The 288358-nt window shown below is 39.4% G+C and overlaps 14 protein-coding genes, 1 long non-coding RNA gene and 2 other non-coding genes across 44 annotated transcripts; 6 read left to right on the forward strand and 11 right to left on the reverse strand.

Moving 5' to 3' along the window:
- Positions 1 to 7259: 7259 nt before the first annotated feature.
- Trnag-ucc lies at positions 7260 to 7331 on the forward strand. Its single transcript has one exon. It is a non-coding gene; the product is annotated as a tRNA-Gly (tRNA).
- Positions 7332 to 22135: 14804 nt separating this feature from the next.
- On the reverse strand, positions 22136 to 52446 carry LOC112576404 (RING finger and SPRY domain-containing protein 1-like). The gene is made up of 15 exons (XM_025258775.1): positions 52315 to 52446; positions 50784 to 51336; positions 49614 to 49779; positions 48827 to 48953; positions 47812 to 47870; positions 47448 to 47514; positions 45551 to 45691; positions 45014 to 45024; positions 44503 to 44607; positions 43690 to 43833; positions 43084 to 43195; positions 29755 to 29857; positions 29058 to 29210; positions 27982 to 28086; positions 22136 to 27655 (listed from the first exon to the last, which is right to left on the reverse strand). Exons 2-15 carry the CDS (start codon positions 51035 to 51037, stop codon positions 27508 to 27510), a joined length of 1695 nt encoding a protein of 564 aa, XP_025114560.1. The 5' UTR covers positions 51038 to 51336; positions 52315 to 52446; the 3' UTR covers positions 22136 to 27507.
- LOC112576403 lies at positions 29896 to 40535 on the forward strand. Of its 4 annotated transcripts, none has more exons than XM_025258773.1 (3): positions 29896 to 32908; positions 37634 to 37869; positions 38229 to 40535. In XM_025258773.1, the coding sequence occupies exons 1-3, from the start codon at positions 32866 to 32868 to the stop codon at positions 39633 to 39635; spliced, it is 1686 nt and encodes a 561-aa protein (XP_025114558.1). In that variant the 5' UTR covers positions 29896 to 32865; the 3' UTR covers positions 39636 to 40535. The 4 variants fall into 4 exon arrangements, with proteins under 4 accessions (XP_025114558.1, XP_025114556.1, XP_025114557.1 ...); XM_025258771.1 differs by lacking the exon at positions 29896 to 32908 and adding an exon at positions 33303 to 34609; XM_025258772.1 differs by lacking the exon at positions 29896 to 32908 and adding an exon at positions 35281 to 37135.
- A 52-nt stretch (positions 52447 to 52498) lies between the features above and the next one.
- Positions 52499 to 55714, forward strand: LOC112576406 (uncharacterized protein C5orf49 homolog). Its single transcript, XM_025258776.1, has 3 exons — positions 52499 to 52763; positions 53923 to 54042; positions 54440 to 55714. Exons 1-3 carry the CDS (start codon positions 52614 to 52616, stop codon positions 54575 to 54577), a joined length of 408 nt encoding a protein of 135 aa, XP_025114561.1. The 5' UTR covers positions 52499 to 52613; the 3' UTR covers positions 54578 to 55714.
- Positions 55715 to 56421: 707 nt separating this feature from the next.
- On the reverse strand, positions 56422 to 81198 carry LOC112576402. Of its 4 annotated transcripts, XM_025258767.1 has the most exons (4): positions 80891 to 81198; positions 80190 to 80290; positions 79641 to 79805; positions 56422 to 61849 (listed from the first exon to the last, which is right to left on the reverse strand). In XM_025258767.1, the coding sequence occupies exons 1-4, from the start codon at positions 81156 to 81158 to the stop codon at positions 58568 to 58570; spliced, it is 3816 nt and encodes a 1271-aa protein (XP_025114552.1). In that variant the 5' UTR covers positions 81159 to 81198; the 3' UTR covers positions 56422 to 58567. The 4 variants fall into 4 exon arrangements, with proteins under 4 accessions (XP_025114552.1, XP_025114554.1, XP_025114553.1 ...); XM_025258769.1 differs by lacking the exons at positions 79641 to 79805; positions 80190 to 80290; positions 80891 to 81198 and adding an exon at positions 67078 to 67213; XM_025258768.1 differs by lacking the exons at positions 79641 to 79805; positions 80190 to 80290; positions 80891 to 81198 and adding an exon at positions 65093 to 65281.
- On the reverse strand, positions 71601 to 73727 carry LOC112576407. The gene is made up of 2 exons (XR_003101831.1): positions 73528 to 73727; positions 71601 to 73042 (listed from the first exon to the last, which is right to left on the reverse strand). It is a non-coding gene; the product is annotated as an uncharacterized LOC112576407 (long non-coding RNA).
- A 10203-nt stretch (positions 81199 to 91401) lies between the features above and the next one.
- On the reverse strand, positions 91402 to 94383 carry LOC112576656 (uncharacterized protein KIAA1143 homolog). Its single transcript, XM_025259276.1, has 3 exons — positions 94228 to 94383; positions 93005 to 93140; positions 91402 to 91936 (listed from the first exon to the last, which is right to left on the reverse strand). Exons 1-3 carry the CDS (start codon positions 94330 to 94332, stop codon positions 91743 to 91745), a joined length of 435 nt encoding a protein of 144 aa, XP_025115061.1. The 5' UTR covers positions 94333 to 94383; the 3' UTR covers positions 91402 to 91742.
- Positions 94384 to 95124: 741 nt separating this feature from the next.
- LOC112576655 (hydrocephalus-inducing protein-like) lies at positions 95125 to 183074 on the reverse strand. 11 transcript variants are annotated; one of them, XM_025259265.1, is made up of 97 exons: positions 182991 to 183074; positions 180745 to 180886; positions 180277 to 180357; positions 173430 to 173555; positions 173063 to 173182; positions 172389 to 172523; positions 171942 to 172141; positions 171194 to 171318; positions 170097 to 170298; positions 169682 to 169808; positions 168647 to 168856; positions 167815 to 168104; positions 167636 to 167703; positions 167073 to 167409; positions 166156 to 166345; positions 165803 to 165919; positions 165140 to 165292; positions 164305 to 164408; positions 164007 to 164141; positions 162030 to 162180; positions 161740 to 161852; positions 160934 to 161084; positions 159368 to 159505; positions 158820 to 158948; positions 158395 to 158529; positions 156408 to 156680; positions 156065 to 156196; positions 155593 to 155772; positions 155129 to 155338; positions 154809 to 154946; positions 153638 to 153727; positions 153258 to 153500; positions 150707 to 150960; positions 149955 to 150228; positions 149267 to 149461; positions 148958 to 148987; positions 146724 to 146870; positions 146263 to 146502; positions 144474 to 144576; positions 144282 to 144374; positions 142802 to 142963; positions 141680 to 141847; positions 140878 to 141120; positions 140098 to 140216; positions 139106 to 139246; positions 138261 to 138444; positions 137492 to 137633; positions 137200 to 137280; positions 136581 to 136802; positions 136260 to 136298; positions 134749 to 134871; positions 134131 to 134288; positions 133635 to 133708; positions 133085 to 133243; positions 132744 to 132895; positions 132329 to 132592; positions 130411 to 130455; positions 128334 to 128516; positions 127428 to 127547; positions 126626 to 126812; positions 126240 to 126385; positions 125469 to 125670; positions 125016 to 125115; positions 124343 to 124442; positions 123823 to 123925; positions 123564 to 123712; positions 123069 to 123236; positions 122668 to 122745; positions 119065 to 119200; positions 118147 to 118317; positions 117678 to 117785; positions 116497 to 116652; positions 115338 to 115571; positions 114404 to 114491; positions 113761 to 114030; positions 112825 to 112967; positions 112366 to 112574; positions 111048 to 111266; positions 110237 to 110506; positions 109481 to 109702; positions 108200 to 108338; positions 107505 to 107670; positions 105738 to 105885; positions 105155 to 105362; positions 104113 to 104334; positions 103253 to 103422; positions 102027 to 102225; positions 101439 to 101708; positions 100863 to 101032; positions 100416 to 100551; positions 99824 to 100123; positions 98873 to 99036; positions 98526 to 98676; positions 97700 to 97930; positions 97261 to 97485; positions 96692 to 96973; positions 95125 to 96472 (listed from the first exon to the last, which is right to left on the reverse strand). In XM_025259265.1, the coding sequence occupies exons 2-97, from the start codon at positions 180883 to 180885 to the stop codon at positions 96269 to 96271; spliced, it is 15903 nt and encodes a 5300-aa protein (XP_025115050.1). In that variant the 5' UTR covers position 180886; positions 182991 to 183074; the 3' UTR covers positions 95125 to 96268. The 11 variants fall into 11 exon arrangements, with proteins under 11 accessions (XP_025115050.1, XP_025115052.1, XP_025115056.1 ...); XM_025259267.1 differs by lacking the exons at positions 136260 to 136298; positions 182991 to 183074 and adding exons at positions 135982 to 135984; positions 182159 to 182181; XM_025259271.1 differs by lacking the exons at positions 122668 to 122745; positions 182991 to 183074 and adding exons at positions 121497 to 121529; positions 182159 to 182181.
- A 426-nt stretch (positions 183075 to 183500) lies between these two features.
- On the forward strand, positions 183501 to 191207 carry LOC112577199 (PRELI domain containing protein 3B-like). Its single transcript, XM_025260205.1, has 6 exons — positions 183501 to 183681; positions 185595 to 185763; positions 186472 to 186558; positions 186847 to 186917; positions 187385 to 187487; positions 188802 to 191207. Exons 1-6 carry the CDS (start codon positions 183650 to 183652, stop codon positions 188991 to 188993), a joined length of 654 nt encoding a protein of 217 aa, XP_025115990.1. The 5' UTR covers positions 183501 to 183649; the 3' UTR covers positions 188994 to 191207.
- A 1011-nt stretch (positions 191208 to 192218) lies between these two features.
- LOC112553326 (putative ankyrin repeat protein RF_0381) lies at positions 192219 to 198185 on the reverse strand. Its single transcript, XM_025220457.1, has 6 exons — positions 197337 to 198185; positions 196193 to 196281; positions 195827 to 195956; positions 195302 to 195574; positions 194788 to 195087; positions 192219 to 194389 (listed from the first exon to the last, which is right to left on the reverse strand). Exons 1-6 carry the CDS (start codon positions 197600 to 197602, stop codon positions 194125 to 194127), a joined length of 1323 nt encoding a protein of 440 aa, XP_025076242.1. The 5' UTR covers positions 197603 to 198185; the 3' UTR covers positions 192219 to 194124.
- Trnat-cgu lies at positions 192568 to 192639 on the forward strand. Its single transcript has one exon. It is a non-coding gene; the product is annotated as a tRNA-Thr (tRNA).
- A 485-nt stretch (positions 198186 to 198670) lies between the features above and the next one.
- Positions 198671 to 208307, forward strand: LOC112553489. 2 transcript variants are annotated; one of them, XM_025220739.1, is made up of 8 exons: positions 198671 to 199334; positions 202708 to 203011; positions 203627 to 203984; positions 204228 to 204805; positions 205038 to 205246; positions 205366 to 205498; positions 205789 to 206056; positions 206496 to 208307. In XM_025220739.1, exons 1-8 carry the CDS (start codon positions 199221 to 199223, stop codon positions 207475 to 207477), a joined length of 2946 nt encoding a protein of 981 aa, XP_025076524.1. In that variant the 5' UTR covers positions 198671 to 199220; the 3' UTR covers positions 207478 to 208307. The 2 variants fall into 2 exon arrangements, with proteins under 2 accessions (XP_025076524.1, XP_025076523.1); XM_025220738.1 differs by having other exon boundaries at positions 198674 to 199334; positions 206493 to 208307.
- A 925-nt stretch (positions 208308 to 209232) lies between these two features.
- Positions 209233 to 220854, reverse strand: LOC112553490 (plasmolipin-like). 3 transcript variants are annotated; one of them, XM_025220740.1, is made up of 5 exons: positions 220733 to 220854; positions 216191 to 216353; positions 215820 to 215987; positions 214672 to 214770; positions 209233 to 214333 (listed from the first exon to the last, which is right to left on the reverse strand). In XM_025220740.1, the coding sequence occupies exons 2-5, from the start codon at positions 216308 to 216310 to the stop codon at positions 214181 to 214183; spliced, it is 540 nt and encodes a 179-aa protein (XP_025076525.1). In that variant the 5' UTR covers positions 216311 to 216353; positions 220733 to 220854; the 3' UTR covers positions 209233 to 214180. The 3 variants fall into 3 exon arrangements, with proteins under 3 accessions (XP_025076525.1, XP_025076526.1, XP_025076527.1); XM_025220741.1 differs by lacking the exon at positions 220733 to 220854 and adding an exon at positions 218407 to 218560; XM_025220742.1 differs by lacking the exon at positions 220733 to 220854 and adding an exon at positions 217063 to 217127.
- A 1305-nt stretch (positions 220855 to 222159) lies between these two features.
- Positions 222160 to 228781, reverse strand: LOC112553491 (MARVEL domain-containing protein 1-like). Of its 5 annotated transcripts, none has more exons than XM_025220743.1 (5): positions 228666 to 228781; positions 226877 to 227016; positions 226533 to 226700; positions 225455 to 225553; positions 222160 to 225122 (listed from the first exon to the last, which is right to left on the reverse strand). In XM_025220743.1, exons 2-5 carry the CDS (start codon positions 226973 to 226975, stop codon positions 225003 to 225005), a joined length of 486 nt encoding a protein of 161 aa, XP_025076528.1. In that variant the 5' UTR covers positions 226976 to 227016; positions 228666 to 228781; the 3' UTR covers positions 222160 to 225002. The 5 variants fall into 5 exon arrangements, with proteins under 5 accessions (XP_025076528.1, XP_025076533.1, XP_025076529.1 ...); XM_025220748.1 differs by lacking the exon at positions 228666 to 228781 and adding an exon at positions 228289 to 228312; XM_025220744.1 differs by lacking the exon at positions 228666 to 228781 and adding an exon at positions 228080 to 228282.
- A 10274-nt stretch (positions 228782 to 239055) lies between these two features.
- LOC112577234 (CKLF-like MARVEL transmembrane domain-containing protein 4) lies at positions 239056 to 246096 on the reverse strand. 3 transcript variants are annotated; one of them, XM_025260264.1, is made up of 5 exons: positions 245959 to 246096; positions 242791 to 242959; positions 242370 to 242564; positions 240931 to 241029; positions 239056 to 240562 (listed from the first exon to the last, which is right to left on the reverse strand). In XM_025260264.1, exons 2-5 carry the CDS (start codon positions 242923 to 242925, stop codon positions 240413 to 240415), a joined length of 579 nt encoding a protein of 192 aa, XP_025116049.1. In that variant the 5' UTR covers positions 242926 to 242959; positions 245959 to 246096; the 3' UTR covers positions 239056 to 240412. The 3 variants fall into 3 exon arrangements, with proteins under 3 accessions (XP_025116049.1, XP_025116051.1, XP_025116050.1); XM_025260266.1 differs by lacking the exon at positions 245959 to 246096 and adding an exon at positions 245704 to 245921; XM_025260265.1 differs by lacking the exon at positions 245959 to 246096 and adding an exon at positions 245543 to 245670.
- Positions 246097 to 248815: 2719 nt separating this feature from the next.
- Positions 248816 to 277549, reverse strand: LOC112576967. 3 transcript variants are annotated; one of them, XM_025259870.1, is made up of 6 exons: positions 276636 to 277549; positions 268737 to 269138; positions 265376 to 266086; positions 265016 to 265138; positions 251298 to 252008; positions 248816 to 251088 (listed from the first exon to the last, which is right to left on the reverse strand). In XM_025259870.1, exons 2-6 carry the CDS (start codon positions 268992 to 268994, stop codon positions 250942 to 250944), a joined length of 1950 nt encoding a protein of 649 aa, XP_025115655.1. In that variant the 5' UTR covers positions 268995 to 269138; positions 276636 to 277549; the 3' UTR covers positions 248816 to 250941. The 3 variants fall into 3 exon arrangements, with proteins under 3 accessions (XP_025115655.1, XP_025115654.1, XP_025115653.1); XM_025259869.1 differs by lacking the exon at positions 276636 to 277549 and adding an exon at positions 271798 to 273201; XM_025259868.1 differs by lacking the exon at positions 276636 to 277549 and having other exon boundaries at positions 268737 to 271583.
- Positions 277550 to 277620: 71 nt separating this feature from the next.
- LOC112576968 (GLIPR1-like protein 1) lies at positions 277621 to 284956 on the reverse strand. The gene is made up of 8 exons (XM_025259871.1): positions 284179 to 284956; positions 282959 to 283115; positions 282374 to 282531; positions 281916 to 282045; positions 281461 to 281567; positions 278918 to 279027; positions 278502 to 278596; positions 277621 to 277880 (listed from the first exon to the last, which is right to left on the reverse strand). The coding sequence occupies exons 2-8, from the start codon at positions 283113 to 283115 to the stop codon at positions 277777 to 277779; spliced, it is 861 nt and encodes a 286-aa protein (XP_025115656.1). The 5' UTR covers positions 284179 to 284956; the 3' UTR covers positions 277621 to 277776.
- Between the last annotated feature and the right edge of the window lie 3402 nt (positions 284957 to 288358).

Consider the following 288358-nt stretch of genomic DNA (forward strand, 5'->3'; position numbering starts at 1 on the left):
CTGCTACTGTTAAGCTCAGCGCAATTCACTGTCACCCTCCTAATTAACAAATGACCATGCATATACCTCCTTCATTTTGAATCCTACCACTCTCTGTCTTTCGCAATAAAGAAATCGTTTTAGATGACGCACTACAAAAACAGAATCAGAGCAGGCAGGAGCAAGAAACACACTCACAGAAGAAGGGGAGAAGGAGAAAATGCATCAATAGATCAAACACTTTGTGTTCTGGCCAAGGAAATTGGCACAGCCACAAAAGAATAGAAACCAAATGAACTGAGCGGGGGATAGAATCACGTGGTTTTAAACATGGTTGACTCAAGCGACGTCACTGTGAGTCAACGAAGGACGCGGTTGTCTGTCCTGTAGAAAAGTTACACGACTCTGACCAGAACCAGCAGCAGGACCTGGTGTTGTGTCACTGTGCAATTTAATGTTAATAGATGATCAGATTTCAGGGTAATACGCCTCCATTTTAAGCCAGACTTTCTATGCACACGTGCCAACTTTAGCCCTATAATCTGGGAGATAAATGTTTTCTGTTTGTAACTCAAGTCTTCCTTGTTATAACAGTTTTACTTCTCTGCAAAAAATTGTTTAATTGCGATTTTAAGTGATATTTATTTTATTCGACGTTGGCATTTTTCATTTAACGAGCTTTAATGCAATTAAAAATTTGTTCCCTTCATCTTCATTTTAATTGCCATTGCCGCCATCTTTTAAAAAAACCAAACAAATAAACAAAAATCAAAAAAAAAAAAAAACCCCAAAAGCGTAAAAAAATCCAATACAACATTTTTGATGATTTGCTACTAATAGGAAGTTATCCATTCTTCAAATGTCTCATTCAGCTTCCAAATGTCTTTTTTTTTTTCTTTTTTTTTTTTGCAGTAGTGATGACTTCCTGACTCTGCCGCTGCACTGGGTAGGAAAGAGAATACTCATTATAGAGGCTCATATTTCTATTACATGTACTTCGTTAAGTTCGTGCGACCTCCAGTCACTCCTTACTTCCTCATTAATGGTGCGTTGCCTCCTGCAAAACTTTTCCCTTTCGTGTGCAACATCCAAATCGTTGAGTTCTCTTGCACAACGATAAAAAACTTTACAGATTTATGTTCTCTTTTGGTGATACTTAATAAAAACTTCAGCAGTTCTGACACATCACTTTTTGACATGACCTTTTTGACCTCATCCTGACATCTCTGAATTTAACATTTTTCAGGATTCTAGTACGAGGACAGCATGCAGTCCCTTAGAGTTAACTTATTTGGTGCGGAAAACACTCCTACCCGCACCTCTAGCCCTCTATCGCTACTACCACCGTCTTTGTCGTCGTTATTGTCATCATTATCATTTAGCCTGTCCGTTTAACACTCGCCAAACGAGCGGCGACTGCTGGCAGACAATATCTTCGTCTTCTGTAGAGGAAGACAACTTGCGACTGAAAGGAGCAATGAAAGAGCAAACACGACGTGCAATCGCAAGAAATTGAGTTTGTCAACTTAAAAAAAAAAAGGAGCAAAAACAATTTTCGCAGTACACTGTCGTCGTGCACTTTCAGATCACTCGAAAACCTGGGTCATTGCTAGAGGTCAGGTTTGCCGTTTCCAGCCCTTCCATCCCCACCTGTAGGCAAAACACAGATGCACAAAACAAAGAAGTTTCATTGTGAACTTTTCACAACTTTTAAATGTCCCCCCCATCTAAAAAAAGAAAGAAAAAAACAAGGATGGAGCTGTTGAGATGCGTCATGTCCCTTTGCCAACAAACTCATGTATCGTCCCAAGCGAATTACAACATGATATAATCATATAAGCAAACAAAAACAAACAAATAAATTAAATCTTTCATCGTTGATTGCCAACATAAGCGATGCCTGACGATCACTAACATTTGTTACGTCTGACGTTCGAATCACGTGCAATCCGCCATGTCTGACGCCGTAAGTAGCCTGCATTTAGCAGCGTCTGACGCTCCAGTAACGTAGAATTAACCGTGTCTGACGCTCCGGCAACGCGGCATTAGTTGGGTTTGACGCTCCAAGTAACCTGGGATTAGCAGCGTCTGACGCTCCGGTAACGTAGTATTAGCGTGTCTGACGTTCCGATCACGTGGAATCAGCCGTGTCTAACGCAATCGATGTTCTAGCCAGTGAGAGCCAGGTCGAACCGCCGTCAAAGTAAAAAAAAAGCTGATCGATTCTGACGGACTCTGCTGACGGCGTTTATGGATGTAAAAAGAGGCTGGCGGGACATCCCTGACAAGTGTTGGGACCAGACAGACAGACAGGCAGACAAACACGCGCACCATTCATTCCTCTACCAAGCGTAAAAATGGTTAATCCTTTTTTGCTGACAGACAAACATGCGGACGGGCAGACAAACACAAATACCATCCCGTCTCTCGACTCCTTCCTGGTCTCCGTGTAAAAATGGCAACATGGCTTTAATAATGCAACGCACGCTGCTGGCCTGCGACAGCCTCACAAGAAGCCAGCACGTCTGCGCTGCACAGCACCGTCCCTCAGCTGCTGCTGCTGCTGCTGTCGTGCCAGCCTCCTTCCACCCCTTAACCCTCCTCCCAGATCGGCGGGTGGCCGGCCCACTGCCGTCTGAAACATGCCTGCAGCGCGCACTTCATCAAACACCGTTGATCGTTTTGTCTGCCCCAGATTTTCGGCAACCTCTTCTACTGATCGAGCCAACGGCCGCAGGTTTTTTTTTTTTTCCTCACTCCCTCCCAACTGGATCGATACACTAAAGTCTCATCTATCTGCCGAACAAAAATTTCGGAAAAAAAGGGTCACAATTGGCTCTGGTGCCAATGTCTGAAGGTGGAGGGTGATGGTCGACATATTGTTTGTTTACAGTTACAGACGCTGACCTTCTAGCCATGTTTACATGAAGTCAAGATGTCCATCAGGAATTTGTTTTGATTTTGTTTGTTGCTGTAATACGTTTTCCATATTGTAAATGTCACTTCAATATTCCAGAGAGAAAGAATGGGCGTGTGCGTGCCTGTATGAACGCGAGTGATTGATGTAAATGTTAAACCACACAGCCAGACCCCGAAATCCAAACAAATCCAATCACAGCCGCATATTGTGTGAGATACCTTTAACCTTTCCTTTCTTCCCATTGAATCCATCATGCACCCTTCTGTCGACATGCATGTTTATGACAGGCACATCAACAACACCCAAACATTCAGTGTGGCCGACTTACGAAAGATCAAGCCACAGAGCCACAGCGAAGGTCCACAACAGGAAACCACCAGCAAGGAGCAAACAGCTCTACATACGACACCGACCTCTTTTTTTCGGTGCTACAGCCACGATGTGAAACCACATGGCAGTTAAAAAAACGAAAGTGGGCGTCCACCTCTTAACTGTTCGTAAAATTCTCTTTATATATATATTTTTCTGAAGGCCCACTTCCTGTGCCCCATGTTGTGTAGTAGATCGCCGATCAGTACAGTTTCACCCATATTTTTGCTGTTCCGAGGCTGGTGTTAGCCCACTGACCCACTTGGCGAGTGAACGAGTCAGGACAGAGTTTGTTCACATTCCTCTGGTTACCGCCCTTCACCGCCAGGGGGCGCGCGCGGCGCGTGACGCAGTCAGGGGGAAGGGTGAAGATGGCGAGGAGGGAGACCGAGTGCCTGGCTGGCGGCAGACTAGGGCGCGCCATAAAACCCAGATGGGCGCTGGCCAGGACTCAATGCTCGCTCCAGGTTTTCTCTCGAAGGAGAAACATTGCTGATGGTGAAATGCCAGCGGAGCGTGCAGCCACGACGAACTGTCACCTTCAGCTGCGCGCGCGGATGTTCCCGTGTCCGCCATTTTGTGAGTCAGCAACATCGGACTTTCTGTTGTTGTTTCTGGAGAAACAGCTTCCGCGAATTCTCGGCGGACATTATTCCGATCGTGGCCATTCGCATTGATGATTTCTGGGTTATTATTTATGCGATCGGCTGAAATATATCCGTGGTCCGTAAATGCGCATAAAATCTGTCAATGGAGACGACAGCAACACTACAAATATTTTACCAGGAGGAGATGTTATCAAGTTTGGGAAGAGTGATAAGAAACGAACCAGCGGGTAGAAGATGCTCGAAATTATAATCAGACAGGGCTGCTCCAGTTAAAATCACTTTTGATAAAAAAAAAAATAAAATAGTTTTTGCCATGAAAACTGTCCACCTCTAGCAGATAAATGTAGCGTGTGATCGTTCTTAGCACAAACAAAAATGCTGGGAAAGCTCCAGCTACATAAGTCGACAAAATCTGAAATGAAACTATGGGAAAGTGGGTGGGGGCGAACCCTTGCAGCCTATTGCCGGGTTTCTGACTGTTCTGGTACGACAGGCAGCTCCTTTTTTCGAAGAGTCCGTAGAGAGAGATGAATGGAGACTGTCTTTAGATGAATGAAAACTGTCTTTGATAGCTGCTGGAACCAGCCGATGGTCGGCACTGTGACCTATGACCCTTTTGTATCTGTCAAAGAAAAAGACGAAGTGCGGTGAAGACGGGAAAATGCGTGCAGACACAGCTTGAAGCGTGACAAACTGCTGAGCCATCTTCTTGATGGTGAGATGGGGATGGGGAGTGACATTATACAGGACAGTCGCATCCTAGCTGATATTAAATGGCTACTGATGGTTTTCCCGAAACCTCACGAGCGCCCAGTCAGACACGCTGGCAGATAATGAAGTAGTAAGTGCAGTAATCATACTATCTGCTCATTTTGTGCCCGCATGCCAGGCCCACCCTACTTTATTCCCGCCTTGTCCCACCCCTCCATCCCAACCATCCCGTTATAGCTTAGTTGAAGATGGCCATCGTAATTGTTGATCTTGTCTTTCTTCATCCAGTGACGATGACAAGCGAGGCAGCGAATAATATAAGAAGTTGCCAGACGGACGCGAGTGCGAACGGTAGTCACTGATGCCGGAGTCGGTTGAAGCTGACTAAAGAGATGAAGTCAGCAAGATCAACCACTCATCGTACACTGCCACCAGTCGCCCACCCTAAGTGAGCTAAAATGAGCTACCATTTCTCGGAAATTACTCTCAGCTGTGCCAGGACTTCCAGCTGTGACAACTGTCTCACCAACTCTGGACACGTCATTGACAACTGCATGTACATGTCACCTCCCTGCAAAAATATACTGCATGTATATTTAGACATCACAGAGTACTTTATGTACATGAAGCGTCCCTAAATATTATTCTGCATATATATTTACTTTATATATTTACAAAGAGCTCGTATACCCGACAAGTGCATGCACTCGTATCTCGACACTGTTAAACTCTGTAGCTCACCCATTCCCAAGGTCTGTGTCCAACACGACAGACTTTTTCTGTTGACTGGGGGAAGCTTATTGCAAGATGCTATTTCCTTAAATAGACGAATAACTTCTTCCGCTCTCTAGATACACTGTATAAACATGACAATACACAGAAAGAGGTCAAGAGAGCAGACGTCAGACTTGTACATGGATACACTTACATCGTGTTGACCCCAGCCAGTGTGGGGCCACACGCTAATTAGGCATAGTAGTGTCAAAAGTGGTCATGATTTGACTTTTCTGTGCACGATGTTTTTAGAGGTGTGCATCTTGAGAATGGAAGAGGTTGTTCACCCAGATTTAGAGAAATAGTACAGTGATACCTCGGTTCTCGAACGCCTTGACTTTCGACCAAATCGGTATTCGACCAGGAAATTCGAGAAAATTTTGTCTTGGAATCCGAACAAATATTTGGAACTCGAACATCCGAACGTCCGAGATTAACCGAGTTGAGCCGAATGGCGTTCATTCGGCCCAGCGCGCCTTGCTTGCGTCATCAGTGACAATAACCATCCCCCTTCCCTCCTCCCTCCACATTCATTCCCTCCTGCCATAAAGTTTGGTACAGGTACAGTAAATGAAACACAATTTACTGTACTGTACTGTACATTTTTGTTTTGTTTTGTTTTAATAAATACACTTTTATTTCTTATTTCTTGTTGAGACTCATGTTTTTCTACATATTATATACAAATTAGGCCAGTAAATAGGCATTTTCTGGGGCTTGGAACGAATTAATCCAGTTTCCATTATTTCCTTTGGGTTTCATTGCTTCGGTTCTCGAACAATTTGGTTCTCGACCGTCCTCCCGGAACGAATTATGTTCGAGAACCGAGGTATCACTGTATTTTGTACAGAGCTTTAATTTTTTTTTAAATTGCACTGTAGTGACCTGATTGTGAGTCAACACTGTTTAGGATCAATCGCTTTGAGAGGCTAGAAAAGGTCTGAGAAAAGATATTATAGGATGCACGTCTCTGGACTGCTTCCAGACAAATTTTCTGTCTTTACTTTTAGACGGAAATTCCTGATCAAATGTACTTCCGGTTTCGTTATCAACACAAAGAGAAAAGGGAGACGATGCCAGCTCTCGTGTTAACGGAGGTGCAGATGCTACAGTTTATGGTCTGATGTAGTTTCGGTTTATTGGCCATGAAAGTTAAGCTTCCTCGTGAGATGTTTCATATGACATCATTGAAATATATGCGTGGAGGACAGCTAATCGCTCAATCGCCGTTACTGAATGACCACTTTGGTGCTACCTCTACTGTCTACAGTCTACAATCATAATGATTACTTTTGTTGTGCTTTATGCCTGGACACGGAAGGAAAAAAGAAGTGTATGTTTTCCCTACCCTACTGCCTTTAATATACGACAATACTACGCATAAACTAAAGCACAATTGACATCTTGAAAAAAATAAAAATAAAACCAGGAATGTCAAATTTAAATTAAGGAAGTTGAACAGGCCCAACAAAACAATCTGCCGAAAATAATTGTTTCATTCCCCGAACACTGCAAACATAGCTTTTCTCAGTTAACAAGGCATAAAAAAGTCTCTAGTGTCCAGATGTCCATTAATGGTTTATTTCATCAATGTGAACATCCCCAAAAAATGTTCATTCTGATACTGTAAAAATATTGATAAAGTTTACTGTTCGCTGTATATCAGGAGATTACTTCTAAAACAGGGATTTTAAAATAATGAGAGATTGTAAAAATGTTCTAATCGATATTATCCGTTATTACTATCTATCTACGTCTATGTTAGGACGCGGAGAGTGCTTGTCACGTGATACGCAACATGAAACAGCTCATTATTATTCCTGACAGTGTGAAGTCAGCACTGCCAATACATCCCATAATTAAAATGAAGACTCAAAATTTCGAAACATAGGACATCTGCGTCGGTGGTGTAACGGTTAGCATGGTTGCCTTCCAAGCAGTCGACCCGGGTTCGACTCCCGGCTGACGCATGGTTTGTTTTTTTCACGCCTCTGAAAGAAGAGATGTTGCTCGTTTCTGATTGTGCAATTATTTTCTTATTTACTTCTATGAACATACGAAGACTTATGTCGCCTTGTTACATCTTTAAATACATGCATCAACCTCTGCCAAATGATGGTATAAAAATAGACAATAGACACAAAACTACTCGATACCTTTCTGAATTTTACACCAGGCTGTCCTCGACATTTGCCCCTCCATAGAGTGAGTTATGACCTAGAAAAGCAGGTCTCGGGGACACTGAATGTGTTTCCATGTTCATCGCGAAACAAATCAATAAACAACCCAACAAACGCACACACATTGACACTAGCATCGACACTCGATCAGTCTTCTGACCACATCCCACCACTCACCCGTCCCACCCCACACACCAGTTGGTTTCCCTTGAATTGGACTTGGTCCATCTTCCTTCAGCTTGCTGGCATGCACTCCCCCCACCAGTTGAGATGACTTACGGAGGAGCACACGGTGATCAGGAGAATGTGGAATGAAGAAACCGCTTCCTCGGATTTCAAGCCAGTCTGCAAAGTTCCCCAGGCCCTGACATCCTCGAGATTCGGGTGCCTGATTTACGGCACCTGCTGAACTCCGGGTAGGGCATCCACCGCAGTGAAACTCTAGAAGCTGCATCCCCCTACCCCTGACACCTCCCTACAACCACTGAAAGGTCAAGGCGGGTTCGGTTACACTGTTTTCCTAGCCCCGCCCTCTCCTGGCTTCATGCCTGGCATTCCGAAACCCAGAAAAATATCGAGAATAGTCGAAAGTAGGTGTTAACTGAATTTAAAATGGTTACAGGGCGTTGATGCGGTACGATCCGTAGATGTTCGTATCCCGCTGAGAGCAAATTTGGTGTTTGGAGAGGAAATGCCAGTCGCATGTCCCGGGTTACAGAAGCTCGAAAACATTTCCCGCCTTCCTACCATTCATATCAACAGACAACTCTAAACGGACGACTGAACGTATATGAACTGAACAGGACCCGTGATGGAATCTTTTAAAACTCATGTTCCTAGGTAAAGACAGTTCTGCGGCGTTGTTTACGTTGTTTTTTGCTGTTTGTCTGTTTTTGGGTTTGTTTTTGTTTGTTTGTTTTTGCTTATTGTGTTTATGACAATGCATGCTGGGGTGACGAAAGTGTTTGCGGTTTTCATGAGTGAACATAGAAACAAAAGACACCACGAAGCCTGGGCAGTGTTTCAATGGCGCGTAAACGTGTATATCACGTAAGAGAATCCAAATCACGTAACGACAATTAATGAAATGGGTAAACGATTTCGTCGAGGGTTTAAAGAAGTAGGTTTCACGTAAAAAAAAAAAAAGTTGTATGATAAAAGAGACATAAAAGCTGATATTTCGTCATTGTAATCAAATGTTAATGACACTGACGTATATGCATGGGACATGGTGCTTCCAACTAAAGCAGTTTCTTGATAATAATAATACTAGAAATGCTAATTTCTATGCTTGTCTGCGGTTGATGAATGATACACCCAGTCCCAGTAATTCAAGGGTCAGAAACCTCGTCGCATTTTATGAATGAGAAACACTGCTCTCTCTCTCTTAGTGCGGGGAGGGATAGACTTTTTGTAATGTCAGGAATGATGCTCAGGGTGATTTGTAAAGCCTCCTCCCCCTACAAAAAAAAAATAAGGTTTTGCCGTAATCTATGCCAGGCCAGGTTGTGAGGTGTGAAGATTTATAGGGTGAATTAAACGATTACTACGCATGATTTTAAAAATACATTTTTATCTCTCTCTCACACACACACACCAAGCGTGGCGGAGATATAAAAAAAACCACCTGTGCTTATCAAAGTAAATAAAGAGAACCAGTCACAAGCCCACATACAAGCTGTGCTGATCGACATCACTGATGTCTACATAGCCTCCTTTTGGTCCACATCCTACTGACGCCATCGGGCGCCTTGACAACCTTGTCTACCGCACGTCACGTAACGACGCACAACGTGGCCTGCGCTTGTTACGGGCGTACGTCACCACACACCACGCACCGCCTGCCTGTACAGGTGCGCATGGGCCTCACATCATCTCTCTCTCCTCTTACTGCGTCGCAGATTTCTGGTCTTGAAGCTCGGAAGGAAAAGATCAATGAAATCGCCTTTACTCCGACTACCTCCCCCTCTTCCTCCCTCTCCCCAGACGTCACGATCGCGGCGAGGAAAAGATGTACACCACATCCTCTGCGTGCGAAGAGCCACTGCCAATGGCCTCGACCCTCCCCATCCTCTCCACGTCACGTGGTCTCACGCAAGTTCTCGCAGTTTCTTTCTTTCCCTCACTCACTCGCACGCGCGCTCAGCTCACTACCAGCATGGCGGACGGTGAGGCCAACCGCGCCATTTGCTGCTGCCAGCTGACCTAGTTCGTCTTCGCGCGAACGTGGGGGTGAGGAATGGCCCTGTCCCTCCACTGGCAGTAAACAAAGGTGTTCAGGAGAAACCGAGAGGCTGTAAAACTGGACCTCGCACCTCCAAGATGGACGAACCTCGGGAAACGTTTCTTCTGCGACTGTCTTGGAAACAATAAGACATGTTGCTGACCCTAACCCCTTGGGAGAGTGTGGATGTGTGTGTTATGGGTTGGTGGGGGTGTAGGGAGGGACTACGACAGGATTTGTTTTACAAAAGACTTTATTCATCCAGACTTTGCGGAATAAGCATATGGTTAAACTGCTTTATAAACCACACGTCTCAGAAGATAACAAATCTTACCCACAAATCATTACTGCGTAAATTCAAGCCACACACACACACGCATGCCTATAAATGTCGTTCGCAAAAACTGTTTATAAACAATTCACACAGGTTAGAGCAGCGGCCGTTAGTGTTTCGCAAAAAAAAATTTTTTTTTTATCTTTGTGTCCTGCGGTGTTGAGTGTCTCTGTCCTCCTAAACTGTGGAAGCCATGTTCCTCAGCTTCTTGTATTCGCAAAGCTTCAGTCCTGCTACTTCTGTACACTAAGTGGGCGAGCTAGTCAATAGTTTGACATTCAAAATAAGTTTGCACTCCCATGCAGCTGTGCTTCTAGGACTTCACCTCCTACACTTTCTCACCAGTTTGTAAATGTCACAGACAGGCATTTGGAGACCTATAGAAACCAATCCTTCAAAATAGCCTTCGCGAATAAAGCAGTGAAATGTGAGCATGAAGTTCGTTGACCTCGGAGGTCAGATCTTTCTCCCTGTTGATTTCATTCCAGATATGTATTGTCACAGCTGTGGAATGATTTCCTGGACCATAGTATTCTACCTCCTCGAGGGCCGATATTCATGTCGAGAGGACAGCTACAGGCCAGTAAAAACCAGGCACAAGGCACCAACTAGTGTAGTGGTTAGGACACTCGCTTGAGAGAGAGAGGCCCAGGGTTCAGATCTCGTTTTGGGAAATGGGAACGCTCTATGTGATATTTGTTCGCAGGGCAGGTTGTCGAGTGTTTTCTTCGGTTTCCTCCTTTCTCCCTTCCTCTTCCCTCACAGTGTGAAATCATCTCTAGTGGGAAACACTTTCCTACCAAAGCAACCAATGATGTCAACTTCTATATTCCATTTCATGTTCGTTTCATTTTATTGCTATCTTTATTCTATAAGTCAATGTGGGATGACGGGAACTGGAAAGTCTGCTAAGTGAGATTAAAGTGTCAAAGTGAATCACCCCCTAACCAAGTTCACGGGCTCGGCCAACTTCTAAGCGGATTACAAGCTTGGAAGGACTCACAGAGAGAGAGAGAGGCCAGCAACGGGTGTGTGGTGAATGAAGATAGTGGGTGAGTGGGATGGACAACAAAGTCCGTTGACATATGCGGTGTATTTTCGGCGCCCTCCTGGAGGTACTAGCGGCTCGATGTCGGGACTGCAGCCGTCAACGGTCATAATCGAGCCATTGACTTCTATTACTGACCTAAGTACTTAAAGTCAGTGGAACGAGCGCTTGTACTCGTGTTAGAAGGGTAGGAGGAGTGCGGGTGCTGAGGGTGGGGGGTGAAGCGATTATTTTTGATAGGTGACGACTGTGATAATAGCTTGCGCCTCCACGCGGCCTTTTTTTTTTTTTTTACACTTCTGGCGATGTTGACACGACTTTGCATTCAGCAGATTGCATTTGAATATTTGAACGGGCTGACTAAAAGGCTTTAGGATCAGGTTTAGGAATTTTTTTATTTTTTTTTGCCTGACTTATTTCTCTAGTGACATAATAATGAAATCATGTCGGCACGCTAGAAAAGTGTTTTTATAACATAAATTACACAATACTATCAATTGTAAGAATATATAAACAGCTGAGTATATAAAACGCATGCTATACAATATAAAAAATGAAACGTACAAGCAATTATATCAATTCCCACCCGAGCGTTAAAAAAATACACCTGTTTAGAATTCGTTAAAGGTACTAAATGTATTACCTTTATATGGTAAATAATGCACATCTATATAGCTTAATATTTAAATATCTAATTTTATATTTTTTCTTTAAATGCTACTTATTTTTTATTTTATTTTATGCATTCATTCTTTTATTATCGACCTAAAATGTTCTGTTGCATGAAGGAGGAGGAAATAATCAAAAAGCTGTTTCCTTTACAGTCGATGGGTTGATGTTCATCTCGCGTGACTGTACCCCCAGTCCCTGCCTGGCAGTCCAGCAAAAAGTCCTCAGGTGAAAACGTCACACAGGTAAACAGAATGCTTTTCCATTGAGCTCGTTATTGGCCTATCGTGATTGCTGGACTAAAATTAGGCTAAGTGGTCGCTTTCACTGTTAAAGGCTCACCAGAGTCCAACATCAAAACTGCTGACAGGTCAAAACCACAATGTGGTTATCGTTTTGGTCACAAAAATGTTCCACGGTTCTCTTTTTGTGGAGTGACCTTAATTATAACTTCTGGTGCGAGAATTATTTAACTTATGCTAATGAAGCGTTGCCATAACAACAAGACTTGTTTTGTGAGGTCGCAGTTGTTTTTTGAACTCGAATATTGAAAGGGCGATATTCCGAGGTTTGTATCACACAAACAGTTATCGGTTCAGATTTTAAATTTCAGCATTTTGCAACGAACTAAATTTGGTCGTTAGAAGAAAAAAAAAAAACTAAAAATTTTGCACTCGAGTTAGCCTATAAAGGTATCTAACGCGCGCATGCAAGGGTCAACCTACGCCGGGTCCCTTCTGGCGCCTCCTTGTCGACGAGCACCTCAATACTCGCCTTGTTATCGGGACCCAACCGATAACAACCTCATCGGCGCATAATCAAAGGGAAAAAAAACTGTGGACTGTGCAGTTTTTAGCAAGGAGGAGATTGTCGCGGGACAGTGAAGGCCGTTTTATCACGAACAGGCCCACGAGGGATGCGTGTGGTCCCGCCCACTCGGACGCACCCACGCGCACTGCTCGCCATTCAGTGAGACCAAGACGTATTATACTACGTCTCTACGTCAGACGTAGCATCCGTACTGGTCTGACCTCTTCGGTGTCATTAAGTGATAAACAGTCCAAAAATACTCTTTAATTCTTCATCACCGCTCCTGATACGGTTGTAAGGGGGAAGTATGGTGGAAGCGGGAAATCTCAGCATAAAACTGTTGCCCTCAGGTTTTAGCTAGTCTCTCGGTTGGGGGGAGTGGGAGAGGGAAGGGAAATAGCATGCACTTTGGCCTGTCATCGGCCTAAATAAGATTCTAGACGATATGCATGGACCACGAACACAGGTTTAGTTCTTCGAGTTGGAAAATTTCAGTGCAAACCAGGAGTAGGGAGTGTCATTTGATCCGGCCCCCCAGGGCAGCCCCAGATTTCAGTAAATCTGTTTATTCTCACACCAACGTAAATGTATATTAAGTAAATAATAATACCAACATCAATTTTGAGGGACAAGCAGGGAATGTCCATTATAGGATAGACAGAACACATATGAGTACATGGCGGGACAGACACGTATTCTTTCAGTCGGCTACCTGAAACCTCTATGGACGATTGTGGAGAATTATGCCAGCATCAGCAGCATGTGATCCTCACCGCAAGCCAATGGTAGACATCCTCCAGTTGGCCGTTGATATGTGTAGCGATCTTTGACCACGAATTGTTGACATTGCTGTGTACTGTTCGAGCTTACAAATATTCCACATTATCCTTTCATGGATTTCCAAAGGCTGGTAAAAATTCTTTTTGTCATATTGATGCTCAGTACAAGTTACTATTTTACCAAGGCCGGGTGAATAACCCCTCTCCCTTTCGGCTGCAGGATAGTTGGTGGAGTGGCTAAAGCGATTGTCACCGTGTCAGTGAGGATCGAGTGTCGCAGGTTCTTATCTCGGCTCCGACATACCTCTCTTTGATCGTGGCATCTGTTTACCGTCGGTGGTTTTCTCCGGGTATTCCGGTTTCTTCCACCATCCCTGTGTGTGTGTGCGAGAGAGAAGTTATAATCTGAGTAATGGTGATTGAATTTGTAAGACGCATTTGATGGGTACACGTACAGGCTGCCAAGACGAAAAGGTGAATCGAGGTTCGGTCTTCTACCTCTGATCATTTGCTTTTCTATTGCTCTGCCCACAAGAAGGCCTCTAGCATCCAGAAGTCTGCCCCTCTCATCCTCTTGGATAGATAGCGGGAGCAGTAATGGTAACTCTTACGTGATACTCATGCGGAAATGGCAAAATTTCGGCATTACTCATGCGTAAGTGGAAAAAAATTAGGCATTAACGCACGACAAACGTGTGTCCTCTTTTCAAAAATGATGGGGAGGGTGTTTTGGGGGAGATGGAGGGATGAGGTTGTAGCCGGGAGGAATGGTGTGTGGCCTTGATGTTCTGGTTGTGAAAGTGAAAGTGATAAAGACCATTTCGTTCCTTGGCTTAACCGCTTAGGTGCCATTTTGTCTGACCCGCAGGTCAGCCAGCATGAATTATGAGTGAGAGTTGCCAATCATCCACCAGGAAAGCTTGCCCGCAGCATCCGATGTACTGCAGGGTCCCAGAACTCACAGTGAAAGTAGTTCCGGGTCAATGTCGTCATAAGCTCTTTAAAACGTACTCGTGTGCCGGGTGGATGACGCCTGACCAGATGGATGGACGGAGCTTGGCCATGAAGGTGCAGCCACCGAAGGAGCTGGAAGGGGATTGACAGAATGGGTTGTAGGGACGAGAAAAAGTCTCGGTCAGTTCCGGTCCCAAACACTACAGAGAGAAGCGTGCTTTTGAACTTCATGGCTTTAGCATTATGGAATACCCCACAATGCAGGATTAGCATGACCAGTATGTGGTCAGTTTGTCCGTCCTGACACAGTCACCAACAGTGTCTGGACCGTTTTCCTCGACAGAAACAGCATCTGGTCATTCTGTCTTTGACACATATGTATTAACATATTTCTCATATTTCCTTCTCTCTGCTCCAACATCTCCTCTTACTGTGATTGTGTGCCATGCGGATGAAAAGGCAACCTCAAGGCGAAGATTGTTCTCCCGTTGTTGGGAAATTAGTTGAGAGCGATCATCTTCAAGGCCGCTGTCATGACAAGGGAGGGAGGCGAGACTGTCGATACGACACAGCTGTCGCGAAACCAAGGCGGAAGTTGTTGCGTGCACTAACCCCACGAATGTCTTGACAGCTGTTGTTGACACACTGCCCTACTACAGATTGCTTACATTCTGCATCCTGCCAGGTAAAGCTTAGGACCCTTAGGTCAAAGTGAAGAAAGCGACCTTAGGAAAGGAGAGATTTAGAACAGTTGCAGCACAGGACAGATGTAAATAAATTTGGAACATTTTGTTAACTGAAGATTGCAGGCATGCTAGACAACATGTAAAGATGGATGCCTGACTCTGAGAGTAGGCGGGGACCTCGGCATGCCAGTCAAGCTCAAAGAGAGCGCTTCACTCTCTTCTTAACACTCTCTTTCTAACATGGGAAAAGGTCGAGCTGACACTAGCAAGATAACTAATCCCTCAGGTTGACATTTAGACATTTTTAGCGGTCATCCTAAACGCACGCTTGACATGGAAGCCCCATTTAGTCGCCCTTGAAGCGTGAAGGACCAGCAAGCTGTTGCTGAAGGAAGACGTGGCAGAAAGCAAATGGAGCGAAAAGTTTGGCATCCTGAAACAAGTGTACGCTGGAGTCGTAAGACCTATCCTCGAGTATTCAATTGCATGGAGAACAAGCTTTATAGCGTGCAGACCTGTCCTCGGGTATGCCTCAACCACCCGAGAACAACCTTTGTAGTGTACAACACATGGACCTGAGTCATTGAAGCAGCCATAAAAGACACCAAATTTAAAAAAAAAACGGATTAGACAGCAGATCTTCCACCTCCAGAGATATAACTCGACTACAGAGCCAAATTTCACCTATTCACTCAGTATATCCAGGTGTGGGGCTGCAAACACAGAGGAGTTCAAAAGAAGCGAGAAAAGACTAAAATTCTACTCTCTAGTAGTTTTAGAATCTGTGGGTACCTGGGGTGGGGGCGGTAGGAGCGGTGACACCATCAGTCATAACAGCGTCTCTGTTCTGTCACACCGACTAATTGACTAATCAGCTGACCGGCCAATCCACAGACCACGGTATGTTTTTCAGCCATAACTGCGTCTCAGAGCACTGACCAAGTTTTCAGTCGAACTACGTCTCAAAGGACTGATCATGAGTCATAAAATAACTATGCCTCAAAGAAGCGATCGTAGTTCTGAGTCACAATTACGCCTCGGAGAACTCACCAAGTTTTTGACTCATGACTACACATCACAGCACCAACCGTGTTATTGAGTCATGAACTGTTCAGGCACTAATGACGTGTACCTCGCTGGAGAGCATTCCGTCAGTCCCTCCAGTGCTGCAGCACTTACTGCATACCTCAGCGTGTGTACGTCTCCTCTTCGTCTACCTCACACACCAGAGTGAATCACAACACCTTCCCGGTTAACCCCTCCCTCCTTCCTACATTCAACGCCTCCATTGCTCGTGGGGGTAATTCAGCAGTCTCACTAGGTGACCGGAAGGGTTGTTTCTAGTTCAACCAGCGATCTATATCATCGTGGAACTGCCACCCGTGGGTGACTAGAGGGCTTTCTCTTAAATCACGAAATCAGCTGTTTGTCGCGTTAGATACCAGCCAGTGGCTAAGACGAGAAAAGAGGAAGAGCAAAAATTGCTGATGTCAGCTGCAGGGAGACAGGGGTAGGCTGTCAGGTGTTGAGATTTGGAATGTTAGGTATGCGCCAACACCTCCCCCCACCCCTTCCCCAGCGCCGTCCGCGAGACTACGACCTCACGCTCGCGACGAGTCGCCGCGGTGGTCAGCCCTCGGTATGCTCAGGTGATGTGGTGACGTTTTGCCAGACGTCACGCTAGCTTTGTGGAAGGGTAAGGATGGTGTGGGGTTGGCGGCTGTCTCACCTGTCGTTCCCCCCTGACACCATCCACCCCCTCTGCAAATCCAAGCAGTTCAAAGCTCGCATGTCATGCAGCCAATGAGGTTCTGAGTTTCCGACTGCCACAAAGTTATGTCGCTGTCTCGTTCGCGGCCAGACCTCGCTGACATAGAAGTATTGTCACCTTAACATGGCAGTGCACGACACATCCGTCATTAAGATGTCACCAAGTGACAGAGAGGACAGCGTGTCTGAAGAGTGAGCTTCATCAGACGTCAGGTGAGCTAAATGAGCCCACCCCCGCCTCCACTGTAACATCCGCTACTGTGTTTTGTAGCATTGACGGGGGGTGGGGTAGGGTGAGGAAAGGTGTCCCACTCTCAGATTCATACTAAATAAAACTCTTCTTGAATACCTTTTGTCCCAGCAGACTTCCGTCCTATTTTATAACTCTGAATCTTGTCGCTTGTCTTTGAAGTTTTGCAACACAAGCCAGCCGAAGCCGCGACTGTGAAAAGCGAGGGGTTAACAGTCGCATACCTTCCCTGGCGATGTTTCCAGTCTGCGTGCTTTCCTGCACGGTCGTCGGGTGCTAATGCTGGTGTCCTCATTTCCGGCCAGTCGAGCCAAGCGGCTTCGTCTTGCGAGGAGGGGAACGACGTTAAGGGGGGTTGGGGTGGCCACGTTCTTTCTCTCCGTTCTGTTTATCTACAACCCGTCAAAAATAACTACTACAGAGGCCTAGGTCTCCTCCCTCTGATGGCGTGCAACCCATCGCACCCCTACAGCCGCCAAGTGCCCACAGCTCATGCCCACGTGACGTCCGCGTATTCCGATACAGATCGGCCTCGTGTTTCGGACGCGTCCATTCAGAAAAAGGGGGGGAGACAAGTTTTATGCTTGTGTACAGGCAACACAAGTCTACAAGGGCCACCTGCTTGGCGCAGTACAGACGACGGATGTCGTCCGCATGGCGCCTGGCGCTTTTTTTTTTTTTTGGTTTCTCTACCGGGTCTTCATCGATCGTTACTGACGATGCCGCGTGGAAATAAGCATCTAATTCTGGCAGCGCGAAAGGATTCATTCACTTGAATGCGCACGCACCAACGCCACACCCACCCACCCTAAGCTAAGATAGGAAAGCTATAAAGGAGGCAGGAGAGAAAGTAAAAACTACAAGAAAAAAAAATGCTGCTTTTTGTTGGCAGCAATCATTTTTATAATGATTCGATTCGTGGAAAACTAAGTTGACTGCAAATAACTTGCAACCGCCAACCGCTAATGTGCAATTCGCAATCGCCGTTAGCTGCAGCGGCTGTATTTGCACCCATCTTTCTCATTTAAAAAAAATCCTCTTTTATTTTTAGTCTTTTCCAATGATTCAGCCTCCTCGAGAACGGCATCAGTGCCATATATTTATAACACGCATGACACAATGACTAACGGTGACTGTCCTACCAATTTCTGGCATTACAACCGTACCGTGACGCATACAGTCCCCTAGGGCCTAGGCCAACCTTTGACCCTACACACTAGGCACGTCCGTGAAGAATTGAAGACTGAGCCGATATCAGCAACGACGAGTTACTGCATCCAGACTGTTGCAGAAGTCGGCACAGCAGTAATCGAAACCTACCGTTGTACTGGAGAGCTACGTCGCAGATTGAGAGCGAAACGAGCGGGCGGATGTGACCTTTGACCTGCTGATAGCGATCGGCAGCGTTGGGAGTCTAGCAAGCAGGTGGCTTCAACTCAGACACGGGGTCTTCCGTCTTCGCAACCAAAAACTACTAGAACCAGAGCATAGCAGTTAATAAACTTCTACAAAAAGTGCGAAAAGTAAAGGAAATGAGACTTGACATTCCAGGGAACTACAAACTGTTGCTCCTTCGTCACAAATAAATAAAAACATAATTATTGCCCAGTTGGTTCTCGCCGGCTACCAGCAAAACAAAGCTTGCAGTAATTTTTATAAGGCAGAGGTCACTGAACCCGCACGTCACACTCTTCCCAATGTTTTCAGAGCAGTTGCTGAAGCGATTACAAGACAAGCACATACAATGTCGCAACTGAGTTAGGTGGTTTTTCATGGGTGGTAATCCGCTTTTTCTGATGTTTTTGCACTCCTGATGACTCAGCACGTATCAGTGGCGCTTCATACCAGTATTATTGCTGACTGAGCGTTTAAATACCAATAAGCCCACACACAAATTAATGCCACACGAATATCAACTGGTTTAATCAACTTCTGATGAGTTATAGCATAAACTAATGTTGGTGGTGGTGGTGGTGAAGGAGGGTTATGTGGCCTTTGTTTTAATGTTCTACCTTTTTCGACGTCATAAAATGATATAATGTGAGGATTTTTGCTGTAGCTTGTCACAGTATCTAAGCACAATAACATGCACGATATAATCAGTATTGTGATTTTTTTGTCTGCACTTGTTAATTAGTGGCACACCACCAATTTTTATTAATGCATTCCCACATGTTAAAAGATATTTCTCACGTTCTGGGCTGACATGTTCCAGTAACAAAATATTGGTATAAAATGTGTCAGAAGCAATTTCAAATGTAATGTTGTTGCTGCTGGAGGCCAAAATCGATTGCATTCGGTTCACATGCTCAGTGAGTTCATATTCTGGCACCATTTAAACCTTTTAGATAAAAAAAAAATTGTTACACCACTCCTCAATAATGCTGAACAACAAAATTTTCTCAGAACTGTCAACACTTTGAAGTTAATGTTTAAAACAAATAGCAATAGCCAGCTAACAAGCAATAAAATATTATATTAACCTGATGAACCAGTGAGAACACATTTTAAAGTGTTTTTGTTGCCCTGAACTCTGCAACGCTACAAGCATTGTAATATTTGTAGCATTTTAATTTAAATTTCAAAATTGGCTTTCTGCTGAATATTGCAGTCTTAATTTCTGTTTGCACAACATTAAAGCTTCAGTTTTAGTTCTGACATCAGAATATTTAATTACCAAAATATTAAATTACAGTTTAAGTATCAACACACTATTGTAATATGCAATACGAGTTTCAGAGGCAATGAACCACCAATTTCTAATATTCAGGTGATTAATTATCACTTAACTTTTTGTTGCCTACAATATTTTCACAACCTATTGCAGCTCCAACAAGAAAATAATCTGTATCCAAATTTTTCTTGCTCATATCTGAAAATAAACCTGTTGTTTTATGAGATCACAGAAAAGAAATGTAAAAGGGAATAAAAAATGTGATTTAGCTGACTTCCCCAAAATGTCATTCTCCAAAAATTACCAATGTTTTTGAATGGAAACTTTTGGAACTTTCACTAGTTTATGTACTAATTCCATGAAAAGCTAGGGCAAACTAAACAAAAATTTTGTTGTGCTTTGCTTTTGCTTTTTTTTCTTCAGACAATGCGCTGTCAAGATGTGAAAGACTAAATAAGCATGAAGCTGTGAAGGTTTGCAATTTTTAATGATGTTAGAGTGAGCGAATGTTATGACTAGTTAGGTTGAATTAAGCATGTCAGCAAGTTTTGAATGGGGCTGTATATTATGTGCATTATTTGTCCCATGTAATTATATTTCTCATCTCTATATACATATACAGAGAGAGCTTCAAAACAGCTAATCTTTCTCTCGCTCTCGTGTGTGTTTAAAGGAAAGTGCAAAGTTCAGAAAAAATATATAGTATTGGTGTATAATTAATATGGGTAGTCAGAAACATTGAAAAAGGAGATTATGTTAACGGCGGCTTATGCACTCATTTTTGTAGTCGTAACAATTTATTTATAATCAGTGTGTCACTGTGAGAAACACCAGCAAACGAAGCTATCCTTTGTCAGGATCTCGCATGGCCTATCCCCTTACGACAGGTGGTATCAAGGGCACGTATGGTGCTACACACAAGGAAAAAGAAAAGAAATAGTGTCTCGCCTAGCGGATCTTGTCATATCGTGTTATGGAAAATCACAGGTGATATTCACTTTGGCTTAATGTCTACGGCACATCTTGACTAAGAAACTTATTATAGAATATCAGACTATTTGACTGTTATTTGCTCAATGAATAAATCATACCTGTGTAACCTTAAAATCGTGCTTTAATTCGCTATTTTTTCTTTCTTCCACCATTTGCCAAAAATCATTTTGTTGTTAACATGACTCACCGAGTCACCGATCATGCAAAACACACACTTTAGTCATTACATCGAATCACTGAAGCAGTTATTATCTTTCACGGTTCTAGACGGCCAAGAGAGGTATCTGTTACGGAGGATATAATTGTTGTTGTGTGTGTTTTTTTAACGATTTGTAAAGCGTCTTGCGCTATCGAACAGGAAACAAAGAGCTTAGGTCAAGCACTGTGATTACATGTAGGAGGGGACACAACTAGGATGCGTCATGTGAGATAATCGAGAGGCAAGAGGAGCAGACTTTTTTTTTAAATTTTTAACCTTGAACGCAGAACAAAGACCAATATCGTCTGCTTTTGTTTGTCACAAGTTCAGGCCAGAGACTGCATTAGATAGCCGAATTTAATTCAACTTTAAACGTGGAAACAAAGAAACAAAGCCAGCGATCACATCGACTTAGTGCCAAAGCCTGCTATCGATTCCTTGTTTTTAAAAAGATTTTATTTTACACAAAGGCGTATTGGAACAAGACCTACACACAGTCAGTTCCATAAGTACCAGACCGCTAGAATTTTTACTAAAATGTATGATGGAATGGAAACTTAATTCGTAGATGAATATGATGTACAACGTTTTTTTTTTTTTTCTTTTTGGAGGGGGGGGGTTAGAATTCAGCCATGTTTGTGCTATGCATACACGGAGCAGGCATGGGGCTAAAAACTTTGATAGGGGATTGAGTCATGGTGGACTGACGAAATTAGGTGAAGCCTGATAAACGTTCAACATATTGGATACCAGTATTTGTGTCGTGTCTTACTATTCGGGTCATCCTTTCTAAATCATGTCAAAGTGAACAGCCAAACCAGATTTAAAACGGGCGTCTATGTAAGCGGCAGTGCCAAATCTTTTATATTTCTCTTCTCTGATAAATCTCGTCATTGTCAGTCATCTCTGCTGTGCTGCAGGTGTGATAAATATATGTGCAATGATGGTTAAAAATAAAATGCTACCATCATTTATGATGCTGACATTCCTTACTTTAACTTAGGTAAAAATTAACTAATGTTACTCTTAGAGTTAATTTTGTTTAACATGGGTCAATAGGTCAGTATTTTGTGATGCATGAACATGGGCAAGGTAATCTAGCTAATAACATAACAAACAACATATTTTGGAAGGTAAAGGGCATCATTTTATGTCAACATTATTGAGATGTGGAAATATTGGAATGACAAAAACCTTCAGCCACTTTTTTTTTTAGCAGGTTTAATTCAGTTTAGCACATTATTTGTGCAGAGTGAGAGGTCTTACAAATTGTAGACACTCAGACAAGTGAAAAGAGGGGTTCATTATTTTTTTTCCAGTCTGGTAACTTTACATTGTGATCTGGTAATATGTGGATATTTTATCCGAATAAAGTCATTACTACAGCTAGTGAAAATCATCTACAACAGTTACAGCCAAAAGAATCTTGCCCGACATTCAGAAATGAAAACATCAATTTAAAAAAAAAAAATCAACAAAAATTGTGAAACATTATCAAAATCACACAAACTTTCAATTTTACGCTTCAAACATATCAAAATCTGCAAATAACACGAAGTCTACCCCATTTGCAGATAGTTTTAAAAATGACCTTCATGCCATTTAGAGTGCAATACTTTTATTTCTTCTATCTGCAAATGTTAAGGCTGGTTGAAGTGTTAGGACAAAGTCAATGATGTTTTGCACACTAACTGTAAACATATGTAAAAGCAATCAACAAAACTTCGCCATTATGCAAGCATCATCTATTATATTCCTATTATGCAATCTGTCATCAAATAAATGCATAGGAAAATCAAGAAAATGTTCAGAGACTTGGGAATAGAATAAACACACCAATGCATTTATATTTACAGGTGACACAATGTGACTGCAGATATGGTTCACCTGAGAATGTGTCTGCTTGACTCTCTCCAGGCCACATAGTTATGAAGTGAGAGTAAGGCTAACCCTGGGACAACAGAAGGAATGATAAGACAAGCATTATAAAGTAGTATTCAGACCCAGCAGATGTTTATCCCTGGAGCCATGGCTATAAAGCGAAAGGAGGTAAAGAAACAAAGTAATATCCATAGGGTCTGGGCATAGCACTATAACAATGAAAACAAACTTTTCCTTTAGTTCCCTATGTTGACCTGGGGAAACTACTCTCATTTCATAACTACGTCACCAGAGGATATCCGATCTATTTTCACCTGAACGTTTTTTCACGACTCAATGCTCACACCTTTGTACACAATCACGCATAGATTCACACAATCTTCCTCCACCTGTAATATATTGATACACAATCCGCTGGAGAAAAATTAATCATGACATTGTTTACTACATCATACCTCATATGACCCACACTACCTTGTGCTCTCTTCAGATAACAGTAATAAGTCCCATCTGAGCAAGAGAGAAATACAGAACAGAATCTAAAATGTTTTATACATCTCACAAAATTATCATGAATATATGATTTGCTACTCACCATTAATCATAAAACACTTTTCAAGCTGTGAATATTACAGGAAGATAATAAAAATTGATGTTGGCATTGCAAGACTCCTCAGAACATCTGCTGCTAGACTGTTCAAAACGCTATCTAAGGAACTTTGTACACAATTTGAAATCCAATCGAAGTATGCTTACCAAATCATCAAAGTCAAGACTTTAATAAGCTATTTTTGTACCTTTGTTTTTCTTTTTAAGAACAGTGACACAGGCTACCACAATTATGTGCATCTTTGAGTACACTTTTTTAAATTTAGATGTATACATCAATTTAAGAAAACATTTTGAATCTTTTATAATCTGGTTTCACCACCACCACCCCGCCCAAGAATTTAGTACTTCAGAGTTTGATGTGTTATCTCCCTTCCTTCATCACCAAAGTAGCAAGACCAAGACAAAATTTTTAGATTGCCATCTGATTGTTAAATGTCATCCTCTTAACTCTGATAAATAATTATCAGTATTATTTTCAGAAAACAAACTTACAAGCCAAACTGCTGGTGATGAAGGATGGGGTGAATTGGGAGGAAGGGGGTGCGGAGGGTTGCCAGCTAACTCTAGGTTCATTTCCCATGATCTATGTGAAGAATAGTGTATGGCTCAAAAAGCCAATTTTGTCTTCAAAAGTGAAGAATTCTCTGCAGAGATACATATAGTGGCCAAGTCAATCTTCTTGGTGGGCAAGCTTTGGAGAGGCACATTATCAAACTTCCACATCTGTGAGAATGTTTAGACTTTGGATCTTGGCAGCTCATTCTCTACATGTTCAGACAGAGAGAACAATACTGCTTCCACGAGGAAGACATTCATGGTTCCAGTGCCAACAGAATGATGATTACTACCAACAACATTATCAATTCATGTACAGCAAGTAACACATCTGTGAACTTTTTTTTTTTTTTTTCAATTTTGTGAAAACTGGACACGAGGTGCAACACTAGTTCTCAACAACGTTCTCCAATGAAGCTACAGCACAACATAGAGGAAAAGCCTCTCTCCTCCTAACTTCTGTGACATAAAAGGATGAAAAGAAACTAACTTGATATGCCATATTCTTTAAAAAGTAGCCTTAAAGCTGCTTCACAGCTCCAAGAGACATCTTCATTACAATATTCTTGGAATAACAGACAAATATCCATTCTCAACAACTTTCTGCAAGCACTGCTGAAAAAAAACAAAAGACTAAAATAAAACCTTGAAAACAAACGATCTTAGGCATTTTCAAATGAAATGCTTAACTGCCCATCTGGGTGTCTATCCTTTTGCTAAACAAAAGACATGGAATGGAAACAGTGAAAAAAAATCCATGTGACTTAGTATCTTAGAAGGGAATAAAATGCTGCTCAGCTTGTAAGACTGGCTGTAAATCTCACGAATGGTGTTTATTTAACATTCTTTCCTGACTTCCTGTAGGTTGCCTGTCAATCAGTCCAAGCACCAGTGTATGGAAAACATCATGTTTTGTCCTTAATTATACATAAAATGTTCTCATGAAACCTGCTGTCATAACAAATCTTCCAAGGAACAGAATTAAAAAAAGATAACTGAAAAACAATTTGTGTATGGATTCATGTAAAGTGTTCTGTCCCCTTGTGCATCACAGCAGCACAGTGTAAAGATAATATGGAGCATGTGTTACCAGGGACATTAGAAAAAGAAAGAGCTCTTACCTACACATAGCTTAACAAAATTAAATGAAAAAAAATCAGTTTGTAAAATAATTATCTGAAGCTGAAGATGTTAAAATCAAAACATTGGCAGTTTGCCGACTGGCTATAGCATTAACATTAATATATAGTTCTAGCACTTTTGATCCAGCAACAAGACAACAGAACTCCTGATCAGTGTATTCATTAAGAAAATATATGTTGTTTGCAGAAGATTTTCTATAACTAGTTCATTCTGCCTATTAATGAAAACAAAAGACATGCATGACCTACTTTTTTAGGGTTTTTTCCCCCTTAATCATTATCATGCTACACTACCAATACATTTAGATCTATAATCACTTTTAAAAAGCCCATCCAACAGATTAAACAAGGAACTTTGGAAATATTGCCATTAACACAAATAGGCAACTTGACTATGATGTGAATCTCTAGCATCTGTGTATAATTCACACAGGACACCGGCCAGACAGATCTACTTTATCACGTTTAAAAGTATCACACTGTGCTAAATGCTACAATTCTAAGCCACTGCATTTTCCTCCTTAATCTGACAAGAAGTTCAGCTAAAATGACTTCTGTACCACTGTCACTTAAACCAGTGCATTCATTACATACAGCATAGGCAATTCACATTGTGAGTAAAAGGTGTTTTTGTTAATTGTAGATATGTAATAAGTTGCTAATTATGTCAGATACAGACACAACGGCTCAAAAGAACTATTTATTCAGGTAAGACATGATCACAGCCAATAGAATAAATAGGTCAGCTTTAACTTAATTTTCTGGAGAATGCAAAATGCTAAAAATTAACCTGATGACAAAGCTAACTCGAGACACATTCCAGTGCTTTCTACCAAGCTCACCACATCTCACCATTTAAAGTGCTCAGACAAGTTTTAGACACCAATTTATTTTTTCATCAGATATAAAACTTCTAAATGAAAAGAAAGGGAAAAACCCAATTACAGTGTATGTAAAGTGGCACTGTCTATATTTGATATTTAAAATCTTTAGTTGCTTCCCTGGTTTGTGAATATTCTGTCTACAATGCAATATATATATCTATATACACCATACAACAAACGATGAATAAAATATATCTAATGGATAAATAAAACTGACACACCAACATATCCACACCTGCAGGCACCTGTACATGCACACAAACACATGCACACCCATATTATACAGCATATTGACTTCCACTGTTAGCAATGCTTAAAAGTCCAAGTAGACCTCATGACTGGTGTGGTCACAAGAGATCAACTCAAGTATAAAGTATTTACACAGTTCACATCACAGTAGGAGGCATAGGTCCAGAACATCACCAGGCACAGAAGACATGTCAAGTTTACAACTGCTAGAACAGAGTTGACGATAAGTCTTCAGGGACAGTAGCACTGCACAGGGTCACAATGAAGTATCCAACTCATGTCACTGCTCCAGGAACCGACTATGAGCAGCAAGCAACACCATGACTCCAGTAACTTCCTTGGGCAGCAAAATGTAGTATCAGGTGTGGTGATGCAGACTCCAGATACAATCCAATAGCACAGAGCTAAGCAAATGAACTCAGTACAGTGAACTACCCCTGTTGTCATCTCGTGGATGAAACTTGCAGATGTTAGACACTTTTGAAAAAAAAATCTTTCCAAAGCAGAAGAAAAATGACAGGTAACTCTTGAACTTCGACTGTGTGCTCTACCGTTATGCCTATTATTTCATGAACATTTACCCCTCACTTTCCTCTCCCTTTTAGGGTTATGTCCCTCTAACTTTTACCAAAAGTTAGGTAACTTGTATTACTACCGGGAAGCAGGAAGAAGCTGCACCTTTTGATACGCACTTCCTTCATCCATGCACCACATTAACTTTGATAAGTGTCAGGGTTAGTGGGGGAGTCCATGACAGACTGTTGGTACACTGTGTAGCACCTCGCACACCTCTGTAGTAAATGGCTTCACTTTCCGAGTCTAAATGCCTTTAGACTCGATATACCGACCTCAGCAGCATTATTCAGTTGTAAGTTTTAAAGTATTTTTCACATATTCTGCATGCAACACTTGAAGCTTAAAAAAGACCAATGATTTAAAAACAAGAAAAAAAAGGTAAATAGTTCATCCTTCAAAAGCATTTTGATAGATGAGCATAATCTCCATTAACTCCTTCTCATCCTAACCTCACTGCCTCTTACCCCACCCCCCAAAAAAAGTTTCCTTGAACAAAGATTTCAATAAATAGACATAATTTCCTAATAATTGGCTACTCAAACCTGACATGTGGAGAACAAGAATTCAAAAGTACTGTTGAAGTCTATACAACAATATTTGTCAGCATTCAATTTTTTTTTTGGTCATGGCGTTTAAACACAATATAAAAAAACTCCATTATGCATGGGAACAAATCATCAAGATAATCGTTTAGGTGAGCCACCCTTGCTACCAGCTTCTGAAGAACTAGTTTCCATGGCATCAGAAATCAAAATACGCTGACGAATTTCTTGACGACAGATGGGGCACTTCTCAAGCTGAAGAGCACATTCATCACAAAAGCCTCTGGGGACAGAGAAAACAATTCAAGCTTAATGCTTTGGAAATGAGGAAGTTTTACATATGAAATGCCTTTAAAATATACTGTCACAAAACATGAATATGCAAAAATATCTTTCTCACTCAGATAAATTTTTGAAGTTATTTAATGAGCTGATGTTAATTTATGTCAAATGCTTGAAGGAACAAAATCAGAGTTAAGTCATCAAAGATCTTACTTCAGTGAAAATATAAATTTGTTTAAATGCAAAATGCAGTATTCCAATCTTTTTTTAAAGTCCCCAGCAGACAAAAATGGGCTTTAAATGCAGATGATTCCTAAAGATACATACGCATGTTTACAATCCATAAGTCTGGTGTTGGCCTGTAGGTCAAAGCACAATGTGCACGAGTCTTCTTTTACTGTGACTTGCATCAACAGGTCCAGTTTCTTCTGCCTAAATATAAAAAAGTATCTATTTTTATTATAGCTTGCACCAATATTTCCAGTATTTATCCTAAAGATACAAAATGTTGTCTTAAATTAGAATTCTGTGTATCATTTATTGGTGGTCTTACTTCCACTAACAACTTTAAGAGGCCTATATCCCTCCTATGAACTATCCTAACACATCCCAAGTATCCTTACTCAAGCCATGACTATTTGCAACTATTTCAACCATCCTCCATGCATAAGGTGACCAGACGTCCCGCTTTAGGCGGGACAGTCCCGCTTTTGACCTCGTGTCCTGCCTGAATATCGGGCGGAACGCCCAATGTCCCGCTTTCTGGCAACGCTTGTCTTTAAAAATCACTTTTTTCGGTGTTCTTTGACGGTGACGACACCATCATCGGCACGTGTCCCGCTTTCACCCCTGAAACGTCTGGTCACCTTATCCATGCATGTATGAGATTTTCTCCAATATGTCAACATTAAAATTTATTTAGTTTAGTACAAGACTATTAATAAAACTTTCATCCTATTTCAAAAAAAAGAAAAAAAAAAAAAGAAAGAAAAAGAGAAAAAAAAGGTTACTGGATGTAATTATCTCATGTCCCCATGCTTCAGCTATATGATTGATTTATCTTTCAGGCACAGACGAAATTTAGGTGAACCAGACTGAACAATTCAATTATTTAATTACTATTTAGTCTTCTGAAGTCCCTTTTATTTTATCCTCATAATCAACATGCAGACTGGAGATCATGTCAAGTTGTGTACATTCCAATGGATATTCCTGATCAAAGCAGTCAATACAACCAGACCAACAATGACATAAAAATCAGAACCTTAGTATGATCCTGAGGTTCAATGACTTGAAGGAAAAGAAAAGAATGTTTAGTTCTACCCAAAGAAACTATTCACCTACTAGGGACTGCAGTGTTTAGGTAAATTAAAATTATGTCAAATTCATGTTGGCCTTCTTGCCTTGGAAGAATGATGCGCTCCTCATCTGTAAGACGTCCATGCAAGTTGAAGGTGCGGAAACATATAGGTGGAGGGAATTTAAAGGGCTTGGCACCAAAATTGAATTCACACTGCTGAAAGGACATGAAGCTGGCTGCTGCAAAGAAACCACTCCTACACAAAAAAAGAAGCAAATGAATAATAAAATTATAAACATACAATGTTTGGTCTTGCTTTTCTACACAACAAATTAGGTGTTTTCAAGGAAGGAAAATTTAAGAAAAGAAGAGAATGAACTTTTTCATAGCTGACACTGTAAATACACGCATCTGCTTCTGCATTCCCAGTAACATAAAAATGATAACAAAGCAGCACTGTGGCAGAAATGTATTCAACGTCCAATCCCACTGATTATGAATAAAATCTTTAAATTAAAGAAAAGAAAAAAATCTTGTTCTTTTATTTTCATATCAGAAGTGCAAATGACAATAAAACTGAATAAAAATGAAAGTGGCATTTAACTTTCTGCTGGTTCTTCTGCATGTGAACTAAATGCTCAAAATATGATGTTAGAAATAAATGATTACAATACAAGCTGAGTTGCTGGACATTGCTAAAAGCTTCATGCACTGTCTCCCCCCTCTTCCCCTCAACCATCCTTTGCCTTCTCTGCTCCCTCTAAACAGAAGGAAAATATGTCAAAAGTCAGCCTACACACCGTGCATGGTTGAAAAGCTGCCTGTAGGGTGGGAGTGGATCTCCATTGAGATAGAAAACCAGCTTCTGGTTGTCCACATCCAGAAGAAGCCCCAGTACATCACCTGTTAACACAGTGGTAAATGACTCAAGTCACAGAAGCTGTTTTTTTTTTTTAAATCCACTCAGGTTTCTGACCGGAAGAGCTAAAAGTGAGGCCTTGCAGGCCACTCAGTGAAAGACTGAAACAACTTTTAAAAAGGCATAACAAGATGCATGTCAGTGACAAAGAGCAAGATGCATGTCAGTGATAATGTTGGCAATACTTAAGAAACAACTCGCAAAGTTGCATAGCGTTCTTGTGAACCATGATCTCTGATGCTGGTGTCATTCCCTGGAATTGACAGGTTTTCTCTGAAAAGCCTGCTGATATCAGCAATACAGTGACACAAAGTCATGCTTAAATATAAAAGATTAAAGATAAAGCTTATATAAAGGAATGAAACTTAGGCAAAACAGCCCAAATGGAATTAAGCAAGTAGGAGAGGGAATGAAAAGAATTAAAATTTATTAAGAGCTTATATAAAGCTGAGAAGTTCCTGTTTCAACATTACCCTTTTACCCTATGGGTGCTTATACCCCTTTCTGTTTCATTACAAAAACTAGCTCTTGATTACTTTATCAGAGGTTTAAGGCTCTGAAATTTCCAAAGATTGATCAATCATCAAACAGTCTGTTTTTCTCTCTTATTATTGTACTACTGTACTTCCATCCAATCCTTCATATGCGATTTGGGGAGGTGAATAGTTGAGTCGTTAGAGCACCTTTGTCTGAACCCTGAGACACACCACATACCAGTGTGGTGCAGCAAGTTTCTCTCCTCTCCCCCCATTACTTCCCAGTTGACCCAGGAATAGATAGCTGACTGTATAGGGGGTTGGGGACAATGACAATTCTTTATTAATGAGAGGTTCTGTATCAGTTTACTCATCTGAATACAATTATTCATCTGTACAGTCCCGTTACTCATTTAGATACAGACCAGTTACTCAGCTGAATAGTCTAGCTACTCCTGAGTATAGTCTGGCTGCACATCTGAACAATCCAACTGTTGTGTAGCTGTCATCAGCCTTCCCCCAACCTCCCCAAGCCAGAAATAACAAAGACTTCTTTGAAGCTCTCAGTTATAAGAAGAATTCTTTCTGCTTACATCACAGCTCTTCGGAGCTATCAGATTATGAGGTCGCTACACCAAATAATGATCAAATCCCAAAGAGCAATTATGACTTGGGAAAGAGGGTAAGACAAAGTGATGTATCTTAGAAGACATTGCTAGATAAAATAAAACAACTTACATCTAAAACCATACTTTCACCCAAACACGAAAGCACAGGCAAACACACAACATTTCATCTACTATTCAGCATTTCCTCTAGCATACAGGTACTTTGCAGATGTGTGGTTTTCCAGAAGTTCTTCAACTTTATCCTCTTTGATATGTCAGTGTTATCCATCATGCACTAGCTGAATGTAACCTTTGCACTTGCACAACAGTGGGCTCTATAGATTCCACCCATGTGCCTATGGCAGGTACACACTTGCAACAGGCAGGACAGAGTTTATCAGTTGAGTGACCTGTAAGTAGGCTACAGAAATTCCCCAACAAAATGTTGTACAAATGGGCAAGGCAGGCAAAGGAGTGTCTGTATGTTTTGCACAAACACTACTAAAGCACACAAGGGCAGATGGGAATTTGCTGTACACTCTAAAAAGCAGCATTATGGAGGAAGCAGAACTGGAAGTACATGATAATGACACTGACCTTTCAACAAATTCTGCCACCTTAACAACTGTGTCAAGTCAGTTCCCCAAATATGCTCGGTAAACCCATAAAATCTCTCCTGCAACTGATTAGAATCACCTGAAATATCAATGACTTCAGATTTTGCATTCCAGAGAATGCTTTGTACCGTCCAATTCTGTCGGAAAGAAATGGAACTAAATTTACTTCTGCTTTGTTCTGAAACGTACCTAGGTGTAAGTTTCTGCGGACATCAATCAGTGAGTGTTTAGTAGGTCGTCGATCTCACGAATGCTCTTCATCCACTAGCAGCTATGATGCTGTTTATTTTCCCAAAATAAAGTTGTGAGCGGTAACTAAGCTGAACAACATGTCATCCCCACGAGGGTGGGGAACAATGCACTGAGGTGTAAAATTAGGGTTCTATTACAGCGAAGAGCATGAGAGCTAGGGAACCCTCTCTCTCCCAAGTGCCATTTTGATGTTTATAACATCATTTGCGGGCCACATAAAATTAGCCTGATATATTTGGTCAAACGTTTCTCCAGCATTATATTGGCTTTATTTCATTATTGCAAATTATAAGCTATTATTATTATAATTTAATATAAATTTATGCTGCTTTTAAAACTAGTTACTAGATTATTCTTTAAATTTTCAGACCCGCCTGCAATTGCCTTGGCAGGGCCCAAAGAAATGGACGTTCAACAAACACCTGTTCGGTTTGTGCAGGGTGGGAATCTGACCCCCAAAAAATCGCAATTCTTTGTCTACATCCTTCCGCCCTCCTTTTTATGTCAGCCTCCATCTGCCTGGTAAGCTGTTCTCTGCAACGACGACTGCATCAACCAAACAAAACACTTGACTAAGCACGCACACACACGCACACAAACTCTCTTATACACTTTTCTCCTAGACCCTCTAGTGGTCTCTCTCTCACACACAAACATATCCCGACTACCAGCCGCTCTGCTTGGACTAACAAAGCGTACAGCATTTACAGCAAATGGTGATGGGATATAGGTGTTGTTGACACCTGAATGCCTTCTACCATGTCTTCACAGTTCATCTCCACACAAAGAAACGGAATGAGGTTTTTCGGTCCAGTCAAAGCACTACAGAACCCCCACCCCACTCTTTCCAACAGTCACCCCTCCTGCCTCCTGTATCGGATCGCTGTGCTATCCTGTCATTTAGAGACTCCGCCTGGTAGGTAGCTTGTTAGGAAAAAAATTGGGTACAAAAGGAAGTGAGCGGAAAGAGTGAAGCACCTGTTGTGTGATGTGTGACTGGCGTCGTGTCGGGGGGGGGCAACATCGAATGAAGTGAACAATGGAAGAAAAAACACACGGCGTTACATTTTTCTGCCAAATGGGTAAGATATGTTCTGTTATCCCCCTCACTATCTAGAGCTGTTGCTTTTTTTAAACAGCATTTGAAATCCTAATGGTAACAATTGTCAGTGAAGTTATTACAAGAACTATGGATTAAATTTAAACAGAACGAGAATTACTTGTACGTTGGTACTTTGTTTAATTCCATTTCAGTCTTTTATGCTGTTGATCACCACAAAGGGCCTAAGTACACAAAGAACATCTTTCCATCCTCTCTTTCTCTCCCTCACCCGGCTCCTACACACTTCGATCTATTTATCTATTTGTATTTATTTCATCAAAAATAATTTGTAAAAAAACGTTTAAAGAATTATGGAACTTAAGGAATGATGGTTTTTCGGAGAATAAGACGTCCTTAATAAAGTCTGTAGGACAACGTTTCCTCAAAGGCTACTAAAGATTCAAGGATTCAAGAATGGAGTCAACTGACAAATGTTAACTGTGAGAGACTGGTGTCTGCAGAATGGCGAAATGCAGAAAGAAACCAAAGGAAAGAAAGAAATATACCCAGGAAGCAGTCTGTTTAAAAACACACATTTTCTCCATCTCTCTACCATTTTCTTTAATCACTACACAAAGATGAAGAGATGGTGGTCAATGGCATTTGTGCAAGTTCTACAGGTCACTTAGACCTCAATTTCTGGATAAGACCTAGGGTCATGCCAGACAAAACACCTCCAAATGTAACCTGTAACATTTCCGCTGGCTATCACCAGCATCTGCCCATGTAACCACTAGCATCCACGTGTAACCAGCAGCACTCTGAGCTGTCGTAGGTCGCTAGGTGACCCCGTGTCTTCAAATCTTACCGACTGGCATCACATGTCTCGGGACAGAATCGCAATCAGGCCCTTCGGGGCTTCGCCTACAAGAGTTAACGCGACCGTTCTCAGACTTGAATGACTGGAGCTGCCGCGAACAACGGACACACCCGTACAGACGGCACGCTAGGGGCCCTCCATTCAGCGCCAGTGAAGCCTGGCAGGTAGATCCTCACAATGGCGATCCCTCTAGAACAAAAGCAGGCACCGTCGTGTATTATGCACCGTGTTCCTCATAATAAACCACACTCTCATGTTCCCCATTAGAGACTACTTGTCGGGTTCTTTACCTACTCACCATGCCCAAAATATCGTTCAATAGCCTAGTATTCACAGTATTGAAACACACCATTAAACAGAAATTTTAGTTTAAAAAGCTCTTAAATTAAAAAAATATATATATACATTGAAAGCACTCGGAGGGAGATGTTGGACCAAACCAAAAGACAAAACAAAACAAAAAACATTTTAACTACACCTTAAGTACTTTTCACGTACAGCTGGTTACACAAAACTGATTACGGTATCAACGGGACACCAACATGAACAAGACTTGAAACAGACGACTGTCATGGGAAGACAGAACTGCTGCAGTACTGTTACAATAAACTCTCTGACCAGAGCGTAGTCAGGAGCTCAAGTCGTCAGCTTAACATGTGAACATGGATCATCGTCAATTGAAGAAAATGCTCAATTAAAAAGAACAATTCTTCTGATAAAAAGCTAGCAACGAGTTTGATGATTTCAAGCTTCTCGAAGTCTCCTACGTCGTCTGGAACAAAGCGTCTCCGTGGAGCAAGATGGCGGCCTTTCATTTGCTGTCGTCTGCCGAGTCGGTCGTGTCTCCCATCGAAGAGTCAGGTAAGACAGGAGTGCCTAACCAAGCCACTACAACGTGGAGTTTCCTCAAAAAACAACAACGACCCTTCAGACTTGTTTACTTGACACTATCAAGGCTATGGTCACCAGTTTTGCTTTCTTCAATCTGTTCTTACAACCCCTTCTTTCTTTTCGAAAAATGATTGAGAAAGTTCTCCGTTAATAAGATAATAATAAAAATAATGGAGGATTATACAGCTGAGTATCACACTTTAAACAAGTGTGCTCACCGCGCATCATAATGCCCTGTTTTCAAACATTCAGCAGATTCTCCTGTTTTTATTTTTACTCACTGAATGAATAACAACCGAAGAATCGATTAGTTTGGAAACTAGTTACAAATGTTTTCACAACCTCTTTCCCCAAGAGTTTTCTTTAACTCGATTTTTTTTTTTACGTGATCAGCGATCACAATTCATTTGTTTGCTTCAACCACACAAACCCTCCAAAGAAGAAAAGGTGAGACTTCTAGTTTCAGTGCTGTAACCCGAAGCACGCAGAAATTCTATCTCCTCGTCTGTGAGAGAGAGACAGGAACAAACGTGCCGAGCAAATGAAGGATCACGACAGAAGTTGAATCATACCACTGAGCGGCAATGGCTACAAATGTGGAGTAGCCACATGCAAGGAAAAAAAAAGTTGGGGGGGGGGGCCGCATATGCACATACATGTAACACCTGTCTGCTATTTTCTTTGATCTTACTAATCTGATCAGTCTCAGTATATTTCACTTTGGCAAGCGCACTAACCAAAAGGAAAAAGCATGGGGCTCGAAATTCATAGTAGCTAATGCCAGCAGCTTGAGCTGTAGGACGTCTGAAGAAGAAATAGGTTTAGCACAAAAGATAAATTCATTAAATGACACGGAACAGCGAGGAGATCAGGATTTTATTGTCTCGGGGACTCCCGACAGTTCATGTGTCAGGGTACTTGACGAACTCGTGACTAGTAATTAGCACTGCGATCAAATGTGTGGACGTACGTGCATGTGTGTCCATCAGCAACAACAGAGCTCAGGAAATAACCCACTTGAAATCTGGATACGAATTTACCCCGTCTTTGTCAAACTGGCATCACTCTTTCAAAACGTGTAGACGAGAGAAAGATAAAATAAAGAAAAAAAAATAAAATAAAGGGACAGGCAAGACCACTTGACTCAAACGCCATTTCAACCCAAGTCCAGCCTCTGCGCCATTAACGAGTAGCAGCGACTTTGTTGTTGACAAATTATGTCTTTAACGTATCTTTAAAACATTAAATAACAAAGTTTGAGTTCCTATGCAAATCCCAGTGCACATTTTGAGAAAAATTTCCCGAATCTGAACGAAAACCTGAAGTTTTGTTGGCGAGGGTACTAGCCTCCCAATATCGCAGCATTTACCTACGGGGCTTTGAAAGGGAATATGGTCTTCTTTCCTGTCATATCACAAAGGTAGGCTCGCTGACTGGAAAACAGATCATTTATATATAATCCGTTCAGCACGCGACTTGACAATCGCTACATGCATTTACTTAACGAAGCAACAATCGCGGTAATCGCTGGCTGCTAGTCCACACTACAACACGCTCTCCACCCTCCCCACCACCTGCCGCATTCGGTTCTCCTCTTCCTCCTCCACCTCCGGATGTCCTAGTAGCCTGCCGTGACGAATTGTTCCGATACCAAAGCAAACATGCTAGTACCTGAACTGACTCCAGTCGTTAAATATGGACCACCTTAAGGTCAGTATGCCTGCCAACACCGCCAACAGCTCATCGTGCGAGGAACCCTCCAGTTCCCTTCCCCCAAACCTTCATCGGCGATGGTCGGCATTATTGAGACTGAATGTGGAAGGTCTAGGCCAGGATGCGGTGGGTTTAGCCGTCGATCTGTGACAAGCATACTTAGTAAAACGATCGCCTGCCGCAGCAGTTTATTTCTACAACAACTATGTCATCAAGTATCGTCTTAATGCCTACCAACGGAAGTTCTTTTTTGAGGATAACAAAAACACCTAAAAAATTGATGTCCTGTTCTGCAAAGCAGGAGACCGACAGGACAGTTGCAGCCAGCTGCCGGCTCTTGCCACACAACAAGGATCAGTGTGGATAGCATCCCTTGCCAGTCAATGCCAGGCTAGGACGCGTTGATTACGGCGTGCTGCACGTCGGGTGGAGCCTGCCGTGCATCTCCCGAAGGAGACAAAACTTCAGCCTTCAAACCAAACAGGAAGGTAGCGTCCTTTCACTGGATTTCCCAGAAGAGAGAGGACACGCTCTTCGTGATGCAGCCTTCGCGTTTGCCAGAGTGGATCGCAACAGACGTGTTATAGGTTTACACAGCAGACATACCCGAGTTCACTGTACGTTTACGCACAGACACCCGCCTGAAGTGAACACAAACGGGTGCTGCAGATGGATGCAGAACACTGACACACGACAGGAGAGTAACAACAGCCAAACACGTTAAAAGGAAGACAATGGGGGAACTGGTCACAGACCATCCCAACTCAGCAATCCAGCACGAGGGTAGTGGACTTCCTGTGTATGTGCGGATGCGCGTTATCCCATTTATGCCCGAGGTTGAAATTTTTGAATTAGTGCATAAAATTCAAACAGGTGTTCAAAGAACAAGAATTTGAAGAGGAAAAAATTATTTTGATCCAATAATGGAACCTGAGACATAAATGAGTTAATGTGAAACACTGATAGGATCCTGGTCATACTTTTACATTTCAACTTTCTTTTATCTAGGAAACAATGTTTCTGACAAACTTTCTGCTGATAATATTAATTCTGTTTGTGTGTGTTAGGCAGGCAGGTTAGAGGGGCAGGCGGGCACGCGCGCATGGAAAGAAAGACAAGATGTGTGTGCACGTAAGAGTGGTGGCCCCACAACATGATTTTCCGTATCCTCCAGCATAATCATTACCTATCCTTTCTTTCTACCACAACTGAATGTTCGAGAAAAGGATATTTACAGCTCAACACTTACACCATTTAAGTCCACACCTGACTCGTTTTCAGGGAATTTTTTCATTATGGACTCGGAGCAGCTGGTGTGCAAGCCGTTTCAGGATCTGCAACTGGAGGCGGTGGCGGTGGCGGAGGCGCAGAAGAAAGCGTCGATGACTGAGCGGATGACCAGCGTCAAGAATAACGTGTGCGAGAATCACCTGCTGATGGCGCGCTCGCAGCTGCACCGCGAGGAGACGCAGCGCCTCAAACAGCTGCACGACAGCTCCAGCAAGCTCCGATACGAGGTGAGGAGGTGCTGCTGCTAATACTTTTAAAGTACAGTCCCCTAGTGGTCAGCGCAATCCAGTTACCAGTTAGAGGCTCGGTTCAGTAACCGAAAAATTCTCCTTTGCTCACCCTTTGCTTATGTCGCACTCAAATCCGTGCAATTTCTACAACCACATTCTGGAAATATATCGAGATAATGTATCGCCAGAATGTTAAAAAAAATGTCTTACATGATGATTTGAAAGAAGAGATTGACGGCAAATGCATGAAGTATACCAAACTTAAAAAAAGTAAAGAGTAGTAAGCTAAGGTCTGCAGACAGAAGAGAAAAGATAGCAATGCGAGAGGCGTTTATAAGTGATTAATTGATTGGCAGGTGAAGTTGCTAGACCTTGACAAGCAGAGGCATGTGATGGAGACGAAGAAGCGGCTGATGCCAGAGCGCGATTACAGCTATGAGGAGCTGCAGCTGAGCAACACGGAGCGACGGCTGGGGGCCAACATCACCTCCTTCTACCTACAGCGCCGGATGCGCTTTCCCCCGCGCCTCAAGGCAGGCAGCGTCATCGGCCTCACGCCCACCGTCAGGCGCGCGCGCCAGGCCCTAAAGGTACACGCCGCCGGCAAGAAGGGCGACGCCGACGTCAACGACAAAGACGTGGACGACGATGCGGTGTCTCGGGCGTTCCCAGCGCCTGGCGAAAAGCGGCGGGAGTGTCCGCGGTCAGCACCCATCAAGGTGCGAAGCGGAGGGACGGCGGGGGCTGTCGTACGGCTACCGATCCTCGGCGGCGACGGGAGCAAAGGTCACGTGAAGGTAGTGCCCATGCAACAGCTGAGCAAGAGTATGGAGAGCGACGACCAGACGACGAGAGCGTCTGTGCCCCGCCGTCCTTCGACCTACCACCCCGACACCCGGACTGGGCGGCTAGTGCAGGATTCGCGCGAATCCCGCCGGGAGACATGTGACGACGATAATGATATTGATGACGATGATGACGACGACGACTCATCTCTCCCGGACTACCTCGATCTCCGTGCACTGCTGTTCGGTCAAGGAGACGCCCAGGATGCGGGAGGCTTTCCTCTTCGCGGCAGAGCCTCCTGCGCTCAGCAAGGCCAGACGCCCTCCACCGTCAGACGTGCTCAAGGCTTGGGGCCGCGCGTGACGCAGGACCTGATCCAGCAGGAGAATCAGCACGTGCAGAGCAAAGTACACCGCTTCCTGCACGGGTTACAGACGGCCGTCCGCCACACCGCCACCTCAGACAGCGACGACGACTACGACGACGAGGGTGACACACTCGTCACATCTCGCGACCAGCACCAGCATGCACCAGCAACACACTCCGCAAATGTTGGTAAAGACGGCATGGACTTTCAAACTGGTTCTGCCACGACCCAGGACCAGGAAGGTCAAAGTTCGTCCTTGCGAAAGGTCAAGAACGCTTGGAAGTACATAAGGGGTCGCGGAACCTCCGCCAACCCGCCGCACGGCACCTACACTACGGAAGAGCTGGTGCTGCAGGCCCTGACGGGGGTGTCCCTGCAGCATGCCCTGACGGCTGGCGTGCCCTTCCACTGCGCCAAGCGCGCCCTGCGTCACACTGCCACCTTCAAGATGCAGCGCGTGGTGGAGAAGCTCGTCAGCGAACGCACGCGCTACCAGCAGCACGAGGTGCAGGAGCTTAAGAGGATGATGGAGGGGGACGAGGCCGACCAGCCACGTCTGCAGTCGCCCGAGAACAAGAATTTGGAACTGGAGCTAGAACCTGCCGAGTGACCGAAGCTCAATGGCTGTGGTAGTTGTGTTGCCGAAAACAAGCAATGGAAACTGGAACTGGTCAACTGACCGTAACTCAACGGCTATGGTAGCTGATGTTGCCGGCGGTGGTGGATTGTACATGTTGCCGCTGCCGAGAGTAAGCAATGGAAACTGAAACTGCCCGACTGAACTCATGCTGCACCTGTTGCTGCTGGCGCTGTTGCTGTTGCTGTAGTTGTTGTTATTGCTGTAATTGTTGGTGTCGCTGGTAATATTGTTAACCGTATATAACCCCCTCCCCACGTTTGTCTTTCGATGACGATGGGAGGTGGTGGAGGAATTTGCGTCTTACGCCGAGTCAGCAACGCCACGAGCAAGACAGCCAGCCCTGTAAATAGATGCCAGTCCTTCGACGACACGTCGATGTAACAAATAAGTGGTGTGAAAGTAGAGGGAGCCCTCCACCAAAAAAATGATCCTACCAAACTGTCAAAGTCAAACAGGTTCATCAACCACTTGTCGCCAGCGTGGGTACTTTAGCGGACGTCAACAACTTTCATATGCTTACGTCTGCAGTCCAAGTTTCCTGATGTCCATGTCATTGTACTGAAAACGACACAATATTGTAAAACTGTTCTTAAACTGCTTTTGCAATGAATTTTGTAATTAGTAGTGTAATCGGTTTTTACAGTCAATGGTCGTTAAGTGTATTGACCTGACGGTCTGAGAGCACACAAGCACCAGTTCTGCCAAGTTCCTCTCTTTAAAACAAAACCAAAACGTCCAGACATGTTGATGCTTGGTGCATACTTTTCACAAATTTGACTGCTATGACGGCAATAACAACTCATCGATATGTTTTTATTATCTCTATTATTCCAACAACCTTTAACTTTAAAAAAATTGTCAGTACTGAAACAGACTAGGCGAGCTGTTAATGAGTCGACTGATCGGAAAGAAACACGGAATAATAGGCTGTGTGAGAGAGAGAGTGTGTGTGAAAGAAAGTGATGCGGGAGTGGAGAAGGCAATCTGGTTATGAAAAATAATGAGAAATGACATCCGTGCTTGACTGTATAACTATCGTTTTAACGGGTGGTAGTACAAGATCTGCGCGTGACGACCGATAAACCTAAGGAACTGACAAATTACTGTTGGCCCAGACGCATTACTGGCAGAAAGATGTCCTGTGTTAAAAACTACAGAATTTCCTGCCTGGGCCCATGCAAACAAAAAACAAAAACAAAACCAACCAAACAAACCAAGAACCAAACCAAAACGGTGGTGGGCGGACAGAGGCACTACTTATGGAGGTGGCACAGGGCGGGGGGAGCCGCGCTTTATCTCTGTCCAGCGGCGACAGAGAGCATAAGGGGCACTAAAGAGGATATACATCCTAAATAGGGAAATAAAGAACAGTTATAATAATAATTTCTTTGTAAAGAAATAAATTTTTTTCAGTTCTAAGCCGCTAGGTCGTGCATAACGCACAACTAATGACATGTAGGGTTGTCTTGGTGACGTAAAGACTCTTAATTAGTGAATAATTAACTGATTAGTCGACAGTTCTGGGGCCCTGTATGGGATGGATTTCCTTCTTGGCGCCCAGTAAAAACAAGCACCTGTCGCTGGCCGTGCGGTTGTTTACCGCTACCCTACCTATTGTCGTTTGTAACTATATAGCGCGCACGGTCTTGAATACCGCCCTGAGCGCCGCCACAAAAGCCACTCTGTGCTTGTGATCACTGGCTTGGAAACTGACACCTCGTGTCATAAATAAAACATCTATGTAGAGGTTTAACTGCCAAATTCCCAGATTTATTAGCCTTAGTGTGGTACTACTGCTATGGTGATGGTCAACAAATGCCAGCTTGTGAAAAATGACAAAACAGATATACATGTACTATATCATGGGTTTATAGGACTCTCAACCAAGTTTGTAGAACAAAGTAAAACTATCTTTATGCTAAATATTAAACAACACCTATAATCTGGCCATGTCCTGCTTTTTTGCTGGTACAACTATGAAAATGAAATTGTAAAGTATAACTACTCATAGGAAGTGGAGAAAACAAATCGTAAGATAAAGATTGCCTTCTTTTGATCATAGAAGAAATAAACAAATATTGGCATTCTTAATGATATGTTAAAAACCTCTGCAAATAAAATGAAAGTACTGCAGGGAGCTGCCCTTATGTTACAGTAATATCAGTTTACTGAAAAGAGAGCTGTAATAATACATGGAAAAATAAACATTCTCATTAATCTTATCAAAACATCCATATGCAAATTTGACTATTTGTGTATGCATTAGCATGTGTATACATACGTGTGTGTGATTGCACACACACACACACACGCTCTCCACCCTCCCCAGCATTCTGACTCACCCACCCACCACTGACATCTACTTAAAACATAAATTCCCACAAACCAACCACTAAAGGACACAACTTCATATGGTTGGTGTGATAGCAGCAAGCAAGCTTAAAAAATGCATGCATCTACATGTGTGTGCACACCTGTAAACAAATGGGGTGATGGCAATAAGTTATCTTCTTTTTCCTTGGCCTTTATTTTTTAGCTACTTGGACCTCTTCAAGTACTTACAAGCCACCCTACACAAAGATGTCAGATGCAAGGTAGAAATCATCAAGACTGTGACTGACATCAGCAGCAAGGACATTGGTTTGGCTTTAACAGATTAACACCATTAGATTGGCTACCAAGTACATGGTACACAAATGGCTCAGCTTCCTTCCTTCTGAATAGGTATGAAAATAAGACATCAGTAACTCACAGAGATTAAAAGATACAGAAAATTATGTCACGTGAATTTTGACTTTACATACAAAATAGCAGCTAAGAATGGTGTATAGTCAACTCCCTGATGGACTCCCAAAAAATCACAAAACAGTGTAAGCTTGCTTGGTGTAGTCATGCACATGATCCTTCTTCATGGTATGCCTAAGGGAGACCAATACTGAGGCTGACAGATGAAGAACTGGTTGATAAATATCATAAAGTGGACAGACTTCTGATTTACAAGCACCCAGCAAAACTCACAATAAAGACTCCTGTTGGCTGTTGCTTCCCTCCTGTTTCACCCCTTCCCTCCATCACAAGTGTAATGCAGGTCAAAAGTCCCAACTGACTTAACACTTTTTACCCTGGCCAAAAATACATATGATGATCCATAAGTGTTGCATACGCCTTAAGTTTGAGTGTTTTTAAATTCCCTTTGTAAGATTGCCTCATGCAGCGACCTTAGTGCTTATACATGCTTTCATTACAATGGTCCAAGAAGCCAAGAAGCAACTTCTACGAGTTAATCCCCAAAGACAGAAGTGACCCAAAGGATGGAGGAGAAAGGCAAATATTGAGGTGATAAGGCACCTGGTATGAATTATGGTTCTCTTGTTTTGAGATTAACAAAAACAGCAGTTAAGAATGCAAAGCCACTAACCTGGCTTCCAGCAGGGATGTGTGTGAGACTCACTCTGGGCCTGATACCAGATCAGCTGCCGACAGCCATCATAGGCCATGGAGAATTCATCATCACCAATTCCACATCCATCCTGCAAGCACATGGCCATTATAACTGTGTAACATAAGTGGATAAGTGCAAGAGTTCAGATAACTCTTCTTTCAAAGAATGTCAGCTGGTCATTTAATGAATCACAAATCATGATGCCATTTCACACACTTCTGACAAATGCAGTCTGTTGCCTCAAAACTGCCAGATTGCAAGTAGCAACATCTTTGTCTTTTCTTATTCACAAGAACTGATATGGCTTTTCGCCACACTACAATGGTCACAGAAAATAGATCCTGAGTAGATTACTGTATGTGTCACACAGCCTGATAATCAGTCACTTGTTTTTGAGTTTCAGCTAGTATATTTTACTTACTAAACACTAATCATGCACTGAAGTAGCATCTTAGACTACTTTTGGCATCTAAATGTTTAAACTCTTCTTGATGCTCCATTCTGCTGGGAAGATATGCTCTTCTATCTGTGTAATCTTAGCACTTAAAAAAAATAAAATAAATAAACCAAAATAATACTCACATGGTTGAGAAATTTGCTTTCCTTTGTTGCCCAGCCTATCTGCATGACACCATCAGTAATTATCAACACTTCATAATACCAAACTCCTGTATCTACTTGAAATGTACAACGCACACTTTCAAATGATGAAGCATCACATCTTGCCTGCAAAATAAAAAAAAGCTCCAAGTATTAATCTAAAATAAGTGACTACTTACTTCATCAATATCCATCTGACACCTCTCTCCCACCCAAAGCTATCAAGCACTTTGGAGAAACTGAAAAGACAACTGCATTTGTCACAAGAAGCACACTGACAATGTACTTTTCACTTTAAGCAAATAAGAAAAAAAAAAGTGCATCACTATTTTGGAATTCAAAATTGCAACTCTATCATTGTAGCTTACATATTTAAAAAACAACGAATGTTGGAAACCTTGCCACAATGAAGTCTTCTACTATGACTTACCTCCACATGACAAAGGCAAATTAACACACAAAGGCACATGTGCACACAAGCATATGTATGTGGGTGCAAAAGAAAAATGTCAAGCAGAAACAAAATTCTCTTTAGGAAATGGAGTTTTCATTAGTGATGCAAGATTTTTGTTTGCCAACTGTATCTCCCATACAACATAATGTAGTCTGAAAGCAAAGATAAATGGGGAAAATTAATGCTAGCTTTTTGCTAGAGCTATGTATGTGACAGCTTTCAATTCTCAAGCCTCCAAGGTCCATGTCATCTAGTGCTAGACAGAAACTGTGCACACTATTAAAAACCAAGCACATACAAGCATAAGTCTATTCATTCAAAACTTAAGAAAGTAGTCATACCTCCAAACCATCTGCTGAAATTTTTAAGTATTCACTGACATCATTGCTGTTGAGCATTACATTCAATCTGGATAAATCCAACTGTTCATATGTAAACTGACGACCCTGCAAAATGAACTCAAAATAAGCATAGAACCATAATACAAACTATAACCTCAGCATAACACATAGTTCATTATTTCTACAATGTCCCATACATAAAATAAACTGATTTTGTATGAAACATAAGAGAATTTACTTCAAAAGTGAAGCAAGGATTTTGTCTTGGTGTGACATTTCACTCAGTAAAATACATTTACCCATGCATTCATCCACAATTTTCTCTACATACAAATAGATGAACAAGAACAGTTGGTGCTGAATCACATTCAAAGCCTTAATTACTGAGTTTCAACAGAGTCAATATGCTCTGCGTTTAAACTGATGTGACAATACTTATCAACAAAATTAACACGACTGAATGACTTCTAATAGTTTTAGGAAATTACCAATGAAAACATATTTTACATACCTCCAAAACAACTAAATGGGTGGAAGTCAGTGCACATGAAAAAAAAGGCAAAATGCATATATAAATAATTAAATAATAATTATGTCAAAAGAATATAAATACATCTTTTATATGTAAAAGAAAAATCACCCAAACATTAGCAGTAAAAGTCTACATGCATTCTAATATCAATACAGACACTTTTCCCTAGATATTTTAGGTACAAAATCTATTTTTCTACAAAACGCAAGTCAACTCTTTAAGGCCATCAGGTAATGAATACTCATTTTTAATGTTCATCTTCACTGTGGTAACCTTTTTTGATGGAGTTAATAAAGGTATTTGAACGTCTATTCCCAAACAAAAATTCCTAATATTATTAACGCCCTTTCAGCTTGAACATCTTTCAATGCAATACTCTTAAAACTAACTAACATAATTTGGCTAACAGTATGATGAAGAAGGAAAAACAGTATAAATCTACATACATTTGATAAAGTAATTTCACAAATATTTTACAAACGGCAGTTAAGAGCTTTTCAGATGGCATACACTTACACAGGTTGTCTAAGCACCATCGAGCACAGAAGCCAACCTCTCGCTTGCTGTAGTTGGGATCTCTACTCCAGTCCTGTAACACTTCAAGAGGGTGGACTGGCATCCTTTGCAGCAGCTGTGACACTGTCACTTTATTTTCACCTAAAACCATATAAAATAACGTGATTTGAGGCAAGGTTCTGCCTCGATAACAGACATGATGAAATCTCTTATGAGAAATTATATAGACAGGTTATGAAAATGCTTTACGTACAAAATACCAATATAAGGCAAAAAGATTATATAAAAAATCAATTTAAAAAAAAAACTACTAATAGCAGCTCCATTTTATTTTTATTACTGACAATAATTTCAAGCAAGAAACCCTCTGCACTACTTCAAACCTTGTTCTTTGCTAACTTTTTAGGAGTCTACAACTCTATACAAATGACTATATATCTACATGTCTATGGTTGTCTGTGGGTGGGCAAGTGTGAGGGAAGCATTTGAGTATGCAAGTATATAGATGACTATATATATACACACATATGAATGTATAGTCAATCATATACTCTATATATATATTGGAATACTTGCTCTATTCAGTATGCTTGAAGAAATAAAAATGTCATGTAACGTTTCTGCAAATGTTTCCGTTCCCCAGTCTAATCACTACTCTCAGTCTCATTACTTTCATTTTGAGAATACAGTCACCTAGCGACATATTTTAATTGTGTACAACGCTCAACATTTTTAAAACAGAGCTAAAACATTTCAAATCTGGCAATTATTGTAATATAATTAGAAAAATTTGTTTAGCACAAGGTTTGCAAAACAAGACAGATTATTTAAAACTGGAAAAGTGAATTAGACTATCATAGCTAAGATTTTATGATTCATTCTTCACCTGGATCAAAAAACTGCTAAGCAAAAAGTAAAGGCAATAACGTTTTAAAGAACTACCATGATTTCTTGATACTAGAAATTAAATATTTTACATCTGTTTAGCGAATGTAGGTTAAGTTAAAGTGTATATAGGATTTGCAAACGAACTGATCCCATGAAACAGTTTAAGGCAATGGAAAGTTTTAAAGCTGTGAATTTTAAGTAGCCACTTGAAACCCCTCAAAAAAGCATCATGGTGAAGTGGAGAGGGTTGAGTGTTCCCAGCAGAGGGATCAATAGATGTCAAGGTTTGTTGGCCACCAGACATAGTGCAGAGAGTGTGAAGCCAGTGTGTTTCTGCTGCTGAATGAAATGGGCAGGATGGAATCAGGCACATGAGGCAAGAAAGATGAGCAATCAGGAGCCAGTAATGGAGGCCTTTATAGCAAAGACAGTTCAGTTTTAAACTGATATGGTTGGTGATAGGCAGAAAGGGAGAAAGTGGGTGAGGGCGGTGACATAAAGGGTCGTGCACCTGGAGCACCAGTGTTCTGAAGGCTTTGAAGGGCATGGAACGTGGCAACAGGTAGGTCAACAAAAAGAAAGTTGTAGTAATCCAGGTGTGAGATAGACAAATAGACAACTAGCTTGGTAGTAGCATCAGTACTCAGACAATGAGAAATCATGGAGAGGTGTTGAAGAAGAAAAAAAGATTTTTTTTACCAAAGAGGTCACGCGGAAAAGGCTCCATGGAAAGGCTGGAGTCCAGAATGATAGCCAGACTCTCTTTCACCAAAGAGGTCATGTGGAACAGGCTCCATGGAAATATGTTCTGTCAGGGTCTAATCTGAGTTTGTTTTCAGTCACCCAGTCACATGTAATCTTAATTCCTCTTCATTCCTTATCTAAATAACAATTACAGTTTTCCCATAAACTAATTCTGTTTATAACACAAAATAATAATCAAACAACTGCAATGTGAAAATAACAATATCCATGTGAAAGAAACAATCAGAAATTAGATAATACTCACTTGTTTGTGCAAACTTCTCAAGAGCAATAATGGAATGCAAAATAACAACAGGATGATTAATAGGATTCTGAAACAGTAGAAAACAATATTATTATCATGTTTCCAAAACCAACTGTTGTCTCACATACAAAAACTATTTAAAAGATATTTTATGGCATATTAGATCAAAATCGCAATGTGATCTATAAAAGCTGTTTCAGTGCTATATGCCCTTGTAAAATAATTTTTAAATAAATGTAACATTTTCTATCAAGTAAAACGAAGCCCTAATGATTAAGTCTTCCTTAAGAAGCGAAAACCACTAAATTCAAAGAACAGTAGGCCAGATAAAAAAATTGAGAAGTGAAAATAGAAGCAGACGTACCAAATGTGAGAAGAGAAAATGAAGAACATCAGAAGACATTAATGATATACTGCTTGGTCCTGAAATGCAATTTATATTTTCAGTAAAAATCATCAGCTCCATTTGAAAAACCACAGCAAGCATATATTGCCAGTTTAAGGAAAACATACTGTAGTTTAAAATAAAATTTCAAAGTCATTTTCAACTTTAAAGCAAGGTCCATATACTTAAGCAAGAAAACTGAAGTTTCAACTGAGCATGTCAATGCTGAAATCAATCAACATTCTTATTCCAAATGAGCCTGCATCTAGTTATTTTGAGATTAATTTATTTTTTAAAGCGGACTGTAAAGAATAAAAATAATTAAAAAACTTATCCAGCTATTCAAAGTTAGGCTAACACCGCTTTACAAACCTTACTTAAACTTTTAGTAACTCAAAATCCAAGCCCCTCTGTCATCAACACACATACACACAACACAGTGACAGCTACATTCCAAAGAATCATCCTAAACAAGCCTAACATAAAAGCAGATAAGATGTACAGTTACTGGTTGAAACAACACTGGTCACTGGATTTAATAAAATAAATTTGTATTCTGAGCTTCTCTCAGTCTCTCACCTGCTCTAAATTGCTCGTTGGGATTAATAAAGTCGGTTGTTATTGTTATTATTATTGTTATTGCTCTTTCTCTCTAACAAACACACAGTGTGGCTATTCTTCTTATTATCAGTTTAGTCATGGTGAATATTATGAATAAATGTTAAAAAGTTTATCAAAGAAGCTCAAGTAATACTGACACAAATTCAATGGACCCCCAAACTCCCTCCTCCCCAAAATAAAAGCCATGAAAGAAATTTACAAATCTTACTTTTTTCCTTCATGTTATACTCTGCTTAAACTACTATTTTGAATTTATAACTCTGCCTAGAATGCTAATGTTCTAAACTCTTTCTAAAAAAATCTTTACTCCTGTTCACGGTAGCTGCAACGAAAGTAAAATGGAAAGATACTATCATTTATATCTCTAACATACCTGCCATCTTCTCTGCCAAACAGCCAAGCACCACACAAATATTTCTCTGCTGACATGGTTTGTGGTAGTTACGGCTGGAATCTATCTGAGACAGGTTTAAGTGGCCCCGCAATTCCATCAATGCTTCCTGAAGTATCACAAGATTGCAAGATGTAAACATTTTGTACAGTTTAAAGTCTCAAAACTGTACAAAAGTTAATGCATCACTTAATGCATACATTTCATGCTATATAATACATGTCTTACATTACCAGTGTACATTTTTTTTTTTTGAAAAATTGAGCTTGCATTTTTAAGTATTTCAGGTATATAGTTACAAAAATTAATGTAGACCCTCTACAGGTCCCACATGTATGAAGTTATATTGAATGTTTTGTTGCTTGCAGGTGTGTAGATGTGTGTACATCTTTCTACTTTAATTCAAAGTATTCTCACAACTTAAGTAAAACGTGTGGTACAACTTTATTATCTTACGAAAAAATTCATAAATATTTAGCCACAGGTGCTATACGTATACAATTACAAATCAGCATCTATAATATAACAAAAGAATCGATATAACAGACAATACTGAAGTAGTGATATGGACAGGAATAAATCTGTACACTCCAATTTCCATACATATTTTTCAGTCTCAGAATTCTTCCAGTTTATCATAGAAGTGTCTTATAGGACTGCAAAAGTACACATTTACTAACTGTATATGCCAATTCCAAGCTCTGCATAAAGACAACAGTAATTTTTTTCTAAACACAAATTAACCAGTGGCTGCAAGTGATAAACAGACCTTAGTGGGAAGAGGACACTCATCCAGCAAAAGAGCTATCACAGCTGGGCCCAGAGGATCCTCCAATGGGATAACACGGATAAGCGACTTTACCACATTCAGCCAGCCTGCATCACAGTCCGCAACTTTATGGAGAATGACCATTGCCAGAGGAGGTTCTTGATCACTGTTATTTTACAAAGGCAAAAAAAAGTAACCTTACACCAAATGACACAGCCTTCCCATTTTATGTTCCAGAAAGTGAGACAGAAAGTGTGTGTGTGGTTGTGTACATATTAGGTAACTTTAACATTACTTCCAAATTTTCACCAAGTCCTATTTTCCTTACAGCTTTGTCTGTCCATGCAGTCTCTTCAGTCTCTTTCCTTTTTCATCTCATTAGGGCATAATTATGGAAAGTCATATACATTAATAATTATTACATTATTTGGAGCTATGTGTTGGCAAAACTATGCTTCTATATACACTGTTTCTTGAATTAGTGATCAGAACAACCCTGACCTTTATGAGTTACATGTCGTTTTTAATAGCTGTGTGAGCAGCACAAGGTAAAAAAAGGTTTAATATTGACAAAATGAAGAAGAAAATTGGAGTAATAAGTAAAAAAAGAAAGAAATGCATGATCTTATTGAAAACATCACATTTTTCAGGTAAACATAAATACTTCAGGTAGTTAATGTATTGTGCAACTGTTCCTCATTATTTTACTTTTCTCACAAGAGAATCTAGCTCTCTTCATATTACAGCAAATATGTGCTAAGGCTAAACTTTGCCACCTAGCAAAACCAGAAGGTTAACACAGTCAAATGGCAGCTAAAATAATGTAGCAAATTTCTCAGTATTAAAATACTGTAGAGAGTACCCAATAATTGCTGTATATTACTACCTATGGATGAGACTAAACTTATAACTCACTGCATATAACTATAGAAAACAAATCAAGCATAACAAGATTATTATTAATAGCCCTTGAAACAGCGTACTTTAGTTAACCAAATGCGAAAAGCATTTCATACTGGTGGCTGAAAATGTTATTTGTCTGAGACAAGAGGTAACACCTCACAACGATCATTGTGGTACCCAAATTTCTCTGGCTGTTTCAAGAAGTGCACATAGCCATAGCCTATAGTATGTATTAGCTATCAAAGTGACAAAATATGCTATACTCACTTATCCACAAGTGTCCTTATCAATGACAAGGTCTCCAACACAAGTTTATCAATATCTTTTTCTTTGGGCTCACGACTCCACCGGGATCCTGACCCATGCCGGTGCCTCTCACCATGTGAAGTGTGACCATTCACAGTGTGGCGGCGTGAAGGTGGATTGGATGGAGGTGGTGCTGGATCAGGCTGAGTTCCTGCAGGACCTGCAGAAACAACTGGAGGATCCTGGTTTTTGTCCACACATAGGCATGACCCCATTTTGTAATACAACAGAGGAGAATCATCAATATGAAGAAGGCTTCCTTATCTTTTGTCCAATTTCTTCTGTAATAAATTATTCTTGTACACAACGCATGTGTTGAAGCTTGTCTCCCACATATCTTATGTCCACCTTATTTCAGATGCTGAGAACAGATAACACTTCTCTGTAAAGCAAAGCTCAATCCACAAATATCAAAGTACACAGTCCTGGTTTGTAAGAACAGACTCAGGTTTACTGGGCCGTGTTGATAGCAAATTCTTCAAGGCATCCTTATGAGACAGTACTATTATCTCACCTGTAAAAAGAAAGGCAATTATATTTACAGAATAAAATTAGAAATAATATGATACAGTAGTTTCAAGTAGTAGTGCACTATACTGATGCTCAAGTATTTACAGAATAAAACAGAAATGATAAGCTACAGCAGTTAAGTACTATTATCTCACCTAGAAAAAGAAAGGCAAGTATATTTACAGAATAAAATTAGAAATAATATGATACAGTAGTTTCAAGTAGTAGTGCACTATACTGATGCTCAAGTATTTACAGAATAAAACAGAAATGATAAGCTACAGCAGTTAAAAGTAGTAATATACTATAATGCTGCTTCTACTCATAAAACATGACCAACAGATTCAAACATTCATGCAATGTCCAACATAACTTTTCTGCTTTCTGAATACTGTGTTCAAGAAAATTTTTTAAGGGAGATTCACGACACACACACCCCTCTACGTGAACTGAGTCAAATGAACGCAAAGCTAATTAGAGAATGTATGTGTAGATGTGATTAAAAATAATACAGTGATGTAAATGATGTTATGTATTAATTACAGGAGGAAAACACTCAGCAACTGCAGAATTATACAGTTAGTATAACTAAAGCATATCTCTATAGCTATGAGACCAGCATTTCCTTATTAGGTGATCAAAATTTGTGTCGCTGTAAGCACCAAAACTGAATAGATTCAACTCTACAAACGTCATGACATGCTTTGTTTATTTGCAGCAATTTAACGAGTTTTTAAAGTTATAAATACATGTTTAATTTAATCTGAGCGACGACAAAAGAGATGATTAAGGGCTGCTTCTTTTTAAAAGTCATCAGTTACGACAAATGTGTGCTGAAGCTTTTATTTTCTTAAATGGTGCAGGACAGCTGATTCAAAGACTGCTGCTTCCGAATGAACAGACTAGTCAAACATCATGACTGCACATTATGTGAGTCACCAAAATAGCTCAAGAACATCTAAAATAGTTAGTGTTCACTCACTGTTATAGAAAATTCAAACTATATGTGCCCATCCCACGTATAATTATCACATTATGTTTTTAATAAGAAAGACAGAGTATAGCAGCCGACATGAATTCCGCCATTACCAAGATGCACACTGGGTATATCTAACCTCTGCATAATTAACTTATTTTAAAAATAGAAACTAAGCTTAGCAGACTAGTGGGTTGAATACGATAAACTTTATAAGCTAAATAACATAAACATGTTTTAATGTCTTGTTTTTTCCGTTTTGTGACGGCTTTTGGTTGGGGAGTAACCATTGTCGTTGAACCAACATGGACGAATCGAGGCAGACACTCTATGTAAAAACAGTCGGAGGTGATTATACTCTTCGTGGAAGGCCATGGGAAATATCAGCCTTTTCTTTTGTCCCTACAGAACGAAATGAGCCACCAGAACGTACAGTTTTCAACTCTTCAAAAAAGGTATTGAGACTTTTCTAGCCAATTTTAAGCAAGTGCCCGCTCCCTGTAATGTTGTCATTAGTTACTGCCCTAGATACTGTATTCATCTGTTCTGATTGTAAATTATATATGTATATGTGCGACAGATTGTTCTTGAGAGAAATGATAATCTATAAATATTTAAATTAAATAATTAAAGTGTGATTTCTTATTGTTGTGTTGTTTTGTGCGTACTTTTCTTTAACTCAACTGATCACAAAATATACGAGTTAGGGATTTACATAGAATTGTATGTATATATACGAGTGTTATGATATACTTGACTTTAAAATGTAGAAGGGAGGTATGGATTTTTTTCTCTTTGTTACACTTGTGCACACAAGAATGCACAGAAACTTCGTAGATGGCATGTCCCTGACATATACAACATACGGGAGATCTCGATCCGTTTTGGTGTTATAAGTAACGTTTCGTTTTTGTGTGCGTCAGATAAGTCAGATAGTTGAGATAGCTGATTTGTCTTTTCATAACTTCTTTGTATCTCCTGTTTTCCCCCAAGCTATACATTTCCCTCTTTTCTCTCCCCCCCCCCGCACCCCCCCAAAAAATTTTAGTGTATGTTTATAAGGTCACCAGTCGATTTGACCCTGCACAAGTCAATACGTCCACATCACTGGACTTTGTTGAAACTTTCTCAATGGATTAGAAGGTATTTCACTGTAATGTGTGAAGATAGGCCTCCAGGTAACTTTCTGACCGACTGTGTCGTGCAAGCCTTTAAAAAAAAATCCTGGGCAGATTGCGCTGCATGCAAATGATAGCTATACTTAAATATATTATCCCTGCCTCCACAAGTAACTTATACAAAGCAGTGACGTCTCACACACACACAATGATGAAAGAGCAAGACTGATATGCACATTTCAACTGAGGATGATAAAGAAGATTACATGACCGAATTATCGTAAAGATGATGATGTGAGCGAATCAACTTCTGCCATAGGTCAAATCGGTTGGTCCCATCTTGCAAAATGTTCTGCAATTGGTTTTCATGTTTCGTTTCTGTATAAAGGTGGATGAAATCTTCACATTATTATTTGACTTTGTCTATCACAACAGCAAATTGAAACTGATTTAATCCCATACTGATGATTTAATTTAGCATTGTATTTTTTTAAAGGAACAAAAAGCCAATGACACCTATAACCGATTGTTTCGCAACCAAGAAGGCTACAACAACAAACTACATCGTGATGATCGTGAACACGCAAAATTGCGAGGACTTTGTGTGAATGATGAGGCAACCTATTCTTACTTCTTTTCATAAATATTTACTCAGTAACAGTAAATGCATTCTTAGTATTAAGTGAAAATGTGTGAATATTAGTACACATTAGTTCCATTAAGAATGCGACAAAGCATAGTATCTTATTTATATTTTGAATGTATTTTTTTTGTTTATATTTGCAACTCATTTTTGATGCTCAGCTCTTGTTCTTTGGCTCCTCTTTTGTGTTTTCTGTATTTGATTTTACTCTTCCTTTAGTATAGTTGTTCTTTTACAGTTCATATGCTATTTGTTTTCCTGTACCTCATATGCTGTCCATGTTTTGTTCTTATTCTCAAACGCAAAGAGCATGCTATTAGGAGAGCGAGTATGCGATTTACAAATTTTGCATTTATTACTATTATTCCAGGAAAAGGTAAAACCTGTACCTACCTTGGCATCATCTGTCTATGGACATCAGAAAAATATTTCTGACCCACCCGATCGCAAGCATGTCAGGATTGGCTATGTGAAAGCAGAGTTTTACCGTCGCAATGGCATTCCATGAAAACATCAGGATTACATATTCACAATGGTGTTACAATTAAATACAGACTACTCCGACTGAATTCAACGTTATAGACCATACTAAAGACATTGCTAATAGTGTGTTAAAAATGTTTGGTATAATGCAATATTATGAATCACTTTTATGTTTAATGTTTGTGCACATTTGCAGATATTTGTCATATATTTAATGCACATTTAGATCCCAATACCTTAAAGATTTCTAAGACGAAATACTGATAAAAATGTAAATTTCATATATCATGGCAATCAATATGTTTATAGAGATTAAAAAAAAAATTAGAGCAGAAACTGGATGGATATGAAAATGTTATAAAGACTCAAAATTTCACCTTTGATGAAGTTTTGTTTTATGTCAAAAGCATTTATAATCCAGTTTTGACAAAAAAGTAAACTGGTAGTCAGAAAACCTGGAAACTTTGTTAGGTTTTAAAAGGAGAAAAATTGAAAATGTTTGATAAAGGAAGCATCTAAAGTCTGATCTTCTATTTCCCCAGCAAGTCTTTTATCTTCTTGTGATTGCTGTTTTCTGCTTTTATGTCCACAGCATGCAAAATTCTGTGTTTGATGGCCAATACCTTTGTTTCTTTATGGCTGCTCCATAGTTCATAATTTTCTACTTTAACAATGACTGCAGAGGAAACAGTAATGAATAATCCCTGTGAAGAAATGCTTGGTGGAAGTTGTGGATAACTGAGCGACACTAAAAAGTATGGCATGTACTGTGGAACATGCTGCCATTCTCAGTTTAAATCATTCAGCCCGTTTCAAATTTCAAGACTTTCTTGTTTCAGAAAAACCTGAAATCCCATTCTTTCTGTGGTCCCATGTTGTCAATGGCGGCGTATTCCATATTCATAGCCTGGTAATGTGAAACAGAGGCTAGCCATGTGTTGGGATTCTATGCTATATAAGCAACCTGATTATTGTTAAATAGTATTGTTTGCAGCTTCTGATGACCAGGTTGTTGAAGCTGTTGCCAGCACACATTTTGTCATAAGTATTCATATTTATCAATGTATTATGCAGAATTCAAGTATGTTTTTACTGTTTGAACTTGATGGATTGTGGTGTTGACATCCTCAGTAGACTTGTCAATAAACCAGATATAAAGTTATGGCAGATAGTTTTAGAATAAACAACCCTGAGTCATGAATGACCATAGATCTGTGATCAAAGGAGGGTTTTGAAAATAAGAAAAGCAAACCTGATGTTTCCAAGTACAAAGAAGTGAATTGTACCACCAGGAAAGGGATAAAGCCACCTTGGGAGAACTTGATTGAGGGCCAATGCCATACAATAGTGGGGGGGAAATGGCAAGAGGTAACAGCAGAAAGGCTGACAGCTACTGAAGACCCTCACGAAGACAAGTCATCAACACAAGACCTTATTCAGCAAAGACAGCAATAGATGCCTTCTCACAAATCCTGTTGACTGTCCCATCCTGATGAAGAAGCATCAGTAGGACCTGTATCACAACTTCATAGACTTTAAAGAGGCTTTTAACAGAGTCTAGCAAGTGGGGCTATGGCATGTAAATGTATCAATAAGGTATTGTCCAAGTCATTGAAGCACTGCACAAGAGCTCAAAGAATGCAGTACTGCTGAATTACCAAATGGGAGCTTCCTTTCACATGGCATTTAATTTAATTCTTCATTTAGTACGGTTGTTTATTCTTTTATAGCTCATATGTTGTTTGTTTTTCCTGTCCCTCATATGCTGTCTATGTTTTGTTCCTTAGGAGTGTGAGTATGCTCTTTACAAATTTTGCATTTATCATTATATTTATTGGTGATTATCAGAGTTTATGAAACAGAAGAGCATTCTTGGTTTGGTAGTAACTATACATGACACATTTAATACACATGAAGCTGGAGTTTTCCAAATCATTTTACATTTCAAAGTTTCTTGTCATACATCTCCACTCTCACAATGAATGCAGGCATATTACGTAAATTAAAACTAATTTCAATCTCAATACAGAATACAATATTCATGACAGAAGTAATTAAATGGCAAATAGCACAGGTATGCATCCTCTGACCTATTCCTCACACGCACACAATTTCCCATACCTTTCGTCATCCTTAATAAACATGTGCCTGCACATTTTTACTTTTTAGTTTGTAACATTAATCCCTAAAGTTTGCTTTGAAAAGTATATTTAGTCTTTCCTTGTTATTTCACCATGTCTTGGTGTTGCAGCAAAATGTATCATTCTCACCCATGCCCCACTCTCCATAAGCAAAGCTGCTTTGCCTCTCTACATGCATTTAATTGCATGTGTGATTCCACTATTATGCTGCTTATTGTTGCCGTTTCCAAGTGACATCATCAAAGTTTACAGAAAACAAGACAGGTATTTCCTGACTGAGTGAGACAACAGCAATGTTTAGTCAATGCATAACACCACATTTTCTCACACAACCTTAATCTAATGTGCACATGCTGGGCCTGACCAATGGACTTCAGAATTAGATAATTCTTTAACTAAATTTCTAGTTCTAGCCGGTGTGTCATAGCATGCAGTTTAAACAAAAGCGCACTAAAGGTAAGCTCTTTTGTCATTGCAATGGGCATAACCTCCATTTCTTAGGATAATAATCTTTCAAAAATACAAAGCAAAAACTGTACGAATTTTGTGAACACTGCAAAGTGTCAGTTCCAACTCTTTTAAGAAGCAACACACAATGCTCTACTTCTTTGTTAGCAAAAAAAAAAAAAAAAACCAAAAAAAAAAAAAACCAAAACAAAACAAAACACGTGGTGTCAAAGTACTCTGGTTTTAAATGCCTACAATTAATAAACTGAAAAGAAGGCTTTCTGCAGATTCAATTACCACAAATATATATGCTGCTATACAAGCTGTGGATTATAATTATGCCCTTTTCATGTTGCCAAGTTTGCTTCTATTAAAAATCTGGGCTGTACAAATGGCAATGAACCAGCAAGAAAACACTTAAGCTTTAATACCGAAAGTTAAAAAACCAAACAATTCTAAAACTTTCTAACTGGCCAATGTCTTAAATTATATTTTGAAATAAAAATGTGCTAATCCTCTATACCCAAATGACCAAAATTCTTACACAACCATTAAAAAAAAAAAAATCAATATTGTACTTCCACTTTTCCAATGAATACCATATTATGAAACTGACCAACATGATCATGTAAAGACCAATGTACAATCATACAAGATCAGCACCAAGCCACAGCACTTTTCTAAACCAATAGTAAGGTAGAAAAAAAATAAGGCAATTTGCACTCAGTGCTATTTTTTCCAATCATTGACAAATGAACATGTACATTTATTTTTGAAAGCTACTGGCAATTTGTTTTCAACTTAACAAGAACCATACAAAATGAGGTGCATGTGGACACGGGCACACATTCATTCTTTATAGCATAACAAAAAGGCAACACCACTAGCAACATGCCACACATTCGTGAAAGTGGTGATTCCTAATAGCAGATTCATTTTCAAGTTTCACAAGCAAACCTGCAGTGTTAATGAACCTCTTACATAAAAGTAACAATTTTATATATATAATATACTCTATTATAATTTAAAATTTCCCTGCCATTTGCACCTATGAATAAATATTTGCTAGGAAAAACTCCAATGGCATGGTTTAGATACCACACACTATCGCAGCACTGCCTTTTTTCCTAAGCATACCTTTATGCTATTTGTAAATAACCCCCAAATAACTCATCAGTTCAACTGCTATTTTTAACAGTTTTCCTTACAGCGATTACCAGATACTCTTCAAGTCTAATCCTTACACTTCCCTGAAAATATATACATAAACATTCATCAGTTCCAGTTTACACAGAAATTACTGTTCCCATTACTTTACCTCTATATATATATACACAGTGAAAGAATGTATTGCATGTAGAACATGCATGTGATATTTCTGTTTACAGATCCAACTCCATCATTGTCATAAAAATATGCCTCTTGCATCAATCAAGTTCTATAACATCACTTTCTCTTTCCAATTTCTTGACAGGCACATCAGAATCATCATCAGATTTTCTCTTCCTATCATTTTTTTCAACATCCACTGAAGCTTCTATATTTGTGCAAGGATCATGCCTTAAAGCATCATCATTTTCTTTATTTCCTTCCAGTTTCTGTCGCTTAATAGTTGAAGGGCTAGGCTTGGGGCTACTAGGTTCACTGTCTTCTTCCTCACTGTCTGAAACAGAAAGTTGTCTTTTCAAGCTGCCCTCACCCAGGCGGCTCAGTACCACAGAGCACCGACGCAAATGTTTATCACGCATGTGCTTGATGTAGTACGCTGGATGGAAACCCGCCTCATTGCAGATCTGACATGTGCGCATGCCAGCAGCTGAATGCAGACAAGTGTGACGTGACAAGGATTCTTTGTCAACCACAACAAGGCCACATTTCATGCAGGTATGATGCACCCTCATACAATGACGAGTCAAATCAACATTCCTTGCAAATGTTAGATTGCAGAGCACACACTGGCTACCCCTGTTCATCCTAGTGGGGTTACCTCCTCCATCTTTACTGGATGATGGTCCTGGTGCTGAATTCGCAGCCTCGGCAGACTTAGGTAGGATGGACTTGGTGCCATCTTGTGGCGTAGCAGAAACAGGTGGCTGCAGATGATGGGAAGGTTTGCTGCTGACACTGGACTGTACAGAGCTGTTTTTTACAACCACTCCATGGTGGGACCCCATGTGAGCTTCAACATCTGATTTCGAGCTAAAACGGTTTCCACAGAATATACACATTAAAGCTGCCAAATAGTGGCGTAGTTCTCGGTTGTGCACCATTCTCATGTGCATCAGAATATTGGGTACACGATGCCCACATGTAATGCATTTTCCTGATACCCCATTTCCAAACGTCATAACACCTGTTGCAGCATCAGCTTTGTGGATTTCAATGTGCTTCTGTAGGCCCTGGGCTGTCCAAAATCGAGCAAAACAGGTTGCACAATAAAGAGGCGGCTGTGCCCGCTCAAACACCCCAAATGGCATGTCTATTCGATGTGCATAGAATAAGTGGATACGAAGAGCCTTCCGATCCTTGACATAACCACCACAGATCTCGCATACTTCAAAGCCACTATTTGGTTGATTACCCTGTGATGTGACAGGAGTAGAAGGCTGGACTGAATGGACAGTTGCTCCAATTTTGGAGGAGATGACAGGAAATGTTTGAGATATACTACCTGCTTTTCCCACTGAACTGTTTGACTGGAATTTTGGCAAGCTTTTCGATGTTGGCTTTGAAGCTGACATTGTGATGGTGGTTGCAGCAACAGAACCTGCAACCGCTAGCAGGGTGGTTGCAGGCTGATACTGGCTGACAGCACCCTTGGTTACAAGCTCTTTCTTTTGCAATGCTGCACCTACAGTTGTGGCTGCTGTTATACTAAGGGGTGTCTTTGTTATAGTATTAAGAAACTGCCTTGTGAAGACAAAATAAAAAACATTCTCAAGGCACATATTTACCTCAGGACCTGATAGGCAGCTCGGATGCATATTGAAGGCTGGCCTGAACTGCTTAGCACAACGCACTTTATGCTGCTCGAGACGGTTCAGGTGATTTGTCTCATATGGACATAGACTGCATTCAAAAAAGCTGGGGCGATTCTCAACCCTACCGTATGCATTGTGTTCTGCTTCCATATGAAAACGATAAGATGCAGCAGTTCGTGTAAAGAAGTTGCACATGGGACAGCTCAGAAAACCCCTGTTAAAATGTGCGTTTTCTTTATGCAGCCTAAGCACACTGGGTGACTCAGTACGAAACCCACACTTACAAGCCTTGGTGAACTTGATCTTAAGATGACCTACTTTGTTGTGAAGCTCTTCATCAATTTCTTTCAGTTTGTTAAAATCAGCCTTTTCCTTGTCTGTCAATTTGCCATCATCTTTACGCTTGCTTTGGATTCGCACCAAGTCGTGATATACATACTCTTTTACAAGGTCAGAGCCAAGATCAAAAATCCACTTAGCAAGGTTACCAAGCTCTGCTTTGGGGTTTGGTTTAACATATTTTGGTCTAACGTTAATGTGGTTTTCTGCCTCCCACCTCAACATGTTTATCATGCCTTGACTTGAGGTTGGTTTCTCTGGCATATTAAGGGCCGTGGCATTTGTCATGTTTTGTTGGACAACACCAGCTGGCAGACGTGCTGTTCCAGACAAAATATATGATTGTCCCGAGCTAGATCCAGGGAAAGCATATGGACCTTTAGCAGGCAGCGAAGGAATCAACACTGAAGTACTGCTGGTAAGAGAAACAGTTGTTGGAGCAGCAGACAGGATGAGAGGTGGCGCAGTGCCAGAATTGAGAAAAGTTCCTGTGCTTGGTATATACATCAAAGCTGGGCCTGTAACACTACTAGTAACAGAAGGTAAAACCAGGCGTACACTTGATCCAGAAGTGAGCAGAGAGGGGCCTGTTCCTGCTTTTTTAGAAACACTGGCACCAGTTCTTGCATCAAGAACCATGCTCCTCTTTGCTGCCAATGCAGAACTAACAGTTCCTCTGATTGGTGCACCCCTGGCAACCAATGAGGCACTGAGGTTTGCACTTGACATTTGCAGCAATGATTGTGACTTGGGTATTGACGCAGTGATCCTGACTTTTTCTTTGACAGCTTGCTTAGCACTGTTTGATAAGCTCTCATTTCCATTGCAAGAAAGAACCTCATGGCTTGTCTTGGAAATCCTAGTAGCACTGTCAAAGCCGATTTTTTCTTGTTTATTACTGTCACCAGATTCTGATATTGACACCGTGTTAAGTTCTTTGACCGCGCCAGTTTTCTTTAAAGAGGCAACCTCATTCAACATCTTTTCACAAATTGCACGAGAGACAACATCTGATTTCCCAATCATTACAACTGTCTTCGATCTATCTTTTGCAGACACATCTCCATTTGTTTTAACTTCACTATCTTGGTCCTTTTTGTTGTCTTCATTTAAAGGGGCAGATGCTATTTTAACATGGTTGCATTCCTCTTTTTGATCAGGCTCAGACTGTTTAATTTCAGGGAGGTTTAGCTCTTTAACACTGTCAGGTTGTTCAGTAGTGACCTTTGACACAGAAGAAATCTCATCTGATCCATCATCACTCTCATTCATGGTAATGGTGAAGTCCATGCATTCATTATCATCTGTCCCTTTCCCAGCTGCATCTTCACTTTGAGGCGACAATGGATGAACTTCACTTTCAGAAAGTTTATCCACCTCCATCACGTCCTGAAATCACACACACACAAAATTAAAACCAAGAAATTTGGGGATTGCAGATATTATGCTTATGCAAGCAGCACATGAAAAGTTTGCATGTTTTTGATAACTGGTTATTCAAAAGGTGGATTTTTAATTTCACACATTGTTATGCTTGTTTTAAGCAAAACATTCTAGTTCAAGAACAATCTAAATTGTGAAAATTGACCTTCCCCCACCCACCCTCAAAATTCCTAACCATGCACCTTGTTTCAAGATGGGACATTATTATGAGGATGTGCTATAATGTATCATCTTTTTAAAGGGTGCGGGGGAGGGAGGTGTTAGAGACCCCATTTTTCTTGGGGCCAGCTTTATGTGAGGGTGGTGCCCATCTGTTCTCCCTTGCTGCCTTATATTACCCAGCCATTTATAGAGACGGGGTGTGCTATACAAAAATATTAGAAAAATTTAAAAAGAAAAGGAAAGACAGATACCATTTACCAAACTGATAGTAAAATGTTAGTTTTTTAGAGATTGCCAATAAAACACAACTTCCTGGTATAAGCCTTTGTGGTGTGAGTTTGCTCAAACAGAGATACTAAACAAGTAAAACAGTTATAACAGTTCCTATTTGTGTGGTCATAATACCAACATGCACAACAAAGCATCTGTATTGTTGAACATGTAATCATATCCCATGAAGCTGAAAAGCATTCATTCAGACTGCCAGAATTCTTAATAAAAAAAATTAGCACAAAGTCAGCTTTTGCTTAATTTTTTTAAATTCAAGGACACCTTTAAAATTAATTGCAGTTTTGTCATGTGGATACATGAATATCTCTGCTGCTCACTTAACTCTTCCATTACAGTTTGCACCCGTGAATGCCTTTATTATTATAGCTATAACTTGACTGCATCAATACACCTGGACTTAATTAACAAAATAATTTAACTTAATGTCAAATATAACAAATATGAAAAATACAAAAAAAGCATAAAATCTGACATTAACTCAGAAGGTTCACTTAATTGCAGATTTTTTTAATAAAAGATGGTGCCCTGGGGTAAGTTTGCTGACATACAGGTATTAAACCAGAGTGCATCTGGGTCTGGACACCAATACTCTAACCACTCAGCTATCTGTTTACCTTCATTGCAAATATGGCAGATCATAAAATCTCTCCACCAAAAAAGGTCAACAGAGAAGATTCAAAGTTCTTTTAGTTTCTTTCTATACACTAATTATGTATAGCAAATTTGAATTGTTTTTCTGCAGTTATATTCCTTCAAGTTTTTTTTAGATCAATATCTTTTTAAAACAAAGAGTGCCACCTCAAATCTCAGCATAAAAAAAAAAGTTATATAGATATAATGGATAGTATGAAAATAGTAAGACCAATGCTTTTAGGTTGGTAGGGCAGTCATGTAAGACATGTTTTCAAAGTCTGCTCTGAGTGATCACACTCACAAAAGACTGAGCCTGGAATGCCTATCTTCTTAAGATAGCTTTTAAACTGCAGTTTTCCATACAAAGGCAGCAGACAAGTATCTGCCCATCTATGTCAAGCTGTTGGTTGGGGTCCCAGTCTTCTATGTGGTTGAAAGAGAGACTTGTCTCAACAGTTAAGGGGTTTGCTGCAGGGCTTCTGCTTACGCAAAAAATTGCGTACAGTGCGCATTAAAAGTTCGGAGGACCACTTCAAATTTCGTCAATGGGGTCCCCTTCAAATTTGGGCGAAGAACAGGGACCCCTTAAAAATCTGAAGAAGGGGTCCCTGGGACCCCAAAGAATTTAGCCTTAGCAGAAGCCCTGGTTTGCTGGCTGCTTTTTTTGGTCAGGTGATCTGCAAGCCCACTGCCTGAAAGGCCAACAAGCTGAAATTCACTGAATAATTTGGTTTTTTTGCTGAAAGCACAAAAAAAAAAAAAAAAAGAGGCTTTGATGCTCATGATGAACAGCCAGAATCTGTCAAGGCTTTGAAGAGCTGGTTTGCAGTCTATGAAAATGGAGATGCAAACTTGGGTTCTTCCACAGATGAAAAGGGAATCTGCTGAAACCAAGATGGACACAAGTTTTCCATCTCCATGAGTTACTTTGTCTTCTGTTCCATTATTTGTAGACGTGGATCTATAAGCTTGGAAGGTAAAATGTCAAATACTTCATCTTCATTTACAAACATCAGCCTGACCAGCTTTATCTGTGAGAAATAAGGCTGCACTGCACAATCCATAAACATAAATGGTACTCCTCAGTCACTGTTGAAAATAGCTCCAATGAAAGTCACTTTCTGATCATAAGCTTCATTCAAAACTTTAACAGCCACATTTCTAAGAAACCAGCCTTTAATGGTTCTCGTTGTCTTTGATATCATTTTGATGAATATTGGTCAACACTGATAGGACATTTATGATAATATATCTGTAAGCTCTCTTTTGGTCAACTGCAAGGGGGGAAAAAACTTCACAAGTTCTTCATGGTGTTTTGTCAACTTTTGTATATTTTATATAATTTCATCTTAAAATGCAAGTACCTCTGCTACACAGAGCCAAAATATCTCACTCAAGCTACAAAATGCATATTTTTGTCTTCATGTAAAATTATTTACTGTATGATTTTACTTTTAACAAAATTTATGATCAACACACATTTTACACAGGAGGTGGTTCTTTAAATTTTTTGCTACGGATTATGACACTCTTACATTATTAAGCTTCAAACAGTTTTCTTTAAAAATCTGTTAAATTGTACTCACCTTATGAAAATGCATATAGAATATTGTCAAATGGTGGTCTTAGCCTGTTTATAGCTGAATTTTAAGTGCAGTGGTTCTTAACCAGGGTTTGATCGAACCCTAGAGGTTCGGTGAGTCGGTTTTAGGGGTTCGGCAGAGCCTCCCCCACGGAGGTCAAGACACACACCCGCAATTCGTGATGACACTAAAGAAGGGTTCGGTGAATGTGCATATGAAACTTGTGGGTTCGGTACCTCAAACAAGGTTAAGAACCACTGTTCTAGTTATTCATCAGTGCCTAAACTGATAATATATTTAAGTGACTGGCTTTTACCATGGAAAACAAAATTTAAGCATCAGTTAACAACAGCAAACTGGAAAAGTATGTTATAAACATGTTATCTATAGAGACATGAAATCAACAAACAGAGCATGTTTTAAAAAAAACCAGAACACGTCATACAACAGCTCCAATATGGAAGCTATATGAAGGCAAATACACAGACTAACTTTCACTCAGTTGTCGTTTGACCGATACCTGTTGCTGCAGGGGGCACATGGATAGACCAGCTGACAGGGCCCAAAACTTTTGGCTATTTGGGCAACAGTGAGCAGGTCCTGTACAGCAGTGGTTCGCAAAGTATTTCGGACCTAAACTAAAAAATATGGCAGTCCACCAAGGCCTAAAATGACTGTACCATGAATTTCAAATTTGTTTCATTACAATTCAAAACTAAATGTACTTCTGTGATAGTAGTATAGTAATAAGTTTACATAAAATGTCATATTTTGCAAAGTTATTTATTAAATAAAATGTTAATCTGATGAATGTGGTTGTTTTTTTTTTTAACTGAGATATTAAAATGATAATATCTGGATCAAAGTTGGAGAGTTTCCACGTTCAACTGTCATTTGTTCTCAGTTCCACAGGTGTTGAAAATCCAATCTCGCAACAGTAAGTTGTTGGAAATGGCAGTAGATGCTTCACAGTAATGTCAGCACTAAGATCATACATGAAAATTAAAAATAAGGAAATGCACTGCGTTACTAAGGGGCAACAGATGATGTAGTTAAAGAACATAATGCTTGCGCTGTGACATAAAAACTTAGTTGGTAAGCAACTGTTTTATGAGAACAAGCAGTCGGGCATCGATAAAATTAAAACTAGTGTGAAATTAATACTGGACTAATCAGCATATCTGGTGATATTAACATCCCTTTGCTGACATATAATGACGGTCAGCTATGGACCACCTGACATGTGTGCAGCTCACACTTTGAGAACTACTGCTGTAAAGGACTTCCATTCCATTGACGTTCATAAGTCAGTTCTTTCTTTGGCCACCAGGGAGTTGACTACCCTTCAAATTTCCTTGGAAGATGGTCTTCGACAAGGTGTCGTGCTGGGTCACATGGCCAAAAACCATCTTACGTCACTTGACAGTTTAAAGTAGAGGTTCCTGGTATTCTGTGTGGCAATCTTGTTTCGTACAAAGTCACTGGTTCTATGTTCTTTGTATGAAATCAGGAGCAGTCTTCTCAGGCACTTATTAATGAATGCCTGGATACTCCTGTCCGTTTAGACTAACATTATTATTTCCTAAATTGTTCATGCGCACTGTAAGAAAGTTGTACATAAATTGATCAATACAAACGACAGCTGCATAAAAATATATATTTTATAAACCATAATCTCTAACATATAAAAGCTGAGAGTGCTCTTGAAATGTACCCTTTTCATGCCTTCTTTCCTTCTGAAAATCAAGTTTATTATTTCTAACGAGCTGATGGTCTTAAATACTGACAGAATTCATATTTTTGACAGCACAATCTTTGGGCACCAATTCTCTTATAAATAATAGTGTTGACTCACGTCAATTATTACATGTGCTTCCTATTTTGCTTAGTTTTCTTAAATTATTTCACAAATCTATTCTTTGACTTTTCCCCCCACTACTTAATAATCAAATCTAGCTGAAGTCAGGAATGCACACTTCAAATTGTTGAAATTCGAAACTGCTAAAACTGAGCAACTTGTTCTGACATAATACCAATTCACACAATTATATACAAACCCCACAATTCATTTTTTTTTTAAATCTCCCATACTCAAATAAATATTATTAAAACAGCACTACGACGATGGCACGACAAAGCCCCCGGTCGAATATAATGTTGACCGAGCATGGTTTCTTCTTCATGTTTCATTATTTCTAATCATCGACGATCTGCTTCTTCCACTAGTAATATCAGTGCAAAGATACGCATTATGATCCCTAAAAAGATTTTAAATATAATTTGCTTAATCCGCTGTCAGCAGCTATCGGATTAGTAGTGAAGACAAAAGGCGCGATCACTCTCATTGCTATGCTCTCCCATGGTTCCGCAGTGAGGTCCGTGCGCGGCTACTGCTATCCGAACACAATCACCGACCATACAAAATATCGCTTATTATCTACACTACCGATCGTGTACTCTATATTTCACAAAAACTTAAACGAAAAACATAATATTTTACTATACCTTTAACTGATAGTCAGATAAGCAGGATGAATGGAGTGCTCATACTGAGGCCACATTAGGGGCTTGAAAGCGCGGCCAAGCACCACAGCGAGTTAAAATGGCGTATTGAGGGTCACGTGACATCAATCCGCACGTCGCCTACGTCAAGAATACAGCGCATAATCAGTAATCTTCAGCCAATCGTCGAGCGTTTCTAGAGTAAGCATGCGCACTAGCGATGACAACCCCAGAGCCTCAATTTGGTGTACCAAACAGACATGGCGTCAAAAAAGTAGGTCAACTCAGTTCTTTATCAATAAATGATGGTATTTGGTACATTTACCAATAAGTTACATAAAATATCAATAAAAATGCGTTCTTGGGGGGTTAAAGTTAATATATAGTTGTATAAAAAGCAGAAAGATGCAGTATTGATCACAATAACCGTACAATCCAAATCCATCTAAGACTAATGTTAATGTATGCTCCAAGTTTACATCACGTCCAAACAATACCAGAGTAGTCTAATCTGTGTCAAACGATGCGGTAACGAATTAAAAAAAAGTTTTACGGGATACCCAGTCCAAGACGGTAAATTTGCACAGTAATAAGAAATGGCGGGAAATTCATGTTTCAAATTAACGTTATCTCAGCATGGCTGGTCAGTTCTCCTAGAAAATCACGAACTTGTATTACTGGACTACAGACGATTTTTTTTCCAGTTAACTACTAAAACGAGGCAGGTGTGTACAAAGCTTCCGGTTTTGTCACATTCATTGTTTAGGCTCGTCGAGACTAACAGCAGAAAACTTTGCAAGAGGCTAAACGTTGGACTCGGCAGACAGCAATCCACTTATACACGTCAGTGAGAAAATGAACAAAATACGTTCTTTGCACAATGACTGCAGGATACGTAGAGAGGAAAAGAGGACGATAATAGAAAAACATCTGTCGGATGCACTCTCTCCCCCTCATCTACTGCCCACGAGGAAGCCAATTACAAGACGTTCACTGGGTCCAGGGAAGGCTCTGCAGCTGAATCAGTGGATCCAGGCTTCTGTCATCTCGATGGATCAGGTTAAACTAAGAGAGGAAGAAGCTGTTTTCAACCATGACAGGAAGGTCCGCAGCAAAATAGCTGTATTTCAGTCATTTTAGTGGCGCATAGAAAGTTTACAAGGAAAATAGCCGTTGACACGGACTCTGGGCAGCGCGTGTCATCGAGGGCAGCAATCATGAAGCAAGGGTAGGTTGTTGCCGAGGTACAACATGGGGAAATTAAAGGCAAACTCTATTACTCATTCACCATCTTATACGTTACGCTCGAGATTAACATTGGAATGAAATAAAAATGTTAATCAGTTCTTGTTGACATTCACAATCGCCGGCTTTTTCGTGTGTGGAGGGGAGGTTTACCAGTCGTTAAGAACGCCGTAAATAAAACTGCATATTAAAAGTCGTTAATGTTCTTACTAATTAACCGTTGTAACGGAACGTGCTAAAGAATGAATTTATATCCGATTCCTATCACCTCGCCCTCTCTGGGCTACATACGGACACTCAATGAATGGGTTCCCTAAAAAAAGAAAATGGCTTTGGCACGACTGTTGTTATGGTTATCGCTATTCGTCCTAGTGTTTCTCTAGATAGTATTATTATTGGATATCAAACGCTGCCGCATGTCACTGTGTTCATATAGTTTTGAATGCTTCTACGGGGGATGCAGCGGCTACAAATGAGACCTAAGAAAACTGTTGTATGTTTATTTTCTTACGCGTATGGGTTAAGTGCAGTAAACGGATCGTCCCATAGCATATTTGTATGTAGTTTTTTGTTCTTATGACCTGTAGACCTGCTGCGATGGACTTATAGCCCTGACATCCCGCTTTTTGCAGAGGTGTAATCATGGCTGATGAGTGAATACAGGGCTGGCCTAGGATGCTGTGCGAACAACGCTGGGTGTCAATGCTCCACTGCCGAGCGCAGTGTGTTGGTTGAGCACTTGTCAGGACAAAGGTTCGGCCATACATGTATTTGTATGCAACAGGACAGCTAAGAACAAATCATCTGGCAGATGGCGCAAACGATCGAGGCTTGCGTCATTTAAGTTGATAAAGCTCAACTTCGTTAATGTGCGTGCATGTTTCATCCGCCGTTTCTTACAAAATTAAACGGGTTCAAACTGGGTCCTTGGCAGAGCTGAGAGCCAAAGTAGGACGGCCGACATCATGTATCGATCGTCCAGCAGATCTAGTATTAGTGTGAACTGCTGCTGCTGAGACATGTGATCGTTGCCGATGAGCACACTTATCAGTTAGTAGTCTGGCATCCAATACTCTCTGCTTCTTTGTTTTCTTTCTGCACTGGTTCTTTTACAAAGCGCATCGATCTTTTGGGGTGAGGATTAACTTCTGCCATTCATTTTCTAATTAAACTGTCAGGTAGTCTAGCGAAATTGAAAAAGAGTGACTATGATCAGTAAAACGAATAAGTTTTTAAGATTTTTTAAAAAAGATTATTTTATAAATCTGAAGATACAGTTTGATGAAATCTATTTTAATACAATATTTTATCAACATAATTACCACTAGCCAGTCTTGACAGAACACAAAACAACACGACAAACTGGATTATTACAATAGCCTGTACATTTTCAAAATGGATGAGCATAATCAAAATGCAAATTTTGATGCTGTGGATTATATCCTTTTACGTTTATGCCTGCTTTTATCCGCTGCAATGTACTTGAATATCCAATTTTTGGAGAGGGTGGGAGTTGGAATCGGGTGAAAGGGTGAAGCATTGGTATGCCCAGATAGCATACAAATGACACCCAGGCAACCCATCTTTCAGTTACAATCGCATATTCAGTTAATCAAACTCTGTTAAATGATAGGTGATACAAGGTGAAATGTGTTCCCATATTTCTGTCAGTCCAAATCAATCACCAACTGCAGGCTAAATACTACTGTATTCTGGTTCTCCTTTGAAGGAAGAAGTTTTAGCCCAGAAGAACATCAGGGTACTAATAAGTAATATTTTCTTATACGTTGATTCTCAGATACTTCATACGCAAGCATAATTGTTCGTCAATCATAGATCCATTAACTGCAAATTTCCTTCTTAACTCAGGGTGAATGCTCTCGCAATCGCTCATTGCAGCCATTTACGTACAAGTGGATAAATAGGTATAGAAGTAAAAAAAAAAAAAAAAAGTATGGCTTTAAATGGATAAACTGATGATTTTAAAAAGTTTTCAAGATTGTTCTTGAAAACAATTATATTTCCAATCTTTCATTTGGTAATACAACATCTAAGATAATCTGCATGGGGTTTCTTTCGTCGTTCAATTGGAGGTTGAACCCAGATGATGAGACTGGGAACTGCATCTGGCTTCAAAACCTCGTTTTTCCTGACTAGTGAACCTACACAAAATAACATGAAACCGTGAATTTGTTTCAGGATATGTACCAATGGCATTTATGCCTGCGGTTTGTGAAGTGTAAGTTTTACAAATCGGCTATTTAATTTTTTGAGTAATTGCACGGAGCTACGTGTGCTGAGGACTTCACCAACACACAATTAAATTTGGCAACAAATGGAAATAACTAGTGAGAGTCGTGGTTGTGTGCCATCTAACGTGAAACCGTTTTGCGCGGCGTACTTCAGTTTCAGGATTCAATTCTAATCCTTTGAGCGGGAGCTAATACTGTCTGCTATCTCACGCAGAAATTTGAGGAAGATGATCTCCTCACCTGCTTCAGGGCGGTCCGGCGGCACAACGGTTAACGCCTGTCACCAATACAGTGAAGGTTGGCTGCCTTAGGTTAAACTCTCGTCACGGGCGCGCTCTTCTTCCGCAGCATGTGACATCTGTTTACAAGGCTGCCTGCCTCAGTTGCTGGTTCGGCGTAACACAGTTCCCCTTCCCCTCCTCACCTGCCGCAGTACAGTAGAGCCGTCCAGAAAGTTGGTTGAAAGTGGTCTCCACATACAACACTGGAGTTGGCGATCAATTCACTCGCCTTAACGCGATCATCAATCGCTTTCTGATTCCAGCAGGTTTAGGAAACGAATATCCGTTTTTTGTTTTTTGTACTGTATCCAGAGACACAACATTCGTTTGGCCCTTTCCGCCAAGGCAGTATACTATCAGTGCCATCAAAGACCGTATACAAGAAAGATGCGATGACCGAGTTGCAGCGAGCGCTCATTGCGGCAGTCATGAAAGCTTATTCAAAGGAGATAATTTCAAACATGGCAAGAACTGTGCGATATCGTTTGACGGCTTTTGTAGAATAAATCTAAGTCCAGTGATGATTACAACCAAATATTACTTTTGTGTTCTTAACTCATCTCACCTGTGTTTCAACAGTAATATTTAAATCTTACAATATAAGCTAATCCCTGTGTTGTTACTAGCTCTATTTTATTTGTTTACTATGTTTATTCATTTACCTTAATGTACTATCTGCATCTATCCACTAATATGTATGTAATCATTATTACACCTCTCATTCACAGAAAAAGAAATTTAAATGTGGTTATATTTACACACATATGCAAAAATTTATTAACAAACATAAACAAAATAGTATTATATTTCAACATTAACACAAAGATACAGATAGAAAAGAAAAGAAGGAAGACATGGAAAATAAGAAAATCCACTGATATCCAAACAGCACACAGTTTATATTGACAGCGAGACAGTTGCTCAGAAATGTACACAGGCACAAAAGTTTGCCAAACATTTACAACAATAACTTTAAGTCAAGATAATTCATAGATGGTTCAATTTCATCAATTTTCTAGTTTTATGTGCAAACTGATTTGCAAAAGATCTTGTATTTTCTTTCAACGTCAAGTTCAGATGTAAGTTGCGAAAGAGATGTCTCACTATTTTGTCCAAAGAGAAAGGTCTGTCATATGAGCAGATAAATGACCGTTTCATCTTGCCTTCAAGCTGCATCATTAATCTTCCTACCACTTTATCCATGTGCAAAAAGTGTTCCCTATTGTCTGTGAATGTTTTTTCCAACTCTTTAATCACATGAAACAACTGTGTGCTTGGCATTGTGAGAGTGCTTTCCAGTGAAGCCTACAGTTTCAAGGTCAGGAACTGCTTGTGCTGTGCACCAAGTTTGCTTGTGAATTTGTCTTGACAATTTCTGCAAAACCTTCAGGCAGAAGGCCACAAAATCTGCAAAGTAAAAGAGGATATTCGATTCTGCCAGCTGCATATAAAAGTTTGGTATAGAAGAAGTGAATTATAATATCAGACCCAATGAATGCATGTCTTCATCCACTTGGGTCTTGCAAGACTGTTGCAAGTGCCGGTCTTGAAGGTTAATTGTTCCTTGCTGTCAAACTGTCAATAGGAATTTTTCCATGTCTTCAGTGCACTGTTATGTGGACTCTGCACAAGGATTGCATTCATCATGCAAGCCCGAAGAGCAACATACAGTTCTTGGGGACTGGGACTATCCCTGTGTCCCCACTTGCCCCACAGTGTAGAGAAGAGATTCTCAAGACAGTCCTAACTGAGCCTGTTTGTCAAGATAGATTTCACACGATGGTTCACAAAAAGATCTGTCCAGAGCTCCTGCATCAACCACTGAGTTTTTCTTTGTTGAGGGTCCTGGAAACAATTTTATTTTTTCATGGAACTACATTATACACAGGAGTAGTAAACACAAGTGGAATACACACTTGTTACGTTGGTTCTCTTCTAGCTGGATGCTGCTGCTCTGGTATCAGATCTTTTGTCCTAGGTAGCCTGGATGATGTGACAGATGGTAGTGGATTTGGAACTTTGAAGATGAATGGCACAGCAGACCATATAAGCTTTTTCTTCTCACTGACATTCATAAAATGGGAATCTTCAAAATGGTCACTGCATAGGAAGTAGCCTGAACAATAAAACATCTTTATATCCTTCTTCAGCAAATCTTCTCTCCTGATCCTCTGTATCCAGTCTTTGCATCTATGGGTAGAGAAGCATTCCATTATAAGAGAAGGTGCTACAATACACCAATTTCATGAAGGCAAAAACCAAGTAAAGACTAATCCTTTATAGCCAAGAAAAACAAATCAAAACCAAACATGACGGTGAGTGAAATAATTGCTGTAGCTTGACCACCTACAAACAACCCCTCTGTCAAACCTGATCCTTCCAATATTTCTTCTTCCCTCTGAAATTCGCATTCTTCATTACAAAACAGTGCACGTAACGATCGACGAGTCCGTGGTTGAAAACCAAATTTCGAAGAATCTTTCAAGTTTGAAAGAACAACACACTAATACAGTAACAGCCATTCACAATATAATTACATAATGCGATCACAGGTGCTTAAATGTAAACAATTGCTACGAACCTAGCTATAGGTGTAGCAGACGAATTTTTGCCAACATTTTATTAAAAAAACACCAGCTGCAATTCAAAAAAGAGAAGTAATTCCATGTCCTTACCTTGCATCGTCTTTCGTGAAGCGGAAAAAAAGACTTTCCAGGACATTTGTAGCGAGAATTCATGCAATTAATAGCGCTTTCCTGGGTTACTAAAAATAGATTGTGACGTCACGCAGCAGAGCATCATGGGATTGCTCTGCAAACAAACACTGCACGTTGTTCTGTGTATTCTACGCTACGGCGACTGACAAAAAGCGACATTTTTATATTAATCTCTGAAACAATGCTGACAACTGGAGGAACCAAACACTGCTGTTGGGGTTTATGTAAATCGGACTCCAGATATCCAGAGCGATTACCGGAGGGGACGTTTTTTATTCCATTTCCAAAGCCTGGTAAGACCAGTGACAAAATGACCCAGTGGGAAAGAGAACAGGCCAAGTTAAAGACTGAGAAAGCAAAGCGCTGGCAGTTTTTATGTGGGCGATCTGATTTCCAAAATGTCAGATGCTCTGTAGACTGCACAGAATTCTTTTGTCAGACACCCAGGGATTATGGGCAGCAAGGCAATGCATATTCCTCTTACAAGCACCACACCACAATGAAAGGACTGATTGCAGTCACCCCTAAAGGTGCTGCATGTTTTGTCTCAGATCTGTATGAGGGAAGTGTTAGTGATGTTGATATATTTGAGAAATGTGGCATTCTACAACACATTGAACCAGGAGATGTTTTGCTTGTGGACAAAGGGTTTAAAGTGCAGGATGTGCTTTTGTCAAGACAGGCTACTATAAAAATCCCTGCATTTCTAGGTAAGCGAGCTAGCCTGTCAGCAGAAGAGGAGATGGATACAAGGAGGGTAGCCAAGGCAAGAATTCATGTAGAACGCTTTAATGAAAGACTGAAAAAGTTCATGCTTCTCAGTAGAACTATCCCCTTAAGTCTCAGTTGTGTTGCCTCCCAAATGGTTTTTGTTGGATGCTGTTTGGTAAATTTTCAGAGTAGCTTATGTATTTAAAAGCAAGTGAAATGATAATGTACCACATGTATTGGTCAAAGACAGAAATGTGGGAGTATTTTTACCAAAAACAGACTGAAAAGAATTTTTGATGTTAAAATGATGGTCAACCTATCAATTCATTCAGGGGCATATGACAGAACAGAAATAAATCTGTATAGTAATTAATATTATAGGTTACAAGTACTGTTCTGCTTTATAGTAAAAAAAAGTGAAAAATAAAAAATAAAAAAACTGCATCTGATTTGCAAATGCTATTATATTTGTGTCCAAAGTGAGCAATGGATTCAATCAGATAGTGGTAAGCAGAACCATAATTAAACATCTCCGGGATGTCCACGGACGGGAATGTTGTCCAGCCGTTGTCGGGCGCTGTAATGGCGGTATCCACTTTAGGTGTCGTTTTGTTACTGATCCCCCTCCTTTTCAGCTCATACCATTTACCGTTGTCTACCCCTGGATTAACTTTTATACCCAATGCAATACACGCACGAACTTTTTCAACTGCCTCTCGTAAAGTCACATTCTTACTCTGTCCGTGGCATTCGAGCCATCGTTTCAGTTCTGTTAGCCGGTATTCAGAGGGATCGCCGACAAGGAAGGCTCCAGGTACGTCTTTCTCCGTTAAAACCACCGCCTCCATTTGCATTTTTCCAATTTGAAACTGTATTTTTTACACGCTCACGATTTGTTTTGTTTTTTGGAACAAAAAACTGCACAGCAACGCACTCGCTGCAAACGCTAGTGTAGTACATGCGGGGAATATATTTGTCTGCTTTGCATTCCCAGAAGCCCTTGCGCGGCTAGACTGTGACGTCATCTGTGGAACGCGCTATTGCGTAACAAGCATCCCCGCCCCTCCGTTTCTTCGTTGTGGACGCCATCACGACAGTCGTTTGTAAGCTCTCGCTTCTGCTATCATCGCCAGTGATGTTTGGGTGATTTCTTTTTATTTACTGTGTTTGATGCCATTGACCACGGACGTGTATCGTGTAACGACTGATCACAAACTCATGGACTGAAGGAGTAGGCTTGGACAGTGCACGCCACATAGTGAAGAGTACAGTAAGGCCCCCAACTCTGAAGCGCTCTCAGACGAACGTTTTACGTCTGCTCAATGTGCATTAGCACATCAGCCATTTATCCAAAGGGATGTTAGGAGGCGATAACATGGATTTGACCAAAAACCAAAAAAAAAAAAAAATGCTGCCAGGTTTATGATAACACTTTTTACCATAAACTCAAGCTTCAATCGGAGTTACTATAATTATAATCACATTGTTCTGCGTAAGCTGAAATGTCCCGTGTAATCTGTGGTAAGATTGGGAGACTCCGTTCGTTACATAAAATTGTTTGCGTTGTAATATTTTATACCGACACTACGTTGCATAAGCATTGTCAGCACTTTAACACTTCATAACAGTATTCTTTGGCCCCATTTACGCTTTGATATTATACAATTTTTGCTGACGCCATTGCCTAGCTGAGCAGTGCTAGTGCGAGTGCAGACGCCAAGGTAGGATCGCGTACGCCTGGCACATTTGACACACCCCAGGGTTCTTCTGTAAATAATGGGGAGAAGTCGCACAGAACTTTATTTAAACGTATAGCCTACAATAGGGAAATGATGATTTGGGCGTGTTCTTTGATTTTGTTGAAACAGGAGTATCAGTCTATTCACATGATCAGCAAATTATAGTGACACCCAAATGCAGGAATGGTGAACACACTGTGTAATAGATACACATTGGATAAAGAAAATTACATGTTAAAGACAAATGCAAGAGACATGTACACAACTGCAATACATGCATATTGGGCAAAGCAAATTATATAAGGAGAAATACTAAAAGTAGGAATGTAGATGCTGAATAATAAACACTACCGTGTAGGGTAAGGTAAATTATTTAAATCTGTGACAGAATCTAAGTACCATATGTTAAGAACATCTTGGAAAGAATAAAAAAATAGCACTAACACACAAGAATCATACTTCTGTGGGGTCTGAGTATATTATGGGATTCACTACACTAGCATTATTACAGGTCATCGTAGCATTGAATGATTTCATTGCATTTGTCTCATTTTTATATATACTTTCTGAGAATGACATTTTTAAGTCCAGTTTCTGGATGACTGCCTTGTACCGTGTTTGTTTGCATTTGTTTGCGGTCCAAGGGAAAAGGCATGGAGTTTATATCATGCTGCCTACATAAAGAATATGAGCTCTGTAGTGGAATTCACAAAATCTCCATCTGCTGCTGCATGGCTTTGTCTGAAAACTTTTGAAAAGTTAGTTGCTCTGAATTATCCAGTAAACACAAAGCTAACTCAGGCATGTCAGCCATCAGTATTCCATGATAAAGTGAAAGATACTGAGGAAGCATTGTAATGAAAATAAAAAGATTGTACAAAGGAGAAGAACAATGTTTGGATGCCCAGTGCACTTAACATGATACAAGCATGCTAACAGTCAGTTTAAACAGGGGAAGGATAATTTATTCAAATGAAAAGGGTCAGGAATTGTTTTATTCTCTAGAATACAGGTTTTTACAAACATACAGAAGTACTCCCTCAAGCTGTAGAAGTGTAGATTTTGCAATAGCCTGTGCTGATGATTTTTGTTTTGTTACAATGCATCTCTTGCCTTATCCTTAGCTTGTAGGCAGCACTTGGGGTGGGTTTTTTTTTTTTGTCACCATAACTGAGCACACTTTGCAAATAATTGCTCATTCGAATTGAAATGATAGTCATTTTTCATAAGACAGTTTAATAATAATGAAGTGTATTTATAGAGTGTAATATCTTAGCCTTATAAGCCAGCTAATGGCATGTTACAAATGCAGTCATAATAAATATAACAATATTAATAATCATGATATGGAGAAATGTAGAAGCCAACCAAGATTACAGGAATTAGGAAGAGTTTGCTAAATACCTTCAAAACTGGAAAAATTTGAATTTGGCAATATACGATTTCATATTTCTTGCACAATATGGCATCCACGACTCCTTAAGCTCTTAACAAAAGAAACTGTAATAAAGAAAACTTGAATTTTAAAAATTGTTCACAGAGCTGTTTAGACACATGACTTGTGAAATAATAAAAGTTATTTTGACATCTGTTCATTTCTTTTTTTTTTTTTAAAAGGACTTGTTGTAATTGTTGGCTGTACATTTTCATTTTGTTGGTTGGCGCGTGGTTGAATTGTCAGTGCCCTGGTCTTCTGGAGCCAAATGTTAATCGCCTGGTGTAGGGTGGGATTATCATCAGTACGCCCAATGCTTCGATACCTTCCAAAGTGTTGTTCCACAGTGGGTCCTGGCATAACATATTACTTAGGATAAAATCTACCCCATTTGCTGACAAATAATGGGATGCTTCAGTGAAAGATTTTATCGTCATCACAAGACCTTTGTAGGTCTGTAGTGACAGAAACATTTTTTGCCACTCACTAGAAGTAAATTCACCAGGGCGATTTTCAACAGACATTTTCCATCTATATAGGTGTTCAGCAAATTCTTCCAAAAATTGGAATCGAGGATCATCATGTGATGTGTATGGCAAAAGATCTGGCTTCTTCTTTCTTTCTGCCTCATGTAAGTTACGGACATTCAACCAATCAAAAAATCTGCCCATCAACAGTATAAGCTTAAAAGTTTCCAAAGCATCAGAGTATCCATACTGCCTCATGACAGAGCCCACCTGATTACTCAGGACTTGTGCAGCAAGGCAAACATTCATCACTGAATGTGGTATGATCATATGTTGATTTGGTTCATCTAAGCCTATATTTCACATCTTCAAATTATAGGTCAGCTACATCCTTCACATGTACCTTTCGCTACCACTACTTGCCAGATTATTTCTTACAGTCTTGACAAGGTGTGGGGGATCAGATAAACAATAAATGTAACAATCGGTGGCAAACACGTTTAACATCTAATAACATATTTCATCAGCATCACAGTGAAGCTGTTGAAAACGCTGATTGGGGGGTGCCTTATTACAAGTAGACACAATAGCTTTGAGGCCACAGCCTTCTATGACACCCACAGCCTGCCAGAAAAGAGGATACAATACATCAGCAGTTGTAGACCAAGTACCAAAAAATCCTATGCTCATATTTAAATGAGAATTTATCCCTACAACATAAAAAACTAATGCCTGAGTAGCAAGTTTGTGTGGCATATAGATGAAGTCAAATTGCCACATATCTTTGTTTACAAACCCAACCAACTTTCCACTTCTCTTATCAATGACAAGATCTGCTTTAATTGACATTTTGTCATGAAGCAGAGTAACAAAGCGCTGATTTAGCTCGAGTTTTACTGTAGCCTTTGTCAATTCTTCGGCAATCTCTGGCTGAAATCCCGAAGAAGCTTCATGTACATGAGTGTACTCTCTAAGAGTTGATGAGCCTGGTAATTTTAAAAGTCCAGTTTTTGTGAGAGTTTCATAAACAGCTTTGCTCTCGATGTGCAAAAGGATCGCAAACCGTAGTATCACAGGGTGCCATCTGTGGCCATGACCTTCTGCAGCAAATGCTTTCTTCTGTTCTTCCCAGAACAGGTGCTGCAGAGGTTCTGCAATGTCCAAGCAATTAATTTCTTTCAGACTATCAGAAATGTCAAGGTCTATGTCCATGCATTCCTGTTTTAGATGTTCTTGAAACTGAGCAACATCCTTCTCCAGCCTACTCTTATCTTTGCGGATTTCTTTAAATGCTTCCTTCAGTTTGTCATAAGGGATACCTTGGAGAGGGTCATTTGGTCTTATTGCTTCTTGGCAACGTGCTTCTTGTCTGCTTTTCTTTTTATAGAGTGTCTTCTTGACCAATAAACAATCTTTGCATGTTGCTTCTGCAGTATTCACCAACAGTGAACAGGTAGTTGCCCTTACACGGGAATAGGAACAGAGCTTACCATTCTCATAGACATATGTAATGTGTCGGAAGTACTTCTTATCAGTGATTTTAATTTGAGCTAATGGTTGCAGATCAGTTTCAGTGACAGCAGCGCAGAGAGTCTTTTCACCCAGTTCTTTCAAAAATATTTTCAGCCTAACCATTTCAATGTCTCTTGCAAACCACAGTGCAGGTATTTGAAACACACTCACATTTGCCTGTAACCCAGTTGTTGCAGAAAAGCTCACCTTCACATATACTTCTTCAGTTTTACTTGACAAGCCAAGAACAACAGCATCTTCAGAATTTTTCACAGTAATCCGCTTAGGAGGCAGATGAGTCAAATCCTTCTTCATGTCCATTAAGTTGGTGTAGGCGATACGAACTGGCATGACAGGGGGATCGTGCACCTTCTGAAGAGAAATATGTGACAATTTTGAACATATGCTACTGTTTACCAAATCCATAAACACAACCACATATGTTTTAAATTACATGTAATTAATATAAAATAAATCTAGATTTATCTTCATACTATTACACTTTTCTTAATCATTTGGTTTCCCCTTACTGTTTGCCATAATTGCACACTTATGAAAATTGTTCATGAAAACAATATTTCAGATAATGTACCACTCTTCAGGTGCCGGAGAAAAACTCAGATTTACTTTACAAACAATAGTTCTTCACACATGTATTCATAGTTTAACCCATCTGTATAAAGTCCTTTTATGTCATGGGTTCCTCATCTTTTTAAAGTAAAGGATTTGTTGTTCAAACTTTAAAATTACACTTACAGGCTTGGGTCTAGCTGTTTTGGGAGTTTCAAATGATTTTTTAGGCATCCATCTAGTTGGCAGGCTCCCAGGAACTAGTCCTATTACTTTTCCAGAAGGTCCTGTTAAAAATGCCAAAGTGAATGAATAATAAAACATAAATATAAAAATTTATGAGCTGATATATACTTAAAAAAACCCACAGAAAACAAATCAGCCTAAGAAACGTCTTAAATCCGCTATGTGTTGCTGGAGGGGTGTGTGAGCTGAAAGCATTTCACTGGTAATAGTGAAACATAAAACATAAATTAAATGAGCTGATATACTAAAGCACAGCAACAAATCAAAGGCAAAAAAAAGGAAAAATCAATACAATATTTTAGATATTTTCTATTCTTGATTGAAAAACTCTAATACTGGTTTACAGCATAAGGCATGTTGGCGAAGGGGTGTGAAAACTGAAAGCACTGATGTTGATCTTGGCCTATTCATATAGAAGTTCTTTGAAACAATAAGAAGAATATTTAATCAATACACTTCTCAAGTAATTTAATGAAAATTTAATGAATGACGCGATTATTAATAACTAAATTTGTTTTTTTTAATGGACATGTGGCTATGTGAAAATTGTAAGCCTTAATTATAGTCGCGAACTAAAACATGCACATGACAGATCGAGAAGCGAAAGCGGTAAAAAAGTGAGCAAACACTAAGTTCAGTACCTTTTTTAATGCATTCTTCTTCAAAGTGCCTTGAACAAATCTTGGCTCTCAATGGATTGAAACCTTTGTCTGAGCGGCCTATTGCATGAATGAGAGCTGCTCGCCACTTGTCTTGCTCTGTCGATTTACCTGGCAGTGGAAGCGAAAAAAAACTTACACCGAAAGATTTGATACTTGCACAGTTGCATTCTACTATGCAGCAGTATAAACCACCTGTTGTGTGTTTCTTTATTGTTGTTATTCTTGCAGACTTTGCTGACATAGCCATTGAAAATGTTCGCTAAACCACGGTAGGCTTAACCGGAAGCGTTGGATCCTAAAGCCTCGATCTAGTAGTTGAGTGAAAAAAATCGTCTGCAAGCACTCGAAGGATATTAATTAGTTCGTGGTTGCAGAACGTGAACCCCGATATCCTTCGTTTCCGCGATCACAAAATGTTTTGAAGTTGATGAGAGGAAATTTGTGAACACTCCAGATCGGTCCTGCGCTCATCTTTGTTTAACATCAGGACACAAATGATAGTACTGCAGATTAAACTATAAACAGCATGAAAATTAAAAATTATAGATATCAGTGAAAGTGCTGTTTTATGCAAGAAAGAAGAACATTAATGGAATACTGACGAATAAAGTGAATAATTGTTAATTACTTTTGTAAAAACACTATATTTTTTTTAATCTGAGAGGAAATAGTTGAGAAATATGAGCCAACTAACATACTGACCATGCATGCAGTTGCTTTTGAGACAAACCAGAAACCAATGAGAACCAAGCGAAAGGGACTATTATTTCTTCACAAAGTTCATTAACGATTTAACTGAAATTGTACACATTTTTGTGCACTTTCATTGTTACATGGCTTTATTAAAGAAATATACGTCATGCATTCTGACTGGTTCAAATTATATAAACAACTTCTGTTTGTGAGGTTAGCTGACAATTGCATTAATGCACTGATTGCCATAGCAAGAATTACAAGATTATTTTTATAGTTGTCTCATGGATGAAGCAGTTATTAGGTCATTTGCTCTTGTTTTGAAAATTAATGTCTTATAATGTAGATCCTTGCTTATCTACTATGATTTGCTCTATGGAAAAAAAAATCTAATTCCAGTTATATATTCATCATCATCATTCCTTGCTACTCCTCGAGGAGCATAGGGCCGCAACCAGGGATGGGGAGTAGCTGTAGCCTAGCTACAGCTACTGTAGCCGGCTACAAATTTTGTAGCTTGTAGCTTAGCCGGCTACAAATTTAAAAAAAGTAGCTTGTAGCCGTAGCTGCATTTTAGAAAGTAGCCGTAGCTTGGCTACATGTTGGCTACTTTCACGACTGTAGCACTCTAGTAGTGTACAAAGTATAATGTCTTTGGGTTGTAGATTTGCATCTATATTCCAGAATGTTCAGCACGGCAGCAATGTAAAAGATAGAATGTCTTTGTGCGAGGGCGGAAATGATGTTCAACAATGTAGCAATGTTCAAAGTAAAAATGTCTTGTCTTTGCGCGAGGGAGGAAATGATGTTCAACAATGTAGCGATGTTAAAAAATGTCTTTATTGCGACGAAATAGAATGTCTGTGCTAGAATGTTCGAGGGGAGGGAGAATAAATATCAGGGCTGACAGTGGTGGAGATATAAAAAATCAGACATGGTACCCCCCGACTCAGTGTGAATGTGGCAATTAAATATTTAGAAAATATTTAGAAAAATGTTCATTTTATCAAAAGTAATGTTTATACCATATTCTCAAATGCATCACTTTGTAGCTTATGCATTTCTAAAAAAAATTGCAAAATTTTACTGCTGTAGCACAAGCCAATCTTGAGAAATATGTTTTTATAGTTTAGGACTGGATGTCAAAAACGACAGAGAAATTCAAGCTTAAAGATTTAAAATAAATATATCTTGTATCAGATCATTTTTGAAAAATATATTTCAGTGTTTATATGCTACATTTGACATCCTACTATATAATTAAAGTCTATTCTAGTATGCCAGGACTATACTTTTCACCCTATCAGCTTTTGGAAACAGTTTGTGTTCCTTTCTTTGTTTTCAGTGTCAGTGTTAGAAAAAAATGCCTTATGATCTGCTTGCCTAAATTAGATTAAGCAGTGTTTTACTTATATTCCATGCAAACTCATTTATTTCAATGGTCTGTTGTTCATTGTCACAGTATTGATAAGAGGTTGACATTTTTCATCACCACATAACCTAACTTATTGAAAATTCCACCAGGTACCTGATACTTAAGCATCTGTTTAGTTTTCATTTCTAAGTAATAGGGAACAAATAGTTATAGAAAACAAATGTTTATCGGAAAACTTATATAATTTCTTTTGTCACTAAAACAGGATGAGGAAAAAGATCCAGAAATGTTTAATATAATCATAAAATACGTGTACTTATTGTGTGAAAAAGGCCGGGGGAGGAAGGGGGCAAGGAATGAATGAAAGCATTTATGGATTCACTAAAAAAAAATTGTCGGTATATCGCAGTTCTCCGTTTCATTATTATAATAAAAACTTTGTAAAGCAAGTAATAGTGTTTAGTGTGTATGTTTGATGTTTGTGTATGTTGCTACAGCCAGCTGGCTACAGCTAACTTGTTATAACATCACGCTTTTAAAAGTAGCCAAAAGAAGCTGGCTACATTTTAAAAGTAGCCCAAAGTAGCTGGCTACTTTTTGCAAAATTGTAGCTGTAGTGTAGCCGGCTACATTTTGAAAAAAAGTAGCTGTAGCCTAGCCGGCTACAAATTAAAAGTAGCTTGCCCATCCCTGGCCGCAACAACACCTCGCCAGCGAACCCGGTTTTGGGCAGCCCCCCTCAGTTGGGCCCATGTGGTTCCGGCAGCCTTTGCCTCGCTCTCTACTGATCTTCTCCAAGTCTGTTTTGGCCTCCCAACTTTCCTCTTCCCCTGCGGGTTCCAGTCAAGTGCCTGCCTGGCAATGGTGTCAGCTGGTTTGCGCAGGGTGTGTCCTATCCAGCCCCACTTGCGCTTTTTGATGTCTTGACTAGTGGCATTCTGGTTAGTTCTTTCCCACAGGCTGCTGTTGGAGATCCTCTCAGGCCATCTTATTCTCAAAATATGGCGAAGGCATCGGTTGGTAAAGGTCTGGAGCTTGTTGTTGATGGTGTTTGTCACTCTCCAAGTTTCAGAGCCATACAGTAGGACTGCCTTCACATTGGTGTTAAATATGCGGGTCTTGCTGCGAAGGGATAATGCTCGGGAGTTCCAGATGGGGCGCAGACTGTTGAAAGCATGCCTGGCCTTGTTTATGCGGCTTCTGATGTCGTCGTCCGCTCCACCATCCTTGCTGACGATGCTCCCCAGATATGTGAAGCGGTCTGTTTCTAGGATGTTCTCTCCTTGAAGTTGAATTGGGAGTTCTTGCTTGTTGTTGAATTTCATCACTTCGGTCTTCTTTTTGTTGATCTTTAAGCCGGTCTTTTCTGCTTCCTCTGCTAGCTTGCTCAGTTTGGTTTGTGCATGCTGCTGCCGATGAGATAGGAGACTAATGTCATCTGCAAAGTCCAGGTCTTCTAGCTGTTTAGTGAAGGTCCACTGGATACCGGTGTTGTTGTCTTGGGTCGTCTTACGCATAACCCAGTCTATGACCATCAGGAAGATTGTCGGTGATAGTATGCAACCCTGTCTCACACCAGTCTTCACCACAAAAGGTCCAGTGAGCTTGCCATTATGGATAACTTGGCAGGATGAGTCTTCGTACAATCCCTGGACGATGTTTATGAATTTAGGTGGAATACCATAGTGGTTCATCAGTCTCCAGATGACGTCCCTGTCTACACTGTCGAAGGCCTTCTCAAAGTCCACAAAGGTTATATAAAGGGAGGATTGCCATTCGATGGACTGTTCTATGATGATACGAAGGGTTGCAATGTGGTCAGTGCATGATTTGTCCTGGCGAAACCCTGCTTGTTCTGGTCTCATTCTCATGTCTAGTGCCTTCTTCAGTCTCTCTAGTATTATCCTTGTCAGGACTTTGCTGGGGATGGACAGCAGCATGATTCCCCGCCAGTTGTTGCACTGGGACAGGTCTCCTTTCTTTGGTAGTTTGACCAGGTGGCCTAATTTCCAGTCTGCTGGGACTAGCTCTTGTTCCCAGATCTTGTGTAGGAGGGGCTGTAAAATTGTTGCTGTTGTTTCTGGGTCTGCCTTTAATGCTTCGGGAGGTATGCCGTCCGGGCCTGCTGCTTTGCCATTTTTCATGCTTTTGATAGCTTTGATGATTTCTGTCTTAGTGGGAGGGCTTGTGTTGACGTGAAGTTGTGCAGTTGCTGGTGGTATGTCAGGTAAAGATGGTGGGTGAGGTCTATTCAGCATCTCTTCGAAGTGCTCCATCCAGCGGTCTCTTTGCTCTGCATCATTTGTTATGGTCTTGCCGTTTTTGTCTTTCACCGGCTTGTTTGAGTTTACGCTCTTGCCTGACAGAGTTCGTGTTATTTCGTATAATCTCTTCATGTTTCCCTGTGTGGCTGCTGTCTCTGCTTCCTCTGTTAGTTCATGGGTGAAGCGTCTCTTGTCCTCCCTTGCCGACCTCTTCACTTGGCGGTTGGCTTCCCAGTATTTCGCTCTGAGACCTTCTTTCTCTTGCTGGTCTTGGCACTGGTTGAGCTTCTGTTTCAGTCCCTTTCTTGATTCAATCTTTGCCCAGGTCTCTTGGGTCATCCATTCCTTGTGTTTTCTTTCCCTCTTTCCTAGAACATCTGTACAGGTTGACTTCCAAATTCTTTTTAGTGTTGACCAGTGTTCTTCCACAGATTCTTCCGCCAATCCTGAAAGGGCCTCATACTTATTCTTAATTTCACAGTTATAAATTTCCCGTGTCTCCTTGTTCTTGAAGTACTGGGTATTGAACTTGTGATGTGGTCTGCCTGCTGTATCAATGAAGGACTTCAGCTTGATCTTGAAGACTGCTATTAGAAGCTGGTGGTCTGAAGCAGCATCTGCTCCTCTTCTCACTCTGACATCTTGGAGGCTCCTTCTCCACCTTCGACCAACTGTTATATGGTCGATCTGGTTTTCCGTTTGGCCATCTGGGGAAGTCCACGTTGTTTTGTGTATATTCTTGTGTGGGAATACAGTGCCACCAATGACATGGTCGTTGAAAGCGCAGAAGTCTACGAAGAGCTCCCCGTTTTCATTGCAGGTGCCGACGCCATGTCTTCCCATGATGAGCTCTCTGTTGGTGTTGTCATCTCCCACTTTGGCATTTAGGTCTCCCATAATAATCTTCAGATCTCTTCTTGGTGTACGGTCAAGAAGAGACTGCAGGGAGTTGTAAAATTCTTCTTTTTCCTCTTCATCTGCGGCATTCGTTGGTGCATAGCACTGGATGATGGTAGTCTTCCTTCCTTTAGCATTGAATCTTGCAGACATGAGCCGTGGTGAGACTGGCTCCCAGGCCCTCAGCGCCTTTGTTGCCTCTGTTGACATCAGCAATGCTACTCCCTGGGAATGGTCGTGGTCCAGGTCTTTGTGGCCAGAGTAAATGATGGTTTCCCCTGATGTTAGTCTGGCCTGCCCACTTCCATTCCATCTGGTTTCACATAACCCGAGGACCGTGATATTATATCTTCTCATTTCCCTCGCCACTTGAGCTGATTTTCCACTTTCATAGAGGGTTCTGATATTCCAGGTCCCTATCCTGGTTCTTGCCTTGGTCGTCAGAAGATGAGTCGGCGAGCTGGCTTCCCTAGGGCTTTCACCAGCCTGCGTCATGAGCTCTTCTGGAGAGGAATCTTCCTGACCAGGCCCCTGTTGTGATATTGTTGCAGTTTCTGTAACAGTTTACGTTTTACTTGAATGGGTTGTTAACCCATAGCAAAACCCCCAACCTGGAGGGCCAGGGTGCAACATTTTCGTCTGGCCTCTACCCTGACAGACCTGTTCGGCTTGGTTGGACCTGCCAGGAGCACAAGGCTCCCGCCGACATAGCTCTGTGGGTCGTCGAGGCACACAAGCCACCACACCACTACAAGGTAAGTTGCACCAGTTGGTGGTGGCCAGTTATATATTAACCTGCTTTTATCCCAGATTAATGCTGATCGACTTTGTGGATCTGAACTATGATCTCTGTGTCTGTTACACATCCTATAATCTGTGAAAAAATTGAGAACGGTTAACACTAATTGGCAGTTATATCGGTGGATTTGCATTAAAAATTGCTTCTCTTCTGATGGCTTGTGAACTCTTTTTGGTTTTTCAAATAGACATTTTTCAGGCAACCCAATGAGGACGCCCCCCCCCCCCAAAAAAAAAACCAAAACAAAAAAAAAACAAAAAAAAAACACAACAACAACAACCAACAACAAAAACCCAAATTCTTTTTACAATTGGATTTATGATATGCACAGGAACATTTGCACAGCCTGGATCACAGTTTTTCAAATGATCGATATGCGCATGCTGGAGCAGCTTTCCTGCTATATATCATTCATATTATCTGGCATTCTCTAGTCTAGATAATGTTGCATGATATGTTGAGCACATTTATGTCTGTTTTTTTTCTGTGTGTGTAAAGCACCACGAGCCTGTCCATAGGACCAGGATATGGCGTTATACAAATTTACACTATTGTTATATTGTATGTTACAATGAACTGACAATTGGTGTAAACAAATTGTTAAAAAACCCTAGCAATCAGTAAAAACAAATTGTTATAACAGCTCTAGTCATAGAAAAGAATAAATCTAAAAAAAAAAAATGTGTGTGAAAAATAGTGTTAAAGGGGTTGAAACGGCAATTTATATTCTTGTTTATCATAACCACCCCTGACAGTGCTGAAACCTTGCTGGGGTATGACAAGTAGATGAGTATATACTGGAGTTGTTTATGTGCCATATTATGTCACTGATGAAGCCACAGTCACAGAGGTTAGAGTTGAAACACTTCCATCTATTTAATTGTTGACTGAACAAGTGTTTCTGGATGGTTGGAACAGCTCCAGGATTGAGCTTCTTATCTTTCCTTTGAATGTTGAATTTTGCATAGTAGCAGCAAGAAACTGGGTAACAATCTGGTGTAAAGTGTCTCTCAGAAATGTAAGTTTTCACTTGGTGTTTCATATATGCTGATCCAAAATATGAGCGACAGGTACGAACAAAGTCTGTCCACTCTTGTCTTTGCACCCCATCCCTTGGAAATTTGTGCAAAGCTAATGCCATCTGAATGTTTGCTTGTACATTCAATAACTGCACATGTTTTTCCTGTTCATTTTTTCTTAGTTTTACTTTCAGGTGCATCTGAATCCATTGGTTTATTTTTCATCTTAAACTAATATATATATAAACACGATGCAGACATAGTGTTATTAGCAGCTTTGCACGTTTGGAGACAACTGTCTGATAAAATAACTTCAGAAACAATTTATTGTGTGGTTTGCCCAAATATCAAACGAATTCACAGAACAATATTAAGCTCTCAAGTAGGTCTTTAAATGATCACTTATAGTTCAACATAAAAGAGCACAAGACTCAAGGTGTTATATATTGTAGATGCGCAAAATGACATCCATTTGCACTGGTGTACCTGTGAAAATGCAAAAAAAAAAAAAAGACTTATTCCAAACATGTCATGGTTACACTCTATTGCCTTTGTTTACGCGGTCCACAATCCACCTCCACGTACCTCACTCGTAAAAAAGAAAAAGAGCGATAACCGCTTACCGTAAACCGACATCTCATTCTCATGTATTGCAGACGTCAATCTGGGGGAATAAAAATTGTATCCTAAAAAGTACTCATTATTTGTTATTAAACAAATTTTAATAAAAAGCTGAAAAATTCTTTCTGAGGGATGATTCAAAGTGCTAAAGCTTAATACCGCAATATGTAGCACATGAGTGCGATTAACATGTATTTTGACACACTTTATATTATCTTAAGTTTTGTCGTTTTTTCCATCGATCTTAAATTTATTATTATACGATTTTTCTTTTCTTTATACTTGACATAAAACTACGGAGTAAAATAATTTAATTTTTGTTACTCAATTTATAAATGTTGATTTGTATCGACACCACAACACCAAGCATTCAAGTTGTTCAAGGTATAAAGTAATGCTAGGCACCTCATAAAGTGCCCGGATGAACCTCAGTGGTCTGGGGTGCAGGCTTCAAACCTGTAGCCGATTAGCGTCGGAGTGGTTCAATTCCACCTTTCGGGCGTTCGTGCATGGTCTTGGTTTTTGAATTTTCATTTGTTATCACACGTAGTTATGTAGATTAAAGTAATTACATTTTTTTAAATACGTAGCGGCTGTGACTTAAAACCTGGTTATATGTCACTGTCACCATAATAATCTTTCAAAACATCTCAACTTTATTTGCTAAGCGGAAATGTTTAGTCATAAACATTTGATTTACAAACGATATATGCTGTATACTTACCATCAACATAACGAAACTTTAATTTTGTGCGACATATCCGCAATTACGGAGATCAAAGGCGGTTAAAATAAGTATTGTGTTGTTCTACTTTTTTTTTTAATGAAGCAAACGATCGAATAAATCCGCCGTTGAAGTATATATACAGTAATATATGCCGTTACAACAATATCCTCCACATTTTCGTTATTTTTATTACTGTCAGACGGTCCTGACCACGCCTACAGCGTACATAAGAGCCTCCCCTCAACTACACATACAATCCCCTCTACTGTTTCCAACCCCCACCCTTGCAGTTGTTTACTCAATATACTAACACATACAAACGCATCATATGATAATAAAATTTTCAATAGAATCATCTAGCATGTGGCTGTTTTGTTAGGGGTCTTATTTCTTGATCGTATAGCTTTGTCAGTAATTATACCTTTTTGAATAACATATTATATATACCTTTCATTTATATATATCTTTCTTGGGGGTTAAAGATCACCTTACAGAACAATACTGCCCATTGTAGCATAAAGGACATTTGCATCTGTCACATAATATTTAACCATCAGCAGTCAGCTTTATTACACAATAGTACATTTCTCCTCACTTTTCTAAACATTTTTATTACAGTCTGATTTTCTCCACAAAACTATCAACTCGATCTTTTTCTGATACAATAAAGGCTTGCATAAAATGCACATATTAATAATACACTTTCACTATACTAATCAAATTCTGTTTCTCCCAATAGATAAATCAAGTGCTTTTGCTCACAAATGTTCTTCCTGTCAGTATAGAGCTTTATGCTGGTTATGTAATTCTATTTTTAGCTCAACCTGCGCACTCTTGTTGTGTAATTTGTAAGTCTTGATTAGCCTTATATCAGTATCATTCATTACATGGCATCAATATATTTAAAATGTTATTTCCACAGATCCTGGCTTAATTATAGCTTACAATAAAATCTCTTAGGCTTCAGCCATTCTCAAGGCAGAGAAAGATCTACTGCTATCCATATCATGCATTTGTTTATAAGAGCGATCATTAAATGCAATGCCCTTTTCCCAGTTGGGAGTTACTGAACTTACCATAGCTTGGACTGAAACTGAAAAGTATAAAACAACCTCTGTGATTGGAGCTGGTGACAGATACAATAGACCATTACCAGGTTTTATAAAAAATGTAACTGTTTTTTTTTTTTGTTGTTCTTAATGCATCATTCAATCTTCTGGCAATGAAGGGATTTGTCCCAAACTTTTTACTGAGAAAAGTCTAAGACTGGAGGCCATTGATCATGTTTGCTTAACAAATTTATGAATGTCCCTGCATATACAATGCAGAAAAAAAAAGTTCCTTATAAATCAACTGTACAGTGTCTGCCATGGTGCCTGCACTGTTAATCAGTAATGCTAGTTTTGCCATCATGTCACTAGTGGAATTCTGTACCTTCTAATGTGACTGTTTTTGGGTAAATGATCAGCATTTGGCTTTTCTGTAAGTAATCTTGCTTGAACTACACTGGCCATTTGAGGACTACATCTACTTGCCAGGTTGAGTCTCATCTTTCTGTTCCTCTGCTCAGAACTTATGGGAGTGGTCCAAGACATTTCCCACAATCTCAGCAGCATTTAGTAAATCCTGAGTGGCCAAGTTACCATGCAAATGGATTAACTGTCAGTCATCCATCAACTTCTTGTCATGGGAATGTGGTATACAGGTCACAATGGTGACGACCACTTACTCAGCTTTGTCATTTGGCACTAGTCTGTCCTACGAACTTTCTGCAGACATCTTGAGCATTTCACTACTTTTCTTTCTCTCAGGTGTTCCTTAAAGCATAGCCAAGCCAACACAGATCGACATTTAACCTTTTAGAAAGCTGCTTACTAGGCACATTGATAAAACCAGCTGCCAGTTGTCAATTTCCCATCTTGGGTCTTGATTATCTCAAACAGCTTAAGGTAGTACAGCCCCCAAACTCACCATCATAGAATAAAAATTAATATTTGGTTTACATTTATGTACCAGCCATTAGTGTCTTTGCTATCTTGCAACCTTGCCGATCTTTGGGAGTAGTCCAGTGATAGCAAACCAGTAATAGATCATGTTTCATGTACATAACATTTATTATGAAAGGTCAGTTACATTTTTTTATTTTATTATGTACCATCAAGTTCCATCATGGCACTGACCATTTAATATTTTGCTGTAACAATCAAGCAAAAGAGAAAGAATCCTGATGGCAGCCAACAATTTTTTATTATGAACTGTCACTGTCATGTGAACAACCCTCCTCTCCCCTCCCCCCATAAAAATTAAATAGTAATTTTAAAAAATACAATCCCACAAAAGCACTTTCAGAAACAAGCACACCATGTATACATAAACACACACTCCCCTCCAACTCCTTGCTACAACAACCAACCAAATCCATAGCATGTTAAGAAATCAACCATCTTCTTCCTCAGCACCAAATGACAACAGGTTTGACTTTGGTTTATCTTTCTTTTTCTTCTCCTTTTTTTGTTTCCCTTTTCCCTGAGTCTCTTTGGTCTTCTCCACACTTTCAGCTTCTTCTGCATTATCTCCCTTCCTAACAGGCTTTTTAAACTTGATTTTTTTATCACTAATGGCTTCCTCATCTGGAAAGATAAAACAAATTGCTATTTAAGCAAATCAAAACTCAAATCTACTCATTTTCCCAAAATATATTGTTTACACCCGCCATTATCACGGGTATAGTGATCCCAGATATAAGATTAGTTTGAATGCATTATCCAAAAATATCAAAACAGTTGTAGCCATTGCCATTCAGAATTTAAATAGGAAAAGGGGCAGACCATGTAACCCAAGAAACTGATCAGGCACAAAAGGTCCTATCAAGCATATTCCCTTTATGTTAGTTTCTGCTTTCAACTCAGAAAGGTATTATGTTTGACTTGCAAGGTTTACTCCTTATTCCTGCAAGAGTGGTCAAAGTTGCTAGAAGTTGTTTTTCAGGATCTGGATATTTTGTGTCAACCAAAGAAATTAATTTTACTATGTTATTATCTTTTCTTTTATGGAAAAGCCTTGCTGTGTCTATTTTTTGATTAACAGTGGTACTTCATATAAATATTATGTACAGGATTATGCATAACATGCTTTTGTGAAGATTTAAATAATACCACAAAAAGATATTTCAACATAAACAAGGTAGTGCACTGATTTTCTGACACACACACTCTTTAGCCATTTAGCTATGAATCTCCCCTTGGTGTCACCAACAGCAGGAAGTGCAAAAAAAAAATCATGAATGTAAAAAAAAAATTCTGGTTCTATGCAATTCATAAATTCTTGTTTGTATTAGCTAGTAAGGCTGTTTACAATAACTGTTTCACAAAGAATTGCTCCCTTCTCAAACAGGAGATATTTTTACTTGATAACCAAAAGGCAATAAACTGAAGAATAGTTTTTAAAAAAGGGCAACTAAAATGCTTTGGAATGATGTCTATAAAATTGGATCATTATGCATTAACATATAAAATTAGTCTTACAAATATACATCATATAAGACGGGCTTCATAACAGATTGTTACAATTAATAATATGCAACTTTGTGATAAGAAAAGATGATCGGAATAGTAGATAAATTTGGTAAGAATCAGGACTAAAAATTAATTATGATAAAACAGAAGCAATCCAGCCAGGAAGTTTAAAAAATTTCCTACCTTCTTGTATCTTTTGTAATTTTTCTACTTCTTCAGCTGTTAAGTCTCCAGACTGCAGCACCACAACTACAGGTTTTTCATCCTCTTTTTCTGGGCTGTCATCATCATCACTGTTATTAAATTCTAGCTTCTGTCTCTGAAAATGTGAAAAAAAAGCTATCAATAAAAATTTTTAATGTCTTTTTCATCATCAGGGCTGGCAATCATTTCAGTCAGTACATTGATCAATATTGTTTTCTATCATCTGGGAGAAATGGAAATTTGGGGTAGAGGGAAAGGTGTCTTAATGAATGCAGTAGCGGATAAACTTCACCATAATGGACTTTTCTTAGCGAAAGCAAGCAGCTCTAACATGGTAATATCTCTCCAATATGTTATGCTCGGCGGAGAATTCTTCTGTCAACCTTCCTTGAATGCCTTTAGGAACAGTCTTAGAGTGTTTCATCAGGTTGCATGATCTTATGCAGGTTTTCTGTTCTAATAAAGGCTTTTGGAAGTCCACTAAGGAGATAACAACTGTTGCAATTTGGGTACTTGAAGCTGTTGAACTCTTCTAGGTGTTATGTAGAACCGTGACTTTGCTTTTGTCAGTGTTGGTCTCAGTTCCATAAGCAATTGTTTTGTCAGTTTGCTGGTAATGTCCTGAAGTTTTTTGTTGTTACATGTCATAAGATAAATGTTGTCTGCAAAGTGCCAGTTACTTATGGGTCTACTATCAATAGTGAAACAAGTATGATGGTTTCCAAATATATTGAACAGTACAGGCAAGATGGGACCCAAATTTCAGGTAGTATTATACACGTTCTACTGCTCATGCCATCCTACAATTCAACCGAACGTGACCACCTTATGAAAATTTTCAACCATATCAATGAAAACACTAGACCACTGCCAAGAAGACCACATATGATGGTTATAAATCTATTTATAGGACTGGAATATTTGACTTGCTTTTATTCAGTTATCGAGGGGAGTGCCCCATTGCTGATTAATGTACACAGTTTAATTTGCTCTTCAAACAGAGCTCTCCAATTCCCGTAAGTAATTTTCTATTTATACAAATATAAATATATAAATTATACAAGTCTGGTTATTGTGACAAGAGCAACTCCACAAAGGTACCAATACAGACACGTAAGGCAAATACGCTGCTGTCAAATTAAATAAAAGAACGTCTTCGCAGGATTTTAAATGGCAAACATGTACAGCCTGGTCTGAAGTACCTTTGTATCTACAGTTGGACCCTCCTTATAGCCGATCTTTTCCTTAAACTGACGAATAAATGAAGGCTCATCTCGAACAAACTGAACGTTTCTGCGCTTCGACATCGCAACCCGCCAATTGGATGAGTTCCCCTGACAGCCACCTTGCTTGGGGAGTTACCGCCCATGTCATACCGACAGATCATAGAATATCTAGCAGAACCCTTTAATTAGGCGCTGATGTACAATCTATACTTTCGAAGTTTAAATGGAAATTCGTTAATCAAAGTACATGTACAGTAAAGTACTATAAATTGCGACTTTTTCGCCCAGCTGCGCTGCGGCTTGTTTGCGGACTTTTCAGATTCCGATTACATGTATATTTGCCAATAAACAGAAAATCATAGAAACATACATAAAAAATACTGTACTTACCTGCGTATTTCGGCTTTTCGAGTATTGAGGACAGCATGCAACAATTATGCAGTAGACGTCCGTCTGCCTCTGTACGTGCTTTCGCTCGACAGGCCTGATATTGTCAAAGTTTTTTTCGTTTGATGGGATTACTTTACTTGATCCATATTTGCAATTATAACTTTTTGCTAATTTTTGCCTACGGACCGTATATATTATATACACTTTTCACATTTTCTCAGCTACGGGCTTTGAGTTTCGTGTTTTCTTCCCCGCTATAGGTGTTTAGAGTGTGGACTACATGTACGTCTGTATAATTAGTTTTGATGGGGGAGCGATCTAGTCTGTAATTGGTAACACTAGCTGCTAGCAACATATATTTCTTTGAATAATGAGAGAAAGAATTTTAAGGTTATACGTATTTGTAGTCAAAATTAAAATCTCTTTTTCTCTCATTCTAATACACACATATTCTGGAAAACTGAAAGTCAACAAAATCATATAGATAGTTATGGATGTATAATCTTCACATGGTCAAAATTAAGTGTCTTTATGAAGGTCTGATATTCCACATATGATACTGCATAGGGTAAAATCAGAACAAATAGTGTTCTTGAATGAAGTTCCAAACATTTTAAATTAGCACAGTACCAGTACGTGGTTGTACCAGAGAGCTTAGATCATATAAGCTCTCTGGTTGTACAGGACAACACAGCTCACTTCCCATTTATTTAAAAGACAGTAATCATGTCCACACAGCAATTTTGCAAATTGAAGACTTGCTCTATAAGAAATTCTTATATGCAATGAAGAAGACACAATCAAAACTAACTTTTAAAATATGTTGTAAATTCAAAGGAAATATCACAACCACTTCTATAGCAGAACTGAAAAATAGGCGCATTGTGTAAACAGAATAAAGTTATCATCATTTCAGATTATGTATCAAAAAAAGAAACACATTGTAACATAGTCCACATTTTTTTAAACAACTGTACAAGACACAACTCTCAACATTGTATCAAACATTGTATTTCTTTCAGCTTGTATTTGGGAATGAGACACACATATTCATGATTGAACACAACCATCCACTTAACCCTTCAACACACATACACACACACATGCAAGCGCACAAAAAATGAAATAGAACATGAAGTTATTTTATGCCCAACATCTTTATAGCTTGTATAAAAAAAAAAATCCAAAATCCTAGCAACAGGAATAAAAATCACTTGCCAAACCTTGAGGTTAAGAAATATTCCATATATTACATGCATCTTGGATGTAATAGAGTTTTTTTTGGTAATACATATAAAAACAAACACATTAAGGCTTCTGAAACACAATGTTTCTTTTCTTAAAAAATAAATATGCATATCATTGAAAATTTGTCACGGAATGTCTTCACAGACGATAAAGATTGGACGGCTGAGATATTCATAACATTTCTATAATGTTAACAGAAGCATAAGAAAAGTGCTTTCTATTAAAGTCTGTTACAAGTCCTCGCTTGTTTCTTTCTTCAAAGTCAGTCTTTATTTGCTTTTCATTGTCAGATAATTACAGGATCATTATTAATAACAAGGCATTTACTTTTCCCCCATCTTTAGTGTCAAGGAAAGACCACAAAGAAATATCTTTGCAATCAATGCTTCACTCCCTTTAAGTAGTAGACCCACTGTGTGCTAGAATTTCCACCTGCAGAATATGTGCAGGACACAACCAATCGTCCCATAACAGGGGCCTTGGAGGTTGCGTCACCTCCATCAAAACCAACCACAATGCGCTGCTCTTTCTTTGAACGGATAGATTCACTATTTTTGGTGACATAGAAGAGAGGGTTGTCAACCTGCAAAAAAAAAAAAAAGGCATGGTGATCTTTATTCCTCAACTGCTAAGTTAAAATATATGATAAAATTTCAAACATTTTACAATCATACAAAAATAGGATAAATATTTTATCAAGCTGCACAATTTAAATCTCTAAATTCTGTAAATTTTCATCAAGTTTTGCAGAATGCATTCTTTTCCTGAAAAAAGACAATGATTTAACATCCATGAGCCCAACCTGGAAAAGGAAGGTTGTGGTGTTGGAGAAAACATTGCGGAAGTTGATAGCAGATGTAGCACCAGCTTTGATAATGTAGGGCCCTTGTGGCTTGGGTGGGGTGCACGTTCCTACAAGTGGGAATGTGTACTCTCCACCAATAGGGGATGAAACAATCAATGTTGCCCGCTGTTCACCAAGTCTGGAGGGTTCAAAGGTCACTTCCAGTGCCACTTCTGTTCCATCTGTTGAAGCAGGAGCTGCAGCTACCGTCTTCTCGACATGGAAATCAGCATTGTCCACCTGGTGCAGATATAGAGTAGTGGAAAAGAAAGGCTGAAATAACTCTAAATGATTCTGATGTAGCTTGAAGAGCATCAATGTTTTTTGGTGCTGGTATTTTCATGAGCAAATGATATGTTTTCTTTCACGCAGACTTCATGACATTCTTGTATTAACTGCTGTTACGTTTGAAGGGTAGTCCTAAAAAATTAATTGGTATGTGGCATGTGGTTTCGGGAAAGAACTAAAGGCGTCAACTTTGCAACGTTTGTCCTGCACAAGTCTGGTAGAAAATTAGTGACAACTACCTTGCAAATATAATCTGTCTTCTGCTTTGCATAATTGAGGAACTTGGCTGGCTGCTGGAAACTCTGTCCAAGACTGGTACGGAAATAGACAATTTTCTCTGGAATGGGGTGAGTAGCATGCAGAAGTAAATCATACATGAACAGTCCCAGCTCACTGTTATTGAACTCCAGTTTGCCCTGAACATCTCCAATCTTTAGAGGCTGGTACTCAAAGGTAATAAGACCCTGTTCAAAACATTAAAAAAAAAAAATCACTAAAATCAGCACAATATAAATGTAATATCAGAATAATATGCCAAATAATAACTACAGCTGCATCAATTTTATGTCTGAACAATAAAGAAACCTAGGCCATCATGCAGTTGTATGCTATTATTATCTGTTTCAAAACCAAATGCACCTATATGGCTTATTACAATACTAATGAGAAGGAGAGTACCTGAGATTGTGGAGGTACTTGTAGTTGACTGGGCATCTGAATTTCAGGAACATTGCATGTCGCAGAAAAGGTGATTGGAGTATTCAGAGGATTGTCCAAGCGGAGAGTATAAGGCACACTCTTCCTGACTGGTGTGGACAATTCTAGCATGGCAATTACACCTGGTTTGGTGGCTCGGATGCTGATCTCGTAGTATTGATACTCTCCAGTTTGATCATTGATGAATGTAACCTGGATATGATTAGAGCAGAATGATGTAAGATATGTTTCTGCAGTTGACAGTGAAACTAAATAATCTGGATAAGCGATAATCTATCTTTTAAAAATGGCAGCTGAACAAAAAGTTTTTGCAGACTCCGAAACCTGAATCTTGGTAGGTTAAATTTCTTCAACTGAATTTGTAAACAGGCTCTTTTAATGAGAATTATTCAATCATGATGCCACAGAAGAAATAAACTTCAGGTTATGTTACTCAGTTGTTAATTTATTCTGCCTTTGAATGCAGTTGTTTAATGCCCCAAGCAGCAGATATATTTCAGTAAACAATTTTCAAAATAACTGAAAGTTCTGCAGACAGTCCACAGCAATGCTCAGTGTGACAGAACAGAGTTCAATTTGTATGTATTAAATATTATCAAATCCTGCAGCAGGCACCAGTAAAAGTCTTTCAATTCTATCTTTTCCTGGGAAAGCTTTCCTATATTGCCTTATATCTGGTTCATGGACAGAATTTATTCAAGTGACAAAGGTCTGACACATATATGGCATGGCATCCCAAAGACAAAGGTATACCAATGACAAACACTATCTGGAGCAGGAACGCTACCTTGAGAAGCATAGCAGTTTCACGATAGGCATAGAAGTTGAGTTTGTAGTCTTTGCTGCTACTGGGAGGTACATCAACATACTCCATTCCCTTAACTGTGGTCCCAGGGTCAAATTTCTCTGGCTTGATTGGTTCAGTCTTCACCCTGAACCTGGATTTAAAAAGAACAGCATTTAAATCTGGTTATTTAGCAGCAGCTTACAGCATCTCCCCTCTGCATTATTTATAACTTGAACAAACGACTGAAAATGATATAGAAATCTTAATAAATTAACTCAGTCATCTACGGCCCTAAGTCATTCTCTTCAGATGGTTCTGTTTTGACACATTTTTCAGTTACGACTGACCTCTGTGCCTTGTTTAGCCAGTTGTACACAGTAAGCAGCTCTGTATAGGTTGTTTTACAGGGCACTTCCCGCGAAATCTTGCCATTTGGCTTTGGCACATCTGCTGTACCCTGCAGGTTGAAAAGCAGACCTGTGCCATCTGGTAAAGGGAAAAAGAGGGTTCCCTGAAATAAAAGCACAAAATCAATTTCAATACAAATATTTAGCCTTATGTGGCCCATAAATTTATTTATTTTTAATAACATGTACAAAAAGAGCTGAAGCTGCAAGGGAAAATATTTTTGTAACAATGTGCTTTGCCTTAAATAACGCTACAGATGCCATGCACATATTCTTTTTATTATTATTCCTTTTCGCCCCCAGTGGCGCATGGATCCGCAACTATAGTGTTGCAGTTGTAGTTCTGTAACAGGTTTTTTCTTTGTTTTTTTGACAGGGTGGGGTTGCTAGCCCCATGCCGAACCCTCCTCCTTCATACGGGCTTGGGACCGGCAGGTTACCCGGGGTTTCCAGTCAGTTCATCCTCACATGAGCCCTCTTTTTAGGTTTCCCAGCCAAAATCATTTTTTGCACTGAATACTGAAATACATTGCCTCAAAATGCTTGTAATTTTAGAATTACTGCTATGCTTCCATTAATTCTTTTACAACCCTCCCCTAAATCACTTTCTTTCTCTATTAGTGTACCAATAAAAACCAATCTCATTTAATAGATTTTGCTGAGTACCTATGTTTGGGGTAACTTTTAAGATCAAAAGACTTGTAATCCTCATATGTCACTAAAGTCTGATCAAATGTGTCTGCACAAAGTGAAGGTCACCCACAAGATGTCCCATAAAATACTTGTCCAGTGTCTTCTCAATTATCTTTTGTCAGTTTTGTTGTTGTTGTCAGAATTCTTTGTTTTCTAGCCCTTACTGATAATTTTCAAGGCCTGCAGTTTACAGATTACCATGTGCTTCTTGCTCTCTGTGGTCATAGTGAGGGGGCGGTAGGTCAGTTCGTACTGCTTGGTTTGCTGTGGCTCCACGATGAACTTGATAGGTCCACTCCAGAACTCGCCTTCTATCACTGGGCTCAGCTCCCACAGCTGGTTCGTCTTGTTTATGATGGAAATCATCTTAGTCTCTTTACCACGCACAAAGGTCATGAAGTTCTGCACTTCTTTTGATGGTACTATGGCAGTACAGCTGCCAGTCAAGGTGAGAGTGATAGGCTTATGAGGACCACCATCAAGGAAGCAGCGTAGTTTCTGGAAAAGGTAAAGAGTATCCAAAAGTGGAATCTGCAGCTCTCTATACTACATTTGCCTTTCTTACTGCTATTATCAAAGATTTTAAATTACATTGCATTGCATATTCTATTCACATTTTTTCTCCTTTATTCTCAGAGAGAGGCATTTTCAAGAAAGTTATATGTAAGTGTTACAAAGATAAAAACCCCCACGGCAGTCTTCTGACAAGCTTGACTGAAGTGAAAGAAGAAAAACTGAAGACTCATCCAAGATTTGCTCATTTTTAGGAGATTTATAGCCATCAACTCACTTCACATCGGATGTCAGAACTTATGGTCTGTGGGTGGAAATTGACATCAAATGTCACCTCTGTCCCAGGTGTTATGTAGCCCTCCACAGGTGAGATAGAGAAATCAGGTAAGAAGCGATCTGAATCCCACCTAAATCTGCAATAAAAGCATTGCCATTGCACAATGCAGCAAGTTCACTAGGGAAACTACACCTAGCATGCTTTAGTGGTTACATCTGCAATAATTATGATAAAATTTATAAATAACAATGAGATTACTAAATCACTACATTATATGACCATTGACTCATTTGCTAATTTTATGCCAACATCAGGAAAAAACCCTCATAAAATGGCTACCAATGTTATACAAAAAACTTAGGATGATCATTTAAAAACTACTCGTTTTATGTTTAAAATTATCTTCTCAAATTTTATTCACTAAAATATTATTTTAAAAAACTTCACCTGGTGTTCATATCACCGGTGTTGCTCATCACCAATGTGCGGGTCACACTGCTCTGATAACACACAGTGCCAAAAGGGATGGCATCAGTGTCAAGAGTGACCTCCATGCCTAGGCAAGAGCCCTTCAGCACAAACAATGGCAAGGAAATGCCTTCGCTCTCCATCAGCACCTGTGAACAATTTCTTTTCAAATGACTGAACCTAATTTTGAGATTAGTAAAAATAGTGAAGGATCTCTTGTCTTAATATATTTTTTGAACAAAATGATGTGGAAAAATCAGTAGATTCATTTGTAAATGTTAATTCTGTTGCTCAGCTTGAAAATTGATGTCCGAACCCACACTACTATATAATCTCAGCTATCTTGAAACAACAAGGCAAATATCTAATCCACAATAAATGCAACGCTTCAATGCCAAACTCTAGCAGAGAAATCATGCACCTTTAAGAATTTTAATATTTATTATGTGTAAAAGTGTCCAAGCTGCACTGCAGTACAAATATATGATGTCAGAATTTAGTGTAGTGAACACTGCTCATCACCAGCTGCATCTCATCTCTTGACAAAATACTCACCTCCTCAGCAAAGGCAGGTATGCGGACATTTGGCTTGAAAATGACTTCCACCCTCATTGACCCCCCTCGAGGATCTAGAGTAAGACGGCCAACAGGGCCCACAGACAAGATGTCAGGTGACTGCAGCCTGACCGAATAAGGCGTGAAGGCCAGGTGGAAGCTGATGGGTGCTGGGGAGTTGTTAACGATGGGGATGTACTTCTTGACTACATCACCAAAGTAGCGAGAACCAAGGTTTACAACCTTGTTTCTGGGATCGGATACTTCCACCTGAATGCAAGAGTAAGAGTACACAGTCAGTTCATTAGGACGGATCTAAAGGTTCATGCTATACAGAAACCTCTCATTACAATCAACAGGTGATAGTTCTAGATGTTGATTTATTCAGAATATATAGTCTATTTAGGAATTACAACAGAAATTATAAAATAGAATTTGAAAATTTTACAATTCTGATAATTTGTTTATGAACTTCCTTTTAAACTTGCCTTCTAAAATCAAAAATAATTTATTATGTAACAGAGATACATTAGTTTGTTTTTTATTCATTTTCTGATGATACTTTTGAGAACGAAGCAAGTCTGGCACCTTCATTTCACATCCATTGCCAACAAATTCCACCGTCTGCTTGGACAGGCCATTGATCTCAAAGTTGACAAGCTCTTGGTAGCGCCGTGCTTCTCGTGGATAGAATGTGAATGGAATGTCGATAGATTCACCACAAGGAATCACTTTTGCCTCAAAGCTGTGATGCAGTTGTGGAGTGGCTTCATACTGACACTCCACACTGAAAGTAAAGACCTTACTCTGTACCTACATGCAATCTGTACCTACATGCAAGTAGCCAGCAATCCTGTTACAGCAACTTTCATTAGCTTTCTTGCAGTAGAATGATAAGAAGGAGCTCTAGAATTCAGAGGTATGTTGCTAAGACAATCAGCACAGGAATTTTACACACACACACACATATGAACACTCAGTTTACTGTATTAGCAGTGCAGTGCCTGACTATGTGTCTACCATGTGACCTTGTCGATGCCAGACCAAGAGCGGTCTGGTCAGTTTGGACCCTTCTTTTCTTTCTCTAACCAGCTCAGAGAGCATGGCCATGGTGGAAGAAGTGAAGGTCACCAGATCAGAAGGGTGTGGCCATGGTGCAGCTGCCAAGCATGCATAGAGGTACACCACATGACAAGAGAGAAAATAAAGTCTATGTTTTAAGTGGGTGAGATCTTGGCCAACAGCAAACACAGGCTGAAGCATTACCTTGCCCAACTAATGAACTGGAGTGCAAGGGAGCAGTATTTTTTACCTGTAGAAAGGCAGTGTGTGAAAGTGAAGGACAAGTCTATGACACTAAACTTAGATCCCTACCATCCAATTGTGCATTTTCAAAATGAACGAATAGTCTAAACTCTTGGGTAGATATGTGTATTCTATTTCACTGGCATCACTCAACCTGTAAGATGAGATTATGGAACAGGCAGTACAGGGAAGAGGTGTCAGTAAATAAGTCTACTGCAGTTGTCATGATGTGGCCTGTTCATGTGATACAGAATATTCTAGACTCGGTTACATTGTCACCGCTCTCTACAGCATACAAGGAATCAAACTTAGCACATGTACTCACATTTACACTCAGAAATGATGGTCATACAGTGTTGAACAGTACAAACATGTGCAATTCTTTCTTGCCTATCAATCCTACAAGATGGCTTGCTTCTATTCATCAACATTCACTGGCTACAACATTCACTGGAAAGAAATGCAGCTGTTCCAGGAATGAAGGGATAGTAACAAACATCTACTCAGACCTGACATCTTTCTTGTCCTTGTTGGTCAGCTTGAGCACAGTGGTAAGGGCAGGCATTCCTGCATGATGTACAAAGGCATTGCCGAAATTGTAGGAGTGGAAGGAGAAGTGCAGCCCAGGCGTGACTCCCTGACCCATCACGCTAATGGTAAACGAAGGTCCCTTTGAAATCTAGTGGACAAGAAGACAAATTTAGCAAGTCTGTTAGAAATGACTTAAGAACCAGAAAGTATTTTAATCTTTCAATTAATGAATTTTCAGTCTGTATCTAAACTGTTATTTCCTAACATAACCATCAAGACAAGACAGGCAGCTGCAAACTTTACACAGCACAGACCAAAACTGTACATGTCACACATCAAGACTTAACCAGTCACAAATAAAGACTTTACTTGCTATAGATTACTCTAGAGTGCTACCTGATACTCTTTGCCCTGCATACTGCAACAGATGTGCATGCTGCAGATACACAACACAAGGCCACCACACTTATGATAGGAACAGTTATAGCAGCATACGAGATGGATTATTAAACTGACTAGTTTTTAAGTGTGATAAGCATTGCAGCCCAAGACTTCACTTACCAGAGAAAAATTAGAACTTTGAACATTATAGATCATATTCATTATTACATCTTACTACACAACTGAGATGAATGAAGACTGTACATACTGCAGGCACAAATCAAGACATTACAATCCATAAGAAGCAAAAGTTATAAGCCACCTGATGCAGGTCACAACCCCAGAAAGGTGCTGACTGCTCTTTATTTTGCAAGTATATTTTTTCTAAACTGCTGTGCTTCCAAGCATTCCATTTTTGTTAAGTACCCATTATTCTTCTGACGCATTAAGTACTTACCCCTAGCATCAGCTCACATCTCCTCAAAATCGTGCGGGTGGGTGGGCAGAAAGAAAGAAGACATTTCTCTGTTTCCTTGGATGTCACACTTCCTGATACAGGGTTAATGGCAATCATATTGCTGTGCAGCGCTGATTTGTTTAGACTCCAGGTGTAGTCAAAGTTGAACTTTCCAGAATTGATGATATGTAGCTGCCTGATGGCCGTTTCATTGATCTCCACCTGCAACAAGAAATGGTTCTGTTCAAGTTCAAGTGGTCAAGTTCATATATTCAAGAGTGACAAGAAGCTAAAGACAGACAGAAGTTATATCAGAAATATCTGTAACAAAGCATTGTGCTTGCTCTTAATCTTAGCTGTCTGATTCTCCACCAGCACTACAACAGCACCTTCCCACCACTGGCAGAAAACAAGGTGAAGGTCACTCAATATCAAGTCATCATCATCAGAAGTGGTCATCGTGCAGTTTGACAGTGTGGCCTGTGTCTATCAGCTATATACAGGAATAGGCAAAGATCACAAAGGTACAACAACTACAGTGCATCTAGCTCAGCACTCGCCAACAGGACTGCAGGTAGCTGTTAAACAGATTGATGTAGAAAACTTAGATGACAAGATGTGCAGAAAGAAGTTGTATTAACCAAGCAGCTACAATATGAGACTGTTCTCCCAAATTAATGTGGACAGTCATGCCTGTCATAACTATGGTTCTTGCCGTCACCTGATGCATGCCCATTTTCACATCGATCTGCCGGAGCTAGCGGTCACATATATCTTGCAGGGTGTACCACAATATGTAATTCCACAGTAAAATTTGCTTGACCTTATACATTGTTGGAATTGCTAACTCCATCATATTATTTATCTAATATGAGGTTTTACTTTATTTTTAAAATAAAAAGAATCTGATTCTTGGCAGAATTTCCTTGTAGGCATTGATTAAAACCACAAATTTTTCAGAATATTACAAATGCTAGTTTCTGGTATGACACTGGCTGACTATAAAGAAATGTGCCTCATGGAGGTCTTCATGGTCACTCACATCTCCAAAGTGGATCTGATTGGTTCCTCTAGAAGTCAGCTGGATGCGATTTCCTGCTGAATCTTCACACAGAACAATGCAGTTCATCGTGTACCCCTCTGCCTTGACATTAAGCGTGATTGGCTTGAGGCGACGCTGTACCTTGCAAACCAGATTGAAGTTGACAACCTTCTCTGAGTTTGGAGCAAAACTCAGATTAATGGCCAGCCTACAAAAAGATTAGGACAGTAAGAATGATAAAGGTGATGAGCTGCCAAATGGTTTTCCCACAAGCATCATGAACTAAGGGGATAAAACCTTATGAGGTTGTTGGATTCAGTCCATGACAACATAACTGTTCATTCAACTGGCACTACATGCCTTAAAATATTGTTAAATATTACTGTACAATACAACACATGCCCTTTTCTGACAGAACAAATTGCCAAATGAAATGTTTGCAAACAATTATTAATAACAGATAAATAAAACTTATAAAGCACTTCTATCACTGTCTAAAAATCCCCATGAAATCAAAACAAAGATGACATTAAGAAAACGTGAATCAATATAAATAATACTGTTAATGATTGCTGTTGACAACCTTGACTTTGGTGGAATTTGTCCTGACATTGGTTCCACACGAAGATGGGCACCAAAACCCTCAGTGTGGCAAGATTCTTCAAGAAATTGAAAACTGTATGGTATGGTCTCATGATTGATGAGGTTCACTGTCTCCACTGCTTCACTTCCTACCAACAAAATTTCAACAAAATGTCTAAATTTAGACACATGTGCATGAATATTTCTAAGATTTCTACTTTTAAAACTATAACAATATACAGATCACTTCTATGCTGCATTTTTCCCAATGTTCAAACCAACAGACACGCTAAGCTTAAAGTAAATCACACACACACAATAAATTAAATTAATATAAAGACAATTTCTCAAACCTATAATTTTCTTCTTTTTGTTTTCTTACATCATGATCATTGCATTGCTTTGCTCTTTACCATTGTACTGTGCTGGGAACTTCTATTTTAAGAAACGGGTGTGCTTAAAATCAGTTGATCAACCAATTAATTAATGTTGTTATTATCTTAAATAATACTGATACTTTATAGATTAAAAACATATATGCTCACTTCTTCTTCACCAAGAGATGTCCAAAATCTCCTAATATCCATTAAATATATCATGTCTGTGTAAAGCAGGATTTAGTCTAGACACAAACACTGTGCACTTCAAAGCAACTATTCTACAAATAAAATGGAAGACTGAAGAAAGCTATAAAATTGAATCTTTGGATTTCTTGGCAATAAAGGAGCCAGAACAAAGCCTTTGAGAATTCTCTAGAACTGTGCCTGACTATTGTACTGTGAAGTAACATCTCTCGCTCACCCACACACATGTATGCACGCACAGATACAAGCATGCAGACAAATACAAGCAGGCAGGAACATGCATGCACACACATGCATGCAGTCATTATCACATGTGTATACACAGAAACTCATATAAAACACAATAAACTATAGGTCCTTATTTAGAAACTCTGATGCAAGTAGTGAAAACTGTGAGAAGAGGTGAATTACCATAAACAAAATCCAGATCTAAGCGCAAGGCTTACCAATTAGAAACAACCTTAGATTCTTAGGAAAATTCTTTTTACCTGCGACATGTATAAAAAGTCTCAGCAATGTACTTTTAACCATATTTTAACAAAGGAATGCTAAGTAGGTTTGCTTACAAACATTTTATGATGGTTGTAAAAGATGCATTTGTTCTCTGTAGGATAAAAGTTGGATGGAGAATGATATCTGAGAAACAAGCTTAACTGTATAAAAATTTAAGTTTGCTATAAAACAGTTATAATAATCAAGGTTTTGCTGCTTCATTCTAGACTCCTTCCATGTCCTCAATAACTCTTCAATGTCTAAGGGCTGACAGGACTTGTCAAAACATAAAATGTCTATAGTCTGAGGCAGCAATCCCTGGGTTACACAAGCCATTAGACTTCATAGTGTATTGTGCAGCATGTAACATGATACTAAATACACAAAATGAACAAGCTTGAAACTGTTTTCACATCAGAGACAAGAAAATAGGTCTATGAATTCAAATGTTTTGAATTGGATGGATGACCATTCGTTTGTCTGCACACACATGAATCATTATAACAATGAATAGACGTCTGAGGCTGGTTTGTCATTTTGGACATTCTGTTTGTGCATGTAATTCTTTGTTGTCTTCCACTTTTCCAAAAACAACCTGGTTTACTTCCCAATTCTTAGAAAGTTCCAAAGAATTAAAAATAACATGCTCTCTTGACACCAAACAAAAATAAACACAGCTACATCTGACTTACCAATCAGTAAAGCTTTGAAACTCAAATGCGAGCGGTCCAAGATGACGTTAGGCTCACGTGTGTGACCCACAAGCAGGAAGGGCACAGTGATGTTTTGCTCCGGAATGACAAAGCACCAAAGGGACTCAACAATATCCAGTGTGTTTGACACAAACTCAAATCCAACCTGCAGCAATTCAATTTTGATAAAGACTAAGCGCATCACTCAGAAAACAATGGGCAATGATGCCTTATCTAGCTATTTCTAGACTCCAAGGTCACATGTCACTTCTTCTTCAACAACAGATACACTAAAGCTTATAGCATAAAGTATATATATGCACACACACACAAATGCAAGCATACGGTCGCTCCAAATAAACTATATATTGTCTACACCTGTCAAGAAGAGTTACAGTTCAGAAACTGTGATCAGACTGTGCTCTCAATTTTGATGAAAGCATGTCAAACAATATTTGCCAATTATTTTCAGACTCATTCTGTATGACACTGTATGACAGTAAATAACTTATAACTATAAATATTTGTTTAGTCATTATTAAAAATCTAGACAAATCTAATTAAAAATTTGACCTGCAAAGATATAAGGGCAATGTGGAGATCTGAACATCCCATGACTTAATAATCACCATGGTTGTCAACATCTATCAGCATATCCTTTCTCTTTTTATGGCCATACAGAGATAAACCCTGACCTTTGATTTTCGGCCACTGCAAATTTCACCACGTGGGGTGAGGCACCTGAAGCAAGGTGAGGCTTTATTATCTGTCTCATCCTCACACAACCACTCAAAGTTGTATTTGCTGCTGGTAGGGTTGACAATACAGAACTCTCTGTTGGAGTAAAGTATGAAAAAGTAATCCATTATTTTTTTCAGAAAAAGCGACATGTCATAAAAAGCAGTCAGAACTGCTCTAATGATAACTGATCCTTACAGTCTGATAAGAAAATGAGAAGCAAATTTTTAAAGACTATTAGAATGTCAAATCCTTCTCTGCCTTCTATAACCCCCACAATCTCTCTCTTTCCCTCTGGAATATCATTCTAAAACAAAACAGGGTCTGGTTTATTGATCAATACGTTCTTCCATGCTACCATATACAGTGGAACCTCGGTTAGCGAACGCCTCGGATAGCGAATATTTCGGTTAGCGAACAAAAATTTCGCTAAAAGTTTGTCTCGGATAACGAACAAAATTTCGGATAACAAACAGCCACGTGAACCACACGTGACCGACCAGCATGTCATCATTCGCGCTCAAGACACAGTTACGATCAGTCGTTCCTTATCTATGCGCATCCTTCTTATTTAGTGATTGTTGTGCTTTATTTTAATAAGATAATCCTCAATAATGGCTCCAAAGAAGATTAAGAGCAATTAATAGTAGTGAGGTAATGACAAGGAAGCGGCCAACAATTGAATTGAAACAGGAAATGATTTCAAAGTATGAAAGGTCTGTTGGATATGTGATGTCGTATTACCCAAGAGTTTTACAAAAAAGGCAGAAGGAACAGACACTGGACAAGTTTTTTTCCTTTAACCTCAAAGCGACAGAAAAAGGAAGTCACCACCGATTTTATAATGTCACGTGTGCTCATGGAGTGGGGAGGGATCAAAGCAGTAATTCCACCCTTCCTTCCCACACCTGCTTCCAACCACGCCGTCAAAACGGCAAGTTTTCTGATGTTTAAATGCTTTCGTTAATGTTTAACTCCATTTATATTGCATTATAACTGTTCTCACTAAAACATACCTATATAGCCTGTAACTTTCAAATACCGAGTCAACAGGGGCTGGGAACCAATTAAATCTATTTCCTTTATTTCTTATGGAAAAAATTGTTTCGGATAACGAACATTTCGGATAACGAACAGCTTTCCAGAACGGATTAAGTTCGTTAACCGAGGTTCCACTGTATATATATAGCCTTTACATTTTACAGATAAACTTTCTTTTCCTTCTCTTCTTCACTCACTTTACACTATGTAGTCCAATGCCAACAACCTCAAACTCAATGACTCTTGTATTGGGGTCAAGGGATATGCGTGGAGCTATCCCACTGTCTAGAAGACTTAGGTCTCGACGAGCCCCTGACAGGTAATCTGAGTCAATAAGCTCGAAGTGGCAAAAAGGCATCATGCTCCGCCCCTTCACACCAATCACAGGCCCCTGAATGTTGTTCTCAAGGTTTGGGATGCTGCACAAATAAAAAGGCGAGATGATGAAAATGAAGCTTTATTCTGGAACTGATGATGCTAGTAGACTGGAGAAAATGTTCACTACTTAAATCACAAACAACAATTAAGGATATTAGCATTCACAGACCCAGTCAAAAAACTACTGGTGGAATCTAACCTCATGAGCAGACTTTGTGCAAAGTACTGAAGACAATGTTGTCTTGCAGACACACACACACAGTGTTTAGATAACTACATAAAAATCAAGGCCAAGTGCTCACCCTAAAAATATTCCTTAACTATATATAAATTTTTCAGCTCACCTACAAAATTCTAGACAACCATGTTGTAGGGTAAACACATCTCCCTCTTTTTACCTCTAACACAACAACCCCACCACTACACTAGATATCTCTAACTTGCCTATCTAGTCCCTCAGTTCTCCTCTCCCACCTCTCACACACACATTGCAGTGGGAAAGGATAAGGCACATGACCCAATGCACCTCCTGTTTGTTTTCAATATGGTTGTTCTCTTAAGTCTAAGCATATTACCTGCAAATTAGTCGCCCTTCATACTCATTCACATCAAGTGGAGAGAACTTGATAATGCACGATGCCTTTTTGCCAGCTGGGATGGTTCCAAACTGAGGATCAATGGAGAAGGGTAGGTCTGAAGAGCCCATCATGTCTGCTCTAGACTCGGACCTGTCACCCTCAGATATGAAGGTTACCGACCTCTGTAAACTTTGGAATGTGGAGTTTTCCATCACAATCTGCCAGGAGTAATCCATGGCCACCTCACCAACATTGTTCAGCAGTACTCTGCAGGGAAAAAATAAGATTTGAAAGAAAGTACTGAACCCATGGGCTGTACAATAAAGTAGTTGCTTATTTATAAGCAGAGACTAGCATCTCAAACTATAATGACTAAAACTGTGTTAAAAAAAGTTTGTTTTGCAACGAAGGATACGTGCCTACATATAAAGCACTGAATGTCAGGTGATGTGGATCTGAATCTAACACAAATATGATTCATGGATTAAGGGCTTCTTTGCCTTGATGGTGCAAAGAAAATAATCAAAAGTCCGAAAGAGTGTTGCGATGTTATTGGATAGCTAGGACTTCATGGATGGTGTACAGATGGAACCAGATTTCTTTTGGAAAAGTCTTAGAATTTATAATGTAAAAATTGGTAATATTAATCATTCACAGGTAGCATATCTACTGTTATAAGCTACCTGGAATATTTTACATGCATTGTGCCAACTACTTCACAATACTCACACAGTCAGTGACAAGCAACTTATGCATCTAGCTTCTAGCAAGTAAAGCAGGAAAGTGAAAGAAATCAGGGTCAACATACTCATACATGCGAGTCTGAAACATGAGGGTGTTGCGGAAACACACAGACTCGCAATCGCAGGTGTATTTGCTGTAGTCACACACTACGGACACGAGAAGCTCCACATTTCGAGCAGACTCCACCACCTCTGTGCATGCTGGTTCTGGCTCTGTTTCAACAACCTTCTTCTTCAATCCTCTCCCGGTCTGAAGGGTGGCTGAAGGAAATTTGTTAACTGTGCTGCATAACATAATAAAACACAATCTTAACTGACAGAGTGAACATGTAATAAAGTTGTATTATATTGTACCACTCGCTGATTTTACATCTTGTGCTTCTAAAATTGTTTTCAATTTTCCATGAATTTCAAACAGTGACAGGGAGATATGTATAGGCACACTGAACAACATTAGGATGAGGTACAAGAGTAGAACATGAAGGTATGAAAGATACTGTAAACAGTGTAAGATGGTGTTGTTACATGATGGTTAACAAGGCAGTTAAGAATAGTAATTCAGGGATGGTACTTTGTGAACAGATACTTTTTCAGAGAGCGTTTGAATGTTGCCTTGGAGTCCAAGTGGCGAATGTGATGTGGAAGAGAGTTCCAATGCTTAGCAGAAGAGAGGGAGGATGTTCGTTGTCCGTATGTGACTGTCTTTGTGGGAGGGAGGGATAGAATGCTCGAGTCTGACAAAGAGTGAAGGTTTCGGGCAGTCTACCACTAATGGGGTGGGAACTGGGTCCAGTGGACAAGTTGTGGGTTTTAAGTGGAGTATGATAATCCTAAGCTAGCTTTCCGAGACTGGTTGAAAGAAAACAAAGGAGTACTGTGGCCTTGCCAGATCCTCGACATGGAGTGTGTGTGTGTGTGCGTGTGAAATAGAGAGCAAAGGAGAAAGAGAGGAAAATGAGAGATAAAAAGACAGACTGTGACTTTCTTAGGTGTAACCTACCTACGGTGTAGCTTATGCACCTTTTTTGTGTGTTGATACATGAGTATTTATATGAAGTACTTTGAGCTAGCCTTTAAAGACAAGAAAAAGGTGTTAATAAACTTTTATTATTATTACGACTATTACTACTGTTATTATTATTAAATATATTTCGCAAAAATTCAAATAAGACTGATCAATATTTTGCCACTACCACTGGATACAAATCACCGAAGTGGCATCACATGATATTCTTTGGTTCCAGTGCTTTTATATACAATGATTGATGCACTCCACCATGTGCATATGTGAGAGAAGGTGGGCAGGTGATTCATGCCTTGACAACCTCAAGGGAAAAGATATTCTGGTTTACTGCTTAATGTTCATTCATTGCTTTGCCTTACTTGTCAGGAACTTGGGATGAGACAGGTGGTATGTCCACCCATTTGACAGTCCTGATGCGGTCATCCCAGTCAGAGACCTGTTCTGCTGGCTTTTCAAACGTGATTTTCACTACTCTTGCTGCTACCACTTCTTCCACCATAGTCTTTGGGGTGTTGGTGCAGAAAGTCACTGACACATCTTTGCTGCAGCCAGCATGAAGATGACCCACCTAGAAAACAGAGTTGGCTGAAGGGTTGACAAAATAAAAATCTTCATGATGCCTGTGTTGTTTACCACTTTCTGCACATGGTGATTTTTGTATGTGTGTATTTTAAGAACTAAAGGGGGAATATTCACCCAGATTTTGAGCAACAGTGTCTGGTTTAAGCTTTACCCTGTCATTAGAAAAAAAATTGTATTCCATTAAATCTTTAACTGTGCAAGGCATTTTTATTTACAAGGAGATTCTTCTTCTTTACCTGTGGACAGAAGCGCAGATGTGGGTGATCTGGCCAGGAGAAGCGAATGCAGTCAGTCTTGGAATGATTAGTCATGGTCAGTGACAGGGTACGTGGCTCATTGATGTAACAGTTCCCAAATACCATTAGGTTGGGTCTCGCAGCTGTTGAAAAAAAAACCAAACTTTAGCTTGATGATGATGATTGATTATTGATGATGATGATGATGGAAGTTATAGAGTGCATGTTGGCAGAGTGTGTGAACGTGAGCTCAAAGAACTGTACATGAATCACTATAAAGAAATCCACAGTCACCTCCAGCATTAGCAAATGGATAACATCATGACAAACATGAAAAAACTGCTTGGATGAAGATGAAGAATTGAGGAGTGTGTGAAATAGTACGCTAGAATACTACTAGGAACACAAATCAGCTCATGGATGACACTGTGAAATAAGGTGCATGAATGAAGTACTCAGGAGTAAACAGAAAAGTATTTGATGATGCAAGACAATTCTGAAAGAGATGAGTTTTGAAGCAGGATTTGAAGACTCCTTCCACAATAAGAGACAAACATTAGCTTCTCCAACAATGAGTAACAAACTTTGGTACCTTGCACAGTAAGAAGAAACCAAATTTAGCTTCGTTCTTGGAAAGAAAGAAACTTGAATTTTATTCTAGATTGACACTTCACAAATGCATCTGACCACACAGCTTAGCATGTCTTGGTTAAATACAAATCTGACAAAGATGACATGCCTCATTGCTCTTAACTTCATTCAAGTTATGCTAGCTAAATAAATTATCTACATGTAATAAGCTTTGGTTAAATCAACATTCACAAAACAATGCTGGCTTTGATTGTCAGAGTACTAGTACCCTAATAAATTCATCAGACAGCAATATAAAGCAATATAAAGAAGTAAAATTTGTCCATTCTGTCATTGATTTCCCACCTGCGACATTAACATCAGCCATATTTCCCTCTAGGTCTTCGGGTAGGGTGTTTTCCTTGAAGACACTCGTGATGTTGTCCAGTGTTATATCATCCTGGTATCCCTCTCCAACCAGCTGAACCACAGAGTCTTCATACTGGTTATCCACCACTGACATTCGTATGTGAGCCACAGAACGTTGTGCCTGTGTTGGTCGGAATGTGACGGTGAAGGTAGCCACCTCCTGCATGTTGATGGATATGGAAACAGTGTGTGGCCTCCTATGTAGATCTGTTGACAAGTTGCTGAGATTACTTTCATGTCTTTGAAAATATAACTAGACATTTACTAGGCCTACTCTGCCTTTTTCCACACAAGGATTTTTTTAACAGTAGAAAGGCTGTTCACATGTGTTACAAAAAAAATTGATGAAAAATCTTAGTTTAGCAAAAAGAAGTTAAGCCATTGAAGTGTGACTTCTTCCTCTAAAGTGACTGAATGTATAGCAACAGGAAAAGTTGTTCTAGTTGTTTCATTCTGTTAATGAACTTCGTCCTTTTCACACCTGGATAAAACAGCAGGTAACAAGTGCTACTACTACCCTTCACCACAATCACCTCCTTCAACAACAGTGCCAGTGCTTGCAGCATCAACACACACTTACCATCAATCATGTCACCAGCCACATTCTGAGTGTTACTAGTCGATTGCAAGACAAAAACACCATCAGGATCAAGCAGATCAATGTTCACCTGGTCAACACAGCATGGTGATTTTAGAGACAGCAGTTAGCTTGCACAATCCTTAGACACATAGCATTAAAAAACTTGAGTACTGGGTTTACCATCCCCTACCCCAAACCACCACAAAGCTGTTTGCATATGTAATGCAGAAGAATTCAGATATATCAGAGGTATCAGTGAACGAACAGTAAGGATGGAGAGTGTTATAAATCTGCAGGGGAAGAAGAGCAGGCGGACACAATCACAACTACTGACAACAATGTCAATTGGTGTAAAGAGCAATGCTTGCAGAACAGATGTGTTTTTAGTGGATATGGAAGGGAAGAGAGTTACAGCACAGTAACTTAAAATCTGGTGACCACATGTAGTTTATATAAAATTCTGAAAATAAGCATGCTGTAGTTTGCATATAGCATAGTTAGGAAAAAATCTCTTTGCCTGAAATGCATAAAGGTTTGTTTGATTCATCATAGCTTTTTGAGTGTCTTGATCTATAAAGAGTGGTACAGTCAACTCTTGGAGGTGTTGAACAGGTCTTGTAAAGCTAGTGAGGCAATGAACTTAAGTGCTAGTGGAAAGGATGAAGATTTTTGCACAACTTGCTGTCAAACTTAACAAGATTTGGAAAATCTAGACACTTCTGTTAACTATCATCTTGTATAGAAAAAGGGATAGAACTCCATTCTGAAATGCATTTCTGCCCATTTGCATTGATCATTTGCATATAAAGCAAATTTAAAATATACTGTGTATCACTTACAACTGCAGCATACCATGATGGTATGCATATGAAAAATGTTGCCAATGTATACCAATTAATGTTGCTAAATGTGAAATGTTCAGAGAGAGAAATACCTTGCAAGGAAGTGTGCCTTCATTCAACAACTCAAATGGAAGGATTTGGGTTCTGCCGACAAGGATCTTTTTGAACAGAAGCAAAGGTTGCCCATGCTTGCTACGAATCATTGGTTTCACTACTGTCACACGTGGGAGGTTGCCTTCTCCAGCAATCTCAAAAGTCAAAGGCTTGCCACGAGGTTGGTTTGGAGTTATGCCTTCAATGGCAGCTTCAAAGACAGCAAAGTAGGACTGCACAAACAAGCATCAGATTCTTATGTACAGAATAATAAAACAGTTTCAGATGAACATTCTCACAACACTTTTTTCCCATTTTCTTTTCCAAACTTTACTTCTGCTCTTGAACAATATACCATTTCCATAACTCGATCTAATAATCACATAATAACTTTAACAGCACAGACAAATCGCAGTCCTAATGCTCTGCTGAGTATTGTAGGTTGGCTACAGTCCACCCCTTTCTCAGTATGCCTCATGCACATATTTGCTGGACTGGGCAAGTAGGTCAGTGAACCAGAAAATGAAAGTTTTAGAGAATTATGCATGTGTGTGATATCTTTACCCAGCTCTCTTTTTGGTCAAATGTTTGACCTCTTTTCTCTTGAATTTTCTAAATAGAACAAATGAAAATGGTATGAAAATGTGGATGGACAAATTAGCAGCAAATTATGCTTCAATAATTGCCAAGGTTACTCATCCCCAACAGTTGGCACCTACTCTGTGCAGACCAACCTCAAACTCATAGGGCACTATTTCCATCTTTTGGAATTTATGTGTGAGTAATACCTCAATACTACAGTGATGATATCAAAGCTTCATTGCATGACTGTTGCAACTGTCTTCAAGTAGTGTGAAAAACTGCATTTTTGAACCTCTAGCAGTGAGTTCACGTCCATAAACAATTTTATCTTACAGCTTAGGCTGTGGATTGCATGAACTTCAGCTGTTTGTATCTGCTGATTCAAGACCTGAACTCATACTGTATCTGTTATCATTTTGAGTACTATATTTGGTCCATCAACAAAATTTAGAAGTCTTTAGCTGTCAGGGAGAATCTGTCTCTTAGTATAAGCAGTAGAAGGAAATTTCTGTTTGTCTTGTATCTTGGATAGTAAGTGTATGAGCTAAGGGAGTATTTGTGTGGTTTCTTTCTCACCTGCATGGATTGTGGAGAAAATGAAATGGTGACATAGAGGAAGCCGTGGCTGGGCATTGATGCTCTCTGGGGATCCACCTCAAAGGCTTCTTGTGTCTTGGAAGCAGTTTTCTGGGAAGACAATGGCTTCAGGGAAAACAGTAGATCACATGGCACCTGAGCACAGAATGAACATATCATTGATAGTGGGTTTTTCCAACAAGAATACATCTGCACACGGTCACAAAACCCTTCTATTTCAACCTGGTTTACTAAGGTTTGTGTAGGAAAGACAGAAATAGTTGGTTACATGCTGTAAACAGTCTAGATGAAGTAAGAAGATTTCTTATCTGTAAGAAGATACCATGCAGTGATCTAAATAGCCTCTTTCTGCTCTTTACCATAATTAAATTCCATATTAATGCTAGATCATTTATTCCTTTAAAAGCTCGTGGATTCTGTTTGAAATCTACTGATGTAACTCTGTGATGGAAGTCACCTGTCCCTGGCTAGTAAGCACACCACCACAACCTTGCTTATGGAGTAGGTCAGTGAGAAACGAGAATGGTCACACAGACCAAATCACTGACCCAACAGCTAGTAAGTCTTGCAGCAGTCAAGATTACACACCATCCAAGATCACATTGCCACAAAGGCCTACTGACTGTATGTGTGCATGTATGTGAATGTAGGCATGAATGTGCCTGCTCCCTACTGCACTCTACCAGACCTACAAACAGTTCCAAAAACCCAGATCAGATCCTGCCTCTTGGAAATATAGGTCAAGAATGGTGTGGAGCTGTCAAGTCCTAGGGTAACTGAATGAAGTATGTTCTACTTGCCAATATTGGGATAGACAAAATACACAAACTCGACTGAGTGTATGGTTACACTCTCTAGAAAGTGTCTATCCACTTTTGCTAGACTGATACAGCATCAAAATATACATAGCCAGATAACATCATGTGCAACAATTAAAGTTGATTAATACAGTTTCTCCTTTTCTGAATTCACATTCTAAACTTTATACATATGCTATATATAGGAATGATCGAATCACAAATCTCTGAAATCTTTTCCGAAACATTGGAATCTCTTACTAGGTTCTAATATTACAACAATGAACTTTTCAGCACTTTCCAGACTCCTTGCTGATAGAAACAGTTTTAGAGAGATGACCGATTATGAAATCTTTCCTTCACCTTGGTAGGGTTGTGGATTTTAAACCGTGCCTTTGCTTTGCATCCCACAATTACACTGTTGAAGATGAACCGTTTCTCCAACTCCACGTAGACTCCTCCAATGCCCTCCTGTGCCAAAGTTTAATAAAAAAACTCTTTTAAAACAAAGCTTGTGTTTGTCTTCACAACTACAATACACTCTTTGATGAGTCAATTGTGTTAAAATCTTCACTTACTCCTGACTAACTGAAATGCCAGTTTAAACTGTCAAAGAGACAGACCTGAGGTTATTTGAAAATGTTATTCTTACAACTACTTATCATTTTAGGAAGGAAACACTGCATTCAAAAACAGAATTCTACAGAGTTGCCTTCCTTGAAATCTAGTTCTTATATAACATTAGGATTGAATTAAAGATCTGAATTGTTAGCAGTTGACCAAATTTCAATTCAGAGACCAAAATGAGCAACAGTAGTTTTAATCAGCTTACATCAGTGCTGTTGTGCCAGGCATTGAGGCTTTTGCAGATACGATGTTCTTCAAAAATGCTTCCAATATCATCAGTGTTGATGGAGGGGATGCAGGCTTCAGCAATTAGCTTATATAAGATGCCACTGGGGTAAGCTTTGGGATTTCGGTCTGTGATATCAATGCTGAGCTCCTATAGCACAAAACATATACACCTGTCATAGCCAGAACTTAAATTGTCATTGCCTAAATCTCTCTCTACCATGAGGTGGTTGGTGGAACAGTGGCTTTAGGGTGTCATGAGTTTAAATCCTGACTTAGACACAACTCTAGGTGTGATACCTCCTCACAGCATTGACTCAGTTTTTTTCATTCTTCTGTGTGTGTGTGCTCATGTGCATTCTTGTGTATTGTGTCTACATGTGCATGTGCGAAGGTCCCTAAACGTGAGTACTACCATAAGTGTGTGTGTGAGTGTGAGAGAGAGAGAGAAAGAATGAGTGTAAATAAAGTGCTTTCGGCTTGCCCTAGGTGGTGAGGAAAGGTGCTATTGAAATGAAAGCATTTATTTATTAAGAATCTAAACATACATTTGCCATAGAATGAACAACTAGAATAACTACTCACTGAAAGACAGAGCATACTTATTTCAAAACTTGAAGGATATATGACAAAGCAAACAAATATATGTTGTGAAGACTTGACAAACTTGTTGGTGGAAACCAAGATATATGTTTATATATGTACATTATACTACCAACAACACTTTCATTGGTTGCATTCCACTTCTGACACATTTGAAAACTCAAAATAAGCATTTCCAAGGCCCAACTTTCACCCAAACATAGCACTACCAAGTGAGAGCTGTTCACCAAGAAACCTCAAGAAAGTTTAAAATTTCTTTCTATAAAGCACACAAATGTTTATGGCAGGTTCTCACCTCTTCAGCATGGGCTTGTGTCTCGGCCACACAGTCTACAGTGATGACCTGTTGATTGTTTGGTGTAATCATGCCAAAGGCAGGAAAGATGGTGAACATGCCAAGCATCAGTCGAGACTGACCACCTTGCTCTTGCCTGTCCAACACAGGTAAGTGTACAGATTTTGGTGTTTTCAGAGTGTGCATGTTTGATTACAGAGAAAATCTGCTTTTAAATGCCCAAGAACAGCAAATCCATAACATCATGAAACAAACAGCTCAAACATCTACTAGAACTATTTAACTGTTTTTCTGGTTCTTCAGCATCCCATAACTTTATAAATTATACATGTGTCAATGTAGTATCAATAAGCTTAAGTCATGAAGTCATTTAGCTATTTAGCTCTTTTATTAAATCTACTGGTAATGATAGCCAATGGCAACAACAGATTTTAGCTACAATCTGCTCAGTAAAGACAACAATTTTAGAACATATTTTTTAAGTCTCACAGGGACAACACAAGCAAAAAATAGGCACACAAATAAGTACATTGTACTGCCAAAATAGAAACATAACTAGTTTATTAGTGAAACTTTCAACTATGGTGTAGATAGTGGATGTGACTTTAGCTTTGTTCTGACGTATGATGTGACATGAGTATCTTGTGACCATAAGCGTGACAGAAAACAGGTATGGTGTGATGCATTGTGTGCATGGCATTTCCATAGATTAATTATATGAGATGATCATGATGTAGCTACAGATAATAGCAGTCAAGCATGATGTATTCAGAGATTATAGGAGATAAACATGATGTGTGGGAGGTGAGCATGTATCATGTGATTTAGATATGTCGCACCCACATCCAATAATGCACAAGTATGATGTGTCCACAAGCATAAAGTGACAGTGTATAGTGTCCACAAGTATAAAGTGACCATGGTGTCCACAGGTATAAAATGACATGAGTGTATGGTGTCCATGCATGTGACATAAACAGGATATGTGTGGATTTATAATAAAGCTGTATATACAGGTTTAAGGTAACCAAAGCAAACTCTTTTCCTATCAGAAAAAACAAAAATTGAAATTAAAATTAAAAACTTATACATGCAAGCCTTCATACACAAAACTTAAAGCATCACTCGAGTCCTACTTGTTACCAAAAAACTGCAAATGACTTTTTGTGAATACAACCATGCTTGAAGTGATCTAACCACCCTAAAATCTTTGTCCAAAAAAGATTTACCCTTGACCATGGCTCCGGCTATATCTTAGCTCTTGGTCTCTGTGTGACGAAGCAAGTAGACTGTTTCCTGCCCTTGAAGGGCTGAGTGTTGAATGTCTTATCTTTGATGGGCACTCTAAGGACTCTTTGATTTTCTGACTATTGTATAACTGATTTCCCATTATGGAGGAGGCTTTAAGGTCTGTGCATGATGGGCCTAAAAAAGTGTTCCTTACTTCTGAGGAATACTGGGAAACGTGTTCTGCTTTTAAAGTGCTCTGGACTGAGAGCTTTACTTGTGACTGGTTATGAATGGCAAGCCTATCTTTGGATGGGTTCAGGAGGTTGAAATTATTAACTGAGGGATGATCCAAAGCTAGTCTTGGTTTGGAAGCACTGATTACATTTATAGTGACTTTGTTGACTGGGTGTTTTGAAAATGAAGGTAGAGATGTCAAAGAATCCTCGCTGAAGAAAGCCATAGTCAAAGAAAAGAAAATATATAAAGTTGATAAACACCTTCTGCTGGTTTTTATAATACAGTCAAATCTCGCTACTATGCCACTTTTGCTCGGTCCCGGTAGGTGGCATAGTAGCGAGATTTGACTGTAGCTGTAGTACTGCAAGTCAATAGACAATTCAGAACAAGTGAAGCTGGAATAGGAAAAAGACAAAAACAAGAAAATCTTGTGTAGTTTGCATTTAAGTGTATATGTGTGCATGATATACATGTATGCATGTATGTGCTTCTATATATATGTGGGGTATGTGTGCAGTGAGGAGTGGGGGTGTATGTGTGTGTATATATATATGATGCACATATATATATTACATCTCTGTGTGTATATATATATGTGAGTGTGTCCGTGTATTTCTTGGTGCTGTGAAGATTATTTTCTGTGGATCTTGTTTGTTTTTGGGGCAGTTGCTTTGTGTGTGCATACATGCACATGTACATGAGGGTATAAATAGAAGCCAAAATAACATTGTTCATTTGTATGTATTATTGGTGCAAAAGAAAAAGAAGAAAATCAAAATAGAAAAATGAAATAATTACAATAAGAGGAAAATTGTAAAATTCAAACTAGAAAACATGGTCAAATATGCTAACTGAAAGTCAGGAAAGAGGAAAACTGAATTAACAATTTCCTCACTCTGAAGTAAAAATATTAAGAACATTTTTCTGAACTGTTTTAAATTCTGGTTTTTGTTCAAGCAAGATACCTTTTAGGTGCATTATTATTTTTTCCCAAAATCCTGGTAAAGAAGGATTATTAAAAAACATCAAATATTTAAACATTATTAACTTGAAAAGTAGCTATAAAAATTGATATGCAACTGACTCATATTTAAAGTTTAACTTCACTGATGTCGTAGAGTGTCGTATTAAATTTGGTTTCAAAAAACATTTCAGCTATACTCTAAAGTAACTCACTTATCTGAATACTATTATTTTAAATTATTTTCACAATGATATGATCATTTGTCTTAATGGTATATGTATTATGGTTAGAAATAATAAACAGCGTATTGTACTTGAATGTCTCATATACACCATCTGTATCCCACACAGAATGAGCAAGAAAGAGGAATTAAAATGCTTCTTTCATTTGAGTTTTGTCTCCAGAACTAACATGAAAGACAGGTATATAGGGAGAAAGAAAACACTTTTAGCCTCACAATTGTGTTTCTGAGAGATTTGCTGTCCCCCAGGAATGCATGAATAGGCATGTCTTTGTGTGTGTGTGCGTGTTTCAGCATGGGTTCCTGCACATGTGTATATATTTGTAATGAATACTAAGACAAGTAAACATACATTAAACATTTCTAAATATATTAAAGGAAAGATATCTACTTACAGTGCCAAAATATTAATGTAAATATGCTTATCTACTTAAGGGCCCTGATCAACAGGATGGTCTGCTGTTACTTTTCTGACACATGTCATTCTAGTGTGTCTGTGTCCATGGTTGGGTGACAGCAGTCTGAATTCCCACCAATCAGTAGTCAAAGTGATGGCCCACAATGATTTCACATGGCCTCTTAGTCACTTCTGCATCCTACGCTGCTATATCCATGTCTTCTAATTTGAGTTCTTGCCCAGACCACAATTCAAACAAAGGGCTACATACAATGTCCTAGGACTTTGAACAGATTGTGATAAACATAATATTAGTGGGATTTCTAAGAAATTTTATCATAAGGATGTCACAGGGCTAGCAAGAACCTTACACAGCACAGTCAACAGAATGCAGAGAAAATCTCTCATAAGCATTGTTATCCATGACTATTATAATTAAGAAACATAAATAACAGAACAGGTAATAGAAATTCTTCTCATTGACATGATTGAAAAAGCACATGCGATTAAGAAAAAATAAATAAAACAGCATACCTAAGAGAATCAGCTTTCTTTGGACGTGCCACTGATCTTCCTGAACTTGAGCCATCACGTTTTTCTCCCTTGACCACCCTGACGAATTAGCATACACAAATGTGCAGCCAAGGCCAGCATTTTTTTTTTTAAATAGTTCTTGAGAGACCAGGTGATATCCAAATATCACTATTAAACTTTAGAAAGTTACAGATTTCAATCTGATTTCAATTTCAAAAATCTGAAGACTTGAATTTTGAGTGATGGCCCACAAGTCTAATGGCAAATTTTGAACTGTCCAGTCGAGAGCAAACTGCATCCAAAAAAGTTAATGAAAACACAAAACATAAGTTTCAAACTTGCATAAAAAGAGAGGAACCCACAACAAATAACTTGAAAATAAGCATATTAAAAACACTCACGGACGCTGCTGACGAACATTGGTCTGAGAAACAGCTTCCTTCATATACTTTGTAATAGTGTACCGAAATTCAAACTCGCCTTTGTTTTCAATGGTAAATGTACGAGTCTTTTTGCTGTTTACCAACAAGCACCCAAAGTTCACATCACTGGATGGTTGTATGTTAAACCTGCAAAGATAAATTTAAACAGAAAAAGTTGGGTAGAGGCTAGAAGGTGCAGGTGCAAAGGGAAGATGTTAAGTGATCAGACATTTTCTATATCATATGCTTATGTTTGAATATTTGTTTCATATGACTCGAAAAACTTCTCTAGCCACATAACACAAACCATGAACTATGCAACATGAGAAATATTTTGATTCTGTTTCCAGAATAGGCACCACATGTCCATCAATAAAACAAGAACACAAAATATCTTTAATAATGAAACTTCAGGTGCAAGGAACCAAAAAACGACATTTCCTTATATGTTTAACAATGGAATTGTTAACTTACTTGGTGTAAACAGCCTTCACAGAAATTTTCACTGGGATGTTTGCAATGACCTCCCCACCTTCGTTTAAGTTAGGCTCAATGACAAGGCATTTGAGAACTGGTTGGTCTCGCACTATGACTTCCCTTGGTGATTTGAATATCACTTGAACCTAGAAACCAACAAAGCAATCAGGGAAAACAATGATGGCTACGTGCTGCGATATGGTAAGATAAGGTTTAAGGTCAATAACTCATTGTAGTATCTTAAGGTATTATGTACCTGCGTTGGGCGGTCTACTGGAGTCAGAGTTCCTTTCGTGGGAATGACAGAGAAAAAGGATGCAAGGTCTGGACACCCTGGGTCTACATTCTCCAAGACAAAGCTGTCAGCACAAACCATAAAGCAACAATTACTCCACTTCTTGTAGCAGTTTACCCATTCAGCATTTACAATAGAAATGTGGAAATGTGGCTCAGTTTCTTCTGGGACATTCTCAAACTCCCCCCAGAACTGTATTTGAAGGATAGCAAAAATAAAAATCCAAATGACTGTTTCATTAAATGCAAGGTATTAATTTACAAAATCTGAACAAATAATCCCTTTGAAAGATATCTGAACTAGGAAAATACAAATGGGATCATGTTTATAAATGTAAAACAAATGTAAGACGTGCTGTGTAAAACTAGATTATTTAAAATACCACAAACACAACTTTAAAAAAGCCTCAGAATTCACTATATATAAGAAAACTAGTCAGGACATTGTTCTCAAAGTACTTGAAAACAAGATAGTTACTCACCTATAGGCAATATCATATTTCCCCTTGTTTTTAAGTGTGCATACTTCTTTGCGCTCTTCATTCACACGCATTGTGCCAAAGTCGAGACCACCGTCTGTGCCTGGAAATGACCATTAAATATATGCAAGATGATTTGGCCAATTCAGATTATAAAATACACTATACAGGAGCTTTCCTTTTTCACTGACACAGACATTCATTTTTACTGACCCGCTAACTGTCTAAGTTACAAAAAAAATAATATATTTATTCTCTTCACAAATCCACTGTCGTCCCTTATTTAGCACCATTCTGTTTGTGATCAGTCCTATCCTGATGACAGGCAGCGAAACTGTTCCAGATTGCTGCCTGCATGTCAATCTTCTATCATCCCAATGAGGTAACAAACTGGACAGTACCACATAAATTGAAGGACACATGCAGTAGCTCTCTTCTGTAAGAAATGACAACATTACCTTTGACTATTAGGCTACCCAAAACTGTCAACACAGGTGAGGCTAACATTCCTTTAGCATTGTCTGTTACAAATCTTGGTTTCATTGTCATTGCTGACATAACTCTTGATAAACAAGATGCAGCCATCAGTCAGTCTGCTTGCTCTGAGCATTGTAAGATTAGCGCCATCAACAACTTTTGTGAAAGGCAGAAGACTGCAATGAGTTAGATATCTTACCCTTTGGAAAGCTCATGTCCAATGCAACATCATAGGCCTCAGCAATAACTTGAATAGGCTCTGTGCTGACAACACCCATAATGTTGTCTGCGTCTGAGATCTGCAAAACCAGTTTCATATTCTTTGTAATAATCCATAATGATAAAAATCTATTTCAGATCACAAAAACAACTACACTCTATTCACAATTCACAAAGACAAGAAGATGACATATTTAATGGGACAGTCGGACTTATACGCCTGGTAGCATATTCATCTTAAAAATTCCTGCTGCCTGGTGATGAAGTAGTAGTAGTAAGAATAAATTGTTTTATATAACCCACCAACAAATGCAGACTTAAAGCCCTTTCATAAATACACACACAGTTGTAGCTCCTGATGGGCACATACTGTACATAGTGCAATACTACCTGTCCTGATGCACAGTGCTCTCTCACATTCTTGTATTCCTACCTCAAGTCTGATCATCCTCTTGCTTGTCTGTACGGGCCTCATTGCACGGAAATATGCCTGCAGGGGGTACTCTGACAGGGGCTGCACTACACCGGTGTCAGCACCCACTGTAAAATCCTCACCCAACATCTCCAAGCCACTCAGTCGCCAGGCAACAGGGAGTTTGGTGGAGTTACGGAGATAGAGAACCTTAGTGTCTTTTCTGTCCAACAAATGGAAAGAATCATGACAGATCCTGCTGACACTTGTAGAAAATCAGAGTTCACGTCTTTTTGCATGTACTAATTCATTGTGGAGGGCTTATCAGTAAAACTACCAAATATATAAGAAGCAGTAAGAGCATGCACGCATGTACACACCACATGAACAGAAGTGTTCATGCTTCCAATCACATATTAATCAAGTTGCGTCATTTTAGATGCTTTGGAAGGACAGCTACAACCTATAAAAAAAACTTTTCAATTATTTTTTTTCTACCTTAAGGATAACATCAGCAAATATGACTACTTTCAAGAATCTCTTTCCACAGCTTGTCTGAATGAGCTAAGAAGGAAACAAATGCCAGATCAGGGGTTTGGGCCCTAAATTTGACCAGTTGAGCCACTTTAGCCAGTGTGACACTGCATTCTTGTCCCAGTTGACCCAGCTATGGAGCAGATACCTGACTCAGTATAGGAATGGGGGGGGGGCAGCAATGGCACCACCTTCCCAAAAACTGGCCTTGAGGTGTGAGGGCACAGAGAGAAACGAGCAAAGAGTTAGCCTCCTGACCTGTGGAGCAGAACCTTGTCAAAGTGCAGCACCTTCTTGTCTAGTTCCAGCTCAGGTCGAAAGCCATCACATGCAACCTTAAACACCACAGGCTCTGGGTTGTCACGGATGCAAACCACCACTGCATCTTCAAACCTTCCAGGACCCTGCATGCACAATGTTAGGTGTCAGCTTCATCACGTGCACCCTAAATGTGCACATAATAAAATATGATAAAGTAATGATGATGCCCTTGCATCTATGCACACAAAGCAACTTACAACCTCAAAAATATGATGAAGAAAAATAAAGCAGGGACTTTCAGTTAACGGGATATAAGACAGCATTAAATCTGCTGCAATAATCTCAGGCTATGGAGGGTTTAGAGTAAGAGTTACATTAAATACCTTCGGATATGCCCAGACTGTGAGAGCCATGGAGTCATTAGGCTTTAGAGTACCACTGGGGGGATCAAGTAGAAATGTCTCTCCTTTGCTGTCAGTGAAAAAGCAAAAGCTAACTTCAGCTTCCATGGGCGAGGAGTTGAAGATTTTGAAACTCTCCATGTTCTCTGGATATCGTCCTTCCTTGTATCTAATAAAACAAGAATTCCTCATGCAAATGTCAAACACATGATAATCCTTTTTCTTTGAATTGTAGCAAAGCAAAAATATTTATCTAATTAAGATTTTTTGTGCAATATTAAGAGAATAAATGTGCAAAAAGATGTTTCATTTTAGTTTTTACTATAGATCAATAAAAATAATGTATACAATATAGTGAAATTCTGGCATGAAATGATGGTCCTGACATGATTTTTATGTAAATTACAAGCCAAACTTGTCTCTATTTTCTGTCACCAGCATAAACATTTGTCCCTAGCTGACTTAGGACATCACGAGGATAATATTTAAAATGCTTGAACAGAACCTCCAGTTACTGAAAGAACAGTACTGTTGTAGCAGCAGTGCCTCATACAAAAACCCTTACCCCCTTCAAAAATGCTATATAGCTAGTAAAATATTCTTTGTACATAATGTAATTGAAGGCCCTGTAAAGCATTATTAATCTATACCTAATAAATTGCTAATACCCTTTGCGAAACAATGTATTATTGTATTTTATATATCTTAAAAAAGATTACAGAAATAAGCAAGGGAAAAGGAAAAGAAAAATATGTGTGTTTGTTTGTTTTGCAATAGCACTTACCGTTCTCTACTTTTGCCAACAAGAAGAGGTCCAAATTCAAATGTTTCATTCATGAGGATGTACTTTTTGTTAACAATCTCATCAGGCTTCATGTTCTTCTTGCGAGATGGAAACACAATTCTGCAGGCAGCAAGTTTGGACAATTTATTTCTGGCTTACAAGTTCAGGTCTCTAATTTCCTGTTAATAATTTCACACCTCTAAAGTTTGAGTGGCGAGATGAGTACTCTGTCACTAATCAGCTGATAATTCAGACCCATGCTGTCCCGTCTTCAAGTTGAAACAATTTGGTCTTTACTAAGCCTTGTTAAACTGTGAGCAGTTTTATAACTCTTTGAGCACTTTTTGTTCATTGCTGCAGGAAACATTTTTTATCCAATAAATTTCTTGTTAACCACTAAACCAACCAGCAACATACTGCTAACAAGTCTGAGGCTAGAAGTTTCATGAAATATATGACTGGTCATTTCTTTTGATGATAATTTGTAAATAATAATTTTCAGAAGTCACAACTAGACTCACTGTTAAAACCTTGTCATATGTCATGCTAACAGTGGTCTAAATTTAAATTTGTTGTGTCTCGATACCAGCTGGTATTAATTAGGGACAATGATTGTGCAGTTTCATGCAGTCCTCTGACACTGCATTAACATTCATCATTACAGAAAGGGCATCTTTAACAAAACAAATTATTCAGGCATGAAAAAAAGGAAACAGCTATTTAGTATAAACAGCCTATTTGCAAAAAATTTGAACAATTTAAAAAATAAAATGGCTTAAAAACAGTCTATGACAAATATCTGTCAGGGCTTATATAAATAGTCAAACTATTTTAAAAGCGCCTGAAGAAAAATTATAAAGAAATAAATATGAGCATATAAGCATAATGAAGGTTGAATAAACTTACCTGGGTTCCTTACTGATCGTAGGGAATGCGCACACACCCCTGCAGAAAAGTTGGTAGCGCCGTCGTGTGCTAACAATCTCAAAGTTAAATGTCTGGTCAAACTGACCTAGTTCTTCAGACTGAAAACGTAGACGAATCATTATCTCCCCATTGGCTGGTACAATCCAGCGGAAGGTGGAGAGTCTGCAAACAAGCAAAGGTCACATTTCATGTGACACAAGACACACTGCTGCTGCCTGGTTTTCAGTTTTGTATTTGTAATGTTTAAGCATTCAACCATCTAGAAGCTTTCGTTAAGCTGGATTAACTGTATCAACATACAAAGAGCTCAGATGCCAGATTTTAATGAATGAGTTCAGCACTGTTCACAGGAAAAACTGCTTATTCAGCATAGCAGGCATCTTACCATAAATTACCTACTTAATTTTGAGAAATTTGTTTTGTGAATTGGAATCAAGAAAACAAGATAGAAATGTACATAGATCCCATTCAAACAGGAATTTTATTTAAGCCTCTTTTTGCATACATTTCACCGTAATCAATAAATATGTCTTTAAGGAGTAATATGATTAGGAGTGCTTTAATTATGTATATATTAAATTTTTTTATGTGTCCGCAAATGCAGTCATGTAGGTTGCGTTTTACGGCTAAGGTATAAAGTCTAAAATGTTTATATCTATGACATGAGATAAAAATCCCTGAATATATTTATTACATCATACAAGCATCTGGATGAACATATTGCATGTCTATATCTTTATATCTCAACATCTCAAAAATAGCATTGTTTTCTTACCCTTCAGATGTAAAAGTATCTGCATATCAAAGCAACATGCTTTGTAACAATGTCAGTTCTAAGCTTCAAATCGGATGCATTCAAAACTGATACTTAAATTTCATTTCATAAAATTATTGAGCAAAGTTTTCTTGCATAAAATGTTAACTAATCACTTGGTTATTTAGTATGCCCAACTGATAATGCTCCTATTTCATGATTCAAAATTTTGAGAGAAACATTTCAGAACTTTAGACACGGAACAGAAATACCGGCAACATTCTAAGAATACTGTAATCATAACACAATTAGAGAGTACTTCTAATAGATTCAAGAGCATTAAGATCAGTAATAAAGCTGAGCACACAATCCAGAGCATAAGCAGTACACATAAGCACAAAAGCTTTCACACAAACTGAGTTTTATCCCATCCAAAAAATATCCTCCCCTGAAAAGCAGACCTAATCATAGGAATTTCAGTATAAAATTCTGTGTGCATTATATTATACTCAGGCTGCAGCTTAAAACATTATAAGAAAACATAACTTTCTGCAGATATATGTTTACAAGCATGTCTTGAGAAAACTGCATTAATATATGGATAAAATCAGTGATGATGACTATGGTCATGAAAATATGTGTGTGTACCTGAGTGTGTATATTTATCAAGATACATTTCATTATTTTATTCCCACTTTTAAAAGGTATGTACTCACCTGCATGTATATGAAACACTTTGATTCGGGTGGGGGGGAAGAAGAGTGTGTGCTCAGAAGAGGCACTATACAATTAAATGCACCGTGATCAAAACTAAGCTGTATTTAAATGCTTCCACAAACAATATGTGCATTCACACACACACACCCTCCCCCATGCTATGTCATATAGTAATGACATAGATAACAAAATATAATACACAAAGTAAAAATTCCCTTTGATTTTGTATGTGTCTGGATATATATATATATTTATTTGTATATATATCTATAAATTATATGCACACATATTACATATATACATATATGAAATGTTAATATGCTACCTGGTATCTATAAAAGGTTAAACAGTAACCATTCATATTATACTATGAGCTAAAAAGAACAAAAATAAAAACAACACAAAAAAAGAAATATGTTTTTGTAAGTGTGTGTTAAGGGTAAGACAGGTCAAAATATCTAGAAGCTGAAAATGTTAAGTGCAGAAAATACCAGACTAACAATTGCATCAGACTAAAATGCTAGGACATGACTGAGCACACAGCACAGCATATCTCCACCTCTATTGTCATCAACTAAAACTCACTTTGCAGTTTTGGGCTCAGTAGGAGCCAAACCTTCTCCAGTTGTGCTGCAAGTAAGATTGATGCTTTGGAAGCAGAGTGGATTTACGAAAACATTATGAACATTTACTTCATACACAAAAATGAAAAAATATCTTTATGTTCCATTTATGTAATAAGTAAACTTGTATAGATAAACATCTTGGTGTGCATGTTACTATCAGAGATAGAAAGTGGTAAAGCATCCCTTCACTTAATAATACATGACTGTAACAGAGAAGATGGGTTTTGCTCGCCCAGTCTCCAGGCCTGACAAGATAGGGGGAACAGGGGGGGTCTGGTATACCTAGGCCCGTGGCTGTGAAGGGGGCTCGGCCTTGGTCAGTGGATTTCTTTTTCTTTTTTCTTTTCTTTTAAAGAAAGGTTTATGTAAAATTCCTCACTCTAGAGATATTTTTCTATGGAGCAGAGTATTACAAGTTTGATCCTTCAATGTCATTATTTCTCATTTACTAACCACTCCTGAGTAAACAACTCTATGCTCAAGTACTGATGTATATCCTAGTGCACTTGTTCTAATGTTTGCAGTCTATATTATGTTACTGAATGAAATGTGGATAGTTAAATCAAATTGTAAGCATATAATATACTGGGAAAATAACTGATGATTAGAATTACAAGGGATCGGGAGAGATCATCTACCCTGGGGCCCGTGCTGGCTCTTGGTGGCCCTGCTAGTCTCACCACAAAAATAAACACACTCAACACTGTCTTTGGTTTCAAGTGCTTTTACTCTCATGCCGGTTGATGATTGTGGCTAAGGCAAAGAGTACACAAAAGAAATCCTTAACTGCTTGGTGGGGTGATGCTCCCACCTATACAACTTTCTCTCTCCCAATGTCCTTGTCCCTTCCCACTTCACCCTCTTATTCCTCCTACCCTGAATATTCTTGAATCTACCATGCTGCTACGGTGACCCCCTGTCTCTATAAAAATCCAACAGAGAAGTCGCAAGGTCGCTGGAAAAGTCAGCAGGGCGTGCCTCTGGTAACACAGGTCACTGGTTAGGAACATCCGAGGGAAGGGAAGAGGGTAGCCAGACATTGGACTCCTTTCCTACTGTGGCGCCCCCAGTTTGCACATGTGTGCCAGCCTGTTTATGTGTGCATCACCAGCTACCCTCTATCACATGAACAAATGAGATTATCTTGCTCCACTGCCTAGAACAAATAGTAGCTGATCCCACCAACTATGACGAGGAAACCCAACCACCTCACAATCCCAATGGAACTTCTAATATATATAATTATTACATGGCCTCAGTAAATATTGTGCGACAGCAGACCATGTGGACTGGGTGACCTGGATGTTGCTATACTTAATCACATACCCTTTTTCCTAAAATAAGAACATATGCATCAAATGGCAAACAACTCATTTATCCATTGTAGTTCTACTCTCAAGCATAATTCAAGATATTTTCACAGTGTTTGTACTCGCACAGTGCAACATCTTATCTGCACATTTGCACAAGTAAACGAAGCCATCTGTAGCATAAACTGAAAACCACCAGTTTGGATACAGAAACCAAAATAACATATGGAAAAACTCAAAAGCACAAAAATAAAACCTTTTCACTTACATGTGCCAGATGTAAATGAACTAAATAACAGTGCAGCACCTGAATAAATGTTTCATTTCTAATGAACCATTAAAAGTGTGTGTGAGAGAGCCAGAGCTATAGTGCAGCAGCACATAATTTTGTATTAAAGTGTCCATATATATGAACAATACATACAACTATATGAACAAACATTGTATGCTGGTAACAGCTATATAAAATTTACATGTCTTGTAAATAACATAAGATTTACATGGATTTGTTAATATGCTTATTTACTTTGGGTAAAAAGAAGTCTAGCATAGGTAGCGGTTTCTCACCTCTGATTGTCACCATCTGAAACAGGTGTAGTTGCTCCAGGAGGGGGAGAAGAAATCTGGGCTGAGTTGCGGCGTGCCATGCGAGACTTTCTATCTGCACTGCGCTTGCGTTCTTTGGTAGTGGGATCTCCTGAGGTAGCTTTCTTCTCTGCTCCTTTTACTTTTCCACGTGCTGCATGGTCTTCCTTACCAATCTTCTCTGGTGTAGCTGACTTCTCCTCCTCAGCATCAGGGTCTTTTGTTTTTTCTTCCACTATCACATTTCTATCAACAAACATCTGTGTTTCAGGTGCTGTCTAGTAATGTTGATTTTTTTTCTTCTACTACTACTAACACACTCAACTCTGATTTTTCAAGACAGATTTCACTCTGTTACTCTAAAATCTAATGACAGATAAGTATATTTTACACCTACGGATCATCTGGAGAAGAGGCAACAAATATATAACGTCCTCCCAGTTCAGCCATTAAAGGAGCACGACGCTTCACAGGGTAGGGGACCACGGCAAAGACTGCAGGAGGGGGGATAGGTGGTCCTCGTGGACCCATTCCTAGTCCATCTAGCACCTGATAGGTGGGAAAAAAATAAGTAGGCATAATGCTCTTGCAAGATATCAGGTACCAGTTTATTTATAGATATATTTTACATGACAATCCTATGAGCATATCGAAAATTTTTCTTTGTGCATATTGTACCAGGCCCATAAATGTATAAATGATACAAATTACAAAATGGCATAAACTGAAGTAATCCACCTCTTCAAGTGAAGGCAGGAAGCGAGATGACAGCAATTTTTCCATGGGATCGGTATTGTGATCAGAACAGTCAATAACAATGTGTGGGATTCCCAAGGACTCCTCTTCTTTGGCTTTGGCCGGCTTATCTTTCCCACTTCCCTGTGCTGCTGCTGCTGCCTGTACATGGAGACACAGCTTAATGACATCTTGTAAATCACATGTTTAACTATACAGCTTTATAATGACACCTTGCAAATCACATGTTCAGCTATACAGCTGTCAATAATTAAGCTATCATCATCTCCACAAGCTGATTACCTTTCTCGAACATGGTGTTCAGTACTTTCTAATACTTTAAATTTCCAAATCATGCCATTTGATGCCAAAAGATTTCAAGGCAGAGAATTCATGGAATAAATATAGTCCTTGAATAGACTGACTAAGCTTATCCCCTTATTTAATTATCTGTTTCACAGTGGTCTGTATTCTACAGCTTGAATATTTTGCAAAGGTATGTGTGTCAAAATCACTTGCCATGCTATGTACATACATCACACAGTGATCTTACCTCTTTGGCAGCCTTTTCTGCCATCTCTTTTTCCTGCTGCTGTCGAAGTTTCTCCTTTTCCTTCTCATGTTTGTCTGATATTAGAATATGCACACATGCAAGCACACAAATCAAAATGCAAACATGTATTAATATACACTTATAAAATTAAAAAATTTTAAATTGATGTTCTGGTTAATTTATGATTACAAATAATTATTTGGCTTCTAAAATTATAATTTCAACATGCCAGATCTTTTGGATTAAATTTCACAATACTTTTATTTTGGCAGGACATTTAGTGACCATTAGTAAGACTTTTTTCTTTTTTTTATCCATTGTTTTTATAATAGAATGTCACTATGACAGCAAATTGCATTGGTGCTACAAGGACACTCAGACTACATCCTTTGAAAAAGAGGACAAAGAAAGAGCTAGAGTAAACATTTCTACTAACCCACCCATTTAAAGGTTATATTTTATTTCTTATTACTGTGAATTCTAAAACATTTGTCACCTTTGGACTTGCCCTTCTTGGCAGATTGTGGTGGCTCTTTGGCCTCCTCCTCAGAGGGTTCTGAGGGGCTATGTGGGATTTGGACCTGCAGCGTTGTGCGGTCCCACAATTCTAAGAAGTCTGCAATATCCTTCTGGGCAACTTCAAACTTCCGGAATCTTAATAAGAAACCATGGCACATCAATAACTCTATGATAAGTCTACCAGTAAACATTAGTAAACCAATGGAAAAATGAAAACTGGTTTCAATGTTTTTTTACAAGGTTATACAAATGATAGGAATTATCTGAAGCAGTTTGAATGAATTTTTGAATAAATATTTGGCATAAGGTCTCCCCATGTCCAAACACTCACCATTCTATTCCTTGCTTTCCATCCCTTTCTGTCTTTTTGCATATTATTAGTCTTTGTAAAACTCTTTACACTGCAACTCCAATTAATCTAAATGTACCTATATGAATTCTTATGACATCCATCTTTATGGTAACAGTTATGCTATTGCTAAAATCAAATTGCAGTATTCCTCAAGGAAAAAATGCTGCTACAAGCATATGAAAGCATCATATATGAAATAAGTTAGTAAAGTTCTGGACAGTGCAAATACAAGTCTGTCTTTACCGCTGCATGAGCAGAATTTCTTCCTCATTCATATTATCCTTGTGCTCTTCAGAAACCATGGAATCACCTTGATTCAAATGGCCTCCCTTTTCTTTTTTACCATCTTTTCCTGCTTTCTTTTTTCTGTAACAACAATACTTAATATCTGTATATGCATGGACCTAATTCCTGTCTGAAAGAAAAAGAAGTCATGCCTTACATGACATGCTTTTCTTCTTTCCACAAAATTCTTGTATTTAGCATACAAGCAAAGCTTATGTTAAGGTACATTCATGCTTAAAATAAAAAAAAAAAAAAAATTCATTTGCCTTCTAATTATATTTACTCTAGCTGCCAAAGTTACATACTTGCTTAACATTTCAGGACTTTCATTAGCCCGCATTAGTAAATGATGGTTTCCAGGTGAAAGAGGGGAGATGGTCTCCCCCTCCACCACACATTAATTACATATAAATTAAGGGTCCAGGTCTGTTATTCTGTAGATGGTTGACAGTGCCAACAGGAAGGAACGACATTCCAGCCACCCTGTCTCCAAAGGCTATTATTCACTGATAGAGCATGACAAACTTCTGTCTCTGTGCTCAATGATAATGGCAAAGCTCCTGTCTCTGTGCTCTCTGCAGGAAGTCCCCCCACTCTCCTAACCCTCTTATTTCCACCAGTCTGCTCTCTATCTTCTGTCCCTGTTGTCATGCAGCTACCACCTCCTATAAGTGTATGCTGTGCAGTTTGGGGCACCTGTAAAAGCCAGCAGCAGGTTTTTCCATATAACATCTCCAAGTGACCTTTCCCCTTCTGCTGTGAACCTGCTCATGGGGCTGGTCCGCAAATGATGAAAAAGACATTTATTTGTGCATATGTGTGCATAAGTCTGTATGTATATTAGTCTTCTATTGCATCCTATCATACAGAGATTAGTCTGAAGATACTGAAAGATTGAGAACAGCCCACAGACAAGCCCTCTCTTATAACATTACTTCAAAGACATACACTCATGCAGTAATTACTGGATTAGATGCATACATTCTCAATGAGGAAGATGAGCATATGGCAAAACCAAGATCCATCAAAATGCACAGAGTTTATCAAGAAAACAGAGAACACAGGAAAAAACACAAAGCATAGAAGTTTTCACATCATAAACAGTTTTAGCCACAACATGAAACATTCAACAAGAACATTTGGAAACATATTCAGTTAGTCCTTGTAAATAATCATGTTTTTCTACCTAACTTTCTAAAATATTTCTTTGCAGTAACAACAATAAAAATATCATATCTAACACCAGCATTAGCAGAAGCAATGTCATGCAGGGATAAAAATCATTAGAAATTCCTGAAAAACTGAACATGGCATAATGCTGAAATTTCTACAAAAATCACACTGTTTCCAAAGTCTGTAGGGATGCAGCCAAAGGTGATATCTAATTCTGATCACTGAAATAATAAATACACATATATACAACACATTTCAGTTGATGAATCACAACACCAAACAAAACAGTCACATACTTGTCCTCAGGAACCCATGAGCCCCGTCTTCTCTGGACACTGATTAATGTGATTAGAGAAACAATTAGCTCTGTTTTTCCACATTCATGTTCATGTTTAAACAAATGCCACATAAATTTCTTTGTTCATTCACAAAAAATTTACTGCTTCATCCCATATTATTTGTTCTAGTTTTGTGATGTTTCATAAGGCAGGATCATTATCACAGTAATTTTATTAGCCAAACAATAAAAATAAATGAATTCATAAGCTGTCGAAAAATATGTAAGCACTAATGCCAAACAGCATAGAAATACCCATTACAAAAGGGTAATCACTTACTTTCCATCGTCATGACCATCACTTTTTTCTGTTCCATGAGACTCTGGGCGGTCAGTAGGTGCGGGTACTTTATGATCGGTGTCATGGCGAGCTCCACCCTGTGACTTTTGGCCCCGATCTGTTGCTGGGGGTGCCCCCTTTTTATCTTGGGGTGCTCCTTTCTTGTCCTTTTCCTTGGGATCTGGGGGTCCCCCTTTTCCTTTCTTTGATTTCTTTAGCTTCCTGCACAAACATCTGTTTAGGTAAGCAAGCTGTTTATGATTGAATGTTAGTGTCACAGAACTCGGACTAATTAGACCCTGAGACCTAAAGTATATGCTAGATACAAGAATGTACATACTAGATATAAGAATGCAAACAAACTATACCATGTCCCTAAACCTTTCTGTTGATCAGTACTTCTTTATCAAATATCTTTCTTGCTTAGGCTGGCAGCTACTTACCTGTGGTATTTTTCCCATTTAAGAAACAGCGTGTGTTAAAAAAAAATACAGCCAATGCAACAAGAAGGCGTTTTTGTTAAGCTATGCATCTGTGAATTTGTATTAAAATATTCAGAAAGAAGACAATAAATGATCTAAGCTTCTAAAAGCACAAAGGAAGTAAGAACAAGAGTTACGCTTCTTCTTCCCGTCTTCTCTCCTCCTCTTCTCGTGCCTCCTTCTCACGCCGCTCTCGTTCAGCACGCTCTTCTTGCTCTCTGGAAGAACAAAACCCTGTTATTCAAACAATATCCAGCAGGATTCAGTACTCTCTTTAATCTTATGCAAAACTTCTCTTCAACACCAATACTCCATGCCCCTTCACATAGAGTTCTTTTATTTTCCTCTTTATCAAGTATGCACACAAATGCATTCCACACTTCCATGCTAATGCAAAGCAGTTATCCATCACAAAATTTCTTAACTAACTTTTTGATGCGGGCTTTCTTTATAACCAGTCGCTTCTCATCTGTCCTAGCTTTCTCAGAATCACTGAGGGCATCATACTCTTCTTCATCCATTTCTTCTAATCTCAGAAGTTCTTCTTCTTCCTTTCTCTTCTGTTCCTCCTCTGAAAAACAAAAAGACTTAGCACAATAACTTTGTCCTCTGAACTCATTTCAGTTAGGCATTTACTCAAGGTGTTTTGACTTTAAAACCATTCATTTCCAGAGCGTATCCTACTCTGAAACTGTGTTGTATTGACTCATCTTCACAACAAATAAAGTGACTATTACATTACAGAGACTGTTCAAAGGTCTTTGCTGACAGACACATATCACCTCCCATTACATCCCACAGACCCTCTCTCACAGACTAAGTAATAATGAAGCTTCCCCTCATTTTTCAGAGATCACATAGAAGAAAACCGAAACAACGACTCTTTCACAAAGAGGCTGATATGTAGGTCTGTAAGAAATTGACAGTGGCCATCAGGAGAATCATATTCTTGTTTCACCTCAAACTGAAGCATCACAGTAAGTGACAGTCATTGTTTACAAACCTCAGCAAACTCCTGCCGTAGCACACAAGCTGATGGAAAGGGGTTGTTTCAAGACAGCTCATAAGTATTTATGAGTTAAGACATGAGAGATGGCAAAGCCAACACAGAGAGATGATGTCTATATGATACGGATTTATATGAAAGCAGCTGATGAGAACCGCAGGTAGATTATGCAGCAGATTTGCATATACATACCAATTTTCAGTTTCTTCAATTGCTCATGCTCTTTCAGAACACTGAAGTCCATCTTAAGTGTGCAGAAGTAGATGAAGCGGCGGTTGTTCAATGCCTTCAAGATAGCATTTAAGGTGGAAAAATAGTTCTGAGAGAACAGTGTCTCAAGTCCATCAAAGATCACACCACGGTGGCAATCATTTAACTGAAAAGAATAATCTTAGTTGTTATCTTTGTTTGTATATAAATGTAACCAAGTGATGAGAGGTATGGTGTGAGTAAGCAAGCATAAAAGCCACAATGTGCTGCCTGAACGGACTTTCAACAAATTCTCCTCTAGATCTAGAATCTTCTACCAAGTCAATCATTGCTTGGCTACTCTGGCTACGGTCCCTACATAAAGAACAGAAGCATGCTAAATTTCAATCATTTTTTTTTTTGGGGGGGGGGATAAAAGTGTATGTAAACAAACCTATGCACAAGAATGGGACAGCATCCACAGAAAAATGTACTTGTTCACTATTCTAAAGTTAACACTGTTAACTAAAGTGAGACACATGCAGGCAAGCAATGCATCTGTGTTTTTCTATTACCCTCAACAAATCTAGACAACATTTATTGTGTTCTTGCCAAGCATAGCAAGTGGGAGGAAAAACCTAAAATATGGAAAGCATGATGGCCCCAATTCAAGAAACTGATGATTAAGAGCTAAACGGTGATAGGTAAACCCCAACACCTCTTTTTGCAGTTCATTTTTTGCTCTCTTGCTGACAAAAATCTGCCTGCATTTTATCTTTCTGCACAAAGGTTTATGAGGTGGCATTTTATGAGGCAGAATTTCTCTGTCAACGATTTCTTAGCCCTACCTGGAGGCGTTCTGACAAAATCTCTATGAGAAGCTCTTCAGGAAAAACACAACTGAGGAGGCCATCTTCCCCGGCAATGTTGGTGCTGACACTCAGTCGCTGTGGTTGAGGTACTGTCAGTAATGGCGGAGTGCTGGGAATCTAGCCAAGAAAACATTTTTTTTAGACTCATTTAATAGGGTTAATGTAGCTATGAAGATGTTTGGATCTGAAAGCGCAAAGTGTATAGGAATAGTTGATACCTAATTTTAACCTCTTCGAATTTACCTAACGCAATTCATCAAAGCAGTTTTATGAAATTTTTCTGCAACACAGAGACTTGCAGAAGCAGGATCATTAATGCTAGATATCTTTGTAGACATCTTGGCTAGAAATGCACTGACAAGTACATTCTACTTATACTTGTGTTATTTGTGCAGCTCATGTCCTTTTCTTTCAGCAGAAATTTTTTTTTAAGGGTTCTCTTGCTTTTAGTACACCGTTTCTGGTCCAAAGGATTGTAAGTATAGATGAAGTGTATGGTCAGTGTTTTCTTTGAAATACAATTCATCCTTAAAAGCATGATTTAAGTATATTCAGAATGAGGGTTTTGGTTAATGTGGTTCATATTATGATTAAGAGCTCCATAAAGGTTTCATGCATAAAAGTAAAAGGAAAAAAATGTAAGATATAAAATGTCAGAAAAAAATGAACAGGTTAAAAAAAGAATTGCGAGAAGAAAACACTTAAAGGAACGGAAAGAGGTAGGGGAGAAAGAGAGAAAGAGTAAGTGGTAGAATCTAGCAGTTTGAGAGAAACTGCAGAAGAAATGTTTTTTTACACCAGATTGTAATGTTAAAAATAATGATCAACAATAAAGGGGGAAGGACAGGGAAATAAACACAGGAAAATCAGATGATGTGAGAAAGTTCATTGATTACTCTAAACTTGCAAACCACAACACATATGCCAGGTTTAAAGCCAATGTATGAGAGAACAAACTGTAAACACACCTGACTGCTAGCTTCCCCAGAAGAAGTGTTTAGCGTTTTGACTCCTTTTTCTTTACTTTTAGTGTCCAGTTGACTTGTCTTCCGAACAGTTCCAATGGAAGAAATGACAGAAGGATTAGCTGAAAAAGGGAAGAGCATATTAAATAAGCAATGTTGTTTGAGTCTGATATGATTAAATGAATAATATATATGTCATAAACACTTCTCTGCCTGTAAAGGAGATTATTTCCTGTACTGGCTGGAAGCGGTGCTTTAGACATGATTCTTTTACAACCAAACATTTTGAACAGAATAAATTAAGAATTTCATAATTCTTCAGTAAGATACAAGTAGTATTTAATTTGCCTTACTCTTTACTCTTAACATGGATAAGGTGAAACAACAGATCAAGCCTGACAACATGTGAAATGACATGATAGATGGGTTCCACTCTCAACAATTCTAAGTGACAGTAAATAATAAGTAGATAGTTCTTTGAAAATTTGCAAAAGTACTGCAAGTTCTACATTTGGTCATCAATTGGCATTTCAGTACATCATGACTGAGTTAATTGTGTGATGGGCAGCTTTGCTGAAGAAGCAGTAGTATAGTGCTGCAATTATGCAAACATGCACTGATGTAGAAGTGCTACATAAAGATCTGCAGTCATGTATATGTCCTACACAAAGATTTGCAGAAGACTTATACTTGCGAAAGCTGGTTGCTTTTTGATTATCCTGCAATAACATTAGCATTCACAAGCACTTCAAGACGATACAAAAAAAGCAAATAGGTACCCACCTCCTCCCTGAGTATGTACTGTGACGGCCTCAACACTGAGCCCTGCTGGCTTTTTCTCACTCTCCTCAGATTCTTGTAGTCTCACCTCTTCAGCCTTGCGATGGGCTGCCTCAGCACACAGTTGTCGTGCTCGCATTCCTGCACTAGTGTTGCCACTGGCAATGGCATCCATAATAACGCCATCAAGGGTGAGCATGGCAGCATTATAATGTCGTGCCAGAGCAATGGCTACTGTTGATTTTCCTGCACATAAAGGAATTAAAAATACTGACTGAGACATTTTGTTTAAAAAAAAAAAAAGGCTGAAAGTATTTGAGAGATACACAGCAAATAATGTTAAACATGAAAATTTCTCTAAGCATTCTTTAAAGCTATCCAGGCTGTCATCTAAATAATACATTTTTTAAAGCTATAATGCGGTCAGGGGGATACAGAGTTTTAATTTGTTACTGTTTAAATTTCTGTGAATGACCACAACTGAGCAGATCTGAAAACAGGACAATAAAAAAATCCACGTACTACATTGAAAATGCACAAAAGAAAGGTAAGAATTCCTGTTGAGGATGAGTCCATGCAGCATTCTGACAGTAATTATTTTGGTATACCAAGTTGTCTGACAAGATTATCTTCTTTTTAACAACCTTTTTTTTTTTTTTTTTTTTTTTAAATCTGATGACTGTGCAATAAATACTCATGACAATAAATAAGTTAAGATGTGGAGAAAAAATGCAAGGGAGCATAAATAACTGTCACCACCTACTCCCAACTACAAATGAAATTCAATCACACAGCAACTCCCAACCTGTCATTGGAGCTCCATGCAAAATGATGGCCAGCCCACGACGGTTTCGAGCAGCCTTCCCCTCCGCTGACAGGTCAATGCCAAGATATCGAGCAATGGCCATTGAAATAGGTGTGATCTCAAGTTCACCAACACCAAGACTTCCATTTGCTGATTCCTGTATCCTTTCTGTCATATCAGACATCAGAAACCATGTTTCATATGAGCTAAATAGAGTGACATTTCAAACTCTATTACAGCTAAACACAGACTGGCATTAAACTCGCTAGAAGATTGATTAATTGCCATGCTACTTTATGGTTACACGGATTGTATTCCAAGTTGTTATCAAGAAATATGTTCACTTTTATAGAAGCTCAGTTTCCCTCTGTTGATCGGAACTGGTCTTTAGGGCATGGGAGGGCATGATGGACACAGCAGATGACAAAGTTAATAAACCATCTACAGTCTACTTGTAACTTTCGGTATAGACCATCTTAGCTAAATGAATGGCAAAGCGACATAAATTTAACTATGCATAAAGACATTTTAAGCTCAGCATCTAATTGTTAGTTTATCTTGACTTACATGCAAGCAAATATCAAAGTATATTATGCCTTCAGCCATTACTGGAAATCAAACAAGAACACACATACATAAAAACCAAAGGACGAGTGAGAAAACAAATGACACTGAACAACACAACAGGGCTTGTCAAGGGCTTGTCTATTCTCCACCATGAAACATGGTGTTTATAGTGTTTATAGCACTCTAGTGCTGTTCTGTTATGTCTTTGTTTGTAGAGGGTAGGAATCGAAAAGCTCCCAGGACTGTCCCTCGTGTACTGAGTTCTGTCTTTGTTTGTAGAGGGTAGGGGTCAAACGGCTCCCAGGACTGTTCCTTTTTCATGTTGGTTGCATGCAAAATAGCCGGCCTTGAACTGCCCACCCACTACACCAGAAGTTAAGCAGTTGCCTGAGCCACTTGGGGAGACAATGACCAGACAGGGCAGGGTTGGTGTGTTCAAGGACTGTCAGACAAATAGCTCCAAATAAAAGAACAGAGCTACAGATCCTAAAGGTAGGACTATTGTGAGTTCTTTGGTCTGTTTAGCTCACGCAAAGTAAACGGCTCATCACTCACCTTCCAGTCGCTCTTCCTTCCTTTCAGCCTCATCAATGGACACAGCAGCCTGCACCGTCTCCTTGATGGAGCCTGATGTTGCTGATGCTGTTGTTGTCAGGACACTTGGTAGCTGTTCAGTCTTAATATCCTCAGACTCTTGTTTCACTTTATCATCTAGTGCTGTCATCAAGAGACGCAAGCTTAGGTTTTAAACAGTTATATTTCTCAAGAATTAAGGATGCTACCAAAAAGGCATGCTATCAGCTTAAAGTCCACACAACTTAATAAATCTTGTGCTTTAATAATAATAAAAATAAACATATGATTTATATGGCACATACTCATGCTTGTAAGGAGTGTACTCTTATTTCTTGGGACAAGAATGAGATATGGACAACACATAAAGGACAGAAGGATAAACAACAGTACTAATGACAAATAAAAAACAAATACAGAATCATGATACCTACAGTTCTTGTTACCTGATTCCTCTTTGTATTTTCTGTATTTGTTTTTTTATTTGTCATGCAGAAGGAAGAGGTGTGTTTTTAGTGCACATTTAAAGGATTTAATAGTGGGTAAAGTTCCATTGTTTTGCTGCACAGTAGCTAAAAATCCTTCCTTCAGCATTATTCCTAACAACAGTCGATGCAATGATAGTTCATCCATAGTCCAACCTCCCCCACCCCTTTTTCAATCTATTGGTTTCTTCCCTACTCATCTTCCTCTATAGACTAGCAATACCCTCAGTTCTTGTAACCAAATTCTTTTGGTTTTCTATGTTTATCTTTTATTAGTCATTGGTTCTGCTGTTTATCCTTTTGTCCTTCGTATGCTGTCCCCATCTCGTTCTTGTCTCTAGTGCAGTGGTTCTTAACTTGGGTTCGATCGAACCCTAGGGGTTCGGTGAGTCGGTCTCAGGTGTTCGGCGGAGCCTCCGCCACGGAATTCAAGACACACCTGCAATTTGTGATGACACTAAAGAAGGGTTCGGTCAATTCGTGATGACACTAAAGAAGGGTTCGGTGAATGTGCATATGAAACTTGTGGGTTCGGTACCTCAAAAAAAGTTAAGAACCACTGCTCTAGTGATAGGAGTACACTCCTTACAAGCTGGAAACGGTCAGGACAAAAACATGGGAAAAGGAGGTGGATGGTTCTGGAACGCTTGACAGAAAATAGAATAAGTAGTGTAGCTTTACAGTGGAGAGGGGCTTTATGATTTTGGAAGTGAGAGTGGAGAGATGGCAGGCCAGCTGCCGAGTGAAACTATGAATAAAATCTACAAGTATGCGGCAATTTCCATCTTTGTTGTGTTATTGTATGACTAGCCCACCCCTACGTAGTCATCAGAGACGGATGTGTTGGTTCCAGTTGTTATGGTGACAGGGATAGTTAGTATGCAGTCATCAGATGAAAAACGGAATTGTCTGGCTGGGATGCAGTGATGTGAAAGACTCAACCAATCTTAAAAGTACACAAAACAGCAGATTTTCACCGTCTTCTTCTTTCTCTTCCAGCTGACGCTGCAGTTCCTCTGCTTTGGCTTCCTCCTTGGCCCGCTCTTCTTCCTCAAGCTTCTTCATTTGCTCTGCACAGTTCATCAGAAACATTAACAACACAAATTTCATAATCCTTGGGAAATGAAGACTGCAGAAAAATAGTGACATGAAATCTACTCAGTACCCACCATCATAGAAGTCCAAAAGCTCATTGGGAAGTTTTTCTGAAGGGACACGGGGAGGAAGAAGGATTGTGCTGTATTCGTCGTAGCCCCTCATCAGTCTTAGTACCTGAGAGAAAGTTTATTCATATAGAATCATAAAATAATTAGTTGCTCTATAACAGGGATGCCCAACCTACGGCCCGCGGGCCATATCCGGCCCGCAAAGCTTCTGCCCACAGTACAGGAAATCGGCAAGTTAGTAATAAAGAAAACCTTAAAAAAAGAAAAGAGAAAAAGGGAAGAATCAAATCAAATCAAATCAAAACAGACTTTATTGTCTGCCCAGGAGACCCAGGGCAGAAATTTGTCTTTGCTCACATACCCATACAGACATTTAACACACAGTTAGGAGTAAAAGTGAGGAGTAAAATAGTGTTGATTGCACCAGTCCATCAAAGCAGTGTATGTTTATCCTAACAACAAACCTTGGGTGACCAAGGGCCTAAAAGCACTGCTGAACAAAAAGAAACATTTGTTCATCACGGGCAGAAGCCCATGACAGAAGATTAGTACATAGAGAGGACCATGATGCTATCCGTTGGGTGGGCAGAGGCTCTACGAGCATACTAGTTAGTCCACTTTCAGTAGTTTGCCGGTGGACCAACGAGTGTCGACGAGATTGAAACAGAGGTCGAGTTAGCTCTCGCCATAAACCCGATGTGTCAGAATGCGGCTCGTGGTTACATCATTATTACATACTTGAAGAAGTATTTATCCCTACGTCGGGGCGTCTCTCAATCTTTCGATGGATTTCATTCTTGATTTTCGTCTTGGGAGGAAACCAGTGTTTGAGAACGAGGGACGCCGCATTCCACAGGGGATCAGTGATCTTTTGATTGGTTAATATTTGAATCAATCGTTAAAGAGATTGAAAATACAGACTCTGAGCTTTCTAGCAAGGTATAAAACAATGGGATTCTGATAAGGAAGCAATACCGAAACAGCGTTTGAATTTCGTCATTTTCCTGTGGACATCAGGACGGATCGCCTTGGGGTACCTCGATTAAAATGCATTTTAAGACAATGTCTCACTTTTATTTTAACAAGAGAACTTCAAATATCCCACTAATTACTACATAATTAATGGTAAGTACAACTTGCTTCTAATAAAAATGGTATCTGTTCTATTTTTTAAAATCTTTTTTGTATTTTTTGCGGTGAAGTGGCCCGTGACACGGCTGTCCGAAATGGATATGGCCCACAGGCCGAAAAAGGTTGGGCATCACTGCTCTATAACATAAAGGTAAAGCATTCCATAACCTGGTCATACTAGGAACAGTGAGCAGTGAACAGTGAGTGATTCACTGTCTAAGCCAAGGCATGTGGAGGAAAAAGCCTTACCCAATCCATCTTCTGCTTTCTACCTTCTTTATTAAATAACGTTCTCATATGTTAGGTGCACAGAGGGGAAGCCTCAAACTAGTAACTGCTTTGAAGTCTACTAACCAGCAGGCTATGGTGCCACTCTTGCTTCTTTTAAACCATTTTCCAATGTTTTAATCCACCTACTTAAACTTTATTCACAAAACACAGTTTAAACATTTTGAAAATCTCAAGCAAATAATCATGCTTGTCTCACGACCTTTGACTGATCATAATGAATGTAGAAGTAATGTAAGCAAAATAAAAACCCAGACTCCCTTCCCTTAAAAAAGAAAAAGACACAACTAAAACAACAGAACTAAAAACAGCTCCATTGTGAAAACCAGACAGTCGGTGTTTGAAAGTCAATGACGCTTGGTTTAAATCCTACCTTCTCTTCTTCCAGATACTGCTGGTCAAACTCCAAGCTGTAGAACTCAATAGGAAAGTTGCAAGGGTTGCAGATGACAACCTCTTGCTCAACTCCATTGCTGTGTGGCAGAATGGGCCCAAACTCCACCAGCTGGTGATCAAACTCAAGACGAGGTTCAAGGCCTTGACCTCTACAAAGCAGCAAGAGACGCTGACTGCTTTGAGCAATTCTGATTGGAATGCGCTGCTCATAAAATATCTGCAAAGTTACAAATGAACATTCATGAATAATTCTAGTCTAAAACATAGTCTTTTCTCCAACAATAAATGTATGCTAAATATTCTGTCTAAAAGTGCTGACAGTAACAATTCATATGCAATACCGGTGAACAATATTATGACAGATGTATGAAGGGTGACAATCACATTGACAACAAATAATAAGAAAAATGTCCTGTACTTCATTTATGCACAACTGACCTCCTCTGTGGGCATGAACTTGATCTGGACATTGACTCGCTGACCTGGCATGAGACTCCCACTTGCTGGAAGCACTTCAAAATGGGGAGGTTTCTTTTTCTCTTGGCGCAGTTTACGGCGAAGGTACAAAGGAACAAACCGCTGGGACTAGTACAAATATGGTAGGGCAAAACATGAGAAATTTCGTTTTAAAAGCACAGTACTAATAAAGGTCTCATAAAGAAATGTAAATATTGATAAAACTGAGGGGGAGAGTTGCAAATGGTATTGAATGTACAATATATGCAGTATTCTAGATTGTTGCTTTGTGCTTCTTACACATAAGACAATGAATAATACAGTACAAGGAGAATATATTTTAAGATATATGAGATTCACTAATATCCATTTCAACATTCTTATCTATATCAGTCACTAAAATGTGATGAGTTGAGATATTTGCCATTCTTTAGCTTTTTGCTTTTCAGTTGTAAATTTTTTTAGCTTTTTGTATTTTGTCAACAGACTGGAGTAAAACATCTACCATTGTTGGCTAAGCTATGGCTGAGTATATGTGCATGCTTGACTGTAGTATGGCATCTAAACTCTGGTAAAACAACAGTAGAGGGTTTACATTCTCATGCCAATGTCATTAACAGGACAACATGCAAGAAAATAACAAAAAAAGTTGTTTAAGATGCAAACAAGAGCAACAGATTAGCTTTCAACTCCAAAGGGAATTTTTCCAACAGTTTATGAATACTCAAACTTGTCAAAGGGTCAATCTTGTGCGCAGTTTTATTAATGCAAAGTACTTGTATACCTAGATGAGATGGAAATAGTGTTACTGTGCTTGCACCACAGTGACCACAGCAAGGGAAACCAGTTCAGAAGGTAAACTTTCACAAGATTCTTGTCATTCTGATCAACTGAAAGTCTGTAAGCTTCCCATTGTCATTGCAATTTCACATTGATCAAAGGATCTTTCATTGATGACGAAATAACTATGCTGTATATGGATGCCACACATACCCTTAGCTCTTCAGCAGAGCGATGTGTACATATGTTGTACAGAATATTCAATAACTTTTTACACAAGCATGCGCAATGCAACCACCCTCGACAGTGCTTTGTTGAACCACTTGCAAACTAAGTGTCATTCCTTAACTATCATAGCACTGCATAAAAATATAATTACATAATCAAACAATGGCGTATTTCTTAAGATGTCAGTGGGTGATGTTGGTTTTTATACTTTGCTGCTCTCAGGTAAACATCAGACCACAAAGCCTATACATTTTTTGAAAGGAGAAAACTTGAACTTCACAATAAAAGTAATGAAAATTACCTACTTTCACTCTGGTAGCAGCAATAATACAAGAAAATTCACAGTTTACTATTATTGGGTCATTTGAGCAGAGCCACATTTGTGGCCCATTTTGCTCCGCCAGCAAAGCCACAATCGTAGCCCACCATGTAAAGGGGGTTAACAAGTCAAAAAGATAACAGTAATAATAAAGATGATCTATATAGTGCTTTTCCCCATCATCAAAGGCAGGTTCAAAGTGCTGTACAAAAAGAAAACATACAGCTGGCCTCAAAAGCAAAGAGTTGATTGTGAGCCCCGTTAGTATTGCTACTTGTGTCAAAAATATAGTAGGAATGCCATCAGTATACTTGCAATATACAGCTTTGTTGAACCTTCATAGCCAACAGTATAGTCACAGATTATAGAGGTCAAAAGTGACAATTCTCTGAGAATTAAAGGATAATAAAGGCGAAGGCAAAAGACAGTGATGAAAAAAGAGAGAAGTCAATGAGAATTATGACCATCCTTCAGCTGAACATAATACTAAAATAAATTCTTGATGGTGTAAGAGATTGCTGCAAATTCTTTAGGATTTTCATCTGTCTGCAGACTAGACAGCTGATTTCATATTCTGAAAATTCTACTTGTTTTACAAAAGTCACTGGATTTACTTTAATTCTTCTGTACTGTGTGGATTGGTCAGGGAGGAAAAGTGGATATCTGAAAATTTTTAATTTAAATTATAATTTTGATTGGACCCTCTGTCATTTACAGATTATTTTTTTCAGTGATGTTTTAAAAGTATGAATTTCATGCATTCACAGGAGATTTCTCAAACATCAAGGTCATGCTCAATGTTAAATATATCCCAAATGATGCAGGTCCATCGTGTACTCGCTATCATATAAAAAGAAAACTGAAATTGAAATGCTTCTTCATCACTTACATGTTCATGCATTCTCCTTTCTTGCTCTAGCTAAATAATGGAACAACACACCATCAAGACACATCTGTGATTTCAAATTGTGCACAAAAACATTGTCACATTATAAATTTGTATCCCTTCATCACAAAAAAACTGATCAGAACAATTTTACTAAATTTGTGCTGATCATATATATATATCAATATATATCTACTCTTTTATTTCACAAAAAATCTTGTGTGCTGAACTAGTGATTTTTGCTCTGCTGCTAATTCCCCATTTAATGTTACATAACTTCGTATGAAAGTTTTACAAGTCCTTTGGGCTTACCTTGGCCTTGTATTCTTCTTCAAGGCCAGAGAACCAGTCACATCTCACTTGCTGGTGGTTATGAAACTGAACGGTGATCACTTTACACTCTCCACACTTCACCTCCTGGAACTCCAGAACGTCGTCAGAGACCTCCATGTCAGGCATGGTCACAATGCCCCGCAGTCTTAGCCCTACTTGGGGTCCGTTCACAATCTGCAGACAACAGCTTAAGTTCTTTTACCAGTCTGCAATCAGGTATCTAAAGCAGTGAATACTTACAACCACTGAGAAAAATGATGAGATATATTAAAATAAAACAGGTAATAAAATATGTTATTTCAGTTTCTAAATTATAAGATTTTCATTACGTTTTAATATGTTATGTCTTCATGGACCAATGTTATTTAACCAAACAGCTCTGACATAAAAAAAAAGTTTCTTTTCAAGCAGACAAATATCTTACTGCTCCTCTCTCAGCAAAAGTTTTCATTTATATTTCTGCTGAGTGATGATAGATAACTTTTATCATAATTGTGTGTCAGATCATGAGCACATTAATAAACAATAATTTACACCCACATATTTTCATTAAAGTATACATCTTTTGGAATGTAAATATTACATGTGATCTTCACCCACAGGAATGTTTTATCCTAAATGTAGATACTTAAAGTGTACACACACATGCACACAAGTGTGCCCTTACATTAATAAAAACCACTGTCTCAACAGGTCCCAGCTGTAAATTTGCTGCACGGGGGTCAAAAGTCACCACAAAGTCTACAGTTTCATTGTCAGGTGCTCCTGGAAGATTGCGAACTCGGTCAAGCTCTACAATAAAGCCCATACTGTGAATATTTCCACGTTCTATCTTAAAGGACACTGGAAACCAGCCTGTGTTTGTGGCACGCACAACATGAGTCTGCTGTGTTCCTAGAACCACATAGCCAAAATCAAGGAGGTATTCTGGAAGCTTGGGTCTGCAAAAAAATGAAAACAATTGGGAGAAGAAACAGTTAATACAAATCATAGATTTTACTTTAATGTGTGAAAATAGTACACACTCACTGAAAATATCTTTGAAACCCATAAGAAAACAACATTCAAACTGCAAAATATTTTGTGTCAACTAAAGGAAATGGATAAATTCAGTCTGATGTTAATATTCAACTGCAATTAGGACATAAAAGAGGTGGAAGTTAAATGTAATGGTAACAGCAGTCTGTAAGATGAAGTAGATTTGTGTCCAATGCACATTCTGATGGGGACTGACAGCTAACCTGTTCTTACTGCATTCATTAGGTCAGAAAAGGAAAGAAAAGAGGAACTGTAAAATTCATCTTTCAGCTCATCAAAACAGTTCATGGCCTTCATACTTCTACTGCTCTGTCTCACTCTCACTCACTTTCACTAACTTATTCATCATACCTAAGCTTGTGACTAACTTATGCATCATACCTGAGCCTTTTACGGCGAAGATGATGTGACTGGGAGAATTCACCAGATTCTTCAGCAGGGGGAGTTGGCATAGTAGACATAGTCCTGGCACTTGCACTGAAATTGGGATTGTTGTTCAGGTCAGGAGGGTGGAGATCAAACGGCGGCAGTGATTGCGGTAAAGTCATGATTTGCATCTGAAGGGCAAAGTCTCTTACAGCCAGCCTCTCAATCTCCATTTGGATTTCCAACTCGGTTGGTGCATTTTGTGGTGGCTTTAGTAAACACCCAATTAGATAATTATTAGCATTCAGAATACAGTCCTTATTAGGTAAATCTGTTGTTAAGTAAGCAGTGACAGACAGTATAGTCTGATGGAAGAAAAGTGTAAACGCTTTTTTATCACGTTAATTACTTAGCAAAAATATCTCACAGAACATTTTGATGATGCCAACTGAATAATTAAGGTAAAAATATACTCCCCTAACCTTTTGGTTGTTGGGGAATGACTATAAAGGATTGCTAGTACTTGAATGTGAAATAGCTTCCCTACACGGTCTAGTCAGAATCTTTGTGGTCGAACAATTGTTTTCTCAAAACTATGTTCATTTCTCCATTGCAAAGCAAGAATACTTTGAGGATCTTTTACAAGAAAATTGATTAATATTTTCTAGATGTAACCAACATATCAGTCCCTGATGGCTATGTAGGGGTGGGCTAGTACAAGAACACATCCAAGATCAAAATTGCTGCACACTGTAGATTTTATTCATAGTTTCACTCTGCGGCTGGCCTGCTGTCTCTCCACTCTCACTTCCAAACCAAAAAAGCCTTCCTCAACTGTAAAGCTACCATATTTATTCTACCTCCTGTTGAACGTTCCAGAACCATCTACCCCCTTTTCCCACGGCCCCATCACGTCACTACCGTGTCCTGTCTGGTCATGGTCTCCCCAAGTAGCTCAGGCAACTTCGTAACAATAGGTCCAGTTGCCAGTAGCTGCGGGTGGGCATTTCAAGGCCGGCTATTACACATGCAGCCGTTGTGAAAAAGGGACAGTCCTGGGAGCTGTCGACCCCTACCCTCTACAAAGACATAACTTAGTGCACTACTAGGGTTCTACTTAGAAAACCAATTTTATACTTGAAAGCAGCAAACACCTGGTGGGTACCATATGATTGTGTGTAAGATGAGAGAGCAGAGAAAGGTAGAAAAGGGCAATGACCAATGGAGGTACCAGTGTATAGCTTAGTGGGGAAGGGTAGTGGTACATTTCTCAGGGAAAATTAAATCAACTCTGCAGGGCAGCACAAAGAAGGGCAGGGAAAAGGATAGCTTTAACTTTAAAGCATAAACCTCAGGACACTGCAGAAATCTCACTTTTCTGACTGGCTGTATAGCTGGTGGAGGTCTATCTCATGGAGATGGTAAAGCTTGTTGCTTGATTCTACCTTGTACTTGTTTAAGCACGTGGAGTTATTATTCTTGCAAAGTTGTTACAGGACTAGCAGAAAATATATAAACTGAACTGTGCTAATGTTTTGGTGAACTGGGCTATGGTGTGAAAACATCTGTGAATAGTGTTTTGTAAAAATATTTAATGTGGACTAGACTGTGTGAAGAAGAAATACATATGTAGATTAGACTGTGTTCAAAAAGAAAAAAGTGTGAAGAAATCAAGATTCAACAGTAGATACTGTCCTACAACTCAAATGTCATGAGAGAGTTTGAAAGATAGATTTGTAAAGATAAGTCTGCATAATTGTTATGCACTTAACTATATATTGCTGTATATATTTTTAAACACCTTTTTCAATTCAATTGTTGGCCACTTCCTTTTAATTACCTTACTACTATTGCTCTTAATCTTCTTTGGAGCCATGATTGAGGGCTACATTATTAAAATAAAAAACAAAAGTCACTATATAAATAAGAAGGATGCGCACAGATAAAGATAACGAATGACCGATTGTAACTGTGTCTCAAGCACGAATGATGCTTGGTCTGAAATGCTGGTCGGTCACGTGTGGGTGACGTGGCTGTTTGGTATCCGAATTTTGTTTGGTATCCAGTGCAAATTTTAAACAAAATTTTGGGTTGTTATCCGAAATGTTCACTATCAAAAGCATTTGCTAGCCAAGGTTCCACTGTACTAACATATTTCTTCGCAGTGTAACCCATTCTGTGGTGGATTTATAGATGAAGGTTTTAGAAACTGAGCTAGCTAATGATATCTAAAGTACTTAAATGTCCTTTAACCTGTCTGTTAACTTTTTTTACAAGTGAATTTGAAAGTATTTTAAGGACTAATTCAGTATTTTTTTGTGATAAAAGACTTTTTCTAACTAGGACATCTCCTCATTAACTACTGTCAGGATATGTTTAATACTTATACTATTCTGTTTTATACTAATCTGAAAATATGATACAAAATATAATAAACAGTTTTGATTCTCAGATGTCTACTACTGTGACCTCAGGAAAAAGTACACAGAACTATATGAACTAGTCAACTTGAAAAATACTTTGACCAAAACTGAACACTTCCCTTCCTCTCCAGCAACTAACTCACCATGGAAACGAACTCCGAGTTGCTTTGGATTCTGTCTGTAGAACTGCAAGGGAAAAATTCCTCAAGATCATGAAGAGACTTGCTACCTGTCAGTAGGTCTTTGGTGCACAAATTTGCCCGTGCTTCTTTAGCTAGAGAGTCATAGTATCCTTCCGCATCTGTATATCGGGGAAGGTCTAGAGAAACCCTTGGAAACACACCTTCCCCACTGATGCTGATCACATCTGGCTCAAAGTGAGCAACCTACAGGAAAAAAACACAAAAACCACAATGCAGGTATGACTTAGTTCATCCATCTTGAAGGGTGATTAACAGAAAAAAACTAAGAAATCTTTCATTCTACATGTAAACAGAGAATACAATTTGTTTTTCTTTTTAACCTGGATGGCAAAGGTCTTGTGAAAACACTCTGGTACTCCAGGCAAGAAATGCACTTCCAGCTTCTGTTCTCCAAAAGGACCAATCTTGCCCTAAAAACAGGACAAAAACTATTTATAATTATGTTGCTCGTATTCACACCATTTTGTTTACACACCCATCATGCAAGTTATGAATCCTGCCTTACAGATAATTGATATAATGGACTCACATTATTAATACTCTGAAATGATTTACAGGTCAATATTTCACTACAACAGACCATGTTTCCACCCACTTTGAACTGTTAGTCAAAACTAATGCATCAGTACTAAATATGTCTACACCAAGCCTCCATGACTGGGAAAGATCTTGAGATACAGTTGCCTTTGTTTATTCTCCACCAACATTTACCTTTCCTTGCAAATGATTTTTGACAGGGTCAGCCTCTTTGCCATGATATAGCCATATAGCTATAACAGCTGACTTAGTATAAACACCAATTCACTCTTCCAGCCCCTCCTCCCAACTTCTCAAATAGTGCTGGGAAGTGTTGACATTAAAACATTACATAAACCATGGACCCAAATGAAAAAGAAATGGGAAAAAGCAGAGAAAGCATTGGAGAATCTGCCCCAGGTGAGAAGCATATTGCAGGAAGGAATGATCAAAGTAATCAGAAGTCTTGAAAGAATGTGCACAACACAAAAACCAAATTAAGAAACTTTCAAAGGCACTTGATGCTGCTCACTGGCTGACTGCAAGTGTTGTGTAAAATACTTTTTAAAGCTTTTTCAAACAGGAACTTGCTAAATAGATTTTATACATCATTTAAAGGTTTTATTTTTAAAAGGATAGCTACATCACATATATTAGGTATAAAATGATCTAAGGGTTTCACACTTACCTTCATTTACAAACTTTTGATTTTGAAACTTTTCGAAACACATTATGGTTTTAAATAAAATGATGTGTGTACTGAAATATTCTTTAAGCCCCAAGAAAGACAAAGATAACTGTGTTCATCTTCAGAAGACACTTAGATACCACCATTGTTTAAAAACAAATCAATGCTACAGACAAGACCAGATGAATGACAACTAGTCATGCCATGCTTGTGGTGTCACTCAAATTACACTGGTCTCACACTAATGATTTTGGAATGTGAGAGGAATATTATCATAAATTACTTACAGAGGCTGGGACTAGAATAGGGCATCCAGGCTTCGGCCGGGATTGCATGCTAGGATCCATATTGAGGGCACGGTATTCAAATGCCACCTTGCCAGAGTTGATCAGCACCAACTCAGCAACAGCAACTGTGTCATACATCTGCCAACACATTATCCAAAAACTCTCAGCTGTGTGTTTTTGACTCTAATTTCTTCATGTTTGTGATACCTTGGTTGTTTTATTTTTTCTACAAGATTTTACATATAAGACAGCTTTATATCATCACCAGTATAAATGACTATAAATCTTGTAGTATTTATTTTCAATTGCATGTCTCTTACCTGTTTGCCAAAGTTGATCTCTTTATGGTCAAAATGGTACTCCACTTGACCAGCCTCTCCTGTGATAGTCAGTTCATAGGTGGGGCCACCTTCTACTTCACAAACAGCCTTAACCTCTCCCCAAATATCAGCATGACCAAAAAAGGTAAAAGTAACCTGCTCAGTTTCTCCTGGTTCCAATATACCATATAATGGCAGGATATCAAACACCTACAAAAAAATAAACAAACAAAGTTGATAGTTCTTTCAAACAATGTTGGATTTGTGGAAATAAAAATTTCTGTGCTGTCAATTAATAATTATGCAGTTTGAAATGGATGCTTTGCGATTATTTTATTTTCTCAAAGGAAAGAGTATAAAGTATTTAGTTATCAGTTAACAGGTATCATGTGCTGTTTGTTTCATCTAGTGTGAGAGTAAGCAAGTTAGTGAGAAAGAGTGTCTGGTGCATTTTTGCTTCTAACCTCTTCCACACTTGCAAGTGGTGTCTCTTCTACTTCCTGTTCCAGAAGTGCTGAGAGGATGCAGTTACTGCGCAGTGCTTCCTCCTCCTCCACCCGTAGAGACAATCGGCTGCCCAGTAGCAGGCGCTCCATTATCAGCTGGTCCTCATCCTTCTCTGCCTGGCTCTGTTCCAGCTGGCCCTGAGCAACATTTATATACACATGCACTTGTTGTGTGTGTGTGTGTGGTGAGATGTGCATCCAAAAATGTATGCAGGCTTTTAAACACGTTATCACCTATGGGTGTGCATAAACAGTTTATGCTTGAAGCTACAGGAAAACCACATTTGCTCCATCAAGAACTTTCTTTCTTCCATTTAAGAAGGAGTCTTCAGCACCCTCAGCAACTGTTTCCAGCTACCACAAAGTTAAGTAAGCCCATGGCAAACTGGCTGATGAATAAGTGTGCATAACTTTGAGTTTCAGTACATACCTTTTCAGGTGTATCAATATCCTCAGGTACTGCTAGTGGCATTTCATTTTTCTGGCTTTCATCAGAATCGTCTGAATTCTCTGATTCCTCACCCTCCTTATTATCATCTGTGTATTCATCTTCATCACTCCCCTCAAAGATCAGAGAAATATTCTGTCATCTACTATCAGTTCAAGCTCAAAAATGTATTTCACCCAAACCAGCATGATTAAATAAAAACAACACCTCCTTTCAAGTGCAATGCATTTTTCTTGTATTTTGAGATGTAAACAATTTTTAAATGAGATAAATTCAGTAAAAGAAAGTTTAAAAAAGACAAATCTGACTTTTTTTCCTCTCTCACCTCTCTGAGTAGAGATAGCTTCCTCTCATCAAAGGTCTGTTTCCTTAAAGATTCGTAAGAGGTCTGATTGTCTTCTTCCCCTTCTTCTTCCAGTTTTATCCTGAATGAATCACCTGACTCTTCCTCTTCCTCATCAAAAGTCGACTGCAAAGCTTCAATTTCCTCTTCAATTGCTCTGACACTTTCTTTTTTGATGAGTAATGGCCGGGGACGTGCAATGCGTTTCACTTTGGTAGGCACATTGCCCACCAGATAGGACCATTTGTATTTCACCTGAAAGAAACTCAAAAATCTCAAAAACTTCTTCACATGTGAAACAGTCATGTAGGTAAATAGAGAATGCAGCTTTATATTTGCATCTAACACACATTTTCAGACTCTGGATCTTTTTTTCAACTGAACAATTGTACAGAAATAATTCATAATACCTTTATTTCAATGAAGCAGTATATATAAAGGACAGAAGAACAAACAAACAACATATAAACAATAGAAGGACAACAGTACTGATAATGAATAAAAGACAAATACAGAAAATGCAAAGAGGAACCAAGTAACAAGGACTGAAAGTATCTGGATTTTGCAAAGGAAGACCAGTATGGAAGTAGCAATAAGTGGAAAAGAGGTGAAGGGTGTGAAAAAGGACCAGCATTTTATCGACTGTTGTTAGGAGAATTACTTCCGGAAGAGATGCATTTTCAGTGCGAATTTAAAGGATTAAGTAACGGGTAGGATGCGGATAAGAAAATGGAGAGTGTTCCATTGTTTTGCTTCACAATAACTAAAAATCCTGTAACCATATGTTGTTCTGATGGAATAGAAAGAAGACAATCAAATGAGGAGCAGAGTTGTCTGGCTGGTACATAAGGGAAGAAAAGTTCAGAGAAAGAGTAGGGGCAAGAGCCTGCATAGAAATCAAAATATAGCACAGACTGTGAAAGTGGATAGGTAGTCAATGCCGAAAACAATACAGACTGAGCATTGAAACGCCCACCATGGAAGTGAGTGTTCAGTTGTTGTGTGGGGAAAACTAGGCTAAACTCCTATTCTCATAAGATCATGTCGATTTTGTTGATCATGTTTCCAGCTGATGTTACAGGTCATGATGTTAACTGATTCACTTTGATTGCGCCGAGGGCTGCCATGGAATGGGTGGCATTTTTTCTTCTCAGAATTCTTACGATGGCTGTGAATGTTCAAAGTACTAAGCATGCTGTGGAAGGGAATGTTCAAATGATGTGTTGGGGAAACAGGATCCAGCAGAGAGTTGACAACACACAGTAAAGCTTTGGAAGTACTGAAGTCAGTTTCAGAGCTAGGTAAAGAGGGATATGGAGCAGAGCAGGTGGTGGATTTTTTCAGTGAACGCTGTTTACAATGACCAAAATGGTAGTGGTGGATTCAAATCTGTTGTCTCGATGGGGTGTCAGCATTTACAGAATCAAAGTAAAGGGAAAATTTCCTCATAGTGTCAACTAAATAGGCTACAAGTTTAAGAGTAGCAACGGAAGTCACTAACTGAGCCATCATGTAGACAAATTGTATAGTCATTATTCAACATTGTAGACAAAAGTTTTGGTGAAATGAGATTTGGATTATTTTAAAAATGAGAACTATTTAGAGAATGAAATGCAGGGAGATTACACAAAAATGTAAAGCAAAACAAACATGAAAATAGATATTAGAGGAGGATTTAAAGTGAGGAAGTTTTACAAAATAGAAAACTGAATGAGCAATAAGAATTATAGATCTAAAATCTATATAATGGTGGAGAATGTAACCATTAAAAAATATCTGCAACAAACTGAAAGCAAGGCAATTACAAGCTGTAAAACAATAACAAAGGAAAGCATAAGAGAAAAAAAATGCAACATATAATAAAAAACCCTATGGTATAAATAAATGAGAATTTACTAAAAATAGAAAAGTAGCAGGAGAACAAAGCAACTTAGACTGTCAGGAGCAGCCTCATTTCTGAACATCCCACCTGCATAGGGCTGTTGTTGGTGATGTTCACATAACGGGTCACTTCAGTATCATTCAGGATGCAGCCAAAGTGTAGAGTAGTTTTCTCAAACTCAAGATTGGGAAAGTATACTTCCCCACGAAGTGATACATAATCCTTTGATGAAAGAAAGTAAAACATAAAAGTGAAATTATATAGTGCCTAAGTTCTGCCTATTGTTGTGATTATCAAATTTCTACTAATGAGACTTTGGTTATTAACAATGACAGAGGTATGTTTACATATAATTGATAATAAAATAAATTAGTTCAGGGACTTTTCCAAAAGTTGGTTTCTCTTTGTGTTGCATACCTGAGTAAAAGATGACTACTAGGACTTTTAAAAAAAAAAAATATCTTCAATTTTGTAGCCTCCTGTTGAACTGTCAAATGACAAAGTAAACTCACAATGTGTGGGTGTTCCTTGTATGCCACATGTAACACCTCATCAATGATCCGAATGTGTAGATCCTCCTTGTAGGCTGGATCAAACTGGATTGTCAGCAACTGCTTTTGTTGGCATTCCAAGCAAGTTTCCTGCCACAAGTAATGGTCACATAAAGCAACATCAGTAAAGAGTAATTATTAACTGCAACCTACTCCACTACACCCTCTAAATCCAAAATATAACTTATACACTTCACCTTTTTCATTCAGCAGCAATTATGTATTTTATTTTTGTAATTTAAATGTTGTCAGAGTCTTTACAACAAAAAAGCCTACGGCATTTAACTCTTTCCATATGTTTTGCTCCTACAGAAATGAATGCCTTGCTAAACACAGCGGTATCAATTATGGTTGTCCTCATTGTAGGGTTATAGGTGTACATATTTTAATCCAATGTACTTTCGTGCCATCACTAGTGATCTAGGGTTCTTTTTCCTCATGTTGTGAATGAGTTAAGCAGCTCACATTCTTCAATTCCATCCGCTTTGTGTCTACACAGAGTTACTTACCATCTCCTGTACTGTCTCTCCAGTAGAAAGGAGAATGCTGAAGGGGTAGTTGAGAGTCAGCAAGATGGTCAGAGGAAGTGATGACATATTGCTGATCTCCAGACTGCGAGTTAAAATCTCAAGAGTGTCTTTTACAGACTGTAACAGAATTGTCACAAAAATACACAATTTATCTTATTTGATTTTCTCTGGTAAGGGCCAGTGGCAAACTGCTTGAAAATAAAGAACGTTCACAAAATAATAGACTCTACATGTAAACAAATGGGGTGGGGGAGGAATTAGTGTCGTACACTGAGCTAGCAACAATTACAGCAGGCAAAGGCAAAGGATCTAACCCTATAAAGAAGTGCTACATGCATAGAAAAAGCAGCATGCCTGAGACAACATACAAAGTAGGACTTCCAAACTTCCCTTTATTTGACAATGTGCTAGTGTAATCAACAACCGCCTGGAAACCCCCTGGGTAACCTGCCAGTCCCAAGCCCGGATGAAGGAGGAGGGTTGGGCGTGGGGCTAGCAACCCCACCCTGTTAAAAAAAAATGCTACAGAAACCAAAAATACATCACATGCACTTGCAGGGTGTAGTTGCTGCGCTATGCTCCATTGGGGGTGACTAGGATCAAGAAGTGTAGCCAACACATCTGCCTCTGATGGCTACGTAAGGGGTGGGCTGGTTGCCCAAGAACACAACAAAGACAGAATTTGTCACATAACTGTAGATTTTATTCTCAGCTTCATTCGGCGGCTGGCCTGGTCTCCACTCTCACTTCCAAAATCCAAAAGCCCCTCTCAACTGTAAAGCTACACTACTTACACAATTCTTGTTGAACATTCCAGAAATTATCCACCACCTTTTTTCCACAGTCCAGTTACGTAGCCTCAACCTTTCCCTGCCTGTGATCATGCAATGAATTTTGTCTGAAGTGGTATTGTGGTAGAGGCTGGCTAAGATGCCAGCTGAAGGCTGATAGGTAGGTAGCGCTGACTGGTGTGCTGGTTTGTTTTGGGTCCAGGGGATGATGGAGGAGGCCGTGAGAGAAGGAAGGGGCGGCACCCAGCCCCAACACCCCACTTCCCCCAAGTGGACACAGTAGCACAGCCAGCGCTGCCATCTTGTACGGCCGGGTACCCATGGCACATTAACTCTCCCGGGGGATATAAAAAGGGAGGATGAGAGGTTGAGAGGAGAAGAGAAAGAGAGAACAGTTTGAGAGAAGGACTCGACGATTCATCGCCAACCAGCAGCCCGGTTGACTAAGGACAAAGTCTGTGCTCAGAGCTACGTTCTGTGTTAAGCCAAATCCTTCAGGCGGCCAGAAAGCGGTCACTGTAATAAAGATTCCAACAACCTTTGGCTATGCGTTCGAGCGTTAATTACAGAGTGAATGCGAGTGTGAGCCATGTGGTTGGTTACCCTGTTACAGTATTACACTTTTTTGCCACATTAAATCCACGCCTACAGCAATATAGAATGTTTTAAATTTTGTATTGCCTTTATCTCATGTTTGCAAACTGTCAAGTTGTTTTCATACTCATTATCTCATAATCATGCATGCTCACTGCACCTTATCAACCCGGAAGAAGACGCTTTTGGTGGAGAACTCAAGAAGTGGACTGATAAACTCTGCAGAAACATCTATTTTCATGATGAGTTCTTTGCCGCCTGTTCTCCCCAAAATGGCATGACATGACAGCTGTTCTTTGACAGATTGTGGCCTGTGGAAATATAAATTACTCTTTTCACTATAATCAAGGATTATGACTCAAATCTGGCACAGTTCCTGCCCTCTAAATTACATGTACTTCCTTTCAAATTGATGATGTGAAATAAACTTATCAAAGATGCAGATGAGGCCATGGAAAGGACTGATTAAGAACAAAACTACCTCTTATTTGCTCTTAATCACAAGGAGCAATATCATCGATTAAACTTCTAAGTAAGCAATAGCCTAAGGAGGAAATAATGATTATTTTTCATCTACAAGCAATAGTCGTCTTCAAAATGGTGCGGTGTTGAAACTGGTGAAATGTGTTGAGTTAAAGGAGGTAAATCCTTAAATCTAAAGTAAATGTGTTGGAATTTTTTTTTTTACCCAACTGTACAATGACACAAAGATTTACCATACAAACCTATTTTATTTTAAATAAAAAAAAATTAGTGTTAAATTTACTGATTGTTATTTTTTTGAAATTTTAGAACATACTATCTACAAGGAGCTGCAACATTTACATTTTCACCACCAACTGAAAAATGAGTTTTTAGCAAAAAAACTTTGTGTCCAATTATGCCTGCCTTTGACTTTCAGCTGATTGCATGCAGGTGTCTCTGTGTTATGTCTCAGATGATAACAAATATTTTTCCTGCACTCACTCATTGACAAAACCTTCAAGAGTGAAGTCAATGGACTCTCCAGGTTTCAGCTCAAAGCGGCTTGGCATCACTTCAAAGACGGGACCAAGTTCTTCCATTTGGAAAGTTTTATCCTGCAGATGTGACCATTACATGATGAAGATAAAACTATAATTTCACACAATCTCTTTGATCAAATGCACTTAACAAGTTATGAAATAGAAGTAGGTGTTATCTGTAGCAGAAAGGTTTTTTTTCCCATAAAAGCATGAAAAGAACATGTAGCCTTTTATTTCAAAACTGGTCTGTACCTTTTTCTTTGACTGTGTGATAGGAGGAAGGTTTCGCCTGTTATGTTTTTTGCGTGAATAGCTGTTGCCGAAGCCCTCAGTCATCCATGTCAGCTGTTGATGGCGCCGTCCGCTGTTTGTCAGCCTGAAGACTTTCCTCAAGGGGCGATTGCTATCAGTGGACATAGAGGTCTCATGCCCATGAAATTTATAACTTAAATTTTCATGCTACTGGGAAAATTCTGTGTTGATATTTTATTGTGTTTTTTGACTAGCTAAAGAATTAGCTAGAAGAGAATTACAATTTAATTAAAAGTTATGCCCTGAAGCATTCAATGTGATACGGAGTAGGAAACCAAGGGAGGTAATCAAAGAGGTGCTGCTATGCTATGCCATTTTGGGCAGAACAGGCGGCAAAGAACTCATCGTGAGAATAGATGTGCTGAATCCCATAAGGGACAACAAGAGGTGGATGCTCACTGTAAACAAGAAAATCCATGAATAATTTTTCCTAAGTAAACATTTTAAAATTTTGATTCACTTCCATTTTCTCATACCATATCTAATAAAAATAACAATTTTAATTTTGGGTATTTGAATAAAGATTACTTTAAGAAACAACTGCTACAGGAAGATTTCTGTTCAGATTTTACCAAAATACCCAAAACAAAACAATACCCTCCTACACAAACAAACCCACATTCCAAATTAAAACTTTTAAATATTGTTTATTGTTGATGTTCCCAGAGGGTATGTGCTCTCACCAAGACTTTCAAGAATTTATTTGCTCCATTCTGTATTCAAAAATCAAAGAGCAGAACCAAACTTAAAATGACACAAAAAGGAGAATTTATTATTTTCTTTTTTTCCAAGTGACTTAAAACAATTAAAACTTCTGTGCACTGACACCCTCAAGGCCCAAGTCATAATTGTTCAACTCAAATCTTGTGCACATCTGTAAACGCTTAGGCTGTGTAGCATTCAGGAACCTTGTACTTGCTTCCTTTTATTCCAGAAAAGTAACTATAGATTGCTTTAATGAATTACATATGCTATTAGTAGATAAACAGATGCACACTTCCGGCTGCTGGCTGGTTTTATGCTAATTTTCTGTATGCTTTTTTGCTCACCTGTACTTTTTATATATTCATCTCTGAATGATTTCTGCTGGATTAAACCATTAGTTTTTCAATATTTGATTTGATTCATAACTTTCCTTCTTGTACCACCTTAAAAAACAAAATCCTATAAATAAATAAGTTGGATTTTTTTAATATTGCATATCATATATTGCCTGGTGCAGAACACAGACACAGTAAATTATCAAAGCAGTACTTTCCAGGATTTCATCTTTCTTACAAATGTATCCTCAAACTTGTAAAGGAAGACCAGAGTTAAAGGACCAGAATAAATATCTTTTTAATGTTCACAGTTAAAAAAAAAAAAAGACAGATGCACATATTTACTATTCAGACCAATCATGTTTTAACTATTTAGGGTACGTACTGAATTAAAATGAATTATGTCTCTTTAAGTTGTCTTTAAGCTTGACACAGACATTTCTACACACATGGCTAATATCTTAAAAACATTTACCAACATAATTTCATGTACAAGACACAGAGTAAGCAACCAATTACTATCCCATTGCTAGCTGACAAGAAACATAAACAAGCAGAAGTGCACTTCCAGTTTTCTGTTAGATTCAGCACCACCTAAAAAGTTGTTCTTGGTTTCCTGCAAAATATTGCTTAATGCTTTATCCAATAATAGGACAGAAAATGTGTGTGCATGTGTGAATGGATATACAAGTGCATACATTTAATTGAAAGTGACAATTCGATAAACTTGATAAACTTACACTGGTTTTTATATGTTATGGCTTTCCCATATACTCCAATAATGAAGTCATTCTTTATTGCAAGGAGTACACGTAATACCACAGAAAGGGCTTACAATGGGAAAAATGTTGCTGGAAGTCACTTATAGCCACAATACCTGTAACTAGGGCCCAAGTCCATGAGAGGTAAAAGAGGAGGGTCAGACGTGATGGTGGTGCCTTGCCCATATGCACACAATGGCACCAGACGTGAGAGACTCTCAATGAAGGTCAGCTTAAGTTTGTCATTGAATCTGTTCAAACACATTTATTCTTTTTACACATTGTTTAAAACCTCTTTTGTACCATTCCACCGACAAACATTCTGTCCATTCTGCCATAGTAAATAGTAAAGCACAGTTGTCTGCTACAACTGATCTTTCTAGCACTGCACAGTACATAACTGTGCTCACATACCTCACACAGTCGTTCAAGTGTGCAGTGACAGTTATTTCCAGATCACTTTCTGGAGGAATCTCTCCGTCCTGTGGGTAAACGCTGAAGACAGAGTTGGGGCGAAGCTGTAAAGCAAACATACCATTTCTTACTTTATTTTACTGCATCTGACACTTTACTGCATTCCAAACCACCACCACAACAGTGAAAGGTAATAAATGATTCGACTGAACTCATTAAAACAACATGAACTATTAAAAACCAAGCTCAACAAACAAGTGAAAACAAAAAAATAAAGCAAATAATTGTCCAACTCATACATTAATCTCTTTGAAACCTGTCATCTGGTCACTTAGCTTCAAACATGTGTTTGTGCATGCTCACTAGGCTTACATTTGGTGCACTTTGAATGTAACTTTATATGTTTGTGCATGTTTACTCACCTTACAACTGGTGTAAATTGCATGTAAGTAGAACAGCACATTAATTGTTGGAGACAGCTATTGCTTACTCATTTTGATATATAGATTTACACCATAAAAAGCAAATATGACAAACTGAATGGAAGCACTCTTAAAGGCATACAAAGAATTTTGTTTTGTGCCTTGTGATCCATTTTCATGAACCTCGCGACTGAAGTTCTGTGCTCTGTTTGCTTTCATTCTGATTTGCTACAAGAATATCAAGGAAACAATTCTTGCAGAATAAACATTTTATGATCAGAGAAATCGATACTGTAGTTTTGTAAGTGTCTGTTTGAACACAACATACACTCATCTGTCAACTAGACAACACATTCGAATATTAAATTCAGTCTATCCAACTACTTGTCAAAGTATGCCATCTTAGGACTTACCATTTGTGCAGTGAACTTTGCTGGAATGAGGGATTCGTTGGAAAGAAGAAGCTTCTTGGTGTTGTCTACCAATACTTTTATTGTGCCCCAGTCTACCTTCGGTGGGGTTATTTGAACGACTGGTCCCTCCCCAATGCAAGTAACATGCACATGCTATCATGAAAACAAAACTAAAACTATTAACAGAGATGTTTACACACATATATGCTTATATATATATACATGAATGTGTTACCAAAGCAAACAACACAGTCCTGAAGATTTAGATTATTCTCCTATTTGATGGCCTCATTTCTATAACCCTAAATGTAGCACATTCATCATGCCTGTCTTCTAGAACTCCCATCTTTTACTCTTAATAATATCCTTATATTAATAATAATAAACTTCTATCACACGGAATCATCTTTCTAACTGAATTCTAACTACATTCCTGGTCATTCATTGTAGATTGTCATTATTTTGATTGTCGTATTGTATGCTCAGTGTTTAGTTCTCTCCCCTTGGGTACGGGCACTGGCCCTTGAATACATTGATCACTGTTTCTCACTTCTAACCAACTCCAAACAGATCAATCTGCTGAATTATTAAGCTGATAACAAAATAGAGTAAAAGACCAGCAATACACTGGACATCAAATGAAGACCTAGCAATATCACTTACCATAGGTGGCTCCTGACTACCAAAGATGGCCACGAAGCATGATACCTCCTGCTCCTCTAGCATCTGTGCTCGGATCATCAGGGGAACTTCACACAATGAATGAGGTGCTATAATACCCTAGACAACGGATGGAAAAAAAAAAAACCCATGAAAAACTGACATGTAAATAGTATCATCATCCTCAATAATCAATCAACCAATCATCATCATCAATCATCATCATCAATCAATCATCATAATCCAGAAACCATGACGAGAAATTCTGCCATGAGAGAAACAAGCTAGCTAGCAGCTACAATGCATTTTAAAGAAAAACTGAAGTAGAATATCCAAAGAAGGAATGCAAAGACAACCTTTGCCTCTCTGCTTTCATATAGGATGGAAGGATTCTCCATGTTCAGCTCCTTTTCTGGAATGATGATATATTTGGCTGCCAGATCAGAGTCATTGTAAAGACGAATGTAATGTTCATATGGATATCCCAGAAAACAGCGTTCAAAGTCCATCACTGGAGTCAGAAGAGTGACTGTTGGAACAATGCACCTGCAAAATGGAAGAGTCTTTGTTGCATTTTCTTAATTTTTCTGCAGATTACCAAATGTTAATGTTCCTCTGAAACACAAAATGACAAACTTATACAAATTGTAAGATCAGATTCCTGCAAAATGTTTGATGCTGTAATGATTCATAAAATAAAATTTTAAAATGGGAAGCAAATAGCCAAATGTTCATAGCACTGGCATCTAAACATGAAGGTGTGCTAGGTTTTTTTTCCCATGTAGTGAACTACCTACCAAAGGACCAAGCTGTCAGAAAAGGGTATATGATTTCACTGTTGAGGAAGAGAGATGAGAGAAGAGGTGGGCATGGCCTCACAAAAAAGTAGGGTCCCTAAGATCTCCCTCCCCAGTGACCAAAAAAAAAAAAATTGGTGAATGATCTTTTTAACTTAAAAATTATCCCAGGTAAAGTTGTGTCATTTATTCACACATATTAAAAAACCCCACTTATACAGGAAAGATAAATCTGTTATAATAAAAGTTTACAACATCATTGCAAACATATCATATTGAATTCATCATGCATAAACCTTTAGCCCTGCATCTAAAACCTTCAACACGAGCAGCATTGCCTGTGATCCTAAAGATCATTTACATCCACATCTGCAGTATCTGAAATATGCTGATCATAACCTACAATGACAATGACAATTCTTTATTGACGAGAGGTAAAATAGGCAAGAAAGTGCTTTTTTCCATTTAGCCCTCACTTGGCACTGATAGGCAGGCTGAGAATCTCTTCCCCAACATGGTCCACATCTACTACAAGCACATTCTCATATTTTCGGATCTGGTTGGAGGTCAGAGTTATGGTCACTTTCATTTCACTCTGAGGTGGGATGGTTCCTGTGGAAGGAAGAATGTCAAACTCTTTGACACTCCCCAGAATACCCTGCCGAGGAGTAGGTTGGTCTGTATGACCCAAAGATTCCATATCAGAAGTTGCACAGATGCTGGGCGTGGTGCCATCTCCAGGGACACGGAGATGAAAAGACATGGGAACCAGTGATGTGTTCATAAGGGTGCATGTCTTGGAATGCTTGAATCCTTGAATAAATCATGTAGAATGATCATTAGTAAAAATTTTAGAGAAAAGTTTGAGGAGCCAGTAAAAAACACTCTAAAATTAAGCACAATGATTTTAATTAAAAATTTTTATTTTTGCACCCTGTCAGGAAAATCCTTCACAACTTGAGTGAGTATATATAGATATATCTAAATTTTCTTAAATGTTTTATAAGAATGTCTTTTAAAAGAGATCCAAATTGCTTACCATATGACACAATCCCAAACTTTAGTTTTGGCACATCAAACTGGAAGGTTGGGCCAATCACAGATCCCCTGAAAACAGTAAGCATTACATCCTACAAGCTAGACAAAAAAAAAAAAAAATAAAGGACAGAAAAAATATTTTCTGACAAGACAAGATTGAAGAAATAACCAATCACTTACTTCAAAGTAACCTTCAGGTTATCTGGCAAACCATCCACCTGGAAGCTAAATTCTTCGGAAAAGTCCCCAAGATGAGATGAACTAAAAGCGATCTGTATAGCTTGGTGACCCCCTGGCATGACAATTCCTTCTGCTGGGTTGAAACTGAAGCATGGTCCAAACAGAGAACTGTTTGGCAGAACACTGTAAATAGCATCAATGTCCCCTTTGTTTGCCAGCACTATTTCATATGAGTGCTTGGATCCAATAAAAATGATGCCCATATCCAGAACTTCAAAGGAAAATTCCACCTGTGGTAAAAAAAAAGAATTCTATATAGAAAACAAACACCACAGTAAAGTACTATATGGCCAGATAAGAAAAATTAAACAAGTGACAACAAAATGAGAAGTGTCCTACAGCTGGAGAAACTTTGAATGACTCTGAACATTTCTTCTTACAAAAAAAAAAGAAAAAAAAATGCAGTTCAGTTTGGTGAATACAGAACCAATTTAAAACCCATCCAGTTAACTCAATCATGACAAGTTTGAAGGGCGTGTGTTTGTTACTGACAAAAATTTGGGATTACAATCATTTTGAAAATACTTAAGAACTATTGGCCATTCTGGAAAAGGAGTTGCTATATTCAAAAGAAAAATAAACTCTCAATAGGGTTACACTCCTTGAAATCAATTTCTGTATAATGTCAGGATTGAGTAAAGCAAAGAAGCAGATAAGACTCCTGCTAAATGGCCATTAGATAAGTCTCCATTATGCTGTCTGTCTTCCCTTCTGCAAATTTTATCTTTAGTTATTGTTCTAATTTCACTCTGTAACAATAAGAATCTGCTACCTTTGGTCCTGCTCCATCACCACGAATGCGTAAAGGCAGGCGACTCTGGCGGCCAGTGATTTCACAAAATGCTGTGCGAGTGTACTGAAGAGCTTCACGTGGTCTGAACACCACGCTGACTTCAAAGTTGGACTGAGGCCAGATATCCCCTTCTACTGGTTCAATCTTGATCACATCATCCTCAAAAAGCATAGGGTCTCTCTCTAACATCTAGAATAATGCAGAAGGTATACATATAATAATAATAAAAATATTTCAACAGAGCATGGATTTTTTGTGTGAAATAATTAAATCAGAATGTCATTTGATTTTCTTCCAAATTCTAAACTTTAGTTTTGGCAGATGAAGCTGAGAAGTTGGATCTTCCAAGAGAAGTGAATTACTGTACTACCCATGTTTCTCAAGTTTCATGAGAGTGTGTGTACGTGCACATATATGCACATGCATGTGCATGTAATTCACTGATCCTGTGCCCACGAACATACAGGACATTCAGGTTTTTATATACACGCGCATATATGTGCATGTCCCACTAGAATGGTATATTTTATTCAATCTGCCAAACAAATAGATTTACAAGATGCTTGATTTACCAGATTAACAAAAAGGTACGTGTTCTCTCAGACATCAATGAAGTTCATAATGAATTCTTATATGGCAAACAATGTACCATTACCATCACAATATGGAAGTTTGTGCCTGGCTAACATACATTTGTAATATCAAAATCAAGCCCTCCAAGGTGTGCGAAGTGCGAAGAAAGAATGAATGACATGTAAAATTGAGAAATAAAAAAAGTAACCAAGAAACAGAGCTGAGGTTATAGCAGCAATGCTTTGAAATAAACTCTACATAAAGGAAACAAATATTAGCAAAAGCACTTTCATAAACAACAGAGCAACTTTGACTTTAAAATTATCCTTACAACATGTTATTTATTGAGTACAAAAACTATGCTGATTTTGCCTTTTATGATAGTGACAATTTAAGAAAAATCATTATGCATCACATTTTTAAGGTAACAAAAGTACTCACCCTCTGTCTATTCTGGAAAGTCCTGCTTAGGATGGAAATCTTGTCTCTCAGGGTAGGGTCTGTCACACATTCATCAAGGAACCGATCTGTGTCTGTATTTTCTTCTCTGTCCAATTCTATACGCTGTCTGTTAGACAATGCACAAATTCTTCCTGTGTTTTGGAGTTTTGTAAAATTACAATAACTCAAACTTGTCTATTCTTTCGGTAATTAAAAAAAAATTCATTAATCTTTGTGTTGCTAATTATTAAAGTAACAAAATGTAAGTCGTAAATGTTGAGACAAAGAATATACAAACTATGCATTTTAATAGACCCCGTAAATGATGCTTTTAAAAGTTTCATCATAAATGTGATAAACTGATTCATAAACTGAAAGTCATATAGACTGTCTTTGTTGTCATCAAGCTCCTTACAGCAGTTTTTGCTGATCTTCTTCTTCTTGGGTGGCAAACTGTGTCCAGCGAAAGTGAGCAATGAAGTCAGAGCGATTGAAGATCACAACTGTGCGTTGAGATGCCATGGACAAGTATGTGTTCTCCATGCGTACAGAGTTCTTGTCCAGGCGAACATTGGCATCTTGTGCAGCCCCATACAAGCTTACATGAACTTTTTCTCCTTTGAATGCCAAAGTTAAAGAAAATCTTTAAATAGACAGTAATTTTGCTAACTTAATGTCATTTGTTCAAATATTCACCAAATAATATACCAGGTAAGGCAAGTCCATAAGAAGCTTGATATACCATTGAGTGGGACTGGACATTTAGCATAGGTAGCATGGACATGTAACATATGTAGCATTGGAGTGGGCAAGTAGCATATGCAGGTGACTTGCAATTAATGTGAGGGATGTCGTGCCAAAGGATACAAAGTGAAAACAAATTTATAAGTAATAATGGCCACACTTCACTAACTTCTGCATATGATTTTACTTTTTTTTAGTATTAACAGGTATGCACCATCTTCATTCTAAAGCACATTATTTTGTCTTTTTGACCTCGATGTTTATGTATCACCTGATTTTGCTGGCTGTTACAAATTGGAAAGCTGGTATGAATGCTACTAAATGAAGGTAACAAAAAGAAACTGACAAGGAGCAGTCATCAAAAGTTCATGCTGGTACTTTTGCAAGTCATTCTTTTTAATTTGTTAAAATTGTTATTTTTCAATTAACTTTGTTCTTTTCATAAAATGTAAAATGTGCAATTTTAAACTTATATTTTTTTTAATGCCCATAATTGATCAGTTAACTTAATATAAATAGATTCTGCTTATAATTTTAAGTTGCATGCAATTTTTAAACTGAAGCTGGGAGACAGCACAACAATAAAGCTTTTTTTTCAAAACAAGTTTAACATACTGGGCTCTGCATGCAACTATAGTTATTAACTGACCTTAGGTCATTGCACATTGATGCAACAGAGGTCTGAATTATGTAGTAAATAAAAAATGGTAAGTGAAGATAAATTCACAAACTAGAACACAAATAAAGATGTGTTTTTATAACAAGAACCTGTGTCATAGCTGATGGTGAGATCTCCATGCCAATCACCAGTTTTTTGTGGATTGAACTCAATGGTCACCTGCATGATGTCATCAATGCCCAGAGTACCAATCTCAGGTGTGACAGAGAATGGCCTACAATGGCAAAGTTTCGTATTATACAGTTAGACAATGTATGAATTATGTTGAATAGTAATGAGTTATTGAAAAAGTAATAATATTTATTCTTGTAGCATGTAAGAAATATTCATATTTTTACTTGTAATCCTTTAGTCTAGGAATATGAACTTTCATACAGAATGTCAGATCCACAACAGAGATCAGGACTAAATTTGCGGAGATGACACCATTAAAGACCAAACTTAACAGAATACAGAGAAGCTAAAACATTGCTTTCCTGACTAGATTAAAGTACTAAGAGAGTCTGGTCATTTCAAACCTCCATCATGACTGTGAAAGCTGCACTGAGAGCTGACCTTAGGAAGATAAGCAATATCAAAGTTCTTCTGCAGACTCGATCATGAACATTCTGGACTGAGCAGAAGACAACCAAAGTAGATCATTTTTCCTCCTCCCACAATCATCTTGGTCAGCATGTTAAAGGGAAAATGAATGCTCTGGCAAGTAAGGATCAGAACTCTTCTAGCCACATCTCCTGTCTAAAACTCTGCCAGGCAATGAGCGCTCTAAATATGCAGTGATCTCTCTAACCTCACAGCTTACAATTGTTAAAAAGAGTTTTCACTGCAAGGACTTACTTCTCTGCTTCCAGGGAAAACTTGGCCTCCCGCTGACCAATGTTCCTGATTAAAAGAGTTCGTGTGCTGGGGTATTTGACAGGGCAAACAGGGAAGTTGATTTCATCAGGAAAGTCAAGAATTGCTCGGGCACCAATGGCATAGACAGGAACAACAAATTTCTCCCGCTCTGTGTGGCAGATCAGTTCATGTTCGTAGTCCTGAGAAAAAATTTTCTTTTGTCAAAGCCACAACAATTAAAGATCTTTCAAAATACTGAAATACTTAGAAGAAAAAAATCTATTACTTTTTAAAAGTGAAAAATATAAATACAAAATCTAAAAACAAGAACCTATTGCTTTATAGCTACTCTGAAAAAAAAGACAGAATGACAAAGCAGGAGAAGAAATAAATAAGAGGTAATGGTCAGAGCTGAGGCAAAATCACAAACAAAAGTGCAAAACTTACTTTCTTCATGTCTGGTATGAACTGTATCCGAAAAACTGTAGGCAGACCTGGACCAACTTTATGACCAACATTAAAAGGGCTAATGATTTTGAAGTATGGAGAATCCAAATGGGTAACTTTGACAAGCCGTGGAACCTTAAAGAGAAAAAAAACAAACAAACACAAAAATCCCACTAGTTTTGATAATGTAAAGGTAACATATTTCCAAGTTATGGACATCTGTACTGATAACTTTACACTCTTACAAACTGTTCAAAGTAACACACATGGGAACTAGTTATGCTACTACTACTACTATTATTATTATTGTGTTAATGACATTTTGTTATCTAGAAGTGTTTATGAAATATTTTATGGGATTAACTGATGCTAAATACAAACTGTACACATTTGTTTTAACAAAAGACTTATTTAAAGAAGCTCAAATCTGAGAAATATATTTCATTTATAACCCTGAAAATTCCTGTAATCTGGTCTATTCCATGTAATAAGGAACATACTAAATCAAATATTCTCTTCCACTCCATCAGTTTCTTGATTTGCACTTTATAAAACCAATATCCAATTTATTCTGTCACTAACTTCAAAAACTACATAAAAAGAATTTATTAGTCCAGTTTAGCTTATATCCAGTAAAAAGATTGTTAAAACTGTCACTCATATCAAACGGGCACCTTATCATTGTTACGAAGAGAAAGGGGAACTTCATATGTCTCAAATGGCTCAAAGTTCTGAAAGTAAATCGTTGATGGGAATGGTTGAAACAATGGTTCATCAATGCTGACTTGGGAGAACTGAAACACAGAAAAGCCTGTCAACACATCACCCTCACCCAACCAGTGAGCATGTGAGTACATCTGTGTGCCTATACTTGTGTATTGGTGAGTAAAATTCTATACTTCCAAAAAATTACCTAAAAACATGATATGTACCTGTATCTTGCAATAACATAAATTAAAATTTAATAATATGTATGATAATATATTTTAAAAAAAACAGCAAAATGTACTACTCATTTCCAATATGTAGATGGACTCTTACCTTCTGAAGAGATGTATCACCCATGTCAAGAAGTTCCACTTTGCGTGGAATATGCATTATATGTGTGTTGGCAAGCTTTTGCTCAGTTGTAAGTCTCATGTCAAAAAGGAACTTACTGGGTTTCATCTGCCATGTAATCAAAAAATACTACTCTTGAAATTCTTTTTCTTTGATAATCTTCGTTGATTTGTAATGACATCTTCATAATGTATGTAAAATAGTCCTCATGAAAAAAACATTTGAATGATCCTGCCATTATTCAATGAACTCATGATCTAGCATACAAAATCTATGAACATACACTGAAAACACACCTTTTCCATAAACACTTTTCCTAACAACCTTTCCCATAATGCTAGTCCTTTTTCACACTCTTCCTTTTGCAATATCAAGTTACTATCAGCTCTTGTTCTTATTATTTGGTTCCTCTTTGTGTTTTCTGTTTTTGATTTTATTCTTCAATGAGTATGGTTGTTTATTTATAGTTTGTATGTTATTTGTTTGTTTTCCTGTCCCTCATATGCTGTCCATGTTTCATTCTTGTTCTTAAGTGAAAAAAGCATTTTCCTTATGAGTGTGAGTATGCACTTTATAAATTTTGCATTTATTATTATTTATTATTATGATATAATTATCATGTCAACATGGTTTCTTATCCACCATAATTTCAGGTCATGGTCAAACAACAAAGTGGCAGCAACCATGCCACAATCAAAGAAAACTCAACAATATGACCTATAATCTGGCCAAAAACAATCTAAGAAAAATGTTTCCAATCACAAAGAAACATGCATAAATCATGTAACAGAAAACATGCAAAGAAAATTTGCAAAGAGGACATGAGAACATTCAATCTGGCATCAGGAGACTGAGAATGTAAGAGTTTCTTGACATCAACAATCAAGATCACTTTCATTGGGGATCTGAAAACCCTCAGAATTTTTAACTGAGGGTCTGAAAAACCATTACATATTATAGATGGAGAACACTGATAACAGATAATCTAATTGATGACAGCAAGTTTACCCACACCCTATAAAGTAAGTCCTGAATAGCTCTGCATCACATATGTAGGATTCTAAAGAATGCCTTGCAGATGTAAAGAATTTCAAAATGTTTATTTATTTAGTGCCTTATTAACATTCTATCCAGAACTTCTTTCTTAGTTATTACTTTTAAATGACAAAAATTTTTTTTTAGTGCAATCTTCTTCTTCTTCTTCTTTCCTATACGCCCCCAGTGGAGCATAGGGCTGCAACCACACGCCGCCATCGGACCTGGTCCTGGGCGTCCCTTTCCAGTTGGCACCATGTCATGCCAGCTGTCTCTGCCTCTCTGTGGACTGATCTCCTCCACGTCTGTCTGGGTCTCCCAACCTTGCGCCTCCCCTGTGGGTTCCAGCCCAGAGCCTGTCGCGTTAAATTGTCGGCTGGCTTTCGTAGAGTGTGGCCAATCCAGCCCCACTTTCGCTTCTTGATGTCTTGGCTGGCAGGGTTTTGGTTGGCTCTCTCCCACAGGTCCGCATTTGAGATCTTCTCAGGCCATCGGATGTGAAGGATGCGGCGCAGACATTTGTTGATGAATGTCTGTATCTTGTTGGTGATGGCATTTGTCACCCACCATGTCTCAGAGCCATATAGAAGGACTGACTTTACATTGGTATTATAGATGCAGATCTTGGTGTTTAGAGACAAAGCCTTGGAGTTCCAGATAGGTCTTAGGGTGTGGACTGCAAGCCTGGCTTTGTTTATTCGGCTTCTGACATCGTCATCTGTACCTCTGTCTTTGCTGCTGACTATGCTGCCAAGGTAGGTGAAACGGTCAGACTCTGTAACACATTCTCCATGTAGGTGGAGTGGGGCTGCTTGCTTTGTGTTGACCTGCATTACCTCCGTCTTCTTGATGTTGATGGTTAGGCCAGTCATTGCTGCTTCTTCTGCGAGCCGAGTGAGTTTTGTCTGTGCGTGTTGTTGATTGTGGGACAACAGACTGATGTCATCCGCAAAGTCAAGATCCTCAAGCTGCCTGGTGAAGGTCCACTGAACGCCCATGTTGCTGTTAGAGGTTGTTCTCCTCATGATCCAGTCTATGACGATCAGGAAGATTGTCGGTGAGAGCAGACAACCTTGCCTCACTCCAGTCCTCACTGTGAAGGGGTCAGACAGTTTTCCCTTGTGTATCACCTGGCATATCGAGTTCTCATTCAACTGCTGGATGATGGCAATGAACTTTGGTGGAAATCCGTAGTGCCGCATCAGTTTCCAGATGGTTTTCCCTGTCTACGGAGTCAAAGGCCTTCTCAAAATCTACAAAGGTTATGTATAGTGGTGACTGCCATTCGATGGACTGTTTGATAATAATTCGCAGAGTAGCTATTTGGTCGGTACAAGATTTTCCCTGCCGAAAGCCTGCCTGTTCCTGCCGAAGTCTCCTATCTAGGGCAGTTTTCAGTCGCTCCAGGATGATTTTGGTCAACACCTTGCTTGGAATGGACAACAGCGTAATCCCTCGCCAATTGCTGCACTGTGTCAGGTCACCTTTTTTGGGTAGCTTCACTAGGTAGCCAAGCTTCCAGTCTGCTGGAACTTCCTCCTGTTCCCAAATTTTCTTCAGCAGGGGATGCAGCATCTCTGCTGCAGCTGTTGGGTCTGCCTTGAGTGCTTCTGCAGGAATGCCATCTGGGCCTGCCGCCTTGCCAGAATTCAAGGACTTGATGGCTTCGATGATTTCTGTCTTGGTTGGCGGGTTGGTATTTACTTGGAGCTGTTCTGCAGCTGGGGGAATGTCCAAAGTGTTTGTTGGTGGTGGTCGGTTAAGTATTTCATCAAAATGTTCCACCCATCGTGATCTTTGTTCTGCATCCCCGGTGATGACGCTGCCATTCTTATTCTTTATTGGTCTACATGCATTGGTGTTTTTCTTTCCTGACAGAATTCGTGTTATTTCGTATAGTCTCTTTGTGTTATTTCTCAAAACTGCTTGTTCTGCCTCTTCTGCCATCCTGTGTGCGAACTGTCTCTAGTCGTCCCTTGCGCTCTTCTTCACTTCCTTGTTTATCTCCCAGTATTTTGCTCTGAGCTCATCCTTTTCCTGCTGGTCTTGACATTGGTTGATCTTCTGCTTCAGCTCTTTCCTTTTCTCTATCTTTTGCCAGGTCCCTAAAGTCAGCCATTCCTTGTGCTGTTTTCCTTTTTTCCCCAGAACACGTGTGCAGGCAGTCTTCCAGGTCTCTTGTAATCCTGTCCAGTGATTAGCCACTGTTTCTTCCAGGAGTCCTTCCAGTGTCGCAAATCTGTTTTTAACTTCACAGTTGAACTCATTTTGCTTTTTACGGTCTCTAAGAAACTGCACATTGAATTTGTGGTGCGGTCTGTCTGATGTGTCGTGGAAAGACTTCAGCTTTATCTTCATGGATGCCACAAGCAGGTGGTGGTCTGTGGCTACATCTGCACCTCGCTTTACTCTGACATCCAGAAGGCTCCTTCTAAACTGGCGATTACTGGTGATGTGATCGATCTGGTTTTCTGTATGTCCATCTGGCGAAGTCCAGGTGGTCTTGTGGATAGTTTTGTGTGGAAAAACTGTGCCTCCAATTACAAGGTCGTTGAACAGGCAGAAGTCTGTGAGCAGCTCCCCATTTTCGTTGCAGTTGCCTACACCGTGCTTACCCATGACGTGTTCTTTGTCTTTGTTGTCATTTCCAACTTTGGCATTCATGTCGCCCATTATGATCTTTAGGTCTCGTTTTGGAGTACGAACAACCAGTGCTTGTAGGGAGTTGTAAAAGTCTTCTTTTTCCTCCTCTTTAGCTGCGTTGGTAGGTGCATAGCACTGGATGATCGTGATCTTTCTCCCTTTGGAGTTGAACCTGGCTGACATGAGTCGTGGGGAGACTGGTTCCCATGCTACTAGTGCTCTTGCAGCCTCTGGTGTCATCAGCACTGCAACTCCTTGTGTGTGGTCATGGTCAGGGTCGTCATGTCCGGGGAGCGGCCCGGTGGCGCAACGGTTAGCGACTGTCACCAATAGAGTGAAGGTTGGCTGCCCAGAGTTCATTTCTCGTCTCGGGCACGCTATTCTTTCTCTGCACGTGGCATCTGTTTACAGGGCTGGCTGCTTGCCCTAATATAGCCTTAGTTGCTGGCACGGCATCAAACACCAATTCCCCCTCCCCTCGTCATGTCCGGAGTAGAGAACAGTCTCCCCTGACGAAAGTCTGGTCTGACCGTTGCCATTCCACCTTGTCTCGCACAGGCCGAGGAGCTTGATGTTATAGTTTTCATCTCCTGTGCTATCTGAGCTGCTTTTCCTCGCTCGTTTAGGGTTCGGATATTCCAGGTCCCTATCCTGGTTTTTGCCTTGGCCGTGAGAAGTTGGGTCGGCGAGCTGGCTTCCCGAGGGCTTTCACCAGCACGCGTCCTAAACCCCTCCGAAGAGGAATCTTCCAGTCGAGGCTCCAGATTTACAGTGATTGTGCTTGCGGTTTCTGTAACAATAACTTTTTTACATGGTCGGGTTGTTAGCCCAACCACAACCTAATTTACCTCTAGGTGAGGTGTCCACCTTCGTCGCCTCTTACGACACGTCTAGCTGGATGGCAGAGTGACCCTATTCTTATAGTGCTTGCTAGGCAAGCATACCCCGGGGTCACACAGGGGAATATTTGGGGAATACCGATACAATGGTCTTTTTAAATAAAAGAAAACTTGCAAAATCAATACATGTACCAAAACAAAAACAACAAACACCCCCCCCCAACAACAACAACAACCACCGAAAAAACATGCAAACCATCGAGCGATATACATTTTAAATCATTTCACCGATGGTCCTTGTGATCGTGTCGGTCATTCGAATGATGTCCTCCGCGAAGCGCCACAAGTAGGGGTCATTGGTAGTGCTCTCCAGATTCATAGCCAGTTGAGCTCTGTAGTGATGCAGTAGGGCGTCTTTCTTGTCCATCGTGCATTCCTTGAATTTCCCTCGGTACTTCTTATTAAGGTGGACACTGCCCACCTCGACTCGAGTGGGGTCCACTGCCGGCTTGGACCGTATTCGCGGATTAAAGATCTTGACCTCTCGATTGGTGTGTTGCAGCAAATCCAGATTCCTCTTCCAGACGAGGTTAACGATGTCAGAGCGGTTGGGTGGTGGTGCTGCTGTGGCCAGGGTGAGATAGTAGTAGGTGTGTAGGAAGAGAAAGGCACCGCATTCTGGATTCGCAGCGAAGTAGCGCTGGATGAGAGGCAAGAGCGACGACTCGTTTCTCGGCACGAACACCTCGTCCACGTCACCAAAGAGGAGGAAGCGGGAGGAGTGCAGATGGCGGTACAGGCAGTCCTGGATGGCACTAAACTGAGCCATGTAATACACCACCGGATGTAACCAGTGCATGTTCCAGGGTAGAACTTACGCTACCCCGCGCTTTTGTAAAGCCCTTAATGCTGCGCTGACATTGGGTCCAACAGACTCGACGTAGAAGACGAATCTGTCCACTCCGAGAACGAGGCTAGCTGCCACCATCTCCACCAGATGTTTCTGGTCATCGAACTTCCCAAAGAACGCCGGGAAGCACCGGGTGATGTTCCAGCGAGGCTGCGTCTTGGATGACCTTTGAACTTTACGGTCGTTTGGGCTGTGGGTAAAACCATGGGTAATGTTAGTGCAGGATTCCTCACAACTGTAGTGAATGGCAAGGTAATTTTCTAATATGGAGTCGTTTCCCTTTGTAACAGACACCGCGAAAGGCCGATCGTTGTCTCCCTTGCGCAGTGGGCAGTCCACAAAAGACCCCATGTATTTTATTTCGTTTTTATCACGGAAATGGTAAAGCCTCCCCTGCTCCAGGAACTGAAAGTCGTCGAGGCCTCGTTGGCCGAAGTAGAGGCACGTGACACTTTCATATGGCAGCGGGACTCTGGCAAGACCGACGATCCTGATGATGGGCAGGTCTTCGACGTCGTCATAGTGAGCTGCGTACACCAGGGCTTCGCTGTCTTTGTCCAGCCGTTGCCAGTGAGGACTTCCTATTTCGGTAGGTGGCGCTTCCAACCGCAGATGCGGGACAGCACTGGTGTTGAGCCAGGCAGTCGCCATCTTGAAAACAGTCTTGACGTGGGAAGGTGTGTTGTCCCGGGCCGCAATGGAGAAGACTTTGTGGGGCTCACTGAGATGAGGCCGTCTCATTGTCTTTTCGCGCATGAAGACAGAGAACACTAGCAGCAAAAGGACTGCGTAGATGATAAGCAAGACGAATAGATAATGATTTTTATTCATTATCAAAGTTTTCTGCTTATTGCTAATGCCTCTGATGAAAAAATTTTGTCTTGTTTCGTTGGTCTTATTTTTCCCTTCAACGCAAACCTTTGTAAACGAAGAGATTTTCTTTTGAAGAAGTTTCTCTGAGTAGTACTAAGCCATCAGCGCTGCTCCTTTCTAAGGTTGCAGGACTGCGTTACCTTTCTCGGATGAACATCTGTGAACTGATGTGGTTAATGCGTTGTTCTTGCTCTGACCATCTGTCAGCTTAAGTGGTTAATAAAAGTTTCCTAATTCAGATTGTTTGCGGATTTGTGAGCGCGGACGTTTGTGGAACATTGCGCTGTCTCTTGTAGCAGTGCTTGCTTCAGTAGAGCCTCATAAAGCAGCATTGTGGTGAATCTTATGTCATGGCTTCACTGTCGGGTACAGCCTCATTTTCAATTTTAGTGCAATATGAAAACTAAAATAAAAGCTAATATAAAAGTAAATCAATACAAAGAAATAATAAAATCAAAGAAAATAGAAAGTGTTAGAATAACACATCTGGTCAAACAGAAGTGAGTATGCAGACAGCACAAATCCATACCGGTGGGTCAAGAAGAGGTTTTTTAACAAGAACTGGATGCTTCACAGCTCTTTCAATTATAACCTTCTTTTCCATGTGTTTCTATTTGTAGTAACCATAAAATTGCAAAACTCTATTACAGCTGTTTTTAAAATTGTAAAATAACTTGTGTATACACTATCTCTCTCTCACACACAAACTTTCTCTCACTGTCACATACCTTCTATTACCCCTCTGTTGTTTTTAATAACTGCTTTAAAGATATACACAGAAAACATTAAAAATTTCTTTTACTGAACCTTTTCCTTCTGAAAATTTTAGAAAATTTTACTTCACTGATCAAAAGTATAAATTATTTAGTGTTTTTCCCCTCTTGCACTACATTTACTACATGCTTAATGCTGGTAATCAAAGTTGTGCTGGCCTCCCTTTTTTTGTAATGGTGTTACTTGGTTTAACAATGCCACCTGAGAACGGAATAAATGTTACCTTCTTTTCTTGGTCGTCTGAGCGAACAACCTTTGGGTTCCGAGGCGCGATCACCTTGGACTTGTAGTTTTGACCATCTTCTCCAAGAGCATCTAAGGTACCAGTGGTACCTACTACTTCTCCAAATGGCCCCAGAGGCATTCTGCAATATTGATATTTTCAAAAAGTGTCAAAACTAATTAAGATCCACCTTAAACTTCTATTACATTTGCACTGAATATTAGAGGCAATCATAACACTTACGAATACTACAATGATGTTACAAATTTTAATGGTCAGCATCTCTCTCACTTTCACCATATCTCATTCATGCACAAATACTCATACCACCCACTCCATATACCTATATGACAGGAAGATTTTGTTTGAAAGTACAATTGTACATATAAGAGTTAAGAAACAGATAATATTTTACTATACACCCAGTACAGAACTTATCCTATCCCAAATCTTAATCAAACGCAAAAAGCAAGAAACCACTGTTATAAGACATTTAGACACATGAAAACATTCTGCTTCATGAAAAGATCTGGTAGGGCTGCAAAACAATAAATAGAAAGAAAAACTTTGCATAGATTCATCACAGCATGCTCATGACTATATTAGTCAGTGTCTGAAAAGTTTGTTCCTTTAAGTGCTCATAAAAATTCTGTGGCTAACTGGAAGCGATGCTTTTCAAATTTACAATCAATAAAATCTTATTTATTTTCTATACATACTGTATGATGGAACATCACATTGTGATAACAACTTCACCAAATCTATGACAAAACTGTTTTATAACTTCATTACAAGTAACTGATTTCGTCTAATACTTACATCACATGATTTAACATGCAAACAGGGCAATAGCCTATGTCAGCCAATTGAATGTATAATAATTAATGTTGTTACAAAGCTTGACTGCAGATTTTGATACACACTTAGGGTATAATACTTTATTTATAATTTGGTACAGATTAAACCTAGTGTCATATGTTTATTTTACATCTTTATTGCCTACTTCTGTCCACAGCAGAGATAGACATTTTACTTTGTTGGGAGCTTCTATAAATAATAACGTAAACAACATATAGTTATACAGTTCACACTTCCACACAGTTAACACAGAACAAATGTGAGCAGAATAACAAGCTGGCTTCAGACTAGGATCACAGTTAAGCAAATTTTCAACTGTTGCATCCTGACAGAGAAACATCTTCAGCATCTCTACCTCTACCACATCTTTGCAGACTTTAAAAAGGCTTTTGACAAATCTGGCATGAGAAGCAAAAATTCAACATCAACGAAAGTCTTGTCCAAGTCATTAAAGCGCTGCATAATAGCTTTACAAGCACAGTACGTGTACTGCTTGAACAAGAACTTTAATTTCTTTCGTATGACATTTGGCATATGTGAAGGATGTCTGTATCACCTGTGCATCTTGGAGAACAATATGTGAAACTCTCCATGACCATTACACTTCCATTTTTATTGGCAAGCTGATTTCCAACCTACATTTTGCAGAAAACATTGATTTAATAGCAGGCACTAACAAAAGAAATGTAATCTCAAAGACCTTACCATTAACAGACTGACCGACAGTTCAAATGAGACCAACACCGACAAGAGTGAAATCATGGTGGTATTTTCATGGAAGGATAGTTTGCTGTCTAGAACCAAGCCGAGGTCCTTAAAACTACTCTGTCAACGCCAATAACCACGGACGTATAGGTTGATTTTCCATTAATGACCATTAAATATTTTTAGCGTTACAAACATTCATAAACCACTAAGCTATAGAAAGTCAAACAGGCTTTTCCACTCCAATATTTACTGAGTACTTTAATTCGTAAGGTATTCTCGCATCTTGAGGATACGATCTCTGTGCTCGACTATATAGATCATTCCAGAAAATTTGAATATCTCAAATTACCGATCAAGAGTTTAGGAAATCTATTTCAGTACTTGGTCGGTTTAAATGTATGTGTGTCTATTTCATATCATGGTGACTTTTCTGTTTTTGTGGAAAAAAGTTGCTCACTTGACTTATTCTTTAAACCTGATTACAATTAAACAAGTCCGAATTTTAAAATATCTCACATCACATATACATTCAACGGCAAAAATTATACAACCCACAAACATGTACAGTTTTTACAGTTCACAAACATGTACAGTTCGTAGATTTTGATTTCAGAGAAGCAAGAATAAAAGTTTGAATTTTAAAAGTCAGCGCTTATTAAATTTCTGACATTTGTGCTTACTTGGCGGTTGAGCTGTTGTCTCATCAACAGTTACGCATGTTTTGGAACGCCATATTGCTCTGTTACTATGGTGTATTGTCACCCCAGCGGAAGAAAAAAGCTCTTTGCGATTGGCTATTAATTAAAATCATGGCAATAAAAGAATATTTTTTGCACAACTATAAGACGCAACTATTGTATTAGTTCAGGGATAAAATACATTCTCACGTTTAATTTACTTAGTTTTGGGGGAAAATTTTCAAGTTTAGTGAACTGTCATTATTTTTTGACTTGAAGTAGGGCAAAGTCCAAAGCACATGATCTCGGTGGTCCAATGGCTCTATGTGCACCACTAATATACGTCATATTAATATTTTTCTAGATAATAAAATGACCAAACAATTTAGTTAATATATAACAGATATATAGAAATATAATATAATGCAAATATTATGGTACTTTAAAAGCAAATAGCGCAAAAGGGTGGGGTGAATATGACGTCATTGAAATATGTATACATTTACTGACAAAACTTTAGTTATATGTCATTTCGTCATATTGTGCGTTTTGCGGAGAAGCCGAAGGCTGGGTGGTCACGTTTCGAGGAGTCTATGTATGTGTGTGTGTCGGTAAGACCAAGTTACGCGAGGAAAACCTAAAGGAACAAAAACAATCGAGAAATGAAGATCTGGACATCGGAACATATATTTGAGTGAGTCCAGTAAATTTAGGTCATTCGTGAAAAGTCTTTAAGAAAGAATAATCCAAGTGTCAATACAAAAGGTCATTCGTGAAAAGTCTTTAAGAAAGAATAATCCAAGTGTCAATACAAAAGACATATAGAACCAGTTTGCCACCCTTGAGAATGGAGGTCATGATTCGCTATGAATAACCGAGTTAATTATCATTAGGAGACAAGAGGGATCAGGCAGCAAGCATTAACAGAGCTCTCCTTCGTGATTTGTGGACGTTCTCAGCTAGAGGAAGTTCGACTGGGATGCCTGATCAGAATATACATTTTTGGAAAGAAGAAAGCTTGCTCTTAGCAATAAAACTAATGAAAATCATAATTCCATGGCAAAGCTTTGATCGTGGGTCATCGTGCTATAAGGGTTAATAAAGGTAGGACACACCCAGGACAGTTCAGTTATTGTAACCTATCCCATACCACAGATTGCAAGATTTTCATTTCCCATCCTTTGCAGTATAGGTATGTACATATAAAGATAAACTGTAGAGGTTGCACTGGTCAGTCAGCAAAACACTTAACAGGATCCCAGCATTGCTTAACGCTTTTCTTGTCTGCCTATGTCACAGGTAGAGTCTATTTTCTTTTAGTGAAAGTCTGAAAACAATGCAGCTTTCATGAATCGGCCTGTATTTAAGACATGATTGTAAATAAGTAATTGTTTTGCAACTCCAAACTTTAATTGGTCATGATTAAGAACATCAATATCATTTAAGCCCAACTTACCTATTTACTTTTCCCTTTAACTTAAGAGTACTGCTAAGATTTCCACAAGGAACCGTGAGAAAGGAGTAATTTAAAAAATCAAGCTCAAAAGAACTTGACATCTAAGCAAAGTGTCAAATCCACATTTCTGGAAAATTTGTAGTATTGTGTTGGTCAAATTTTCCTCACAATAACCATTTCCACCAAAAATATGATCTGTTTTTTTTTATGGATAAAATTTATGGTTTTTCATCAGACAAGAAGGAGGTTGAAAAAAAGGCCATACTCAACCTTTTGGTCCTTGAGGAGTGTTTGAGAGAAGGTACACTTTTCTAGGGGGAAGCTGTTTGGTGAGGGTGGTGCCTGTCTCTTCTCCAATGATGACTTTCCAGGCATTCAGGTTTTTTCTGCATTCTTAAATGGGTAGAGTACCCATTCAATAGCTGTGTCAGGAAGTATCACAATATCACACTGCTTAGTGTGCACAACCCTAGCCTTGGATCCAATGCAGTAACCACAGTTCTGTCTATTTGCATTCTGAAGGAGACAGTGATTTTAATCCGAGTAAATTGTTTATTATACCAGTTTATTGGGGTGTCCTTTTCTGGAATTTTTCATCCTCCAATGTCCACCATCTGGTCTGTTTATATATATTTGTATTGCTATCTTCACATACATAACATACCACATTTACCCCTCCCCCAACAAACACCCTTCTCCCAACAGCACATTTTTGAAGAAGCAGTTTAGTCAGTTGGGTAAAATATGCACCTAAACTGCATATCTGCCATAAAGATATTTTAATGAAATTTATTGCTTGTTGATCTTATTTTAATTTGATTATAATTTTTACAGTTTTGCATCAATTCCTCAGTAGTTCATTCTTTCAAATTTCACCAGTACTAAAAAGAATATCACAGTACTTGTATGCACCATTAATCGAATAAAAATTAGTGGGAGGAGCAGACTACATATTACAAATGGAACAGAAGATAATTGTAAAATAAAGTATAATATGAATGCTCACACCGATGAATAAGTTAATTATAAGATGAGAAAGTTAGGGATCTGAACAGATCATAAATGAGACAAGTGTTCTTTTACTTTGAAAATAAGTCTCTGCAGCAGATTGAGAGCTAAAGCTTGTATGTTAAAAAAATTATTGCTTGCAGCCATCCTTGGGAGACAGTAGTGACAGCAGCTTGGCGCAAATATCCAAACCCACACAATCCAGCGGTGGTAGGTTTGGATGTTGTTGATCGAAAAGTGGATGAGAAGGGCATCCTTCGTAGTCATCGTTTATTGAGCACATCATGGGGACTTCCACGATGGGTTACAACAGTAAGATATTTTTATTGTTGCAGTGAAATATGTGGCCACCAATGATGCTTGTGAGGGGTTGTCTTGTGCTGTTAGTTTAGGGATTGTGCAACAGTTAACCATTTGATTCTGAGACAGGCAAAATATGTCCATCCTGTTCAGCAACTATTACGTCTTAGCTGCCCACCTGTCTCTCATGCTGAACAATTTTTACTTCAAAACTATGTAAACAAAAAGAGATAAAATCTAATCGTTTAAGTGCATTCAAATAGAGTTTATCCCTTAACATATGAGCGGGAAGTCATTAAATTGAAGATTTTAATTTTTAAGGATGTACTTTTAAAACAATGCGACATGAGTGCACACACAAGGACTATAGCAATTTTTCATCAAGTTGTTCATCATCATCATCATCATCATCATCATCATCATGATGTGTTGTGTTAAGTTAAAATCTATTGAATTGTCTAATTGAATCTAATTGAACTAGACATCAAAGTGATTATCAGCTGTGCATAGCTTGTGTCAAAATTTTCTTTTTGGAAATATAATTAGAGATACCTAATTTCCTTTGGATTTACAAGAAAGGGCTATTTCACAGTAGAATAAGATAGGAATGTTATTGTTTTTTTCTCCTGACTTCAAGGTTTAATCATAGTTATATTTTCCTGTCATATTTAATTTTTATGCTTTTTTTTTTTTTAATTCTTGAAATTCGTGGTATTTTAGATGATTGGAATGGACAGAGTATGCTATGCCAGCGAGCACTCAGAGGTAGACCCACAGCAGAAAAATTTCACCTTACGAACCAGAAATGTGAGTGGATTATGATTCCATAGTTTGTACTGCTGTACATAGAGTTTTCTTGAGATATATTATTTCTTATGGTAGAAAAAAAATTTCATCTCACTTGAAGGACATAGTCTGAAACTAAGTGAATGCCTGTGCAATGCATTATGTTATTTTAAAGTTACGAATGTATATAGTAGTTTGATTTAAGAAGCTTTGTGGTAGTTAGCATCTGTTGTTAAAAACATTACCTGGAATTGCTCTTGTGGACTAATAAAGTTGATAATGGTTCTTTTTTTTTCTTTGGGACTACAGGTCACATTCTGCAATATAGTAACAGTTGATGAGGTGTTGGTGTATTCTCCGCACCCTGAAGATGGCAGCAAGTGAGTTGCAATTAGGATTATTAGTTTTACTTTAAGCGTTTATTCCTCAAATACTATTTTTATCGTATCCAAAGAAGCATTGAGTTCGAACTTAAGTTTACGTTACAAAAATCATTTAGTGTATGAGTATTAAATGCAAAATGCACAAAATATAAAAATAAATACATCTGACAGCTTTGTGTCTTGTGGCCCTATGCTTCTCAAGGAATAACAAGGATTCAAGTAAAAACTAAACTTTGTGTCTTTGCTTTGATAACCACAAAAAGAAAGTTACGACAATTCAGACAGAAAGAACTATTTTGTATGTTGCTGCCTGTATGTAGACTGAAGTGCCAAGAGGAGATAAACTGTATGTGTGAACATAGCTCCAGACCAGATAGACTATTTTTTTTTAAGAAAATAATTAATGGACATTTTGCATGTTCATCTGATTTTACACCAGGCTTAATTATTTTACCTTTTTGCAGGACTCAGCTAAAGCAGGAAGCAGTAGTATCAGTCCAAGGCGTACCTCTGTGTAGTAAAATGGAAGCTATTGTGACAGAGACCATTTCAAAAAATGCCAGCAAGGTACCCAGTAGTTGAATTAAGTGGTTTGCGTTGGATATATTTACACACACACATGTATCAGACCTGTTTACCTGTTAGCAAACAAAGTGAAAGGAATGAAGTGGTATATATGTTGTGTAGTGAGCTCAGAAATTGCCACTTTTACCCACTCTACCTCCACCTGAGCCAAGCGCAAATAGTCCCAACTATCTTGTGGATAATTTTAGAAAAGGCTAAATAAAGCTGAAGAAGCAAACCCATGTAGCAAATCAAGATAGCAGTATAACATCAAGGGAGAAAGCTGTTAGCAATGAAAGTACCAGCCAGGGCCCTGTGCTTATGTGTTTGTGACGAGGGCAGTGCATACGATGAAAGGTATCAGCTGTAATAATAGGAGGAGATGGGTGCCACAAAGTGTATAAAAGCTCATAGAAAGGACTAAATAATCAATGCAGTAAAAAAAAAAACTCATCCCACATCAGTCAAGGCCCAGATCAGCAAACTCCAGGGAAGAGGCAGTGAAAAATGTGCTATAAAGCTGAGACAAGGAGCATCCATTGGTACATGGAACACTCTGCACCAGTCCAGCAAGGTGGTACAATACACCCATGAGTTTGAACAATAATATATGGGAGATAAAGCTAGCAGAAGCTAGAATACTAGTGTGCCTTTTCTTTATGTTTTCACTTATTGTTTGCTTGGCAGCTGATTAGACAAAACATGAAATTAAGATGACATGTTTTTCCCAGGAAGACAGGGTTTTTTTCTGAAAGGATTATAGATTACTCATCCTAAGAGTAAAGAGGTCTGACACACACACATATATGTACAAATTCATGTGTATATGTATATATGTACATAAAGTATTTGCAGTACTTTTTTTGTTAAAAAACTTTTGGAAGTGTGTATAGCATTTATATTAACTCATTCAATACGGGTGTATAGAGACAACTAAGCTTTAGAACTATAAACCCAATGGCATTTGCAGGTTTGAACTGTGAGGGAAGCATTAATGAAACAAAATGCCAGGCTTATCTCAAGACAGCTTTTCTTTCTCAATCTGAATCTTGCATTCTTGGTCACAGAGTAAAAGTTTAAGAGATTTTTTTTTTTTGTTTTGTTTAAGAGAATGTTTATTCGTTTGTAGTGAGGGCTTGAGATGGCATTACTGGGTTCATTCTCAGTTCCAGATTTCAGGTCTCAAAAGATAATGACAATAAACAGGTTTTTTTTAAAAAGAGGCATTCTAGCTGTGTGATATACTGTTATGCTGTGTTTATCACTTAGGTGATTCTAAAGTTTTCTTATGTGTTATTTTACAAACTTAAATTTCAGGGTCGTCAAGCTATGGAATGGGTAATCAGTCTGGTAAAAACTGAGGCTCAAGAACTTTCCACAGAAGCAGTGAAACTCTCCAAAGATGCCATGAAACTTTCCAATGAGTTTTCCAGTGAAGCTAAGAAGCATTTTGATAGTGTCCTGCCACATGTTCAACATTCCAATACCACCCGAAACACTGCTTTATGATTGTATATTAACTTAGGTAAAATAATGACATATAGCCCAAGACACCACCCTCAACTCTCTTAAATCCAGCCGTCCTCTTCTTCCTTTTTAGTGTGCTCATGAAGCTGATGTGATAAAATATTTTAATTTGCTTATTTGATTTTTTAAGAAATGCAAGATGACAAATTTTTATTTTAGTAAAGCTTCATGATTTATAAAAAAAAAAAATGGACATTTTTGTATGGCAGGCAATACATCTTGGGATCATGATAGAAGAACTGCAGTCAATGTGGCTGTCTGTGCTGGCTTTATTCAGTTTCTCACTGTCGTTTATCATTTGCACTCTAGCTTTGTACAAAATAATTGTGTGGCCTTCAGCTGTTGTTGTCTTGTAAGAGATCTCAGGGTGTATTTTCATGAACTATTGCATGTTTTTTGATCCACCTTGCTTCTGGTCAAGTAACTGCATTTTTCTTCATATTTTTAGAAATAAGTTAATGAAATATTTGGAAAACAAAAGTAGCTATTAGTTATTAGGGAGTTATTATTCTGAAAGCATTATTGATATGAATTAAGTTTATGGATTTCAGCTTTAAGCATATGTCTGTCTATCTAGCATAGGAAGTTAATATTTTATTTAAAAATGTTTCGGTGGTGAGTAAATGAGAACTGTCTTAAATACTTTGTTGCTTCATTGCTTTGAGCTTGTGAAATGGAGAGAAACTTAGGCAGTTTTTCTAGAAAATATAAGTGAGTAAAACAAACTCTTGATATAGATATGCAATTATTACATTAACTTGTCCTTTTTAATTCCATGGTTCATACCTGATAGTTATAAAAGTAATCATTCTCTTTCTACCATACATAGTGATTTGTTGTCCTTCATACAAATTATTAATATCGCCAAAATCTTGTTCATTGTGCTCATGACTACTTGATGTTGCCAAAACAGCTGACGGTAAGTTTGCCTTTAACATGGCTACCATCAATGTTTCATCTGCTTAATTTGGGTGATATACTCACATGTCACTGTCTGCAGCCTAGCCTCTTTGATGAATATTGATTTAATGTTATCACATGAACAAACATTAGTAACATGGCTAACAAAACATCAAAAAAGGACATGAAGAGTTTACGATGCCTTGTGTGTACTCAAAGAAAAAAAATTTTGATCTTTCAAAAATCTTTCATGTATCTGAAAAACTAGTTATTGTTTTTTTTAATACGTACAAAATTGGCATAGAAAATTTAAACAGAAAAGAGGATAGAAGATATCATTCATAAGGAAAAAGCACAGGGAAAAATGCATCCATTATTTCTTACAATCTTGCACCTGCATTATTGTTGAAGTCTCATGCTATTTTTATCCTGTTAAAGCTGCCAGTGTAGAAAAAAAGCAGGGTTTTTTTTTTTACCTCGTCTTTTCTGTTGAAATTACACCATCTCCACAGTAAAAGACTTTTTGCGGTGTCCATTCATTCCGTATTTTTGTATATATCTTGTGAATTAATGTTTAAAGCAGCAAATATTTCTCAGGAGACAAGATGTAAATCTTACAAAGGGTCTCATAACGAAGAACAAGTTTGCCTCCAAGCTTTTGACATGTTGTTAATTTTAAGGATGGTGGAAAAGTTGTTCATTTGACAGTTGTTTTTGTTTTAAAATAATGATGAATGTGTTTTCAACATATTTGGGGCTTTTTGTAACATGCTCTGTTTGTTAATGGTATGTCAGAGAACGATTTATCACTGCATTTTTATGCAGATAGCATAAAATTTTTTATTCTTATGTTGCTGTGATCTGTGTGTACAATATAGATCTGTCACTGGTATTTCTGTGGTTTTGAGACAAGTATGTTATATTTTTTTGTTCCTTAAAGAATGAGTGAAATTAGATTTGTAAATTAATGATTACTTTAGTCTGATGATTTTTGAAATCATTTTGTTCCTTTTATTTGTTTCAAACACCACAGTATATTGAAGTGATTTTAACAGTGGCATAGCTTTCTTTCACCCCTGTTTATATTGCATTAGTGGAGTATTGAGGGCTCCCTGAAATTGAATGGAGACTTTGTCTTACTCTAGTCTAAAACATATGCATGCCCATGCAATCAAAATCTTAAACAATACAGTCTTTAAAATATTGAGCAGATAATATATTGTTAACATGCTTAGCTGAAATCCTCATGTAGCAAATAAAGACGGTTGTTATTTTGGTCTGTGGCTAAAAAGATAATAAAGAGTTTGGTTGAGTGCCGGACAGAATGTGTGTGTGAGAGAAAGAGAGAGAAAAAAAGAGGGAGATGAAATGGGTGTGATGAAGAGGAAGGAGATTAAACAAAATACAATTACTTTGTCCTTTGAGTTTATGTTTAACCACCTTAATGTCAACCCAAGTGTTTTACATAAAATTAGATAAGGGTTGAATGTAAATGTATCATTAAATCCACGCACTGTTTTTACACCAAGCCAAGTAACATGATGTTAATACCAAGTTTGCATTAAAGATAACTGTAGGGACTTTTAAAAAAACTTGTCAGCACTTAATAAGTGATGATGATGGTACATTAAAGAAAGAGAATTCTAACACTCAGAATGTGCAGAAAGTGAAAAAAGCGGTATATTTGAACTAGAACTTAAGCCTAACATTGGTAATTCCTGGCACGTAAGATTTTCTGGTTCCATTGATGGCACACATCACATTCCTAAACATCAGAAACACTAGGTATGTTTGGTCATCATTTCGTTGCTCACAGTTTTGAGCTTGTGTGAACAAACATGGATTCATTGCACTCTGCATGAACTATTTCAGCAGTAAGTCCAAGGAACACGTTTTAATGTCAAACCATTTAGCCTAAACCATAATTAACTGATATCGCTTGAAGATGTGATTGAGTACTGAGAACTATATTTCGGGGCTATCGCAGGAAACGACGGTTGTACACGGGGGATTGGTGGGTTTGCTATGGTGCTTTCGCAGGAATTACCACCAGGGTTCCTTAAGCGGCCCTCTTCCAAAACCCGCAAGGGGGCCCGTGAGTTCTTGTAGGTGGGATAATCAAAACACTCTAAGTATCAAAAAACTTTTTTTCTGATTTTTCAGTAACCACTTATTTCACGAATTTCGCTGTTTTATCCCACCATTGCAATGTAGCCACAGCTAAATATACCCACTCTCAGCACCAACCATGACTTTTGTGCTCCCAAGGTAAGTGTGAGCCTACTATTTTCAGCACGAGGGAGCATATGGGCGGTAACTCTTGACAAAAGGAAAGAGTTGTGGTTCTTGTTGGTCTTATTCACTAACAAAGGAAATGCTGTGTGCTTATATCGTCTCGTCGTCTTTCGGGGAGAAAAGAGAACAAAGAAAACCTTTTGCTCCGATAGAGTTTCGGTCGGCGCAGCACGCTGTGAAGTACTAGACATCCTTGTGTGAAGACTGATAGTCGGTAAAGGAGAAGTCGCGGTCACACGTGAGGGACAGAGTAGCTTTCACTTTCCCGCCTCAGTAAACTCTTGTTGAAACCGATATTACGCTCAGTAGTAATGGTCGCCACACATTTATATTTTTACTATTGCTGCCGATTGCTCAGCAAGCCTCGGTGGCCAAGTGGTAAGGCGTCGGTCTCGTAAACCGAAGATCCAGGGTTCGATCCCCTGCCGGGGCATCAGAGGAACTATTTTAAAGCTTTTTTGCCTCCATCAAACAACAGGATATTCGTGATTAAACTGGATTTATATAGAGGTCTATGTGTCACTCAATGGGCGGTGATGTCAGAACTTATTTCTTTTAAACCCCAGTGCTCGGAAGTATAGTGGTTTGTCAAGACTGCAGTTAGAGGTTCAGATATTGTCTCAGGACATTCTGTGATAGTTTTCAGGACTGGCCTTCAGGAGTTTTCTAGGTTTTCTCCTTTCTCACTCATAGTGGGAAATCACCTCAAGGTGAAAACACTTAAATTCCCACTGAACTAACCAACAACTGAAGCAGCCAACCAAAACTTGACTCCCCTTCCAAATTTAAACATAAGGGCAATACAGAGTGCAGTAACTGATTTCAAAACATATAACTAAAAATTATGTTTTAGCTAATTCTCCCAGGTTTATTACAATGAATTTCAGAAAATGATTAATTCTGTTATACAGCATGGAATTCCTCTTTATTGATGAAAACACATGTGATGAAATTTTTGTACTAGATTGTTCTCTAGATGTGTCCAACAAAAAGATCAGCTAATGTTGAGGGGATTTCGTACATGAGGGAGAGGGGTGATGAAGGGGGAAGTAAATCAAAGTACCTGGGAATGTGAACTAGTGTCACATGCAGTGTCCAGATATGAGGTCTGAACCCACGGCCTCTCACTGTACTGATGACAAGGGGTATCTTATACACAATAGAACCCCTCAGGATATAGAGCTCTTACTACACCCTCTATACACATACATACAGTCCATTACCGATTGACGAATATGACCATTATGTAATGACTGATCCAATTTGTGTGTGTGTGCATGCATTCAGAAGACAATATAGAAAAGTTGTGCAATTTGCTAAGCGTAATAACCATTGAAAATGTTTCTGTGCATTGACAAAACGTGTCTTGTAAAAAGTGACTATAAGCTATTTTTAAAATTTAAAAAAAAAGTCAATCAAAAACATTATTTCTTTAATGTAGGTATGATCAGTTTCTCATTTGATTGTACATGGATGGCATAGTTTGTAAAAAATGTACATGCTATCATGTACTGAGGTCTAACATCAATGTGTTCAAATATAAATGAGATATAGTTCATAATTTCTTTACTTTTTAATTACAAATACAAAACATATTTATTGGATCAACTTCCAGGAAATTAATCTGCCATGTGAATATAAAATCAGACATATAATGGTTGCATCTTTAAAAACAACAACAACAAACAAACAAAAAAAAAAAAAACAGAAACAGGTGCATGAGAACCTTCACTCAAAGATGTGTCTTAGCCATGTATAAGCAGATTGCTACCCGAATAAAAGAGTACAGATATCAAAAGAGTGCAGGTATTTAAAAAAATTGCCATCATGCATATGCGTGTGTGCATACAAACACACAACTCTTTCCCAGAAAAGCTAGAAAGCAACAGAAATATTGAAATCAAGACTGAGTCACTTATCACCAGTACTCAATATCTTGATCAGAATCATCAGAGAAAGATAAATCTAAAGGTGGACACTGTCTAGATGAACACAAAACTGCACAATCATAGGGACAGTCTTCATTTGATAATGTCTTTTCGAGGTAAAATTCTTCCTTGATATGTTCAGGAAAGCACAAATAGTCCTTTAAAGGCTGGGAGATGGGCAGTTTTTCAATTTTCTTTGGAGCATACAATCCAAGTCTTTGAAAAATTGCTGCACGACAAAGCTTTTTTAGTGTTCTGCAAAATGTACAAAAGTTTGTTAGTGAAGTGAAATGTCTGTTGTGAATATATCTAATATATACATACCAAATAACATGGATGGTGGTTGGCGTAAAATTAAGTATGTTACAAGTATGTTTCATGGGGAATATGGGGGAAATAGAGAAAATTCTGTTGGAATAGATCTTTTATGACTATATATTGACTAGGCTTTTCTCTTAAAGAAAATGAAGAAAAACTGCTACATCTATATGTCTTTTTATAGACTAAAAAAAGTCAAGATCACTTTTGTATTATGTTTTTTACCAATAATATTGTTTTTCCATAAGTTTTTATGTTTGCAAAACTTACAGATGTGATACACAATGGTATACTTTAGAACAGAAAATTCTGCTAGTCTCACACATGACACCCACCTAGGTGTAGATGCCTGGTCTAAAAGCCATTGCCGCACCATTGGACGACGATACAATGAAACAGGCCAGTCCCTTTGCCATAACCACTTTTCTCGCAAAAATGCTGGATGGAGATCAATCAGCAGACGAGCTAATGTCATCAGTCGCTCTCCAACTGCCAGATAAAATGCAGAGAAAGGTTCAACTTTCTTGCTTGCCTTTGAAGACTTTAATTCCAAGCTACAACCCCAGTAGGCAAGAGTCATTGCACACAGCTGACTGTGAAGTGCTATGGCCTGCTGGATGGGCATCTCACCCCACCTAGGAATGTTGTTAAACAATAATTATAGGGTCATGCACTTGAAGGAAACAAAACATAAAGTAATAAAATAAATGTTCTCAGTTAAAAAGCAGGTAGAAACTATAAGTTAAAATGAACGAGTTACTCGTGTTATATAGAGCCATATAGATTTAATTAAATGTTTGTGTAAGAGGAGAGGGTGATGTTCGAATTAAATATAAAACTGATAAACACCTGTAAGGACGGTCCAGCTTGTATCCATACTGGATAAGAAGGCGAACCATTGCTGCATTATGATGTTCTATGGCTATCAGCATGGATGTTACACCATTGCAGCTGCTAGCATGGACTTTTATGCGTTCGCTCAACAAAAAGCGACATATGTCATATCGTCGGTAGGCTACAGCATAGTGAAGTGCTGTCAGACCATCTTCTGTCTTAGCATTTTTATCGCAAAGTGAGTTGACCAGCATCTGACAGATTTCCAGATTGTCCATTTGGACTGATCTGTACAAAAAGGCATGAGCAAAAAATATGTTTTCTTTTGTTTTAGGTCCCCACAGGTCATTGTCACAATTATTACTTCTGCATTAAAGACACTTTATTTCAAATTTAAAGTTGTTGGCTCATCAGATGTATTCAGTATCACAACAGTTTTTTTTTTCTAGCATTAATGATAATATAGAAACATAAGCAGTAGAGAATGAAAATGTTTTAAGACAGTTTAAGAAAATGGCCTTTTATCCAGTTGACACATACTTAATAAGTGGAGTTTCTGCACCTTGGACAAAGCCAAGGCGCCGTAGGTTGACATCACCTCCAGCATGCAACAAGAGTCTTACCACATCTGCTTTGTTGCTGATAATGGCACGGAGCATGGGACTGCATCCTGTCATGTTGGAACATAGCTTAATAGGTCACATGATAATTAAAACTTTTTGATTTACACCTTTCTGCTAGTTCTAGGATATTTGTGACAAATGCTTAGAGAATTTTAAATAGCAGATGTGTGTTATCAGAAAGTAAAGTAAAATACAACATATATTAAAGGAAAAAATTCTGATCTGTTATAAAGAATATATATAATATTTAGAGAAATAAAGTCAGGTAATCAACACTCAAAACCTGTTTCACGATCTATATAGTTCACTTCACACTTTTTGTCCTTCAAGAGTTTCTCAGCCAATGTCTTGTTGCCTTGCTTTGCTGCCAACCTGTAAGAATGGTATATTCATTTAATTAGTTTATTTTCTTTAGTAACAGAACCGGAAGAACCAACATGTTATTCAATTTCAGAAACTCTATTAACTGCTAGTCTTCTTTCATCCATACTTACCTCCAACTTTTCTGCTGCTTAGGAAGTAAATTTAACAATAAAGACTGATTAAAGAAAATAATCAGCATAACAGTGTAAAGTGATAAGAGTATCAAATAAGCTATAATTGAAGTACAAAGAATTGAAAAAAAAAATCATTCAACTAGTGTGAATGGCTCTTTCACAACAATTAGCCCCTTCAAAACTGTGCCTGTACAATATCAAGGCTTTATTCAATAAGACAAGTCTATGTGTTTAAAACAAACTTGTGCTTCAGCAGACTTCTTTTGTTGTGATAAGAAAAATAATTGGCTGAAAAGAAAAAAAAAATCCCCAAACTTTTCTATAAAGTACTCCTATAACTAATCCAATAAACTAACAGTCATAATTAAAAAAAGTAGATTTTTATAACACTAGCACATTTCCCCACTTTAAAGTAGGTGTGAACTTTACAGAAATAGACACAATATACAAATTATAGATTCAAAATAAGTAACCATAGACTAGAAACATAAATATACAGACACACAACAATGTAGCACTAAAGAGTAGAAGTTAAAGATCTTGAAGTCAAAGATGAAGGAAGGTTAGTTTGAACACTTTGTTTAAAGTTGTGCTTTGCCCCATGTAATCTACTTTCTATTCATGCACAAAAAAGTAAATTATTATCTAGTTCATTTATTATTCCTTCAGGCCATATCTAGAAACAAAATGCATGAGTACTCAAGGTGGCTTAATCAAGCAACAATTAAAGTACATGTGACATGAAAATAGCAACCCCACCCCCCCAACACACAAATGAATATAAATATGCACACCTTTTAAAATCTATATCCATACATTTATATATATGAAGTTACAGATATATGCATGAATTTTTTATAATGATGAAATTGTTACCATAACAATTAAGATAACATCAATAATAAAGTGATAACAGTAATGCCAGCTCACCATATTGCTCGTCGACCATTCACAGTTTCTGCATTGACATTAGCTGGCTTTGGTTTGGCTCTCATAAACATTTGTACCATTTTCACATCACCAAGCTCACTGGCTATGATTATAGCTGTTGGTCCAAGTGGATCATCTGGGTCCACAGAATCGACATCCACAAATTTGTCCTTAAGACATTGTTTCACTTTTCGATGATCACCAGCTCTGACACAAGCGAAGAACTCCCTGAGCTCTGAGATATTTGTTTTTGTGCTTGACTTCATCTCCAAGATCAGTTAAGAGAAAGTGCATGTAAGAGTCATGAAAACATATACGAAACTTTATACTTGAAATTATACTTTTCTATTTGTCCATCAGATGCGATGAAGTTTGTCTACTTGGTGAGTAATTTAAGGCACTCACTATTTCCATATGCTTTTATACAATCAGGATTGTATAAGCTTATCCTTGAATCAATCCAGCAATGGCTGCAATGCATTCTTTTCCTGATTTAATCTATCCATTTTCATAAATGTGCGTTTACTTCGCTGAAGTCATTGAAAACTAATAAACAAAATCAGTCGTTCAGCTCTCTCTACCTTCTACGCAGCACTGTACCAAATTTGAGAAAGATATCGCCCACCCGCACCCAAGCCATAGATTTCGTTTCCTGCTCCCCCAAGCCGGGGACAGACACTTGAATAGATTGTTTCTGTATCGACTGGGGCTCATTTTTTGTGTGCCTCAACTCCACCCCCCACAACGAACCGACGCGGTCGCTGGGTGCAGATATCTCGCCAGCGATTGATTCTGATAGCGATATGGCTGCAAAGAGAAAGAAGAACGACAGAGCACACGCTTGGCAGTGCGTCAGTCTGCTTAGCAACGTTAAGTGCAGCTAAGGGATGTAACTTTGAATGACTTTAAGGTTGGTAAGTTGCGGTACTGTCCCTTCAAAGAGCAATAGAAACACCACAAAGCATTGAGAATCACAACAAAGTTAAGCCGATTGATCACTTAGCGGAAATCACAGAAATGTCGGCTGAGGATTCAGGGCCCGGAGTTTAATGTATACATCGATCACAACTGATGCATGTCGTCACGGACATTCTAACAGCATCATTTTAAGACCAGTCGAATAAGCTTCTGATTTTGCTTTATATACAAACTGCAGAGTACGGATACATGTTTGTGAAAAAGAACAACGACTATAACAGTACTACTAATTAAAAAAACTAAACACAATGCTGACGTTAACATTTTCGAATGGGTTCGAGGGATGTTTTGACTTCTTCATCCCGCTGGTCGTGCATGACTGCGAATGGTGCGCAAGAATATGACTGAGAAAGAGTGCACGTAAGATGATTGTATAAGCTCTGTTATATTGCATCTATCTTTAAATTTGAAGTTATAGAACATATTGAAATTCATAGTGAAATGATCTGGTAACAAAACGCTTTAAATGTTATTTTATGCGTTTATGTAAGTGACCCGAAGTGCTGGCGACACAGTGCCACATGGTGACACCCGGGTCACAATAGTTGGGCCACAGATTACGGACGACAACAGAATCCGCCCCCTTGGATTTTAGTGTTGTGTACAGAGAAACGTTGACTCCCACAGACATTTAAACAGCGCATGCTATCAGCGGTGAATTGGTGTACTCGTTTTATCCAGAGGGTGCACAGTTCAAGTTGATAAATAAAATCTGCAGATGTTCCGCTGACCACTAAGCAGAAACAGCGTTAGACATCGAAGACCAATTCCTCGCATAGTAACGGTATCAAGTATAAACCTTTAACCTGATCCTTAAAGCTGGAAATTTCAAGAAACACCGCAAATCAAACACTGTCGACACAAGAAGTGATAACAAGTGCGAGACGGTGAAGATGAATAGGTTTTATGGCAGAGTTGCATGGTCCAAGTAATCTCGACATGGAAGAAGACTGTCTAACGCAAAAATGTGGATACCTGGAGATCAAACAGTCATCGAAAGTTCGAACGAGAAAACTTAAGGTGAGGCTTTTCCCTACTGATTATTATGCACTTTACTTTTACTGAAACTGTTTGTGTGTGAGTGAGCATGCGTGGGTACTTGTAATTATTAATTATGTTTGTGTATGTGCATGCGTCATTTTGTGAATGTGTGTGCGTGTAGATTCGCTCACAGCCTTGAATGAAGGAATTTTTTAAAGTACAGTGTACTTTCCCTTAAATCATTAGCTTCACGTCCGTGAGAAGTATTCATGCATGAAGAAAATTAAGGATTACCGATGTTAGTAACAAGAACAGTTGACTTAATTATCCGTATACAGACAGAAACGAATGCTGTCTTTTTTTGGTGGTCGCATTCGATCTCCTTTTTGTTTATACTCTTACTGGTTTTGATGACCAAAATAAGAACAAAAATCAACAAAAGAAAGCAGATCCACCCGACAAAAAAAAAAAAAAAAAAAAAAAATGAATAAAGAAAAGAGGGGAAAAAAGAGGGCTTCAACGAAGAGAGAGAGAGAAAAGAAGAAACAAGTGGCTAAGCTTTGTAACAAATTATTTTGTACCGCGAAGACCTAATCAACAATTGAGAAGGTTCAGACAATGGCTACAAGCCCCGATAGTGCTGTGAGCGATGTCGCCGCTTATCACGTAGTGTCGTCTGCCAGGATGTTGTCATGCATACACACCGTAGTGCATCACACTACGCGGGCCTTGATAACTGCTCTGTCAACGGCCATCACCGCACTCATTGTCCAACTGACATACATCCTACGATTTTGTGTCTTTAAAAAAAAAAAATTGTACCCGACTGTGAAACAACAATAATAACAACAAAAAGGTTCAATCGTCGTAAAGCATCAATTGTCGTAGAACTAAATCGTAATTATCGTTCACATACTGCTCTTTTCTGAGCTGCTTAACGATAGTTTTATTCACTGACACCATCTTTCTTTACAAGTAACTTCTGGCATCTTTCTTTACAAGTAACTTCTGGCATGAAACATTAATAAAAAACACTTTTCCTCTCTCTCTCTCTCCCCCCCTCTCACTCTCTCTCTCTCTCTCACACACACACACGCACACAGACTTTTTCTGTAGCCTTTGAATCTAGTTTTAACTGTTTCCAACTCATGTGCATTGTGTCACAATAAAGAATAGATTAGAAATGCTGCAGTGGTGATATTTGTTTATTTATGCATTTATTTATTCAGCTTAACCCTGAATATTCGTGCTGTAGATTGTTTGCTTTGAAAACTCTGAGAATGTTTATTCAAATGGACAGTCCCAGGAAACAAATAAGCAAATAGGTTCAAATTCACAAAAGAAACTCAACATTTGACGGGTCTTCCTTGGTACGTATGAGGTAAATAAAGCGATGAAATCGAACTTTGTGACTTACTGTCGCACGTCCATCTGCACCGGAAGAAATAATCTTGTTGTGCCTATACATATATTATCGAATAAGACGAAGGCTTAGAAAGAGAACTTAGTGTAACCGCTGATAAAGAAAGCTGATAAAAGGAGATGCCATACTTGGAACAACCAGAAAGCAGTTATCAATATGTCACCTCAGCCATGGGACATCTTTGAGATCAGGGTAACAGTGGGGTGGGGTGAAAGCAGGAGCACTGCATGTCTTCGTGTGTATTTTCACACCAGTCAGTATGATGTTCGCATCATCATAGCACTCTGTTTTAAGATGCACTGTCACAGTACTGTTTTAGGTATGAACTGTTCAATAATTTATGTGTGTACCGTTACAGCAATCCGTTGTAAGTGTGTAGTGTTACAAATGTCAGTAACTTACGTGTGTACTGTCACAACAGCATTTTTATTATTGTGTGTAATCAGTTTTAGGTGTATATCGTAACACTCGCTATATTATATATTGTACTGAGAACGGGTGTTTTGGGCAAGGTCCTCCTGTAAAAGAAACATTCGAAATTCATAGTAGAACTCCGAGTCGAACAGTCGGCGCAACTTTTCTGAGGTTGTCGTGTTATGTTTAGAACTTTTAGTTTAAAACACAACCAAACTTATTTTACAAAAAAGGACATATAGGCTGATATAGCCTCTTTGTGAATTCACAAATAGAGGAATTTCCTCATTGCTCTTTGATTTGTCTAGAATGATCGTTAACGATAACGGGTAAAGGTTCAAATATTTAAATCTTGTTGGATTGAGGGGCAGGGAAAGTGGTCCATCATGTTCAGGACTTAGCATGTGGAAGGCGGAGCCCAAACCTCTTTTTTCAGCCGCCTTTCCATCCCTGATAAATCACGTGCTTATTTGTGTTAGCTGCTTGTTAAGGGTGAGTTTTCCAAGCATACCAGCCACGGTAGAAGCTATTGTCTATGAAGCTACGGACATCCACGACACAGTCGAGTGCCCTGACCTCTCAATACTTTTGGAAGAAAATGTTGGCTATGGGACTGACCGACCTAGCGACTGACTGTAAATGTGCTTGCCTTACCTCCTTATTTTGTAACAATTCCCATGATGCCCTAGCCTACGTTCCTCCCCCTGTACTACATCTGAACTCCAGCACACCGTGGAAGAGCACCTATATATTATACCTACATCAGTTTCTGCTTTTCGCTGGACTTGTCTTCAGCTGAGTGGCATTTAAAGGTCTAGTCGGGAGCATTTTTTTCTCATGACTGTGTAATAGCTGAACGATACTATTTCCCAAAATGTGGATAAATAATCCCTTTTCGTTCTGTTGCCTCCAAAAAATACTACAATGTTAAAATTATGACATTTAGTTTGATACGACTAATTAACATAACGATTAGCATAATATTATTGACCGTGCTTTCCCATTGGCTTAGGCCCTGATGATGTAAACATTTGGGTGTGCATGTCTGTGAGTTGAGCTCTTTCCATCGAGGGATGTTTGTGGGCGTGTTTCTTGAGAACGGAAGGGAGAGTATTTACTGAGATTTGTGGAAATAATATCTTACACTGAGCGTTACTCAGGCATTACAAACAATTTGCACTACACTGGGCTACACCTTTAACAGATAAGAGACTAAAAGTGCCTGTTATCGTTGGTAATACGTAACTGATTCCACTAGGTTAATGACATAGGACCCTACAGTTATAAAAATGATTGCTCTGGATAGAACGGGGCTATTTTTTTCTCTCTTACACGTACAGACTAGCAACGCACCGCCCTAGCCCAAGCTACACACAACAACATCACGCATGCATGCACACACAGACAAACACACGCACACACAGACAATCGCATGCACATACTCGAACGTACCGCACTCAGTCCCCATTACACATAGTATAACATCTCACACATACACTGCATCCCAATCGCCACCACCATCGCCTTATAAAACCACCACGAGCACCACACCTAACTGCTCTCAGTCGATTTCAGACATGGAAGCGGCGATGGGTGGTGGTGACCAAGATGTCGGACCTGGCCTCGGGTACCGTCAGTGCACGGGTGGATGTGTGTGTCGATGAGACGGCATGGCGCACCCGCGGCGACAGAACCACCTTCGTGCTGGACGGCGTCACCACCCTGCAGCAGGCCTCCTCCAAAACCCACCCCTTCGCCTTCGAGATCGTGGAGAACGAGGCCGTGCTCGTGCTGTCTGGTGCCTCTAAGGCCGAGTCGTCCACCTGGATGGCCGACCTCAAGCAGATCTTCTTTACAGACGCAGTCATCCACCAGCAAGGTACTGGGGGCTGTCCCTGTGTGCATGCCTGCGAGTGAAAACTATGTTTGTTTATGTGCGCATTGCTGTGCCTGTCATCCTTCGTAAGGTGCTTATAGCTACAGTTCTTCTTCTGTACCTGTGAATGTTCCTGTGTATATTTATGGACCAGTGTATACGTGTGGATGATAAAAAATGTTTTAAGCGCTAGAGAACCAAGAAAACTGGAATTTTTAGAAATTCGTTCTCGATAATAATATTATGCCTCGTACCAGCTGTATTCCCATTATATAATATTAAAATAACAATAATAGAAAAGTAATAAAATAAGAAGTCAATGATATATTGTTAAAACATTGTATATTAGTCGTCGTGCCAACACCCACAAAACATCCGGTTTACTGACGCCATATGTACAAGATACAAAATGTGTTTATTCCTTTCACCCTCTGAAGGCATTTGGCAGACCAATACATGCCACGTGTCAATAAAAGGAACACAGTGAACCACAGGTACAGCTTCTTCCTTCCCTGATAAAATTCTCTTCTCCTCCTCCACGTCCTCCTCCTCATTATCTCCCTTATCTACAAACATCGTCAGTGTTATTATCTCCCCTAACTTGCCATCTTTGTGCAGATGTATACTTAGTTGCCGTCCAACCCAATGCAGACTCCCAGCGCGTTGGTCTCAGCGGTCAGTACAAGCTGAAGATCAACGCAGACGGCATGACCTTGCTGACCTCACCCCCGAACATGTCGCCAGTCTCTCTCGGTAGACGCCCACCAACAGCCGCAAGAGGTCAGAGGTCACAGAGCCTTAGGAGATCGGCGGGCTCCCCGCCTCCTTCGTTTGAGGAAGAGGCCAGCTTGGAGGACTTTGATGAGAGCAGCGCCGTGGAGGTCCTCAGCTGGCGGTTGTCCATGTTGAAGCGGTTCAACGTGGAAAAGGAAGGCAGCGCTGGGCAGTTGGCGTTCCTGGTGATCGAATGTGGACCGTAAGTGTACATACATCAATCAGACATCTGCATCTACAGATCTTTGGTGCAGTCTTCCATACGACGCATTTTAAAAATATACTTCACTGCTTCCTACATCTTCTTTTCTAAAAATATCTTCTTTTGCACTTGAGTAAGCTGTTCTCATCCAGTTCCGTGAACTCTTGACACTTTGTATCCAAGACTACTCTTGCCATTTTGGTTGCTGCTTTTTAAACAGATTTTTCGATGCTTACATTGCAGCAACTCCCCGACAGGCGAGGGCACGTTTCGCTTCTCTAGCAAGGATGCAGCCGCCATTCTCCGTTCCATCCGCCGCTTCATCAGCATCGCCATGGCAACCAAGCAGCGCATGCTGAGGTCCTCGGGGGAGGTGAGGGTCAGGACTGAGTCCACCACCGCTAGCTACCAGCACATCCTGGACAGGTCAGGGCGACCCAGGACGGGCAGCGAGGAAGGAAGAGAGCGAGCTGATGAGACTCCTCGCGCCGTCTTGAACAGATCCGTGTCTAGCAGCTCCTCTTCGTCTACCCTGCCCATGCCGGGATCCCCTTGCCCTGACACAAGCGAGGAAGGCGCCGCCGCTGACGACGACGACGACAGTGCTCCGTTGGTGACGACGGCGACACCCATCACCACCACCCAGCGAAAGTCGTCGGCATCGAGTGGGAATGACCCGCATAACGAAACCAACGACTGGCAACAACAACACGAGCTGGTGTGGAACAAGCGCAGACGAGCAGGCATGCCCAGGAATAGCTCGGTGCCCAACGTCGTCACCCTGGCAACGGACGGAACTGGTTACATCATCATCGATAGAGGCAGGAACATATTGATGTTTCATGAAATATTTCAATGTTTATTATTCCCCGATAAAGGGTTTGTAATGGCGCAGTCGCCAAGTATATTTCTTATTCGAGAGCAGTGCTGTTTGATTGCAGATGATATTTCATTATTTTGGCCATGCATTATGTTAAATGTGTATATTGGATTAATCGACAGTCATCACTAACTAAAATTGTTTGAGAAGCTGCCGTTTTCTTGGTGTTTCAGATGTTGGACGCATGCGCACTTCCTCCATGACGGTTGAGCGACCGCGCAACTCCATGTCCGTGAGCTCGGGGGACTCAGGTGTGATGGTGGGAGGTGATGAGATCGTCAGACGCTTTGATGTGTCCGGGAGGCAGTCGGCAGGTGAACCACGAGTAGGCAGTAACTCCTTCGACAGTGCCGTGTCCATGGACTCCTTTTCTGCTAGAAAGGTAACTCCCCTATCGTCTTCCCCAACAGTTCCATCATCCACTTCACCTGCTCTCAGACAGAGTGTCTCCGCGAAGAATGAAATTTATTTAGTTTCTCTTTTTCCCGTTTTTTGCCTCAGGTCAGCGATGTGGACGTGGGTGAGACCATACAGGAGTCCCCGTGTCTACCATCTCTCCCCTCTCTGCTGTCTGAAGACAAGATCACACCTACTGGCAGTTCTTCCCACATTTACCAGGACATCGATAACTTGGGTAAGGATGGGGAAAAAAATTACACCTTCATCAGACATCGACCTTTTCGGTCCTTTCCAATACTAAGCAGACAGCTTGGGTCTGTTCCACTGAGAGAGAGAAAGAGAAATAAAATCCCGAAAGAACATCCTTCAGCAGATACGTTTCTGTTATTCTTCTCATCGACATCAACGTTCTTCACACTAGCAACACTAAATTTATTTCTATCACCACTAGTATATACACTCACTTCTGACCCCTGACCTGTGCTCGAGACACCTACACACATGCGCGGCGTTGTGTTGTGACAGGTCGCAGCATCAGGCGGCGGGAGTCGGCGGGTGTGGGTCAGGAGAGGCGGCGCCACTCCACGGGGGAGGTGCACAAGGAGAACGAGTACGAGGAGCTGGAGACGCTCCGCAAAGGGGTGGGCAGCACGGCCAGCGTCATCACCATGGGAGACAAACCGCCAGAGTTACCCGCCCGCCCCGCCTCGCTGCTGACCCTTGGTAAGAGTAGGCGCAAGCAGGGAGTCATATCAACGGCCCTCAGCTTCTTTTCCAGTCAACTCGCTTCTGGGTAAGCCTTTCATTAATGTTAAATATCTAATGATAATCTTTGCTTTTCAAGAACAGGTATGCCGAGGAGTATTCACCAAGATTTGGGGGTATAGTATTCTGAGCTTTTTTTTCAGTTATTCGAAAAAAAAAAAAAAAGACAAACCTTACTAGACCTTTAAGCAAACGTTTAGAAAACAGCAAGTTCGCTAATTTTTTTTCAATGAAAATATTACAATTGTTCTCCTCTTAAAAAAGCGCGTAATTTCCGTTGAATGCCCCTTTGAATCACGCAGTAGAACTGAACAGAATGTTCTCTGTTTCTTTCTTCAAGGCATTCAGATGAAAATTCTTCTTTCGATAAGGAGCAAAAATCTGGATGAAACCGTTTCCCCAAAGGGGGAATATATTAACTAATTCTTTGGGTCAAATTCACGTGGGCACTTGAACTGTTTCAGAAGATCCGTTCCAGCAGAAACTTCATTGACAAAGAAAGGTGATCTGCGCTCTAGCACCGGAAGCATCGACCCGTACACAAGCATCTCGGAAGACGACCTCGAGGTCAGGTTAGCGCGCAGACGCAGATCATCGGACGTGACGCCATATGGGTCTTTGCGCGAGCAGCACCATGGCAAGTCGCCTCAGGTCACCTCACGCTCAGCTCCAGCCACTCCGGCAGACACTCTGCCAGCGGGTGACATTGCTTTCACCACCGATGAAACAACACAGGCAGGCCAATCCGGAACCTGCCAGAAAGATCTTCTGTCTTTCTCGGACACCGACTTGTCCCAGGACTCCAGAGGGCGAGACGCTGGTCAAGACGCACAAAGCAGCACCAAGGCACTCCTGGACTTCTTTTTAGACGACCTTTCTTTCCATTCGAATCCTATGGTGACGGGAGAACTCGTGACAGGAATTCCCTCGGCGGCCATGGTAGGCAGCACGGCCGAGGTCAGTTCAGAACGAGGCATGGCGATTCCACCCCGAGGCTGGTCTCAGCAACATGGCTGGTCAGCACCTTCCTCCTTCCAGGCCATGGGGCCAGCAGGCTGGGCGCATTTCGCCGCCGATTTTGGTGGCCACTCGCCTCTGTCTTCTTCACCTGCCACCCAAACAGGTTGGAGTACTGCCACGTATCCGCCATCTACCGCCGTGTGGCATCCATACCTCCCATACCCACCCAACTCCTCCATGGCTTCCATGGCGCCGCTCATGACTTCCACACCCATGGCACCTGATCTGACGTTCCTCACGTCTACACTCATGGCACCTAATCTGGCGGCAAAAGACAGCGGCATCAGCGCCAGGGTGGCAGGGGTGTACATCGACATGAGCAGCGATGGGAAGGTTGACGATGACAGACTAGTCATCGTTGACGATTATGTCAAGCCCGATGAGGCCAACGATCATGAAGATTCCTTGGACTTTCTGCTGTTTCAGTAGCTTGACAACCCCAACTACTTGCCGAACAGCTTGCCAGAGGTGACTGTGTTTCTTTCAAGTGGTGACCACGAGCTTTTGTTCATCCCAGCTAAACACACACACCTTTAGTGATGGGCTTCACCAAAACTTGGCACTACTCCTCTTTTTTCATCTAGTATTTTAATTTTTGGACACCACTGGAACAGCCTCTAGCCTTCTGGTAGCCCTGCTTTAAAAAAAGAAAATGAGTAGTTTTATGTTAAGGTACGTTCTGGGAAGCAGTGTTTAGTTGTTTTTTTTCAAGCTGCTACTTCAATGGGTGGTGAAAATAGAGTTTGACTCAAGATGTTTGTAACCACACAAAGGAAAGTTTGATTCCTTCCTGGGTAGAGACAATTTTCTCATTTCCAATCCCAATCCAAAATGTTCCAATAGTCAAACCAGTTAAAATCATTCCAATCTTTGATATACAAAAGCCCCATTAGCAAAATCAAGGCAACCAGACATTTAAGACTGTACTATGCTACTAATTTTGGGCCTGTACTGTGATGTACTTTACTTTTAAGTGTCAAAGTAAGACATCTGCTGACAAGTTCTTCAGAAAAAAATTGTAAAAGATTTTTGCTGTTGTGTTAGTACTTCTCCTATAACAACTGAACTTGTGTAGTAGAGCTTCATGATACTTCTATTAAAGTTGTGGAGAACTTTTGAACTAGATTCCTATTGTTGAATATGCTTATGAATTAAAAAAACCTGCCATACTACTTCGCAATATGTATGGTTACAAAGGGCCATTAGACAAAGTACAGGTCTGGTCTGATTGAAGCATTAAAAGTACGTTTGTAATAATATAAAAGCTTGCATTGTGCATACTTTAAAAATGTATGACTTTGTGTCAGACAGCAGTGTGGTTAGCCAACTGAGAATGATGGGGCAAGTAAATGTAATGTCACATTAATCAATACTTCACGTCACGTTACCATAGAATGCCCCGGCTAATTTACCATCATATCAGTGTGTCAAAGTAAAGTTTCTAACCTGTCTTTGAAGGCTGGCTAGTCAACATGTCAAAGAATGGTGTAGTTTGTAAACATTTCTTGTCAAGACATATCAGTTGGGGATGTGGGGAGAAGGCGTTTTACACTGAGCCAGCAACTTAGGCTATATCAAAGCAGTTAACCCTGTAATCAGAAGGTACACGCAGAGAAATAACAGTGTGGCCAAGATGAGATCTGAACCCTGGGCAGCCAACCCTCACTGTATTGGTGACAGGCGCTAACCATTGTGCCACTGGACATTGATATTGAAGACCTCATTTCAGTGTTCTAACACACCTTGAGGTTTTATTCAACAGTCAATGATTCTAGACTGTTACAGATGCTTAATAAGCACTTTGTTTCTCCCTCTTTTTTCTGGATGGACTGTTGGTCAGAAAGGCTTTCCAGGGAATATAAAGCAAAGGGAGGGGGTTGGGGAGAATTGGTGTTTTATGCTGAACCCGTAACTAAGAAGCAAAGGGAGAGATAGGGAGAGAATGGAAGGAAGGAGAAAGTATGACTCGTCTGCTGTGTTCATTATTGTGAAGGAATGGCTTTGAGCATGTTTTGTATTTGTTTTGCATTCTGTAACAGGTCAAGATCTTTTGAATAGGCCTATGTAACAAAACTGATGAAATATATATTGAGTGGAGGATAATCCAACCAGCATCACATTTTTAGGCAAGTCCCTGCTAAGAATATCTTGCTGCATGCACTGTATAAAGAAAAAGTCAGTCAATACAACATCCTTAAAGACTTTACTTGTACCAAACTTCATGCAATGGGATAAATGGAGAGAAGCAACTATCTATTATGAGAAACCACATTTTCTGTAGTACACATCTATAAGGACAAAATCCAAGAATCACACTTTGGCAACTATAACTGTGTTAATGCACATACACCTTAATCAGCTATTTTAGCTGTTATGGGGGAACATATCGTTTTTTTTTTACTCATCAACTGATACCCACTTCAGGATATGTTAAAGAGGGAGGAAAACAGAAAACTCTTGCCTGTACCAAAATCACTATAACAAATAGTGCAATTCATAGTGAATTTGCAGTTTAAACACAAACACTTGGAAAATAATTCCTGCCTCAATAAGTCCCCCTGACAGAATCTTTTAAAGTGTTTTTATTTTGTACAAGACAGGTTATTCTTTAATCAGTGTTGGATAGAATTAAATGTAAAGTCTTTTAACAAAGTCATATAAAATATATAAAAATTATTGTCTAGTCAAATATTGCTAAATAGAGGCAAGACAATTCTGAAACTGACTTGCCCACAAGCAAATCTGAAATTTAAGTTATAGTAAATATGTTATAATTAATTGACATAATTAAGTGGCGTTACATCTGCACAAGCAAACAATAAAATATATTTGGAATAAGGACTAGATGATAGAAAGTGAATAATTATAAGAGTAAAAAACAATAAGCACTTTTTAGTGTCTTACATGACACATATTAAGACTTAACACATGTTAAACATGAATGTGAAAACAAAGTATAATATATGTAAGTATTAATGATCCAGAACAGAACTTCAACATACCCTCCTACCCAAAAAAAAATAATTAAAACCCATACTGGAACTACTCATAGACAATATGTTAGAAAATAACTTCAAACAGCACAGCAGGCACATGTTAATGTTTATAGTTCCCACATTTAAGCATCATGGAAAATAAAACATAAGGGATAGGGCAGTCCTCAGATGGTCATCTTATTATTATTCCTATTCACCTCTACTGAAGCATAGGGTCGCAGGAGATGTTCATAAAGTTTCTTAAATTATGTACCTAACAAGCCCCCAACCACCACCCCTGGATAAAATATCATTAAAGTTGGACAACAGCCAAGTGGCCTCTACATTTTTTTGAAAATCATTTCACCTTAATACCAACTTGCTCTTTTACTTGGTGGACAAGTTCTCAGTCTAACAATTTTGTTAGTTGACACAAGTGAATATAATTATAGGAAATTTTACCTCCAACTACGTCCCCAGCTATTCTGAGCCAAATATTAATATGGTTACAGCAGGAACAAGTAAACTTCTGGTCTAAAGACACATTTATGTACTACATCTAATTTACTGCAGAAGCTCTAGAATCCAATAACTAGGCAAAAGCCCACCACATGCAAAAGATTAAAGAATCTAATGTTTCAAGATATGTGACAGGTCTAGAAAAATACAATATACTTTGCATGGACTAATCACAGTTGCTTCTGAGACAAGCTGAAGACGAGTAGATTTAAGCTCGTTTAGATTCCCAGGAGAAAGCAAGGGCATTCTATGGAGCTGCCTAAAGATCTGACAATGGCACAGGCTCAGCAACCAAACTGCATGATCAACTACCAGGCCTGCAACTGATGGTTCAGTTAATCACCTATAGATTAAGAAATCGAAAGGGACCTGTCACATAATTAAGACAAAACTTCAGCTTCTCTCCAGTGTTTTAGAATCTGTTTTTTTTTCCTCAGCTAAAAAGCACCTTTGCATAAACATATGGTAAAGGCATCAAGGACATTCAATCAAGCATATAAATATATCCAAGGGCAAAGATTACAAATGATGAACATCAACGACACTGCAAACAAATACAGACATCTTGATACGAGTTGTAATTTTTTTCCAGATCAATAATGGACATTCTGGCAGTGCATGCTTTACACACTTGTTGCACAAAGAATGAAATCCATGATGACAGAGATGCCTAAGTGTATGATGCAATACTTTAAACCAATGGTGCCCAACCCTTTCTCGCCCAAGGGCCACACTTGACATAACATAAAAACCTTGTGGGCCAGAATATGGTGGTTTTGCCAGAATCGTGACAATGTTAAAAATGAAATTATGTTGTGTCTGGTTTAAATGAGCAGGCTGGATGTGGCCTGTGGGCTATAGTTTGGGCACCCCTGATCTAAACACCTCAATGCTTACTGTTAAATAAAATGGCCTGTCTCTCCTTACAGAACTGGCCCAGTAGACTAAAATTTCTTTCAATTACTACAAAATTTTAGGTTGAAATAGTTTTGATGCTTAGGTAGCTGACAGTACAATGAACTTGAAAAAAAAGCACACCAAGTATCAAAGGTATAAAAGAACTTTGCTCTTAACAATGTCAAAGATGATTAAAGAGTGCAATTATAAATCAATGTATATTTTAACATTATGTAAATGGTGCTAAATCTTCACTATTTTAAGAGGTGCATGCCCAGAAGACACGACTCAACATAGTCACTTAATCTGATCAAACCAATCGAACAATTAGAAAGAAATGACAGCCTCTCACTCAAATGATTCCCCCCTCCCCTTCAACTCCAAAAAAAAAAAGTTTGACAAAGTGTACAGCCTTTTGCTAACACATTATAGAAGTACACAATGTTTATAAGAATTTCAGACACAGTCACAAAATTACTGGCTGAACTAGCAAAATTTTTAAAATAAGATTTGGACAGCTTATAGTCACAATCCAACACTTTTTGTCCTCTTATTTATAAGATAAAATCACAGTCAATAGTTTAATCATGAAAATATAACAAATCTGAAAACATGATTTTAAAAACAAAATATACCTCTGGATAAGGTAGTAAATTCTTCTAAATTAAATATCTGAATAACATTTTTACTCTAACAATGCAAGCAACTAGTAGCCTTCTTTTCTATAAAAAGAAAAAAAGGATATGTAAGTCATAAATATATATATGCTCGTGATAAATGCCTTGAATCCAACACAAAATGCTTCATGAAAAGCACTTATCAGATATAAACACTTGACAGAAAGAAGTTACTCATTATGTACAATCATTGCTTGCACAAATGTAGAGAGAACAAAATCACTGAACATTCATTAGCTGCTCTTTTAGAAAACTTTCTGCAACGAAGGTAACAGAAAGAAAATAGCATTATATATTATATGGCATTCTGATGGAGAAAAAAAAAAAAGAACAAAATGTGGCATGATAATAAGCAGATCAAAATTTCTGGAAGAAAATTCCACTAAACTGTTCTTAGGCTACATAATTTTCAAATCACAGACTAGCGATGTGAAGAAAAATACTTGTTTAAGGTCATTGTAACCTCAAAATAAAATTATAAGTAAAATCTGTCTATAAAATCTTAAAAGTAAAAAGACTTTGAATTTGTTTGAAACTAGCTCTCCTTAACACATCAGAAATGTGTGCAGGACCTTACTTTGCAGAAATTTGATCAGAACAAAAGGCTGATGGCAACTCTAGCCATCTTGCAAAGTTTATGCTGCATGAGAGTTGATTGAAGAACCTAATACCACACTGAGCCAAAAGGCATGAAAGATAAACAGCAAGACACAGAATAAAGCTGTGAGTACAGCACAGATGCTTTCTGGTTCATAGAAAAATGTTTCAGAGACTGCTAATGAATCTGAGGAGGATCACCAATAGTCCTCTTTTGCAGACAGCAAACTAAAAAGAAGAATGCAATTTAATTTAAAGTACACTGAAACAAATATAAAATTAAAAAAAGGGGGAAAAATGTATACATCCTCCAGCATTGATTCTGAATTATTCAATTTATTTCAGAAGCCCTGAGATAACAGAAACACATATCTAAAAATTTTAAGAATCTGTACACTATTCAATCCCAGATAGCAAAAATATCATCTAAACTGGTTTGCTATATGTCTTAGAGATTACTTTTAGCTCTTTATACAACAAAAATTTACACAAGCACATCTAATTCATTTAATTTAATATCATACACATCAGAGATTCAAGACAGCATGAAACCTGTCAAACATTTTTTTAAAAGTTAATATATTTCCCTTTAAATAAAGAAACAAAGCAGGAAAATCCTTGCCCTATCCACAGAAATGAATTTAAATTAGCCGTGTATATGTATAAGCAGCATTCATGGGTTAGAACCTTTTTGATAATAATAAATAGTGACAAACAGCATGAAGCAAAGAAACCATTACAATGGCTGAATGGCAGTATACATCAGGAAAACAGTCTGCAATCTCAAGCAAAGATAGTCCTGCTCACCACAAAAAGGACAGCCAGTGACACCCAAAGTACTACCAACATGCACTGAGAATACAGCAGAAAACAACATCCCTACGTCATATGTCAGAGACCTAAATCTGGATCTACCAGTACCTGCAACTCTTTTGATGTTATTATCTGTCACTCACTTGCTGTGAAATGATTTGTTGATGTTGATCAAATTATTGGGCACGTTCTGATCACTCGGTGCATCATTCAACTCCACTGAAAATCTCACTGAAATAATTAGATTTCTTGCAAAAGCAAGAAATTCTGATAGAAATCCATCAGATGTTGTCTAGCCAGCTTCTTCCAATCAAGCTCTGTGTTTTACATTTCAGTTGGAGCTGCTGTTTAGGTTGTTGATCTTTTGGACCTGCTGTACAAAATACTTATGCACTGCACATGTTACTGTGAAGTTGCAAAGTATTGGTTACCATTTATAAACATAGCCATTCCAGCGCCTTAACCTGTCTTGTACACTCAGTGCTGTCAAAAATCAAAGGCCAGTCCTTTGATCCTTGCAGACAAGAGTTACAAATGTATCAAGCAACTAGAGTTTCAAACATCATTCTTATGCTTAGAACTAGATTTGCAATCATTCATAAAACCTTTTCAACAATCTTGAAAGCCATCATCTGTTTTAACTCTTCTGGCCCTTTAGTACTGAGTGCGAGTCTCATAGACCGTGGTGGTGGTGGTGGTAGATGAGGCAGTTGTTGGGGCCCCACTGGAGTGTGTAACTATCTTCCAGTTACGGTACATGAAGAACGCATCCAGAGTGTAAACAGCCAGTGCAGCAAAGGTGAAAAACTGAAATTCAAGGAAAAGTCACAAGGTCACCTCACAAACTGTGATGATCAGCAATGTAAGAAAGACTGGCTATAAAATAACCTGACAAATAAAAATAACAGTAATCCTAGATGACCAGTTGGAAATGCTTGACTGTAGCTTAGTCAACAACAACAGCCAATTTGTGAAGGAATCAGAGTAGTAATCATAAACCTGATCTGATTTTGAACATCTTAGTGAAGGTTATAAATATTAGGCAGCTAAAAAAAGTGCATCAATACCAAAGCAGTCTGGTAATATTTAGGATTATTAGATGTGCAAAGAAAAATAAAACCAAGTTAATATTAATGTTAACTTACACAAGCTGCACCAATGGATGGCGCAAGAGGGGCACGCACAGCAGTTATAATTGCAGCAATCAGAAATAGGATGATGAATACTATATAGTAAATGAACTCCTGGAAAGAGACAATATAATTTAAAAAAAAAATGAAAAGTACAGTTTCACTTCTTGAGTAAGCCATAAGCATGACAGGCTTAAAATCAGTGCCAGTCACGTGCTTTCACACATTAATGCAAAGTGATATATTCTCTCTGCTTGAAACCCATGGAGATACTACAAATCTACTCAAGATTGGAGACATGGCCAAGGCTATTCTTAGTATTGATTGATCTATTCTCTGCTTTTGTCACACACGAACAAACAAAAAATGACTATGAGATGTAGATTAGAACTGTAGTTCTAAAACGTTTTAGACTTTTAAAAAAGTGACATTTAACACAAGTTCGGTCTTCCATTAATCTTTCTCTCAAATGATTGAATGATCCACACGACTTGTGTCTTTGTGCTGAAGCGTACTGTGCATGCTTGCTATTGAGTATGTGCCTCTTGTGCTCAAATACTTTTTTTGCAGTATTTGGACCCATGGTTTGGAATTCTCTCCCATTGTACTTACAACATATATTGACATATGGAACCAAATACCTTAAATCAAAGTCTTTCAAAAATACTTCACAGACTGACTGTGTGTTATTGTGTGGTGCAAAATGAGTAGCTAAAACCAGGTGCAACATAAAAAGGATTATGACAAAGATGATGTTTAGGTGTGTGCAACTGCAAAGAAGGAAATAAGATTTTGAGAATGTTTCATTCAAACCACGCATGGAGCCTTGGGATGATACAAATCCTGTCTTATTACTATTACAAATGATGTGTATGTACAAAAATCTATCATATTCCTCTGCATTTTTGACATACTGCAGCTTGGTTGAACAGATGTTGCAGATCAATTTCAACAGATGCAATATAAATGTTAAAAAAATTGTCCAGAGCATGGGTATTGAGTACTTGTGTTTCTGTCTGCTAACATCTGGTCAAATCTTTTTAATTGCAATACTTAATTTTATTTTCTTGACTTGCATAGAGTTTATTCCTTTTGCAGGCCAAATGAAATTTCATACATTTAACACTACAAGCTACAGAGAATATGTTTAATTCAAAACTCACAATAAGGTTCCAGCGTCCAGGTAATCGGGAGATTAAATGTAAGAAATGAAAGATGAAAAGGATAACTGTCGTCACTAGCGCTGATGCTGCCACAAACTGTACCCATCCACCTCCAAGATGGTACCAGTTGTCAATTGAGGCACATATAAGCACAAGAATGTCCAGAAACTGCAATGAAAACTGACATTATATGATTATGAAGAGCATTTCTGAAAAAAAAAAAAAAATTCTCTTAGTCTACAGCTTTGTAAGATAACGCAGAGCATAAAGAGGATCACCTAATACCAAGCTGAACATGATCACTGAATGATTATATTCATTTTCTAGCAACAACAAACAAGAAGAGCATTTTTCATTTGCTCTGTTCTCACTATTTCCACAATTTTTAAGATGCCTGGAATGGTCCTGATATATCCCACATCTGGGCGTATTTCTTCCCGGTTTCCTGATGACGACGTAGCTGTGGTTGTTTGTTCATAAGTTGTTGCCATCTTGGCTAACAAATCTCAATGAAGAAATAAGTTTTCTCAGATTCTGTAAAACAAACAACCAGTATCAGTACATGCCTGATGAACTGAAGAACATTACCAGATATAAAACTTCTTTGAATCTGTTCCCCCTTAAGCCAAGCTGTACTTATTTTAAGTTACATCACCTCTTGTATGCCCAAATATTCTCTGCCTCCTGGCAAAGAGTTTTTATTAAATTACTTGCCAGCTCATGTAGACTTATTATAACTTTCAGCTGAAAACCACTACGTGTAAGCAAAATGGTATCATTAACAAATGCCATCATATGCAGCGCTGATATATTCTGCTCTGCTTCCTGGCCCAATCTGACTTATCAGTGTCATTACCAACAATATCCTGTGGAAATATTATGGCCTAATCTATCAGTCTGATCACAAACTGCTGATGTGTCATTATACATTAGATACACCAATCACTGTAGCTAATACCTTCAGTCACTGCATTTACAGATTTCACATCAAAAATCAGTGAATAAGAAAAACATAGCAATTAACAAGTCAGACTGTCTGGGGCAGGTAAACCTTTTGTACACTTAAATTACTGAACACAAATTATTAAGACAAACAGAAGCAGGAAATATTTAACACTGCGTTATAAAACCCACTGTACAAGCCACTGGTTTCAAGATTTTAGAAGAACTACTCTGATGTTTCATCAGTGCCAGGACAAAAATGTATTCAAAACACAACTTTGCGACCAGTGCTCTAACTAACCTTTCTTCACCTTGTTTTGACGGTGATGTCTCACGCCTATGTTTTTATGTTATGTTGTTGACTCCATGTCTGTTTGTTTGCCATTAAAACACTGCCCACGTCACACACAAAGTATGCATATTTAAACACTTATGATTACAGTAAAATGTGAGGATCGAGTATCTTTGTGAAAGAATAGATTTTTGTTCATAACATCCGGTTGTAGCTATGCAGTGACACATGTGCTTTACTGGTTCAGCATGTGTAGCCAGGAGACATCAACATAATGCAACACATGTAGGCTGGGCCATGGCTCAGCAATGCTGGTGACAGATGGACTAGAATATTAATGAAGGACTTGATAAGCAAGGTGGCACTATTGATAGAGCTACTCAGCTACTCGCAACTAACAGTTTACAACACTGACTAGTGTGTGTTGGCAAAATGCTCAGCTGTTAGGAAAAAAATCCAGTAACTGTACCACGAGAGAACTGGATGTGTTTGTCTATTACAGTGTGTATATTACATATTTTAACGGCATAGCAACCCAAAATAGCAAACAAGTTTTTCCACTTCGGGAGGGTAATGGCAGCTGGTGTTCTTTGTTGCAATCAAATGGAAAAACTCCCCCAAATAGTTTTGCATGGAAAGAAAAAGTCCATCTCCAACTTTTGAAAATCAGTTGCATGACTTTTGGTTTGGTGATCCCAATTACCCAATTTTCGATGGTACACGAAGCTTGTTTAAAAACAGGTCAATATCATTACATTTTGTTCCCTTCGTAAATGTTGTTAAATGCCGCTTATGTGCTTTGTAAATTAAAGCTAGCTATGAATAGTCATAGAATAATGAAATTTAAAATATGTTCTCAAATGAGTTGAAGTTCTAGTCTGTGGCTAAAGACACAATGTGATGCAGGAGATTAGGGGTGTGTGGGTGAGAGAGAGAGAGGTGCATATGTGTGTGTTGCCAGGTGATCTAAAAATAAATTAAAAGGACTACTTTTTGCAGATACTTTTACATAGGTGCACATGCAAAACACACACAAATAAAGAGTTTACAATAACCTTTTAAAAGTCAGCATTACACACTATCAAGAACACTGTGGACTGAGATTGCCAATAAAGCTTTTGATCTTTATATTCTAATATCAATAAGACACTACTTCCTGTTATTTCCTGTTAACTAGCCTCTGCAGTCACTCCTAAAAGTGTGCATGTCATCACAGAAATCTGCTACATTCATTGACACTGTCTGTAAGACCATCATGCTTACTCACACTTGTTACACAGAGGGTGTGTTTTCAGCAGGATTTACTGTCACCTGCATTAGCACACTGACAAGTAGGAAAAAAAACCTCCAAACCTCTAACCAATGGATGAAAACCTGCACAGCTGTAAGGCGGGCACTTCTCAATGGTTCCCTGTTTCCACACAGCCCACTAGCACTTCTACTAAACCCAACATCATCCTGCCCTCACCAGTCCCATGCAGAACAAGTCCTTCCTTTAACATCGAGTTGTTTTCCAGCGCCCTGCATAGCCAGGCCACACTGTACTTAAACACAGTCATCAGTTTGGGCCTCCACCTAATGTCCCTAATGCATGCGTGGGTGGGACCTGTGGCTGTTTTATCACAGTAGGAAACACCTTCTAAAAGAATGTATGCATTCTTTTTAATGTTGTGCCACTGCTGCAATATGTCTGGTTCTGTTTTGTTTTGCATCTGGCTGTGTAAAGTGTTCTGCCTGTTAAAAGAAAATCCCCTTTAGCAGTGAAGCCGAAACTAATGATAGCTTGAAAGTAGTGTTAAAATTAAATCAAGAAGAATCTAGCAGACAATTCATCAGTGCTAAAATTAATGCACAGTGTGAGTGAGAGAGAGAAAGAGAGAGATAGAGATAGAGTGCATGTGCACATAATTTAAAATAGCAGATTTTGCAGAAAGACATGAAAAAGAAAGCATTTGTTTGATAGACATTATATAGAAAGAACTTGATTATAACAGAGAATACGTAGTCATCTTCACTCACGGAGAGAAGTACTCTTCTTGGAAAGGCCCAGAATTTTGTTAAATCTTAGTAAATCTTCAGAACACTACTTGAACAGTGAAGCTGAAATTTTTTACAAACATTGGATGTGTAGCAAAAAAAAAAGTCAACAAACAGAAGATAAAGTGTGCAACTGCATTATTCAGACTTACTGGCGGAAGCACTCGATAAAAGTGTGAAAGTTAGGTAGACAGACAAGCAAAATAGTTGTTTATGAAAACATCGTTGTTACTACTTTTGATGGTGCTAAGGATGAAAACGACAGTGGGCACCAAAACTTATTGCCTTCTTTAAAATGACTTCCCTTAAGCTTCTTCTCAAGCTCCTCTTATGACACAAAGCTTTCTGCTCACTCATGACTACTGTCAATAGCTGACTTAAAAGACAACTGCATTTACATAGAGTTTTTACACACATGCACAGACAAATAGCAACAAGAATGCTGAATGTTCCCTTTGCTACTAAACAGTAAGAGAGTCAGAAAAAAAGAGATTATTACATTTGATTATCTTTCACTAAAATGCTAACTTCAGTAGGTTAGTAGCCTCTAAAAAATCCCTCATTGTAGAGCAATAAAAGCAAATGTGATATGCCTATAATTAGTAAAACACATTTCTTTGGCAAAGAATGAATACATTGAGCCATATGCAAACAGTATACATCCAACTTAAAAAAATAATTTTGATCTAAATTTTTCTGGGAGTAAAAGGCATGTAACTGGAGGTGCACATGAAAATACCTGCACTGCATGGATGCTTTAGGCATTTAAAATAAGCCATTTTTATTTGTAGTCGTATGCTTTCTCCTACACTCAAAAGGCATTTTCAACATAAAGGCAGACCAAAATAGAATACTAATGGCTAACCCAGCAGGCTGTGCTGCACAGTGATAAATAACACCGAAAAGACAAGCCTGAGTCTCTGGACGACTAACATGAAATTTACCACGATAAGGTATAATGTAAATAAAAGCATATTTTTACACACACATTCGAAAACGATCTATTAGAAATCACACGATTATGAATCATAGTCATTTCAAATGGGACTTTTCATGATGGTATTATGTACTATATATAACTTCGTTTTTATGTACTATATATAAGTCGCGATGGGTTCCGTATGAAGGATAAATTTGCTTACTGGTGACATGTAACCACTCCGTGTACTAGCAATTAGTCTCCTATATATATTTTGTAGCAAGAACGACAACAAAAACAAAATGCCAGCAATTTAGCTCTTGCCAAACAGAACACAGCCGCAGTTTTCGACACTACTTATTTTAGTAATTCACCTAATTATCGCTCTAAGTGACGACACGGGCTACGTTGCTCAGTGATAAAACTGACAACAGATCCAAATGTAACGAAGTAAACATAAACGCTCAAAATCGAGAATGTAGCAGGATACTTTTGAGGAAGGAGGAAAAAAAAAAAAAAGTGACACAGGAATCATACTGCTTACTCGACGAGCACTGACCTACATACACGTAACATTATCGGACCACCGAATGGACGGAAAAGCTTGTATATGTGTACGCCGCAAACAATAACAAAGACAAATTAATGTAGCACGCACAAAATAAAAATTGCACCAATAACATCGAGATCTACTGTTTGTACGTATAAAATTCAGGGACTCACCGGACCGTGTATCGCCGGAAGTGTTGTGGCACGTCTCCAGTTGCAGGAATCCTACTCAGGGGAGTCTACTCTTACTTTACCTGCCTAACGAAAGTTGTGTCCCATGTTAGACGAGACTTCCAAACATGGACTTGCATTGGGGCACAGGATGGATGTGTACACACATTTCACTATATGTGCTGCAGTAGTTGACAATGCTTATAAACACTGAGTGTTCAACCACTGAACAGTAAGAATTCCTAAATAGAATGACATTGGGTGGCAAATGTGTTACTCGAGGGCGGGCGTGGAGCCATGTTGAATCAGAATCAACAGGGAGGGTAGGGTTGTTTGGTTTATTTAGTACCAATGTGCTTCAACTTTGAGATGATTTCTCACTATGGGGGAAGAGAGAGAGAGGGTGGAGGAAACCGGAGTACCCAAAGAAAACCTCTGACGCCCAATCACCCTACGGATGGAAGGGGAGAAGGGTGTACGCGGGTACGATTTCCTCGTCACGTGATCTCATTAGACAGGGAAAATGGAGAGTAGAGCTGTGAGTGTTCGATGAACTGCTTTTAATAAATCGGATGATAAAAGCTGTCCTTTTTTTTAAAGAGGGGTGGGGCGGTTAAAATTATCCCCAGGCCTCCCTAAAGTGCAGTTGTACTTTTTACTTAATTTTGTTAAAGTTAGTAAAATTTTTCCTTTGCGAAACATTCGAATGCTCAGTATCTATAGCTATTGTTGTGTACAACAGCTGTATATGCTGCTAATTTATAGATATAAAAAATGTGTTAATTATAATTAATAAATTGTGCAACATGCAGCGAAACTTTCGATGACGGCATGTACAACAGTTTAGCCCTTCAGGTGCTTAAGACTTAAAAAAAACCCCAACTAACCACACCAACTGTACATTCTGACAAGCACGGAAAGATGCCAAAAGTCGATTGTGACGTCACACTAGTACACATTATCCCAGCCGGCCTAAAAAACGGAGGAATCGAGGTGGATGGGTGTTATTCACATTTTTTGTGGAAATAGTCTTGCATCGAGATTTACCCATGAAAAAAAATGCACTCCACGAGATCATTAATTTGAAATTTATGCACTGTTCTGAACGTATCTTGAACAAATATCCGAAACATGAAACTTTAGAGCGGAAATTAACAAGGCATAACGTACACTAAACATTTTAATCAGGACGCTGTGTAATCTCATGGTTTATTAAGCCGGAGACAGGATTTGTTGCGCTCGACAGCATTTGTGCGATGAGATTTAATTGTTGGTCATTTGATTTATGCCGGTTTTTCTGCTTATATAAACTTAAGTAACATATCATCGATTCTCGCACAAACACGCTCTCGGCTCTCGGACTATCTGGGGTTGTTAATACTGGCAAATAAGAATAGACAGATAGGACAATGACAAAATCCCGCACAAAATTCAGTCACTCCTTTATTCGATCAAACTTGCAACATGTCAAAGGATAGAAAAAAAAAAAAAGAAGCAAAAGTGTCGATTTTCTAATAGCTTGATATGTATTTATACATAGTTTGATATGCACATATCCGTATTTAAAACTGAGTCAAAAAGTTTCAAAATATCACACACTGGCAAAGAACGTGGAAGACGATGAAAAGAATAAATACAACAGTTTACAAAACCTTGATATCGGTATTGTGCGTCACTTGCACGTTACCGATAGACAACGGAACAACCTACCCTCAGTTGTGTGTGTGTACGGGTTATGGGCTAACCAGGGAAGGAATGTATAATCTCGACAAGAGAGGTTTAAATGTTAATTAAGAATTAATGCACAGATGATATATATATATAGAGCAGGTGCTTTCGCTATATAGACCTCTGTGACTTTAGCTTGTGTGATATTACTTATTTATTCGTTGTCAGAGCAAGGCACTTCTGCAAAAGAAGAACAGTGTGTTACCATGTTCGATGTGTAACAATTTATGTTCAGCGACTGATGTGAAATAGAGATCAAAGTGAACCTTGAAGGTCGTGATCATATGATGATAAAAAAAAAAAAATGTTCGAGTAGTGATGTTGTTGACACACAATCTCACATGTACCACATGGCAAAAGGTATAGATATATACATGATACTAAATATATATGTATATAGAAAGTACTTCAACGGAGATAATGCAATTCGAATACATTTGCTTTAATTCATAAGTATACTTCTACATTTAATATTCAGCTGGTGACATTTAAATACATTTGGATGATGCTCGAAATATACAGGAAGCAGCGCTTTCCGAGAAACAGTCAAAGGGTGATCACACAGAAAAATCTGGTGAATTTTATCACCTAACTAATCTAGATTACACAATGAAAGTGTTCTTAAATATCTAAGTATACGCACACTTACCCCAGCACACACGTACGTACGATGAATAACAGACAAGTAAAACTTTGACGAGGCCCGGCGGATAAAGGTGAAGGAAAGTGGAGAGTGATGATCTTCAGTTGTAAAGATGAACAATGGAGATGTTTGACTTTCATTTGAAGTCACAGAGGGAAGCAATTTGATGTTAGACAGCGGTCAAAATACGGAGAAAGTACACTGTTTAAAAAGCTGCACGATGAAGTCGACAACACAACGTACACGTCCATCGGATGGTATAGAACCAGAATGTTAATTATTCGTTCATTTTTCACAAGTTTCCGACCGGTCTTCTTTTTGCAGCTTTATGCAGACATGTTTAAACTGTCTCTTGATGACGTCTATTTTCCATTGGCCTTCAGCAATTACTCATGATCATTGAATATTTCAAAACGCCGAGAACAGTTTTTATTGTTGAAATTTTTGTGAAGCTTAGGCAGTTGACAGTACAAGTAATGCACTGATTCATACAAAAAGCACACAAAGTATCAAAGATACTTTGCTCTAAACGATGTCAAAGATTTTTATATAATAAATAATAAATCGATGTATATTTTTTACATCATGTGAATGGTGCTAAATGTTCACTTTTTTTATGATTAACTTCATTTGAAGTTATGTTGACAACATATGTGTACATGCCTTAAATTGCTCACACCAGGCGCATGCGCAGAAAATAGGAGTCCATCATGTGGTCACTTAATCTTATCAAACCAATCAAACAATTTGAATGAGAAGATCAAGCTTCTCACTCAAATGATGTTTTTAAAACCCCTATAAAAAAGCAAAACAATGATTGACAGTGTGCTAACACATTGTAGAAGTGAACAATTTTTATAAGAATTTCAGACACAGGCACAAAATTACTGGCTGAACTAACAAAAATTTAAAAATAAGATCTGGACACCTTATAGTCACAATCCAACACTTTTTATCTTCTTATTTATAAGATAAAATCACAGTCAATATAGTTTAATCATGAAAATATAGCAAATTTGAAAACATGATTGTAAGAACAAATTACACTTCTGGATAAGGTAGTATGGATTCTTCTCGATTAAATATCTGAATAACATTTTTTACTCAACAATGTAAGCAACTTAATGTAGCCTTTAATCTATAAAGATAAAAAAGGATATGTAAGTGAACAAAAACTGCTATGATCTAGTCATAAATGTGTATATGCTTGTTATAAATACCTTAAATTCAGCACAAAATGTTTCATGAAAAGCACTTATCACATATTAACACTTTGACAGAAAGAAGTTGTGCTTGCACAAATATAGAGTACCCAAAGTACTACCAACATGCACTGAGAATACAGCAGAAAACAACATCCCTATGTCATATGTCAGAGACCTAAATCTGGATCTACCATTACCTGCAACTCTTTTGATGTTATTATCTCTCACTCATTTGCCTGTGAAATGATTTGTTGATGCTGATCAAATTACTGGGAAAGTTCTGATCACTCGGTGCATCATTCAACTCCACTAAAAATCTCACTGAAATCCATTTTTAATCCAAAAGCAAAAAATTCTGATGGAAGTCCATCAGAGATGTTGTCTAGCCAACTTCTTCCAATCACAGCTTTGTGTTATACATTACAGTTGGAAATGCTGTTCAGGTTGAAATACTGCTTCAAGAAAATTGTTGTGGATCTTTTGGACTTGGTGTACAAAATGCTTATGCAGTCCACTGCATGTTACTGGCAATTTGCACAAGTTTTGATTGCTTTCATGAATATTGCCATTACAGTTCCTTGCCCAGTGTCTGGCACACTCAGTGCTGTCAGTAATCAAAGGCCAGTCCTTTGATCCCTGCAGACAACATTTACTAAGGTATCCAGCAACTAGACTTTCAGTATTCTTATGCTTAGAACTAGGAATCATCACTGTGGGGGTTGGACTTCTTATTGGTATTGCAGCATTCAATGTTCTGGTTGCGGTACATGATGACAACATCCAGAGTGTAAACAGCCAGAGCAGCAAAGCAGAAAAACTGAAATACAAGAAAAAGTCACAAGACCACCTCACAAAATGTGATGATTGGTAATGTAAGAAAGACTGGCTATAATATAATCTGACAAATAACAACATTATCAATCCCAGATGACTAGTTTAAAATGCTTTATAGACTGTTTTTTGTAGCATTGTCAACAACAGTCATTTTGTAAAGTAGTAATCATAAACCTGATATTGTTTTGAACATCTTAGAGAAGATTATGAATATTGGGCAGCTAGAATAATGACATCAATACCAGTCAGGTAATATTTAGGATTTTTAGATGAGGAAAGAAACATAAAAGCTAGTTAATATCAATGTTAACTCACACAAGCCGCAACGATGCTTGGCTCTAAGTGGGCACGCACAGCACTCACAATAGCAGCAATCAGAAACAGAATAACGTATATTCCACAGTAAATGATCTCCTGGAAAGAAACAATAAATTTTTTTATGAAAGCATAATTTTACTTCTTGGTTAACCAAGGGTTAGACATAAACAAGACAAGCCTCAGTGCCTGTCATGTGCTTTCACACATTAATGCAATGTAATATGTTCTCTCTGCTTGAAGCCCATGGAAATACTACAAATCTCCTGAAGATTGGAGATATGGCCAAGACTATTATTAGTATTGATCTATTCTCTGCTTTTGTTACAGATGAAAATAAAAAATGACTATGAGATGTAGATAAGAAATGTAGCTCTAAAACATCTTGGACTTTAGTGACATTTAGCTCAACAAGTTTGGTCTTCCATTAATCTTTCTCCCAAATGATTGAATGATCCACAGGACTTGTGTCTTTGTGTTGAAGTGTACTGTGTTCTGGTTGCTATTGTGTATGTTTATCTCGTGGTCAAATGCTCTTTTGCAGTATTTTGACCCATGGTTTGGAATTCTCTCCCATTGCACTTACAACATATATTGACACATGAAACCCAATATTGTACCTTAAAGCACATTCTTTCGAACATACTTCACAGACTGACTTTCTTGCATGTATGTGTGCATGTTATTGTGTGGTGTAAAATGAGTAGTGACAACCAGGTTCAATATAAAAATGATTATGACAGTGATTTTCAGGTGTGCGTAACTGCAAAGAAGGAAATAAGATTTTGAGAATGATTTATTCAAAAACATGCATGGAGCCTTAGGATGATACAAATTGTTGCAGATCAATTTCAACATTTCAACAGGTGCAATACAAATGTCAAAAAATGTTTCAGGACCCATGGGTATTGAACACTTGTGTTTCTGTCCGCTAACACCTGGTCAAAACTTTTTAATTGCAATGCTTGATTTTATTTTTTTTACTTTCTTATTATTGATATTTTCTTTTTGCCAGCCAAGTGAATTTCATACATTAAACACTACAAGCTACAGAGAACATATTTAATTCAAAACTCACAATAAGGTTCCAGGGCCCAGATAATTGGGAGATTAATTGGAAGAAATGAAAGATGAAAAGGATAACTGTTGTCCCTAGTGCTGACGCTGCCACGAACTGTACCCATCCACCTCCAACATAGTACCAATCATCAATGGAGGCACATATTAGCACAAGAATGTCCAGAACCTGCAATGAAAACAAACAATATATGATTACGAAAAGCATTTCTGAAAACAAAATGTTCTCTTAGTTTACAGCTTTGAAGAAGTGAGCTGTGTAGAGTTAAACCTGATACCCTGAACAATTATATTCACTTTCAAACAAAACAAACAAAAAGAGCTTTTTTTTTGCTCAGTTCTCACTATTTCCACAATTTTTAAGATGCTTGGAATGGTCCTGACATATTCCACATCTAGTCGTATTTTTTCTTGATTTCCTGATGGTTTCGTAGTTGTTGCCATCTTGGCTAAGGAATCTCAATGAAGAAATATTTTCTCAGATTCTGTAAAACAAACAGTCAGTATCAGAACATGTCTTATGAACTGAAGAACATTGTCTACCAGTCTGACAGATAAGAAACTTCTTTGAGTTTATTTCCCCTTACGCCAGGTAGTCCTTATTTCTAGTTACATCACCTCTTAGAACACGAAGATCTTCTCTGCTTAATGGCAACGAATTATTAAATTACCTACCTGATTTTGTAGGCTTATTATCACTGTCTTTAGCCAAAAATGCTATGCATAAACAAAATGGTATCAGTAACCAGTGCCATCATATGCAGAGTTGTTTACATCAGATATATTCTGCTATTCTTCATGGCCTAATATGACCTATCAGTGTGATTTTCAACAGTTACAATACCTACTGTGATTGTATTTCAAGAAGCTAGATGCTTCTTGATTTAAGTTTTTAACATTCCTGAGATTTCAAAACATTAAACAAGTAAACATTCATCACAATATTTTCAGTAGCTATATTTTATATCTACCTTTATGTTATCATTAGTTTTGGCTTTTCTGCTAGAGGGAATTTTAACAAGGAGTACATATTACACAGTCAGTTGCAAAATAAACCTTAGAACCATGCAGACATACTGCAGCAGTGGCACAACATTAGAAAGAAGTGTTTGGATAATAGTAGGTGTATCTAGGTCAGTGCTCATCTAAGTAAGCAGTATGATTCTGGTGTCAGTGTCATTTCTCAAAAATAATGGCTAATCCAGCAGGTTGTGCTGCACAGTGATAACACTGCCTATACCTGAGATCTCTGAATAATTTCAGAACAATATTGTATGATGTAAACAGAAGCATATTCTCTCTCACACACATTTATTTGAAAATGATCTATTAGGGATCACAATGTCATGAATTATTGTCATTTCAAATGTGACTTTCATGATGGTGTTATTTACTCTATAACTTCGCAGTCACAATAGATGGATTCTGTATGAAGGTCAAATTTTCAAACTGGTAACATGTGACCACTCCATGTTCTAGTAATTTGTCTCCTATATATTTTTAGCAAGAACAAAAACTTCAACACAAATGCCAGCAATTAGCTCTTACCCAGCAGAACACAATGACAGGTATCACCTATATTTATATCTGTCTCTAATGACACAGGCACTGTATATTTCACTACTCTGTCACAAAATTGTCAAGAGATCCAAATTTAACGAGGGAAACACAAACGCTTAACATCGACATGCTGCAAGCAAGTTGTTTCTGAGAAATAACTACACTGTAATCACACTGCTTACTAGACGAGAACTGACCTACATACACCCACGACTTGTATCACTGGACTGCTGGCACACTTGTTTCACAAGGCAGGCGTGAACAAAGCTTCCGGCTCAGTCACAGTTCATATTAACTACTAAAACGAGGCGGGTGTGTATAAAGGTTCCGGTTTAGTCACATTCATTGTTTAGGCCAGCCGAGACTGACAGCAGAGAACTTCACGTCGGTCTCGGTAGACAGACAGCAATTCACCTATACACGTCCGTGATGCACCTAACATTATGCTACATTGACAGATAAGCCTGTATATTCGAACCGCGCAAACAAGAACAAAGTCGAGTTGATATAGCACAAACACAACAAAATTGCATCAGAGGTTTACTGTCTGTACGTATGAAAACCAGGGACTCACCGGGCGGTGTTGCCGGAAGTGTGGTAGTGGCCCGTCTCCCACAGGGGACACGAAGTTATTAGTAGAAATACCACGTGACAGGGTCATCTAGTTATTTATATAATCTACGTGATAAGGGATATTCTCATGTTGCAATGTACCGCACTTTGCGGGATTTGCAAGGACCAACCAGCTTCGCGCGCGGCTCGCAAGTGAGGTTGAAGCAAAGTTTGCATGAATAAGTGGATGTTTTTTTTTTTTCGCAAGGTGGATGATCGACATTGTATGGAGGTAGATAATCGGAATGCTTGAACACAAATAGCCCCACCCCGTAACCTGAACCTCCAAATTCTAAAGTGAACATTCCGAAGAGGTGTGAAGCGAAATGTTTCTTGTTAAGACCACTGTGGGAGAATAGCATACCCATGTATATATGTATTAAATATACCCGTAACTCCAGGATGGCAAAGCTACTTTTATTTGTACGCCGGTAGGCTACAGCTACTTTTCTCAAAATGTAGCCCGGCTACAGACCTACAGTACAATTTTCCAAAAAGTAGCCAGCTACTTTGGGCTACTTTTAAAATGTAGCCAGCTTCTTTTAGCTTCTTTTGGCTACTTTTTTAAAAGAGTGGATGTTATAACAAGAGCTTAGCTGTAGCAAATATACACAAACATCAAAACATACCACTAAACACTAATATTACTTGCTTTACAAAGTTTTATTATAATAATGAAACGGAGAACTGCGATATACCGACAATTTTTATTTAGTGAATCCATAAATGCTTTCATTTCATTCCTTGCCCCCTTCCTACTCCCGGCCTTTTTCACACAATAAGTACACGTATTTTACGATTATATTAAACATTTCTGATCTTTTTTCCTCATCCTGTTTTAGTGACAAAAGAAATTATATAAGTTTTCCGATAAACATTTGTTTTCTATAACTATTTGTTCCTATTATTAGAAATGAAAACTAAACAGATGCTTAAGTATCAGGTACCTGGTGGAATTTTCAATAAGTTAGGTTATGTGGTGATGAAAAATGTCAACTCTTATCAATACTGTGACAATGAACAACAGACCATTGAAATAAATGAGTTTGCATGGAATATAAGTAAAACAACTGCTTAATCTAATTTAGGCAAGCAGATCATAAGGCATTTTTTTCTAACACTGACACTGAAACAAAGAAAAGAACACAAACTAATTGTTTCCAAAAGCTGATAGGGTGAAAAGTATAGTCTGGCATACTAGAATAGACTTTAATTATATAGTAGGATGTCAAATGTAGCATATAAACACTGAAATATATTTTTCAAAATGATCTGATACAAGATATATTTATTTTAAATCTTTAAGCTTGAATTTCTGTTTGTTCGTTTTGACATCAGTCCTAAACTATAAAACATATTTCTCAGATTGGCTGTGCTACAGCAGTAAAATTTTGCAATTTTGTTTAGAAATGCATAAGCTACAAAGTGATGCATTTGAGAATATGGTATAAACATTACTTTAATAAAATTAACATTTTTCTAATATTTTCTAAATATTTAATTGCCACATTCACACTGAGTCGGGGGGTACCATGTCTGATTTTTTATATCTCCTAGAAATCTTGAGATATCAAACGGCTTATGATCAGTTTTCTTATCATGCCTCTAGTTTACAAAAAACCCAAAACCTTTGGTAATGACTTATGGTATTGTGTAAATTTGTTTTTAAAAAATGCTTGTACGTTTTGAAACAAAACGTTGATTAAAGTCACAATTTTCACTTTAGGTACTCAAAACAGTTTTAAGTGCTATTTATGTTATTTTGTTACTATATTTAAAAACCTTAAAGATATTTAAAATATGGATTTTAATTTTTGGAGTGTACCGGTAACCTTAAAACAAATCTACATTCTTTTAGTCCTTCATAGAATTGAATTTGACCAGAACTTTGGCCTCGAAGTTGCTGTCTGTCACCCTAGTGCGCAGCTTTGTCATGATAAGTCCTGCCAGACTGAACAATCTCTCAAACCGCAGCACTGCTTGCAAGACGGTGTTGGTGCGCAAATAAATTTGTTTGACGTGGGATATTTGTCCAGTTCACTGACATTCTGCGACAATCCAGACATCAGGAAGGTAGTTGTCTCAGGGGTGCCGGTAACTTCTGCATAAATGATGAAGTCTGCCTGTTCGTCTGTGCACTTGGTTGGGGATTGGACTGGCGTGTTCCATCAATGCTGCCTCTGCAGTCAAAGAGGGATCTGCATTTCTCACGCAGGGTTTGGTCCCCAGTCCACATCAACTTGCAGCTGAAACAATAATATGCACAATAATTAATGCTTTGTTTAATTTGGTTAAAATTTTTTCTTATTGTTTTTTAATTAATTTTCTAAAATGTACTGGTTTATGTACTTATTTTGATTTGTACGCAAGTGTCAAAAGACCAGTGACAGTGAATATTTATGTTGGTTTTTTAAATCAAATCCCCCTCCCCCCCCCCCAAAAGTTTATTTTTTAATTTATTTACGATATTTGTATAGCGCTTATTCTCGTTTAATCTGAGCTCTAAGCGCTTCATTCTTCTCATTCTCAAAGAACAGTGACACAGAGTAGCTTATAAATGAAGAAAATACATTGAAATAACGAAAACTCTCCCTCACCTTGGTTCGACACAGTTGCAAGCAGGGTGTCTTGGTCCTTATAGGCATCAGCAAATTGGTCTCCAACCCATTCAGGACAGCAGTAGCCAGGGGACCACAGATTTCTAGCTTGGACTTCTGTTTGCTCGATGCGGATTTGAGGGTGTTGAGCTGAGGCAGGAGGTGTCCCAAGCCCACGCACTTCTCGCCTGCAAGTAGTTGAGGCATCTGGCAAGAGGCCCCATCACCTGCAACAAACAAATAACAGCAAATGTTGAACCCCATTTTCAAAGGGGAAAAAAGGGAAGCAACCACATACCTGTGTGTGTTGACATCTAACCCTGAACCAAGGGAATATTTGAAAATAGTATAGCTTAGCTCAAGGAAAAATTTTGCAATAATACATAAAAAAAAACTTACCATACAAACTCTTCATGAAGAGCTGGTCTCTGGGGGTAAACCTTGGGAGGCCAAGGGCATCTGCTAACTTGGTCAGCTGCTCAGCCGTGAGGTCTTGAAGGCATTGGACGGCATCATACGTAGAATTCCAGCGGGTTTGGTTTGGAATGATCATCTGCCGTCCGTAGCCTCTTGAATGCTCTCTGTTGGACATATAAAAAAAAAAAATAAATAAACACACATTACAAACACACACACTCAAAACATACAAAATTAATTCTAAAAAAGACTGGGGTGGGTGGGAGGGGGAGGGGGAAGTGAAACAATTTTGTAAGTAAACAAATGAATTACCTGCAGCAGACACAACTCTGGACTGCTTATTCCAGACAGCTTGAGCTTTTGCAACAGGGATCTGCTGGCAGTTCGGAATGCACCGTCCTGAAGGGCAGCCTCACTGTCCTTGCTTGCGACCAGGTTAAGCGTGTGGGCCGCACAACGCTGGTGAGGGGCAGTACAACAGATGTTGATTCCCTGGCAGGAACTCCACAGAAGTGATGTTCTCCTCTTCCTCATCACTGTCTGAGTCTTCTGGTGACTGATCCTGACCAAACACCCTGGAAAACAAAATGCAACGGAAATCATTAAATAATCTGAAGTGCATTTGGCCACATAGAACAAACTACTTTTGTTTTTAAAAAAAAATAAAGTGGTAACATAAGAATCTTCACATTGGAAGTACCTCGCCACAGCCTGCTTGCTCATCCTAGATATATACAGCAGTACAGTAACGTACATAATCATCATAATACATGTACACACCTGAAAGCTTTCACGAAGTTTGATGCGTTGTCCGTCACAATGCGAACAACTTTGGTTTCTGGATTTTGTACTCTCTCAGGATGGAGTTGAGCTGCGTGGCTAGGACATCATGGGTGTGCGAACCTTTCCTCTTTTGCAGGCCAATGCAAAGGATTTTTCTTTCATAGCCTTCCAAAAAATGGCAGGTAACTCCCAAGAATGACCTGAAACACAAGAAAGGAAAAGTAACATTAAAACTTAACCCTAATTTACATTGGCATCAAATATTCTTTATAGATGAAAAACAAATACAACTGAAATTAAACATTGAATTAAAAATATAAAAAAAACTTGCCTTCGATGAGCAGTCCAGCAATCTGCAGTGATGCATACATGCTCCACATTCTCCAGTTCACCGATAATTTTCTTCTTCAGCTCAGCCATCTTTTCCTGAAACACAATGCACAATGCAATTTTAGCAGATGAAATTTGAGTTCTGTGACCAAGAACAAAAGACATTAATTGTGGATACATCACCCTACTTAAAATAAAACTAGTAAAACAAACAAAAAAGGAAGAAAAAAAATAGTAAAACTTACCTCCAACATTCTGTTCGCCGTTTTCCTGCTCATTAACTGGGGTTTCCTGGCCAGTGAGTCTGGACACGAACTTTGAAAACTCTCGTTCTCCAGCATGAAGAAGGACAGGTTGCATTCCAACAGGTAATCAAGGACGGCGGAATTGACGTCTGCTTTGCTGACGGTACTCTCGGTTCCACTTTGAAGAGCTTCGAGACAGAGGTTGTCGTCGTCTTCCTTTTTCCGCTTTCGTGACGTTTCCAAGTCTTGAGTCAACTGCCTGGCAAGCAGTGGATGTTTCCTCTAAAATAAACACATGAAAATGAAACAAAATTTTAGAAGTCCATTCACAATCACAGCAAGTTTCTACCAAGCTAATTGTCATATTAAATTACTAGCATTAAATATAAAATCCTTCCAGCACCATACTGTTCAAACGTCCTCCATGCTCTTTCATACAAACAAACAAAAAACACACACACACACTTTATGAAAAGACTAAATAGATAGTACAGAAATGGTAAAGACAGCAGTTTGATCAGTCGACGCCCCTGCGGTAATCACGTTGACGCAACCATTACTTTCCACAATCTTTACAACATGTAACTCCTCTAAGCAGACAAGCAAGAACATGAAGAATGAAGATCGATGAAAATCTCAACGAACTTTACCTGCAAGTGCGTTTCAAATTAAACGCCGACGTCTTGTTCGTTGAGTACTTTTTCGTGCACCCATTTTGCATTTGAAACTATAGCCACATTTGTGGCTTCGCAAAATGTAAAAAATTTCAAATAAGGCTGGAAATTGATGGGTACGTCATCTTCGTGTAGCAGGGTAGATGTGATTCTTCCCCCAGTCTCTCCACACAGGGCCGGCGCTAGGCTGTGTTGCGCCTAGGCGAAAGAAAAATTCTGCGCCCCCCCCCCCACCTCACAAAAAGTGAACCATGTTATATCATTTATTTCGCAATTTATTTAGTCCTGGTCATGAAATTGATGTTTAAAACCTCACTTTTCTTGGTTTTTGCTGTGCAAAACGAGTTATCAGTTCCTTCAGATTGAGTGCATTTGCCAAGTCATGCTCAATAGATATGGTGGCCAGCCCAGTCAGTCTCTCTTGCAACATTGTTGATCTCATATGGTTTTTAATTAATTTTAATTTTGAGAAACTCCCTTCTGCACTGGCAACAGAAATTGGAAGGATCAGTAAAATTCTGAGAGACACTACAACATTCGGCACAATATCAAATAGCTTATCTTGGATTATGAATGTTAAGACTTCTTTGGGGTTCATTTTAGGTTTGGGAAGTCTTCTAGCCACAACCTGTAATTCAGAACAGAGTTCCTCCGCGTCAGTGTCTTTGCTGTCTCTGTGCATTAGTGCCTTTGCCAAACCTGAAGATAGTAGAATGTCCTTCCTTGGTTTTTCAGAAATGCTTTGGATATCATAAAGAAATCCAAATAATGCACTGTGCTCCTGAATCTGTTTAAATCTGTCTTCAATGGACGCAGTTCAAACAAGAAAGCTAGGCTGAAATATCACCAGTAATGATCGCGGCGGTTTGTCTCAGAACTCCACGCGATTGTGATGTGCTAAAGACCACCAGACTGTCACGGACCCGTTTGTGCAATGAACAGTTTTGCAAAAAGTTACACCAGCGCTATCGCAACCCGTTGCATCCACACAATCAAAATAAGCACTATAAGAAATAAGGAAATGAAATTAATGTAAAGAAAGACATAAATCGTGTTAATAAACTATATACAGCTATGTCACAGTGTATAAAATTCATGCGAACTTATCTTTACAAACTCTCATGAAGTGGCTGTAGGACAGTAGCACTGTTCAGTCTGGCATGGCTAAGTCCAGTTCACAACCTTTACTGATTCAACTGTGGAAGGATGATCGCTCCAAGCACCCGAACAGACGATTACAAAGTAAATTCAAACAGCAGCACGAGATGTCAGCAGCCGCTCAGAAAAGTGAGGTTTGTACATCGTCCTGTGGGTTTTAAGTTCAAAGTTACAACTACCTCTTCCCACTCTGGCTGTCCAGCCTGGTAATGTGATCTGACTTTCTTTAAAGTGGTAGAGATTTATCTCTACCCTTCTCCACTAAGCCACCCCACTGAGGTCCTTTCAATCTTTCTCTCTTCTCTCTTTCTCATCTCACGGACAACTATCAAGTTTCAGCGCACCACCTTTGTCCAGTCTTCTAGTCTGATCCGACTGGTCATTAACTGTGACAGATTTATCGCTACCTGTGGGCCTGTCCACCCATCACCTCCATCGGCAAGTGCTTTCAATGGTTCTCTTCTTTCTCATCTTACAGATGAACTAACAAGTAAAACCGAACTGACTACATGTTTGCTGCTTAAAAATAGTAGAAAAGTGGTTTTCTACAAGAACTCATTACGACCAGAGGCGTTAGAACCCAGAAGTGTCAAAGAATGGCTTACTAAAATTAAATCTTTTTCGAGAATTTGCTGCAGATTTGATTAATAACTTATAAGTAAGAACTACTTTTTGTCAAGAAAAGGTACGTCTGTTTTTCAATTGCAGGCGTGCATCATACACACATGGATATGCATGCCTCCCAAATCAGACCTACACTTATGAGTAGGGGATCTCAAACACTCGTGTAAAAGGCTTATGGAGTGCACACTGATGGAGACAAGAAATCTGTAGCACCTTGCTCTGGTCTTATTTTGCTGTGTGGTCTAAAACTCAAGCTATCACAGCTTCCAGCCTCTAGACCACCCTGATAGCAGCTTCCTCATGTTCCCATCCAAAGTCACACCTCACAGGTGGGCGGGCAATGAAAGAGTCTGTCAAGAGAGAGTCTTCTGGACACTAACAATACAAAGTTGTAAATCAGGTGTCAGGGCAGCTCCAAACACAAGCCAATGATCAACACTGCGTATTGTCCAGCATAGGGTTTGTTGAAAACAAGAGAAGTATGTAGACTGTAGGTCTTAGTACGCATTATCTCTTAATAACCAATTTCAAATATTCTGTCAATGGAGCATAACAACAAGCTATCCGTTCAAACTGTAGACAAACAGATGCACTCTTAGATAATAAAAATAAACATTACAAGTTGACAACTAAATTAAGCGTAATACACCAATCGAACAGAAATTTAATAATTAATAAGAAAGTTAAATATTCACGACCATGAGTCACAACAGTAAGTACAAGACTATAGGACATCAGTGTCAGTAAATAGATATGCTATAGACTTCAAATGGCTCTACCTTGATGTTTGTCTGCTAAAGACTTTAATACAGTCAAATCTCCCTACTATGCCACCTACCGGGACCGAGCAAAAGTGGCATAGTAGCGGGAGTGGCATAGTAGAGAGGGTTCGTAAAAACGGCTTTATTTGTTCAAGTTACCCGTCAGTACAAAGCAGGGGTGGGCAATTAATTTTCCCAAGGGGCCGCATGATAAATTGGGATGGTTTTAGAGGGCCGGACTAATATAGTTAACTCAGTTTTACCCAATACTGTATGTATAGTATATATATACTGGCGGGCGGGCTGGTCAGAGACAGGAGGCCTTTGCCCAGGTCTGGTCCAAAGCTCTCAAGAATCGTCGGCTTCGCTAGCTGTCTCCTCTCATTCTCCCCCTCACCTCTTCATCCTCCACCCCTCCCAACCACATCCGCGCACCTGCATCCTGTCGCTAGTCGACTCCATCACACCTTCCCTCTGTCACATGGCTGTCACCCGGCCAGCCTCCACCCTCCCTGTGTGCGTGCTATGTTCCATCCCCACTAACAGCGATGTCCCACACTACCATACAGTATAGTAATCGAGCACTGCGCGGAATTTTACAACTTGTGTCTTTTAACAATCACAAAAAAGTGGCATAGTAGCGAGAGTAGGGGTGGCATAGTAAATTTTTTTTTACATTGAATTTATAGTCGGGACCGAGCAAAAGTGGCATAATACCGAGAGTGGCATAGTAGTGGGTGGCATAGTAGGGAGATTTGACTGTACTCTTATTAACTAAGAACGCGTTGGTGACATTAGCTAAGTTCCTTCGGGTTGAAAGTTCGTAAGTGTAAACAATATTGAGCATAAAACTGTTGTCAGAACCACAGAGAAACTCGCGTAGCAAACTCAAGTCAGTGTTGTTGTCCCTGATATCAGCTGCAGTATTTTCAATGCATAAGTGTGGAACCTCTTCAATGGTAAGATAGAGGAAAGAAAGGTGAGCTTGGTATTAGTGGAATGCGGTCCACTCCATCGTAGGGGTCCGCACTGACCAGGCCCCATCCATCAACCCGCCCCTCCGCTGTCTATTCTCCGCCCTCTTCTTCCCCGCTGGTTAGCTGGTCACTTCAAGTGCGGCCAGTAATAATGGGTTTTCCTGTACTACATCACTACATGAACTGAGAAACTCGGTGGTGAAGTCAACCTACAAGCTGAGGAAAAGGTGCCTTCCACCAACGCCGCCCCTCTCAGCACCCTTCCCCGCCCCTCTCCCGCCCTCTACTTGCCTGCCGGTTAGCTGGTCACTGAAGTGCGCCCTGGGATAATGCGATAGTGGGGTTTTCCTGTCATACATGTACTGAGAAACTAGCGTGGTGGTCAGTCTACAAGCAGAGGAAAAGTGTCCTGCTAATATAATTTTGTGAAAATGACATTTTCCCTAAAATTATTCATTAAAAAAAAAAAAAAAAAAAAGCAGGCCATATTTTCCGCCCCCCTCGGTCGCTGCGCCCTAGGCGATTGCCTAGTTCGCCTAATAGGTAGAACCGGGCCTGTCTCCACAACACCAAACACAACACTGTCGTGGGTTCTAGATGGTTTTAATCCGACGCCAGTCGATATTTCTGGCAGTGGCGAACCTTGATCTCACATACATCAGCACTTTTTTCGCAAGCATCAGCACTTTTCCCGCATGCATCAGCAAAACTATTTTCGCCCTCTTATGAATCAGCACTTTTTCCCGCAAGCATCAGCAAAACTATTTTCGCCCTCTTATGAATCAGCACTTTTCCCGCATGCATCAGGTCCCACACCACTGTCAGTCCTGTTATTTATTCTCCCTCCCCTCGAACATTCTAGCACAGACATTCTATTTCGTCGCAATAAAGACATTTTTGAACATCGCTACATTGTTGAACATCATTTCCTCCCTCGCACAAAGACATTCTACCTTTTACATTGCTGCCGTGCTGAACATTCTGGAATATAGATGCAAATCTACAACCCAAAGACATTATACTTTGTACACTACTAGAGTGCTACAGTCGTGAAAGTAGCCAACCTGTAGCCAAGCTACAGCTACTTTCTAAAATGTAGCTACGGCTAAAAGCTACTTTTTTTAAATTTGTAGCCGGCTAAGCTACAAGCTACAAAATTTGTAGCCGGCTACAGTAGCTGTAGCTAGGCTACAGCTACTCCCCATCCCTGCCGTAACCAAGCCTTCACTCCCTCACCTACATTTGTTTCTTCTCTCTCTCTGTTTCCTCGAGTAAACGACTAAGACATTACACTACAGCGAATAGCAGCAGCGGCTACCAAAAGTATCTGTTCTCCACTAGCTGTTGTCTGCTATATATTGCAAAATACTCTATGCTCCTCTTAACGGATGGCCTCACCTAACAACCATACTCCAGTGGCCTCTACGTGAGAGGAGAACGGTGTTGCAAATCTTGAAAACATGGACACTTAGCGTGTGCATCACACATTCCACATTTTTGTAAATCAACATGCGAAAGAAAACCGCTTAAGGACCGACTTCATACCGTTTAACAAGAGAGAGAGAGAGAATAAATTCCTACTGTGCTTTTTCTTTTTAGTTTCTTCCAGGCATATGCACTGGCTTCGATTTATTGTCAAATGTTCAGTGCACGCATATTTCTCTGTGTGTGTGTGTGTGTTTGCGCGCACACTCACCAATGAGTGAGAGAGATGGCGTTTCAGGGGAGTAAAAATACTAAGAAATTCCAAAACATATTAGTCAGAACAATGACGAAAACCCGCATAAATTTTAGTCACTCCTTTATTTATTCGATCAAACTTGCAACATGTCAGAAAAAACAAACAAACAAACAAAACAACAACAGTGTTGAATTTATGCATAACTTGATCGAGTTATAAAGTTTCAAAATATCACACACTGGCAAAGAATCTGGAAGACGATGAAAAGAATAAATACAACAGTTTGTAACCTTGATATCGCCATTGTGCGTCACTTGCACGTTACCGATGGACAACGGAACAACCTACCCTCAGTTGTGTGTCTGGGTGTGTCATCCCGGCAAGAGTGGCTTTAATATGGAAATAATGATGCACAGATTATAGTCGCCAGCGTTCTGTCGATCTCGTTTTTATATGGAAAAATGTGCCATTTTCTTTTTCACTGGTTCAGAATGATGGCACTTTCAATAAAATGTTAGGATGAAATTGATTGTAATATTACTGTTGAAAACAGCCACAATAATGAGAAAATATAAAGAATTATTTTTGTACATGGAGTGATCAAAGAGATACGCTAGCCGTAATGTAGTTGTCAGGGTTTGCTGTAATAATCCATTAATAAAGCAGTCAGAAGAAAGAGTCTGACTTAAGGAGAACCTCTGTGATCATATTAATGATAGGTGGTTAAAAAATATCCTGATGGTGGACTTTGACAGTGACACTGTAACAGACTGCTGGCAGAGCAAGGCACCTCTGTAAAAGAAGAACATTGTGTGACCGTGTTCGATGTGTAACAAGATATGTTCAGCGACTGATGTGAAATACAGGTCCAAGTGAACCATAGGTCCAAGTGAACCTTGAAGGTGGTGATCATGATGATTGACAAAAGGTGTGGTTAATCACGTCACGCTTGAGTTCATCACGACATAGTGCAGAGAGGTCAACTTGCATGGGACATGCTAATCTCCGTAGCACACAAGGAGTGTGAGTGTATTCAAATGCAATCATTCATACACGCGCTCACACACACACACAGAGCGACAAATCGTCAAGGGACTGATGTTACATCGTCTTACAGGCTTCCATCTTTCGTTGGGCACTGTCTTCAGTTGATACTTTTCATATTTCGTTCATCGCTGTATTGTTGATATATTTCCATGTTGTGTTGCTGAGCATTGGGTTGCTGTGCTTCCAGGTTGCATTACGTTGCAATTTTGCCATTTCTGCATTCGGTGCTGCATTAAGTTGATGAGTTTCCATGTTGTATTTGTCATTGCAAAAAGTTGCTGCGTTTCCTGTTGGGTTAAGTGCTGTACTCGGCTGGTATGTTTCCAAGTTGCAGTGTTGGTGTTGGCTAGTAGTTTTTTCATATTGCAGGGTTAGTGTTGGCTAGAAGTTTTTCCACATTGAATGCTGTGTTTGGTTAGTAGCTTTCCATGTTGCGCTCGGCGCTGTACTCGGGGGAGGGTTTTGGGGAGGACTCGGACGTCGCTTGAGTCCGCGACCGTCTCCATTGCAAGAAGGTGAAGACAGCGTGCGCCACGAACGCCGCCACCGTGAAGAATCCGAAAACCTGGAAAATACGACAGCCATGCACCTCGAGTGATGATACACACCTGTCTAAGCACTTACAGGGTAAAGTTTTAAGTGGCTTTTAAAATGTTTTCGAGTGCAGTGCATGTACTGTTGATTTGTGTTCACTTTTTATTCCCAAACTCCTCACTTTTCCAAAACACACCTCATGCATACTCCCAGATGGAAAAAAAAGGGAAAAAGAAGATTAGAGTGAGTGTAAGCGAGTGTGAGTGAGTGGGTGGGTGAATGAGATGCTGGGGCAGTAGAGAAAAAGACTTAATGCCCACAGAGCCAAGAAATGTCGGATTTCCAATCGCCACTGGAAGTTGTCCGTTACTTGGCGAAGAAAGCAAGTCTCAGACTCACCGCTCCGGCTTCGTTGGAACCTTTTCCACAGGTTTGAGCAGCCAGGACGATGTCGGCGATAACATACATGATGATGTAGACGACGCAGTAGATCAAGTCCTGCAACAGATCAGCCGCACAGGGCACGTGACTGCAGTGACAGTTAAAGACTTTTTCTCTGCAAGGACTTAGGAGGTAGTACTCCAAGCGTTTTGTGCGTCCCTATCCCCCCCTCAAGTTAGTTGAAATATTATTGTTTATTTAATGGAACATAAATAATATTGTTTATTTAATGGAACATAAATCGAAGGGTATTTATAAAGTACTAAGCCAACGAATGCTATTAATGTAAAAAAATGCTGCGATCCAAATTAGAAAGGTATTGTGAAAATATAAAAATTGAGTATAATCATTAAATAATGTCAATAGGTTTTAAGAACCTTACTGAATGGTGAAACATCACGCTGCAAAAACTCCATATTATTTATTAGTGCCTCGAACAAGAAATCGCCAAATGAAAGACGAATCTCGACACATTAGATAAAGATGAGTTTCTTCACCTGTTCACAGCTACCTCTGTGCACAAAATGGAGTGCAACCTCACATAATGAAAACAGACGAGTACAGTGTCTTGGTGGCAGGTATTTAGTGGGTAGGATGGGTAGGTAAAGTCGTCCTGTATGGTTACAACAGACGATCGACAGTTGCTCCTGGTTAGTCGATTTTTTTATTAACTGCGGTATCGGGTACGATGCCTCGGAAACAGAGGGAAGGGGAGCTAAGCAGATTAAACAAAGGGGAGTCGGACGCAGAGTTATGTACCGTTAAAAGAAATTGCCTTTCGTGATCCGCAATGAGGGATCTTTTTGTTTGTATCAAGATGAGATCCGGGGCTTCTAAAATCACGTCCGACCAGCTTAGATGTGAAATTTTCTTCATGGGGTGGTTTGTGGGTGTGGGAGGGAACTAATGCAAAACAGTCAGCCTTGTAAACAGGTGCCACACGCAGAGAAAGAACAGCGTTCCCGAGACGAGATTCGAACCCAGGACAGCCAATCCCCACTGTATTTGTGACAGACGTTAACCGTTGCAGTACCGGATAGTCTACATAAAGTCGACTGGATCTTCATAATTTGGCATAACACGGTATTCACGAGCTGGAGCGAGGTTTAGCAGATTTTGTTGATTACTGACAGCCAACTTAAAAATTATATAAGAAATAAACAGCTGTGTTTCAGGCTCAGATATTTACAAAATATATTTATAGTCTGTACCTATCAGAATCTGTATGAAACTCGGATCAACAAAATAGGTTAACAAAACGGTCTTTCGTATACAAGGAAATATAAATCTAGTAAAATATTGTAAAGTGTGGGCTTAATTTCCTGTTCACACTCAAATCCCTCGTTAAATTGCAGAATACAGAAAAACACTACAGTTAAAAATGTTGCCATTATTACCACAAAGACCCATGGTATTAATTTGAAGCAAATCCGTCTGTGGAGAGTCAGGACGAAGAAAAACCAGAGACTTATGATTGTGAGGAAGGCAGATATGGACACGAACTCGAAGTAGTTGTAGGTCGACGAGAACTCTTTATCGCACACGTCAGAGCGCCCCGAAGCACAGCAAACAAATGCGATCAGGGAAAGAATCTGAAAACAAAACAGAACTGAAAACAATAAGCATAGGTCAGCAATTTTGTTCCTGCTTGTAATTCTTCCTGGCTATTTTTGCAAGTACAGTTTGTTTCGTATGTATGGCGATGTAAGGTTTTAAACATGACCGAAAGAATACTCTCTGTGTGTGTGAGAGAGAGAGATTGTGTGCGTTTGTATGTGTGGGGTGTGGGTGTGTAAACCCTTTTATATAAGAACTTACCGCGATGACAACTTTGAGGACGCCTATGATAGATTTGACATATGTCCTGTCGACAGGGATCTTCCACAGGTACAGGATGTCCACATCTTGATTGCCGTCTGCAGACTGCGTTGTTCCCTGTGCACTTTCGTCCATCTTTCCCTATGTTGTTACTATAACCTTACGTAACCTGCGGACACGGAACACATTGCATTGACAATAAATACATAAATGGCCATGGAAGGCAGCGATGAAGTGGAAATTTAAACATGATTTCAAAAGTAAAAGGTTCGTACTCTTTTCGTAATTATCATTAAGCGGATGACCTCTGTTGTGCGTACAGCAGAACGTGCGCCCGTAAGGTTAGCAACAGGCTTTTATGAACCAGACGTTATGCGCCCACGGGCACATGCGTCGCGGTAAGTAGGACATAGTGAGCTATTGCCTTAACATGAATTCTAGCCCCCAAAAATAAATAAATAAATAAAAATCGTATGTACTCGTCGTGGCGGCTTGAAAGGACTGTATGGCCATGAACATAGGAGAAATAGCATGGCTGTCAAAAATAGTTGTTTTGTAAACAAGCATGGGAGATACCGACAGAAGATTTTTCGGGGCTGTCCGGCGCTTTGCATGGCTCGGACCGACAGCGTCTTCAAAACAAAAACTTAAAAACACCACAATAAAAAACCAAAATACCACAATAAAAAACCAAAAAAAAAAACAACAAAAAAACCAAAACAAAATCAAACAACAAGATCAGCAAAAACTGAGACGAATCGAAAAATCTAGGGGGTAAGGAGCACATCTCGGGACTGGTGCCTGTGATTAGGAAGGCCGTCGTCGGGAACCGAAATCTGACAGCTGTCATCGTTTCCTTATTTTATTGCCCTACTTAAGCAATCAGTGACGAGGTGTCAAACCTCAAAGTCCCATTGTGTTCTCAATATACACACAATTAAGTCCCAATTCTGTTGGCAATATACAGGCAAATAAGTCCCATCGTGCTGGTAAGATACAGGCGAATAAGTTTGGTTTTTGCAGGCTAAACAAAGTTCTAATGTTCAGAGTATTCGTCCCAAAGCCAGTGCGACCTTCATACAACCCTGCCAGACTTGGATATACATATCTGCCCGGTTATGGCCAGTCAAATGGGGATCTTTGAGATTCAGCCTGCAGAAACGGTTGGAAAGCACGACAAACAGTCCCAACGGTAAAACAAACTTATTTCGACAGTTAATCATCTCACGTGTAAACATTTTTATCAATGAATTGTTATACCAAGTTTCTTTAGACCGATTTCCCCTTTTAACAAGGAAAAGGAAAAATCTACTGGTCACAAAAGGTTAATGAAGATAACGTGTTCATGCCAGCAGACCTGTCGCACCCTTGACTAAGATCACGTGACCAGAAACCTAGACAAACGTATTTTTCACCTGGCCTTTTACACGGCAACAACTCATTTATCCACATTTGTCGAGATTGCTAACAGCCTTATTGAGAACGGCTTATTTAATTAATGTTCGTTCGATTAAGCACGCGAACATTTCAATTGCACACCCCGTGTACGTCACAGCTCGTGGGCGAAGTCTGTCCTTATCGCCGACCTGCAATTTTTTTACGAATTCGGGCTTTTATTGGACACAGGGGGACAGCTGCTACAAGTCTTATGGTAAGTATATCATACATCGGTTGTAGCGACTACAGATCAGTTACTAAGCTGATCTTAATACCTTGTGGCTGAGTGTTAGCTCTCGAGTTTCCACGTTTACCTCTGGGTTTGTACTTGACAGCCGTCATTGTTAGAAGTCTTGGATTAAACATGTCGTCTACCCTAAAGCTTATTATTTTTTGAGTGAGTTAATACAATTCATATCTCTATACATCATTATATATATATACAAGTCGGCGAAACCACATAAAGAGCAAAACTTACATTTACCTGCAAGTGACGGCTAAGCCAAAGAGACAAAAGAGGTGAACCAACATTCACTGATACTATTTGTGTGTGTGTGTTAGTGTTATTCTTATATACGAACAGGCGTCACAAAATTTGCAAACTTTCTACCTTGCAAATTTTCAGTGGACTTGCTTAAAAATTTACTAGTGTACTGACCTTATCTTACTAAAACATTTAGCGAGAGATTTTACGGACTGTCTTATACTTTTGCTGGAAACCCAAGTTTCTTAACTCATTCGACGATAACTGATAACTATAGCGGGTTATCATAATGTTGTTGTAGAGACTATTGACCTTAAGACGTGGGTGTGTGTGCAGAGTGCATGCAGGCGTACGTGCGTATCCTTGCCCCGCCTCCCTTATTCCAAGGTAATAATAATAAAGGGGAATTTTATAGCGCCTTTCCAAAGATTTGCTCAGAGCGCTTTACATAAATCATACAAAGACTAACTCGTCAACAACCATGCACCCACATTCGTATATAACAGACATCCTCACCTACAACACACACTCATACACAAAGTAAATTACAGACACGTTATGCTCGTTCAGGGTCACGACAGGGTCACAGTGAGGTCGTCGTCCTGAAAAGGTGTGTTTCAAGCTTAGACGTAAAGGTGATAAAAGAATCAGTGTAGAAGGTTGTTAATCCGTGACCAGAAATGAGAGCTGACGGCGATTACTGTTGTTGTTGTCAGCGAGCAGCGTTAACACTTAACTTCCGGAGCGAAACTCAGACATTAAATATAAAGAAAATTAAAAGCTGTTGACAAACGTTCGGTAACAGAACAGCAGTACTTATGTCTGGTCTACCTTGGCATAAATCTGTCAGTGCACTCGTCCCGAGTTGTTATCAGAAGTCAGGTGCGTAGCTGTACAACGCTGCAAAGTTTTCGTGCACGCTCAAGACACACGGGTAGCCAGTCGTACCCGGATCTTCTCAAAAAGAATAAGAGGGTGTGCTGTTGACGTACCGGTCGTCTGTTAGCTGTCCCCCGAGCCGTGGCCAAGCACTCACACGCCGGGTGATACTACCGCGAGAATCGTGTCGATCAAGTGTGTCGAGCTGGCTCACAGTGAGCAGGGATGTGTTCACTCACCACTCGTACGTGTCAAACAAGAAAACAACTTAAAACATTATTTCCTGAATGCGCTGTAAGCTGAGCTGGAATGATTCCTTGCTCTCTCCTCGCAGGCATGGTCACAGCAATAAGCAGAGAAACACTTACCTTTGATACACAGGCTCTCCCTCTATCTCGACCCGCCTCCTCTCTCCTCAGCTCTTGCCGGCTGCGTCACGTGACAAGGCGACAGTTTGATTGGCGCTCGAGTTGTGAGGCGAATCCCTGACGTCACGATACTATTTCGGTCGACAGCGGTCACACGGGAGTGGCCTTACGGGCCAAAGGTTAGGTGCACCCCATGTGGCTAATGAGTCATTGAGTGGCTCTGTTGTCCAGCTGCTATGTGGTGTCATTATCTCCCACGTGTCATAAGACACTTCGTCAACACAAAGGCCAGCGATCGAGTTTCGTCGTCGAATCTGACCATATTTGGCAAATGTTTACGATCAGGCTGTAAATATATATGACTATCATATACAAATTAAAAAATACGCGAGGGTTGTACAAGGAATCACATGACTGTTATATCTAAAACTGACCAAATTAGACACTTGTACATAGCAGGATAAGAAGGCCCGTTGAGACATAACTCCATTTGTTGATGTTGTTGTCTTTTCTCAGGTTGTGCGCAGGCAAACTGGAGTTGTGTACCCTTCGCCGCTGTGATGAAAGATTTCATTGTCGCTTGTTGGACGTATACACTTCTACTTCTGCACTTATTTGTCCAGCCATCTGACAGACATTACACCATCCCCACCTCTTCCCTTTCTTCTGATGTTTCTGTATACTGCTGTCTCATCTTGCGTTTCACGCAGACTCTCATGTTGCAAATAATTAAATTGTTTAATCGAATCTCTAATAATTATACGTATTTATCAAAATCGAATGTAAGAGCAATCATGTAACTGAAGGCGTGGAAATGATGAGATTTTGAAAAGCTGTTGAATGTTTTCTGTATGGTGTGCCAGCCTATGTACTAGTGGTGGTAAAGGAGTGTTGGATGGGGCCCGTAAGGACCCATGATTTCTTGCAGGAGTCGCACCACAAGGCTTTCCTATTCTCCTGAGACAGACATCGAAAGAAAGAGTTTACCAGAGTCTGGGCAAGCCAGTTTCGAACCTGAGACATTTTCCCGCTGTCGAATGAACTAACACACGACTGCTGCAAGCGTGTATATATAACAACCTTTAATAATAACCCATGCTTACGACCAAATGACTCGTCGAGGAACCCTTTCAGGAAATTTCTTGCTGGCAAGGAGCCAACCAAGATCGACACACTTTAACAGATCGGAAACTACGTTGGGAAGAAGAAACGAAACCGCGGAAGTTGTCGATGTAGGTCGTAGGTCGGCAGGAAATGACATCAAACAAAGCAGAACGGCATAAGCTCGCACTGTCGAGTCCTCAGCATTATATTTCGAGGAAAAGCGTATTAGCACTCATTAATCAACAAAGCGTCTGCGAAGTTCAGTCATTGTCATCATGGATGTGTGTTCATGGACTGCTGGTGGTTTGTCGACACTTCCGTCGGAGTACCTCCGTCGACACCAGAGCTCGCATCATCTGCTTTATTGTCATCATGATGGTAGGGAAAGAAGAAGAACGCGGCAAGTAGCTCAGACATGTACATGCTGTCATATTCCGAGTAGAAACGAAATCCTAAGTAAAAACCAAAAATCTCTGCTGAAACACCCTTCCGACTGAGTCTTGACCAATTTGTCAGAACTTGATTTTTTTTACCCTTCTAAGTCGGCCACAAGGCTGTCAACTGCAAGCTATCATGCAGGAATTCTTTGCTAGTCCCAGACCATAACATCACTGTCGCGTGTCAGCGATTGTGCTGTCATCCTTGCATGCCTCCCATACTGAGCTGGCCCATCGTTAGGTGTTGTCTTCGCGCTTTTGTCCCCTCTTTATCTTACGTCTTGCGCGCGCGCACAGCTTCCTTGATGCGTCATTTTATTTTTTTTCTTCTTTGACGTCATGGGTAGTCGTCATCAAGTAACAGACGGTGCTGGACCGTGGCCATGACAGTCAGAGTTTTCCATTTTGTGTCGACCGATCTGCCACAAGCCGTTTTGGGTGAGTGGAGATTCATTCTGTCGGGTTCCACACCATTCTAGTCTGTAAGGGCCTTTGGGTGGCGGTGGAAGTGCAAGTGAGAGAATCTTTTATGTTCAAAGCCATAGTCCGACGTTTAATTGCAAGACTTGTACTTTGTTAGGTTAACGTTCGTGATTGCCGGGTCGCGACGCTTGTAGCACGTACTCATTTCCCGTTGTATGGATTTGTGTAAGATCAACATTAGATTTTTGACGAATCTTAGGATTAGTCCGATGGTCAGATATATGTGTCGGTGTGAAAATATTGTTTTAGAAATGAGCAGTTTCAGGACACGCCTGTTGATTGTAAGAATTGTTTTATCTACAGGCTTATTTTTTGTTCTTCTTCACTCTTCCACCTGTTGTTATTTTTCGCTCTTCCTTCGTGTCACCGTGTCTTCACATCCTTTGTTCGCGTTGCTGTCCGTCATCGTGTCGAGCGTCCACCCTGCACCATCATCATCATCTCGTCGGCGAGTGAACTCGCGACTCTGCTGCACCAGTGTGCGGAAAGGCTTTCGACTGAACACCTAGAGCAGGAATCTTCGAGCAGAAGCTTACGTGGCCAGTGGCCGGCCAACATCATCGCATCTGGACGAGAAGACAGAGGGGTGGGGGTACGTCTTTAGAGCGGCAAGCAAGGCTAGAGGGCGGGCTGCCGTCTGTGGACATCTTCAACGGACTTCTGAACTGTCACCCTGCAGTGCATGCGGGTGATGTATTGTATATACGGTGACTGAGATTAGCCTGTGCACAGGGCAGCTGATTTGTCTTATTTTAATTTATCTATTTTTTTGTTTGTTGGATTGTTCGCGCTGATCTATATTTGTTCATGTGAGAGTGTGGAATGTTTGATTTTTGATTCCTATCAGTATTATTTTTGTGGCTATTAAATTAGTTTTGTTTGTTACGTGAATTTTGTCTTTGTCATTTCTGTGTATGGTCTGCGCTCAGTTGAAGTTCGACTGGATTCGTCGCGGCCACACCCAAATATTAATTCAGAAGGAAGAAGGAAAGATAACAAAAAAACAACAACAAAAAAACAAAAAAAAACAACAAACAAACAAAAAAAAAAAAAAAAAAAAAGAAAAAAAAAAAGAAAGAAAGAAAAGAAAAACGTGGTTAAAACGGAAGAAGGGATAATTTTTTTTAAGCCACTCGGCTGCTTTTACCGAGACATGTTATAAACTGTAACAAAAGTAAATTAAAAAAAAAATGGCTGGAAAAATACTGATGCTGAAAAATATCGTCTGCTACACTTAATTTTCACGAGTGTATATATACATCGCATGCGTTGTCAGAAAGTGATCACAGATTTGATAATTTCAGTCGGTTGATCCCTTTCCTGGTAGATGTGGATTCATTTTGCAGTTTGCGTTAGGTTCATGATCGGTACAAAGCATTGTTGATTACATTTGCTTTGGTAATTGAGCGAACAAATATCAGATCGAGTGCACAGGCAACCTGTTGTTACCAGACACACGCATGTTGATGGCGGGATATAAGCGGTGGGTGCAAAGGATCAGAAGAAAGACTTTCTTAGAAAAGATTGAGGACTGCATAAGTCTGGCTACTACTTGTGCTGTGATCATTTCCCAATTCATGAATGTTTACCACTACTACTAATAAGCTGACAGTGTGCTGTGTCGTAAATTTTCGAAGGTTCCTAACCCATCACCGCCTGTCACATCAAAAAAGGCATCTCCCTAGAAAGAGATCTGTCTTTTTAGGGCAGAATTCATCAGTTTACTGCTTCAACTAAACTGAAAACAGTAAACTGAACAACCTTGTTTGAACATCTTTGAACACACAACCCTAATAGTTTCCATAACCTCACTATCACCACCACCATCGCCATCTCATTATTATCACCACCACAACCCCTTCATCAATAAAAGCAGAACTAGCAGCATCAGAAACAAGTTCTGTGCGCGATCAGTAACCAGTGAAAAAAGACCCTGGAACTGCAACAACACAAAACAAACGCACACAGGAGACAATTATTTTCCAGTTTTTTTATTACACTGCACGTGCATATAAATATATAAACACATAGTGTAACACTCATACATAACTACCTCGGATATCGTGGTTAGAATATGGAAAAAATAAGCTATAAATACTACATAAAGTTGATTGTTATTGTTATTGTTACATATACAGCTCCTCCAATAAAGATCCAACATAAAATTCTCATACTAATACGATCTCTACAAAAAGTTAAAAGAATTAGTAGCCATTTCTAGAGGAAAGCAAAAAACAAACAAAAAAAATGTAAAATTTTCACAAGAAAAACAAGAATTATGGGAGTCTTTCCTGTTATGCAAGTTCTTCACAGAGAAAAGTTAAATATATTTACTTCGAGCCCTTATTTCATTCGACCTTATGTCGCATAATAATGTCTCTTAATGTCACCGGTAGGTTCGTATAGTGAGTACTCCCGTAACCCTTTGCTATAACTGCTGAACTTAGATTTTAATGTTAAAAATCTTTATAATAACTACAAATATCTTTGCCAAAATCAAAGACTTTCAGAGTTGTTAGCATAAAATTAAATCCATGGTCTAAAATGATTTTTTAAAAATCAAGCTCAATCTTAACGAATCTCTTCCATCAAGATAAGCCATCAAGTTGTATAATAAAAATATATTATCAGGTATTTGTCTTTATAGTAAATCTTCTGTGTTTTAAAATAACAAAACATTATTTATTGGAGCTGTTAAACACGCGCCAGTTTTGTAAAATTGTTTTTAAAAAAGAAACCTTTAGTTTTTGTTGAAAAGTAAATTTGTGTAGATACTTTTAGAAAAAAAGTAATAAGTACTTTTTAAAGGCTTTTTTGAGGGACTAAACGATAAAATACCTAATGTCTTTCAAAATTTTTTAAATGTACTCTACAAATTCAATAATAAAAATAGCAATAAAAGTTTGTTAATATATATAGTTCTTTGCACATTTTGGAACGTAGACATGAATTCAAGTCTTTAAGATAAAGCAGAACCTTTTACTGGAACTAAAGAGTTGAATCCAAGATCAAACCAGTCAGACTGAATTGGTTGAAGTTCTATTGTTGGCTTTACAATTTCTCTGCCTTCGTCGGTGTAAATAGAATATAGGACATGCTGCTCCACCTGAGGAGAGAAAGAGAAACAACATAATATAAAAGGTGTTAATCGTCTGGAAACACTACTATTTTACCTCATGTAATCCTCACCTCTGCCTGCTTGCCTATGTGTGTGTGTGAAACCGTGTGCATGCCATTAACTCAACCTTAGGAGGGTCGCATTGTGCTAGTACTCATAATATCCAGGGTAATTTGTATCCCGTTAAAGACCATCACCTGGCTTTGATTTAGTCGCAAGAACAGCTCCACGGCTCTTTGATACTGCAGCACGAAATTCACCATGACCTGTCGTTTAGCCAAGAAGAAGCCGCCTGCTACCCAGTTGATATTCTTCCAGAAAATATCTCTCCAAGCCATCGTGAAGTTCGGCGCCCCCACCTGTGTACACATAACCCGCTTGGGATCCAGGTTGGCCAAAGGTTGCATTGTGACAGCTGTGGTGCTCTCGTGTATTGGACACATGTCTCGAAAGTAGCCTACATCCACCCACACCACATGCCTGCTGTAGAAGTAGCTGTTCAAGATGGCGTCTTTGATGAACTCGAACTTGGCGTGCGTGACGCACGTGTAATCCGGGTAGACGGTGTTGGGGTAGTGTACAGGGTAGCCATCACCGTAAATGGCTGCGATGGCGTCCCTCAGCTGGAAGGCCCACAGGCTGGTGCGGTTGACGAAGATAATCTTAGTGATATCCGGCAGTTTCTGTCGCACGTGCTGCATGTGGTCGGCGAAGGACGGGGAGTCTGTGTAGAATACAAGCGGCGAGTAGATGGCGGAGTAGGCCCATGACCATTTCTGGTAGATCCTGTGGTCGCGCGTATTGTTCGGGGAATCTTTGCCGAACTCACCGATGTCAATGTAGGCGCTGACCATCGTCACATTGTATTCCATGGGTTTGTTAGGCTGCACACTGCTGCTTTGATGTGTCTGTAATTAGGAAACTTTTTAAAGATTGTTTTTCAAATGTAAGAGAAAGCAAAACAAATATCTTCATTGCTTTACATTATCTTACTTTGTAGTGTTCTTATAACAGGGAAAATACTGTTGACTGTGCACAATAGCCACAGGGTTGACAGTAATGCGCGATGAGAGAGACAATGTACGCAGGCTCTCGTCTGAAGGTAAATGTAAATGCCACGCCATCAGTTTGCTTTTCCACTATAAAGCTCTAAGTCCACTATAAAGTTCTTAAACGGCCTTGTAAACAATATTCCCTTATTTCCTGTAAACAATAAATATTCCGTGATGATGAGCTCTCTCTTCTGTGAGTAACCGAGAGAAACTGAAATGAATAATAACAGTAATGAGCATAAGAGCCCTCGGGCTTGTAAGCACTCCACCCTAGTGGGGGCGATTGTTACTTCCCCATTTAAGTTGCCACAAGACAGTTGGTCTCGGAAGACAGTCAGCAGTCCACCTATACACGTTAGTGTTATTGATAAACATGACACTATCCTATCGAAATAGTACACATGTATGTTCGACGAACTATCATATAGAATTTAATAGGAATTTTGTATGAAACACAGATATACACGGAAACATGCACAAAACACGATCATTACAAGGCATTCGCCAAATTACACGGAAGTCTGCCTAAATCACGGCGTCCGTGTTTGCCGTGTTATCCTGAATTTTCACTAGCCCTACATATGATGACTGTCAGCCACGGACCATCTGACTCACGTGTGCGGCCCACACTTTGAGAACCACTGCACTAGAGTCATAGTCTCGTATTGTCTCGTGTGTGAATGGTGTCTCGTGTCTGACGTCTTGTGAGCGTCATTTGTTCGTCGTCATTTGAAAAAGACGTCACCAGAGAACACTTTGAAGTACAAAGTTCACTTTATGTTCCAGTTGAAATGTCTTTCAGAGCTGTCCAATGATAAAACTTAAATGTTGTACGACCATCTTCTTTGTGAAGCACATGATAATAACAAAGTATATATATATATACTTTAACAGAGGGCTCAAAGGGCCTGAGAAGAGAAATGATAGTACACAAAGTAAGACACAAAATGCACAAAGCACACATATGGACTCAGTCCAAATTATGTCAGCAAACAAACTGATCAACAGACATAAACCTGCACACAAAGTATGTCCAAAAAGTGTGTTTCGATTGTATATAATGTTAGCGCGGTATCCTAGTTGAAGCCAGGCTTACCACACATTACAATCACAAGAAACACAAAGACGAAAATGGAAATGCCAAGTCGTTCTTATGTCGGATGACATTTAGAGATGAGACAGATCTACACACCGGAAAGTCGTTGGACTAGAGCAGATAGATAATAGTTAGAAACATAGATAAAATCGTGATGAAAGTGTCCAAATCATCACAAAACAGATATCGCAGTAAAGTGTTGAAGCACATGTCTATGTGGAACTGATATAACCGCGCAACAGTTGTTTGGAATGGACTAGTCAATCCATGATGTTCAGGGAAAGACCATTCAGAAAAAAATCCCACACAAACACTTTTCTCTGAATGCATTGCATAGAAATAAAGCACATTGGTAAATGATAGTTTGATAGAAAATGGTGACGAATTGTAAAGAAATATTTTACCTTAGATAAGAAATTTTCCCCATAGAGGATGGACAACCAGCAAAGAATGATGCACAGCACAAAGATGGCCTTGACTCGTTTGTGCGATACAATCCATGGCATGACTGAAGACACACGTTTGCTCCAGGAAATGTAAGTGCTGATGCAGGACTGCTCCACGGACTGCTCCACGGCTTGAATAAGCCAGACTTGTTTGCAGACGTGCAGCCTGTGTCAGCTAGCTTGTACGACAGCTGAGCGACGGAATACGCATGCGCACATCAGGCTGGAAGAAGCACGGTAGAATGATGATGATGATGATGATGTCGATTTGTAATGCGCAGGTATCCATTCCGAAGAATGCTCATTGCGCAGAAAAAAGAACAAATGAAGAACAAAAAAGTGAACAAATATATAAAACACCAGGAAAAGTAAAAAATGGACAGAAGTGTTTCTTGGTAGTTTAAGACTGGCTTGAAAGAAACAGATGGGTTTTCAGTTTCTTGCGGAACGTGGTTGGTGAGGTGATGGTGGAGAGTGACGATGGCAGAGCATTCCACAGCTTAGGTGCCGCATTTTTGAAAGCCCTGGCTCCAGTGCGCTTCTTGTTGGTGTCTTCCACTGCAGGGAGACAGAAGCGTGACTGGGAGCCTGAGCGCAGGCTACGTGACGGCTGGTACGGAGGAACTATTTCCTGCAAATAGTCAGGAGCAGTTTTAGACATGCAGGACTGGGCAATGGAAAGTACTTTGTGGTCAATACGCTTGTTCATTGGGAGCCAATGAAGGCTCTGTAGGATCGGGGTGATGTGCTCAGTGGACGACTTTGCACGGGTGACAATCCTGGCAGCTGTGTTTTGAACTCTTTGGAGCCGATCCAACTGAGTAGCAGGTATACCCCACAATGCACTGTTACAATAGTCCAATTGTGATGTGATGGTAGCCACAGCAAGTGAATTTGCAGCAGCTTGAGTCAGCATGGGCCGTAGTCTACCTAAAGTCCTCAAAAAGTAGTAGGACTTAGCCACAACAGAACTGACATGGTTGCACATGGAGAGCTCTGCATCAATAAACAGCCCTAGGTCCCGTACACAGTCAGCAAAGGCTATGGAGGCATCACCGACCTGCACGGCACTAATGCCAATCTGCTCCCGTCTGGCCCTGGGGCCACACAGTAACGCTTCTGTCTTGTCGTCATTGAGTTTAAGACGATTCCTGGTCATCCACGCCTTCACCGCAACACAACAAGATTCAAGTCGTTGAAGCGCAACCCTAGCCACTGCCGGGTCGGGGGGGGGGGGGAAACTGCTCAGAATCTGTGTATCGTCCGCAAAGAACTGACGTCCCATCTGAAAGCGTTCAATGACCCGTCCAAGCTGTGAAACATATAGCGAAAATAATAATGGACCCAAAACGGAGCCCTGTGGTACGCCACACACCAGAGGAACTGCCTCAGAGCTTACAGAGCCGACAATCACTCTCTGAGATCTCTCGGCAAGATAGGAGGCAATCCACTTCAGTGCAGCGCCCTGGATACCAGCCTCTGACGACAGTCTCTGGAGCAGCATGCAGTGGTTGATGGTGTCAAACGCACTACTCAGGTCAAGTAATACTAACAGCACTAAGTTGCCAGTGTTGACACTACAAAGAATGTCATTTGTCACACGAAGAAGAGCAGTTTCTGTGCTGAAGCCAGGACGATACGCTGACTGAAATTTATCTAGGCAGCCATAATTAATAAAATGGGTCATAAGCTGCTCTGCAACCACCCTCTCCAGTAGCTTGGAAATATATGATAAATTTGACACTGGACGATAGTTTTTACAGTCGGAGGGATTCAGGTTCGTTTTTTTCAACAAGGGCTTCACAACAGCCTGTTTAAAACACCGTGGAACACATCCTGCTCTCAAACTGGCATTAATAATGTCCAAGATGACAGGAAATAAAATGTCCAGAAGTTGAAGAATAAATTTAGTTGGTACAGGATCCACGGCACATGAAGTTTTAGTTGATCTCGCTACAAGTTTCCTCAAGTAACTCTCATCAATACACGTAAAAGAAGTCAGCGGAACACCAGCAAATGGCACAGAATAATCTGCCTCACACTCTGGCAACTCACAAGCTGCACTCTCAAGTCCAGCACTAATTTCCTGTATCTTATTAACAAAGAAGGAAGACAGCTGATTAGCAGCTGACTTGACATCCACCTCAGGAAGAACCGGACTAGTTCCGTTCTTACCCAACAAGCTGTTCACAATGTCAAAAATCTTTCTGGGATTTCCACTCGCAGCCTCTAGTTGCTCTTGCACAAATAGCGACTTAGCCTTTTTTACAGCACAAACATATTTATTTCTGGCTAACTTATACAGCTGTCTGTCAATCTCAAGTTTGGTCCTCCTCCACTTTTTCTCTGCCAGCCGTCTCTGTTTCTTGGCTTCACTCACCCCCTCACAAAACCACGCACAATCTGGTCTATCTACAACAATTTTGCTGACTGCAGGCGCATGCTTATCAAGCAGCTCTAGTAAAGTCTGATTATATAACTCTGCTAACCCATCAACATCTGTGGGAGGATCTAATAACAACTTTAACTGAAGCAGGTCTTCTCTGAAAGCGTTCAGGTCAACCTTCTTCAAATTTCTACACAAAACAGATGTCTTTCTACGCCTTGGTCGAGAAAGATCAGTCACCAAGGACTGCACAAAATGGTCTGAAATCAAAAAATCCTCGACAACAGCTGACTTGACCAGTGACTCTGATGGCGCACAAGTGATAACCCAGTCAAGAATGTGTCCAAGTCTATGAGTTGGTTTATCAATCAGCTGACAAAGACCACGGCTATCTAAAGCCTCAATCAACCGCTTCACATCACTATCTTGAGGTCTATCAAAGTGAAAATTTACATCCCCCAAAATAAGAATTTTCTCCTTTGTGAGTAAACTGTCCAGCAGCATAGTAAATTCCTCATGAAACAGAGAATCGGAAAGCTGATTCTTTTTCGATGGAGGAGGTCTATACAAACAAATGATCTCTAATGTCTGCTTGGCTAATGTCAGTCTTGCTGTTATGTACTCAAAGGACCTGTACTGTGTTTGTCTCTTCAACACTGTAAATTTCAAATGTACTTTAAATAAAACTCCAACTCCACCCCCACTCCTACCACTCCTGGGATTTTGTGCAAATGTATAGCCCTGTGGCGTAAGGTCTTTGATTACTGATTCATCACCTATCTCTTTTAACCATGTCTCTGACAAGAAAAATACATCAAAGTCATTATCCAACACTAAATCATGAATGTCCACAGCCTTGTTGCAGAACAGATCTTTAACTGCCGTGTTATGATAGAAAAACACCTGGAGCATCAACGTGAACTATACCATAACTTCATCGATTTCAAAAAAGCTTTTGATCGTGTCTGGCACGATGGACTCTGGCAGGTCATGAGATCATTCAACATAGAGGAGGGACTGATCCAGATGGTAGCAGCACTCTACAAGAACGCCTCCAGCGCGGTACTACTCAACAACCAACTAGGCGAGTTCTTCGCGATGACGATCGGGGTCCGTCAAGGGTGCCTACTCTCTCCCATCCTTTTTAACATCTTCCTTGAAAAAATCATGCAAGAAACCCTCCACAACCACCTTACCTCAATCTCCATTGGTGGCAGACCCCTGTGCAACCTCCGCTTTGCAGATGACATTGACCTCATGGCAGGCAGTAACAACGAACTTCAGGATTTGACGGACAGACTCTCCAGGCGAGCGGGGGCCTATGGCATGGAAATAAGCTCAGAAAAAAGCAAAGTAAGGATTATTTCCACCACCGACAGCAGCAGCAACATCGTCATGAACGGCCAGAAACTGGAGGAGGTCAACAGCTTCAAATACTTGGGTGCCACCCTGACTAGAGATGGTTGCTGTACAGCAGAGATCCGTATCAGGATTGGTATGGCAACATCCGCAATGTCCAGGCTGGACAGGATCTGGCGAAGCAACTCAATCAGCTTCAGTACCAAGCACAGGCTGTACAAGTCCCTCGTAGTGTCAATCCTACTCTACGGCTGCGAGACTTGGACGCTGCTTGCCGCAACGGAAAAGAAACTCCAGGCCTTTGAGAACAAGTGCCTGAGAAAGCTGCTCCGCATCTCGTACCGCGAACACAAGACCAACGAATACGTACGGAGCACCGTGACCTCTCTCGTGGGCCCACATGAACCCCTTCTGGCAACAGTGAAGCGGCGCAAGCTCGCCTGGTTCGGTCACGTCACCCGCCACAACACCCTGTCCAAGACGATCCTGCAAGGAACCCTCGAAGGGAGCCGTCGTCGTGGTCGTCCGAGGAAAAGCTGGGTCACCAACATCAAAGAATGAACCGAACGCGAGATGCCAGACCTGCTCTCATCTGCTCAAGACAGGACCGGGTGGAAACTTCTGTCTGTTGCTGCTGCCGGACGGTCCCCCTTACGCCCGGACCGGGCATGGGTCTGACCTGACCTGACATCAGGTAACTAATACAGGTCTCGTCCACGATGAAAGGGTTAGCAGAGTTCTCTGAAGACCAAGATCGTAGGCAAGTCATAAGCCCCTAGCGGCTGCGGTGGTGGTGGTGATGATGATGATGATGATGATGATGATGTTGTTGTTGTTGTTGTTGTGGTTGTGTTCATTCAAGGGAGATAATTTTAAATCCTTGACAATGGGACATTGTTTTGTGGTTTTGCAAAATATTATATGTTCACGTTTCAAAAACAATTTGCCACGAATCCTCTTCTGTTATACCGGCATAATATCCATGTTGTAAGACGTTGTCGTTCTTCAGAAAACACTTTTTACCTTCTTGAATATGGGCGAGTCCAGGAATAGCACCACCAGCAGCTGTCACATCATCCACGCCACCTGGATATTATGCGGTATAACAGAAGAGGATTCGTGGAAAATTGTTTTTGAAACGTGAACTTACATAAAATGAGGACTACATAAGACTTTATCATAAAGTGAATGACATGAGATTGTCATCGATTCTGGATATCGATAAATAACAACCAGCGTGATATTATAAGAGATTAAGGAAGACTCCAAGTGGCTTGAAAGATCATATACATCGCCATTTCAAGCAAACTGATTTCTCTCGGCATTACAATCAGGCAAGTTAATATCTCAAAGTAAATGTTTATAGGTTTAAGTGGTTAAATCGGTGTCCAGTCACTTAATCCCCAGACACTTCATCCCCGACACTTAATCCCCGACACTAAATCCCCAGACACTTAATCCTTTATAAATGAAGTGCAACCTATAATAGATTGTTGGATGCAGTTAGAGAGCTAATGCCTAATGCAGCTCCAGAGACTATAGTAACAGACTTTGAGAAAGCTGCGATGACCGCTTTTCGAGAGAAGTTTCAGTCCAGGACCCGGTTGCATTGCTCGGGCGTAAGGCCTTAGTCGGGACGTAGCAGGGGTATAGTACCCGACTAAATTTACGACCGTTGCACTGCTCCCGACTAGGCGAATTTTAGTCCGCAGCTCGGGCGTAACTTTAGTCCAACCAGGGGGTTGGCGTAGCTGCCGACTAGCAAGTGACTAACTTATGAGCGTCCACAGCAACTCGGCTTTCGCTTATAAATTTTACAGAAGAAACATAGGACGACAATGTGAAACTTGTTTTTGGTAGATGAAAGTTATATACCTCCCAGCACTGGCCTATGTACGTGAGGAAGACATTGTCGGTTCCTTCGAATTGCTTGCAGAGTCAATGCCACAACATGATCGCATGCCGGAACTTCTATCCTACTTCGAGCATAAGTATATACTGTATATATTGTTGAAGAACATTAAATTTACTATCCTATATGAACTTTAACTAATGTTGTAGATGTTCAAGTGACGTGGAAGTTAATAGCATGATTTGAATTTGAATTTCAATTAAATTTTTCGCTGACTTTATAATTTTTATAGTTAAGGATTTAGTTTAGGGATTAAGTGTCTGGGGATTAAGTGCTTAGGGATTAAAAGTCTAGGGGGTTAAGTGTCGGAGATTAAGTGTCTGGGAACCGGTTAAATCATCAATTATTACAAAACATGCATCATTTGACGATGTTTATGGTAGTCATCGATTTCCGATTTTCAGTTTCTTATCAGTACCTTTGTCACAAACCTGCTGTGTTATTTTCTTAATTTTTTTTTTTTTAAGCCAGGAACGATTTGTGCGTTTGTCGGTGTGAGCAGTCTGTCGGCGTACCACCTGTGATGGCCGGCCGGCCTTTTAATCAACTAGTGTTGATAGACTGTTTATGTAGAGAAGAAAGGAAAGAGTGTTGGCGGTGTTTTGAATTTATTTGCTGTGACTAAGTTTTTCCTTGACGAGAGCAGGTAGAAGTGGCAGTCTCCTCGGTGTTCTCAGTTTGTCCTGAGCGGACGAGTTGCTTGTAACAAGTCCTGAACCGAGTTTGAGTCCTGACTGGGATGTTATTGCATGCAAATTCTGACAAGATTTGTATCGAGGAATTAGTGTAACATTGAACCTGTTGAGGTGAGTGTGTATTTGTGTGATTTTTGTTAAATCGGTGAGTCTGTGTTTTAATGTTCGAAGAATGAAGATATTTCAGTAGAGGATGAATGGATGTAGATAGTTAAAAGTAGGTATTGGCTTTTCCTGATTATCTGTTAAAACTCTCCTTTTTTTGCAGAATCTGTTGGATTGCATACAGCAGGAAAAGGTGCTACTGAATATTGATACTGAAAGACTGGTTTAACAATGCAGTCAAAGGGGCTGGAGGGAGGAAGAGGTAACAGGTACCTCAGCAAAGATTGTGAGGAAAAGGCTTCTAGTTGATTTCTTCTTATTTCAATTGCTAATTGATTTACTAGAGGGGGTTGTGGGTAAAGGAGTAGGAGTTGGGGACAGGTCAGGGCAAAGCACAACGTGAGGACGTGACATGAGTTATTAGGTAAGGAAGACTGATCAAGACTTTGGTTCATGGAAAAGTATCATCTCTATCACTAGCAACCACGTGCTAACCCAAATAAAAAAAATCATCATCATCGTCGGCATCTCTATTCTTTATTACTTCGCTACCATCATTGCTGCGAAAGCAGACATCTCGGCCAGCGATTGTCTAAAGTTTCAGGTTGTATGCATCACGTGTTTTCAAAGATAGGACCAGATATTGTGATGACAGATGAAACTTAAGAGGAAGTAAACTGAATAATCTTGCTTGAACATCTTTGAATACACCACCATCATGGTTTCCATAAACTCACTATCACCACCACCATCGTCATCTCATTATTATCACCATCACAACCCCTTCATCAATAAAAGCAGAATTAGCAGCATCAGAAACAAGTTCGCGATCAGTAACCAGTGGAAAAAAGCCCCTGGAATTGCCACAACACAAAACAAACGCACACAGGAGATAACTTGAGAAAACAAGTATTTTCCAGTTTTTTTATTACACTGTGCACGTGCATATAAATATATAAACACATAGTGTAACACTCATACATTACTATCTCGGATATCATAGTTAGAATATGGAAAAATAAGCTATAAATACTACATAAAGTTAGTTGTTATTGTTACATATACAGCTCCCTCCAATAAAGATCCAACATATAATCCTCATACTAATACGATCTCTACAAAAAGTTAAAATAATTAGTAGCCATTTCTACAGCAAAGCAAAAAACAACAAAATGTAAAATTTTCACAAGAAAAACAACAATTATGGGAGTCTTTCCTGTTATGCAAGTTCTTCACAGAGAAAAGTTAAATATATTTACTTCGAGGCCTTATTTCATTCGACCTTATGTCGCATAATACTGTCTGTTAATGTCACCGGTAGGTTCGTATAGTGAGTACTCCTGTAACCCTTTGCTATAACTGCTGAACTTAGATTTTAATGTTAAAAATCTTTATGTAACTACAAATATCTTCGCAAAAATCAAAGACATTTAAAAAGCTTTTTTGAGGGACTAAACGATAATATACCTAATGTCTTTCAAAATTTATAAAATTTCACTTTTAACTCATCTGTTCCAAAGCTTTAGCATTTTTGTGCTGTTTTTTTTTTTTCATCCAAGGTTGCGTTAAATTACAGACTGTGTCTGCTTAGTGATACGCTTCACTACTCTTTCTATTCCTGATTACCATAATAAAAGCAAACTTTCTAACATACTGGTATTTCTAACATATTCAGAACAATGCATTTGACAAAAATTAAACAAAAACACCTCGCCACTCAAATTCCTTCACAAGGGTTTCGAGGCTGCGCACCAGGGATATCACTCAGGTGTAGCTTGTAACGAACTGATAGAATCGTCTGATAAAATCTGTTAAATAACTGAAACTGATTAAGTCATTCAAGTAATCTATAATTGCACAGAAGATTCATTAAAGACTTACATCAGTCAACTTAGAAATTAAATGAAAGCGTTAAGTTACAAGAACGTAGTCCATCAGTTTGTGAGAAGAAATGCTGCCTCTCTCTGGATGAGGTGTTGCCATGATACAGAGCCTTTTATATTACATCGTCAAAAATAAGGTTTTGACCAATTTCATAAACACAGGCGAAAATTGTGATATTCAAAACATTGTATCTCTCGAATTACGAATTATATCTTCTAATGAACTATGCCGAGTCATTAATAAATAATTCTGCGCTAGCAGTACTAGCGAGTGACTAATGAAATCATCAAATGACTTATCGGAAGTTAGACATTACAAAAGGAGTAATAATTGTAGATCATGATAATAAGCAAAACGTTACATATCTCAGTGGCAATAACAACTTAGACGTGTAAGTGGTCCACTGTGTCTAAGGAACGGCGCGTGAAGGGTGGAGCTAATCTTTTCGTCGTCTTTATAATTACCGCTGCTAGGAGATATTTGACCAACCTGGTCTCAAACCAATGATTTGTAGCTTACAGCTGAACACTCTAGTCTACACACTGCACAACAGATGGTAATGGTAGTGATTACGATTGTATATTTTTCGGGAGATAGTAATGGCACTTAGGAGGATAAGATCAGGAAATGGACGGGCTTTAGGCCGCTACCGAATGGCAGCAGATGAGAGCAAATAATGGATGCAGTCTTTTGAGAAATTCATCAGAGGTGATTTAGAAACGTGTCCACGGGTTATGTGCATGGACTGATTTCCGTTCACCCACTATCCGAGTGATCACTTCGTTCACAGCGGCTTATTTGACCCACTTTTCACATGTGAACACACACCCTCCATCTTACTCACCGAAAGCTATAAATAGGACAAACTCAAAAGTCTGGGAAAGCAAAGACTTTTCCAGTGCCTGGATCCAGTCAGTGTGGTCATGCCCCAAAGAATGAAAGAACAAAACTGCTCCAAAAGTACACAACCTTCCTGATCATGTTTAAAATAACCCACAATAGTTTCAACGCTGCTGCCGAGGGGCCAGCAGAAGAGAAGCTGGTTTCAGATCAGGCAGAACAGTTGAACAGATCTTCAAAAACTGCATCCTGACAGAAAAACATCTACAATATCACATGAGTCTCTACCACAATGTTGTCGACTTCAGAAAGGGATTTGATAGTGTGTGATGCAGTTTGAATTTTTTCACATCACAGCTTGATACTTATCAAAGCGCCAATTTTTGTTTTGTTTTTATTTAAACAGTAGACTGGTATTGTTTCCAAATTCTTTGCTGGGATCTAGCCCCTGTACCTGGCGTGCTGACCCCGGAAATTTTGAAATGATTATTCCAGTTTGTCGTCATCCAACCATGTGTTTGTCAGTCAGGCAGAGAATTTTGAGAGAATAGATTTTTGAGCGGTTGATTAAAAGGCATTCCGAAATTATTATTAGCTGTAGAGAAAGTTTCATAACAATATCCATATACAAAATATACAAAATATACAGACTGTGGTAAATACATTATAAAATAAACTATTGCTTTTAGCATGTCATATGGTAACCCTAGGGAGGTAGCAATCGCCCTAATTAGGATCTAGGGTGGCTTTTTAACAAGCCTGATGCCCATCATGCAAGGAAAAAGGGACAGGTGCCAGTGTAGAGGCGTTATATAAGGTAGGAGCACAAAGGTGTTTTAACATATAAGTGAGACAGTCCTAAGTGGTTACAGGAAGCCAGACACGACCAGCCGGCTGGCAAAGACGTCAACGATTCCCACACCTGTCCGTCAGGTTGACGGAGGTTAGTGGGGTTTAGAGAAGTGGGGGTTAGTCACCTGTCGACCACGTCATTGCAGGCGGGGTGGAGCGTCAGTAGGGTGGTCGTTCTCTTATCGATGTTAACTTCTAGACTGATTGGTGAGTGAGTGACCAATGGCATGCCTCGTTGAATGTGACGTGCAAATTTGCAAAGTAAAATAGGCAACGGAAAGGCAGAAAGACACTTCTCGGCACGACGTCACAGTGGACGGAGCAACTGGTCAGCAGTCTTCTAGCCCTGACTTCAGCATCTCTAACGCCATATTTACTTGTACCTCGAGACTGGGTCTTAATTAAGCCAAGAGGACACGACTCGGGAGGATGGACGCTTGGGTTAGAGAACCTTGAGCAAGGGGTGAGACAGTGACGAGGAACTGTCAGGGCTTCCTGTTGTCTCCGTGGAAAGCAAAGGGCTACGTAACCAGCTTGCGCTAACTGCTAGAAGTAAGGCCAGATGTCGTCGTTCTCAAAGGAAGAGAACGTCTGCTGGGTTCGCCGCACTCCAAAGAACCTGAGAAATTCGCACCAAAGAAGTGTTCGTTCGGCGGCTGTATACGTGGCGTATCTGTCGTCGGAGACACCACGCGTGTGTCCCTTGACTGGGACAGGCTCGACTCTGTGTCGCCGAGAGAGCAGTCGTAGCTCTCTGACGTGGTTGGCAGATCAGGTGGGAAGAACGAGAAACAAGCGGAGCAACACTTTCGAGGGAAAATCATCAGAGTGCCGTGACTGCAACATAGCGCTCAGTCTTTTTCTTTCTTGTGTTTGGTGGATAGGTGGATGTGGTACAGTTGTACATTTCCACACTCCAATCGGTGGACAATATGGATGTCATACAAAAGTGTTCCTCTTTTGCATATACTCCACATATGTGTTTCTATTTGGAGCATACTCCACACGTGTTAATCAAAAAGCCCATGAAAAATATTTTTGAAATAGAAACGTCCTGAGCAATTAACTTTGAAAACAGGGTATGGTCAAACAATATCAATATACTATCTTTTAAGTTGGTTCAGAATAAAGTCACTGCCTTTACACTGCGACACGTGCTCTACAAATTCAATAATAACAAAAACAACAGTAAAAATGATAAAAATTTGTAAATAGATTGTAAATAGATTTGCACATTTTGGAACGTAAACATGAATTCAAGTCTTTAAGAGAAAGAAGAATCGTTTACTGGAACTAAAGAGTTGAATCCAAGATCAAACCAGTCAGACTGAATTGGTTGAAGTTCTATTGTTGGCTTTACAATTTCTCTGCCTTCGTCGGTGTAAATAGAATATAGGACATGCTGCTCCACCTGAGGAGAGAAAGAGAAACAAGATTAAAGCAGCATCATAATATAAAAGGTGTTAAGCCTCTGGAAACACTACTATTTTACCTCATGTAATCCATATCATCATCTCTCTCTGCTTGCCTCCATGTGATGGAGTGTGTGAAACCGTGTGCATGTAATCTTAGGAGGGTTAGGTGTGTTTTGCATTGTGCTAGTACTCATAATATCCAGGGTAATTTGTATCCCATTAAAGACCATCACCTGGCTTTGATTTAGTCGCAAGAACAGTTCCACGGCTCTTTGATACTGCAGCACGAAATCCATCATGACCTGTCGTTTAGCCAAGAAGAAGCCGCCTGCTACCCAGTTGATATTCTTCCAGAAAATATCTCTCCATGCCATCTTGAAGTTCGGCGCCCCCACCTGCGTACAGAGAACCCGCTTGGGATCCAGGTTGGCCAAAGGATGCATTGTGAAAGCTGTGGTGTTCTTGTGCCGTGTCCACATGTCTCGAAAGTAGCCTACATCCACCCACACCACATGCCTGCTGTAGAAGTAACTGTTCAAGATGGCGTCTTTGATGAACTCGAACTTGGCGTGCGTGACGCACGTGTAATCCGGGTAGACGGTGTTGGGGTAGTGTACAGGGTAGCCAGCACGGTAAATGGCTGCGATGGCGTCCCTCAGCTGGAAGGCCCACAGGCTGGTGCGGTTGACGAGGATAATCTTAGTGAGGTCCGGCTGTTTCTGTCGCACGTGCTGCATGTGGTCGGCGAAGGACGGGGAGTCTGTGTAGAATACAAGCGGCGAGTAGATGGCGGAGTAGGCCCATGACCATTTCTGGTAGATCCTGTGGTCGCGCTTATTGTTCAGGGCACCTTTGCCGAACTCTCCAATGTCTATGAAGGCGCTGACCATCGTCACATTGTATTCCATGGGTTTGTTAGGCTGCACACTGCTGCTTTGTTGTGTCTGTAATTAGGAAACTTTTTAAAGATTGTTTTTCAAATGTAATAGAAAACAAAACAAATATCTTCATTGCTTTACATTATCTTACTTTGTAGTGTTCTTATAACATGGAAAATACTGTTGACTGTGCACAATAGCCACAGGGTTGACAGTAATGCGCGATGAGCGAGACAATGTACGTAGTCTCTCGTCTGAAGGTAAATGTAAAAGCCGCGCCCTCAGTATCCGCGAATGAAGGCTCTAAGTCCACTATAAAGTTCTTAAATGGCCTTGTAAACTATTCCCTGTAAGCAATAAACATAGCGATGAGGTCTCTCTTTGTAAGCGGGAGAGACTGAAAGGAGTAATAATAATAAATACGTGAAAGTTAGAACATTTATACATGTGTTAATAAACAATGTGCATCTAAATGAGTTGTGTGGAAGATTTGTGCCCATGTACTTTTTGAGCTTTTTTTCAGATTTAGTGATAACAAGGTCTTTTTTCAATTTCTAAAGCAAGCTCCAGCAAGTTTTACACTTGTATTAAAACTATACAGAACTAAATTTTTATCGTCAGCAATTAAATTAATGGCGTTGACAACACTCTTTGACATTAAGTTATAGCGACTGTTCTTTGACTGTCATCAACCCGGGCTCATATTTATGGATTTTATTTTGCATTTTTGTTTATAAATGGATTTTCTTAACAGTTCAAAAAACACATTCTGGGACTTTCATTGTGTCCAGTTATGTCTTCCACGTTTCACGTTTTTTTTTCTACGCATGCCGGAATATCACGAAGCGTAACCAGTGTATAAACAAACAGCCTTTGAGATATTTAACACAGAGTATAATTATAAATAGTAACTAGTACTCATAGTCACGGACGCCGGCTCTCTCTCTCTCGAGCAACACACACACACACGACGTCCATACGCGTTCATTCACACACAAAACAACCATTGCCTGAGGCTGTCCACAAGATGTCAATGAATTGCTGAATGGCTCAGGATTTCAAAAACTTCAAGACTCATATGCATAAATAAAAATCCGCCTCAACACAATATTCTATCGGCGAAACGCAGTTATCGGTACATACAATGTTTACAATCCCGGGCCTTCCCCGATCAAGCACACTTAAATAACTCTTAATCTGAATTCTTAATCCTAACCTCCACTCTTAATCTCAATTCTTATCATGTAGTTAATAATCGCACCAGTAGTCATTTAGTACTTTACTCACAGTTCTGTTCGTCCACACACAGTTCCAATTTTATCTCATTTACATTTTCTTGGCGGCGCGAGGCCCACGGTACACACGGTACACACTGTCTACACACTGCTGGGTGTTTCACCGAAGGCGAGAAGATTAGATTTAGACGAATCCTGGATCAAAAGGTCGCTATCTACCACAATCGCCCGTACACAGGGGAAAAAAGAAACCTTGCCTAGGCAAGGAATCACTTCTAGCATCTACGCTCACATCAACACTCACACAACATCCTTCCACTCTCATGTCCGCCAGTGCCGTCTGCTTCTCTCTTTTTTTTCGCTAGAGTGATCTCCCTTACCTCGCTGACACTCGCACTCAATAATACACGTTATTTACCATTGCAATTTACAAGCGGCGAAGGGATTGAAGTAACTTTAAAACATGGAGGCACGGACTGATCCGTGGCACCCATATTACATGCGTAAAATGCCTTTGTTGTTTATTAAAATGTTCAGTATCCATTTATTTCAGACACTAATGCACTGAAAGAGTTTTGTTTTCTTAATATATAACATCTTACTTAATTACATTAGTAATATTCAACATAATATGTGATAATGAGTTGTCAATCTGAGCTCAAAGGCATATATTAAATATATGCAATTAACGATTTCTTTTTGTAATTATTTTTTGCTTTTGGTAACTGCCAGACTATTCAATTGAGAAATTTGTGTAAACATATTTGTTGTATATTAACATTTTTGACAGAAAAAATAACAATTAACTCTTGGTTAGAATTGCATAACAACTTGTATCGTCCATATTCTTGCAAAAATAATAATCACCGACAGATGGCATCAAGTGACAAAAACAAACACACTTTGTAAGTCAACGATTGTTTTGCAAGTTAAAGTTTTGAGTGAAAAAAATTTAGGAACATCTTTCAATCCCAATTTACGATTTTACAATAAACAATCAAAACAAAATATGGTTTTTACTCTCCCTTGGTTAGTAGTTTAGGGTATGAAAATTGATCTTGCCGTTTCGATCAATTTTGAAAACAAATTCTCTCTGTCTCTTCTTTGTCTGCTCTTTCACGCTGTCTGCAAAATTTTTTGACGATTTTTATTTGGAAATTCAGCACTCTTGTCCTAGCGTTTTTTTTTTTTTTGTCGGTGATTACCAATTTTCTTTAAAAATCTAGTTTTCACGCCAATCAGCGATGTTCTGTGCTACGAACTTTAATGTTATTAACGTTTCTTGTGCCGCACCTACGTATGTAACAGGTGCTGGACACATCGTCCGATAAATCATGATTTAGGCCAACAACTTTAATGAAACCCAACCCGAAAAAAACCCTTCCCTAAAAAAGGACAGTACAAATATTAAAAGTGCACGACCAGACCTTTTCCTCCTACTCGCGACAAAGAACGGAAACAGATTCGAGTATAAGTCTTACCTTTGAGGTAAGGTATCCACCGTAGAGGAGAGAGAAGCAGGATAACACAATACACAGAATAAAGATGGCCATATGTAGCGAGTATGATGTTATAATCCATCCCATGACTGAAGGTTTTGAGTTGAAGTTTCTTTCCCAACACTTCTTTCTGGTGACGAAGGAAAGGTATTCCACGAATGACCCAGGATGCCTTGGGTTAGCGAGGTCTGCCAGTCTGTGACGATAAACCGACACCACGCATGCGCACATTGCGCACATATGTAGGACTCGCCTAATTGCGAGAGGGGTGGACGGGCTCTGTGATGGGGGGAGGGGTCTGAATCCTTATTGTCTGATGTGCGTACTGCTATGGGGCGTCAGCAGCCGAATTATCTATGATTGTCTCTCTTGGCGCCGCATACGCTGCAATAAAAAAGAAAGATGGCGATTAGAGAGTTCGTAAGGTCGCCTGCTAAAAACACTCGCTTGTCACCACTGCAGCGAGAGGACTAAAGTTCAGATCTCGTCTTTGGACACTCAGTGACACCTGGTCGTAGGGCTGGCCAATCGGGGTTCTCCGGGTTCCTCCTTCCTCCCTCTCTCCATACAGGGGACACTCACCTCCAAGCAACCCACCAATGCAGAGCTCTCAAGCTTTGCGTGCTATCCATGTTTGATATCATAAAATAAAGGTATTGGTCAATCTCTAACATTTTTTAAAGTTTTCAGGAGAGGGAGTTGTTCGAGACCCCTTTTTTTTCGGAGTTGGCTTCATGTGTGTCAGTGTCCGTCTCCAGTACCTTGCTGGCTTACCTTCCCCAACACGATGACAAGGAAATACAAATTCATGAACGACATAACACTAAACTTTACTGATGCTAGAATTTGGTCGGTCTGGTAAGAGGTAATAGATCCGCCTTGGAGCACGCCATAAGTCAAAGCGCTTACCTGATGAGGTCTTTTGTTGCGGGTCCTGACGGGACAGGAGGGCGGGAACCCTATTACGAAGTTTCCTCTCCCTAGAGCCAGGCCGGAGCTTTCGCTTTAGAAGCCCAGGGTCGGGAGGGACAGAACGAGAAAAGCTTCGGTGCCGGGAGACACGAGTGCGCTCGGGACTCTGCTCCTGGTGCGCTTCCTGGAGCGGTGCGTGGTGCACCTCGGCAGAAGCTTCTCTGTCTCCCGCGTTTTCTGCGTACGGCAGATGAACTCATCATGAGCCGATTGGGTGAGTTGTTCGAACTTCCTGTCACCGTTTTCCAAGCTAGTGGCTGGCCAGCCGATGCGCAAGTGTGCAAAGTGAGTGAGCGACTGGGACTGAGAGATTTTTGTATAGACGCGTGTTTGTGTGTGTGTGTGGGGGAAGACTTATGTGCTGAATCTGTATTTTGAGGGATTTTTATTTGTGTCGTAATGATATGTGCTTAGCGACTCAGTCTGTATTAGGGAGTTCTCTTTGTGTAGGTAAGGTTCCGTGTCTGTCGTAGCAGACGACGCTGCTGGTGGAATGGAACAAGAGACGCTTGAGGGGCCAGCCTTGTGATTCTTAATGCATAGCCGTAGAGTGAGTTGCTCATGTACATTATTTTCTACAGGCTCAACCACCGGATCACTCGATCAATCGGAGTGAAAAAGCACCACACAACCGAAGGATTAACGGACTGCCGTCAGTCAGCACACTGAGGACGGGATGCAGTTAACCACCTGCGTGTGACCAGCCCTGAAGTGTTAGCGGACTGTTGGTCAAGCCCCGAGACTTGTTCTTGGCAATAGTAGGGGGCGTGACACTGTGACTCCCCCGTGGCAGTGAGCGGCGAGCGTCTGAGACAGTGGCCTGGAAGTGGGGGAGACCCTTTTGAACTGCGACGAAAGTTGTGTGACGAGTCCTGCGAAGCCCGATCGTGTTACTCGACATGGATATATAATTGACCAGTGTTGTGTAAACACCGGACTTTTCAGGCAGGAAACATTTCAAACTGAAATTCGGAAGGTTTCTGTCCAAAGACGAGTTATGAGAGAGTAAAATAGAAAGAGTTCTGATGGTAAGTTAGGCAGTATTTTTTTTAAATCTTTCAATATTGTAAAACAAAATAATATCCTAAATTATATAATATTCACCATATAGAATTCATGCTATTGTAGTATAGAATGAGTAGTCGCTGAAAATTAAGATGTTTTGTGTCACAACACTTGTGCATAACCACACATCTGGACATTTTGCGTTTTTTTCTTCCACACAAACTAAACTTGGCTATGCATGTCCTGTTGTCTTTAAACAATTTATATACAAAATGTACACTATTGCAATAGTTCAAAATGTTATATGTTGCATTATTTACTACTCACTGTTTAAAGCTTTCTTTAGTTAGTTTATGGATAAACTAAATTTCTTCTATTTTTTGTTTCCGACATTGGATTTGCCTTTATTTAGCTCCACGCTTCAAGGCTGGCCATCATACCTTATTTATACAGGGCCGCCCACCAACAGGTGGTACAACTCTCTCAAAGGGCTCGATATTTTATTAGTAATGCTATGCTTGCAAAAACAATAAATAAACAAGGTTGTGATGCGAAGTACAAATACTGCGCCCCCTTCTCCCGCCAAGTGACCCATTTACCAACAGAAATATTGGAATAATTAAACATTCGTCGGACCGTAGGAAGAAGAAGAAGATGTCGCCCTTGCGAGAGAAGGTCGTAGTATACACGCTGCTGACTACCAGCATCCATTCGTCTCCAATTACCCCCGAACAGTAGGCAGATCACAGGCACTGCACACCTAGCAAAACCTTTATCTCCCCAGAAGCTTAGCATATGAGAGGTGAGGCGAAACGGCTTCTATCTGAACGGACTGCCCCCCCCCCCCTGCCACTCCCCAACAACAACAACAACAACAAAACAAGCAAAAAACAAAACAGAGAGTATAAAGGAAAGAATGACGATTAGCGCAAATCACATAAATATAAAGACAGCTGAATTTTTAAACTTTATTTAAATTGTTATTTTTTGGTATATGTCTGTGTATCTATTTATTTTTTTACTCATAAGCGGGGATATCAATATTCAACATTTTCAGTTCAGTTACCTGGTGACCGTCAGTTGAGAAGAAAGCTGGGCGGGGAGAAGATTATGGACAAACAGCTTGTAGTCTACACCGAAAGGTCCCATCCCGACAGGTGTGCCTGACAGGTGGGCGGGCGGTACCAGGGAGACTGTAAGACACACTAACAATATTTAGTCGTAAAGTAAACCACCGGTGTCCAGGTGATGCCATAGAGGCATAGAACATCCCAATAGCCAGCCCCGCTAGCGATATTTTTTTTTTCTGCAAAGGAGTTTACAGAAGGAACGAACTTCGGACCCGTTCGGTAATGTCCGGCGGATTCCGAGCGCTGTCTTCGTCCTACTTCTGCATGCAAACTATTAGGATTCAAAAATACAACATGTCGCTGAAAATCTTCAGATAAATTTTACGAAAGCAGTTTTTTTTTATTAACATTTTAGTAAACTGAATTATTTTCAATCTCCGTGTTCATTTGACATACAAACCGTAACAGCTGGGATTCGAAGATGAGACTTGTGGCTTTGAGTCTTCCCAGCGATTAATTTCACGAAAGCCATTGTTTATTAACAGTTTAGTAAAACTGTATGAAATTTTGTACCTCACCAAGCTGCACTCTACTTGTACGGACTTGTGTGTTGCCATGGGACACCAGTCTAAAGGAAAAGCCTTCATTCATCAGGAATGAGGGTATATCGGAGAAAGTATGGCTTTCTCTTGCGCTTTGCTTTCCTATGTTTTAGACACGACGAACCACTTACTTAGGCCTTATTTGAAACAGGTGCTAGTAGAACAGGAAACATCATTAACATAATGACTCACGAGATTTTGACGATAATACAGAGGATATTAAAAGTAAACCTTTTTTGTTTTAGAAAGCTGGCTACTAGTAATCAGTCACAAATATGTATTCAAGACGATGAGCTCACGGCCTATCACGTATCATCGACAGTTAAGAAGATAGACATTTGAAAGAGAAATGGCCTGCAGGAGGCCACGTGAATCTTGCTGATTGAAGCGGAATTAACATGTAGACGGCCTCAAGGGTAGATAAATGATAGTTGTTTCACCAAACTTTATTGACACTGTGTTCTATTCCGGTCTGTTCTGTCAAGTGCTTAATGGGTTCACGCTGGCAAAACACGTGTAAGGACTGATAAAAAATCCTCTACCCAGTCTGGGTTGCGATAACCTTGCGTATTAAAAGAAAACAAAATCAAGAAGTTTTGCCAAAGGGAGTCACGGTTTAGTGAACCTTTACCTTTAACTCTATGACAGAGACACGATGGAAGAGAATGTAAGGGCAACGTTCACATGCAGAACTTTGTTCAGAAAAACCATAGCACTTCCCTGCCGGCAGCAGGACCAATGCGATTGGACATTAACAATAGGCTGAACAATATGTTTGTGTCCATAAATACGTACGTAGCACACGCACGCACGCACAAACAAATAAACAAACAAATAAATAAACAGGAGTTAAAGATATGAAAAGAAAAGGCCAGGACTAGGGGGATTCTTTAAGTAATCCCAGACTAGGCCTGGGAGGTGTCCAAGGTTGATGGCAGAGTATTGCAGACACTGGAGCCAAAGAACTGTCCTATGTGACACGTGACACGTGCAGGAGGTCGGCACGAGTAGAATGGAGAGACCGACTGAGCTGATGGTTGATAACTCAAGAGGTTCTGGTAGCAGAGTAAGCCACTATGTTTTTCTTTAATTTACTATTTTTTTATCATCTTGTCTATACATTTCTCATAGATGTCTGACAAACTTGAAATGCTATATAGTTATTTTCTTTGTTCCATAAATAAATGTATAGCAGGCTCTCGAATCTTCGTTCGATCTGTAGTGATCAGGGCCAAGAACTTTCTTGTGAAATCTACCGTAACATCTCTTTCAGCCCAAAAGATAACACAGAAGCAAAAACTGACCAGTATGGCCCTTTGAGCCATTTCCCGACTTGAAATGAATTCAAAACATAAATTAAAAAAAATATTACTCATACTTTTATCTTTATAAACGAAGACAATTATTTTCTTTTTGAAGTCCAACCATCTTTCTTTTTTTTGGGGGTATCATTGTCCACGTGTTTCTAATTTCCATGCATCAATTGCAAATATAAATATGATATAAATCTTACCTTTAAGACACAGTCTTTAATGGCGATGAGAAATAAGTGGAACAGAGGAGCACACAAAATAAAGACAGTAATTTTCCACCTGTACGATGATAGATAGCATCCAGTCCATAGCTGAAGGTTTATGTGGAGGAGCAAGGAATAGTTAGGAAATACAAATGCGTTGGGCACACTGTCCGGTCAAGGACCTATGATGACTTGAGTAGGTCAGACTCACGACTGCGTGAAGTTTCAGTGAGTCTCTGACGACTGACTGAGTCAGCACATGAGTAACATTGATCACTCAGGACTCACACACACCTAACACGGGGGTGAACGGGTTTTATGATGAATACCTTAGAGCGCTGTCTGAAGAGATGAGCCATAAAACTGTTGGCTGTGTGAACAGATAAACAAGGTATAAACAAACCACAATTGTGCCTTGAAGCTTTCAAATAACTTATAGAACAATGGAGTTTAGAACAATGAACTTTTGGTAAATCTTGCTTTTAGTCTGTCGCTGTTATTCAACGACTGTCCGACCATCTTTGCAACCAACTCCAGATTAAAATCATGATTTATCAGAGTCTGTTTAGCCCCTCGGTTTCTACGCTAAATACGTTTGTGATTATACCTTCTCTCTCTCTCACACCATTTAATGCCAACCTCCTTTAAAGAATCATAAATGTAATAAAATTTTAGAAATTTTTCTCTCGAGTCTATAGTTGTATCTTGGTGGTTATTCTAGTACGGTTATCTGACATTTCAAGTCAATATCGAAAACGAGAAATTTGCAAAATGTTTCTGTGTGTAACGTGTGCGTGGGGACCAAGGTGGATGAGGCAGCGACCAGTCTATGAAATAAAAATTATAATAACCTTGTTCTACTCAGTTGTGGATATATAGATAGAGGTGAAGCACAAGGCACTATGATGTTTAGGTAGTCAGACTTACCCCGGTACATGTCCCTCACATGTCCAGTTCCCCGGGGACAATGTTTGGAGATAAAGCACTTCAACCTTTTACCTTCTGTTTAAGTTCTTTCTTCTGATCTTGTATTTTTTAGAGCTACTGTATGTTTTCTGAAGCATGCTGGGTTTTTTGCGCCCCTAGATTGATTTTCTTCAGTTAAAAAAAAACAAACATTATTGACAATCATTTTTCATCTTGTACTAGTTTCAGCCTTGCCACTTTCTTCTAAATCCTTTTTTCAATATCTGTCATATGCAATGTGGGGGAAAAAATCGAAATCGTCCATACTTATCCAGCGAGATATAGATACATGTGTGTCTGTGTGCGTGCAATGTACATACATGTTTGTTTGTTTGTGTGTGTGTTCAAGAAGGTGCATTTGATACCTGCCATAAGAAGGTGTGTGCTCGTGCACGTACATGTATGAGTGTGTGTTTGTAAAGTGCTTTGAGTCCGGCTGGTGTTGGAAAAAGGCACTAAAAAATGCATTTAAGTTCGTATCAATAAACAGAGTATGATGGAGAGATGCTATTAAAACAACTGTCGCCAGTTGTAACCGTCAGAGAATGCATGTCAAGGCCGTGAGAAGATAATCGGTTAGTCATGTTTGGTGTAGCCTTATTGTTTGTCCTGAACTCGGCAGCTCCATCTTTTGCTTGTGTCCTGGCACAACTGGACGAATTATTTTTTTTCACTCTTTCCCTTGCTTATGTTGTTTTATTGCAGAGAGTGAGTTCTGGAAAGGGAGCTGCTTTTAGTATTTTTTTGTATTCATGATTCTACTAATATAAATTTATTCTATGGAGGAGGCCACCATTCTCGTGCTCCAATCTGAGATGGTCAACCAACTCGGTGATTCTTCCATGCACTTCATTCATACCCGGATAGAACTGTTTTAACAACCGGAAAAACAGCAGAAAATTTACGATTGAAGATAAAAGCAAAAACACTTCAACAGCAGGTAGAACGCATAAAGAATACATAAAAATATTTTCTAAATAAATAAATTACTTTTACAGCGAAAGTATCTGGCGGATCCAATCCAAAAAAGGATCCAATCAAAATCTCTGAAAATACCGTGTTGTTGTCGCAGCTGAACCGGAAGTTGTATACAACCAGTAAAAACTGCCTACAAGGTTAGTAAAAACCCAAATGTCTTAATGAAGTCGTGTAATGGCGAAACTGTATAAAATGTTTTCCTGATTTGACCAGAGGAAACCGCTTTCCAAGATTATCTATCTGTCTTTTCGGATTGACGATCTGGACTGAGTTATGCATGTTTTGGTATTTGCTCATTCCCTTTTGTGGATTATGAAACTTCTTGAACTTATTAAGGGAAAAATAGCTCTAAAAACGATTAAAGCAGAAACAAAACTCTCTTTAGAAACAAAGAAAAAAGATCAGGCACTGAAAAAGATGAAGAACAGGAAATAAACTGTTTTAATGCAGAACAAAATCCTAAAAGGGAAACAAAACGTTGTTTTAAAAGAATACGGGGGTGGATAAAACCACCCAAAGTAAAATGTTCGACAGAGTGAAAAGAAGTAACTCAATGAAAGGAGAAATGAAAACGAGAACTAGCAAAAATATGAAATTAGCTATTACAAAAAAGAAGTCGGAAATCGGGAATGGTGAAATGGAAAAAAGATTTTGTATGAAAACATGAAAGAAGATAAGGAACTGTCTCTGAAATCCAATGTAATAAAAATGTTCTTATTTAGTAAACAAATAAAGGTACGCTACTGCTGTTAAATGGAAACAGGACACTTACAGGTTGCCGCAAATAGTAGGGCATAAGCATCCCAAGAAAAAAGCCTCGTGCATCCAGGATTTGAATGAGTACACGTGTCAAACGTCTAGTAAATTCCTCATTTTCAGTCCATGACATCTACCCACACTTCTTGTATAATTTATCCTGCAAAGTGGATGAGGGCATTTTTCAGACTGCCGCAGTTGTTGAGTGTAAACATACATCACTTTGCTTTTTATCGGCCGAACCTCATCCCTTTTGGCCTCAGCGACTGCTTGGGTAGAGAATGCACATCTCACTACCTGATGATCGATGAAGTCGCCATATTTGACCCCACATTGTGACCGAGTGCACGGCGAGTCGCTAGGGCGGACACCCTACACCTGGGACGCGACTACAGTCTGGTTAGTTTAACTGCTTCATGCACACGGCCACTGCAGTCGTTTGTGAAACTCTGCACTGAGTGCACATCATTATATAGAACCTGCGGCTTTGTGATCGTTTCCTTCTTTTCAGTTCGTCAGCTTGTAAAATGGACGGTTTCTGTCTGACCAAGTTTTTGGAATTTTCGTTTAGTTCCTCGTGTGTGTGAGAGGGTAGAGGGGGAAGAAACTAAAGAATGATAAGAAATGTTGGCGGCTGTTTCTTGGAGATTATTGTAAAGCTTTTCTGTTGAACAGCGTCCGGTGTTCGTATTTCTTTTGGGCTAATTAATTTCCTTGGTATTATATATCAAAAATATCTTGTCAGTCTCTTTCAATCAAGAGATGTTAAGTTAGTTTCAGTGAAAAGTCGGATTTGCAGGGACAAACTTTCTCTTCACATTGGTGAGCTGAGATATGATGGTGAGCACCTCTATACATTGATGACCTGAGATGTCATTATGAACAAGTCTCTCGACATTGCGCAACCTGTATCCTACCCTCAAGCATACATACGTGCATAAAACAATAGGAAAGTTTTTGAAACTGTCCTGTTGGGAACAATCCAAACTTCTGAACAAATATTTTAGAAAAATATGAGTTTAATAAAAAAATTTAGGTATTTACAAATTTACAGTAGCATAGACCAGTAAGGAAGTCTATAAGAAAATAAGTTCTTAAAGCCATTAATGCCGCGTCTGAGCAGTGCTGGAAGATTCCAGTGATATTTCCGGAGGTTTTCAGAACATCATTTTAACAGCTACGAAGCCCAAGCTTAGTGCTTCACACAGAGTTATCCAAGAGTTGACATTGCCATCTGCCGCAGAAATCATGGGTTGTCGCGCTTGAAAAAAAGAAGCACACTTTGGTGAATAATGGAATATCTGTGGTGTCTTAATTTTTTCAAATAATTTAGCCACAGCTAATTTTTTTCTTTTGAGATACCGTTTTCACAGTTCTAGAATGAAAAAAATTATGTCCATATATATATATAAAATACCAAAAAATGGTAATCAAAGCAATACAGGAGAAAAAGAAAAATGTCAAAAACGTTTCTTTCAGATAAACAAAACAAACAAACAAAAAATGAGAGGGAGAGGAGGGAAGATGGAAAGGAAGACAGAAGAGGATGAGAATAAGTGCTAAGCCCCATTTGAGCAGGGAAGGTTATATCCCGACTGAACCGCAGGTCCTGACAGCAGGTGCCCCATACTCGGTAAACAGAGCATGCCCAAGACGAGAAGTGAACCCACGGCTCTTGATTCTTACTGTATTAGTGACAAGCTCTTTACCCTTCAACCATTGGAACAGCCAGGGACAGGAAAGCAGGCAGTGGGATGTTGCTACAGTGGGATTCTGACCTTTGTTTCCCTCACTAGAACTACTCAATGGCGCGTTGTCATTGATGATACGTGTAGAAACAATGAGTAGATGTATGGATGAATGGGGAAGGTACACTACTCACCACACAAACCATCGACACAGTAAGGCGCATCGTCGGGACACTCCGTGCAAGGTCCAGACCCCAGCTTATAAGGCTTCTGTCCAGCATAATTGCCACTACACAGAACAGGTCATGATGATCGTGAGATCAGAGTCAGCACTTGGAAAGTCTGCGAGGCAGGGTTACACATTTCTCTCAACTAAGCGCTACTCATTTTCTACTAATTTGTTTAGCAGTAAATATAGACTTAAAAAAATTGAAATAGAAAAGGGAGAGTTCTGAAAAATAAAAAAAATTTACTTAATAAATAAATAATTTTGTAGGAGGAAAAAATACTGGATAAAGGCGAGGATAATAGCATGAACGAATTTTGGATGTTGAGAAAAGGATTAATGTTCAGAGGCTAATCTCAGCCTCGTGAATAAGAAGTTTCTTACCCTGGTCCATAGTTGCAGACGACATAGTAGCCCTGATTAAAATTCACATTTCGAAGTGTGGAACAGTAAGTGACACCACAGCCCACTGCATACGATGATGCCCACACAACCTGTCAAGACGATCCCATACGTCAGTGCCTCGTTACGCATGATTAACGATGTAAACTGTTTTTCTCTGACTTCTTGGCGGAACTTCTTGTGGGCAAGTTTTAAAATGGTTTTGTCCGTGGGAGGGAAGGTAGGAGTACATGATGTTGACTTTTACAAGCATTCAGTTGTCTTTAATTGCTACCGCGAAACAGGGAGGAGATCACAGGCGGTGTCGACTACCCGAGCTTTAAAACTTCTTTCTCAGCCGTTGCTGTTGGCATTTAGAAAGCTGAGGTGAAACGGTTTGCAACTGAACATACTTTCAGGGTTAGGACCGACAATTGAATAAATTCTCCATAAAACAGAAAGAAAAATGAAGGAGAAAAAGATGAACCGCGGAAATGACACAAGGATAAGGACAACTGAACTTTAAAACTTTATTGGTTTCGTCTATCTGTCTTTATGTCTCTATATCTTACTTTACTCATAACGGATGACAATATTCAACATTTTCAGTTGATTTCCCTGGTGACCAAAATAGAGTAATCTGTGTTTGGTTGCAATGTTCTTACCTGTACAAATGAGCAACAATTCACACCCGTAACACAGAGCCCATCCACCATCTACAATAGCCGCCCCTAGGTCCCTGTTTGTCTGTTGGTGAGCACACAATGGACATTGTAGATCATGTTCATGCACATTCAGTCTCGTGCACCTCTTCACTCCAAGTGAAGATATAAAAAAGTGGGTGGACATGTGAACATCTTTAACAGTGTGTGTCTGATGTATCTGCCTAATCGTGTTCACATTACCAACACAAGACACTATGACATGCTCATGGGTCTCGCTGTTTTAGACTGGAATAAACATGTTGATAGAGATTCTACTTCAAACTACAACGAAATTCCAGCCTTGGATTTTATTGTGTATTTGCAGATGACTTCCTAGAAGTGTATGATGAGTAGCTGCCACGGAAGTGCAGGTAGTGGTAAGAAAATGGTGTAGTAGAAAGAACATCGAATTCAGTTCTCTTTATGTTTGTGTCATTTGCACTGTTTATCCTTCTCTCCTTTATATAATCTAGTTTGTGGAGAATACATTCACTCCTGACCCTGACAGTATGTTCAGATAGAAGTCGTTTCACCTCAGCGCTCAGACCCTACAGCAAGTACTGGTCGGGTGAGAGAGACGTTTTCTTGCCAGGCTAGTCGGCAGTGCCTGTGATGTCCACCCCGCCTATTGTCCGGGTAGTAATTGAAGACGACTGAACACCACATGTACTCCTACCTTTCCTAGTACAGACGATGCCATTCTCTTCTGTCGGACAGAAGAAGTTCCGCCTTTAGATGGATACATTAACATCTTTGTAGACTACATCCAGTGACAGGTTGGGACTATGTACTCATTCGACATACCCTTGTACCTTTCTGACTTCATGCTTCAGTAAAAAAAAAACAGAGGCTGGGTTCCTGTAAGTCCTACTTTTTTTCGGCCGAACTTCCAAATATTTTTTTTAGTGTGTATGGAAATGAGATCATGAAAATGGTGGGCAAGTGGGTTAGTCAGGCTAGAGGACTGGCCATTTTACTTCTTTTCAAGACTTTGCTTGACAGTTTTACGGGAACGTGTTGACTTATATCTCCCTTGCAGACCATTTGTTTATTTCCTGACCATCTGTTACATTAAGGTTTGATACACTGTAGGCTATGTGCAAGATTGAAGAAAAAGCATAATTATGGTTATTTATAACGACCATGGAAACACCTCCAGAAAGAAGCAAGTAGTCGATCATTAATTACTTCCCCTTGTCTTAAGATCCAAGAAAATATTTATTCAAATGACACACACTTCAGACTGGTGTTGACTTTATAATCTGTTAACAGGACACGATATTCTCTGAAAACTTCTCAGGATGGTCAAGAGGATTTCTGCGCTGAACAAGGAGAAACTGGATACAGATTCCTTCATCTGAGATGTGAACATCAAATGTTCTTTGTTTCTGTTCTCTGCTAAGTCGGATGCTGCAAGCCTATTTCTCTGTCGAACCGGTACGAGCATCAAAAAAGATTAACGAATAATTTGTGTCAGAGGAAAATTTAGCGAGATGTTGAACAGGAACGGATTTTTAACATTTGCAGAAGCGGATTTACCGAGAAGCTGCAAGAGTGTGAGGGTTACTGACAGCTGTGACAGCTGCACATTTACTCAGAAGTAGCAAGAGAGTGAGGGTTACTGACAGCTGTGACAGCTGCACATTTACTGTAGCAAGAGACTAAGGTTTACTGACAGCTGTACATTTACTGAGAAGTAGCAAGAGACTAAGGATTTCTGACAGCTGTGACAGCAGCACATTTACTGAGAAGTAGCAAGGGAGTGAGGGTTATTGACAGCTGTGACAGCTGCACATTTACTGAGAAGTACGGAGAATGGTAATATCAACTATCGTGTTTCACCTGAGTGTAATGGCCGCAGACACTTTTGCAGTCACCTGTCTCGTAATCGTACGCTATCTCCTCCTCATCATGCCAGCCGCGAAGAATAAAAACAGGATCGTAGGTATCTGCGATCAGAGTAACATTCAAAATGGTCGACGGTTTATGTGATAAGAAAAGATTGTCGTTCGTATTTGTGATATGAAACAATAATCTTATAGTCTTACCTATCAGTGATCACAGCAAAATGGTCAAATTGGTCGAATGCAACAGTGATCAGAACCCAACGGGGACTTCAAACTCTTATCTTAATAAACAAAATTATTGTCACTATCGTTGTCGTTATCATCATGGGTTAGACCTAGCCCAGACATGTCTTACGCCCATGGGCATAAACAGGAAGCAAACCCAGAGATTCAGCTCGTGTTTCCTCCCCAAACCCTTCCCAATCACACACAATCTCCCAATTCACTCACGCGTGGCAGCATAAAGGTTTTCGCCATTGTAGCTGAAGCCTGTCGGCACACCCGGGGTATCGCGGCGATGCTCGAAGTTGCATCCATCCGCCCAGTCCTGTGCCAGCTGCTCCAGCTTTGAGTTCCATTCCTGTTGCGGGTTAAAAAAAAAAAGAGCACAGGGCGGCCAGCGGTGTGAACATGTTCACAGGTCAAAAGGCTACTAAAGTCACTCACTTTCATGTAGCAGTAAAGTACCCTTCGTGTATAAATAACATGTTACTCTGGCTTTGATGTGAACAATCATTGTCTTGTAAATAAATAAATCAAACTAACTTAAGAACAATTAGAACAGATGGTTCACTTGTGTTTGAGCAGTGCAGTTGGTAGTTCCGACTGGTGGACAATCACAGCGTACAACATGGACAACAACGACGGTAACAAATGCGAAGACAGCGATAAAGAAGAAGACTACTCACCATCAGCCTCATATCCGACGCTTTCCGCAGTCGCCTGTCGTAGTTATGTATGTCCAGCAAAGCCTGCTTCTGTGTCTCGCTGAAGCCTCGAACCCCATTGTCAGATGTCTGGCGCCGCTGTCGGGGTCGGTCACCCTCCACGACTTTCTGCATTACACCTGCAAGGTTAAGCACAGGTGAGTGCAACTTCAATTGTTGTCACAAAGTTGCTGTTCACTAATCTAGCCTCTTTAACTAGTCATGTGCATGATCTTCCGTATGTGTGTTGGGAAATCTCCCACATGACCCTTACTGACCTCTTTAGCAAAACCCAGAAATTGGACTGTTTTTATTTCTATTCGCTTTTTGCTGGAATGTTTTAATTTGTTTGCTGTATAATGGCTTTGTTTTATTTTATTTGCTTCAGTCATTCTCTTGCATCCCATATCCCACTGTGGCTACAAGAACCAGCAGAAACTTCTGGTTGTGGAAAAGAAGGAGAAAGATGAAAGAAATATGTTGGCGACGAGAACAATAAAACTTTAAGACAAGTAGCAAACATGTTGGTGACAGAGAAATGTGACCGAGGAAGGTTGCAGTCAGCACCTGTTTCAAAATCCATCATTTCTGCGCGGTGTGAATCTTCCAGCGATGAGACCATTATGAACGACACTACGACCAGAAGACAGATGGTACACATTGTCCGGGGAGTTGTGATGAACAGCCGCACTTTGTTTCTTGCTGACAGTTCTTGCTGCGGCATCTGCAACAAGCTTTGATTTACTGTGCTACATGCTCATACATAAATATTGTCTTCACTGCCCTACACGTTCATACATAATCATGACTGACTGTCCAGCACGCTCATACATGAATACGCACAGACTGTCACGCACGTGCAGTGGGCTGGATGTCATTTGGGAAGTTCCTCGAGCAAATGACATAAGGTGTGACGTCAAAATAAGGTGACGACAAAAAGGTGACGACAAAAAGGAAGACGTTAAGAAAAAGGCTAGAGGAGAAAAAATGGCTGATCAGAGAAGGAGCACGGACGTGTGGTGGCCTTTGTTCTAGCCCCTGCATTAAAGGGTTACACCTGCTGACGGTTTCTGCTTTTATTTGAGTGCTGGACGGTTGTTGTTGTTGTCAGTCCAAAACCCCACCACTCGGTTACACACGCTTATATACAAAGTCTAGCATGCGCAATATTCACCCTCTCGCCTACGCTCGCAAGGATTTCAAACAACCAATGTGGAGATGTTCTCACCACGAGAAGTGTATAAGATGGATTGCAGTGGATTGCTCAGTCATTGTATACATGGTAGATATATATATGGCTATAACATCACTCAATACACGTCAGGCTACACGTTTTGATCCGACATACACTTTGCACAGGAAGTTTAGACTTTGACTTCCGCATCTTGGACTGTGAAGGGCAGCCCCGCCTCCCGGCTTCTAAGCCACTGGTAGCCTCAGGCTATCTCTCTCTTACAGTACTACATATGTACACAGCTGTTTTGTCAGAGAGAAACTATTGGGTTAATTTTATTGTACTAAAAACGAACCTGGTGATAAGCATTTGGTTGGGATCTTGTCGACGGATTCTGTCACCAAAACTGTCGGAGGCTTGACTTGTTGACCTCACAGTTCACTGGGGTTACTCCGGGTTCCCACACGTCACGCTTGGTTGGATCATTTTTGACAGAGTTGCCCTTACTGATGTACATGTATATGCATGGCTTAGATTACTGAATACTTTCCCTGCAAAATCTGTCGCTACCTGCTGTTGCTTATGAAGAGAGCGAGACAGGATATTAACTTACCTTTTCAAAGCCTGTGGTGCGTCAGGATCGTGTCCGTGTCACACTCATAGCCTTAAACATGTTTAGCAAAGGCCCTCAGCCCCGTCATGACAAAGACCCGATCAGTCTGAACCACTACACCGACAATACACAACAAACTTCTGATTTCTCAGATGAGACTGAGTGGCGAACCACTAGTAGACATGGTGAGCACGGAAGTAGCTGTGTCCAGCTGCTTGAAGTTGGCAACACAGTCGCCAACAGACTTGGAAAGGAGGCCACCAGCAACAATGAGACTAATAACTCGAGTGCTGGGCAGTTAATTATACACAGAGTCGTTGACCCTAGTCCGTCCTGTTCGGTATCCTTCCTCCCAGCCTTACAAGCAAGCGTGGTCCTTGTGCAGATTACCACGTCCTTCCCGATCTTCCCACCAAAGAGATCACAGATAATACTTCCAAGAGATCCAAGGTGTGGCTTCCCGTGTCTGTGGCGGTTTGAGTTTCCCCTTAGTCAAAGCTATTTTTAGCTCACTTTAGTCATCGCTGATAGGTTCCTGTTCCGCTTGGTTGACAACAGTACGAACGTGGAGACATATCCCAGAGGCTGTGAACAGCTGCGTCGCAAAATAATTTCATCCAAAAACAAGCAAGGAAATCAGACCTTTGTCTTGTCACTCGAGTGTGTCAACAGCCATCTGTCACTGGTGCAGCATTGTGCTGCATGTCTTAAGCACACAATGTGCGTGACTCGCAATGCCGACCTCTGTAAATCAGGTTAGGGCTATTTTTGGGGCCTGTTATGTTTGTATTGCAGCATGCAGTACACAGAGAGGTCGGTGTGTAAGAACATGACAGTGTAAATTAATGGCGTGAAGCGTGTAGCGAATAAAGAGCTTCCGGTGTCGCGTGCTCAGTGTCCGGTTTGCTGGCAGGCACGAAGGCTAAGCAACAGGTTCTCTCATTGGCTGCTGTTTTTACAACTCGAGGTCTGATTGGATTGATTGTGTGTGTGGTTGTTGACAGTCATTTACACTTCGCCTTACCTGACGAAAGACGTGGTTAAAAAGGGAAATTAAAGCGAGGTTTATTTTCCTTTTTACATGAATATGCAAATGTGTTTTTTTTTTCAGCTGGACCTGAAGGCCTGTGTATGCAAATGTTCATTTTAGACTTTGTTCATGCTGTCTGCATTGTTGTCTGAACTGTAGTGACTGCATCTATACTCACGGCATTCCCCTTGAAACACAAAGAACCCTGCTTTGAGACCCTGTTTCATATGTCTGTGTGTTTATATTTCAAGCGTCTTGAGTCTGGTTGATGTTAGAAAAGGCGCTATACAAATGTGCTCGTTATTATTATTGTTATTGATATTAAAAATACCATAGAGTATGGTAATCTAGAAATATGTAACCTAACAAGAAATATAAACAGGTTTATTTACAAACAACTGGTGTGGCATGCAGATATATTTTTATTACAAGTACTTAAAATCGCTCGAATTTCACCCCCAACACAGATGTAGACAGATAAAGGTGTTGGTGCATAAAAGTACTTACAGAGCGAGAGACTCCTGTAAACTGATTGCATTTAGAGGCTGTACCTCTATGTCACATATATCACACTCTAGCTGAGTGCACGACCGCAGTTCGAATGGCTTTCAATGCTACGAACACTTGGATTAAATTTGATGGTCAAATTATTCACAGTACGAGCGTGTGTGTGCGTGTGTATGAATAGTAAGAATAAAGGAGATTATCGTTTCATTTGTACCCTTCTGGCGCGCCCAAGAAAGAAAAGAAATGGTAAAGACGTGAATCTTATTTTTTTAAACTTCATCATTATCCAAAGCACATCACACAAGACAATTTATCATTGCCGTTATTAATTTCAGGAAATTCATGAGCTAAAATCTTATGCAGTGATATGCATTTGGATGTAAAGTGAAACTAAATGAGCGACAGTGTCCCCAAGTAGGTGGGGAGGAGGGGTAGGGAGGAAAGCTTGAGATCAACGTGTAACTCCCTCTGTAAACAGTGAACACGGGTGTATCGAGAGAGTGGGACTCACAAAGGATATATAAAACAATCAAAACACATCTAAAAGAATAACCCTGGCATGTAAAACATTGTGTCGGAAGGTTTTATTTTTAAGTTCCTGTGCATTTCGCACAGTCATAGTGATGCTCGCTCTGGTCAGCTTAGGAAACACACGGGCTCAATGAACAGTGTGCAGGTAGTTTTTTTCGTGCATCCCATGCAGTCCAGTCAATGTATACCCCGGGTGTCAGGCCAAAGTGAGTATTTATACAACTTCCGTCGCTCACCCCACCTCCACCCCAAAGAAGAAGAGACCTCATCGCAATAAATCTCTATGAAAGCAGCATGTGCTATGACAAAACCACCTTGCAGGTGCATGGGCGCACCTATGTCGTCTCCCTCTCTTCGCATTTCATTTTCCATATATGCGAGGGCAAACACCGTTCACAATCCCTACACTCCGCCAAGTTGAATAGTGTAGGCTGAAGTATTTTCAGATAACGAAATTGTTTTGCAATTCTTTAGCGCTCGTGGTTTCTGTCTTGGGTTGTTTTTTATTTTTTATTAATATTTTTTTTTTTTGGTGTTTAAAAAAAAAATACAACCACCGTCGTCTGCCTGTTGACAACAGGTTTTAATCAGCTTCCTGCATTACGCACAGCCAAAACACATCGCCTGCCTTCACACACACAATTGTAATATACCGACAACTGTTTGAATAAGCAAAATGTACGTGAATCTACCGGTCTCACAAGCATACCTTTAATTGGTGGAGATGCATCTCGATTTATGACCGATGTAGGTTTAAGAGTTTGTAGATACGGTGGGGAGGGGGAGAAAACGGAATATGAAGTCATATTCTCGGAAAAAAAAATTAATTTCAATCTTTAAAAATAGACCATATAAGATTACTGCTCAACAATATTTCTGAGACTACAATGATGTGAGTCGTCACGTGAAAGACGAAGATTTTCCACAGCGACTGTCCGAGGCTGGAAAACTCAGAACTAAAGGCTCGTAACTCTTCTAAAGACCCTGTCGAAGCAACACTTCATAGGTTGTCTCCCTTGAATACTTTCTTCTTGTTTTGCAATTCAGCCACAAAAAAGTGTTTTCTAAACATTTTGCAATTTGTATTACTAGCACAAGTATTTTTCTGTAACGAGAGAATAAGAATCAAGTTTGTTTCTGTCTACGATTCCACTCGGTAAAACATTATCTCGGAATTTCCAGGGAGATGTGTTAATGATGCCAAGTTATTTATCTTGAATACATTGTATATCACCTGGGTTTTCGTAGGCACATTCACTGCTTTCTGCTGATTCTAGTTCTGCCTTCAATACAGAACAACAAGTTTGTATTGGTTACGAGAATTTTCTGTAATTAAATGTAGGTAAGGGTAAAGAGATGAGCATAGACCTTATCAAAATAAATGAAGGTTTTGTTGTTCCAAGCATGATGAAGCTTAATTATTTAAGATTGCTGGCTCCTTCCGGTACCTAGGCATTGTTTTTGACTGCGGGCTGCAATGGGAATTAAAGACTAATCTGTTAAGGTTGTTGGAAAAAATTATATAAAATAATTGCGTGTTCTATGTCTGGCATTTTTTTTTTTACTTTTGTTTTTGTAATTTTTGTAACCGAGAAAACTTACCAAGCTATCATAGCTTATTGGGATTAATAAAAATCGTCAGTTTTTCACTTTCATTCATTTGTTAATACATCTAAAGACACAAACATAAGTACAGGAAGAAACACAGATCACAAGCATTTACGTATGCGCGTGCACGTACAAAGACCCACACAAACGTGCGCACATACACGCATGCGCGCGCTACTTTTCTCATTAGCATCCTTCACCATTCTTAAATTATATAAGGGTGAACGACAAATGCAGAACAGCAGCTGATCACCAGGATTTCTATGTCTCCCTCCTCCTCTCCATCCACGCCATGCCACGGTGTGCCAAGTGGTCACGTGCAGGCCACATGTGCCGCGTCCCGCTCTCTGACCCTGGTGTCACGACACGTCACCTCGCGCGGTGTCAGTGCAGTTCAATGAATTGTTCTTTTGTTCGTCGCCGCAACGTCCTCAGCGCGATCGTCAGGTTTTGTTCTGAGTGGCATTTGAAAATGGCGACCAGCAGGCCGTTCCTTTCCCTAGG

The sequence above is a fragment of the Pomacea canaliculata genome, linkage group LG12 (genome assembly GCF_003073045.1).
Source record: "Pomacea canaliculata isolate SZHN2017 linkage group LG12, ASM307304v1, whole genome shotgun sequence".
Classification (NCBI taxonomy): Eukaryota; Metazoa; Mollusca; class Gastropoda; order Architaenioglossa; family Ampullariidae; genus Pomacea; species Pomacea canaliculata.

Bases quoted from the DNA above. Each gene is read 5' to 3' on its own strand.
- LOC112553489 (XM_025220738.1), top strand. From the start codon at position 199,221: ATGGCAGAGTTGCATGGTCCAAGTAATCTCGACATGGAAGAAGACTGT. The intron at 205,247-205,365 runs GTAACTCCCCTA...TTTTTGCCTCAG, and splicing joins ACTCCTTTTCTGCTAGAAAG to GTCAGCGATGTGGACGTGGG. The intron at 205,499-205,788 runs GTAAGGATGGGG...GTGTTGTGACAG, and splicing joins CCAGGACATCGATAACTTGG to GTCGCAGCATCAGGCGGCGG.
- LOC112553326 (XM_025220457.1), bottom strand. From the start codon at position 197,602: ATGAAGTCAAGCACAAAAACAAATATCTCAGAGCTCAGGGAGTTCTTC. The intron at 196,282-197,336 runs GTGAGCTGGCAT...CCATTCTTACAG, and splicing joins AATGGTCGACGAGCAATATG to GTTGGCAGCAAAGCAAGGCA. The intron at 195,088-195,301 runs GTGTTTATCAGT...CAACATTCCTAG, and splicing joins AAGCTGGACCGTCCTTACAG to GTGGGGTGAGATGCCCATCC.
- LOC112576967 (XM_025259870.1), bottom strand. From the start codon at position 268,994: ATGTGCGCAATGTGCGCATGCGTGGTGTCGGTTTATCGTCACAGACTG. The intron at 266,087-268,736 runs GTAAGACTTATA...TCCTAATTACAG, and splicing joins GTGGATACCTTACCTCAAAG to ACACAACAAAGCAGCAGTGT. The intron at 265,139-265,375 runs GTGATGGTCTTT...TTCTCTCCTCAG, and splicing joins TGCGACTAAATCAAAGCCAG to GTGGAGCAGCATGTCCTATA.
- LOC112553491 (XM_025220743.1), bottom strand. From the start codon at position 226,975: ATGGCAACAACTACGAAACCATCAGGAAATCAAGAAAAAATACGACTA. The intron at 226,701-226,876 runs GTGAGAACTGAG...TTTTCATTGCAG, and splicing joins TCTTAAAAATTGTGGAAATA to GTTCTGGACATTCTTGTGCT. The intron at 225,123-225,454 runs GTGAGTTAACAT...CTTGTATTTCAG, and splicing joins CAAGCATCGTTGCGGCTTGT to TTTTTCTGCTTTGCTGCTCT.
- LOC112577199 (XM_025260205.1), top strand. From the start codon at position 183,650: ATGAAGATCTGGACATCGGAACATATATTTGA. The intron at 183,682-185,594 runs GTGAGTCCAGTA...TATTGCTTGCAG, and splicing joins ACATCGGAACATATATTTGA to CCATCCTTGGGAGACAGTAG. The intron at 186,559-186,846 runs GTGAGTGGATTA...TTGGGACTACAG, and splicing joins TCACCTTACGAACCAGAAAT to GTCACATTCTGCAATATAGT.
- LOC112576968 (XM_025259871.1), bottom strand. From the start codon at position 283,115: ATGCCGCAGCAAGAACTGTCAGCAAGAAACAAAGTGCGGCTGTTCATC. The intron at 282,046-282,373 runs GTGAGTAGTCTT...AACCCGCAACAG, and splicing joins CGTCGGATATGAGGCTGATG to GAATGGAACTCAAAGCTGGA. The intron at 277,881-278,501 runs GTGAGTAGTGTA...CTTTTTTTCAAG, and splicing joins CTGTGTCGATGGTTTGTGTG to CGCGACAACCCATGATTTCT.
- LOC112576402 (XM_025258767.1), bottom strand. From the start codon at position 81,158: ATGGCTATGTCAGCAAAGTCTGCAAGAATAACAACAATAAAGAAACAC. The intron at 80,291-80,890 runs GTACTGAACTTA...CATTTTTAACAG, and splicing joins AGAAGAATGCATTAAAAAAG to GACCTTCTGGAAAAGTAATA. The intron at 61,850-79,640 runs GTGAGCTTTTCT...GTGTGATTTCAG, and splicing joins CTGAAGAAGTATATGTGAAG to GACGTGATGGAGGTGGATAA.
- LOC112576403 (XM_025258771.1), top strand. From the start codon at position 34,549: ATGGCGGCCTTTCATTTGCTGTCGTCTGCCGAGTCGGTCGTGTCTCCC. The intron at 34,610-37,633 runs GTAAGACAGGAG...ACTCGTTTTCAG, and splicing joins GTCTCCCATCGAAGAGTCAG to GGAATTTTTTCATTATGGAC. The intron at 37,870-38,228 runs GTGAGGAGGTGC...ATTGATTGGCAG, and splicing joins CCAGCAAGCTCCGATACGAG to GTGAAGTTGCTAGACCTTGA.
- LOC112576656 (XM_025259276.1), bottom strand. From the start codon at position 94,332: ATGTCGAAGCGCAGAAACGTTCAGTTTGTTCGAGATGAGCCTTCATTT. The intron at 93,141-94,227 runs GTACTTCAGACC...TCACATTTTCAG, and splicing joins GTCCAACTGTAGATACAAAG to AGACAGAAGCTAGAATTTAA. The intron at 91,937-93,004 runs GTAGGAAATTTT...TTATCTTTCCAG, and splicing joins ATTACAAAAGATACAAGAAG to ATGAGGAAGCCATTAGTGAT.
- LOC112577234 (XM_025260264.1), bottom strand. From the start codon at position 242,925: ATGGACGAAAGTGCACAGGGAACAACGCAGTCTGCAGACGGCAATCAA. The intron at 241,030-242,369 runs GTAATAATGGCA...GATCTGTTGCAG, and splicing joins TAATACCATGGGTCTTTGTG to GACTTGATCTACTGCGTCGT. The intron at 240,563-240,930 runs GTGAGTCTGAGA...CGTATTTTCCAG, and splicing joins GTTCCAACGAAGCCGGAGCG to GTTTTCGGATTCTTCACGGT.
- LOC112576404 (XM_025258775.1), bottom strand. From the start codon at position 51,037: ATGGGGTCATGCCTATGTGTGGACAAAAACCAGGATCCTCCAGTTGTT. The intron at 47,871-48,826 runs GTATGTTAGAGA...ATTGCATTTCAG, and splicing joins TTTGGCAGAGAAGATGGCAG to GACCAAGCAGTATATCATTA. The intron at 29,211-29,754 runs GTGTGTAGGCTG...TTTTTTGTGTAG, and splicing joins CAGCTTTTCAACCATGCACG to GAGTGGTTTCTTTGCAGCAG.
- LOC112576406 (XM_025258776.1), top strand. From the start codon at position 52,614: ATGGACGAATCGAGGCAGACACTCTATGTAAAAACAGTCGGAGGTGAT. The intron at 52,764-53,922 runs GTATTGAGACTT...ATTTTTTTAAAG, and splicing joins TTTTCAACTCTTCAAAAAAG to GAACAAAAAGCCAATGACAC. The intron at 54,043-54,439 runs GCAACCTATTCT...CTATTATTCCAG, and splicing joins GACTTTGTGTGAATGATGAG to GAAAAGGTAAAACCTGTACC.
- LOC112553490 (XM_025220740.1), bottom strand. From the start codon at position 216,310: ATGGCAACAACTTATGAACAAACAACCACAGCTACGTCGTCATCAGGA. The intron at 215,988-216,190 runs GTGAGAACAGAG...TTTTCATTGCAG, and splicing joins TCTTAAAAATTGTGGAAATA to TTTCTGGACATTCTTGTGCT. The intron at 214,771-215,819 runs GTGAGTTTTGAA...GTCTCTTTCCAG, and splicing joins CTGGACGCTGGAACCTTATT to GAGTTCATTTACTATATAGT.
- LOC112576655 (XM_025259264.1), bottom strand. The intron at 156,681-158,394 runs GTGGGATGTTCA...AGTTTCTTTCAG, and splicing joins CCAACAACAGCCCTATGCAG to GTGAAATACAAATGGTCCTA. The intron at 136,299-136,580 runs GTAAGTGATTAC...CACATTAATCAG, and splicing joins GATGGTCATGACGATGGAAA to TGTCCAGAGAAGACGGGGCT.